Source organism: Neofelis nebulosa, chromosome 17 (assembly GCF_028018385.1).
Source record: "Neofelis nebulosa isolate mNeoNeb1 chromosome 17, mNeoNeb1.pri, whole genome shotgun sequence".
Classification (NCBI taxonomy): domain Eukaryota; kingdom Metazoa; phylum Chordata; class Mammalia; order Carnivora; family Felidae; genus Neofelis; species Neofelis nebulosa.
This window is the reverse complement of record NC_080798.1, coordinates 12854917-13129529: the sequence shown is the minus strand read 5'-3', so window position 1 is coordinate 13129529 and position 274613 is coordinate 12854917. Positions and strand designations below refer to the sequence as shown.

General features: G+C 52.4%; 17 protein-coding genes, 2 long non-coding RNA genes and 1 other non-coding gene across 37 annotated transcripts; 9 read left to right on the top strand and 11 right to left on the bottom strand.

Moving 5' to 3' along the window:
• Positions 1-22139: 22139 nt before the first annotated feature.
• LYPD3 (LY6/PLAUR domain containing 3) lies at positions 22140-26288 on the bottom strand. The gene is made up of 5 exons (XM_058709625.1): positions 26111-26288; positions 25411-25542; positions 24482-24652; positions 24031-24192; positions 22140-23206 (listed from the first exon to the last, which is right to left on the bottom strand). Exons 1-5 carry the CDS (start codon positions 26193-26195, stop codon positions 22725-22727), a joined length of 1032 nt encoding a protein of 343 aa, XP_058565608.1. The 5' UTR covers positions 26196-26288; the 3' UTR covers positions 22140-22724.
• Positions 26289-31503: 5215 nt separating this feature from the next.
• On the bottom strand, positions 31504-54621 carry PHLDB3 (pleckstrin homology like domain family B member 3). Of its 2 annotated transcripts, XM_058706543.1 has the most exons (16): positions 54500-54620; positions 53591-53988; positions 52725-52907; positions 52367-52504; positions 50822-50950; positions 50423-50584; positions 49335-49445; positions 49090-49173; positions 48622-48732; positions 39243-39342; positions 38988-39078; positions 38818-38905; positions 38388-38444; positions 33877-34096; positions 33173-33258; positions 31504-31933 (listed from the first exon to the last, which is right to left on the bottom strand). In XM_058706543.1, the coding sequence occupies exons 2-16, from the start codon at positions 53849-53851 to the stop codon at positions 31799-31801; spliced, it is 1956 nt and encodes a 651-aa protein (XP_058562526.1). In that variant the 5' UTR covers positions 53852-53988; positions 54500-54620; the 3' UTR covers positions 31504-31798. The 2 variants fall into 2 exon arrangements, with proteins under 2 accessions (XP_058562526.1, XP_058562528.1); XM_058706545.1 differs by lacking the exons at positions 31504-31933; positions 33173-33258 and having other exon boundaries at positions 33983-35177; positions 54500-54621.
• Positions 54622-55796: 1175 nt separating this feature from the next.
• On the bottom strand, positions 55797-73027 carry ETHE1 (ETHE1 persulfide dioxygenase). Of its 2 annotated transcripts, XM_058706762.1 has the most exons (7): positions 72867-73027; positions 72331-72475; positions 72073-72221; positions 58891-59020; positions 56654-56743; positions 56150-56266; positions 55797-55984 (listed from the first exon to the last, which is right to left on the bottom strand). In XM_058706762.1, the coding sequence occupies exons 1-7, from the start codon at positions 72945-72947 to the stop codon at positions 55932-55934; spliced, it is 765 nt and encodes a 254-aa protein (XP_058562745.1). In that variant the 5' UTR covers positions 72948-73027; the 3' UTR covers positions 55797-55931. The 2 variants fall into 2 exon arrangements, with proteins under 2 accessions (XP_058562745.1, XP_058562746.1); XM_058706763.1 differs by lacking the exon at positions 72073-72221 and having other exon boundaries at positions 72867-73006.
• On the top strand, positions 57705-57810 carry LOC131500561 (U6 spliceosomal RNA). Its single transcript, XR_009256365.1, has one exon. It is a non-coding gene; the product is annotated as a U6 spliceosomal RNA (small nuclear RNA).
• Positions 73028-78292: 5265 nt separating the features above from the next.
• ZNF575 (zinc finger protein 575) lies at positions 78293-80951 on the top strand. Of its 5 annotated transcripts, none has more exons than XM_058707351.1 (4): positions 78293-78472; positions 78753-78848; positions 79285-79441; positions 79905-80951. In XM_058707351.1, the coding sequence occupies exons 3-4, from the start codon at positions 79360-79362 to the stop codon at positions 80561-80563; spliced, it is 741 nt and encodes a 246-aa protein (XP_058563334.1). In that variant the 5' UTR covers positions 78293-78472; positions 78753-78848; positions 79285-79359; the 3' UTR covers positions 80564-80951. The 5 variants fall into 5 exon arrangements, with proteins under 5 accessions (XP_058563334.1, XP_058563333.1, XP_058563338.1 ...); XM_058707350.1 differs by having other exon boundaries at positions 78753-78867; XM_058707355.1 differs by lacking the exon at positions 78293-78472 and adding an exon at positions 78480-78615.
• A 4614-nt stretch (positions 80952-85565) lies between these two features.
• XRCC1 (X-ray repair cross complementing 1) lies at positions 85566-112066 on the bottom strand. Of its 2 annotated transcripts, XM_058706299.1 has the most exons (17): positions 111868-112065; positions 111425-111517; positions 101940-102050; positions 91565-91723; positions 90617-90691; positions 90416-90521; positions 90088-90197; positions 89901-90012; positions 89453-89711; positions 89038-89154; positions 88383-88476; positions 88116-88248; positions 87720-87774; positions 87488-87627; positions 86344-86434; positions 85884-85959; positions 85566-85779 (listed from the first exon to the last, which is right to left on the bottom strand). In XM_058706299.1, the coding sequence occupies exons 1-17, from the start codon at positions 111916-111918 to the stop codon at positions 85666-85668; spliced, it is 1896 nt and encodes a 631-aa protein (XP_058562282.1). In that variant the 5' UTR covers positions 111919-112065; the 3' UTR covers positions 85566-85665. The 2 variants fall into 2 exon arrangements, with proteins under 2 accessions (XP_058562282.1, XP_058562283.1); XM_058706300.1 differs by lacking the exon at positions 101940-102050 and having other exon boundaries at positions 111868-112066.
• Positions 112067-112416: 350 nt separating this feature from the next.
• On the top strand, positions 112417-117237 carry PINLYP (phospholipase A2 inhibitor and LY6/PLAUR domain containing). Its single transcript, XM_058706301.1, has 6 exons — positions 112417-112820; positions 113187-113333; positions 114320-114436; positions 116294-116446; positions 116668-116811; positions 116993-117237. The coding sequence occupies exons 2-6, from the start codon at positions 113264-113266 to the stop codon at positions 117145-117147; spliced, it is 639 nt and encodes a 212-aa protein (XP_058562284.1). The 5' UTR covers positions 112417-112820; positions 113187-113263; the 3' UTR covers positions 117148-117237.
• Positions 117238-123107: 5870 nt separating this feature from the next.
• On the bottom strand, positions 123108-136802 carry IRGQ (immunity related GTPase Q). Of its 4 annotated transcripts, XM_058709313.1 has the most exons (4): positions 128050-128266; positions 127068-127599; positions 124442-125838; positions 123108-124398 (listed from the first exon to the last, which is right to left on the bottom strand). In XM_058709313.1, the coding sequence occupies exons 1-3, from the start codon at positions 128264-128266 to the stop codon at positions 124479-124481; spliced, it is 2109 nt and encodes a 702-aa protein (XP_058565296.1). In that variant the 3' UTR covers positions 123108-124398; positions 124442-124478. The 4 variants fall into 4 exon arrangements, with proteins under 4 accessions (XP_058565296.1, XP_058565298.1, XP_058565294.1 ...); XM_058709315.1 differs by lacking the exon at positions 128050-128266 and adding an exon at positions 136239-136802 and having other exon boundaries at positions 123108-125838; XM_058709311.1 differs by having other exon boundaries at positions 123108-125838.
• Positions 129038-131282, top strand: ZNF576 (zinc finger protein 576). The gene is made up of 2 exons (XM_058709320.1): positions 129038-129132; positions 130556-131282. The coding sequence occupies exons 1-2, from the start codon at positions 129048-129050 to the stop codon at positions 130981-130983; spliced, it is 513 nt and encodes a 170-aa protein (XP_058565303.1). The 5' UTR covers positions 129038-129047; the 3' UTR covers positions 130984-131282.
• A 982-nt stretch (positions 136803-137784) lies between the features above and the next one.
• Positions 137785-142940, bottom strand: ZNF428 (zinc finger protein 428). The gene is made up of 2 exons (XM_058709319.1): positions 142805-142940; positions 137785-138454 (listed from the first exon to the last, which is right to left on the bottom strand). Exons 1-2 carry the CDS (start codon positions 142878-142880, stop codon positions 137952-137954), a joined length of 579 nt encoding a protein of 192 aa, XP_058565302.1. The 5' UTR covers positions 142881-142940; the 3' UTR covers positions 137785-137951.
• SRRM5 (serine/arginine repetitive matrix 5) lies at positions 140273-143067 on the top strand. Its single transcript, XM_058709316.1, is given in 3 exon segments — positions 140273-140801; positions 140803-142435; positions 142508-143067. Coding segments are annotated over 3 exon segments (2034 nt in total). The 5' UTR covers positions 140273-140738; the 3' UTR covers positions 142846-143067.
• A 4755-nt stretch (positions 143068-147822) lies between these two features.
• CADM4 (cell adhesion molecule 4) lies at positions 147823-162204 on the bottom strand. Of its 2 annotated transcripts, XM_058709317.1 has the most exons (9): positions 162064-162204; positions 152540-152686; positions 152062-152214; positions 151680-151814; positions 151142-151306; positions 150923-151013; positions 150376-150548; positions 149409-149537; positions 147823-148865 (listed from the first exon to the last, which is right to left on the bottom strand). In XM_058709317.1, the coding sequence occupies exons 1-9, from the start codon at positions 162125-162127 to the stop codon at positions 148756-148758; spliced, it is 1167 nt and encodes a 388-aa protein (XP_058565300.1). In that variant the 5' UTR covers positions 162128-162204; the 3' UTR covers positions 147823-148755. The 2 variants fall into 2 exon arrangements, with proteins under 2 accessions (XP_058565300.1, XP_058565301.1); XM_058709318.1 differs by lacking the exons at positions 147823-148865; positions 149409-149537 and adding an exon at positions 150055-150191.
• A 6476-nt stretch (positions 162205-168680) lies between these two features.
• Positions 168681-183062, bottom strand: PLAUR (plasminogen activator, urokinase receptor). Of its 2 annotated transcripts, none has more exons than XM_058706246.1 (7): positions 182697-183062; positions 180807-180917; positions 178978-179118; positions 172300-172458; positions 171600-171734; positions 170326-170472; positions 168681-169251 (listed from the first exon to the last, which is right to left on the bottom strand). In XM_058706246.1, the coding sequence occupies exons 1-7, from the start codon at positions 182752-182754 to the stop codon at positions 168998-169000; spliced, it is 1005 nt and encodes a 334-aa protein (XP_058562229.1). In that variant the 5' UTR covers positions 182755-183062; the 3' UTR covers positions 168681-168997. The 2 variants fall into 2 exon arrangements, with proteins under 2 accessions (XP_058562229.1, XP_058562228.1); XM_058706245.1 differs by having other exon boundaries at positions 178978-179121; positions 182697-183059.
• Positions 181493-207883, top strand: LOC131498836 (uncharacterized). 3 transcript variants are annotated; one of them, XM_058706244.1, is made up of 11 exons: positions 181493-182177; positions 182362-182513; positions 191808-191933; positions 193963-194064; positions 194333-194473; positions 197476-197619; positions 200905-201045; positions 202712-202843; positions 204979-205143; positions 205413-205559; positions 207056-207883. In XM_058706244.1, the coding sequence occupies exons 3-11, from the start codon at positions 191879-191881 to the stop codon at positions 207286-207288; spliced, it is 1260 nt and encodes a 419-aa protein (XP_058562227.1). In that variant the 5' UTR covers positions 181493-182177; positions 182362-182513; positions 191808-191878; the 3' UTR covers positions 207289-207883. The 3 variants fall into 3 exon arrangements, with proteins under 3 accessions (XP_058562227.1, XP_058562226.1, XP_058562225.1); XM_058706243.1 differs by having other exon boundaries at positions 182359-182513; XM_058706242.1 differs by having other exon boundaries at positions 181493-182513.
• A 9495-nt stretch (positions 207884-217378) lies between these two features.
• Positions 217379-221636, bottom strand: LOC131500255 (uncharacterized). Its single transcript, XR_009256203.1, has 3 exons — positions 220456-221636; positions 218590-218716; positions 217379-217661 (listed from the first exon to the last, which is right to left on the bottom strand). It is a non-coding gene; the product is annotated as an uncharacterized LOC131500255 (long non-coding RNA).
• Positions 221637-221719: 83 nt separating this feature from the next.
• Positions 221720-224883, top strand: IRGC (immunity related GTPase cinema). Its single transcript, XM_058709166.1, has 2 exons — positions 221720-221825; positions 223320-224883. The coding sequence occupies exon 2, from the start codon at positions 223424-223426 to the stop codon at positions 224816-224818; it is 1395 nt and encodes a 464-aa protein (XP_058565149.1). The 5' UTR covers positions 221720-221825; positions 223320-223423; the 3' UTR covers positions 224819-224883.
• Positions 224884-227410: 2527 nt separating this feature from the next.
• On the top strand, positions 227411-229355 carry LOC131500253 (interferon-inducible GTPase 5-like). The gene is made up of 2 exons (XM_058709169.1): positions 227411-228014; positions 228592-229355. The coding sequence occupies exons 1-2, from the start codon at positions 227411-227413 to the stop codon at positions 229233-229235; spliced, it is 1248 nt and encodes a 415-aa protein (XP_058565152.1). The 3' UTR covers positions 229236-229355.
• A 1335-nt stretch (positions 229356-230690) lies between these two features.
• Positions 230691-251514, bottom strand: SMG9 (SMG9 nonsense mediated mRNA decay factor). 4 transcript variants are annotated; one of them, XM_058709162.1, is made up of 14 exons: positions 251272-251514; positions 248287-248442; positions 245951-246025; positions 245597-245861; positions 245395-245492; positions 243151-243263; positions 239713-239824; positions 237687-237782; positions 237165-237250; positions 233904-234010; positions 233046-233153; positions 232749-232877; positions 232287-232431; positions 230691-231212 (listed from the first exon to the last, which is right to left on the bottom strand). In XM_058709162.1, exons 2-14 carry the CDS (start codon positions 248434-248436, stop codon positions 231134-231136), a joined length of 1563 nt encoding a protein of 520 aa, XP_058565145.1. In that variant the 5' UTR covers positions 248437-248442; positions 251272-251514; the 3' UTR covers positions 230691-231133. The 4 variants fall into 4 exon arrangements, with proteins under 4 accessions (XP_058565145.1, XP_058565147.1, XP_058565146.1 ...); XM_058709164.1 differs by lacking the exon at positions 251272-251514 and adding an exon at positions 251153-251170; XM_058709163.1 differs by lacking the exon at positions 251272-251514 and adding an exon at positions 249459-249948.
• Positions 251363-258585, top strand: LOC131500254 (uncharacterized). Its single transcript, XR_009256202.1, has 2 exons — positions 251363-251501; positions 253443-258585. It is a non-coding gene; the product is annotated as an uncharacterized LOC131500254 (long non-coding RNA).
• Positions 258586-259232: 647 nt separating this feature from the next.
• KCNN4 (potassium calcium-activated channel subfamily N member 4) lies at positions 259233-273404 on the bottom strand. Its single transcript, XM_058709167.1, has 9 exons — positions 271003-273404; positions 267864-267959; positions 266174-266601; positions 264242-264377; positions 261966-262076; positions 261672-261790; positions 261264-261333; positions 259985-260152; positions 259233-259573 (listed from the first exon to the last, which is right to left on the bottom strand). Exons 1-8 carry the CDS (start codon positions 271159-271161, stop codon positions 259988-259990), a joined length of 1284 nt encoding a protein of 427 aa, XP_058565150.1. The 5' UTR covers positions 271162-273404; the 3' UTR covers positions 259233-259573; positions 259985-259987.
• Positions 273405-274613: the final 1209 nt, after the last annotated feature.

Genomic DNA, 274613 nt, shown 5'->3' with positions numbered 1-274613 from the left:
GGTGGGCAGGAACTTACCTGCAAGGCCACTCTGATCAAAGCCCTCTCTCTGTCCCATTGTTTCTGGGTGGCCCAGCAAACATTTGTTTCCCAAACATTACTCTTTGTTTCATCGTTGTGTGAATTGCATTCCTTTCCTCTGAAAGCCCAGACATGCCTGCTCCCTTCTCCTCCATTCAAAAGGACACATAGAGGGGGGCCCGGGTGGCTCAGTTGGTTGGGCGACTGATTTCAGCTCAGGTCATGATCCCACGGTTCGTGGGTTCAAGTCCCACATCAGGCTCTGTGCTGTCGGCTCAGAGCCTGGAGCCTGCTTTGGATTCTGTCTCTCTCTCTCTCTCTCTCTCTCTCTCTCTCTCTCTGCCCTTCCCCTACTCACACTCTGTCTCTGTCTCTCTCTCTCTCAAAACTGAGTAAATATTCAAAAAAAAAAGGACACACAGACCCCATTTTTGCCTGAGTGTCTGGAATCTCCATGTCTGTGTGGCTTTCCTGTATGTACACCTGTTAAATTTGATTTTCTCCTGTTAGCCTGTCTCATGTCAATTTGACTCTTAGTCCAGCTAGAAGGAGCTAGAAAGGGACAGGAATTCTTGCTCCCTGGCAAAACACAGCCTTTGACATTAGCCCCATAAGACCTATTTCAGATTTGGGACCTCCGGAACCATAAGGTAGCACAGCTGTGTTCGTTTAAGCTGCTAAGCTGTGGTCAGCTTGTTACGCAGCAACTGGGAACTAATACACTCGAGTCCAAGCAATGTCTGGGCAACCCGGTGGCATCTATAGTTGTACATCTGAATTTCCTTCATTTATTAAAATGGCACATGCAATCGCATGGTTCAACATTCAGTAAGTACGTACAACCACCTTGGCTGACCATCTGCATACCCCCGGACCCTGCATTGCCCGTTCCGCCTACGTTCTCGGCAGAAACGCACAGGTGTGTCCACCAAAGGACCTCTACAAGAATGTTCCTAGCACTGCTATTTGTTGTTGCCAAAATTTGGAAGTGACTCAAATGCCTGTCGGCAGTGGAATAGATAAAGAAACACACTCGTCATTTAATACGCAGCCACCTTGGGCCCCGAATCTGCCTTTCTCGGTGCTCACAGCAGGGAGGGGTGCCTGGAAGGCTATGACCCTTAGTAATCACTTATAATATCGACATTCAGTATTTAGGGTGCTTACGAGCAGGGCGGAGGGGGAGGTTTGAAGCACTTTCCGGATGTCACCTGATCTCATCTTCACAGCAACACTATAAGGTCAGTGCTTTTATTATCCCCATTTCACAGATGGGGAAACTGAGGCACAGGTCATCTAAACAAGATGCCAAGGCATGCTTACGAGGGCAGAACGGGTATTTGGACCCAAGCAGTGTGGCTCTACTGTAGGAGTAGGAGACATGGAAAGTCACAGCAGATGCAGCCTGGGAGCCGGAAGCTTGTCCCCTGACAGCTGGGAAATGTAGAACATTCAGGACCCAAACCACAAGAGGCCAGCTGCCTCAAGACCCTGTCTGGAAGCACTTTCTAATCCGTGGGCTGTCCCTACAAATGGGCAGCTTTCCCAGGAGGCCGGTGGGCATAGGCTGAGGGTGCCAGAGTGAGAACTCATAATGTCCATCCCAGCTCCAGGCTGGGTGCAGGACCTTTGTTCCCGGTCCGATGGTCAGTGCTGGGGACGCCCTTAGGGACACAGTGATGGGCACCGTGGAGCAAGGGGTAGCCAGGAGTATCTTCAATATTGCAAAAGCCTAACACTTGAGCCAGGTGGATAGCGCTGGGGCAGAATACCATCCCTCAGTGGCCAGGACATAGCAGAAAAATCGAGTTCTGATGGGTAAAACACAGGGAAATTAATTAGCACTCCAAATGCATCGGGAGGAACGATAAATCTTCCAAATGTGGAAGACCGGGTTTGGGTTTGCCACATCAGCTGTAAAAGCTTCACTGTTATTACAGGCATGAGCCTTGAGGATAGGGAGGCCACTCCAGGAGACCAGGAACTGGGGAAAACCCACACACAGAGTTACTGTAAGAATGACAGCTAGGGGATGCCTGGGTGGCTCAGTCCGTGGAGCGCCTGACTCTTGATTTCAGCTCAGTCATGATCTCATGATTGGTGAGAAGGAGCCCCACGCTGGGCTTTGCATGGAGCCTGCTTGAGATTCTCTCTCTCTCTCTCTCTCTCTCTCTCTGCCCCTCCCCGACTTGTGCACACACACACGCATTCTCTCTCTCAAAAGAAAAAAAAATGACAGCTCTATTCTGCATGTTGCTGAAGACATGGGCCCGGCCTCAGGCCATCTTTAATCTCTAATCTGCTGGTGACAGCCCGGCCAGCCTCACTTTACCCACAGACATTCCAGGACCATCTGGGTCCAGTTATTTTTACAAGCGGCAAAAGTCCTGGGAAACTCTTGTGCAAGCCACTAAATATCTCTCACTTGTAAACTGGAGTTAATCATAGTTCTGGCTCTACAGAGCTTCTGTGACAATTAAGCGGCCTCCTCACGTCGTGTGCACGGAACCAGGCGGGAATACAGGAAATACAGGAATACAGGAAAACCTAGATTGATGTATATTTGATAGATATAAATTAATCTAGATTAAAACTCCCAGGGGCGGGGTGCCTGGGTAGTTCAGTGGATTAAGCATCTGACTTTGGCTGAGGTCATGATCTCACAGTTCGTGAGTTTGAGCCCCACATCGGGCTCTGTGCTGTCAGCACAGGGCCCACTTTGGATTCTCCATCTCCCTCTATCTCTGCCCCCTCCCCTGCTCTCTCTCTCTCTCCCTCTCAAAAGTAAGTAAGAACATTAAAAAGAAAAATCCCAGGAGCGCCTGGCTGGCTCAGTCGGTGGAGCATGTGACTCTTGATCTCGGGGTTGAGAGTTCGAGCCCCACAATGGGTACAGAGATTACTTGAAAAAATAAAATCTTAAAAAGAAAAACACAAAAACAGGTAATGAAGTGACCACAATTAAATATCAAGGCAGTCACTCATCAACCAGCAAACATGGATGTTCTCAAAGCTTCCTGCCAACTTCCTGTAGACAACCACACCCAAGTAAGAAATGCACACACAACAGCCTCTTTGCCCGGCCATCCTCTCCTGCTTGGTTCCCTTCCCCCACACAAAGCCTGTCCGCCTGGAGCCTGGGAGTTCCCTTCAAAGAAGCCCTGCATGGGAGCTCCTGGGGTCCTCTCTCAAATGGCCTCCCACCTCTTCCGCCCCAGAGACCCTGAGCTGATGACCAACTCTGTAGATTGCATGGCTGGCCCCAGTCGGTCCCCGTGTAACGCCAACGCCACAGTCACAGGACCCTGGCTTGGCCTTGTGACTTGCTTTTGCCAACAGCACGAGGGGGAAGTAACAGACCGCCGCTTACAATCGTAGGTGTCATGTGAGGGGCCTTGGGCGGTTCCACTCCACCTCCAGGAGGACAAGCCCAGGCTAGCCTATTGGAAGGTGACAGACACTTGGAGTAAAACCAAGTCTCCCGGCCACCCCGGCCGAGACCAAGCTAGATCAGCGAGCAGCTGACCCGCAGACATACGAGCGTCCAGGAGACCTCTCCATCCAGGCCCCGCTGAAACTGGCCACCTGTGACCTTGTGAGCTTAAATAAAGGCTACCGAGTGTGGGGGCGGTTTGTGACAGAGCATTTTACTGTAGCAACAGAGCCTGTGGCGGGAAACCTGCAGACCCTGGTCAAACCTTTAGGCTGGGCTGCTCGGATGGGAATCCCATCTCCACAAGTTAACTCTTAGCTGAGTTGCCTTAAGATTCTTCATCTCTAGGGGCGCCTGGGTGGCTCAATCGGTTGAGCGTCCGACTTTGGCTCAGATCATGATCTTGCAGCTCGTGAGTTCGAGCCCCGCATCGGGCTCTGTGCTGACGACGCTTTGGAGCCTGCTTTGGATTCTGTGTCTCCCTCTCTCTCTCTCTGTCCCTAACCCACTTGCATTCTGTCTCTATGTCTCTCAAAAATAAATAAACATTAAAAAAAAATTAAAAAAAAAAAAAAAGATACTTCATCTCTAGGGATGCCTGGCTGGCTCAGCAGGTTAAGGATCTGACTCTTGATTTCAGCTCGGGTCATGATCTCACGGTTGTGAGTTCGAGCCCCGCATCAGGCTCTGCGCTGAGCACAGAGCCTGCTTAGGGTTCTCTCTCTCTCCCTCTCTCTGCCCCTCCCCCATCCTCGTGGGTTTTCTCTCCCCCCCCCCAAAATACATGCATAAATAAACGATGTTCTTATCTGTAAAATGGGGTGGTAGTGATTCTAAGGCAACAGGGTTGTTTTGGCATTCAGGAGGCGTTCCTACTGCACCGTGTCAGGAGTAAGAGACAAGGCCCTCGCAAAGGGACACCCAAGCGGGGCATGTGCATGAAAACCGAGGTGGCTTCCGACAGAACGTCAGGTGGAGAGAACTGCTGTGTAGAGAAGTACAGCCGAACGAAGGGATGGGGGGTTGGGGGTGAGGGAGGCAGGCTGCTTTTGATAAGGTGGTCAGGGAAGCCCACTCGGAGGAGATGACCTGCCAGCAGACACGGGAAGAAGACGGAGAGGAAGCGACGTGCAGCTGGAGAGGGAGAGCCTTCCAGCAGAGCGCACAGCCAGTGCAAAGGCCAGGAGGCGGGCGTGCAGGTGGTGAGCCTGAACGACGGAGGAAGGCTGGGGTGAGGTGGGCACGGAGCAGAGAGGCAGGAGGAAGTGAGTGTCTGAGCGGCCCGCAGTGATGGGATCATGAGGAACCAGGAGCTTGCACATTGTCGTTGCGAAAGTGAAACCAGTTAATATGTGGGAAGCGCTCAGGACAGTGCCTGGGTCGTGGTGAGTGTCCAGGAAATGATGGCCTTTACTTTCCTATCGGCACCTTATCTACAAAATGCGGTGTCTCCCTGCTCGGGGGTCCTAAGAGGAAAATCCCCGTGGGATGGTTGCCCTTTCCTGGAACTAAGGAGAAAGAGGCTCACTGAGGGAATCCTGACAAGGGAAATGCACTTTTGACTCTGAGTTGGTGCCGCTTGAGTTCCTGTAAGACTGAGTCCAGGGGTGCCTGGCTGGCTCAGTCAGTAGAGCCTATGACTCTTGATCTCTGAGTCATGAGTTCAAGCCCCATGTTGGGCATGGAGCCTACTTTAAAAAGTAAATAAGGAGGAGCGCCTGGGTGGCTCAGTCGGTTGAGTGTCCAACTTCAGCTCAGGTCCTGATCTTGCGGTCTGTGGGTTGGAGCCCTGCATCGGGTTCTGTGCTGACAGCTCAGAGCCTGAAGCCTGCTTCGGATTCTGTCTCCCTCTCTCTCTGCCCCTCCCCCGCTCACGCTCTGTCTCTCTCTCTCTGTCAAAAATAAATAAACATTAAAAAAATAAAAAATAAATTAAAATAAATTAAAATAAAACAAAAAGTAAATAAGGAGCCAGGGAACCTGGGTGGCTTAGTCGGTTGAGCGCCTGACTTCCGTTCAGGTCATGATCTCCTGGTTTGTGAGTTTGAGCCCCACATGGGGCTCTCTGCTGTCAGCACAGAGCCCGCTTCCGATCCTCTTTCCTGCCCCCCTCTCACTGCCCCTCCCCTGCTCATGCTCTTTCTCTCTGTCTCTCTCTCAAAAATAAACATTTTTTAAAGTAAATAAAATAAAATCCTTTAAGAAAGACTGAGTCCGGGGCGCCTGGGTGGCGCAGTCGGTTAAGCGTCCGACTTCAGCCAGGTCACGATCTCGCCGTCTGTGGGTTCGAGCCCCGCGTCAGGCTCTGGGCTGATGGCTCAGAGCCTGGAGCCTGTTTCCGATTCTGTGTCTCCCTCTCTCTCTGCCCCTCCCCGTTCATGCTCTGTCTCTCTCTGTCCCAGAAATAAATAAATAAACGTTGAAAAAAAAATTAAAAAAAAAAAAAAAGAAAGACTGAGTCCATGTATTATTTATGAGATTTAAAAAATAACAAAATGGGGCACCTAGGTGACTCAGTCGATTAAGTGTCCAACTCTTGATTTTGGCTCAGGTCACCATCTCACGGTTCGTGGGATCGAGCCCCGCATCGGGGTCTGCGCTAACAGCACGGGGCGCTTGGGATTCTCTCTCTCCCTCTCTCTGCCCCTCCTCCACTCATTCTCTCTCTCAAAATAAACACATTAATTAAAAAAAACAAACAGAAGGTGCTCCATAACAGCTTTTAGAATGAACAGAAATAGTCTCTTTCTTTTTTAAAGTCTGTACTGGCAGCATAAAAAGCTGACAATCCCATGTATGACCCTCCAATCTTGTCTTCGCAATTTGCCGGCTCCCAAGCTCCAACCTGGGTGATGTAACAAAATCCCAAGGCCAAGGTTCTTTGGCTAAATGGGCCGTGGCCTATTTCTGCAGCCGCATCTGGTGACTCCCTCCCACGCCAAGCTGCACACTCTTCCCAGAACAAGGCGGGTTCTCCCGCGCCTTTGCTACGTGTGGGGTAAGGCCCTGTTCCAACGTCGCCTCCGCCAAGAAGACATCCCAGAGCCCAGGCAGAGCCACTCTCGAGTGGACACAGTGTCTCTGCTCCAGGATTTGGTTGAATGTCTTCCCCGCGACAGCCAGAGAAGCCAGGAGCGGACAATGCTCCTCGCAGCCACCAGAGGGCGCTTTCAAAACACCAACCGGCCCTCTTGGTTTCAAAACCCCCAGTGTCTCCCAGGTGCTCTTCCGGTTACCAGTTAAGACACCTGCTGGGTTCGAATCCTGGGCGGGCCACTTATTCTGAAACTCTGAGCTAGTGGCATCACCTGTCCAGGCCTCTGTTTCTACACAGTGTCGTCAGGTGGGTTAAGTGGATGGTTTCCTATAAAGCATTTGGAAAAGTGTCAGACACGTAGGACGTTCTCAGCACATGCTGGCTTCTGCATCCCTAAGTTATTTACTGTTTTTAGTTATTAGTTATATGCTAATATTTTTTAGTTATACTATTTTAGCTATACTATTTTTATTTATTAGTTATATACTATTTTTCAGCAGGAAACAGCAGACTCAAGTTGAGCGACTGGGGAAAGTTAGAGGCTAACACAAGAGCAGAGGCAGTGAGCAGGGAAAAGCAAAAGGTGGCTCCGAAGCCCCAGGGCTGGGAAGGAGTGATGGACAGACAGAGGAATGGAAAGAGGGGTGGATGGGATACAGCGAGCAGAGTACAATGTTAACTGTGGAATCTAAGTAACGGGTATGCAAGACTTCACTGTAAAATTATTCCGACTCCTCTGTACGTTTGAAATTTTTCATTAAAAGAGTTTGGGGAAAATGTAAAAATAAAAGCTGGGGAGGATGTTGAGTCAGCAAAGAAATGTGGACGGAATTGGTGAGAGAAGCCAAGAAAAAAAGAATTTCACTGGGACTTTCCACAGAAACCACAGCCTGTAGTGTTCAGGAATGAATTAGGCCAACCATCAAGCCTCGGCTCCTGAGGAAGCCTGATGGCAGGAAAAACGAAGAGAAGGGGCGAAGACAGTCCTCCCACTTCTCAGGAGTCCCGCCATCACGTCCTGAGGTCCGTCTCACTTCTGAGCTCATCTGTTTCTCGTTCAACAAACATTTACTGGAACCTCTGTGCCTGGCCCTGAGCTGGGCAGTGCTAAAAACACAGCCCGGCGCTGCCCTCAGGAGACTCGGGGTCCAGTGGCAGAGCCAGACTCGCTCCTCTGACCATCTAGAGTGTCAGAACACCTATGGGGGAAGCCCAGGGACCGTGGGAGCCCCAGAGGAGGCGCCCAATCCAGATGGAGGTCAGAGAGGGCTTCCTGCTGGAGAGGACATCAGAGCTGAGTCTTGAAGAAGGAGGGGTATCGGCCAGGTAGAGAGAGGGGAGGACAAGGGAAAAGCATCCTGGGCAGAAGGAACGGCACACGGGAAAGCAGGAGGGTGCCGAAGGGCATGATGCTCACAGTGAACTATGTGTCTAGGTCTTAAATTTTTTTTTAATGTTTATTTATTTTCGAGAGAGACAGAGCACGCATGGGGGAGGGGCAGAGAGAGAGACGGAGACAGAATCTGAAGCAGGCTCCAAGCTATCGGCAAAGAGCCCGATGCGAGGCTCAAAACTCACGAACCATGAGATCATGACCTGAGCCAAGATCAAGAGTCAGATGCTTCACCAACTGAGCCACCCAGGTGCCCCCCTTTTTTTCTTTTTTTAACTGAAGTATAATTAACATTCAATGTTATATTAGTTTCAGGTGTGTAATATAGTGATTCAAGATTTCTATACACACCTGGTGCTCATCACCTATTTCACCCATCACCCCCCCCTTCCCCTCTGGAAACCACCAGTTTGTTCTCTGTATTTAAGAGCCTCTGCTTTTTGTTTGTCAACGAGAGTAAATCTTAAACGTTCTCAGTACACATACAAAACGTGGTTAACCACGTGAGGTGACGGACGTGTTAATTAACCTGAACGTGGTACATTTCAAGGCACACAAATCATCCTTTTGTGCACCTGAAATCTATACAAGTTTTAATCATCAACTATACCTAAACAAAGCTGGAAAAGCCAATCAGGTGGCTGTCGAAACAAAAATGGACCAGTGCTGCCCATGACAGGAGCTAAAATTGGTACGCCCAGCACTTGTCTAAACCAGCACCACCCGAAACCAACTTTAAAAAATAAAAAAATAAATACTAAAAGAGGGGCGGGGGGACCTGGATGGCTCAGTCGGTCGAGTGTCTGACTTTTGACTTGGGCTCAGGTCATGGTCTCACAGTTCGTGGGTCTGAGCCCCATGTCAGCCTCTGCACTGATGGTGCAGGGCCTGCTTAGGATTCCCTCTCTCCCCTCCCCTCTCTCTCTGCCCCACCCCTATCCGTGCTTGCTCTCTCTCTCTCAAAATAAATAAATAAACTTTAAAAAATAAATAAACAGACCATCACCATCCAAGAGAAATATAATGTGAGCCACACGTATAATTCTAAGTTTTCTAGTAACCATGTTAGAAAAAGGAAAGAAACAGGTGAGATGACTCACAGTTCAACCCAACATGGCCAAAATATTATCATTGTAGAATGTGAACAATATAAAAGGTATTAATGAAGTCTTTTACATTCTTTCATTTTTCCTGCTAAGTCTTCAAAATGAAATGTGGGGGCGCGCCGGGGCGGGGTGGGGGTGGGGCTCAGTCAGTTAAACGTCTGACTCTTGGTTTCGGCTCAGGTCGCGATCTCGTGGTTCGTGGGTTCAAGCCACGCGTCGGGCTCTGTGTTGATGGGACAGATCCTGCTTGGGATTCTCTCTCTCCCTCTCCCTCTCTCTGTCCCTCCCCCACTCACACTGTCTTTGTCTCTCTCAAAATAAATAAATAAACTTGAAAAAAAAAAAAAAAACACCAACCAACCTGCAGGGTATTTTACATTCACAGCACATCTCTATTCCGACCAGTCACTCTTCAAGGGCTCAGTAGCCACATGCGGCCACCATATTGCACAGTGCAGATGTAGACACATTCACCAATTACTGTGTCTTCACGGCCCCCAAAATAGTTCCTGCTTCCATTTTACAGATGAGGAAACTGAGGCACAGAAAACGCAGCCCCTTGCTCAAAGTCACAAACTGGGGGAGGAGGAGGGCTTTGGACCCAGGCAATGGAGCTCCTTGTATGTGGAGCCCAGATGGGCTGGTCACAGGCTGGGTGAGCGAGAGCCCCGGAAGCACCCCCCACCCACACTCACCGGAGGGCCCCGCAGAGGAAGAGGATGATCCTGGAGAAACCAGAAGAAACTGCACTGGACCCAAGTGTGGGGGAGTGGGTGGGATGAAGAGCTGTGGGGAAGGACTGGATCACCTGCCCCCTCACTTGCCCCAGACCGCCCAGGACTTAGGAAAATCCCCTGTGCATCTGGCTGCAGACCACGGGCTGCGGTGCCACGGACCGTGGGGGATGAAGCGGAAAGTTGGAGGGAGTCCCCACGAAGGCCCAGATCCAGGAGGGTCAGGGTGGGAAGGCCTGTCTCTTCATTGGCCCACCTGGTGTACAACTCCCCAGCGAGAGCCCGGGTCTCTCATTTTAATGACCGTCCCTTTCCAAACGGGGAAACTGAGGCTCAGAAAAGCCCCAACACCCGTCCAAGATCACACAGGAAGAACGGAAAGGATGCATCAGGAAGGATGAATCCCACGGCCACCCAATTTTCCCTTTCCGGAGGCAAGGGTACTGTCTTGGGGGTATCTCCTGAAATATTTTAGGCTATATAAACATTCACGCCTGGATCATCGCTTTTACACAGAAGTGGAACCCTACTCGGCATCTTCTTTATTTGTCACTGAGCGATATTATCTTCACAATCTCTCCAGATTAATACATCTAGATGTGCGTTTTTTTAATGCCCATAGACATGAAAGAGACTCCTCTTTTTTTTAATGTGTATATATTTTTGAGAGGGGGGTGGAGGGGCAGAGAAACAGGCTCCAGGCTCTGAGCTGTCAGCACAGAGCTGGACGTGGGCCTCGAACTCATGAACCTCGAGATCATGAACTGAGCCGAAATCCAGAGCTGGACGCTTAACCAACTGAGCCACCCCGGTGCCCCAACAGGCGCGCTGTTAATAAACATTGAGGCTATCCCTAGTTTTCTGCCATTACAAGCCGAGCTAGAATCATTGTCACTTGGGCAGACCTTCAGCCAGCTGCCAGCCACGAGGCCGCACCTGTAAAACAGATTCCCTGGAGGAAGACGGCCAAGTCAAAGGGATTTGCATTTGTCATTTTGAACGTTTGCTTGCTACACTCTAAATTCTCCCCTCCGCTGCTGGTTGACTGCCGGTCTCTCAAAAGGGCCTTTGGCTCTCTCTGTGTTGTTTAAATGTTTCACATGGAGAAGGTATCCACATACTGCTTATGTAATTAAAATTAAATAAGCCCTTCATTAAAAACACAAACCTGGGAAGGAGAGAAACCAGAAGGGCCAGTCCCTTCAGAGCCTCCCACCCTGTCCCCTGTCACACCTGCCTTGTCTCCAGCAAGACCTGCCTGATGGCGAAATCCATTTCTTAAGCACAAACATGGGCCTCAAAGACCTTGGGGAAAATGCAGGGATGAGATGATGCCATTTTTGCCTCTGTTGCTTTTTTTTTTTAATTAAAAAAAAATTTTTTTAATGTTTATTTATTTTTGAGAGAGAGACACAGAGCATGAGCAGGGGAAGGGGCAGAGAGAAAGGAAGACACAGAAATCGAAGCAGGTTCCAGGCTCTGAGCTGTCAGCACAGAGCCTGACACGGGGCTTGAACCCACGAACCGCGAGATCGTGACCTGAGCCGAAGTCGGCCTTTTAACCGACTGAGCCACCAGGCGACCCTCTGTTGCTTTTCATCTGAGCTAGATTCTTCTGCTCATGTTCTTCTTCTCTGCCCCTCGCTCAAACCTCTGTTTTGGTGAGCACTGGACTGAAGACGTTTTTTTTTTTTTTTTTTAATTTTTTTTTTTTCAACATTTTTTATTTATTTTTGGGACAGAGAGAGACAGAGCATGAACGGGGGAGGGGCAGAGAGAGAGGGAGACACAGAATCGGAAACAGGCTCCAGGCTCTGAGCCATCGGCCCAGAGCCTGACGCGGGGCTCGAACTCACGGACCGCGAGATCGTGACCTGGCTGAAGTCGGACGCTTAACCGACTGCGCCACCCAGGCGCCCCTGAAGACGTTTTTAAGAAGGCTTAAGTTAGGCAGAATCTGGCCTTTTTTCACCAGAAAGAGGAAAGAAAAGCAGAGCTAGGAGCTTAGAAGTAGAAATCAAAGAGCAAAAACAATCATCTATTCTATTTTAAATACTTTAGGGGCGCCTGGGTGGCGCAGTCGATTAAGCGTCCGACTTCAGCCAGGTCACGATCTCGCGGTCCGTGAGTTCGAGCCCCGCGTCAGGCTCTGGGCTGATGGCTCGGAGCCTGGAGGCTGTTTCCGATTCTGTGTCTCCCTCTCTCTCTGCCCCTCCCCCGTTCATGCTCTGTCTCTCTCTGTCCCAAAAATAAATAAAAAACGTTGAAAAAAAAATTAAAAAATAAAAATAAATAAATAAATAAATAAATAAATACTTTAATCTCTTCCTTTCCCTTCCCTTCCTGCACCCAAGCAAGCAGGTCTGGAAGAGAGATCAGAGCAAGGGAGCACAGGGTTCAGAATTGGGTGTCAGAGACAAGTGGGATCAGCAGGGCATACGTCCCAGGGACTGGTGGCGTGGGCAGATGGCAACCACAAGAGATTAGCTACATTCAGGGGGATCAAGCAAATAAGTAAACGTATTAAGATTTCTCACTGATGGAGGGGTGCCTGGGTGACTCAGTCGGTGAAGCATCCGACTCTGGATTTTGGCTCAGGTCGTGATCTCACGGTTCGTGAGTTCAAGCCCCACATCAGGCTCTGCGCTGACAGTGCGGAGCCTGCTTGGGGATTCTCTCTCTCTCTCTCTCTCTCTCTCTGCCCCTTTTCTGTTCACATTCTCTCTCTCTCCCTCTCTCTCTCTCTCTCTCTCTCTCTGCCCCTCTTCTGTTCACATTCTCTCTCTCTCTCTCTCAAAATAAATAAAATTTAAGAAAAAGATTTCTCACTGATGGAGACATGAGCTACAATTATGCAAACAGAGAAAAGGAGAATGGACTGTGCAGTGTGGGGTTGGGATTGGAGAGAGCAGGGGACGCTCATGGCTTTCGATGTGTAAAAACAGATGCAGAAATAAACATAGACGTAAGTCTGGGTGCATGTATATATGTAGGTGTATGAGCATATATTCCCTACCTCTGTCCACTGAGAGAGCCTGGGTGCAGCAAGAGCCCATGGCAACAACCCCATGTAGCAGCCAAATCCAGGTTTCTGAATCTCAGTCGCCAGCAAAATATAGCAAGGCTTCTTGGGGTGAAGGCTACTTCTGGGACTGGGCCAGGTGGGAAAGCACATCTTGTTGTACCAGGAAGCAAAGAAATGCTCCAAGAATGAGGGGGTCAGGCCAAAAGGACACAAAAGTCAGCTCCCAGGGGCTCCCTCTGGTCCAAGTGGGGACACTTTGAACATCAAAGTAAACAATGGTTATAATACATTGGAATCCGTTGATGCTGAGTCTATTTTGAGGGGACTAAATGAATAAATCAAAAGTTTGCATGAGGAATGGGATATTTGCATAGCCCGAAAATATCTCCCTAGAGCACACATGAATTACCAAGGGAGAAAGAGTAACTTTACAGTGGGGAGGCCTGGAAGACACCACCTTCCTGAAGTAGCAAAGCACAAGTCCCGATAGGGGTATAAGAAGACCCCACATCGCTTCTGTGTCACTCCTGCCAAAGATGCTTAACCAGGCTCTGGTTGTGGGAAGATACCAGGCGAACACACATTCATGGACACCCAACCCCCAAACTGGCCTGTAATGTTGTTCACGAGAGTCATGAAGGTCAAGGAAAGAATGCAGAATGTTTCCAGACTAAAGGAAGATACAGACCATGACAAGGGAGGAGGGGCGCCTGGGTGGCTCAGTTGGTTGAGCATCCGACTCTTGGTTTCAGCTCAGGTCATGATTTCATGGTTCATGAGATCGAGCCCCACGTCGGGCTCTGTGCTGACAGCATGGAACCTGCTTGGGATTCTCTCTCTCCCTCTCTTTCTGACCCCCCTCCATGGTCTCTCTCTCTCTCTCTCTCTCTCTCTCTCTCAAAATAAACTTAAAAAAAAAATTTTTTTTAAAGAGAGTCACGACAGGGAAATGGAAATACAAGGGTCTAGATCAGAATCTTTGCCACGAAGCCATTATTGGGATAGCCAGCAAAAACTGGAGTATAAAAATTGAGTGGCAGTAATTTAATGATGCTAACACTTTTCATTTTTGAGGCTCTAGTTTGGTTATACAGGAGAAGGACCGGGTTCGTAGGAAACACACATTGAACAACCTATCCAGGGGTGATGGGGGCATAACACTGGCAACTCACTCTTGGACAGTTTAGGAAAGATCATTTCTTTGTACCGCACACTTGCAACTTTTCTGTAATTTTGAGATCTTGCCATTGAAAAAAAATATTACAGCAGTGCTTTTAAAACTTGTTTGAGCACACTGGGAGTCAGAAATAGATCCGACATCAAGACTACTGTGGAACACATTTGCAACACTGAAATAAAAATGTCACAAAACGAAACATATCCTTGCTTCGAAAGATAATATCAAATATGGGTTGTTGGGTTTTTTTTTTTTTTTTACAAATTATTAACATAACACAGGAAAATAATTCCAAGAGAAACCAGTGAGGAAACAAACCCCCAAAACACTGGTGGAGACTAAGTTGACTTCATGACCTACAATTTTTGTCCAGTCTTTTTGCAAGGACATTCTAATAAGGACATACACGTATATAGGTTGCTTCAGGCCCCGGGCACTGTTGTAAGTACTTTGTAGCTACTGCTTACTCCTCAGGACAGTCTTATTCCCAACGTAATGAAACTAAGGCTGCCGAAAGGTTAAGTAACTTGCCCAAGCTCACATTACTAGGAAAAGGTGGGGTTGGCTTAGAATTTTAGCCTGACTTCACAATACCCTGCAGAAGGGACGTCATCCCCCACTTGACAGACTGCGTAACTGAGTTTCAGAGCAACTAAATGGCCAGCCCAGAGCCGTGCTGATTTTGAAAAGCATAGACTAGTCCCCAGGAACAGTCTGGCAGAGTCAGGGAGACAGGATGTCCATGTTAAATCCCAGCTCAGGAACCTCTATTTGTTCATCGAACCCAATTATGAGAAGTTTCACCAATACTCAGGAGGTCAGTCTAGAGCTTTGTCATCCAATACAGTAGCCACTAGCCATATGTGGCTATGTAATTCTAATTAATTAAAATTAAAACTTTGGGGGCGCCTGGGTGGCTCAGTTGGTTGGGCGGCCGACTTCGGCTCAGGTCATGATCTCGCGGTCCGTGAGTTCGAGCCCCGCGTCGGGCTCTGTGCTGACAGCTCGGAGCCTGGAGCCTGTTTCAGATTCTGTGTCTCCCTCTCTCTGACCCTCCCCTGTTCATGCTCTGTCTCTCTCTGTCTCAAAACTAAATAAACGTTAAAAAAAAATAATAATAATTAAAAAAAAATAAAAATAAAATTAAAACTTTGGTGTCTCACACTCACTGCTTTTCTTTCTTTTTTTACAATTTTTTTTAAAAATGTTTATTTATTTTTGAGAGAGACAGAGCTTGAACGGGAGAGGGGCAGGGAGGGAGACACAAAATCGGAAGCAGGCTCCAGGTACCGAGCTGTCAGCACAGAGCTCAAACTCATGAACGGTGAGATCAGGACCTGAGTCAAAGTTGGACACTTAACTGACTGAGCCACCCAGGCGCCCTGCTTTTCTTTTTAAAGATTTTATTTTATTTTTTAAAGTAATCTCTATACGGGGCGCCTGGGTGACTCAGTCGGTTGAGCGTCCGACTCCGGCTCAGGTCTAATCGCGCAGCTCGTGAGTTCGAGCCCCGTGTCGGGCTCTGTGCTGACAGCTCAGAGCCTGGAGTCCACTTCGGATTCTGTGTCTCCCTCTCTCTCTGCCCCAACCCACTCGCATTCTGTCTCTGTCTCTCTCAAAAATAAATAAACACCAAAAAAAAAAAAAAATTTAAAATAAAGTAATGTCTATACCCAGGGCACCTGGGTGACTCAATCGGTTAAGCAACCCACTCTTGATTTGGGCTCAGGGCATACTCCCAGGGTCACGGGATCGAGCCCCACATTGAGCTCCCCGCTGGGCATGGAGCCTGCTTGGGATTCTCTCTCCCTCTGCCACTCTTCTCCACTCCTGCTCTCTCTCTCTCTCTCAAATAAAAACACGTTTGTTTTGTTTTTTTTTAAGTAATCTCTACACTTAACGTGGGGCTCAAACTCACCACCCCGAGGTCAAGAGTTGCACACTCCACTGACTGAGCCAGCCAGGCGCCTCTCACTGCTTTTCAACATGCGCTCACAGCCACTGGGCTGCACATCACAGACTCCAGGACATCTCTGTCACCACAGGAAGTTCTATTAGGGTGGAATCTAGAGATTACTTTTCTTTTCTTTTTCTTCTCTCTTTTTTTTTAGAGATTACTTTTCAAGGGCTCAACAATTATTCTTTCTAAAGGGGGGCAGGGGGATGGAGTATTCCAGATTAATTAAATGACAAATTTGATGAAATGACAAATGCAAGAGCACATTCTATCAGGCTGGGGGGTTAACAACCACATTCCATCGTGTTTGCACTGGGGTAACACTGTCAGATTTGTCACATAAACGAGTTAAGTCAGGGGACAATGCCCACTGGCTCACAAACCCCCAGTGGGTTTAAACCATGGTCATGACACCTGATGAACATGATGAACTATGAACGCTCACTTTGTAGATTTCTTTTCTTTTTTTTTTAACATTTCTTTATTTTTGAGAGAGAGGGAGTGGGGGTGGGGGAGGGGCAGAGAGAGAGGGGGACAGAGGATCTGAAGCGGGCTCCGCGCTGACAGCAGAGACCCGATTCGGGTCTCGGACCCATGACACCATGAGATCATGACCTGAGCCGAAGTCGGACGCTCGACCGACTGAGCCACTCAGGCGCCACCCCCCCCCCCACTCCTGGGAGATTTCTAATCCATTGCACTGAAACCCCGGATCTTGCTCTGGCATTTGACATTCTGTGTCACACAAGGTACCTATTGCCTTGAAGAACTCCAAGTGGAGAAAACAGAAACAGAGTTTCAGCAGCGACCGATAACTAATCGCTCTCTCTAGCCAGGGCTGTTTACAGACCTAATCATCATTCTCACGCTACCCCTAGGAAGCACGCGTGATCACGGCCGTTTTACAGATATGACAGGTGGCTCACAGAAGTGAAGTCACTGCCCAAATTCACACAGGTAATAAACAGAGAATATGAGCTTGGATCGGTCCCACCTCAAACTCCACATCCTGCTTCTTCCCATGAATAGATTTACCTAATCTAAAGCAAGCCCAGGAGAGACACGGATTCCGCCACAAAAGCAATTCTGACTCAGCCCACGGGAAGGCTGGGAAAGTTCAGTCAAGACCACTGGCACAGAACACACTTGGGGCCCCCTGGGGCGGGGGCTCAGGCGGTTAAGCGTCCGACTTCGGCTCAGGTCCCGATCTCACTGTCCGTGAGTTCGAGCCCCACATCAGGCTCTGTGCTGACGGCTCAGAGCCTGGAGCCTGCTTCGGATTCTGTGTCTCCCTCTCTCTCTGCTCCTCCCCTGCTCTCTCTCTCTCTCTCAAAAATAAATACACATTTAAAAAAGAAAGGATTACAGCGTGCTAACGACTGAATTCATGCTAATGATAGGTCAGAGGTAGGGTGGAAACCAGGAAAGAGTAACAGGCATATGAGGGCAGATGGAAGGTTTAAAAATAGAGTGAAGAGTGAGGAGAGGAAATGTCCAGCTGGTTAGATTTCCCCCGGTCTGGTGCTGCCATATTCTCTAATCGGCGCTCACTGCCATTACCACTGTCACGTGGGTTGAAATCACAGGTCTTTTCCACTGGAGTCCAGTGTGCTAATAATGAGAATTTTGATATCTGTGCCATCCATACGGCGGGGCTCGAACTCACAATCCACGAGATCATGACCTGAGCTGAAGTCGGACACTTAACTGACTGAGCCACCCAGGCACCCCTAATTATTATTTTATTTTATTTTATTTGAAAGAGAGAGTGCACGTGAGAGTCGGAGACAGAGGCAGAGGGAGAGAGAGAAAGAATCTCAAGCACATTCCAGGTTCAGTGTGGAACCTGAAGCGGGACTTGACCTCACGACCCTATGATCATGACCTGAGCCAAAATCAAGAGTCAGACACTCAACTGGCTGAGCCACCCAGGCGCCCTGAGGAACTGAATTTTAAATTGTATTTAACTTTAATGAATTTAGACTTAAAAGCATACACTGCCCGTGGCTAGTGGCCACCATACTGAATGGTGCTGCGCTAAACAGGGAGCTGTAGAAGGTTAGGGCAGGGCCTCCCCATTTGTGTCCCGCAATGTCGAACATATCTGGGGGGCACCCTCTGGGGTCAGATTCCCTGGGTCCAAATCCCAGCTCAGGAAATCCTTCAGGAAGTGACTTAATCTTGTTTGCACCTCAGTGTTTGCATCTATAAAATGCAGCATCATTAAGTGGGCCTGAAAAAAATGTTAGAAGTTACTGAATCTAGGGGCGCCTGGGTGGCTCAGTCGGTTGAGCGTCCGACGTCAGCTCAGGTCACGATCTCACGGTTCGTGAGTTCGAGCCCCGCGTCAGGCTCTGGGCTGATGGCTCAGAGCCTGGAGCCTGCTTCCGATTCGGTGTCTCCCTCTCTCTCTGCCCCTCCCCCATTCATGCTCTGTCTCTCTCTGTCTCAAAAATAAATAAACATTAAAATAAAAATTAAAAAAAAAAAAAAAAAAGAAGTTACTGAATCTAAGTGAAGCGCAAAGGAATGTGCATTGCATGATCTTTCCAACTGGTCTGGGTGAGATTTTTTTTTTTATAATAAAAGTTGGAAAACCAATGCTAGCTCTATTCTACAAGACCGTGCAGGGCATTCAGTGGTGCCTATAAAATGCTTACCTCAGTGCCTGGCACATAGAAACAATGGATGCCTTAAGTAGCAAGCATTTACCTGGCAAACATCTACTTTCTGTAATGTTCCAGAGACATAAAGATAAAATAAATAATAGGGGTGCCTGGGTGGCTCAGTTGGTTAAGCGTCTGACTTCGGCTCAGGTCGTGATCTCGTAGTTTGTGGGTTCGAGCCCCGCGTCAGGCTCTGTGCTGACAGCTCAGAGCCTGGAGCCTGCTTCGGATTCTGTGTCTCCCTCTCTCTCTGCCCCTCCCCTGCTCGTGCTGTCTCTCTCTGTCTCTCAAAAGTAAATAAACGTTAAAAAAAAAATTTGTTTAAAGAAATAATAACACGGATCCAGCACCTTCTAGATGCCAGGTACTGCCCTAGCCGTTTATATATATGAACTTATTTTAATCCTCACAACTCTCTGAGGCAGGTACATTATTATTATTTGCTTTAGTGGGGTACTATGGTTCCCTCTTAATTTTTTTAAGTGTTTGACATAATTTCAGACTTACAGGAAAAACTATAACAATGCAACAAAGAATTTCCACCTACCCTTCAACCACATTACTCTGAGTTAGCATTTTACCACATTTATGTTATCACTTTCACTATCTCTGTATAAATATTTTTTTTCCTGAACAGCCTGACAGTAAGTGGTAGACATGTTGCCCCTTGACCTCTAAATACAGGTTGATGTGGATTTCCTAAAAACAAGGACATTCCTCCCACATAAGCATAGTGTATCTATCTAAATAGTTTTGTTTTTTTTAACGTTTATTTATTTTTGAGACAGAGAGAGAAAGAGCACGAATGGGGGAGGGTCAGAGAGAGGGAGACACAGAATCCGAAACAGGCTCCAGGCTCCGAGCTGTCAGCACAGAGCCCGACGCGGGGCTCAAACTCACGGACCGCGAGATCGTGACCTGAGCCGAAGTCGGCCGCTTAACCGACTGAGCCACCCTGGTGCCCCGCATAGTGTATCTGTCTAAATCAGGCAATTAACACGGAACATAAATGATCTAATTTGTAGACTTCCTTGAGATTCTTTTCAATTGCTTAAATAATGTCTCTTGTAGCAAAAGAAAATCCTGACTCATACACGCACTCTGTTGTCAGGCCTCTTTATCCCCCTTGCATGTACAACAGGGACTCTGTCATTCTTTGTTTCCTGCCAGGGATATTTTTGAGGAGCAGAGGTCAGCCACTTCGTCAAATGTTCCTCCGTTTGGGCTTGTCTGATGCCTCCACACAGTTAGATTCAGGCTGGGCACGTTTTGCCCAATAGCACAAAAGTGAGGCCTGTCCTTTCTCAGGTATCGTATCAGGAGGTCCAAGCTGTGTGTCCATCCCATTATTAGTGATGTTAACTCTGATCATTTGGTTAAAGTGGTGCTTCCGGGGTTTCTTTCCTTTTCTTTTCTTTTTTTAATTTTTAGACAGAGAGAGCACTTGAGCTGAGGAGAGGGGCAGAGGGAGAAAGGGAGAGAGAGAGAGAGAAAGGGGGGAGGGGAGGGGGGAGGATCCTGCAGGAGGGAAAAGAAGACAGCGCTCAGTCTGAACTCCACTGAAACAAAGAGAAGGTGGGTTTTTAAGAGCTGGAGTTAAGGGGAGATCTTAGATCACCTGCGCTTGCTAACTGGCTTTCCCCGAAGGAAAAGGAAATGTGCTTGTGTCTCTGTGACAGGAGGTAGTTTTACAACTGGGAAAAAGGTGCCCACATAAGTTAGGCTCTCACCCCCTTAGGGAAACTGGGAGATAGGGGGGCAATCTCCTTAGATGTTTACATTCCAAAGAGATGGTTCCCAGTTCCCCTGAGACCGACATTTCCTGGATTGTAAAACTGGCAAGCGGCTTTTAAAGATATTTACATATCTCTCAAAGGGACGGAGCAAGAATTTATAATGACAAGTTTTCTAAAGTCAAAGCTCTAAGAAAAGCGAGGTCTGGGACCCCTGTGGTTAGGCCATCTGGATTCGGGAAGGGCCTGGGTGAGAGGGAGGTCAGCGGTTTAAAAACAGAGAGAAGTAGGGGTGCCTGGGTGGCTCAGTTGGTCGAGCATCCAACTTCGGCTCAGGTCATGATCTCACAGTCCGTGAGTTCGAGCCCCGAGTCGGGCTCTGTGCTGACAGCTCGGAGCCTGGAGGCTGCTTCGGATTCTGTGTCTTCCTCTCTCTGACCCTCCCCCATTCATGCTCTGTCTCTCTCTGTCTCAAAAATAATAAACATTAAAAAAAAAAAACTTTTCAATAAAATAAAAACAGAGAGAAGACTATCTAAAGTTTAGTCAAGCTGAGGGAAAAGTCACAGCTATCCTGGTCACGCTCAGTAAAGCCAAACCACGCCTCTTGGGTTCAAATCTGGGTTCCAGTGACTTTTAGCTGGGTGACCTGGGGCAAGTGTCTCAACCTCTCTGGGTCTCGTCTGTTCATCTTGTAAAATGCAGATGATTAATACTTACCTCACAGAATGGTTGTACAAATTAAGTGTGTTAATGCAAGTGCAGCACTGAACACAGTACCGGATACATGGATGGTCTGCTGTGGTGCTGAATCACTCTACCAATTGTGAGCTTCGGTCTCCCCAGCCATCCCTTCTGAGAATCTAAATGGAAAATAAGGCTGTGGACGCAAACATCCTTGGTACAGGCCTGGCACGTGGTAAGACTTTTTAAAAAATTGGGGCGCCGGGGTGGCTCCGTCGGTTAAGCGTCCGACTTCGGCTCAGGTCAGGTCATGATCTCACGGTTTATGGGTTCGAGCCCCGCATCGGGCTCTGTGCGGTCAGCTCGGAGCCTGGAGCCTGCTTCGGATTCTGGGTCTCCCTCTCTCCCTGTCCCTCCCCCGCTCATGCTCTGTCTCTCAAAAATAAATAAAACAATCGTTAAAAATCTTTTAAAAAAAGCAAATGATTAACATTCCATAACTAGTTATTATTGCTGTTGCTCGTGCTCTTATTAATTTTCTATTTTGTCCCTGTAATCATTATTTACTATCGTTTTGTCATACTACTACTCCCCATTTATAGTGATGTCGGAAATATCACTGTTAGTATCTCGCTCCTGCCCACATCTGGTCCCCCTTCCATCAAGCAGTTGCACAGCCTGCCGGGGCCTCAGGCTGAAGCCAGGCTTTTCCTCCCTGGGGCCCCTACACCTTCACCTGATTGGAGGAGACGGAGGTGGAGCTTAGACAACACAGACTGACAGTGGCACCCGTGAGACCTCTGGACAGGTGTGAGGCGGTGGCTAAGCCCACCACACAATCCTTGGGAAACCAAACAGATGACAAGGTGGGTGGGGCCTGGCAATGGGGGACAACCCATTAAGCAGAGTTCCCCTCTGAGCCCAAACCTTGCTAAAAGCCCCAGGCACCCTTGCCACTGCCTAACGCTTTCACCTGGCATCCCCTTCACCAGTGGTGGGATCGCCCACAAGCTGGCTAAACCCCAGGAGAGCACAGGAGTTCCAACCCCAACCTCCCCCCTGGGCTGTGGCTCCAGGTCTCAGCTTCTCTGCGAACGGTCTTGACACTCCCGCCCTAGCTCGGCTAAGAGGCGACACTAAGAAGTCAGTGTAAGAAATGAGTCCTTCGAAACGCTTATACAAAGGAATTACACTTTTATTGAGACCTTCATGTGCCAGAAACTGACCACATGGAGGCCTGAGGCGCGGTCCCTGCCCTTGAGGAGCTCACAGTCTAATAAGGAAGTCAGATGCTGAACCTATTCCCACAGAGAGGGGACGGGGAGCAGGGACACCAGCCAGCAGAGGAGGGAACCATTATCCTGCTCCGCACCCCCCCCCCCAAATTCCGGACTGGCTATAAGAAGGTGAATAGAAAGCTTATCAGTGTTTCTCCCATCTTCCCTGTGACAGCCCTGACTTTTCTCTGCCCAGAGACACCATGAGGAGACCAGGGAGAGACAAAGAAGAGGGAGATACACCTGTTGCCTTCCAGAAGCTACAACACCCTGGCAGGATATATATACAACGGTAAATTTATTTCCCAAAGCCGCAAACCAGTGCAGCAGAAGCTGGGGATAGTGGGGTGGGGGGGGGGGGGGAGATTGGAAGAAGAGGGGCTGGGCCAGCCCAGTCCAGTGAGGAGAAAGGGAAGTCATGGGAAGAGAGGGTACCCAGGGCTGGGGAATAAGGCAAGACGGAAGTTTCTAGATGGCAAAATTCATGGTAGGGTGCCAGCAGCCAAGGCCAACAGTAGAGCTGCTAACCCAGCCGAGGAAGTTGAAGAGCCTTTATTATGGGCCCCCCCTCCTGTAGGGTGCTGTCCCATATTCCTGCGGTCCTGGTGGCCAGCGGCACCTCCAGCCAAGCCAGATTCCTCTTTCTGAGAGGTCTCAGGATGTACTTCCTGTGGGGAAGTCTGGCTGGCCGTGGTGGGTTTAGTGGCAGAGACAAGAGTGGTTGGGGCTGGAGTAGAGGTTGTGACAGAGGTGGTTGGGGCCTGAGTGGTGGGCTTAGGAGGGGGCAGCAGGACAAGGGGTGGGATCCGAGGGGAGAAAAAGGTCTTGTTGTGGAGGTCCGAGTTACAGCGGGACCCCTGGCAGCAGGAGCCACTGAGTGTGAACCCTGGGCCTGTCACCGCATCCCGCGTGCAGAACTCGTCCTGGACACAACCCCGCACAGGCAAGGATACAGTCACATTTGCTGCAGGAGGGAGACACAGGGAGGTCGGTGGTTGGAGGGTTGCAGAGCCAGAAGGAAACTTAAAGGCAAGACCAGGGCAAGAACCCCCAAAACAGGGGACGGGGGGCTCTACATCCATTAATCCAAAAAGCGCCACTTTGAGAAACACTGTCCCACTGTCTTTGGCACTTGGTGGACCACGTTTCCCATTTTGGAGAGGAAAGGTGTGTAGGACGAACTACAAGTCCCACAATGCCTTGGAAGAAAGTCTGGAAAGTTTGGACAGAGATACACCTCTCATGAGACCAAACAGTGAAACAAACATCCCTCTCATCGTATTTCCCATCTCCCTCTCTCCTGCACCTGCCAAAATTTAGTGTTAAGAATCAGAACTACATCTCCCATAATACACCTGGCAGAAGAGGCGTTTGAAGGACGTCTCCCAGGGGTTCCCTGAGACAGAGGCCAGGAGGTGGCCTCTCTCCTAGGTGGCTGGGTGGGGACCCTGACCCCTTGAGTTTTGAGGAGTCACAACTAGACTCCCTGGATTCTAGAAGCTTGGAGGCTTCCGTTTCCCAAAGCACGTCGTCCCACTCTGCACCAGGCAGACCTCTATGGAAATGTATTTCCCAAAAAAACCTCTAGGACAAAAGCAACCGTAGCCCCACGCTACGTTGGGGATAGGCCTGCATTTCTCACGACGCTCTAGGGTGAGACGAGAACTTTGGCCTACAATTTTCCAGAATGCGCTGGAGATGGGTCCCTCTGGGTAAAGGGACTACCCACCGCCCATGAGGCCAGAGAGGGCACTACAACTGTAGGCCCCCTCTTCCTGGCTCGCTCACCTGCCGTCAGAGTGACGTTACCGTCGAAACAGCCCTTGTAGACGCGCTCACTGGCGTTGTAGCAGCTCACGACAGGTGGAGCCGTGCCCCGGCACGCCTCGTGGCTCAGCCCCACGCAGCTGTAACACTCGGCACCGTTGGACGGGTACGCACTCTCATTGCCTGCGAGGGGAGCGCGACGGAAGGAAGGGGTCGAGAAAGTTCAGGCAGCACGGCTTCGCCCAAAGTCCCTCCAGCCTAGTACACCGAGCTCAGCCTGTAGCCGGGCCCCAGCGCCGGGCCCCGCGCGTAGCGTCCCCGCTACATTGCCTACAGCGACGAGGCCCCGCCCACCGCCGCGTGGCCCCGCCCCCCGCCCGTGCGGAGTTCTCCCGCCTCCAGCTGGGGATCACCCCAGTGGCTCAGCCGCGGTGTGGCTCCGCCCTCGGGCCTAGGGCCCGCCTCCACCGACCTGCGGGGTTGAGCGCTCGCGACGTGAGGTTGAGTTTGGCGTTGCAGCGGTCCTGGGCGCATTGCTGCAGCTGCATAAAGGCCAGAAGCCCGTGAAGATCCAGTCCGCGGTCATTCTTGCCCGGGAGTCCGGACCCGCAGCCCCGCACTGCCACCGAGAACTGCCCGTGGACTGCGGAGAGGAAGGGGCGGGGTGAGCGGAGGCGGGGGGGGCGGGGCCTCGAGTGGACTCCTCCTCCTCCCCCCCTCCCCCCGCCACGGCCAGACGGTAGCCAGGCCAGAGTCGAAGGGCAGGGGCCTCAGAAAGCCGATCGCCGGGGGAAGGACGACAGATGGAGGGAACAGACAGGCTGACAGACTCTGGACAAAGGGCCAAGAGTGGAGCTAGGACGGGGCTCGGCGGCAGAGGGGCGGAACGGCAGAAAGCATCCTATGAAGGAACTGGGAGACTGACAGAAAGGGCACCGGGTCAGACCGAGGTGGGGTCTCCGGGAACTGTAGCCTCAGAGAAGGGCGGGCTTTCCCCGGGGGTGGGCCAGCGGGGCGGAGCCTCAGTCTAGGGAACCTAGGAGGAGAGCCCTAGAAAGGTCTGCATCACCGCGGACCTACCTGGATAGAGGGTCCTGGCAGGGACAGAGTGGGTAGGGAGGTCTCAGGGGTGGAGCAGAAATGGATAGGGTGTGCCCTCGAAGGGGACCAAGTCCCCGATCCCGGATCTCCCAGTTCACCCCAGTCAGTTACTCGGCAGCCCCTCACCCATCTAAGCCCTAACGGTAGTGGTGTTAAAGGGCCCCAGCCAGGATGAAAGGGAGTCCTGGAGGGCGTTGAATGGGTGCGGACAAATTCAAAAGAAGGGGCGGGGCAAAAGGAGGCGGGGCCTGGCTGGAGGAGCTTCGAAGGGGTACGAATGGACCCGAGGGCCCCACTCACTGGTCTCCACGGCCCCCACGGCCTCTGTGCAGACGTCCACGCCCGGCGCGCACTTCACGGTCTTGGTCTTCTGCGGAGAGCATCCGTCATCTGCTTTCTGCACGCAGCTGTAGCACTCCAGGGCCCGCGCTCCTGGGGGCGCAGGGCCGAGCAGAACTAAGCGATTCCTACTGAAGCCTCGTCCCCGAAAGGAGAAATAGTCTTTCCCACGCCCTCTGTCCCCGGGACGTGACAATGCTATTGCCCACCATTTTCCGGGACAGGAGTAAAAATCTCGCCACAAATCTGGTGCCGCTCTCCTTCCAGCCGCCTATGTCTACAGTGGGAGCATCCTCCCCACAGCCCCTTCTGCCCAAGATGGGGGGATCCTTGCTATGGATGGGAGGGACATCTTCCCTCCCCCCCCCACCCCCCCCCGTTCTCCGCTCAGGATGGGAGAACTTTTCCCACAGTCCAGTTAGCTCAGTGACGGATCCTTTCCCACTGCTCCTTCGGACCGGGGTGGGGGATCCTTCCCACAGTCCCCTCTGGCCAGATTGGGGGACCTCTCTCACAGCCCCTTCGACCCGGACAGACGATCTTTCCCACAGGCTCCCTCAGCTCAGAATGGGAGATCGTCCCCACAGATCTCCCTGTAGGAGAGACCTCCTTCCTAGAGCCCCTACTCGACCTCCTCCATCCCCTCCCGCAGCAGACCCACCTTCTCCAAGCAGCAGCGACAACAGCAGCAGCCAGCCCGTGGTCCAGATCACTGCCTGGGCGCCTGCTTTCCTGGCAGGGTCCATGGCTAGGTCCTGCTCCCTCGGCGTCCCCCCTGGGTGTGCCGCCTCCCAACCTGGGCCCTCTTACCTGAGCCCGGGATGAGTAACCTCCCCCCAGGCAACCCTGGCCTTGCCCAACCGGGCTAAATCAGCGTCCGCTGTGGGGCGGAGCACCCGCCCCTGGGTGCGTCACCCAGCAGCTGCCAAGGAGGGAAAGGGTGGGAGTCAAGGTTCCCCGGCAGCTCCCCGGAGAAAGTCTGTGTGTTTGGGGGGTAGAGGGGAAAGTACGGAGGCTCAGAATGGGGAAAGGGTCTACTCAACACGGGGCCCTTGCTATATTTAATGAGTACTTACCATGTGCCAGCTTTGATCGGGACTACTGTTGGAGGTTAAGACAGAACCGGTGCCTGCCCTCACAGAGCTCACTGTCTGATTGGGGGGGGAGGGGGGGGAGGGGACAGATATTAAGTAATCACACAAATTGTTGTATACAACTGGAACAATGAAGGAAGAAGTGTAGGTAGCTCCAAGGAGGCATGGAGTCTGGAAGTGGGGGCTGGTTGGTCAGTGAAGCTTCCCTGAGGATGTCATTCAAGTTGTGCTCTCGAAGACCCCAGGGGGCAGAGCAGATTACAAAGCAGAGGGGGCAGTGCAAAGATCTAGGGGTAGGAGTAGCCTGGACCATTGTGTGCCTGGAGCTCAGGAAACAAAGAGGAGGAAGGTGGAAATCGAGGCCGAAGAGCCAGGCAGGGGCTAGACGGATCAGGACATCACAGGCCCAGTGAAGAGATTTGAATTAATTCTGAGAAAGGTGGATGAGCTTTGAGAGGGTCTAAATCAGCAGCAGGGAAGGACACAATCAGACTTGCTTTTTAATATGATCAAAATCTGGGAATTAATGCGAATATCCACAAAGAAGAGAGCAGAAAAAGAATGAGTGGTTCACTCACCCCATGGAATATTACACAGCAGTGAGAACAAGCCAACTATTGGCATCTGCAGCCGCGTGGATGAATCTCAAAAACTTCATGTGGAGCTCAAGAAACCTTATGCAGGGGCACCTGGCTGGCTCAGTGGGTGCAGCATGCAACTCTTGATCTTGGGGTTGTGAGTTCCAGCCCCATGTTGGGTGTAGAGAATACTGAAGAAAAAAAAAAAAACAACTTAAAAAGAAGAAGAAGAAGAAGACTTACCCAAATAAAACATACAGTGAACTCCATTTACATGAGGTTCTAGAACAGGGGTTACCTTGTCCCAAAGGGGCAATAGTGATGAGCCCCCACTATCTTCACACAGGCAATAGTTACATGTGTGTACAAATATGTGAAGAATTATCCAGCTATAGAGGTGCCTTGGTGGCTCAGTCCGTTAAGCATCCTACTGTTGATTTTGGCTGAGGTCATGATCTCACAGTTCGTGAGTTCGAGCCCCGTGGCGGGGCTGACAATGCAGATAGGGATTCTCTCTCTCTCTCTCTCTGCCTCTCCCCTGATCGTGGTCTCTTTCTCTCAAAATAAATAAATAAACTTAAAAAAAAAAAAAAGAATTACCCAGCTGTATACTTACATATTTCACTAAGTGTACATTATTAAAAAAGGAAGTAGGGGCGCCTGGGTGGCTCAGTCGGTTAAGCGGCCAACTTCGGCTCAGGTCATGATCTCGCGGTCCGTGAGTTTGAGCCCCGCATCGGGCTCTGTGCTGACTGCTCAGAGCCCGGAGCCTGTTTCAGATTCTGTGTCTCCCTCTCTCTGACCCTACCCCGTTCATGTTCTGTCTCTCTCTGTCTCAAAAATAAATAAACGTTAAAAAAAATTAAAAAAAAAAAAAAAAAAAAAGGAAGTAGGGGGTGGGGAGAAAGAAGAAATGTCACTATGGCCTCCGTGTAAAGCAGGACAAGATTCTGGAAGGAGAGAGAAATGCAGGAGACCAGCGAGGATGCTGGACAGTCTTCCAGGTAGGGAAGAAAAGCATCCCCGGACAGCAGGGAGCTGGCCAGGCACCCACAGCGAGGCCATGGTGTTCTGTTACACCCTAACACAGACGGGGCCACGCTGTGACCTGGGGGAGCGAGACACTCAAGACCGCTGCATTACCGTGTCTGAATTCAGAAACAAACAAGAACATTGTGCAAACCGCAAAATGACTCAGCGTCCCCATATCCAGGCCAATATAAGTGACTGCTATGTTATGGTGTATTATACTGTTATGTTATAGTATTTATACAATGTATTATTTATATTATATACTATATTACATCATTATATAAGTTACATCTCTCACCTTCCTTTGTTTCTCCCGGCTCATAGATGATTTATCTCTGCCGGGAAAACGAGCGGCTGTGTTCCTAAAAATATTACCTGTTCCCCAGACCCTGTTCAGCACCCCCATTCCCAATAATGACTAGCGCCTCAGTCATATAGGTGGGGTCACTTGGGATCATGCTGAGGCTCACAGAGAGAAAGTGAATGACTACTTCTGAAGTCATCCAGCATGGGCCCCTGCCTCTCAGCCTTGAAATCCCAGCCCCACTTACGGTTTGCTGTGTGACCCCGAGAAAGTGTCTTCACCTCTCTGAGGCTCTGAGATATCTGTTTTATAATAAAGGAAGGAGTGTCTTTCATGGTGGAATGAGGCAGGGTAATAATACTGTAACTATTGCGCGTTCAGGAGCAGGAGGCCCTGTAGGCCCCAGCCGCGTGGGAGAGTTTCAGGGAGGAACCCCAGCTGGCCAGACCAGAAGAACTAGCATCTTGGGAGGGAGTGGTACCCAAGGGTGGGGAGCTTCCTCTTGCTCAGGCCTGCCTGGATCCCGGGCGCTGACCCCCACCTGGCCCAAGACCAGAGAGCAGAGGGAGGTGTGAATGTGGGGCCTCCACTTACTCTTCCCTGCTCCTGTTCACGGAGGTCACTGCAAAGTGATTTAGAATCTGGTTCCCCAGAGAGGTGGACGCAGGGGTCAACATGGAGGCAGCTCTCCGGCCGTGGAGGTCATGCCTGGGCCTCAGACAACCCCGGGGCCCAATTTACTATGTTTTCCTGTCCCCTGGGCCAAGGCAGGCTCTGAGGCCAGTGGTATCCCCAGCCTGTCTCAGACCCACTGCCTCTGGGACACACAATTTGGGAAGGGGTGGGGTCAAGGGGCAGGGCTGGCTACCTAATTTGTGAGGCTTGGTGCAAAATGTAAATAGGGGGACCGGGTTCAAAAGGCAGGAAAGAGTGCCATTAAAGGTACTAAAACAGAATTGCATTTTTCCTTTCTTCTGCCATCTTTCTCCACCCCTCCTGGTGTTCAATGTCATGTTCCCAAAGACAAACATCTTGGGCGCTTGAGAGCCCAGACCTTCACAGGTACCTACAGACCCTGTCCCGCAACCAGAGCGATCGGATTGCTGGGCTCCCCTTCTAGTGCGCAGCTGCCCGCTGCCATGCCCCACCCGGAGATGCCATGAGGCACAAGCGCATGGCCCTGATTGTCCCAGGTGCACCCAGGCCCTCCGGAAGCTGGAGGGTGGCAATGATCACAGAGCAGGGGCAGGGAGGGTAGGGCAGACAGAACCTGTCCCAGGGAGGCGGGAGGTGGCAGGAGGTGGAACCTTGTGTGAGCCAAGGTTCCAATCCCTCCAACTCAATGCATGATATCCCTTCCTACCTCACCTACAAAACACAAATTCAAAAAGAAAATTAAGGGGGCGCCTGGGTGGCTCAGTTGGTTGACTGTCTGACTCTTGATTTCAGTTTAGGTCATGACCCCAGAGTTGTAAGATCGAGTTCCGCATCGGGCTCTATGTTCATCGCTCGGTGTAGAGCCTGCTTTGGATCCTCTCTCTCCCTGTCCCTCTCCCCCACTCATGTGCTCTCTCTCTCTCCAAAATAAACACACACACACACACACACACACACACACACACACACACAGAGAGAAAATTAACAATTCCTGCTCTTGTGAGCATTCAGTTTGTAGAGGGGCTGGGAATGGATTGATCCAAGAATCCAGATGTCTTGCACCTGGAGGTAAAGGCCAAGGGACACCGGGGATCCCTGAGGGCCTGAGGATTGGGGTGTTTGCATTCCCAGGACTCAGGAGCACCACATCTGGATCCTCAAAAAATCCTGCAACGGGACACCTAGGTCCTGGGGAAATGGGGACCAGAGGGACTGAGTACCTACTTCCAGAGAGGTCTTCCCAGTGGGTGAAGACTTGTCTCTACACTCTGGTGAGTGGTCCACGCCAAAGTGAGTGATCCCAGGGGACTGTGGATCAAGGAGGGTTTCCTGAAGGAGGAGCACCTTGAGGAAGATCTAAAGAAAGAAGAGCCCTTTGTCTGCCTGTTCTCCACTGTCCCTCAGTTCTCAGCAGCTCTTTCTTGTCAGTTTATTCAGCTAGCAGACATTCCTTCAACACCTTGTTTGCACTTAGACCTTGTGCCAAGGACTCAGTAGTGACCCAAACAGCCCCAATCCCTGCCTCCTGGGACTCCCATTCAGCACAGGAAGACACCCTCATCAGCAGTGAGGACCCAGTGTCTTCAAGGCTGTGATGGGAGAAGCACAGGCAGAGTGATCAGGGCTGGCACAGAGGAAGCCCAGAGGAAGCACCTGTCTCAGCCCGGAAAGTCAGGGAAGGCCTCCTGGAGAAGGAACCACCTGAGCTATGACCTAAGTGATGAGTAGTAGGGTGGACTGAGGAAAAGTGCCTGAGCAAAAGGAACAGTATGAACAAAGACCAAGAGGTGAAAGGGAAGCATTTTTCCTCCTCTTTCATGGAATGAAACGTGTCCTATGGTGCTGAGGACATGGCAGTAACCAGGACACCCCTGGTTCTGACCTCATGGGACTCCCAGTCCATAAGGGACGCAGACCCATTACCAGTGATGACCTAGGGTGTTCAGGGATGGGAGAGGGGAGCTCAAAGTGGGATGCCTGGCCCAGCTGAGGGAGCCACGAAGGGCTTCCTGAAGGAGGGGACATCCCAAAGAAGACCTGAGGAAGGAGGAGCTAGCTGGTCAAGGGCAGGGTACAGGGAATAATTATGTGCCAAGGCCTGGAGGACAGGAGCCTAGAAGTTCCTAGAAATTGCCAAGAGCTCAGTCAAGTCAAAAAGGGTGGAAGCAGGGGGGGGGTCCCACAAACTGAAAATAGCAAAATTACCAAAGACTAAAGACGCATGCCTCCCCATCTCCTTCTCCCCGCCTTGACCTTAATGATGAAGGCCTCCATTCCTAAAGAGAGGAGAACCGGCCGTGGGACGCTTCGCGCTCAGAGATATCCAATAACTCGGACATCCTGCCTAGGAAGGGGCCCGGGACGCCTGTGCTAGAAACCACGGCAGCAATCACTGTTTTCCTCCGTGTTTAATTCGGTATCACAGGAGCACCAATAAATAGTTCCTTCCCGCCCCTGCAATCTTCCTCCTGCCCGGGGCAGGGCCCCTGAGGCTGGCTTCCCGTAGCGGGAAGGCACCTGCAGCCCCAAACGCCGCGGCTCGGGCCCGCCGAGCCGCGGCACCTGCAGGATTCCCGGAAGTTCCGAAGGGGCGGGCCCGGGGCTTTTCGACAGCAGGCGAGGCCGCGGGCGGGGCGGGGGCGGAGCCTCGCCAGTACACCCCCCCCCCGGGAGGGCGGGGCCCCTCAGGGGGCGTGATTCTCGTCCGCGGCGGTCACGATGACGTCCATCCAAATGCGCATGGCCTCGGGGCTCGGTGCCACCATGTAGAAGAGGCGTTCGTAGGTTTTCACGCAGAACGTCAGGCGAGGGTTGGGGCTCTGGAGTAAGCAGAGTGAAGGTGGTTAAGAGGGCATTTGGGTTCGAATCCCAGCCTTGCTACTTATGTGCTGTGTGGCACTGGACACGTTACTTAGGCTCTCTGAACCAAGTCCCCCATCTGTCTTCGTAAATAATGCTACCTACCTCACTGGGTTATGAAAAACAAACGAATTAACATTTGGAGGCTTCGAATTTGGGGAGCAGGAGGAATTTAGATGGAGGACTCATGTCCCCTTTGTAGTCTACCTTATATATTAGAAATACAAGCTTTCAAATTTCCCCTTTCCAGAATCTAGGTTCTCCTGGCTTGTCACTGGGGAAAGCTAGTATCTACACTCCATTTACTAAGTACCTACTTGCCAGCCCTGAACTGAGTAAATCCCTTACACACCATTGCCTGCTGTTAACCTCAACTCTGAGGAAACGGGGTTGAACTATGCCCATTTTGGAGGTGAGAAAAATAAAGCTGGCTACGGGAAATCACTTTCCTGAGGTCCCACAGCTGGGGTTCCAATCTGAGCTCTAAAAGGCCATAGTCAGGGCGCCTGGGTGGCTCAGTCGGTTAAGCGTCCAACTTCGGCTCAGGTCATGATCTCGCGGTTCGTGAATTCGAGCCCCGAGTCGGGCTTTGTGCTGACAGCTCAGAGCTGGAGGCTGCTTCAGATCCTGTGCCTCCCTCTCTCTCTCTCTGCCTCTCCCCCTCCCTTCCCTCAAAAATAAACATTCCTAAAAAATACAAGGCCATAGTCGGTTGCTCTCCAGAGCTCTCTAAATACTATACCAGTTGCCAACATTTACATTTCTGGCACTGCACTTGTACCAGTTTCGAATTCCTGAGTACTCTAGGGTAACAGAGTATGAAGTGACACCATGTGGCCCATTCCCATTTGGCAACTATGGGCAGAGGCTGAGAAACGATCATCTCCTTAAGATGGTCCCAGGAGGCCTGGGTCCTCACCCTGCCGTCTTCAGTGATTTATTCCCAGCTTGGCGTCAGAGCTTGCCAAATTTTTTGCTCTGGATCTTTTTTTTTTGCCCCAAGACAAGTAACAGTGGCAGAGAGCCTGAGACTGGGCTGTTAATTTTTGGTTGCTACAGTGAGATGACCGGTGAGCTCTTGTGCTGGGTGGAGTACCCTGATGGTGCAGTCTCTGGGTGGCCTTTCCCAGGGACAAGCTAAGGTTTGACTGCAGGGGCTCTGACCAGGAGGGCAGGGGGGCACCACACGAGGGCTTCACCTTGAAGGCACAGCGCAAGTGGTCGTAATAGACTTCCTCTATGGCCTGGAAGTAGATGACGCCTTTGAGCTTGGTCTCTTCCTTGTCTGATGGAGGGAGGTGAGGGAGAAACAGCCAGTGAGAGGTTTGCATCTGTGCGTCAGGGCGGGGATGGCCAGACCCAAGTCCAGAGACTGGTGCTGGGGTGAGGGACTGGTGACAGAGTCTGAAGGTCCCTAAAATACCCTGGTTGGGAGGTGGGTGAATGTTGAGGTTGGAAGGGAGACGGACAGGACTGGGGAATGGGGTCTGGGGAGCTGGAATCCTAGGTCCCTGAGTGCCTTGGTCTTGGAGAAGAAAAGAGACTCAAGGAGAGGTTGAGAATCATGGACTCTCCTGGAGAGGGAGGGTGAGGGGCCTGGACCCCTGGGTGTTGAGGGTGGGGGAGGACCCGGACAATGTCGGTTCAGACTCTTCCCGGGTGTCTTAGGAAAATGGGGTCTGGGGGCCAGAATTGTATGAAACTGTCACCCGTGTTACTGAGGAGGGCTGGGGGGTTGGATTCCAGGTTGTTCCTGGGGCTGGGGAGCCAGACTCGTGGGCTTAAGATAGAAGGGGGCGGGGGGGGGGGGGGTGTCTCTTAGACGTCTGGTGGGGAAGGCCTCCGCTGTGGCCACTTCCAGGGTCTTGGGGTCCCAGGTCCCAGGCGGCCAGGCGGGGCTTACCGGCATAGTAGGCCAGACGGCGTGCCTGGCGGTCAAAGCAGAACCACCGTTTCTTCCAGGTCTTGATGCGGCCGCCCATCTTCACCAGGGATCCGCGGCAGCAGCCCCCCGACACCCTCACGTGCGGGCAGTTTTCCGGGTTGTGGCCCCAGCGTTCCAGGTGCTGCCTGAGATCCAAGACCCGGGGGCCTGGGGGGCGGGGTGGGGGCGTGGGCGGGGCCTGAGGAAGGAAGAGAAGGGGGCGGCTGACATCAAAGGGTCAGGGAGGGGGCGGTCCTGTAGCTCACCTGTGAGGCCCGCCACAGCCTTTCAACAGCAATATCAAGAGTGGCCATCATGAGAATGATCGTGATCTGGCAGCTACGTTTCTGGACCATGGCACCTTGCCCAGGGCTTTCTAGCAGCAACAACTTGACTCCCCAGGACTGCCCTTGGGAACCGGGCTACTAGGAGCCCCATTTTACAGATGAGCAAATTGAGGTACAAAAATATAACATAATCCACCCGAGGTATCACAGGGCTTCTAGGTGGCAGAGCTAAAACACAAATCCAGGCCTTCCCGCCCCTAGAGTTCACTCTGAAACACAAGAGCTATGTCAGAGAAGTGAGGGAGCCCAGTGGGACCCTCATATCCTGTGCAACAGGGACCAAGTAAGTGATCAATACTTGAGAGCAGTTTCTACTACTATTGTGGTTATTCTTGTGATGAAATCAGCAATTCTTACCTGTGCTAAGCGCTTTATAAGGATAATCCCTCGGCCCCCTCAAACTCTCTTGGGACATAAGTACATTATTACCCCCATTTTATAGATGTGGAAACCAAGACTCAAGAGAGGTTAAGTCACTAGGCCCAAGTCACACAGCTAGAGCCGACAGAGCCAGGATTCACCAAGCACAGCGATCATCTCTGGTGGCCATAGAAGGGGAAAAAATTAAGGCAATGAAAGTGTCTACTGTTCGTAAGGCCCAGCCTGATCGCACCTATTCTTTTCCCTGCAAAGAATGGTATAATCCCCCACAGTCACACTGAGGCTCAGAGCACTGTGTCTCAGACTTGAGCGCACAGGCAGACCCCCTAGGAATTTCGTTAAAAATGCAGCCACAGGGGAGGGGTGGGGAGGGTGGCTGGATGGCTCAGTAGGTTGATCGTCCCAACTGAAATCAGTCGGTTGATTTCAGCTGGAGTGATGATCCCAGGGTCGTGGAATGGAGTCCCATCTCAAGCGTGAAGCCTGCTTGAGATTCTCTTTCTCTCTCTCCCTCTGCCTTCTCCCCCGATCACATGCTTGCTCTCTCTTTCTCTAAAATAAAAACAATACAATTAAATTAAAAAAAAATTTTTTTAAATGCTGCCTCGGGTTCGGTCAGGGGTGGGTGTGAGGTTCTTCATGTCTAACAAGCTCCCAGGGGTCAGTGCTGCTGGCCCATGGGCCACGCCTTGGGTATCAAGGGCTGAGAAAACGAGTTGAGGAAACAGAAGTAAGGCCAGAGCAAGGAGGGTTGAGAAACAGAGGAGACTCACTGCATGGAGATGGGGAAGGTGGAGGGCAGGTGCAGAGGAGCTGGAGGAATGCATAGGAGGGGAAGAAGCAGTTACAAGGTCAGCCAGCAGGGCCTGGAATCTTCTATGGGTCCTGCCGCCAAATCCAGACAGTTACACTAACGGTCACCAACGTGTATGAAAGGTCTCACTCCGTGTTCAGCACTGTGCGAAGTGATCACAGTGGTGATCACCTCCCTTCCTCTCAAAAATAAAACAAAAACAAAACAGAAAAACCAAAACCAAACCAAAACCAAAACCAAAACCAAAACACCGTCTATTGTCCCCATTTCCCAGATGAGGCAACTGAGGCTTCTAGACAGGCAGTGACTCACCAAGGTTACCCAGGTAGGACGTGGCAGAGCGGGGCCCCAATCCAGGAGAATAGACGGGCTCGGACTCGCAACTCCACCGCTGCCCCTCCATGTCACCCCCACGGAACCCCTGCCCCTCTAGGAGCCTCGGTTCCCCTGTGCTGAAATTCGGGGCTATCACAGCACCCTCCTCGCGAGGGTGTTTCAAGGACAAGCTCTCGAGCTCTTGTTCAGGGTCCCAGCCCCGCGATCGGGCATGCGCACAAGAAGGCGGCCTGGGGTGCAATTGGGGCGGGGGTGGGGGAGGCGCGACCAGGCACAAAGCAGGGGGCTGATGAATAAATGATGATGCTCCAAAGCAGGACTGCTTCATTTTTAATGAGGCAGAGCTCATGCCTGACAGCCCGAAGTCTCCACTGCCCTTCCCGGTATATTTTACTCCTTGGCTCTTATCAGCCCCTGACACGCTGTTTATTTTACTTATTGATGCTGGTGTTTTTTCGATGTGCCTCCCTAAACGCCAGCTTTCCCCAGGGCAGGGACTGTCATTTGGGTCACTGCCGTACCCCAGGGTCTACCACACAGTAGGCACTCAAATATTGGTTGAAAAAAAGTAATAATAAGGAAAGGACAGATGGTTGAGAAAACAAAAAGCAGGTTGGGAACAAAGTGATCATTTACGGGAAAAATAAATTCACAAAATATGGTTCGATCGGTGCACGTGGAGAAGTATAGAATAAGATTCGAAGTCTTCTCAGCAAGAGAAAATGCTTGGGCCTCCAGAGGTACAATGGGCGACCCTCACTTCCCCCAACGCAAAGCATTTGTATTCATTAATAGCATGAATAGCATAGATAAAAATAAAATTTTAATGAGGAACAGTCAGCTAAATCCAGAATATGCAAAACTCTACAGGATACATGACTCAATTTTTTTTTTTCCCACCAATAAATGGCATTTTTTAAAAAGTAGGGAGGGAGGATTGTTGTTTTTTTTTTTTTTTAATGTTTTTATTTATTTTTTGAGAGAGATACAGAGCAAGAATGGGGAAGGGGCAGAGAGAGACAGAGAGAGAGAGAGAGAGAGAGAGAGAGAGAGAGAGAGAGAGAGAGAGAGAAAGAGACAAGGAATCCAAAGCAGGCTCCAGGCTGTCAGCGCAGAGCCTGAGACGGAGCCTCAACCCGTGAACCTGGAGATCATCATGACCTGAGCCGAAGTCGATGCTTCACCGACTGAGCCACCCACCCAGGCGCCCCGAGAGGGTTCTTAGTATTAGAGATTTAGGAGACATTTTAAATGCATTGTGTGTACTTTGTTTGGATCCAGATTTGAATAACCAACCATAAAAAGACATTTCGGCGACCATTAGGAAGATGTGAGTATGGATCACACATTAGAATGTTACAGAATTATTAATCATCTCATAAACTATGACAATGGGATTTTTGTTATGTTGAAAAGAGAACTTACCTATTGGAGATACACAGGTATGGACGAAATGATACAATGTCTGAATTTGCTTTAAAATATTCCAGTGCATGGGGTACTGGGTGGCTCAGTTAGTTAAGCGAGGGACTTCAGCTCAGGTCATGATCTCATGGTTTGTGGGTTCGAACCCTGCATTGGGGTCTGTGCTAACAGCTCAGAGCCTGGAGCCTGCTTGTATTCTGTGTTTCCCTCTGTCTCTGTTCCTCCCTTGCTCATGCTCTGTCTCTCTCTCTCTCTCTCAAAAATAAATAAACATTAAAAAAAAAAAATGCTTTAAAATATTCCAGTGCAAGATGGGAAGTAGGTGAGGGATCAGTAAAACAAAGCTGGCAAGTCAAACAAGATTCAAAACTGATTATCACTGGGGCGCCTGGCTGGCTCAGTTGGTGGAGCATGCAACTCTCGATCTTGGGGTTGTAAGTTAAAGCCCCGCGTTGGGTGTGGAGATTACTTAAGAAAAAAAAATCTTTAAAAAAGGAAAAAAAAAAAAAAAAAGAAAAAAGACTGATAATCACCAAAGCTGCATGTTGGGTATACAGGGGCTTATCAATCTATTCTACCTCTGCATAGGCTTGAATATTTGTATAGTGAAGTTTTTTTTGTTTTTTTTTTTTAATTTTTTTTTTAATTTTTTTTTTTTCAACATTTTTTATTTATTTTTGGGACAGAGAGAGACAGAGCATGAACGGGGGAGGGGCAGAGAGAGAGGGAGACACAGAATCGGAAACAGGCTCCAGGCTCCGAGCCATCAGCCCAGAGCCTGACGCGGGGCTCGAACTCACGGACCGCGAGATCGTGACCTGGCTGAAGTCGGACGCTTAACCGACTGCGCCACCCAGGCGCCCCTGTATAGTGAAGTTTTTTAAAGAATCGAACACATTTTTAAAAGTTTTGCAAAGCCTCAGCATATAGTTGCCCTCATTCTACAGTAACTGCTGACGTTGTCACCTACTTATAGAAGAGGAAACTGAGGCACAGAGAAGTAGAGCATGTTACCCGAGGACATGTCATGGATATAGTGGGAACAGAAACCAGGCCTTTTTAGTTCCCCTCCCCTTGCCAAGGTCACTTTTCTATGCCTTTCGAGGAGAGGAGAGGGTGAGATAAAGGGCAGAGGCCAGGGCAGAAACAGAGCAGGGAGGTGAGGCTGAGGGCAGGGGTGGACTGACCATGATGGCAGGTACAACAGGGCCTGAGGAACCTTCTGTGCTTCTTCTCATCCTTTCCTGTGGGTTCAGGAGGAAGGACTCAATGAGGATGCTAACCAATAAGAAGTGGGGGAAAACTTACTGGATCCCTGGGTCTGAGGGGGGGAGGGAGGAGGGGCTGGGGGCCTGAACCCTTGGATCTGAGGGAGGAGGGGGCTGGGCGGCCTGAACCCCTGGGTCTGAGGGGGAATGGGCTGGGGGGCCTGGATCTCTGGGTCTGAAAGGGGAGGGACTGGGGGCGTGGACTCCTGGGTCTGAGGGGGGATGGGCTGGGGGGCCTGGATCCCTGGGTCTGAAACGGGAGGGACTGGGGGCCTGGACTCCTGGGTCTGAGGGAGGAGGGGCTGGAGTAGGATCTCCTGACCCTAAGCAGGAGGGGCTGGGGTCTCACCCTGGCCTTGAGCAGTCGCTCCCTTTCTGCCACAGCCTGCTGCAGGAGCCGCTCCATGCGGGCGATGTCTGGGTGGAGGGCCCCACAGCTGGGAGGAGGGAACAGAGACCAGGGCAGGCTCCAGTGGCCTGGCCTCTTCCCATTTCCCCACCTTCTCCCTGACGTCTCACCTGTTCCCAGGGCCACAGTTCAGCAGCTGATAGAGTGGGTGTCTTCCAGAGTCTCCCGATGTTGCTGGGAGGGCCGAGCCCTGCAGGGGTCCTGGAAAAGAAGGGCCGGGGCTAGGGGACCAGGATGCTCCCTTGTCTGAGCACCCCCCACCCCTTACAGGCATCCAGATTCCTCCATCGTTGCCAGGGGAAGGGTGGTGGTGGGGAAGGAGGTACGTGGGAATAATGGGGGGGGAGGTGCGGGGAGACCCTCACCAGTACAGTGGAGGGATAGAGGTCGGGGGGATCCCCTCTGGCTCGCTCTCTCTCCCCTCTTCCGGGGCAGGCTTCCAGTCCTCTGGAGGCCGATGGAGCCCTACAAACAAACGCACAAGGCCCATGCACACAACAGTCTCAACTGTTAAGCCGGAGGACTGCCAAGGAAAACCAGTAGCTACTCGGCTCCTATCAGAAAGCCACTGTACATGTGATGCTGGGGAAAAGCAGCTAGTCACCAAGGACCACACAGGGCAAGGCGCGGAATGGCAGATTTAGAGACAGGAAGTAGATTCGTGGTTGCCAGGGGATGCGGGAGGAGGAAATCGAGGGGTGACAGCTATAGGGTGCAGGGTTTCTTCTGGGGGTGATGAATATGCTGTAAAATGGATCATGGCGGGGGGCGCCTGAGTGGCTGAGTCGGTTGAGCGACCGACTTTAGCTCGGGTCATGATCTCATGGTTTGTGAGTTCGAGCCCCATGTCGGGCTCTGTGCTGACAGCTCAGAGCCTGGAGCCTGCTTCGGATTCTGTCTCCCTCTCTCTCTGCCCCTCCCCCTCTCATGCTCTGTCTCTCTCTCAGAAATAAACAAACATTACAAAAAAAAAAAAATTAAAAAAAAAAAACAAAAAAAAAAACAGATCGTGGGGATGGCTGCACCACTCTGTGTGTGAATATACTAAAAACCACTGGATTGTATACTTCAAATGGATGAACTCTAGGGGCACCTGTGTGGCTCAGGTGGTTAAGTGGCTGACTCTTGATTTTGGCTCTGGTCACGATCTCACAGTTTGTGGGTTCGAGCCCGGTGTCGGGCTCTGCGCTGACAGCACGGAGCCTGCTTGGGATTCTGTCTTCCTCCCTCTGCCCCTCCCCTCCCCTGCTCGCTCTCTCTATCTCTTTCTCTCTCTAAATAAATAAACTGGTAACCCAGGCTGTGCCCAGGAGGTGGACTGATGGATGGAAACAAGGGTGGGAGAGTCATCTCCCTGAATATCCTGCCATACCCTTCAAACGTTGAACAAGGGGAATTTTGGCTTTAAAAAAATAAATAAACATAACAACCCAATGTAACCTGTGCTCCTGGACCAGAAAAAACTTCGGTTTTTGCTAGAAAAAACAACGGTGGAACAGCTGACAAAATACGAATAGGATCTGGTTATTTTACTAGTATTATCTCAGTGTTAGTTTCCTGAATTTGATCACTGCACTGTGGTTATATAAGAGAGTGACCTTGACCTTGGGTAATAAATGTAGGAAGGGTTTAGGGGTAAAGGGGAATCATGCTGCAGAGAAAGATAATAAAGTGTGTGTGTGTGTGTGTGTGTGTGTGTGTGTGTGTGTAGAGAAAGGATAAGAAAGAAAATGTCAAATGTGGTAAAATGTTAATTACAGAACCTGAATGCCAGGTGTATAGGAATTCCTTCTACTATTTCTGGAGTTTTTCTGTAAGTCTTACATTACTTCAAAATAAAAAGTTACTAAAAAATGAAGACAAACTTATTTGACAGAGAGAAAGAAAGAAAGAAAGAAAGAAAGAAAGAAAGAAAGAAAGAAAGAAAGAAAGAAAAAGAAAGAAAAAGAGAGAAAGAACAATGAAATCATTCTAAAAAGAAAAACAGGGTTGCCTTGGTGGCTCAGTCTGTTAAGTGTCTGACTCTTGATTTTGGCTCAGGTCATGGTCCTGCGGTTGGAGAGATAGAGCCCTGCATCGGGCTCTGCACTCAGGGTGCGGAGCCTGCTTGGAATTCTCTCTCCTTCTCTCTCTGCAGCAGCATGCTGCTGCTGCTTTCTCTCTCAAGATAAATAAACTTAAAAAAAGAAAGAAAGAAAGAAAGAAAAAACAGCAACTCTGCATAGATAATAAGGGATGATAAAAATAGGAGCGCCTTGGGGCGCCTTGGGGGATCAGTCAGTTAAGCATCCAACTTCAGCTCAGGTCAAGATCTCACAGTTCGTGAGTTCGAGCCCCGTGTACAGCTCTGTGCTGACAGCTCAGAGCCTGGAGCCCCATTCAGATTCTGTGTCTCCCTCTCTCTCTGCCCCTCCCCTGCTTGCACTCTCTCTCTGTCTCTCTCTCAAAAACAAAGAGACATTAAAAAAATAATAATCATAAAAGCTCCTGGCTGGCTCAGCCAGTGGAGCAGGTGACTCTTGGGGTTGTAAGTTTGAGCCCCATGTGGGGTATACAGATTACTTAAAAATAAAAATTTTTATTTATTTTTTTAAGTTTATTTATTTTGAGACAGAGAGAACATGCACATGTGCACAAGTGAGGTAGGGGCAGAGAGAGAGGGAGGGAGAGAGAATCCCAAGCAGCTCCCACAAACCACAAGTTCATGACCTGAGCCAAGACTAAAGAGTAGGACGCCCAACCAACTGAGTCACCCAGGCGCCCCCAAAATAAAACCTTTCCTTAAACAATGATGTGTGGGTTTTTTTAATGTTTATTTTTTTTTTTAGTTTTGAGAGATGGAGAGAGCCTGAGCGGGGGAGGGGCAGAGAGAGAGAGAGAGAGGGAGACAAAGAATCCCAAGCAGGCTCCGCATCGTCAGCGCAGAGCCCCATGCAGGGCTCAAATTCCCGACCGTGAGATCACGACCTGAGCCAAAATCAAGAGTCGGACGCTTGACCTACTGAGTCACCCAGGTGCCCCCAAAATAAAATATTTTTTAAAAGAATAATAAAAACAATACACTGCATAATTTGAGCACCAGCAAGGGTACTCACTGCTGTAGATCACAACTCATCAAGATATTTAATCTGTGGGGCACCTGGGTGGCTCAGTCGGTTAAGCGTCCGACTTCGGCTCAGGTCACGATCTCGCGGTTTGGTTCATGAGTTCGAGCCCCACGTCGGGCTCTGTGCTGACAGCTGGGAGCCTGGAGCCTGCTTCGGATTCTGATTCTGTCTCTCTCTCTCTCTCTCTCTCTCTCTCTCTCTCTCTCTCTCTCTCTGCCCTTCCCCCCCTCACACTATCTCTCTCCTTCAAAAATAAATAAACATTAAAAAAAAAAGATATTTAATCCGTGAGTTAGTAACAGTAAAGGAAGGCAAGTCTCTCGACAGAAGTATTGCAATGAATTGGTGAAGAGGAACAACAGACCAGAATTTTAGCACTTGAGACCCCTCATAAACTAAAGATGGAGGCACCCATGCCAGAAAAAGAGAAACAGGTGCACGGCGCCCAGTACAATGCTGACCCTGCATCTGCTCAGGGCCCCACAGTCAACTTTACAGGAAATATAAAGAGGCAGAGAGGTGACAATGACCCCCATGAGGCAATCAGCAAACCCTGCCTGAGAAACTCCACAAAACGCCCATCTGGCTTCCTCCCCAAGTAAATTGCCAAGGGGACAAAAAAAAGAAACAGAGGGGAAGTCTATAGATTAAAGACTTAAAGCATACAGACACTTAAAAAAAAAAAAAAAGAAAAAGAAAAGAAAGAAAAGACAGAAAGAAAGAAAAAGAAAAAGGAAGACTAAACTATAGTGTGTAGGGACACACACTTAACTGACGGAACTTTAAAGCAAAGAGAGAGACTATAGATACTGTAAAGCTCAGGCTGGTGGCCATTCTCTAGGAGGCGGAGGGGGTCATCATTCAGGGCATGCGGCGGGTTTCCAGAGCAGCTGTTGGGTCTACCTCCTGACATAGCTGGCAGTTCCAGAGTGTTCCCATGTAATCATTAAGCTGTGCAAGTGTTCCACGTGATTTTCTACACTCATGTTATCTCTAACAAAAAAAAAAAAAAAAAAAAAAAAGTTCCAGGGCGCCTGGGTGGCTCAGGTCATGACCTTGACGATTGCGAACTCGAGCCCCGCATTGGGCTGTCCGCTGTCAGCACAGAGCCCGCTTCGGACCCTCTCTCTCTCTCTCTGCCCCTCCTTGGCTCACGCTTTCACTCCCTCTCTTCTTTCTCTCAAAAATAAACATTAAAAAAAAATTTTTTAAGTTTGAAAAAATAAGAACTGCGAGTATTTATCAAGTGCTCATTATATGCCTAACAATGTACCTGGCACTCCGCAGAGCTACCTAAACTTCTAAAAGCCCACAGGGGGGCTCCTGGGTGGCTCAGTCGGTTAAGCATCTGACTTTGGCTCAGGTCACGATCTCACGGCTTTGTGAGTTCGATCCCCTCATCGGGCCCTGTGCTGACAGCAGGGAGCCTGCTTGAGATTCTCTCCCTCTCTCTCTGCCCCTCCCCGCTCACGCTATCTCTCTCAAACATAAATAAACATCAAAAAAAAAAAAAAAAAAAAGGAAAAGCCTAAGGAGCTGGGAAAGTTTCGTTCCCCTTCACAGGGAGGAAACTGAGCCCATGTCTGTTCACTCTTTCCTTGCTTCAAAAGATGTTCCCAGCACATCCTTGCTGAGACCTTAGACACCTGGCACTGAGGAAGTGAGTCGGCAAGGTGGACTCAAGCCTTGTCTGCATGGCACTTATGTTGCAGGAACTAAATAAACCATCATACAAGTAAGTGCATCATCAGAAATTGCTGTGAGATGGGGCACCTGGGTGGCTAAGTCGGTTGAGCGTCCGACTTCGGCTCAGGTCAGGATGTCACAGTTTGTGAGTTCAAGCACCACATCAGCCTCTGTGCTGACAGCTCAGAGCCTGGAGCCTGTTTCCGATTCTGTGTCTCCCTCTCTCTGTCCCTTCCCCACTCATGCTCTGTCTCTCAAAAATGAATAAACGTTAAAACAAAAAAAATTGCTGTGAGCAAAGATAACAAGGTGTCAGAAAGGAGGATCACCTTCCAACTGGAAGGGTGGGTCTGGATGTTGACCCTAAGGCCCAAAGAATGAGAGTTGGCCAGGGAAGACTGAGGGGAACAGTGTTTCAGGTAGAAGCAGCAGCAAATGCAAAGGCCCTGAGGCAGGAGCAAGTATGGGATGTTGGCAGGTCAGCACTCCTGCAGCTCAGCAGAGCGTGTATGGGGGACAGTGGTGAGAAGCGGACAGGGGCCACATCGTGGAAGGACTCATAGGCTGAGGTGAGGAGGCCCAGAGGGCCACTGACAGCTTTTGGTGGGGAGGACTGAAGGAGGAGGGGTCATGATCGCTGGCTGTTGTGTGGGAAACAGATTGCTGGGAGACAAAAAGTAAGGTGGAGAGAGCTATCAATGAAGAAGCTGGTCTAGGGTCCCCAAACCAAAGATGAGGGTGGGAGTAGGTGGAAGAAGGGCGCTAATAATTATAATACTACTAATAATTGTAATTATAATCATAGTAACAGCAGCACATTCACCGAACACCTACTGCGTGCCAGGCATCATGCTGAGCACTTTAGCCACTAACCAGTGGGTTCTGTGATTCCCATTCGGCCGCTAAGTAAACTGAGGCAAAGAGACATGTCTCAGTTCAACCACCTAGGAAGTGGCAGAACAGCTGGACCCAAGCAGGGTCAGGACTCTCAGCTATCACGTGATCCTGGGAAGGTGGGGGGAGGGTTGGATTTGGGAGGGATTTAACAGGGCCTGGAGGCACAGAGAGGAAGGAGCAAGGAAGAGTATTATTTGTTAATACTCTTCATTTGTCTGTGTTTACCTGGCTGAGTAAATAAATACTCCCCGGGCTCATCACGTGCCTGGCGGTCCCCAGCTGCTCCCTCCGCTAGCCACGTTGCCCACTTGGATTCTGAAGGATTCCTGAGACACCCTTGCCTCCTGAAAGGCAGGGGCCGTGGAAACAGGCAGACCTGGTTCAAAGCTATCTCGGCCACTTCCTGGGGGTGTGACCTTGGCGATTCCTGTCTTCTCAGGCTTGATTTCCTCTCTGTAAAGTGAGTGCCGTCCCACCACCCTGCTGCTGCGGTTGGTGCAAGGATGATGTGAGTGACCTCGTGCAGAACACCCAGGAGAGGGCCTGGAACGTTCCCCCAGGTGACATCCAGGCGCAAGGTGGGTATGAGATCCACGCAGTGGGTATAGGGCCCACGGGAGCCAATAGCTCAGGTAATAACTCCATAGGAATGGACAGGGCCTCCCAGCAAGTCTTTATAGATATGCAATTTACTTCTAAGGATCATAATTACCCGAGGTCGTGTTGCCTGGCAACCCAGTTGTCACTTCACCTTTATCAGGTTGCCAGGGGAACCAGCTGGAGAGTTCATTTCCCATAGGGAAGAGCTGCAAACCCTTCACCCAGATAATAATGGGACCTACTTCTGGGGGTTCTTCTGAGCAAAGAAGGAAATTTTTTTTTTTTTTTTTAAATTTTTTTTTCAACGTTTTTTATTTATTTTTGGGACAGAGAGAGACAGAGCATGAACGGGGGAGGGGCAGAGAGAGAGGGAGACACAGAATCGGAAACAGGCTCCAGGCTCCGAGCCATCGGCCCAGAGCCTGACGCGGGGCTCGAACTCATGGACCGCGAGATCGTGACCTGGCTGAAGTCGGACGCTTAACCGACTGCGCCACCCAGGCGCCCCGGAAATATTTTTTATAGATAGATTTATTTCATGATATATGTATTAGACGGTACCATGTAACACTGCCAATATATGACTGCTTCTCACTCCCAAATAATAGCTTCAAAATGATAAAATGGCTTAGAGGGCACCTGGCTGACTCAGTTGGGTAGAACATGTGACTCCTGCTCTCAGTGTGGTGAGTTCAAACCCCATGTTGGGCATGGAGCTACTTAAAAAGAATGAATGAATGAATGAATGAATGAATGAATAAATAAATAAATAAGATAAAATGGCTTAGAGCAGACCCTGGCCTACCTTAAGCCTTCAAAAATCATGACTGCTGGGGCACCTGGGTGGCTCAGTCGGTTGAGCGTCCGACTTTGGCTCAGGTCGTGATCTCACTGTTTGTGAGTTTGAGCCCCGCATCGGGCTCTGTGCTGACAGCTCAGAGCCCGGAGCCTGCTTCGGATTTTGTGTCTCCCTCTCTCTCTGCCCCTCCCCCACTCACACTCTCTCCTTCTCTCTCAAAAATAAACATTAAAATTTTTTTTGAAAAATCATGATTGTTACTAATCAATAAATACTATATATTACATATTACACACTGCATATAATTATATCAGACAATACAATAACGTTAACGATAATTAAATATTAACTAATGGTATCATTGTGTGTACAAAAAAGGACGCATGCACACACGGGTATTCACAACAGCACTGCGTAAACTACAAAAGCCTCAAATCCCCAAAGCCCCATTGAGGTCAGGCTCAATGCCCCCCGTGTAGACTTCTGTACCCCACCAGAGCCTGGAGCGGTTAATGCACTGAAAACAGTGCCTGGGTTCAAATCCCATCCCTGCTGCATTCCAGTGAGATAACTACCTTCACCTCCCTGCCTCCATTTTTTCACCTATAAAAAAAATGGAGGCAAGAACCCACCTGGTAGTATCATTGCAAAGACCAAATGACTGAATCCATGCGAAGCATTTGAAACAGTGCCTGGGGGGCGCCGGGTAAGCATCGGACTTCAGCTCAGGTCATGATCTCATGGTTCCCGAGTTCAAGCCCGGCATCGGGCTCTCCCCTCTCAGTGCAAAGCCCGCCTTGAATCCTCTGTCTCCCTCTCTCTCTGGCCCTCCCCAGCTCACGCGCACCCTCTCTCTCAAAAATAAACGAACATTAAAAAAAAAAAAAAAAAAACATAAAGATAAAATAAAACGGTGCCTGGCACACTCCAAGGACTCAACAAATGTCAGCTGTCACCATTATTATTGCTTATACTGTTGTCGTTAGAGTCATTAAAAATGATGAGCAGCTCTGAACGTATGAGTGGAAAACAATCTCCATGGTAGAGTGTGAAGTTAGGGAAAAAAAAGTTAGCCAACGAGTGGCTGACGTACACATTTTTTATTTTTTATTTTTTTTAAATTTTTTTTTAACATTTATTTATTTTTGAGACAGAGAGAGACAGAGCATGACCGGGGGAGGGTCAGAGAGAGGGAGACACAGAATCTGAAACAGGCTCCAGGCTCTGAGCTGTCAGCACAGAGCCCGTCGCGGGGCTCGAACTCATGGAGCGCGAGATCATGACCTGAGCCGAAGTCGGCCGCTTAACCGACCGAGCCACCCAGGCGCCCCACACACTTTTTAAAAAAACCGCTTACGTGATATGCCAATGTCTAAGCGCTTACGACGCGACCGCGCCCCTGAAACAAAGCTTTTCACCTAATATTCACCCCTACCTTGTGCCCACCTCTGACACTCTCTACTCTGTTTCATTTTGAAGAGTTAGCAACAACCCCTTCAACGAATGTTGTAACCCGTTAATAAGTGGGGACCCCCAGTGTTAGGGAGAGCTGGAAGGAGGCGTACCCAAGAAACAAGTAGCTGTGCCAGGGAGGGGGGCTGGGGCCAGTGGGGTGGAGAGAGGAGGCCTTTTTATCAATCTTTTAAAATGCTACTTTTAAAACGCACTCCTGGGTGAAAGGGGGAACACTTCTGCACTGCTGGTGGCAATGCAAACTGGTGCAGCCACTCCGGAAAACAGTGTGGGGGTTCCTCAAAAACTGAAAAATAGAACTACCCTACGACCCAGCAATTGCACGACTAGGCATTTATGCAAAGGCTACAGGTGTGCTGTTTCCAAGGGGCACACGCACCCCCATGTTTATAGCAGCACTAGCAACAAGAGTCAAGTTATGGAAAGAACCCAAATGTCCACTGACGGATGAATGGATAAAGAGGATGTGGTATCTATATACAATGGACTTATTACTCGGCAATCAAAAAGAATCTTGCCATTTGCAACTACGTGGAGGGAACTAGAGTGTGTTATGCTAAGCGACATTAGTCAGAGAAAGACAAATACACGATTTCACTCATACGTGGAATTTAAGATACAAAACAGATGAACATAAGGGAAAGGAAGCAAAAGTAATAAGAAAACAGAGAGGGAGACAAACTGTAAGAGATGGTTTGAACAATACAGAGAACAAACTGAGGGTTGTTGGTGGGGTGCTGGAGGGAGGGGGATGGGCTAAATGGGTGAGGGGCATTAAGCAGGACACTTGTTGGGATGAGCACTGGGTGTTCAATGTAAATGATGAGCCACTAAATTCTATTCCTGAAACGATTACTACACTATATGTTAACTAATGTGGATTTAAATGAAAAAAAAAAAATTCTATTAAAAAAGTAATTAATTAATTTTTAAAAATAATAATAAAAATAAAATGTCCTCCTGGAGGTACCCGGTTCCATTTTGCCAGGGGAGCGGGGGGGGGAAGGGGGGGATATCAGGCAGAAGAAAGAAAATCGAGACGGGAAGCTTGAGCCTCATAAAAATTAAATTAAAATATCCCTCGATCACGCCTCCCTGTCCCCCATGCCCCCGTGGCAGAGCGAGCCGCCGTGAAAGTTCTGGAGACGCAGTGACAGGAAGACACGGGGGGTGGGAAGGTACCTGCAGAGAGCTGTGCACAGAGAAGAGGCAGGAAGAAGTGGCGGTGGCAGTGTGGGCGGCGGGGTCCTGCAGCACCAGCAGTTGGCGGTCTGTCTTCTGGGTGAACAGGAGCTTCAGGAGAGGGGTCTGAAGGTTAATGGGAGCCACAAAGATCACAGATGACCCACCAGTTCCCCGATGCTCTGGCTCATGGCTCCAGCGTCAGCCCATCTCTCAGACGGAGAAACAAAGGCTCAAGGTGACAAGAGAGCGAGACCCTGGTCTTAGGGAACAAGGGCTCTGGGCAGAGACTGTTTGTTGGTTCCCTGGGGGGGCGGAGGGGGGGCTCCGGGGCCTGAACTCCTGGGTCCCAAAGGTAAACGCATTTAGGGGGCTGAGAAATGCAGATCCCAAGGGAGAAGGGGCCTGGGGGCCTGGACTCCTGGGTCTGAGGGGGGAGGGGCTGACAGGTGCAGGACATCCCCTTACCTTAGTGAGGGCCTGGCTGGACTCAGAGAAGTCCCCTCCAGGGGTTCCCTGAAGGCAGTTAAGCTGGAGCAGTCGGCTCCGTTCCTAAGGGAGAGCAAAGTGATCACGACTTCCCATATCGCAGTCGAAATGGGATGTCCCAGCAGCCTTCCCTGACGCCAGGAGACATCCTGGGGTGCCGCGTGGCGACGGGATGCCCCCAGAGGGAAGTGAGGACAGCTGCACAGGCCTCCAGGAGGACTTACCTGCGTCAGGGCCTCAAGGGCCTCCTCCTTCTTCTGGCTCAGCCCCCTGCTCTCAGCTGCCATCTGCTCCCCCAGCGCCTTGAGCTGCTCCTCTAAGACCTGGATCCGGCGCTGCAGGGCACACCCGAGTGACCTGGTCACTCAGCTGCCCCAGGGCTCCCGGCTGGCTCCCACAGAGCCAAGTCCTCCTCCAGAGCCCGGGGTTCGTCGGACCGCGTAACAGAGACCCTGGGACTTGGGAGCTGGGGGCTCAGAGTTAAACTCCCTGGTGCCCTCTTCCCTTTTAGGGGTCCAGAAGAGACCTGGGGTGGGTTGGAGGGGCTGGAGGGTCCGATGTACAGATAGAGACCGAGGGAGACAGAGACCCAGACAGAGTCGCGGTGAACAGAGAAAGAGACAGAGAAACAAACCGGAATAGCTACAAAAAAGAAGGACCGAGATAGACCCCCAAGAGAAAGATGCAGAGAAAAGAGACAAGATGCGACAGAACGGAGACAGACAGCAGCTGTGTGAGACAGGAAGGGAGAAGAGACAGTGACAGGAAGAAGATCCAGAAGTGGAGGTGGGCAAAGGAGACCCATGTCAGACCCTTCTAATTGAAAACTTTAGAAAACTTTGTGTTAAATATAGTCAAAACATGTCACTTTTTCCAGTAGGACCTGTCCGACCATTGAATACGAAACTCCCAGAGAGGGCCGGCAGGGTTCTCTTTTTGGACTTGGGTTTGAGAGGCAGAGAACGCGGTGGCGAAGACCGAGTAGGTTCAGATCCCAGCTCTATCCTCTACAGACTGAGTGACCTTTGGAAAAGATTACTCGAGCACCTTGACCTTCAGTTCCTGTACTTATAAAGTGGAAAGAAGGTAAGGGGTGCCTCCTAGGATTCTTGAATGATTCAATGAGCAAAGACTCATGAAACATTTAGGACCGTGCCTGGAACATAGTAAATGCTCCATAAACATCAACGCTTGTCCCTGCTCCAAAGAACGGGACCCAGGCGGGAAAGGAGGACAGAGAAAGGGCCAGTCGTGGAATGGAGGAGACAGAGGGCAGCAGCGAGGGAGGCAGGGCCAGCCCGGCCCGACTTACCCTGTGCTGCGCCACGCTGGCCTGAAGTTCCCGGACCTTGGGGTCCAGTGCCTGGGCCCTGGGGCTGTCCCGGTCCTCGTCCTCCCGCCGGCTCTCCTGCTCCAGCTGCTGGAACTCTAGGTCCTCGTAGGCATGCTGGGCCACATCCAGCTGTTCCCTCATCTGTGGGTGGGAATGCAAAAAAAGACTGGGGCCCAGGGGGTAGTGGGCCGGGGCCAGGAGTCCCGGTCAGGGAGGTAAGAGGGACCTGGGGATCTAGCCTCCAGAGTCCTGGGGCTTACAGGGCTGGGGCCTGAACTCCTAAGGGAGGGAGGAGGGGACTGAGGGCCTGGACGTCTGGGTCCGAAGAAAAGAACGGCTCAGACCCCAGGTCCCCGAGTGTATCGGGAGGAGCCTCACCTCCTGCACCCCCTGCAGAAGTCGCTCACGCTGGTCCTCTGGCTGTGAGTCGAGTTGTCCCTGGGCCTCCTGGAGTCGCTGGCGAAGAGCCTCCACCCGATCCCGCTCCTGGCTCAGTTGCTTCTGTTCCTGAAAGAACAGCCGGGCTCTGAGCCACAGTCTGGACACAGGAAGTGAAACAGAGGCCAGCCCAGCCAGAACTCAGAAGCCTGCCTGGGTGCCAGGGCCAAGAGTGCAGGGACCCTATCTGTCTGGTTCTGTCTATCTGTAACGGCTGGGTCCGTTACACTCAGAACAGACTGAGACAATCAGGGCAGTGGGGCACAGAGACCGGGAATCGAGAGTTGGGAGCAATTTCTACAGGGGTGATCCAAGACTTCCTGGGTGGGAGGAGTTTAAGGCAAGCCTCAAAAATCAGGGAACATTTAGGGGCGCCTGGGTGGCTCAGTCAGTTAAGCCTCCGGCTCTTGATTTCGGCTCAGGTCATGATCTGATGGTTTGTGGGATCGAGCCCCACGTTGGGCTCTGTGCTGACAGTGCAGAGCCTCCTTGGAAATCTCTCTCTGCCCCTCCCCTGCGCGCGCTCTCTCTCAAAATAAATCAACTTGGGGGCGCCTGAGTAGCTCAGTTGGTTGAGCATCCAACTTTCGATTTTGGCTCAGGTCATGATCTCACAGTTTGTGGGTTCAAGCCCTGCATCGGGTTCTGTGCTGACAGCGTGGAGCCCACTTGGGTTTCTCTGTCTCCTTCTTTCTCTCTGTCCCTCCCCTGAGCTCTCTCTTTCTCAAAATAAATAAAGAAACTTTAAAGTAAATAAATAAACTTAAAAAAAAAAAAAGAATGAGGGGCGCCTGGGTGACTGACTTCAGCTCAGGTCATGATCTCAGGGTTTGTGAGTTCGAGCCCAGCATCAGACTCTGTGCTGACGGCTCAGAGCCTGGAGCCTGCTTGGGATTCTGTGTCTCCCTCTCCCTCTGCCCCTCCCCCGCTCATGCTCTGTCTCTCTTAAAAATAAATAAAAATTTTTAAAAATTTAATAAAAAAAAGAGAACGAATAGGTTCTTAAAGAATTTACATACAATATCATAGCTGGGATCGGTGTTTAAAACTGGGGACAGGGAAGCAAATTGGGGGACAGAAAACAAAACGGGAAGATTAATCACTGCTGAAGCCGGTGGGCACAACCACATGCCACCATCCGACTATTCTGTTTGTTGGTTTGGATTTTTCCCAGTATGACATTTAAAGACCAAAGAGGCGGGGCGAAGGAAGACCCCACTCCCGCAACCCCACCCCCCCCCGACCCCCCGCCGTGAGTCAGGTTCTAGAATCAAGGTCAGGGAGGGAGAAGGAAAACAAGTACATCTGAAAAAAAAAAAAAACAACAAAAAAAACAAGTACATCTGCCCATTCCCCACCCCACCCAGACCAAGTATCCCCACTTGGGGAACGGGGATAACCCTGGGGCTCGGGTCCCAGGAGCACCACCAGGAATATCCGTCCCACAGGAAGGAAACTGGTGGTGAAGGTCCAGCAGGACCAGACCTGTTCCCGCTGTTCCCGGCTGCCCTGCTCCGTTTCCACCTGCTGTCCAAGCAGCTCCCGGAGTTGCTCCTCCTCGCGCCGGGCAGCCACTCGCTCCCCAGCCAGCTCACCCCGCAGAAGGGCTACCTCCACCTCCATCTGTGGAGAGAATGCAAGGACTGGGGCCCAGAGGCCTGGGTCCGAGGACGGTGTGGAGGCGGGGCACTCGGACGCCTGGGAATCTGAGCTCTTGGATTCGGAGGGAGGATAGGGCCGGAGGCCTAAGAATCCGATTCCGCGGGAGGAAAGGCCTGGGAGCCTGGCCTTGAGGGCTTCCCTGGAGCTGGGGCCAGACTTCCCACGAGGTCCGCGGCCTCACCTCGATCCTCAGCTCCTTCCTCTGGCGCTGTAGCTCCTTCACTCGCTGCTCCATCAGGGCCACGCGGGTCAGTGCCTCCAGCTGCTGCTCTCGAAGCCGCCGCGCGGCCCCTCGCACCTTCTCTCCAGGCTGGGTGGATGCGGGGGCCGTGGCCGGGATCTGTGCTGGGGGCGGAGCCTCCCCCTGAGGTTGAAGGGTGCGTGGTCAAGAGGGGAGGCCTCACCCCTCAGCCACCGGGTAGGTCCGTTCCCCACCGCATTCCCCGGACTGGGGGTCCTGATCAGCCCCAGTCAGTCGCCACGCCCGGTGATTCAAGTGGGGGAGGATGTAGGTGCGGTGTCCCCCGGCCTGGGAGGAGGCCCAGGGGCTGGCAATAGGGGAGGGGGTATGTGGCCGACTCAAAGAAGGTGCCTTTTTGGATACCCAGGTCCCATTCCCGGCGCTGCGTTTTCATAGGCCCGGATCTCTGTCTCTCTGGCTCTCTGGCTCCCTCTCTCTCCCTCTCCCCCTCCCGCCCCCCCCCCCCCCCCCCCCCCCGGGTCTGAGTCTTTCCCTCTGTTTGGGCTTTGTCTCTCCGACTTAGTATCTGTCTCTATCTCTGAATCGCTAGGTCTGTCCCTCTCAGAGTATGTTCCTTTCTCAAAATTTGTTTCTCTGAGCATCTCTGTCCTTTGTTTCTGGGTTTCTGTCTGTGTCTCTATCCTCATCTCTCTGAGCCTCTGTCTCTGGTCTGTGTCTCTGTCTCTTTTGGGTCCTTGTCCTTGTCTCCCTGTCTCCGGGTCTCTCTATACCTGTCTCTCTGTCACCCGCCAGTGCCTCTCTCTGGGTCCCCCCGTGACCCCTCCTTCGCCCTCCAGGTCCCTCACCGCGTCGCGGCTGCTCTCCGTGCTGCTGCCTTCTCCCACTTCTTCCTCTTCCTCAGCCTGCTGCTCAGCTCCTCGGCCGCTGGGAAGCTCCTTCACTCTCTGGGGCTCCTCGGGGGCCTCGGGGACCTCGGGCGCCTCCGGCTTGTGGGCGTCCCCCGCGTGCACCTGGGGCTGCGTAGCCCCATGGGGCCGGTCCTCCGCGTCGCACTCCGGTACCGGAGGCGGCTGGCACCCCTCCTCCGGGCCGCTCGGCGTCCCCATGGCCGCTTCGGGCTCCGGCGGAGTGGGCTGGCCCTTGCGTTCCCGGGGCGTGGTCTGGCAGCGTGGGGGTGTGGCCCACGAGGCCAGAGCCGCTCCCGACCGCTCGGGCGCGTGGAAAAGAGCTCCAGGAGGCGGGCCTAGGAGATCAAAGACTGGAACTGAGCACTCGGAGGCGCGGCCTGGAGTTTCTGGGGGCGGGGTTCGATGGCTCCCAGGGCGCCACACCCCCGAAGGCCAGACCGGAATTTGAGTCGGGGTCTTAGCACGCCCCCTACTGGCCTCTCCCTCCTACCCAAGGGTCTAGCCTCGGACCCTCCCGGCAGCCCCTCACAATGCCTTAGACCACCCAAGAGCGACCCCATCTCCTTCTCCCTCCGGGACTCCGGCGTCCGGACTCCCGTATCCTCCTTTCCCGAGCCTTGGGAGACTTGGCTGCGACTCCACCTGAAGGGGGAGTAGCGCCCCTGCCTTCTCACTCAGGGATCCGGGAGTCGGGGCTCCTAGTTTCCCTCTCTACACAAACCAAGAGTCTGCGTCCTCTGCTCCTCCCCGGGGCTAGATTCCCAAACTGCAGCCTCCCTCCTCCCCCGGGCGCCCAGAAGGCCGAGCTTCCAGCCCCGTCTTCCCCCGCAGCCCCGGCCCCCTCACCAGCTCAGGCTTCGGCGCGCTTCCCTCTGCGCTCCGGGCGCTGCCTTTTCGGTCTAGAGGACAGGTGGCTGGGGAAGAGGGAGGAGAGAAGCTGTTCTGTCCCCCTCCCCAGCAGCCCGGAAGTGGAGGGGGGGGACAACAGGTCCAACAGCTCCCGAGGGAGGAGGGAGAGACCAGCTTGCCCCGCCCGCGGCCGCGGCATCCGGCCATCCCGGCCCCACCGGCCCCACCCTTGGAAAACCCAGCATCGCGACCCCCCACTCTGCCTCCAGTACCCCCCCCCCCCGTTCCTGTCCCCTAAAGGGCTACTCGTCTTGATCACCTATGTATAAATGCCTCCCTAAGGCCCAGACCCCGGGAATCCTGAAAGAAAAGGGGGGGAAGGGAGATAGGGGCCTCTCCCCTCTAATGAGCCCTTTAGAAGGGCTCCGACCGGTTTGGGGAGCTGGGCAAGGGGAGGGGGTGCCCTGAGCTGAGTCAGAGACCCGCCCGCAGACCGGGAAAGTGTGCCCCCCCCCCCCCCATCTGTTATGGGGTGGAGGGCAGAGGTTAAAGGTCTCAGCCAGACCCTTTCCTTTCTGGGCAAAAACAGGAAAATAATCGGCACGTGAGAAAGGATTATTGGATGTCAGGAGCTGTGCTAAACACTTTATACACGTTAATTTCATCCTTACAGCAGCCTAATGAGAAAGGGATTACCATCTCCATTTTATAGCTGGGGAAACTGAGGCTGAGAGGGACAAATGTGCACAAAGTCTATACATGTTGTTAATCTTAAAGCTGGAGTTGTTCTCTGGAAAGTCTGTGTTCTTCACCATTAGGCATACCGTCACTCTGGCGCAGCCAGGAAGTGCCTGGAAGATCATTCCAAATGATAGTTACAATAATTGTCACCACTGATAGGAACCCCGCCATGTGGGGAGGGTGCCAAGCACCTCATACATGTGGATTCCTTGGGTCATCATGACACCCTATTATTAGTATTATTTCCATCTTACAGATTGAAACTGAGGCCCCGAGAAGTGGAGCACCTTATCCTGGGTCTTACAGGTAGAAGTGGTTCAAACTCCAGACCGTGTTCTAATCCAAGGAGGTGAGAAGCCCTGCCCCAGATACGAGTTTCTGATCTTGTGAGTTGGAAGATTTCCTCCTTCCAGGCACCCTGGATCTTCAGTGACCTTGCTCACCCCCTTGGCCTCTCTAGACCAGACACCTCAGCCCAGAAAACCAACTGGTTCCCCCAGAAAATGGACAGAAATGAGATTCAGAGCAACAACAAAACAAAACAAAACAAAAAGAAACTTTTTAAATTTTATTTAAGAAGCTCAAGGGCTGGTGAGGGAGGGGAAGAAGAGAGGCTTCGGTGATGGCGCCCCTCTCTGTACCCCGCCTCGTGCATTCTTAACGGATCTGAGCGCCTGACAAAGCCAGGTCAGGAAGGGGGAGTCTGGATCCCACAGCGCATATTAGCTGGAACCGCAATGTCTGAAAGGAAGAAACCAAGGTTAAAACAAAGGGCTCCAGCAGACCCCCTCATGCCCCCCTGGGGACCCAGAAATCCTAGGAGCCCCTCTTCTTTGGGAAACTAGGGTTCTGGCCCTGAGCCCCACCCTCCCTCAGACCCAGCAGTCCCGGCCCCCAAATGCTCACCTATCTGCTGAGGCTTGGGCAAGTCCAGGTTGTCCATGACCTTGACAAATTCCTCACAGCTGAGAGTGAGCCGAGGGTTCAAAGTCCTCTCCTCCTCCACAGTGGACACTGTGAGCCCTAGTGGCCAAGGGAGGGGGAAGAATGTCAACCTGGCAAGTGCCTGGGGCTTCCTAGGACTACACTTCCCAGGAGGCTTAGGGTGCATCTCGGGCCTGGGACTAATAGGCTTTTCCCAGAATGTTCCTGAGATCGCTGGCTCTCCTCAAAGGGCACTATGGGAAATGTAGTTTCCCACCTTCCCTAAGCTCTATAAGGAAGTCCCAGGAAAACTGCTAGTTGTAGTTTCTCCACCCACACTCGGCACACCTAAGCACTTCATCTTTTTTGGCCAGAGGAATTTCTAGGAATTGTGGTCTCCATGCCCCACAAGGACTACAGCAGTTTGGTACGCCCTCTCAAATGGAAAGTTATAGAAGTCCCATACCTCCCCCAGGAAGCCCTCACCATGGTAATCATGAGCAGGGTAGACCAGACAGTCTCCTGGAAGCGTGAAGATCTTTTCATGGACTGAGTGGTACAAGGTCTTAGCACAGCCTGGGGAGGGAAAGTTCAGAGGAGTGAATCAACAGGACAGGAGCCCTCTCATCCCTTCCTTCAAGAAAAGGGTGGGAGGATAAAGTCACATGGCTAAACTGCCCCCCTCATTTCCTGCCAGTACCCCTCTGCCTAGGCACAGAAAGAGAGGAAAGGGCATTCTAGACAGATGGAACAGCATAGGCGAAGAATTGAGGAATGGTGAGAAATTCACCATGGTGGTAAGTAAGGTTGGGACGAGATCCTGAAGCACCAGGGAGTTGTGCCCTCAGCCTGGGGATGCCAAGAAAAGCTTCAGGGCAGGGAGGCTGGACTAGAAGGTAAGAAACTGAAGACATGAGGCCAAAGAGAATGGTTCCAACAACAACCTCTGAGTCCTCAATTGGGCCGGGGGCAAACCTCTCTAGACCATCATTCCCGCCATTCATGTCAGCCCAATCCTTCAATTTCGTAACTGTGCCGGGAGTGGATAAATGGGAGATGAGGCACCTCGGAAAGAAACAGACAGACACAGACGGAGGCATAAGGAGAGGAAGAGGAAGCAAGAGGCAGCCTGGGGCTCTGGTTACACACTTCCAGCTCATGGTTGTCCCATCTTTCCTCTGTCTTTATCAGGGCAGCTAAATCCTCCCAATCTAGTGTCAGCCCCGTAGTCGCACGCACACGCTGAAGGGCAGGCACACCCAGAGGTTCTGAAACTAAACTCCCTTCCCACAGTGAAACTCCTGAATCTAACTGCCCCCCTAGCAGCTGAACTCCTGAATCAAACTCACACCCCTCCCCGCTGTGACACCTCCAGCAGCCAAACTCCTTATGGGGTTTAAAAATATGTCCCCAGGGGCGCCTGGCTGGCTCAGTCGGTAGAGCATGTGACTCTTGAGCTTGGGGTTGTGGGTTCAGGTCCCACGTTGGATGTAGAGATTACTTAAAAATAAATAAATAAATAAATAAATAAAAAAGGGCTCCCTTGGGCAGTGCACACACTACAATTGGAATGATACAGAAAAGGTTAGCGTGGCCCCTATGCTAGGGTGACATACAAATTCCGTGAAGCATAAATATTAAAATACTATTAAAATAAATAATAAATATATGTCCAGGGGCACCTGGGTGGCGCAGTCGGTTAAGTGTCCGACTTCAGCCAGGTCACGATCTCGCGGTCCGTGAGTTCGAGCCCCGCGTCAGGCTCTGGGCTGATGGCTCGGAGCCTGGAGCCTGTTTCCGATTCTGTGTCTCCCTCTCTCTCTGCCCCTCCCCCGTTCATGCTCTGTCTCTCTCTGTCCCAAAAATAAAAAAATAAAAAAATAAAAAAACGTTGAAAAAAAAAAATAAATATATGTCCACAAACTCACTGACACTTTTCTGTTCAAAATGTGATCCTTCCCCTCGCCTTGACTTAGTGGTCTCCACTAAGTGACTTGCAACGAATAAATAGGCTATTGCAGAAATGACAGAGGTTAACTTCTGAGACTAGGTCATTAAGAAAAAGTTAGGGCTTCGGACTGCTTGCCCGTTGCATCTCTCTGATCACGCCCTCTGGAGGAACCCCGCTGCCAGGTCATGAAGACAAAGCACCCCCATGGAGAGGTCACATGGTGAGAAACTGAGGCCTCCTGCCAACAGTGGGAGCCAGCTTGCCAGCCATGTGAGTGAGGCGCCTTTGGAAGCGGACCCTCCAGCCCCAGTCATGCCTTCAGATGACTGCAGCCCAGGCCCTAGCTTGACTGTGCCCTCCATGAAAGATGCTGAGCCGGAACCACCCAGCTAAGCTACTCCCAGAGTCCTGACTCTCAGAAGTTATGCGAGATAATGTTAATCATTGTTTTAAGTCATTACACTCTGGGGTCATTTGTTTCACAGCGATAGATAACTAATGCCCCCCCTTGAATCTAACTGTCCCTCAATACAGTAAACCACTGCATCTGCCCCCCAACGGCCATGACTCTAACTCTCCCCGACTCCAGCATCTAAACTTCTTGAATCTAATCCTGACCCCCTAAAACCCCCATTCATTCATTCTTACAACAGGTCCTTAAAACTCTGGTGTCATTCTAACACCCATTCATTCATTCTTACAACAGGTCCTTAAAACTCTGGCCCACGCATAACCATCCTACGATCTCAGGCTGGAGAAGGGGGTCTGTGACCTTGCTGGAAGTCCGTCCGCCCACACCCTCGGATGAGCAGGGCATCTCCAGTGAAGGCCATGCTGTGGTCATTCAGGACGAAGGTGACACAGCCTGGGGTGTGGCCGGGGCTGGCCCGGGTCTCCAAGGCCTGGTGGGGAAGGAGAGTACAGACAGTTATCAATAAGCCAAGGACTCTGGTCTGATGGCAAAACTGACCCCAGAAGCACCCATCCCACCTCAGGATCACATCTAGCTAGCATAGTTTTTTGCAAAAAGATCAGGTGTGCCTGGGTGGCTCAGTCAGTTAAGCGCCTGACTCTTGATTTCAGCTCAGGTCATGATCTTGCTGTTCATGGGATCGAGCCAGGCATCGTCTGCCTCTGCACTGACAGCATGGAGCCTGTTGGGTATTCTCTCTCTCCCTCTCTCTCTGCCCCTCCCCCATGCACATGCTCGCTCTCTCTCTCTCTCTCTCTCAAAATAAATAAATACACATTTAAAAAATTAAATAATAAAATTATGTTATTGAAATGAAATTAAAGATGCTATACACAAATATTTAATGACATGAAAATATGTTAAATATCCGGTAAGTGCTAAAAGCAGATTAAAAAAAAAAAAAAACTTGTACAGTGTCATCTTTTAAAAAAAATTTATTCATTCACTCAAAATATATTTTTTTCTTTAGGCTTTTCCTACATTAACAATTTTTAAACAGAAAACATGTCATTTTATAATTAAAAGTAAAACACAAAATTCAGGATAAACTAAAGATGTAAACATTAAAAGAACCATAAGAATTCTAGAGAGAGAAAAAAGAATTCTAGAGGAAAATATATAAGGATATTATGAGTATATAAGAATATATATAAAATCATATAAAGATATATATAATCTTTTTTTTAAAACATGACTTTTTTTTAACGTTTATTTATTATTGAGAAACAGAGAGAGACAGAGTATGAGCAGGGAGGGGCAGAGAGAGGGGGAGACACAGAATGAGAAGCAGGCTCCAGGCTCTGAGCTGTCAGCAGAGAGCCCGACGTGGGGCTGGAACTCACGAACCGCGAGATCATGACCTGACCTGAAGTCAGACGCTTAACCGACTGAGCCAGCCAGGCACCCCAGAGATATATATAATCTTATAAATACATAAGGAGATTATACACACACATACACACACACACACACACACACACACACACACACACACATATAAGGAAAAACAGTGACAAGGATGACCACGTAGTTTAACTTCATCATAGAAAAGAACAAAATAAGAGTTAAAAGACAAAAAACTCAGACAATATTAGCAGCATGTATAAGAAAGTATTATAAAGTGTGAATAGCCATCATATATAAACAGCTCCTAAGCATCAATAAAAACTCCCAAAAGAAAAATGCACAAAAGAAAAAAAAAAAAGAGGCAATTATGGAAGAGGAAACAAATAGTCAAAAACCATCTGAAACAATATTTGATCTCCCTTTTTTGGGAGAAAAGGAGGGAGATTTAAATGTTAAAAACCCTCACTTCTCACATACCAGATTGGCAACTGTTAGGGTATTGCTCAGGGTGTTTGAGGCAAGCCCTTTTGTTTCCCGGGACGCAGGTATGACTCCATGTAGCCATTTGAGAGGGCAAGTTTGTAGTGTTTACCAGCATCTCAAATGTGCACTCTTTCTGATCCCTCAAAGTTACTGCTGTTAAGTACTGTTAAGAACTTCCGACACATGTGCAAAAAACGCCCACTCAGGAAAATCCTCATTATCTAAATTCCCACACTCAGTTCAGGGAAGCAACTGTCAGAAAACAATTGTTACCCTAATGATCTAACAACCACTTAGAAGATTAGTTCCCCGCTCACATAGCACCCTTCCCACCAATTAGCATCCTGGTCCAGGTCAGTCTAATCAGCAGATTATAGAAGGGCACCATGTGCAGACCCTGTGTCCACACCCAGCACCCATTCTGCCCTTCCCCACTCACAGGTCTCCAGTTTGGCTCGGGGCATCCGTGTGCCCAGCCAAGCACTTCCTTAGCCTCCATGGTAGCTTGGGTGGCTTCTGACACGGTTCTCTGGCCACCAAGGTCTCCGTAAATGTCTGAGAACGTCTGAGAAAGCTTTTCCCTTCCTGATACAAGAGTTTGGCACCTCTCCTTCCCACTTCATCTGGTTCTGGACAAAGGTGTGATGGCTGCAGCTGCAGCAACCACCTTGCAACCATGAAAAAGAATCCCCAAAATGATAGCGCTGTTTAATCGGACCATGACTGACTTCTTCCAGACTCTATTACAGGAGAACATTGAACACCCGATTATTTAAGCCACTGTATGGTTTTTTAAGTCATGTATTGGTTTTTCAGCCAAACACCTTCCTAGCTCATATATTAATAGGATAGATGCGCAATGCCAAACAAATGCAAAGCAAAATCACAGACCTTGCAAAAGCTTGTGGGAAAAATCGCAGGCATCCTGCACCAAATTAGCACCTTTTGGTGGCAGCAAAGGGATGATCTTTCACTTTTTATTTGGTCTGTTTCTGTACTCTCTGAATTTTTTTTTTTTAATTTTTTTTTCAACGTTTTTTATTTATTTTTGGGACAGAGAGAGACAGAGCATGAACGGGGGAGGGGCAGAGAGAGAGGGAGACACAGAATCGGAAACAGGCTCCAGGCTCCGAGCCATCAGCCCAGAGCCTGACGCGGGGCTCGAACTCACGGACCGCGAGATCGTGACCTGGCCGAAGTCGGACGCTTAACCGACTGCGCCACCCAGGCGCCCCTGTACTCTCTGAATTTTTCTTTTTCAGGAGCCTTTATTTCATTTTATTTTTATTTAAATCCAAGTTAGTTAACATATAATGTGACAGTGGTTTCAGGAATAGAATTTACTGATTTATCACTTACATAGAACACCCAGTGCTCATCCCAACAAGTGTTCTCCTTAATGCCCCTTGCCCATTTAGCCCACCCCCCACCCAACACCCCGCCAGCAGCCCTCAGTTTGTTCTCTGTGTTTAAGGGTCTCTTATCACCTGTCTCCCTCTCTGTTTTTATCTAATTTTTCCTTCCTTTCCCTTATGTTCATCTGTTTTGTGTCTTAAAGTCCTCAAATGAGTGAAGTCATATGATTTCTGTTTTTCTCTGACTAATTTTACTTAGCATAATACCCTCCAGTTCTATCCAGTGTTGCAAATGGCAAGATTTCCTTCTTTTTGATTGCTGAGTAATACTCCATTGTATATATAGACCACATCTTCTTTATCCACTCATCCATCGATGGACATTTGGGCTCTTCCCATACTTTGGCTATTGTCGATAGTGCTGCCATAAACATGGGGGTGCATGTGCCCCTTCAAAACAGCATCCCTGTACCCCGCGAATAAATGCCTAGTCGTGCAATTGCTGGGTCGTAGGGTAGTTCCGTTTTTAGTTTTTTGAGGAACCTCCATACTGTTTTCCAGAGTGGCTGCACCAGCTTGCATTCCCACCAGCAGTGCAAAAGTGTTCCCCTTTCTCCACATCCTCGCCAACATCTGTTGTTGCCTGAGTTGTTAATGTTCGCCATTCTGACAGGTGTAAGGAGGTTATCTCATTGTGGTTTTGATTTGTATTTCCCTGCTGATGAGTGACGTGGAGCATCTTCTCATGTGGCGGTTGGCCGGCCGGATGTCTTCTTTGGAGAAGTGTCTATTCATCTCTTTTGCCCATTTCTTCACCGATTATGTGTTTTTTGGGTATTGAGTTTGATTAAGTTCTTTATAGATTTTTGGATACTAACCCTGCATCTCTGAATTTTTTTTAAAACAAAAGACATGGGTGTCTTTTAAACTAAATATTGTGATGGATGGTCAGGAGTAGTGTTCAAAATAGTTAATCACAGTTGTAGCAATGGGTATTGACCAATCAGAAGGACATCAGCCATGAACAACCAGTACAGTTAGAAAGTATCTATGTGGTCTGTATGGTACGGTAAAAGTATATATATGGTATATGTAATTGTGTATGTGTATAAATTGGACAAAATTTTAGTATCAATTGAGCAAAATCCTGCTTGCCACGTAGATCAAGATTCCTTAGGCCCTTGGTGATGGAATCTGTGTGGCAAGTGGCTTGGCTAGTGAGCAGGATCCCTGGCCGTTCCCTTCTCTGGAATATCTAGAATCCGTCCTCCACCATGTATCTCCCACCGTCCCACCCATCTTGGGCCTCATCCTCTCCTGCTTGGAACAACCACCAGCATCCTCCCTGGCCCGCCAGCCTCCATCCGTCTCCTGCATGACCCTGAAGGGGGTTTCTATTGCCCAGATTCAAACCTGCTCCTCTCTGCTCAAGACTCTTCCTTGGCGCCCACTGTCCCCAGGGCAGAGTTCTGGGTCCTCGGCCTAACTTTTGAAATGCCCCTGTTCTGGTGCCTGTCCACCTTCACAGCCCACTGTCCTATAACATCCTCCATTTCTCAACACGCCCAGCTACTCGGAAACCCAGGGTCATTTCCAGAAAGCACCAGGTTTTTCCACACCTCTTGCCCATGCAATTCTCTCTGCTAGGTGCACCCTTCCCTCTTCACCCATGAGTCAGATCGACTCATTTCCAAGAGCCCTGACATTGACTGACCCCTTCTCCTGTGCCAGGCTCTCTTCTAAGTGTTCAACTCGACTGAACTCATTCAGTCCACACACACCCTTATGAGGTAGGTACCGTTCCTGTGCCCATTCTGCAGATGAGGAAACTGAGGCACAGGATGAGAATAAGAACGTGCCAACTATAACCATATACTAGAATATGAACGAATCTCACGGATAAGACAGAAGCAAATAAAATGCACTAGACACAGAAGAGCAGAAAGGTGTGGAATGGAATAGGATGGATGGGGCAAGGAGGGGGATAGGATAAAGTGAGAAATCTCAGGGTGCCCATTACACAGTACAGGGAAGTGGTATTTCATGAAGTGGAGGTTTCATTGACGAATCCAGAAGGAAAACATCCCATCTCATGGCGAAGGTGCGTGGACCAGTGGTCAAGAACAGTTTCCTGAGCCAGGTGACATGGGTTCTAAATTTGGCTCAGCTATTACTAGCTGTGTGTCCTTGCACAAGTCACTTCACCTCTCTGGGCTTCTCTACTCATTTGTAAAATGGGGATAATAATTGTCCCCACCCCATAGGGCTATTACAAGGATCAAATTATTTTGTATCTGTAAAGCACTTAGAAAAATGCCCAGCACACAATATTCACTGTATAATAAAAGTAACATAATCATGATGATGTTTTAAAATTTGTAAAAACACTGATCTACTGGAACCACAAGGCCTCCTGGGTTCAAATCCCCGCTTGGCCACTTTCTCAGTGTAATTTTGGGGCAAGTCACTTCCCCTCTTTAAAAGGGGGAAAATATTTCCTTCTCTGTAAAATGGGGAGAATATTTCTGATCTCACTATGTGGGTATGAAGGTTGAGATCTGTTTGTCAGAGAAGAAACAGCAAAGGCCCAAGGGCCAGATTCAGCCATACAAGTGTTTTGTTTGGACTGCTCGGGAGTTATGAGAAGTCTGCATTTGTAGTCTATCCTTAAGGAGTAGAAGATTTCGGGGGTGTCTGCTGGCCCAGTTAGTTGAGCATCCCACTCTTGATTTCGGCTCAGGTCATGATCTCAAGGTCATGAGATGGAGCCCTGCATTGGGCTCTGTCGAGCTCCACGCTGACAGCACAGAACCTGCTTAACATTCTCTCTTGGGGCGCCTGGGTGGCTCAGCAGGTTAAGCATCAACTTTGGCTCAAGTCATGATCTCATGGGTGGTGAATTCAAGCCCCATGTCTGTGCTGACAGCTCGGAGCCCGGGGGCTGCTTCGGATTCTGTGTCTCCCTCTCTCTCTGCCCCTCCCCAGCTCACACACACTTGCGCCCTCTCTCTCTCTCAAAAAAAAAAAAAAAAAGTGGAAGATTTCTGAAGAACGTATATTTGCAGCTTCTATTAAAAAAAGAGAGAGAAGGCTTGGCAGTAGACAGACTACATTCCTAAACATGCATAATCAACTCGAATTGTGCAGTGGGTGTCCCGCCTCATACACAGAACACACACCCTAACATTTGCCACAGGCCCCACCACTCCCTGCTGCCTGCAGCAATGTTTGATTATGAAAATCCTTCCAGACAAAAGCTGAGGAAATGCACTTACAGACCTCAGCACAGTGTGTGGCAAGAAGCAAACCCACAATGCTTGTTAACTATTGTTAAATTCTCATTATTACCACTAACCGATATCAAAATATATACCATCTATTCCAGTTGCCAGCAAAGAAGAAGAAGTTGAATGACACCACGAGCAAACAACCGGACGCACCCAGCATGTGGAACGTTCTACAAGACAACAGGCCGGAAACTTCAGAAGTCAATGTCATGGTGCAGAAAGGGTATGAAACTATTGTAGAATTATTTGTTGTGGCTTTAAAAAAAAACGTTTATTTATTTAGAGAGAGAGTGAGAGGAGAAGGGGCAGAGAGAGGGAGAAAGACCAAGCAGGCCCTACGCTCATCACAGAGCCCAACATGGGACTTAATCCCACAACCATGAGGTCATGACCTGGGCAGAACTCAAGAGTCGGCGCTTAACCAACTGAGCCACCCAGGTGGCCGTAAAGTGTTCTAGATTTACGTGAACCTCGTTGGGTCCTGGTTCCTAAAAATAGCCTTAAAAATGATTCCTGGGCACCTGGAGAAATTTGAACATGGCCTGGATTTAAGAATGATTTCAGAATTATTGTATATTTTCTGTGACAAAGATTTTGTAAAAGAATTGTTCTCAAAGTGTGGTCAAGGGAACCTTGAGGGTCTGCGAGGTGAAAACTATTTTCACGATAGTAGGAAGACTTCTTCCACCCTTCTTACTGTCATTCTCCCATCAGAGTTCGGTGGTGTTTTCTAGAAGCTCCGTGGCTGGTGATGACGTCACTGCTCTGACGGCTGATGGGAGTACTTGGATATTCTTGTGTTAAAAAAAAAAGTCTCAGTTTTAACTTCTAATGCAGTAAATTTTGTTGGATCTCTGAATAGGTATGTTTTATTTATTTTTTATTCAGGGGCGCCATTCAGACCCTCTGCCTCCCTCTCTCAAAAAAAAAAAAAAAAATTAAAAAAAAAAAGTTGTGGGGGTAAGCACCTAATATCTTGACCTCACGCAGGTCACCTGTTCTTGAAACTGGATAATCTCAGCGGCAGAATATTCTGCAGGGATTCCATAGGCCTGCCTAACCGCACATTCTTTCACATTTCTTCTTCCCATCCACGGTGCTGCAAATACGTGACACGTTTCAGCAGGTGCTCCTTCCCGGCCTTCCCGCTGCAGGGGTAGCTTCTCAAACTCGGTCCCATCCCCTGAACCAACAAGAAAGAGACCCGCCCCGCAAGCTCACTCGCCTCGCAGTTCCCACGGCCCACACTGCCCCCTGGTGGCAGGCGAACTCTTGCCTCCTATTCCATTTGGTCCCCAGGTTCACGCCACGACTCCTTTATTCAAAAGCACTTCATCTTGGGGGCTCCTGCGTGGCTCAGTGGGTTAGGCATCTGACTCCTGATTTTGGTTCAGGCCATGATCTCATGGTTTGTGAGTTCGAGTCCCGCATCTGTGAGCGCAGAGCCTGCTTGGGATTCTCTCTCAAAATAAATAAGTAAACTTAAACAAAGCAAAACAAAACACTTAATCTTGATATAACCAACCACTATTTCTGTGCACTCTGAACTCAAAAACCCAAAATGTCTTTTCCCACTGCAGCTAAATACTCTGAACCTCCATCAGCCTTCCTTTCCTTTGTGAAAGAAAACGACATTAGTTGTGATGTTCAGAGGACAGTGTACAGATATCTACAACTTGACGATGAGTCAAAAATTAAGACAGGTGATGGATGGACCCGACGTACACGGTCAATTTTTCTTTCAACTTTTCTGTATGCTTGCCATTTTTCATAAAATGTTGGGAGGGTTCCCCAATTCAAATAGTTCCAAATAGAAGGAAGCACTGAAATCCTCATTTGGACTACAAGAGGACCACCTGGGAGCTTTTATTTTATTTTTCTTAATATTTTATTTTTAAGTCATCTCTACACCCAACGTGGGGCTTGGACTTAACCTCGAGATCAAGAGTCACAAGCTCTGCTGACTGAGCCAGCCAGGCACCCCACCTGTGAGCTTTTAAAATATACTGGTTCCCTGTGTTCACCCCTAACAATTAAATCAGAATCTCTAAAGTGGGATCTGGGGGATCAGTATCTGGCAATGCTCTAAATTAACATACTAAACAAAACAAGACTAACTTTCTGAATCTGCCACTCCTCGTGGGAGCTGAAATGTTCACATCTCATTGCTCATTAAAACAGAAATTTATTTCTGCAGTGAAACCATCCAAATCTGGCCCACTGTGAATGCAAAATATACAACCAGCTCAAAAAAAACTGGCAATTTCTACTCAAGTTAAGCGTATGTCAGTCCTATGACCCAGAAAGTCCATTCCTTGGAATTGAGAATAGTGTCCACCAAGAGATCTGTATAAGGACCCCTCACAGTCGCATTAGTTCATAATAGCCAAAAACTGGAATCAAGCAGCAAAAGGAAAATGGATAGACTGCCATAAATTCATATAGTGAAATGCTCTACATCAAGGGTTGGCAAACTATGGCTGCTGCACCAAATTTGGCCTGTCACCTGTTTTTGTATGGCCTGAGGGCTAAGAGTGGTTTTTACACTTTTTTCATGGTTGGAAAAATAAAAATGGGAGTGGTATTTCATAATACATGAGAATGCCGAAATGAAAATTTTGGAGGCCATAAATAAAGTTTTATTGGAGCACAGCCATGCTTATTCATTTATGCATTGTCTACGACTGCTTTCACACCAACACAACTGAGTGGTTACAACAGAGACCATATGGCCTGCAGAACCGAAAACAGTTACTGTCTGGTCCTTTACAGAAGAAGTTTGCCAATCTCTGCTATATAGCAACAGAAGGAAAGGACTACAACTATATACAACATTGTGTGCAGTAAAAGAAGCCAGGCACAAAAGAACACACATTGTATGACTCCTGTTGACAAGGTCCAGAACACGTAGAACTAATCTGTGATTAAATAAGTCAGAAGAGGGGCGCCTGCTGGCTCAGTCAGTAAAGCATGTGATTCTTGATTTCAGGGTAGTGAGTTCAAGTCCCACGTTAGGCATCCAGCCAAGAAAGGAAGGAAGGAAGGAAGGAAGGAAGGAAGGAAGGAAGGAAGGAAGGAAGGAAGGAAGGAAGGAAGGAGGGAGGGAGGGAGGATGGAAGGAAGGAAGGAAGGAAGGAAGGAAGGAAGGAAGGAAGGAAGGAAGAAAGGAGCTAATATTGTAAATCTTAAAAGTCCTTCTCTGGGAATGCAAGCTGGTGCAGCCACTCTGGAAAACAGTATGGAGGTTCCTCAAAAAACTAAAAATAGAACTACCCTATGACCCAGCAATTGCACGACTAGGCATTTATCCAAAGGATACAGGTGTGCTATTTCGAAGGGACACACGCACCCCCATGTTTATAGCAGCACTATCGACAATAGCCAAAGTATGGGAAGAGCCCAAATGTCCATCGATGGATGAACAGATAAAGAAGATGTGGTATATATACGTACAATGGAGTATTACTCGGCAATCAAAAAGAATGAAATCTTGCCATTTGCAACTACGTGAATGGAACTGGAAGGTATTATGCTAAGTGAAATTAGTCAGTCAGAGAAAAACACAAATCATATGACTTCACTCATATGAGGACTTTAAGAGACAAAACAGATGAACACAGGGAAGGGAAACAAAAATAATATAAAAACAGGGAGGGGGACCAAACAGAAAAGACTCCTAAATATGGAGAACAAATTGAGGGTTACGGGAGGGGTTGTGGGAAGGGGGATGGGCTAAATAGGTAAGAGGCACTAAGGAATCTACTCCCGAAATCATTGTTTCACTATATGCTAATTAATTTGGATGTAAATTTTAAAAAATAAAAAATAAAATTAAAAAAATTCATCAAAAAAAAAAGTCCTTCTCATAAGGGAAAAAAAATTAGAAATAAAAAAATAAGTAAGAAGAATGGTGTTTTGATGGGGGTGTCAATGGCCAGGGAGAAAGACAAGGAAAACTTCTGGGGTGATAGGTATGTTCTGTATATGGATCTTAGCAATGGATGCTCAAGTGTAAACATATGTAAGAATTTACAGGGTGCTCGGGTGGCTCAGTCGGTTTAGCATCAGACTTTGGCTCAGGTCTTGATTTCATGGTTCATGAGTTCGAGCCCTGCATTGGTCTCTCTGCTGTCAGCACAGAACCTGCTTCATATCTTCTGTCTCCCTCTCTCTCTGCCCGCCCCTCCCCCCCACTCGCATGTGCACTCTCTCTCTCTCAAAATAAATAAACATTAAATTTTTTTAAATTACCAAGTTGCACATGTACAATATGTGCAATTTCTACCATACAACATGCACGCTACAATTCTTTTAAAATGGGGGGAAGAAGGGGCGCCTGGGTGGTTCAGTTGGTTGAGCGACCGACTTCGGCTCAGGTCATGATCTCATACTCCATGAGTTCGGGCCCCGCGTCGGGCTCTGTGCTGACAGCTCGGAGCCCGGAGCCTGCTTCGGATTCTGTGTCTCCCTCTCTCTCTGCCCCTCCCCCTCTCATGCTCTGTCTCTCTCTGTCTCAGAAATAAATAAATATTAAAAAAAAATTTTAATAAATAAATAAATAAATAAAATGGGGGGGGGGAAGAAAATGAGGGAGGAAAAAAATGTGGCCATCGCTAAAGGTATCTAAAGAACACAAATGAAAACCACACAGAACACTGAATAATCATAAAGACAGGTACTGGCAAGGGTTGGCAAGGACGCCCAGAAACTGGCACTTTCATTCGCTGCTGGTGGGAACATAAAATGGTGCAGCCACTTTGGATATCGGTCAGTCGGGTCCTCAAAGTATTAAATATATAGAGTGATTATTGATTTAGCAATTCCATCCTAGATATATATATATATATATATATATATATATATATATATATATATGCAAAAAGAAATGAAAATGGAGGGACACACAAAAACTCATACATGAGTATTTTAGCAGCATCATTTATCATAGCCAAAAAGTGGAAAGAGCTAAAATGTCTATTGGCTGATGGATGAATGAATGAGGTATATTCACACAATGGAAGAGTACTCAGCCATAAAAAAGAATGAAATGCTGATAGATGCTACAATACAGGTGAACCTTGAAAATGTAGGGTCAGCAACAGAAGCGCGTCAAAAAAGGCCATATAATACATGATTCCGTCTCTATGAAATACCCAGAATACGCAAGCCTGTAGAAACACAAAGGAGATTAGTGGTTGCCTAAGGCTGTAGGGGCAAGAGGGGAGGGGGCTGGGGTGACAATCAGGGGGAGTGGGATTTCTTTTGGAAGTGACAAAAATATTCTAAAATTAATTGTGGTGACGGATGGACTCAACTCTGAATATACTAAGAAGTGTAAAGTTCCAATGGATGAATTGGACGGTTTGTGAATTATACCAATTAAGTTGTTTAAAAAAACAGACACAGGGGCGCCTGGGTGGCTCGGTCGGTTACGCATCCGACTTCAGCTCAGGTCATGATCTCGCGGTCCGTGAGTTTGAGCCCCGCGTCGGGCTCTGTGTTGACAATTCAGAGCCTGGAGACTGTTTCAGATTCTGTGTCTCCCTCTCTCTCTGCCCCTCCCCTGTTCATGCTCTGTCTCTCTCTGTCTCAAAAATAAATAAACGTTAAAAAAAAAAATTTAAAAAAAACAAAAACAAAAACAGACACAGAAGGGGCACCTGGGTGGCTAGTTCAGTTAAGCATCCAACTCTTGACTTGGGCTCGGGTCATGATCTCCCCATTCCTGGGTCCGAGCCCTACATCAGGCTCTGCGTGGACAGTGTGGATCCTGCTTGGGATTCTGTCTCTCTCCCTCTCTCTCTCTCTCTCTCTGCCCCTCCCCGCTCTTAAAATAAATAAATAAATAAACTTAAAAAAAAAAAAAAAGACACTGAAGCTAAATTCGCCACAGCTAAACCCTTCAACATGCATGCATGCATGCATTCATTCATTCAGTCAGTCTAACAAAGGGCTCATCTTGACACAAAATCCCAACAGTTTTTCACTCTTCTAAGCCTTCTCAACTCAAGAAGTGCTTGCTAATACCTGACAATTACGAGCAGTGTATGTAAAAGTACAGTGCATTTTTTTTTACCCGCTTCCAGAAGAGGACTTGAAATGAAGAGGCCACATCCATGTAGCTAAGCCCTCTGATCCCACACACAGCCCTCATTTCCTCTAAATGCTCTGACTCATATAAACTATCCCCATTTAGCAAAACCCTCTAACCTGGAGGCCAAGACTTCATCCTATCCCTTGACCATTCTGTCCCCAAAGTCAGCCAGACTCTCCGTATCTTTAGCCAGTCTGATCAGAAAAACAAAAGCTTTGTTAGGTGTTTCTCCTCCCCCAGCCACCTCTATTGCTCTGGGTTGAAATTCTGGCTGGAAATCTGCTGACTAGGCCTGTGACAGCGAAAAAGAGGTAGGAACCTTCAGACCCTTCCTGTGTGAAGCAACAGCCATGCCAAGGGTGAGACAAGCTGGCACGTGGCGGGGGGGAGGGGGGAGGTGGGGGGGGGGGGGAGACATTTAAGGAGGTGGTGGCTTGAAGGTGCCCACCCTGCCCTTGCCTGGCCCTGAGGGCGGACACCTCCTTAAATGTTGTGCCCTAGGCACCTCGATGGCCTCACCCTGATCCTGGCTCTGGGCAACAGGAGGCTCCTTCCTCCAACAGCGGCTCTAGAAGACAGCGCTGGGTCTCTCCCTCAGCCCCGGCTTCAGAATTTTAGCCCTCAATCAACTTTTATGGAGATGCCAGGCCAAAAGAGCTGCTCCAAGGTGGTAGGAAACTCCACAAATGTTGTTGACTCAAGGGGCCTGGCCAAAGACACACCTGCCCAGCCTCTTGCCCCAGTGCCCCACCTGCGTTTATGGCGCCCTCCTCCCAGAGACAAACTCAGGGATCAGAAATCCAGGCCAGAGGCCCCTCCTACCCCAGGATTCAGGAGCCCAAGCCCCCAGCCCCCTCTTCCCTTAGGTCCAAGAAGTCCAGGCCACCACCCTCTCGGGACCCAGGATCCAACTCACGAAGCGCCCGAAGTGGATGGAGTCCCCATCCTCAATGTGCAAGTCAGCCTGGGCCCCGCTAAGGCGGGAGATGACAGACTGGCAGCCGGGGAGTAGGGACCGGAGCAGCCCTGAGCCCGTAATGTGATCCGCGTGGCAGTGGGTATTCACTGGGGGAGAAAGGAGGGCCAGGTCCAGGAGGGCACAGAGGAGGACGCAGGCTTCCCAGCCCCCAACGCCCTCCTCCCTCAGACCCAGGAGTTCGGTCTCCAGACTAACCAGCATACAGCAGCCGCAGCCCCAGTTCCTTGACCAGCTGGGCATCCCGAGGCGCTGTCTCCAGAACCGGGTCGATCAGAATGGCCTCACGGGACTCTCTGTCACCCAACAGGTACGTGTAGGTGCAGCTCTTGGGCTCAAACATCTGGGAAGGGGGCGTGGGACAGGTGAGAGCGCGGAACCAGACTTCCACTCACTGGGGACCCAGGACTCCGAGCCTCGATTCGATTCTCTTCCTAAGATCCAGAAGCAGAAACCCTTCTTTCCCCTCGGCGTCGGGAGTCTGGGGCCCCTGCACCTTACTCCATCTAAACCAATGAGTCCCAACTTTCCAATACCACCCCCCCCACACACACACACACACACACACTCCCCCGCCAAATCAGGGTCTCCAGCAGCCTCTTCCGTCTAGGACTCAGGAGTCCGGCCCCAAGCCCCGGGGATCCCAGATCTCCTCCCTTTCAAGGAACCCGGAGTCCCGCCCCTGCCGCCGCCCAGCGCCCAGTAGTCCCGTTGCGGGTCCAGCGTCCTCGCACCTGCCGTAGGAGGATGGGGACACCAGACCCGCTGCGCTGGCTGAGCTGCCGCCCGGCGAACCTCAGTGTAGCCCCCGCCATCGCGCTCGCGGCCGGGTGGGACCGAGCTGAGGCGCAGCGCCGGCGGAAGCCGGGTGCCCACTGGCTGACCTGGGCGGGGAGGGGCGGGGCGCGGCGCGGGCGGGGCGGGGCGGGGGGCGGGGCCGTCTTAAAGGGGCCGCGCCCGCGGCCGCTGGGGTAGGGGTGGGGGTCCAGTCTGGCGAAGAGACTTCAGAGACAGAGAAGACGGTGAGACAGAATCGGCGAACGGGGATACAGTCAAAAGGCGAGGGAGAGACGTTGGGAGAAGCACGGACAGAGAGAGAAATGAAAACCCAACAGGAGGCCCCAATGCACTGATAGCGGGACTCCTTGTGTATTTCCGGTGGTTTTTCTCAGGAGAGAAACAGGCAGACAGAAAAGCTCAAAGTCAAGGAGAGAGTTCTGCACATTTATTCCTCACTTGGGGTCTCCTGTGTGCCTGGCCCAAGCTGGGAGAAGCTGGGGACCTGGAGGTGAGCCCTGTCCGGTCGGTGAGGAGAATGGTGCAGACATCAGGGCTGAAACAAAAGAAGGTTCAGGGATTGCCAGGAGCTCAGGGGAGGGAGGAAACAGGAAAGCAGGGATCCTCAAGCACTCTTTATTGTGAGGTTCCCCCCAAATAAGACCTCTTCACTCTGGGGCCCATTCTTGCTGTTTCTGCTGGATTGCTATAGACTGTTCACCAGTCCCTTGAAGGCATGCACACCTTCTGGGTCAGCTGTGAGAAGCCCTAAGAGGTAGAAACCTGGGCATACCCCTTCCCAACTGTGCGACCTTGGGCTCAAAACTTACCGTCTTCTGGGCTTCATTCAGTATAAGTATACTCATCTGTAAAATGAGGTTGAAAAGAGCTCCTCCCTTATTGTGAAGATCTAATAAGTTCAGACATGTAAAGAGTCTGGGAGAGCGCCTGGCACAGAACAAAACTATTATTGACATCCTCAACTCCTTCCAATTCATCACTAGGCCCTGTTTTAAATTTTTTTATTTTTGAGAGAGAGACAGAGACAGAGACAAGACAGAGTGCGAGTGGGGGGAGGGGCAGAGAGAGAGGGAGACAGAATCTGGAGCAGCTCCAGGCTTTGAGCTGTCAGCACAGAGCCTGATGCGGGGCTCGAACGCATGAACCATCAGATCATGTGATCTGAGCCTAAGTCGGACGCTTAACCAACTGAGCCACCCAGGTACACCTATCTAGGCTCTGTTAAGTTAACCTCTCCAATCAGGCCACTTCTCCACCAATCACTCCCTCAGCCCCAGTCAAGAGGCAGCAAGGCATAAATGCAAATTACGTGGGTTCCAGGGCCTGGCTGCAGGAGTTTAAATCCTGACCCTGACCCTGTGTGACCTTGAATAAGTGACCTCCCTCCTTGTGCCTCATTTTCCTTTTTCTGTACACTGGGGATAATAGTATCGCCTCCTCTTAAAAACTTGCTGTCAGGATGAAATGAAAGAACGTATACCAAACACTCACGATAGTTTCAGGTATACAAGAAGTGCTAACTAAATGCTGGTAGTTAATATTATAATTAATATATAGCAGCCACCTCGCTGGGCTTCTGGCTTCTGCTCTGCCTCCCTACAGTCTGTTTTCCATGCAGCAACAAGAGTGAGGCTTTTAAAATATCAATCACAGGAGCGCCTGGGTGGCTCAGTCGGTTAAGCATCCGATTTTGGCTCAGGTCAGGATCTCGTAGTTTGTGAACTCGAGCCCCATATCCAGCTCTTCAGGCTCTGCAGTGACATTGACTGCTTGGGATTCTTCTCTCCCTGCCCCTCCCCCACTTGAGCTTTCTGTCTCAAAATAAATACGTAATTTTTTTTTTTTTTTTTTTTTTTTTTTAAATGTCAGGGGCGCCTGGGTGGCTCAGTCGGTTAAGCGTCCGACTTCAGCTCAGGTCACGATGTCGCGGTCCGTGAGTTCGAGCCCCGCGTCGGGCTCTGGGCTGATGGCTCAGAGCCTGGAGCCTGTTTCCGATTCTGTGTCTCCCTCTCTCTCTGCCCCTCCCCAGTTCATGGTCAGTCTCTCTCTGTCTCAAAAATAAATAAATGTTAAAAAAAAAAATTAAAAAAAAAAAAAGTCAAAAGAGGCGCCTGGGTGGCTCAGTCAGTTAGGCGCCTGACTTCCGCTCAGGTCATGATATAGCTCGTGAGCTCCGCATCAGGCTGTGCCTTGACAGCTCAGAGCCTGGAGCCTGCTTCAGATTCTGTGTCTCCCCCTCTCTCTGCCCCTACCCCGCTCTGTCAAAAATAAGTAAACATCAAAAAATTAAAAAAATAAATAAAATAAAATGTCAATGACAGATTAAAGAATCACAGAAAACAAACACAATGTGTGGATCTTGTTTAAATTCTGATGCAGACGCAACAAGTGTAATAAAAAGATATTTATGGGATATAATGTCCGGCATATAGCTTCAAAATCATCTGGGAGGAGTGGGTGGGGGAATGAAACATTGGCCATCAGTAGATAATTGCTGATGCCAGCCACTTCTATTATTAACAATTCTAGGGGCGCCTGGGTGGCTCAGTCGGTTGAGCGTCCGACTTCAGCTCAGGTCACATCTCGCGGTCTCTGAGTTCGAGCCCCGCGTCGGGCTCTGTGCTGACAGCTCGGAGCCTGGAGCCTGCTTCAGATTCTGTGTCTCCCTCTCTTTCTCTGCCTCTCCCCTGCTCATGCTCTGTCTCTCTCTGTCTCAAAAATAAATAAAAACATTAAAAAGAATAAAATAAAAACAATTCTATTCTCATGCTTTCTGTATGTTTGAAATAAAACATTGTTCTTATAAATGAAAAGCAAGATATGCAGGGGACAATGGCAGAAATGTGATAATGTGAAGAAATGACTCTTGGGGCACCTGGGTGACCCAGTCGGTTAAGGGTCCGACTTTGGCTCAGGGCATGATCTCACAGTTGGTGGGTTCAAGCCCCACATGAGGCTCTGTACTGACAGCTCAGAGCCTGGAGCCTGCTTCGGATTCTGTGTCTCCCTCTGTCTCTGCTCCTCCCCTGCTCGTTCTCTGTCGCTCTCCATCTCTCAAAAATAAATGAACATTAAAAAATATAATAATAAAGTAAAAAGAAATGACTCTAAAGTTTGAAAGTTGTGATAATGATATTTTAGTTGTGTTTCAAAGAGAGAGAGTCCTTTTTTTTTTTTTAATTTTTTTTTAATGTTTATTTATTTTTGAGACACAGAGAGACACAGCATGAACGGGGGAGGGGCAGAGAGAGAGGGAGACACAGAATCGGAAGCAGGCTCCAGGCTCTGAGCCATCAGCCCAGAGCCTGACGCGGGGCTCGAACTCACGGACCGCGAGATCGAGACCTGAGCTGAAGTCGGACGCTTAACCAACTGAGCCACCCAGGCGCCCCGAGAGTCCTTATTTTTTAGGAACACAGGTTTAAGTGTTTCTGGATGAAATGTGTGGAATTTCCTTCAAAATAACTCAAGGGACTTAATGGGGGAGGGGATGATGGAACAAAATTGGTCATGTGGGTGATGGATTGGTGAGGGGCTGTTTATACTCTTCCCCTTCCTTTCTTTTGGTCATGTTTGAAATTTTCCATAAACTAAAACAATTTTTTAAAAAAGAGTATATTGAGGCCCCTGGGTGGCTCAGTTGGTTAAGCGCTTGACTGTTGATCTCAGTTCAGGTCTTGATCTCAGGGTCATGAGTTCAAGCCCCATGTTGGAGTCCACACTGGGCATGGAACCTACTTTAAAAAAAAAAAAAAGAGAGAGAGAGAGAGTATATGAAGACCTAAACTAGTTCATGCCACTTCCCATATTTAAAACCCTTCCTTGGTTTCCCACTCAGCTAGGCCTCTTTCTAATTCCTTGACCTCAAGTTCTGTATTGTCCCCAACATCTATCTACTCATCACAGAGAACTTCTGGCTGTTAATCCTTTCCAGCGTTTATTTGATACAGATTTATTGGACACCTACCCTGTTCTGGACAGAGGGTGAACAAGGCAGACAAGTTGTTCGTCTTAACAGGGAATACATTCTAGAGGACAGGAATACTGTATTAAGTGCCTACCAGAGAGATGTGACAACAGAATAATGAAAAGAAGGGAGCATCATGAACTACGGTGGACAGGGGAGGCCTTCTGCAGTGGTAATATTTGAAATGAGATCAGAGTGGGGAGTCAGACAAATACGTTGATGGAGGAATGACCTTGGGGGAGGGGGAGGACATAGGGAACCGCTAGTGCAGAGGCCCTGAAGTAGGATGGACCATGGGATGTACCAGCCCTGGAAAGAAGGTGAGTTTGGAGGATGGAGGTAGGAAAGATCCCCTGAACGCAGCATGTTCCTTCCCACCTTGAGCTCTCTGAACTTGCTATTCTGGGACAACTTTGATTCTATCATGGCCTATTTCAATGCACAATAAAAACAAAAAGTAATATTGGTAACATGCATTGAGCACTGTAGGCACTGGTCTAAACTTTCCATTGATTACTGAATTTAATCCTAACATCCCAGAAAGATGAAGGGACTTGGCCAAGGTTACACAGATAGAAAGTGGCCAAGTCAAGATTCCAAACTGGTTACCCAGGCAATCCGGCTCCAGAGTTCGAATAACCCTACACCTAACTCCCAGGGCTCCCAGGACTCGCCAGACCTTATCACACTGAAGACCCACCCATGCAGGGCATTTTTATGGGCACTTCACGGTCATTCTGGTGCTGGGCGGGAAAGTGCACCGTCATGGCCCCGGGAAGGGTGCCAAGCGTGGCACCCAGGGCCTGGCACCAGGAGATCCAACCCTCCCAAGAACTCCCGCTGGGATATTTCGGGAACCGCCGTCCCCCTCCCCTTACCACATCTGGGCCGGGGCATTGGGGTGGGAGGGGCTGAGATTCTTGAATCACCCAATGGCGAAGGGTGCCGGGGGCCTATGCAAATAACACATTTTTTATTGGACCTCAGCTCTCTCTGAACCTGGAGTCTCACCCCGCCCACTCACGAAAAATTGGCCTGACTTCTTTGCAAAAGCCTTGGGCAGACGTTTCTTGCAATTCCCTCCGGAGAGTGAACTCAGGTTCCCAACGAATTCTCGAAAGGAAGGGGGACACAGAGAGGGAAGGTGCCTATGCTGGGCAGTGTCTCAGTGATCTCGAAACCCAGTTTCCCCGAGTTAGGTCCTGCACGTGCTTGACTCCACTCAGCCACCGTAGGCCCCGCAAGCCGCAGTACACTTTCCTATAGCCCTTAGACTAGCTCCGCGCTTGCTCACCAACTTGCCTGCCTCGCGCACCCACCCCTTCGATTTCTTCTCCCGCGGCAGCCTCAGCTGGCCGCGACTGCGCATGCGTACTGACGCCCCCACCGGGCCCCGCGTGGGAGGAGTGGATGGAAATGAGGCTGGGCAGAGCACTCGCGCACCCTCCCTCCCCTCCCGTCGCTGGGCGCGCGCCGGGAGGTGCAGCTCCGCCGCGTCCGAGGGCAGCGCAGCAGCTGCAGCGGCCGCTGCGGGAGGGGCCCGGAGCCCCGCCCCCGGGGAGGGGCCTTCCGCAGGTGAGCCGGGCTCGGGTCCGGGCCTGGATGCCCGGGTCTTCGGGAAGTGGATTGGGGGCTGGACGCCAGGATCTCCCGGAAAAGAATCGATTGGAGTCCTGATGCATAGGTTCCGGAGGGACTGCATTGGTGCCTGAGCCTTGGTAGGGTGCATTGGTGCCCGAATGCCATGATTCCGAGGGGTGCACTGAGGCCCGGACGCCTGAGACCCCGAAGGAGAAATCCATTAGGCGTCTCTTAATCGCAAGACAGGCCACATTCTTTCTGCATCTCCCTCCAGGTCTCCCCTCTACCCTCCACGCTGCGGATGAAATTTAGCAACAAGAAGGAAGCAGTTCACGCGGCGTCCATGGACGGAGACTAAACCGCGACTCCGGTAAAGCTACCTATTGGAGGTGAATCCCGCCCACTGAGCTCAGGCTCCTCCCCTGGGACAGAGTTGTAAAAGACCCGCCCTCCCCGCTGGAAGGCCCCTCCCCTGGGTCTGAGTGGCTTTGGAGCCTATTTATATGGCCCCGCCCATTCCCGTCTTAGTTTCCACTGCTGGGAGGTTCTAATGGGGGAGGTCCCGCCCACTGTGGATCCTGGCTTCGGCAGCTCTGCGCTCAGGACAGCCCCAGAGTTTAAGTTGTAGAGGCCTCGCCCACTACGTTCAAGGGCTCCAAGCCTGGGTCTAAGTTGCAAAGGGTCACGTTTGCATAAACCCCCGCTAGTTGTGCTTTTAGGCTCCGCCGGCCCGCAAGCAACACCTGCCCTGCCTTTGGATTCCCGACTTAAGACCTCGCTCCTAAAACACTGGTCCGTGATTTTAGGCCCTATAGCCTATCCCCATCAGCCTGATCATCACCGGCGTGGCCTAGCTCCCTCTGGGTTCCTGGGCCAGCAAGATGCTGGAACGAGATGCGGAGTCTGCGGCCGGGGACACGGATCCTAGTCCCACCGGCAAGGAACCTATAACCAAAGGAGGAGGTGAGAGCAGTCCCGCCTGTGAGTAGGGGGCATTCTACAGGAATTGGGGCCAAGAGAATCACATTTTGAGGGAATCTCAGGGCGAAGTTTGAAGGCCTAAGGTGATGGCCATTTGGGTTGCTCCGAATCGCGTTCTGGGGAATCGTACTATTTGGCGTTGGGGAAATTCAGTGATCATTTTTGGGGCTCAGAAAATTAAAGGAGGCTCAGGGGGTTTGCTGTGTGGAATTTCAGGGTGATCACTTGGGAATGTACTAGAAACGAACATCTTAGTAGCTTTGGGGTTCCAGCTCCGTAACCCTTTGGAGCCCCTTAGGATGATCATTTGAGGAATCTCAGTATGACCCTTGAGTGTCCAGATACACTCCAAGTATCAAGGCTGGGACGGGGTGGGGGGCGGGGGAGGGAAGCCTGGCCTAAATTCAGGTTGTTGGCTGATGCCTGGAGCCCTCCTGTCCTGTAGCTCCCCACCAGGGCTCGCCGCAGAAGCCCAGCCAGTCGGTTCCCGGGCCTGCCACGTCCGCGGGGGCGCCTTCTCGACCTCGCCGGCGGCCCCCGCCCCAGCGCCCGCACCGCTGCCCCGACTGTGACAAGGCCTTCTCGTACCCGTCCAAGCTGGCCACGCACCGGCTGGCACATGGCGGCGCCCGCCCGCATCCGTGCCCCGATTGCCCCAAGGCCTTCTCCTACCCCTCCAAGCTGGCAGCTCACCGCCTCACGCACAGTGGTGCCCGCCCACACCCGTGCCCACACTGCCCCAAAGCCTTTGGCCACCGCTCCAAGCTGGCCGCCCACCTCTGGACCCATGCGCCTGCCCGCCCCTATCCGTGCCCGGACTGCCCCAAGTCCTTCTGCTACCCCTCCAAGCTCGCAGCCCACCGCCACACCCACCACGCCACCGACGCCCGCCCCTATCCTTGCCCGCACTGCCCCAAGGCTTTTTCCTTCCCCTCCAAACTGGCCGCCCATCGCCTGTGTCATGACCCCCCCACGGCGCCGGGCAGCCAGGCCACGGCCCGGCATCGCTGCTCCAGCTGCGATCAGGCCTTTGGCCAAAGACGCCTCCTGCTCCTTCACCAACGCAGCCACCACCAGGCTGAGAGCCAGGGGGAGCGCGAGTGAGCCCTCCCCTTGGCTCACAGCGCCCCCCTGCCGCCAGCCCAGGTCAATGAAGAGGTGGCATTTCTAAGCTGGGCTGTACGGACTTGCCTCTGCTCCACTCTGGGCTCAAACTTACCGGGCTGAGGACTTCTGCTCACCTGTTTGGGGGAGGGAAAGGTGTCACCCATAGTTAGCACTGGGCCCCAAACTATGGGTTTGGAGCTGTGGGTTGAAATCAAGTCCTGGCTCCGGTTTTTTCCCTCCTATTCATAAGGCAAAAGTAAAAAGTCTGCTAGCACCGGGGGTTGGTGAGGAATGTGGGGAAACAGGGTCTCTCCTTATTGTGAGTTAAATTGGTGCCTGCATTTTGGCCGTTTTGACTGTATCTATAAAAAATTTTAAATGCACACATGGTCGTGTCAACTATTCCACTTCTAGGAACTTATCCTGTAGATAAACTCAGCACGTTGTAATAGGCGTAAGGGTAAGGATGTCCACAGTGGGATGGTTGTGGCCAAAGATGGGAAACAATCCAAGTGCCCGTTGGTAGGGGACCAGCTAATAAATTCCCGTAGGGCCACAGAATGGACTATGTTGCTGTAGGAGAAAAAAAAAAAAAAAAAGTCTGTACAGATGGGGAAAGAGTCCCTAAATATACTAAATAGTGAAAGCAAGAACAAAGGGTATACTACCAAGAGTTAAAAAAAAATTTTTTTAAGTATTTATTTTTGGGGAGGTCACAAGCAGGGGAGGGGCACAGAGAGGGAGACACGGGATCTGAAGCAGGCTCTGTGCTGACAGGCTGACATCAGCGAGCCTGATGCAGGGCCCGAACTCCTGAACCTCGAGATCACGACCTGAGCCGAGCCAAAGTCGGACACACTCAACCGACTGAGCCACCCAGGTACCCCAGTATAAATTTTTTTTAAAGCTCAAGCTTTAGAGCCAGCCCTGACCCACTACTGGGGGACCTTGGACAAGCTTTGACACTTCTCTGGAGTCAGATGCCTTATCTAGAACATGGGAGTGTTATAAGGCCTTTATAAGGACGCAGGCATCATCTCTGGCAGTCACTTCCCTCCTGAAGCCTGTTTCTCCTGCTATAAAGTAAGAATGAGCTAACCTGGAGCTGCCTTTCACTCTACAGATGTGTATTAAGTGCCCACAGTGTGCTGGCCCCTGCCCAGGGTGGTAGGAACACACCAGTGAACAAGACAAGCCTGGTCTAGTGAGGGAAGCGGGCACTAATCAAGTAGGGACCAAGAAAAGAAAAAAAAACAAAAAAAAAACAACTAAAGCGGGGCGGGAGGGGGGGGTAGGGGAGGCAGCCACCACCAAGAATTATTTCAATGTTGACATGGCCAAAGACGCCATTCAATGAATGACATCCGTGGCATGGGCTTGGGAACAGGCCAGTGAAAGAGAACCAGGAGCTCAGAAACAGACCTGTGCTTACCGGGGGTCCTGACTCGTGACAATCCCCACATGTCCATGAGGGCCTGACAGTATATGTTTGTAGGTTTTGTAGGCCACGGCATCTGCTACAACTACCCCCACTCCGACGCTGTGGTACAAAAACAGCTGTACATATTATGATACATGGGTGAATGAGTGTGGCTGTGGTCCAGTAAAACTCTGCAGAAATAGTAGGTGGGCTGGGTGTCGCCCATGGGATGTCGTTTGCAGATCTCTGCTGTCGGTGAGTGGGGAAAGGACAGGCTAATCTGTGAACCAGCTGAGAGGTACGGGAAAAAAAACCAAGTGGGACCCTGTGGAGGCAGAATAATGGTCCCCCAAAGAGGTCCACGTCCTAATCCCCAGGACGGGAGCATGTTAGTTTACACATGGCAGAAGGGACTTTGCAGATGTGATTAAGGATCTTGGGCGTGGTTAGGCAGGATACTGGCCCCCCAAAGATGTTCAGTCCCTAATCCCTGAAACCCACAAATATGCTATGGGGCGAAGGAGAATTATGGATGAAGGAATCAAAGTTGCTAATCGGCTGACTTTAAAAGAGGGAGATTATCTATCCCCTTGAGATGGGGAGATTATCCTGATTATTCCAGCCCCCCCACCCAACATAACCAGAGGTGTCCTTGTATGGGAAAGAGGGAAGCAGAAGAGTCAGAGGCCATGTGACAATGGGAGCAGAGACTGGAGGGATGCAGGGCCATGGGGCAAGGAATTCAGGCAGCCTATAGACACTAGAAAAAGTAAGGAAATGGATCCTCCCCGGAAGGCACACAGCCTTGCACACCATGATTTTAGCCCACTGAGACTGACATTGGACTACCACTGACCTGCAGAACTGTAAGAAAATAAATTTGTGTAGTTTGAGGCCCCTAAGCTTGGGATAGTTTGCTACAGCAGCAGTAGGAATCTTACAGATCCCGGTCTCATACCATACACAAAAATAAGTTTCTGGTGAGTTAAGATTTAAGTTGGGAAAGCAAAACAGATGGAAATAATAAAGGAGAATATCTTATTAACCTCAGAGGTACAGAAGGAATCCGTACGACACAAGAAATGCACATCGTAGAGGAAAAGACTGGTAAATTTGACCATAAATCAAGTGACAACTATGACAAGAGATACAAGAAGAGTGTATATATACCTAGCACATACTATTATATAGAGGGTTAGAAAAGATATGTTTGAGGAGGGAATGTTTGGGTTCAGATCCGAAACGTGTGGATGGAATGAGAGATGCTTTGTGGAAGTATCCAGCATAAGGGGTAGGACTGAGCAGGCAAGTGCAAATTAGCGGGCCGCCAGACCACAGTCCACTCAGCAAAGCCTTGGGGGAGGGGTGGGCAAGGGTGAGGATTCAAGTCCTTCCACACCTGGAAGTGCGGTTTGTATCAATGTTTACATACAGAGCTGTTCTGGAAGATGCCCTCCGCAGCAACCACACCACCATCGAGGTTTCAGGAACCCAAACGCACTTGAGGGGTGTTGATCTCTGGTCTAAACGTCATTGTACAGGTGGGGAAACAGGCCCGGAGAGATGGGATTTGCTTGTACCCAAACAAGGCCAGCAGGCCAGGACCTGATGAGCCAGGGTGGATCGCGTGTATAGCTCAGGCCGGCTCCTGCCCGAGGGCCTTTGCACTTGCTTTTCCAGACCTCCCCTACTTCTCACTGCAGGGGAATTCTTCCTGCAGAGGAATCAGTCCCTTGAGATGCCTCCCCCGCTGACCTTATCTAAACCACGCCACCCTGCCCATCACTGTAACACTGCCCTGCGTTATCTGCCTCACACGTTTATCACTGCTCAGTGCTGCAGTCTCTCTCCCAGAGGAATGTCACCCCGTGAGTGGGGCCTCATGTTTTTCACACTGCAGTTCCACGGCCTCACCCATAGCGGGCGCGGTGGGCAGAACAATGGCCTCCCAAAGACATCCACATCCTAATCCCTGGAACCCGCCAATATGCTATGTGGCAAAGGGGAATTATGGTTGAAGAAATCAAAGTTGCTAATTGGCTGACTTTAAAACATGGAGGTTATCCCAGAGTATCCAGGTGGTCTCGAGGTAAACACGAGGATCTTTTAAAGGTGGCAGGAGTCAGAAGAGTCAACGTCAGGGTGATGTGAAAGACTCCCCTTGCCACTGCTGGCTTTGAATACAGAAGGGGAATTGGGGATTTGGGGAAAAGACAAGGAAGCAGATTTTCCCCAGAGCTTCCAGAAGGAACACGGCCCTGCCTACATCCTGAGTTTTAGCCCAGTAAGACCCGTTTTGGACTTCACACCTCCAGACCTGGAAGGTTCTACATTTCTGTTGTTTTAAGACACCGGGTTTGGGTTAATTTGTTACCTCTGACTGCCCTTTGCTCTGCTCAGACCCCTTCCTGACCTCCCTGGCCACAGGATAATGTCCAAGCTTTTCGACCTGGCGTTCACAGACCTTCAGGACAGCCCCGTCCTCTTGCTTTCTGCAGTGATGTCACTGTTCTCTATCTGTATGCTCTACTACAGCAGCCACTGAGCACTTGAAGTGTGGCCAGTGTGGCCGAGGAAGTAAATTTTTCCTTTCCTTTCAGTGCAGTTCATTTAAATAGCTACCTGTATCCAGGGCCTACCGCGTTGGACAGCACAGCTGCAGGGGCTATGTCCACCCTTCCAGACAGATCTGCCCTTAAAGTCTCTTAAGCAACTGCCCCTGGGGAGCCAGGCTCGTTCCCATGTCCTGCCCTTGGCCTGTGCCACGGCCTCTGCCCAGAACACCATCCCAGCTTCCGCCCAGATTCTTTAACACACCGCTCAGTTCCCAACTTAAATGTGGTGCAGGCTTGAAGGGGGTCCAGGATTTGGGTGGGTTGGTTAAAATGCCCCTTCCCCGGGGCGCCTGGGTGGCGCAGTCGGTTAAGCGTCCGACTTCAGCCAGGTCACGATCTTGCGGTCCGTGAGTTCGAGCCCCGCGTCAGGCTCTGGGCTGATGGCTCGGAGCCTGGAGCCTGTTTCCGATTCTGTGTCTCCCTCTCTCTCTGCCCCTCCCCCGTTCATGCTATGTCTCTCTCTGTCCCAAAAATAAAATAAAAAACGTTGAAAAAAAAAAATTTAAAAAAAAAATAAAATGCCCCTTCCCCTATTTTACTTCCCAAATGAGGTAATGTAAAACCATCCTGGTGACAGTTATACGGCCACTTCTGAAAGCCCTGAGAAAGGGAGATGTCCCTGGCCCAGGGGGGGCTGAGACGGACTTCAAGAGAAAGGCATACTTCATGAGCACCCAGGCCTCCAGCCCAGGACCCACGAGGGACAAACAAGACCCAGGAATGGGCTCAGAGGTTCAGAACTTCAATTCCCTGCCACCATAGGGGTAAACGGCCAGGGAGAAGTAACAAAGAGCTTCTTCCCGACCAATCCCCTGATGGAGAGCTACTCATTCTCTCCAGGACCCCAGGACAGGAGTCTCAAGGTGGCCAAGACACCTGGCCCTCAGAGGGAAGGAGAAACCAAACATAAGACAGAAAGCTGGGAGCCTCTGGGAGACTTCCAAGTAAGACAGAGGGCCAGCTGTTCCAAACAGGTCACCTTTATTAAGCTCATCTTGTGTGTGTGTGCATATGGGTGTGTGTGCGCCTGAGTACACGCGTGCACACACACGCAGGCTCATACTTTAGGCCTGGGGCACCACCCCATAAAGCTGGTGGGGAAGTAACTTCTGCTTCTCGTTGCAACTGTAGATCCATCGGGGGCGGACAAACACCAAGGAGGGGTTGTCCATCAGGGCCTGCAGGGTGGAGTGGGTGCACATGGGAACATGTGAGTGAGGAGGGGATGGAGGGGACACAAGGGCGGGTTGGGTGGCCCTTTCTCTGCCCTGCTGGAACTCACCTCCTCAAAACTGGGGTCCCACTCCTGTGCCGTGATCACAAACTGGACCCGGTCGCTCATATAGTCCTCAAGTTCCCTGGCGGGAGAAGGAGAGAAGCAGAGGATTGGTGTCCCCTCTCTGGACATCTTAGCCCCCAACTCTTCTCCAAGGCCGTCCTCCCTCCCTCCTCACCTAAATCGCCTAAGGGCTACCTGGGCACCCCATTCCGTTCTCCCTCGTGCCAACCTGGCCGCAGCCCTAAAACCGAGGCCTCCCACTGTTGCTAATCCTTTCAGAAGGCAGGTCGGGGGAGCCTCATTTTAGAGAAGGGGAAGGGAGGGGAAGCGATCTATCCAGGGATGCCCAGCAGAGCGAGCAGGGCCTGTGCCCACCCTGCAGCCCTTCACCTCCTCCACGGGCCCGATCGCTTTCCTTCCCACAACCCCTCCCTACCCTTGCCCCCACCCCCTGGAGACTGACCCATTGAAGGCTGTGACATATCGGCTGAGCTTCCGCCGCTCGTCCCCAGGGAACTCCCCGTACAGAAAGAAGTGTTTGCCCTGGAAGAAGTCTGCAGGGGAGATGGTGGGAGAGCCAAGTGTGAGGCCACTGGAGTTTCAAAGCACCAGCCAGGAGCCGCAGAACACTTGGAGGCAAGACTGGAAGGCCAGTGTAGTGGACGGAGAGGGGCGTTTGTGAACACCCTGGCAGAGATGTCGCTCACAGACGGTTCCCAGTTGGGCAGGCCCATCAGAACCTTTCTGGAGCTTTTTTTTTTTTTTTTTTCTTTAATGGTGGAAGACGAATTACTATTACTGCAATGTGTTTCTTACATGAGGTAAATCCCAGATGGGCAGGTGGCACTGAGCTAGCTCCGTGCGGTTAAAAGCTTTGTAGCCTGTCACTTCTTCACTTTGGCTGCCTCGCCCCTTTTCAGCCAGTGCCTTCTCTGGCTCTGACCTTCTGGATGCCTCTTTCCTTTGTTCCATTTTAGTAGGACTTTCCAGACCATCAATTTGCTGATGCCACTTCTGGGGCCATGGAGGATCAAAGCACTTACGTGCCCATCACCCACAAGGAACCGGGTGGAAACGGCCTCTTCCAGTGGCCACCGACCCTCACCTCTGTTCAGGCGCTGGCTGCCCATCTTCTCCCTCCATTCTCCACTGGCCGAGGCTCTGACCTTTGCCCCCCAGCCTGCGCCCCCTGCATTCATGTTGGGGTGACAAACAGCAATGCCAACACCACCCGGGTCCCAACAGAGATCGGTGCCCGCATTGTCTGTGTGCCTGGGTGACATCCCACACCAACAGAACCGAACCCGGGGGGGCAGGTGAGGGAGGTGCCGTTCGCACTTGGGTGGAAAGCCCTGGGCTATGATGGAGGTGGTCACAGCAGGAAGTCAGGAGGGGGAACCGAGAGAGAAGTCGTGGGAGGATGCCAAGCAGAAGGGAACGGGCCCAAGGCAACAAGAAGGTAGCAGAGGCAGGAACTGCGGGGGAAGGAGGTCGGGGGGGGGCAAGTCACAAGTCACGAGGAGCAGGGGGAGCAGCAGCGATCCCAGGGCTGGCGGAGAAGTGAGAAAGACCAATCCCACTTCGGGAGGCAGGGAGGGATTTCCTACCTGGGAGCTCCGGAACTGGCAGGTCGGGAGACTCTGGGGGACCCTCATTGTCTGTGTTCTCATCTGTGGATCCTGCATACGGGTCCTCGCCATTCTCCCCCTGGTCAGGGGGCTGCTTTTGCTCCCTCTGCTCGGCCACCCTGAGAGAGCCAACAGGGGTGGGGGAAGAGCGTGCAGATCAGATCCCCTCCACCCGAGCCTGGGGCCACCCTGACCCCCAGCCCTGCTTTACCTTCTCAGCTCATCCTCAGTATCCCCAGAATCTTCTGCCCCATTGCCCAGTTCTTCTGCAGGTGGAAGCTTAGTCAATGCAAGGCACGTGCTTGGTAATCCTCCCTTCCGGTCTTTTGCCCGAGCACAGATGAAGGCATGCCAACCCCCAAGCTCAAGGGCCCTCTAGATCCAGTTATCTGGGACCCTCAGCCTCCTCTCCCCCAGATCCACTGTCTGGGATCCAGCCCCACCTTCCTTAGATATAGGAATCTGGGTTTCCAGCTTTCTTCTCCTTCAGACCCAGGAGTCCAGGCCGCCAACCCCTCCTCCTCCCTCAGACCCAGGAGTCCAGGCCCCCAGCCCCTTCTCCTCCCTAGACCCAGGAGTCCAGGGCCCTCCCCTCTCAGGCTCTGACCTGACTGTTCCCCCTCAGTGTCAGTATCTTCCCGAGGCCCTGGTGAGGCTGGTTTGGTCTCTTCTGGGGTTGTGGGTCTCTGGGGTGAGCTGGGTCCTGCTGCCTGAGGGGGCTTGGTTTTGGTCTGAGGGCGCTGAGGAGGGAGGGGACAGCACGGGCGTGAGCGTGTGTTCTCACAGAAGGCAGGAGTGGAGAGTCTGGGGTACCACCACAGACCCACGTCCTCCTCCCACCGCACCTCCCCCACCAAGACAGGGGGCATAGGACCTTATGGGGGAGCTTGGGGGCTTCATCCCCGCTGCTGCCGCCGTGAGAGCCCCCTTCATCCTCACTGCTGGAGCTTGGCCCTGCCATGAGGTACCTAGGGGAGGAATCAGGCCTCAGATAAACAGCACATCCTGTCTCGCGGAGGGGTGCTCAGGAAGCCACGGGGACTGGCATTTGTGAAGCACTCAGGATGCCTCACCTTCCACCTTTGGAAGGGCCCCGCTGAACCTGTTTCAAAGACCTTGAGGCCACATTCACGGTTCCTTACGTGGCTGACACTCCAGGAAAGGGGCTCCCCTAGCTGGACCCTAACAGCTCCTGCTCACGCGGCATTGCCTACGTGCCAGGCACAAGAGCCTTTCGAATGCTGTTTCTCCAGCCTGCCATGCTTCTCATGCTCCCGAAGCAGACTTCACGGAGCCCTCGGGGACGCCAGGCAAGTCCTCTCTCCTCCACAGCCTCGCAGCCCCCGCCCCTCCTCTCAGAAGCCTGCTGACGCTGGGCGAGCCCGCCCTGTGTTCTCCACGTACGGAGGCCCCAGTCTGATTTCCTTCCAGATCCCCAGCTCTGCCCGGCACGGGCCACGGGATGCGGGGCAGGAATGGCGTGTGCGCGCGCATGCGTGTATGTAGCCACGAATCCAGCGAGGCCTCACCTCCGGGAGGGCAGCCGCCGCCGCATTCGGTGACAGTCCAGCACCCACTCTTTCCGCACGATGCGGCCTCCAAGGCCTAGGACCTGGCTGTACTTGGGGGTGTTGGCAAAGGCACAGCTGGTGGGGGAAGAAGGAAGGTGTGGTCAGCCAGGTGTGGTCTGAGGGGCAAACGGGAAAGAGGGTCGGGGACAGAGGGGAAGAAAGACATGAATAAAAGAGAAAGAGAAGGCCATGAGAGAAACAGAAAAAGACATTAGGAGACCAAGGGACAGATGTAGGAATCAGAAAAGAGGCAGAAGATACAGAGAACTGAAGAGACACAGGCAGAGACGGGCAGACAGGAAGAAACAGAAAGTAAGATGGAGGAGACAGAGGGGTGGCGGGGAGCACGGCGGGGAGGAGGGCGCCGGCCTACATGAGGTGGGTGCTGTCTGGAGTCCAGTCTGGCCGATACTTGGCCCCCAGCTCCAGGGCCTTGTCCCGGAGCTCTGAGCGGAAGGGGTTCTGGAAGCCACTCAGCACCACCACCACACCTTGAAGGATCTTCCCCAGCTCCTGCGGGCCAGCTCGGGGCCCCCTGGGCTCCGTGGCTTCTCGGGTCTTCCCTGGCACTGTGCCTCGTGCTGAAGCAGGGACTGGGGTGCTGCTGGCTGGGGTACGGGTGGGAGCTGGCACTGGGGAAGCCAAAGAGTAGATTCACTTAGTACTGCTGGGACTAAACCCCAGCCCCTCCTCCCGCAGACCCAGGAGTCTAGGGCCCCCGGCCCCTCCTCCCACAGACCCCAGGATTCCAGGCCCCCAGCCCTCCTCTCCCAGGAGGCAGGAACACAGGCCCCTGTGACAACAAGGAATCCAGGGCTCACATTTGGGTCTCTTGAGGGCAGGTGGTGAGGGCTGGGCTGATGCTTTGCCGGGCATCTTCCTTTCTTCTTGGTTCAAATCCAATTTTCTCTTCCCTTTGGGGGACTCCTGAGGCTGAGGGGTGGGGATGAGTTGAGGCCTGTGGCTTCTCCCCTCCTTCTCCACCCCACCAGGGTCTGATAATCTCACCTTGGAGGCGCCGCCCACTGCCCTGGAGACTGGAGAGGCCGAAGAGGCGGCACTAGAGGCCTGCAGCGTAGCAGCTGCGTAGCTGGGTCCTGCTGGGTCGGTGGCTGTGGCTACAGAGGGAGAAAGTGGATCCAGGGTGAGGGGGCTGGGCCCTAAGACCCTTCACCTCCTACCCGTGGGGCAGAGCGTTGTTCTCGTAACGCGGTAGTGATCCAGGCCCCCAGCCCCCTCCTCCCTCAGACCTGGGAGCCTCTAGCCTCCTCCTCCCTCAGACCCAAGTCCAGGCTCCAACCCTGGACTCAATGGGGACTCACGTTTCCACACTCACCGGGGGATGTCTTATTGATCCGGCTGAAGAAGAGGGCCCCGGGTCTCAGGGAGTTAGCACCCACATCCTCCTCCTTCACGCGGAACTGGCCAAGCTTGGTCACCTTCTAAGGTCTCACAAGGTCAGTACGGTGAGTGGCTGTTGGCAGGTGGGGGTGAAGAGGTAGGGAGAGGGCTCCGGGAGGTGGTGGGGAGAGCTTACCTGGGGTGAGGCCTCCACCTCCTCTTTGTCTGGGGGGCTGTGAAACCGTATAAAACTCAGGCCATAGGGGGAGTCCTGGGAAAGGAGGGCGGGAGTCAAGAAGTGCGGCCAAGGCAGAGCCCCTTGGGGAAACCCCCTTCTGGCTCTTTCCCTCCTATGGACACACATGTCTAGGGAGGTGCCCAGAGGACAATGGCGACAATACAGCATCAAGCTGGCAGTGAGCCCTAACTCTGGGCCAGGTGCGGCGACAAGCCCTTTACGTGCATCGGCTCCGTCAGCCTCAAAGCGAGTGACAAAGGCTGCCGGTGTCCAAGCGAATCCTCTCCCACACGCTCAAATTCCTGACTACAGAATGGGAGGGAGCACTGTGCACCGCTTCGGGAGCACAGAACTGCTCCAGGCTCTTTCCCGCTCTACCGGCTAGGGGAGCCTGGATGACCGGCCAGACACTCCCAAAGACAGGTCCGTGGGTAAGAAGTCTACCTCTACTGTGTGGTGTCATGATATACTTGAGTCTCTTTGGTGGCACAGCTTAGCATCCCTAATCCACAGCAACCCTATTAGGATCAGGAAACTGAGGCCAGAAAGGTTAAGTCACTTGCCTAAGGTCACACAGCTAAGAAGTGGTGGGCCCAGCGTCAGACCCCGGATCCCATGATGGTAACTATTAGACTACCCCTCTAACAAGTCAGCAGCCCCTCTTCTCCTCCCCTGAAGTCCTGCAGCCTGCCTTTCTCAGACATCCTCTAGGAAATGAAGCCTCACCTGTGAGAAGGATCGCAAACCCACTTCAGAAACCTCCGGGACCCAGCCGCCTCATAATCCCCCAGGGAGACCAGATGCCCCGTCCTCCCAGCTGAGTCCTCTGGGACTCAGTGTTGGCCCCTCGCCCCTCTCCTTGCCCAGGACCGAGGACCCTGCACCCTCAGCTCCCACCCCAGGTACCTTGCTGTAGGGCTGGCTGCAAACGATTTTGACGCGGTCCCAGCGCTTCTCAGCTGCTGCCCGGACCAACTTGTCAGGCCCAAAAATGCGAACGCGGTTCGGGTTTGAGCCACTGCGGCTCTCAGAAGGGGACATGAAAGACGAAGTGACCAGCAGGACCTGGAAGAAGGAACATCGAAGGAGAACTAGGGCTGGCTGATTTCAGTGACACCTCCTAGTGGCTGGAAAAAGAACAGGGGCCCAAGTAGGGGCTAGGGAGGCCAGATCTAGCCTGCACCTCAACGTCTGTCCCTTCCCTTGCTTCTGGGCTTCCAGTCACTTCCTCCCTGACACAGGCTCCAGTGAGAGCCCTCCACTGCCAAGTCTGAATGAACCTCCTCTAAATTCTTTCATAGAGTCTTCTATATCCGGCCATAGAGCCAGCTACACCACCTAAGGAACCCCCAGCACAGAATAATCACAACGACTGGCCTAATATTCAAACACCTTTTGGAAATGCACGGCGGAGTCAATGGAAAGGCAGAGGAATGATCAGCGGCCAGAAATGAGAGAGAAGTGAGGCGCCTGGATGGCTCTGTCAGTTAAGCGTTCAACCCTTGATTTTGGCTCAGGTCACCATCTCACGGTTTGTGGGGTTCTCTCTGTCTCTGTCTCTGTCTCTCTGTCTCTCTCTGCCTTTCCCCTGCTCGGGCTCTCGCTCTCTCTCTAAACAAACAAACAAACAAACAAACAAACAAACATTTAAAAAAAGGAGAGAGCAGAATCCAATGGGGGTAGGGGAGCTGCACCAGTTATTAAGTGATTCGCTCTGGGACATTTCTGCTTCTCCTGCCGCTCCTTCTAGGGCACTGCCAACAGGGGGAGCTAGAGAGACAGAGAGACAGAGAGAGAGAGAGAGAGAGAGGCGCTGAGAGGCAAGAGGAGGGAGGTGGGTGGAGGGACGAGCTCCCTCCTTCTAGCAGCTCCCGTGAGTGTCACCCCTCGGGTGCTCCTGCTTCTGCAGCTGCCCCTCCCCAGGGCAGCAGATGAATCTGGTTTCAGCTTCTTAACACCTGCAGAACCGGCATCCCGCAGCCTCTCCCAGGGTTTCCAGCGCCCGCCCCTCAGGGTCCGAGTTTCAGCTCTGGGGAACCCCACTTCGAAGCTTCTAAGCGTCTAAGTTTCAGTAATTCCAACCTTGTCATTCCGGTCCCCCAGCCCTAGGGGAGGTAGCTGCTCCCTGCATTACCTCACCACACCTTACTCTTCCTGCCTCTCTGGTTCAATACCTAGTTGCTAATTCTTTGTTAAATTCTGTTAAAATAACTGGTGACTCTGAGTCTCTTGGCAGGACCCTGACTGATAGGGCCGGTGGCATTGAGGCTGGTGTCTGCCCAAGTGCTGACTCTGGGTGCCAGGGAATTTAATTGGTTTTTTTTTTTAATGTTTATTTGGGGAGAGAGTGAGCAAGAGCGGGGAAGGGGCAGAGACAGAGGGAGAGAATCCCAAGCAGGCTCCGCACCGTCAGTGCAGAGCCCGACATGGGGCTCGGCTCCACAAACCGTGAGATCATGATCTGAGCTGAAATCAAAAGTCCAACACTCATCTGAGCCACCCGGGCGCCCTGAGAATTTAATGTTAATGGGTGGCAGGGGCAGAAGGGGGACAGAGGACAAAGCCTGGGCTCCAAGCCAGGAAGAAGAGTAGCTCAGAGACTACCACCACCAAATCACACAGAGCTGAGTCCCCTCAAAGGGCAATACCCTCCATGAACAAATTAGGGGAAAATGTGCCTTGTGGAGTGACTCAGTGGGAGGCCTTAGCTCTGGAGGACAGCAGAGAAAAGATGAACAGTTTCTCTGGAGGATTCCTAAGCACAAGTCTGTGCTCTCGAGCATTGGGAATAAAAGATTCATATTAGCTATCTGCATGGAAAAACCCAAGCTGAAGGCTCTGAGTGGTCCCACGTACACAGACAGGGTCACCTGACACCATGGCAAATCCTCTTTGGAGGAATGTACTTCAAACCAGTCCTCAGAGATTTCCCACAGATGCCTTCTCAGAGTACAGAAGTTAACAGTTACACACACACACACACACACACACACACACACACACTGCTGTGAGGCACGTGGAAACAAGCAACAGAAACCACAAAGTACAGACTCAGACTCACAAAGGCTGCATACACTGAAATGATCAAACGCACAATATAAAAGAAAGTATATATACATATATTTTTAATTTTTTTAAGTTTATTTATTTTGAGAGAGACAGAGACAAATGTGAGTTGGGGAGGGGCAGAGAGGGAGAGAGAGAATCCCAAGCAGGCTCCGTGCTGCCAGCACAGAGCCGGACTTGGGGTTTGAACTCATGAGATTGTGAGATCATGACCTGAGCCGAAACCAAGAGTCAGACGCTTAACCAGCTGAGGCATGCAGGCGCCACAAAGAAAATATATTTAATAGTTTAAAGAAACAAAGGGAGCTCCATCATGACAGCGTGATGAAGGGACAAAAGAGAATCAAACGTTCCAGGCAGTTTTGAAAAAGAGTGGGAGAGCTGTGTGCGCAACACTAAGGGGTGAACCAGGATTGGTCCAAGCAATCCAATTCCCTCTGCCAATGGCTGCTTGGGGACAGGCACATGACCCAGTCGGCCAATGGGATGGTAAGAGGAAGGGTGCTGGGGGCTGCTAGGAGAGATCTTCTTTCCTCAACACGGAGAAACAGGACGGAAGAGAGCCACTGAATTTCTGCCATTCTGCTTCCTCCACTTCCTGCTTTGGGTGCTACTACGTGATGGATGGAGCAGCAGCAATCATTTTGTAATCCCGCAGGCAAGTCCAAAAGAAACAACAGGTGCCAACCGAGCCCCCTCCACCTCCCGGCTGCCAGATCAACTGTGGGTCTGCCTAATGCTGCACTCCCCTCCTCAAGAGACGATAAATTTTCTTACACAGTGATCCAATTTGAGGTGGGTATATTCTGTTTCACTTAGTGTCTTCTCACGGACATGCCGTGAGATTTGTGAAATCAGAAAACAAAGCCTTTCGCTGAGGAAAGCATGGAATCTATCGGTCTCTTTGTGCTCAGCTCTGATTATGAAAAGGAAACAACAAAGACAAGGCCGGTTATACAGAAGGAAAGCCATCTCCCTGGCCTTGACTTGTTTAGCAAAGGGCCCGATTTTGAGCTGACGGGGGAGCTGAATTTACCATCGAGTAACTACGGTGAAGGGGCAAGGCAGACTGTGGTGGGCAGCTGTGGTCCACACTCGGAGGTTCATTTCCTCAATACAGGCTCCTCCCATTCACTGTAAGGAGAAAACACCTCTAGCTGTCCAGACTGTTTTATTATCCAACACTGTGTTTGAGGCTCTGGGGTTAAGCCTTTATTCTCTAGACTGTTTTAACCTCGAAAGCTTATGTATCTCCCTCGTAGAATTTGGAGAGGGAAGAAAAGAACACATTGATTTTGTAGAAAGTGGTATCGGTCATGAGAGTCGGGGCCTTACACCTGATTTGGACAGGCGACGCCAAAGTGGACCAGCCCTGCTCTGCCCTTGAATTTCCTTTTCTTCCTTGACTCTTCCAGCCCTACTTGGTCTCTGGGTGGAAGCCAAACATCACAAGTCCTGGAGTCTTTAATTCAGTCCTGGTTAGGAGTTACTCTTGGGCATAGGCATTTTCAGACTTTGAAAAGATAAAGCCCCGAGTAGCCATTTCATCTTGCTAGATAGAGGGCGAATAATAGACATTCACCTACACAGATACAATAGAATTTTAGCTAAAAACACACTTCCTCAGTTGTCATCGTTATAAATAGAGTGTTGATCCAAATCTCTACGCCAAGAAGAACAGAGAACTTTTCTTAATAGTTCCAAGGACTGCTGACTTTGTTCAAACAGTTACCAAGCGGGGGTTTTAGACTGGGTGACTCTAGTGATGAGGGAGCCTCTGTGAGTAAACCCAAACCTAAGCCAGAGTCAGAGAATTAAACGCATACACGACGAATCATAAACAGCGGACTCAATTTCTCAAGTCTGAGAGAATGAAATTCAAGAACAACTATTCTACCAGCTACCAAGTAACTAGATTTTTCCAAACGAGGCAACCGTTTAAAGCTATAGCCAGTTAAGTCATTTCTTCGGTTTGCTTTGGCATCTTCTATACAAAAACCTCTGCTTGGGGCGCCCGGGTGGCTCAGTCGGTAAAGCGTCCGACTTCAGCTCAGGACATGATCTCGCGGTCGGTGAGTTCGAGCCCCGTGTCGGGCTCTGTGCTGACGGCTCAGAGCCCGGAGCCTGCTTCGGATTCTGTGTCTCCCTCTCTCTGCCCCTCCCCTGCTTGCTCTCTGTCTCTCAAAAATAAATAAACATTAAAAAAAAAAAAAAGTTGTGGCAGCAGGAGCTAGCTTAATTATAAACAACAACAACAACAACAAAAAACTCTGCCCTAGCCTGCCCACACAGCACTCCTAATCATTTTCAGTTTGGGCCCCCATTTGCATGGTTTGCTCAAATAAACTGGCCAAAATTCAACGTGCTTCAGTTTACCTTTTTACAACTGAATATAACCTTGAGAACGAGAATGTTTGCTAAAGGACACCCTCGTTTGTGAAAATGTACCTCACAGATCAGAAAAAGTGCTTGATTAAAGTCCACACATGTGCACGAAAAAGCTCTCATGAAAGCAGGTCTGGAAAAGAACGTCCTCAACTTGACAATGGACATGGGTAAGCCAAATCTCCAGCAGACATCGTATTTCGTGGTAAAGACTCAACACTTTCCCTGTACGATCAGGGGCAACACAAGGATGTGTGCCCTCACCAGCTCTATTTGACATTGTACTAGAGATACTAGCCAGGGTGAGAAAATGAGAAAAAGAAAAACAAAAGCGCAAATGTTAGAAAGAAAGCTATCTTTATTCACATACAGTGTCACTATCTTTGTTAAAAAAAAAAAAAAAATCCCCAGGGATCTACACAAATTCCATAGGATTCTCCTACAAGAATTAGTAACTCAATGGGGCGCCTGGGTGGCTCAGTAGGTTAGGCGGCCGACTTCGGCTCAGGTCATGATCTTGCGGTCCGTGAGTTCTAACTCCGCGTCGGGCTCTGTGCTGACAGCTCAGAGCCTGGAGCCTGCTTCATATTCTGTGTCTCCCTCTCTCTCACCCTCCCCTGTTCATGCTCTGTCTCTCCCTGTCTCAAAAATAAATAAACGTTAAAAAAAAAAAAAAAGAATTAGTAACTCAATTTAGCAAGGTCACAAGATACAAGGTCGATACACAAATATCAACTGTGTTGTTATTATACTATCAACAACTGGGAAATGACATTTTTTAAAGAAATATAATTCAGGGGGCGCCTGGGTGGCTCAGTCGGTTAAGCGTCCGACTTCAGCTCAGGTCACGATCTCACGGTCCGTGAGTTCGAGCCCCGCGTCAGGCTCTGGGCTGACGGCTCAGAGCCTGGAGCCTGTTTCAGATTCTGTGTCTCCCTCTCTCTGACCCTCCCCCGTTCATGCTCTGTCTCTCTCTGTCTCAAAAATAAATAAACGTTAAAAAAAAATTTTTTTTTAGAATATAATTCAAACAGCAGCGATAATTAGGCAAGAACCAGTAACAGATGCGAAAACTCGTGACTACACGTTTGTGCAGAAACAAGGTATTTATACAGCCTCAAAGTATCTCCCTAAACGATACTTATTCATTTCCAAAGGGCAAGACAATAATTTCACAGTGGCCAAACCTGGTCCTTAATAAAATGACCCAAGTTAACACCATCAGTGTTAGAGCAGCTCAACAGCGTGTGCTCTGTGATCCGACGCCCTGAGAGCGCAACATCCTCTCTGTGGTGTTCAGGCCAAAGCTGTATGACCTAAATTTCGTCATGAAGAAACGTCACACATTCTGTACAATGAGTAGTATTTTACAAAGTCACTGACCTCTACTCTTCCAAAATGTCAACGGCATAAAATACCAAGAAAGTCACAAGCACCGCTCCCAGGGAAACGAAACCAAGCAGACACGACAAATCAATGCAATGCATGATCCTGAATTTTCTTCTGCTATTAAGATCGTTACCGGGATAACGAAGAAAATCTGAATAAGGTCTGAGATCAGATGGCAGAGGACTAGATCAACATTAATTTCCTACCGTTAATAAATGTACTGAGGTTAAGAGAATATCATGGCAGGTTAAGGAATAACATGGGCAAATGACTTTCAGTTCAGTAAAAAATACGTACATATGTGTTAACATTTGAGAAATCTGAGTGAAGATTGTAAGGGAATCCTTTGTACTACTTTTGTAAGTTTTCTCTAAGTCAGAAATAAACTTACTGACAAGCTCGTTTAATAATGTACATGGAAATAAATGTTAAAGATCTAGAATAATCAAGGGACTCTTGAAAACCAAAGTTGGAAGTCCAACACAATCTGATTTCAATATTTATCATGAAGACAGTGGGGTACTGGCCTAAAGATAAACATACATATCAATAAAACAGAATAGAGAGTACAGAAATAAACCTACATATCTATGATCAATTAATTTTCAATAAAAGAGCCAAAACAATTCAGTAGGAAAAGAAAAATCCTTTTTTTTAAAGATTTTACTTTATTTATTTATTGGAGTTCATTTATTTTGAGAGACCCAGAGGGTGAAAGAGGGAGGCAGAAGCAGAGAGAGGGAGATACAGAATCCCAAGCAGGTTCCATGCTGTCAGTGCAGAGCCCGATGTGGGGCTCAGACTCCAAATGGTGAGATCGTGACCTGAGCCGAGATCAAAAACTCCGAAGCTTAACTGACTAAACCACCCAGATGCCCCTAAAGATTTTATTTCTAAGTAATCTCTACACCCAACGTGGGGCTCAAACTCACAACTGAGATCAAGAGTCACACGCTCCACTGACAGAGTCAGCCAGGTGCCCCAGGAAAATCTTTTTTTTTTTTTCCTCTCCTTTAATCTTTAGAGTTAAAGCAGCAAAGTTTTTTGTTTTTGTTTTTTTTAGCAAAAAGTGACAGTACACTCCAGAGACAGAGGAATGGGCTGACCCAAGGATGGGTGCCTGGAAAATCTTTTTTTTTTTTTTAGTATTTTCAACAAACATAAAAAAAAAAAAAAAAAAGGAAAAAAGGACCTTGTCCTCTACTTCATACAATATAAAAAAAATTCATTTGAGATGGATCAGAGATCTAAATGGAAAACCTAGGGAGCCCTGGCTGGCTTAATCAGTTGAGCATCCAACTCTTGACTTCCGCTCACGGTTCATGAGTTCGAGCCCTGCATCAGGCTCTGCACTCATAGCGCAGAGCCTGCTTGGGATTCTGTCTCTCCCTTTGTCTCTGCCCCTTCCCCTCTAGCTCTTTATCTCTCTCTCAAAATAAAACAAACAAATAAATAAACATAAAATCTAAAATTATAAAGCTTCTAGAAGAAAACACAGAAGATGGCAGTAGGCAGAAAAACAGCGCCCCAAAGAGGCCCATGTGCTGATCTCTGGCACCTGTGGATACGGCAAAAGGGACTTTGCGGATGTGATTAAGTACCCTGAGATGGTGAGATAAGCCTGGGTTATCCAGGTGGGCCCAGCGTCTTCACAAGGGTCTTTATAAGAAAGGGCGAGGGGCACCTGGGTTGGGGCTCAGTGGGTTAAGCACCCAACGTCAGTTCGTGGGTTTGAGCCCCACGTCAGGCTCTACGTTAACAGCTCAGAGCCTGGAGCCTGCTTCAGATTCTGTGTCTCCCTCTCTCTGCCCCTCCCTGCTTGTGTTCTCTCTTCCTCTCTCAAAAATAAATAAATAGGGGCGCCTGGGTGGCGCAGTCGGTTAAGCGTCCGACTTCAGTCAGGTCACGATCTCGCGGTCCGTGAGTTTGAGCCCCGCGTCAGGCTCTGGGCTGATGGCTCGGAGCCTGGAGCCTGTTTCCGATTCTGTGTCTCCCTCTCTCTCTGCCCCTCCCCCGTTCATGCTCTGTCTCTCTCTGTCCCAAAAATAAAAAATTAAAAAAAATAATAAAAATAAATAAATAAATAAATAAATAAGCGTTAAAAAAAAAAAATTAAAAAAAAAATAAATAAAGGGCAAGGCCGGAGAGTCAGAGTCAAAGTGAGGATGGAAACATATTACAGTATTGTGGTTGCTACCTTTGAAGATGGAAGGGGCCACAGGCCAAGAAACAGATACGCATGTGGCTTCTAGAAGCTGTAGTAGGTAAGGAAATGGATTCTCCCCTAGAGCCTTCAGAAGGAGCCGTCCTGCTAACACCAAGAGTTCAGTCCCCTGAACCTGATTTTGGACTTCTGACGCCTAGAACTGTGAGACAGTAAGTCTGTGTTACGGTTTTAAGCCACCGAGTTTGTGGTCATTTGTTGTCGCAGCGATGAGAAATTAATGACTATCATCATTACTTTGGGACAGGTGAATGTTTTTTATAGGACACAAAAGGCACTATGCAGTAAAAAAAAAAAAAAAAAAGAAAAAAGAACAAAAAACCTTGATCGACTGGACTTCATCAGCTTCTGCTCATCAAAAGGCACTGTTAGATAACGATCATGATGAGCACTGAGTGATGTACAGAATTGCTGAATCATTACACTGCACACCTGAAACCGATATAACACTGTATGTTAATTATACTTTAATACAAGAAATTTAAAGATAATGAGAAGGGGGGAGTCTGCAACATACGTATCTGAAAAAAAAAAAAAAGAAAAAAATAAACAAACCCATCATTAACATCCATGACAGCAAGACAGCCCGACAAAAAACAAGCAAAAGACTTGAATGGACACTACACAGAATAAGATAAATGAAGGGCTAAAAAGTACACGAAGGGTTATACGATGTCATTACTTGCCAGGAAAATACAAATTAAGTCCATATTAAAGTACCACCACCTGCCATATGAATGGCTGAAATTTAACAAATTAACTCTGGCAACATCACTATAGGTAAGGGTGTGGAGGAACTAGAACTCGCTCATCTACTGCTGAAGGGAATATAAAATGGTACAACCACCTTGGAAAACTGGCGATGACAAGAAGGTTAAAACCTACATCTACCCAAGACCACGCAATCCCACTCTTGGGTATTTACCCTAAAGAGATCACCATGCAGAGGCTTGTACGAAAATGTTCACGGCAGCTTTATTCTCAATAGTCAAAAAGTGGCCACAGCCCAGATGCCCATCAACAAGAGAATGGAGGAAGAAATCATGGTCTCTGCCTACGGTGAACACTACTTAGCTGACATGCCATAGGGAAGAATCTCAAAAAACGGGACGATGAGAGAAAAAGGCCAGCCACGAGAAAAGAGTACAAACTGTGAAATTCCATTTGTAGGAAATTCTGGGACAGGCAAAGCTAGCCCGTTGTGACAGAGAAGAGACCAGAGGCTGCCTGAGCTGGTGAGGGTGTGGGTTTGGGGAGTGAATGCAAAGGGGTGTGAGGGACCTCCCAGGGCTGTTGCCCTGTGTCCTCATTTGGGGCCAGTTACACAGATGTACACAGCTGTCAAAACTCATTGACCTGTACATTAAGATGTGTGCATTTTAGGGGCACCTGGGTGGCTCAGTCGGTTAAGCATCCAACTTCAGCTCAGGTTGTGATCTCACGGTTTGTGAGTTCGAGCCCCGCGTTGGACTCTGTGCGGACAGCTCAGATCCTGGAGTCCGCTTCTGATTCTGTGTCTCCCTCTCCCTCTGCTCCTCCCTCGCTCATGTGTGCTCTCCTTTTCTCTCTCTCTCTCTCTCTCTCAAAAATAAACATTAAAAAAAAAAAGATCTGTGCATTTTATCGGATGCAAAATATACTTCAATTAAAAACCGTTAGTCACTGTAAGAAAAATCCTCACCTTGTAGAAAACTGGTTTGTTTACTTACAATTATAAACTTGCTTTTTCAAGTAGGTTTATTTCTTCCCCAAGACATTCTGTGAATTAGCCAGCTGGCTAACTATGATCTCCCCAGCCCAGCGCTAATGAATTCAACCAGTAACAAAAGGATCGTGCCAACTCTTAAAATACTTGTAATAGAGCAAAAGGCATTCCTTCTTGTAAACATTTGCGCGTATAAAGTGACTAACAGAGGCATCCCAAACAGCGCGGAATCTCAGTTTGCCAGGACATCTGTGAGAACCTCTGGGACCAGAGAAAAGCAGTTCTGCTCTCAAGCAGCGATGGCCTCTTAGAACAAACCAGCGTCTCTGGCTGTTCACACCAACCCGATGCACACTTGGGTGTCTGTGCGGGTGTGCAGTGGATCACCTGGGTCTGCTCCTCCAGAGGCGGAGGGCAGTGTGACTCATCTCCACCTGGACGGGGGGGCGGAGCAGTGACAGGGGCGCTTGGGGCAAGGAACAGCGTGGGGCCCATCTCAAGGCCCTGCTTACCTCGTAGTCTTGCTCCCCAGCCCCTCCGGCCGAGCTGCCCACCAGCACCTCCACGAAGGCCGAGCCGTCATTGCCGATGTCCACGCTGTGTATCTGTTCCTCCTTCTCCAGCTGTGGGAGGGGGAGAGCCCGCCGTCAGTGCCTGCTCTGCCTCTGGGCTCACTGTGGCACTTCGGGAGAGGGACGACCCCGTTCTGGGCTCCTTGCAATGTCAACTCTGTGACACTGCGGAGGCCAGGGTGAGTGGGGCCACCGTGTCCCCAGCACGCGGCACAGGGCATGGCCCAGGGTCGGAGTTCAGAAAATATTCACTGAATGAAGGCATAAGCCCCTATAATTGTTCCCCCAACTCCTCCAGACTCTGCCAGATCGGTGTATAACATGCCACCACGGAGCCCTCCTTGGTAGCACCTGCCAGAGTTACAATGTCATTCGAATAGTCACACGCACAGGGCGCCTGGGTGGTTCAGTGGATTAAACATCTGACTCTTGGCTTCGGCTCAGGTCATGATGTCATGGTTTTGTGAGTTCGAGCCCCACATCGGGCCCTGCGCTGGCAGCGTGGAGCCTGCTTGGGATTTTCTATCTCCCATTCTCTCTGCCCCTCCCCCACTCATGCTCCCTCTCTCTCTCAAACTAAACAATTTCTATTTTATTTTTAAAATATTTTTTAATGTTTATCTTTGAGAGAGAGAGAGAGAGAGAGAGAGAGCACGTGTGTGTGTGTGTGTGTGTGTGTGTGTGTGTGCGTGCGTGTGTGTGTTCAAGTGGGGAAGGGGCAGAGAGAGGGAGACACAGAATCCGAAGCAGGCTCCAGGCTCCGATCTGTCAGCACAGAGCCCGACGCGGGGCTCGAACTCACGAACTGCGAGACCATGACCTGGGCCGAAGCTGGACGCTTAACCGACCGAGCCACCCAGGCACCCCTAAAATTTTTTTCTTTTTAATCATGCACACAAATGGCACGTGTGTCACTCTTACCCCCAGTCACACAGGACTCCATGGATGCTCCCTCAGGGTAGGAGCCCAGTGTGGTTTTGCTCACCACTGACTCCTGGGTTTGCATCCCAGCTCTGCCACACACTAGCTATACGACCTTGTCATATAACCAACCTCTTGGAGCCTCGGTTTGCTCATCTGTAAAATGGGGATAATCACCAGACCCAAGGTTATACACATGAAGACTAAGGCCACACTGCACAGCAGGTAGTAGGCGCTCTACCCTTGTCAATCAGGAGGCATTATTAGTCAACGCTCGACAATTTAATTATGTGCTGAAAGAAGAAAAGAGCTACCCGTAGGAGGGCTTCCTGCAAACGTTCCGCTATTCCCCGCTGACAGTTAAAGCACACAAAGCCATGTGGGGGTGGGAGGCAGTTAGGAACGGCTGAAGCAAGTCTTCTTTCCAGTTTCCAGTTTGGGGCTCCTTTATTTGGCTCCTAGAGTGACAAATTATTAACAACACTCAAAGGTACCTAGGCCACCACCCCCAGGATCGTCTGACGCTCTAGTCGGCTCTATCACCCCCAGTCAGGAGGTCGCCCAGACTTCACCTACACACTGCTAGAAATAGGGACATCACTACATGGGAGGAAGGAGCCTGGCCTTGGGGGAGGCAAGCCTGGGTGCAAATCCAGCCCTGCCTTTTCTAAGCTGTGCAACCCTGGGTGACGCGCAACCTCTCTGAGCGGCAGTTTCCTTTTGTGGGGGATGGGCGGGCCGTCATAATAACCCTCCTCCTGAATGAAGGCGGCTGAGATGACTCAGAATAACAACCACAGTAACACTGGCAGCAAACATCTAAGTGCTCACGTTGCACCAGACACGTCACGCATGTGTCTGTCTTCTCTCCTCACAACGGCTCTGCCAGGCAGGGGCTATTATTATCTCCATTTAACACGTGAGCAAACGGAGGCAGGAAGCGGTTACGTACCGCCCCCCAGGTCACACAGCTGGCGAGTGGCGAGCGGGGCCTGGAGCCCAGGCGGGCTGGCTGGCGTCCCACACGTGCGCCTCCACCACATCACAGGTGTGTCGGAGAAAGAGGCGGTGCTGCGGGAAGGGGCTTCCTAAGGCTGAGCCAAGCTGGCCTCTTGCCTTTCCAGCTCTGAGTCCTGGGACACTGTGTGGCGCTGCCCAGGAAGTCCTAGTCTGACTTCTCAGCCTCCTGCCACACCGGGTGGCTCTCCTCCGGCCACGCGGGCCTTCCTTCTGTGCCAAGAAGAGGCCAGCTCCTTCCCACCGCGGGGCCTTTGCACCTGCCACGCCCCCTGCCCGGACCTCTCTCCCCTCAAACCTTCCCACGGCCGGCTCTTTCCGTCATTCAGGTCTCTGCTTAGATGTCACCTCTTCAGGCCAACCTAAGTAGGCTGGCCCCTCACCTCCTAACCAGGTGCTATGCTCTACCCTTAACCCTGCTTTATTTTTCTTCAGTATCCCCACTCAATATTATGTACGTAACTACACTTTTTAGTTCCATTTGTCGCCCATCTGTTTCCCCCCACCAGACTTTCAAGCTCCATGAGGGCAGACACGAGACCTAAGCCACCCCCCACTGCGTCCTGAACACAGAGGACAGGGTCTGGCCCTTCCCAGCTCGGCTTACTTAGTGCTGTGTGAGCCCGGAGCAAATAGTTTCATTTCACCCCTTGTGCCTCAGTTTCTTAACCTGTGAAATGGGGACGGTAGCAACTTCTAACTCAGAGTCGTGTGAAGGTTCCAGTGAGGAACACACACAAAGCCCCTTGAACAGTGCCTGCCACAGAGCAAGTGCTCCATAAATATCAGCTGCTACTGTTACCTCGATACACGCCTGGTGGACAGATGGACAGATGGACGGGAAGCCCCTACTAACCACCTGCTGAAGGAACAGATGCCCCCTGAATCGTAACTCGGGCTCTGCCCTTCCTGACCAGGTGGCTTTGGTGAGGCATTTGCCTCAGTGTCCCCATCTGTCACAAAGGGGTCATCATGGCCAACACTTTCAGATTCTCACTGCGTGCCAGGGGCTCGGTGTATTAGTCTCCTGCTGCTGCTGTAACAAATTACCACAAACTTACTGGCAGAAAGCAATACCTCTTACAGATCTGGAGGTCAGAAGTCTGAAATTTGGTCTTACGTGGGCTGAAATCCAGATGTCAGCGGGGCTGCGTTCCTTCCGAAGGTTCTACGGGAGAATCGGTTTCCTTGCCTTATTTCCAGCTTCTAGAAGCCACATGCATCCCTCAGCTTGTGGCCCCTCCTCCACCCTCGAAGCCAGCAACAGCATCACGCCAACCTCTGTTTCTATCTCTACATCTCGTTCTCTGGCTCTCCTGCCCCGCTCTTGCCCTTATAAGGACCCTTGTGATGATATTGGGTCTCCTTGCCCCTCAAATAAATCCAAGCCAATCTCACCATCTCAAGATCCCTAACTTGATCAGATCTATAAAGTCCCCTTTGCCGTGTTCACTGACATATTCACGGGTCCCAGGGATCAGGATGGGAAATCTTTCTGGGGCCATTATTCTGTCTATCACGGCTAGCTAAGCTCTCCCTGGGCCAGCCATCACTCCTCACAGCCACCTTAGAAGGAAGGGTCTGTTACTATCCCAGTCTTACAGATGGGGGAACTAAAGGTCAGAGGTCAAATAAATAGCTCACGTCACATGCAGCTAATAACTAGGAAAGAAATTTGGAACCCACCTGCCTGACTGTAAACCAACACTCCTTCTCAACTCCCCTATTTTAACCCTTGAGGTAAAAACTCAACATCTTTACCTCTCCCACACGACAAAGCACAAGCCCCTATCTATATCCTGAATGAATGATGTTAGTTGCATACATCAACTACCTCTACTTTAAACATGCACACGTACTCCCCCGTATGTCTTCTTTTTCTAAAAATATTTATTTTTGAGAGAGAGCACAAGGGGAAGGGCAGAGACACACACACACACACAGACCAAAGCAGGCTCCAGGCCCTGAGCTGTCAGTACGGAGTCCCAGATGGGGCTCAAACTCATGAACCTTGAGATCACGACCTGAGCTGAAGTCGGATGCTTAACCGACCGAGCCACCCAGGCGTCCAGTATTTCTTTTTGATAAAGAATTCCAGACCCTAGTGTTTACACGTGGAGACAACCCAAATGCCCATCAATTTCTGAATGGACGTACATTGTAGGGTATGTCCACGTAATGGAACAGTGTTCTTGTAGAAAGACACGGGAGTAATGATGCACGCGACATGGAGGAACCTCAAAAACGTGGTTCAGTGAAAGAAACCGGACACAAAGGCCATAGCATGTGATCCTATTTATGTGAAATGTCCGGAAATCTACAGAGACAAAACGTAGGCCAGCGGTTGCTGGGGGCAGCTTGGAGAGAGGGGAATTGGGAGTAAATATGGAACGGTTATGGGGTTTCTTGTGAGCACTGAAAATCTTCTCAATTAATGGCAGTGATGGCAGGATGCTGTCAATATGCCGAAACCACTGAACTGTATACTGGAAATGATTAAATGGTGAATTTCATGTTACATGGATTTTATCTCAAAAAAAAAAAAAAAAAGACTGTTCAGGGTCAGTGGTTAGGGGAAGGGCTTAAGCATTAACTGTCTGTCCTCTGCGGCCAGGTTCATGTGCACCTTTCTCAGGAAGAAGACCTAACTCATGACAGTAAAACAAATGCAGCTGGGAAGGTTCACAGAGTTCCTGAGAGACACTGTGTTAAAAAAAAAAAAAAAAAATATTCCAGGGCGCCTGGGTGGCTCAGCGGGTTGAGCACCTGACTCTTGATTTCAGCTCAGGTCATGATCGCAGGTCATGGGATCAAGCCCCGCATCGGCCTCCATGTTGAGCACGAGGCCTGCTTAAGATTCTCTCTCTCTCCCTCTGCCCCTCCCTGTTCCCTCGCAAAAACAAAACAAAACAAAACAAAACAATCAAACAAACCGGTTCCATGTCCAAGAAAGGTAGTGTTATGCACCATTTAAAGGAATAAGGTAGAGGCACCTGGTGGTTCCGTGGGTTAAGCATCCGACTTTGGCTCAGGTCATGATCCCTAGGTTCCTGGGTTCTAGCCCCGAGTCGGGCTCTGGGCTGACAGCTCAGAGCCTGGAGCCTGCTTCAGATTCTGTGTCTCCCTCTTTCTCTGCCCCTTCCCTGCTCATGCTCTGTCTCTCTCTCTCTGTCTCAAAAATAAACATTAAAAAAAAAATTAAAGGAATAAGGTAGAACTTTGCCCAGTGCCAGCAGGTCTCCAAAATACATTGTCATTTGAAAGAAAGCATGGGGGATAATAGTGTCCATACTAGGCACTTGGTGGAAGAGGTGGATATTAATGTGCTTGTATGTACACAGTGACCCAGGAGGGCCACGTGAGAAACTCCTAACAGTGGTTGCCGGTGGACAGAGTGGGAGGGGGTGGAAGCAAGGAGAGGGGGGTGTAAACCCTTTTGTGCCCTTTAAATTTCACACTGTATACACATGATACTCATTCAAAAAGTTCAGCTCATAAAAGGGCAATGGACGGGACCTCCTGGGTGGCTCAAAGGTTAAGCGTCCGACTTCGGCTCAGGTCATGATCTCGCGGTTTGTGAGTTCGAGCCCCGGGTCGGGCTCTGTGCTGACAGCTCGGAGCCTGGAGCCTGCTTCGGCTTCTGTGTCTCCCTCTCTCTCTGCCCCTTCCCCACTCACACTTGGGCTGTGTCTCTCAAAAATAAATAAATGAAAAAAATTTTTAAAAGAAATAAAAGTCCAAGGGTTATCACCAACCATGGAGCACCATACAGAAATGAGGACGAACCATCCACGGCTACACCCACCCACAGGGATCAAAGTAACAAACAGGATGCTGAGTGACAGCAGCCAGACACAGACGTCTATACTGCGTGCTTCCATCTATGTAAAATCCCAAACCAGGCCACATGAATCTGTGCGGTTCAAAGTCAGGGATGGTGGTTACCCTGTGGGGGGCGGTGACAGGAAGGAGCACAGGGGCCGATGGGGGGCTGCGCACGTTCTGTTACCCATGTGGGGGGGGGAGCACCTAGGTTGTCGTGTGTGAGGGTTCACTGAACCATGTGCTTTGCTGTACATGTCACACAAATAAAAACCAATTTGAAACACCATGGGGGCCAACTGAGTGGTTGGAAAACCACTGAGCAACAAAATCCAAACGTGTGCCACCCTGTTGTTGAGCATCTCTCTGGTTTTGTTTTAATGTTTATTTACTTTTGACAGAGAGAGAGAGACAGAGTGTGAGTCGGGGGAGGGGGGGAGAGAGAGGGAGACACAGACTCCAAAGCAGGCTCCAGGCTCTGAGCCGTCAGCACAGAGCCCGACGCGGGGCTCGAACTCGCAAAAACCGTGAGATCATGACCTGAGCGAAGTCTGACACTTAACCGGCGCCCCTGTTGAGCCCCAGGCGCCCCTGTTGAGCATTTCTCTCAAAGAGCGCATGTCAGTGGGGCGCCGGAGCAATCTGGACCTGGTCCCAGCCATCCCCTCCGGCCCAGGAGCTAGGTTAGCCAAGAAGTTGGAACTCCCCTCCCAGGAGCAAGTTATCCATGGAGCCTCCTTCAGCTGCCGCAAACAAAAAAGGTGTGTGTGGCCGTCACGAGCAGAGGGTTGAACCCTGTGTGGCAATATCCAGATGTTGCATCATATTGTTTGGAGGAAGAAAAACAGGGGAGAAGAACGTGCCACAGATCAGTCTACGGGCATCGGTGTCCAGAAAGTTCTGCCTTTTTCACTTGCTTGAAAAGACCCAAAGTTACCATGAATCTGGAGTCGCCCTGCATCCTGGCAGTCGCCGAATGCGGTCAGATTTCCCGAAGTGTCTCTAACGTGGCTGGTGCTGTGCAGCTTGCTCCTGTACTCGCCCCCCGTGCTTTAATTCTCAACACGGACACCAGGGTTCTGTGGGAACCTAAGTCCGACTCTGTTCCTCCTCTGCTCAGAGCCCTTCAGTGGCTCCTGTCTCGTCCAGAGTAAAAGCTGAAGTACTTAACGGTGGCTTTCAGGCCTTCGGTGTGTTGGGGGCCCTCCACCCCCACCCCGTTAGCTCATGTCCCACCTGCCCCCCCCCCCACCAGGCTAAATCCACTGCACCCACACCAGCCCCCCTGCGGCTCCTCCCGCATGCCAGGCGCCAGGCCGCCTCACAGTCTGTGTTTCCTCCCTGGATATTTATAGCTCACTCTGCTCAATGTCACCCTCTCAGGGAGGCCCTCCTGGATCCCTATTAAAATAAAAACCTCCTGCCACTGCCTCCTCCCCCAGCTGCAGCATTCTCCGTTCCTCTTGATGGGTGAATTTTCTTCCACCATCTGACATGTTAGAAAAATTAGGTCACTTTTCCTACTAACATGACAGCTCCACAGGACTGACATATTTGTGTCTTGTCCTGTCCCCAGGACCTAAAACAGTGCTTGGCCTACAGGAGGTGCTTCATAAAAAATTACTCAATGAATGAATGAACACAAGAATCCATTCACTCCTGGGGAGCCTGGGTGGCTCAGTCGATTGGGCATCTGACTCTTAATTTCAGCTCGGGTCACGATCTCACGGTTTTGTGAGATTGAGCCCTGTGTCGGGCTCCACACTGCCAGTGGCAGCCCGATGCTGACAGTGCGGAGCCGGCTTGGGATTCTCTCGGCCCCTCCCCCGCTCCCTCTCTCTCAAAATAAACTTAAAAAAAAAAAGAATCCATTCACTCCTGAGTCTATAGGTCCTGCCCCTGTGCTGACAACTTCCACACCTCTGTCTCCAGGTCCAGTTCCGATTCCTAAGTGTCTCCTGAGTACCTCCCCTTGGATGTCCCAAAGTCCCAGCACACCAGACATTCCACCTACAGGTTCCCAAGCTGCCCCTTCTCTGGGTTTCCCATTTTGGTGACAGCTGCAATACCTCCCTGTCTCCTGGACCAGAGAATCCTGTGCTTTGCTCTGGCCCCTCCCCACGTCGTGTCTCTTCTGCCTCTTGTCTCTCTGCTCCCACTGCAACTGGGGTATAGACTGGAATGTGATTCTCCTGGGGTCACCTGATCCTCAGAGGGCCCAGCAGAATCGTCACCCAGTAATAAAAACATGAATCCCTCCCTTTACACAAACATCTACATGTTGATGGAGCACTTGTGCAGACATTATGTCACCGAGTTTTCACAATAACCCTGGGCTTAGATCTCATTATTCCCAATGGACAGATGAGAAAAGATGTTCAGAGAAAGGCAAACATTTGCCTGAGGTCACAGAATGAGTAAGAGGGAGAGCTGGGGACTTGAATCCAGGTCCCAAGACTAGATCGTGAGCAACCTGTACCTCTCTCAGTTTAAAGCATTGGCTCTAGGCCAGTGGCATAACCTCCCTGGGCCTCAGTTTCCTCATCTGTAAAATGGAGGTAATAACAGACTCTAGGTCATGGGGTTTTTATGGATTCAATGACTTAAGCCATGTGTGGAGTTCAGAACAGTAACTGGCAGTTGTAATGTTGAATACATATTAGCTCTCATTATTATTATTACTATGTTAGACACTTAGATGTTTCAACTAAAATCAGAAAGTCTTAGAGTCTTACTTTTCCTGGGAAGAGAATCCTCAGCTTCTCTCTAATTCTTAAAAGGGTCTGTGACCCAAAACTTTTTTGGAACCACCGGGCAAGAGAGAGACTGAGAATATGTCCAACACAATCACAAAATCCTTGCTCCCCAACATCCCTCCCCAAACACCCCTCCATTAAGAAGGAATATGGGCAAAATCAAGAAAGCCAGCATATGAACACATAGCAAGTGTGACAAGGTGGCTCAGAGTGCCCACTTGGGTTCGAGTCTTAGCAAGCTATTTATTGATGGTGCTAATGGCCCCTGTGAGATCACGCAGGTAAAACACCCAGCCCAGGATCCAGCACAGAGCAGATGCTTCAAACACACTCAGCCCTCTCCTTCCACTAGCCCGTTTAGAATTCTGTCACCACCTGGGGTCAAACCACCCTTTTTCCTCTGTGCCTCCCTCCAACTTCAGAGCCTGGGCTGAAGGTTGGGTGAGAGCACGTACAAAAGCACTCAGAAGAACCTGGCAAGCATTCCAGAAATGGTGCTTAGACCGGCCATTGCACTCCTCCCCTCCCTGTGCTTCAGTTTTCCCATCTCTAAAATGGGGTTGATTGGCTTACATGATCTTCCAGAACACCTTGCAACCTGGAGCCCAAGGACTTCAGAAGGCAAGATACATGAAAACAATTCACTCTGTTCCAGGTGAGGAAACTGAGGCTCAGAAAGCAGAAGCAACCTACCCAGGGCACACAGTGATTCCTATAGTCACCCTAGGCCTAGTCCTTGGACCACCTTTGTTCTCTGCTAAGGGGCACAGCCATCACACTGCCCATTTTCCAGGTAGGGAAGCTGAAGTCCAGAAGGCTTAACCCACTGCCAGTTGACTGAAGAGTAGTGTCTGGACCCTGAGTCTCCAGACTCCTACTAGGAAGGAGACAGGGGGAGGGCAGGATCACCTGGAGCACCACAGAGATGGTCTTCTCGCCTGCCTTGGCTGCCCGCCATTTTCGGTAAGTGTCCGCCTTGAGAAGGTTTTCTGCACAGTGGGTCTACAGAGAAGAGTAGAAAAAGGAAAGTAAGGGTACAGGGATGAGAGCTCGGTCCCCAGCTCTCCAGAGCCCTCTGCTATCCCCCAGATTTAAAATCCCCGTTAATCCCACCACACTCTGCTTGAGTCCCGTATAACATTTTCCCCTGGAAGCTCCCCACTTCCTCCTGTCCTCTCCGCAAGTTCCCCCATTCCACACCTCTGCCAGAGTTCCCTTATAGCCTCCTGGAATTTCCCCTTGACCCGCCGTGGACTTCCGTGAAGTTCCCTTTTACACTCCCAAAGTTCTCGCACTGCCCCCGGCAGGGATTCCCTTACATCTTCCAGCCTCCCCCCATGTCAGTTCCTCACCGAGTCCTGGCTACTGCAGGACACCACATGGCGGAGACGGATCTCCGGCATGTCAACGTCTTGGGCTTCGCCAGGCGCGAAGGATGAAAGAAGTCCGAGTTTGGGGGGAAGCGAAGACGAGGTGCTCCTGCGCGGGCTAAAGTGCGCAAGCGCACAGGGCTCGGGCCTTTCAAACCGCGGCGCGCCGGCGCTCGCGTAAATACTGCGCAAGCCCAGTCGCGCCTCTCGGGAACGAGGCGCTTAGTCCCCTAGCAACCGGCTTTCCTCTAAGCCCGCCTCTCCCCGGCCTCACCACTCTCTAGCCCCTCCTCCCGGTGACGTTTACTCCTTGCTTTCTGGGCGCCTGGCAACAGGAGCGGCCTCCGGGATTGGTCCCTAGAAGAAATTTGCCATTCTCATTGGACAATGCAGTCACCGCCCAAACCGAAGGCTTAGAAATCGAGAGGGCGCAAACCTGAGTCGATTTTCTTAGGGAGTCTGGAGCCTACCTCAGCGGGATCCTCTCCACCAGTTCCTGCGGTTACGCTCTTCCCTGCTACCCTCACACCATGCGCGCGCGCACACACACACACACACACACACGCGAACAAAATCTCCGATCTCTCCAGGGTTATGCCCGAGGCCAAGAGAGAGTGCGTCAAGGACCTACATAAGACACAAAGCACGCATTCAAACCAGATCCACACACGGAGCCTAGAGTGCTTCCACCCATGCCTCAGTTTTCCAATATGTGACCTGTGGGCATCTGTCTCCTACCACACCCGCCCCTGACCGCTGACAGGCATCCCTCTGTTTGGTCCCTGTGAGACCTAGGGGTGCAGCCCCAGGCAGGATCAGAGCTGGGGACAGCCCAAACACAAGACAGGGAATATGAGCCAAGCACACGAAGAAGGAAGAGAAACAGGGCGCCCAGGCCCCCGCAGAACGAGCCGGGACATGCTGGGCGCTCCCAGGTAGGGCCTCGCCCACGCTGGGTAACTCCTTGGGAAGAGAGAGAAGAGAGGGGATCTCAGTCCTCCTAGCAGCCACTCTACACCTACAGGAAATCAAGTGACCCAACTCTGACCTTGGGCTTCAGGCCAGAAAAAAAAAGGCGGGGGGGGGGGGGGAGAAGGGCCATGAGAATGTGAGAAAACAGGAAAGTGACCTTCTGGGTCCTGATGGAAGAGGGGGCTAGAAGCCCAGACTCCTGGGGTCCCTGCGGAGCAGGGGGCTGAGCATGAAATGCCCATGTCCCTTTTGAATTCTGGTTCCATATCCCCAACCCAGAGCCAGGAAGGCCCGCCCTGAGATCTTACCTCAGCTATTTCTCACCCCAGGGTGAAGGTGGATACAGACCCGCCCCTCCTCAGTTCCCTATAAGGGCTGGGGACCCAGGACTGCAGGTTCACTCATCATGAGGGCTTCCATGAAACCGGGGACCTTCTTGCTGGCCTTCACTCTGCTCTGCACCCTCCTAGGTCTGGGTAAGTGAGAAGGGGTGTGGACCATGAGGACCATGAGAGCGAGCACTCAGCACGGTCCTTGAGGGGGAAAGTGGAGGTGTCCTGGGAATGCAGACTCATGATGAAGGCAGAGGCTAAAGGAAGAGAAAGCCTGGGGCCCCAAAGGAGAAGCTCATGTGGTCGACTCCCTGGGGGAGCTTGGGGGGCTCCGAATCCTCTATCCCCCGCCCCCCCCAGGCAGGGCCTCGAAATAAGACATATGAATCTAGGAAATTGGATGAGAGAATGCTTAGAAATGGAAATCTAAAAAAAAAACAAAACAAAACCAAAAAACCATGGGAAGAAGGCATGGAGGACAGACTTCCTTTGTCCCTGGACTCTACAGAATTCAGACCCCCAGCCCCTCCTCCCTTAGATTCAGGAGTTCTAACAAGCCCCACCTTTCCCAGGACCCAGGTAGGTGTCTGGGCCCCGAGTTGTGTCTTCTTTTAGGACCAAGGAGTCCATGCCCTCAGCCCTCCTGGTCCTGACTCTCCCTTCTTGATCTGGGATGAAGACCCCAGCCTCGGGTTCCCCTGCCTGAGCTCCTGCCACCTCCAAGACCTACATCTGGTCTTGCGTCCAAGAAACAGCTGGACCTGAAGCTTCCCAAAGCCCATGGAAACCTTCGCCAGGATCCCTCCCTGTCCCCGAGCTTTCTCAGGAGTCCCTAGCATCCCAAGTCCCCAGCCTTATAATTAGGTAAACAGGCTCCCTGGTGGAGTCGCTTCCCGCCCGTGGAAGCAGCTTTGCTGGCATCACCACCGCGTCCCAGCCAGAGCAGTGGACATTTCCCTGGACAGCGGTCAGTGCCCCACCCATGAGCAATTAGAGAGACACCTGTCCCTCCTCCCTCAGGACTCCAAACCCGGTCCCCTGTGCCTCCATCTCCCTCTGGACTCTGAAGTCAAACCCGTGCTCCGCTGACCACACCCCTCATGACTACAGCCTGGCTCTCTACACCGCAGGGTGCCCACTGAGCTGTGAAGTGTGCAGGGGCTCCGGGCCCACGTGCAGCGGAAAAATGAAGGCTTGCGAGGCCGGCAAGGACGCATGCGTGGTCGTGGTGGGGGAGTCCTGCACAAGTATGACAGCCTGGCGTCCCACCCTGGGGAGGGGGTTGTGCCTTCAAGGGTAGAAGATAGCGCCACATCAGGGAGGGACCGTCACGGTCACGGTTCTGGTGGTGGGAGGTCAGGGAAGAGGGAAAGACTGTCTTGAGGTGGTGGGTGGAAAAAAGCGAAGTCAATGGGATGATGGGAGCCATTGTTGTCAGGGATTTCTGAAAATGGGACTCTCCAAAATATTAGATGGTGGGTGGGGGGCAGATATAGAGACTTTCTTAGGCAGGAGGGCGTGAGGAAAGGAAAGGACACAGGGGAACAGAACTGGTGAGGGGTAAGTAATAGGCAGGAGGTAGAATGGAAGGGGAGGAGGAATCGAAGAGAAGAGGCTGGGGTGGGTCTGGAAGAATGTGATCAGGTTGACCGCTTTGGGTGAGAGGGAGGAACCGTCCAAAATACCAGGGGATGGCTGGGGTGGTGCGGGCTGGAAGGGACCATTCCTTTTTTTTCTTTCTTTTCTTTTCTTTTCTTTTCTTTTCTTTTCTTTTCTTTTCTTTTCTTTTCTCTTCTTCTTCTTCTTCTTCTTCTTCTTCTTCTTCTTCTTTTAATGTCTATCTACCTTTGAGAGAGAAAGAGACAGAGCACGAGCGGGGGAGGGACAGAGAGAGAGGGAGACACAGAATCCAAAGCAGGCTCCAGGCTCTGAGCTGTCAGCACAGAGCCCGACAGGGGCTCGAACTCACCAACTGTGAGATCATGACCTGAGCCGAAGTGGGAAGCTTAACTGACTGAGCCACCCAGGCACCCGGGAAAGGGACCATTCCTGACGGGAGGAGGTGATATGACACCAAGGTAGAGGAAGAGACATAAAAGGGACCGTGCCAGGCAGGAGAGGAAAGATAACCCTGAAGTATGGAGCAAATCATCAGGAAGAAAGGTAGAGATAGAGAGCCGGAGGCAGATGGGTGACATGGGAGAAGGCATGACTTTAATGGAAGCGACCGTCCCAGACCTGAGGAAGGTTGGGGAGAAGGGGAGCGATGGAGTGTTGATTCAAAGCTGAGGAGAGGGGATGGGGCTGGGGCAGGAGATGAAGGCCGCCAGGAGGGTAGGAAGAAGCCACCCCGACCGGTGTGGGGTGTGGGGTGTGCGTGTAAGGAGGGTGAGACAGAGGGTGGTGGCGTTGGCAGGTGGGCCAAAGGACCCGAAGGGCTTGAAAAGACCACCCCAGGCATACATGAGGGAGATCAGACCCTGAGGTTGGAGGGAGAGGAAGGTGGGAAGAGCCCTTCGGGGGTGAAGAGGAAAATCCTTGGATTGGAATGGAAGAGACCACCACACGGTGGGGAGGGGGAAGGCCACGAAGACTGGAAGAGACCACTGCGGGCAAGGCTGGGGGTAGCCAGGGAGGGAGGCGAGAGACCACTATAGAGGATATGGGTGTTGCAAGGTTGGGGTTGGGCGGCCTCCCAGGGTTTGTTGGAAGGGATTTGGAAGGTGGGAGGGAGGGCGAAGGTGAAGAGGACTGGAAGAGACTGTTTCACACAAGCATGGGGTAGCCAAAGACGCTTTGGGGCAGGGACCCCTGGAGGATGTCAGAGTGGGGCTGGGCGGAAGGGCCCAAGTGAGGCTTGGCAGTGGGGAGCTGAAAGAGACCCTCCAGGCTGGGGGCTAGGATAATGGGGCGGCGGGGGGCGTCACCTAATAAACGACTCCAGACCAGATCCCAGGTAGCTAAAGGGGCATGGCTTTGGGGCGCCGGAAGAGACCACCCTAAGCAGTGGCGGGGGTTGGGAAAGACCCCGAGGCCGGGGTCCACGCCAGAGCAGGGTCAGCGGGCGCTGCCGGAGCCCTCCCTTCCTGTCCCGCGTCCTTCAGAGGGCCGCCACGCGGTGAACACCTACAAGGCCTGCATGAAGTACAGCGACTGCTACTCGGGATTCGTGTCCACCACGATGGGCCCCAAGGACTACATGGTGTCCAACACGCGCTGCTGCCAGAGCGACGGCTGCAACCAGGGCTCGGTGCCCCGTAAGTGCCAGCCCCGCATCGGGAGTCGCTTCCAGCTCGCCCCGAGAGCCCGCGGTGTGTGCTCTGCCCCGCATGGGGGCAACTTGCTTGCTGCGACCCTATTTCCTTACGGCCAAATGCAGTGTCCGTCATCCATTGGCAACCCGTGTTCCCCAGGGGTGTTGTGAGGTGAGGGAAGGGTTGAGTCGTCCCCCTGCTTCTCACGCGCCACTCATCCCCAGCTCCCCAGAACAATCGTACGGAGAACGGCCTCCAGTGCCCGGCCTGCATCGCGCCCTTTCAGGAGACATGCCCCGGGACCCAGGCAGCCCGCTGCGTTGGCCAGGAAACCCACTGCGTCTACTTCGCTGGCAACGTGCAGGCCGGTGAGGGGAACCCGGATCTCTAGAGGGGGCAGGGGCCCCAGAACTGGAGGCCCATACTTCCAGGCTCTAGGGGAGATAGTGGCTCCAGGTTACTGGGTGAGGACAGGGGTGGGGGAGGGAGGACGGGGTCATGAGGAAGGAGGAGTTAGGGGCCGACTCCATTCTGAAACCGCCTTCCCAGGTCTCATCACCCCCAAATTTGCCACTCGGGGCTGTGCTACGGAGAGTGCCTGCTTCGCCAAGGCCGGGGCGCAGGTGCCTTCAGCCTCTTATCTGTACTTCCTCCGCCGAGCAGACTGCCTTCCAGCCCGCCAGGCCCCTAGCAGGGCGGAGTAAAGCGCTGAGGATTATGTGGCTTGAAGTCTCCCTTTGTCCTCAGTCTACACCTGCCCACGTGCCTATAAATTAAACAGGTTAACAAAGCAAGCCCGAGTTCTTGTGATGTGATGCATCTCAGGAAGCGAGGGTGCAGAAAGCAGGGGTCTTAACCCTTGCGAACCCTCTCTTTGCAAAGAAGGGAGAGAAGATCCCACCATTTATTACAGGATTCCTCCCCGCTGGGCCCCTGTGCAGTGTTCTCCGTGCTCTACCTCATTTCATAACCCCAACGACTGTGTGAACTTGATATTACTATCCCCATTTTACAGATGAACAAACTGAGGCACGGGTTGTGTGGCCATTTGTTTTGGGGCAAACCTCTAGGGAGGGTCAGACCCCAGAGTCCATGATCACCTCTCCTGATTAACCCTCTCCCTCTTTTTGCCCGTTTTCACATCTGCAAAACGTGGGTATTAATAGTAATAACCTCATTGGGTTGTTGCATCAAATGAAAGAAAAGCAAAAAAAGCACTTAGTGCAGTGCCTGGCACCTTTATGACAATGTCGGTTCTGGAAACAATACATCTGTAAATAATAATCATCGGAACAGCTGCTTCTTAATGAGTGCCCATTACCTGGAAGGTGCTAAGCATTGTCATCAATCAGTATGCTGCAGTAACACGCAAGTCCCTAATTTCAGTGGTTTAAAGCAACCAAGTTGTATTAGTCGACTAATGCTGGAGTAACGCTGTGTAACAAACCATCCCCAAACCGAGCCATAAACAACAAGCATTCTTCTTGCTGAGGGTTTGTGGGTGGCTGGGGTAGCTCTGCTTCTGGCCGTGTATTAGCTGGTTTGGCTCCAGTTGGGGAGGATTCAGATTCTGGGATCAATGGCTCCCTGGCTAACGCTCTGACAGCAGGCACAGGAGCACAGTAACCAAGTGCATTAAAAGCCCCTGCTGAGGTCAGGTGTGCTAACATTCCACTGATTGAAGGCAATCCTGTGGTCAAAGCCAACATCAACCAGGCAAGGAGGTGTACTACCCTTCCGGTGGGAGGGAGAAGAGTAGGATTTGTCGAACAAGTCCCCACTCACAAATAGTCGCTTCCCCCCGACCCTCCATGTCTAGCACTGTCCACGGGGTGTTCTGCTCGTGGTAATCATAGAGCATCCTCCAGCTCGAGCGTTGCTGATTTCTGTGCACCGGAAAAGTCTCACACGGGTGATTAAATGCCGTGACCCAGAAATGACTTGACACAACTCATGGGATGGAGCTAATCACATGGCCCCCAAGCCCCATGGGGGGCTAGGAAGTCGCTCCCCAGTGTGGACGTATCTTGTAAAAGGCACGAAGCTGCCACGGCCCCCTAGCAGGTGTTTCTCATTTTCTCTTCATAAAGACTCCCTGTGATATAGGGACTGTTATTCTCGGCCCTGTTTTCAGAAGAATCTGAGGCTCAGGGGCGCCTGGGTGGCGCAGTCGGTTAAGCGTCCGACTTCAGCCAGGTCACGATCTCGCGGTCCGCGAGTTTGAGCCCCGCGTCGGGCTCTGGGCTGATGGCTCGGAGCCTGGAGCCTGTTTCCGATTCTGTGTCTCCCTCTCTCTCTGCCCCTCCCCCGTTCATGCTCTGTCTCTCTCTGTCCCAAAAATAAATAAAAAACGTTGAAAAAAAAAATTTAAAAAAAAAAAAAAAAAAAAAAGAATCTGAGGCTCAGACGTGGGATGTTACACGCAACTACAAAGTGGCAGAGCTTAAGATTTGATCATCGGGTCGTGTTGAGGGGGAGAAGGGACCACAGCACAGAGGGAACAGGCCCGCATCGGTGATCTTTGGCTGTATCTTTATACATCGAACCACTCCAAAACTTCGTTGCTTTGAACAATCGCCTTTTATTTAGCTCATGATTCCGCAATTTGGTCTGGGATCAGCTGGGTGGTTCTTCTGCTGGGTCAGGCTCCTGTCGGCTTGGCAGCTCGGTTTCGGAGGGTTGGCTGGCTGGCGGTGGGGGTGTCAAGGCTGACTGGGCCACCTGGCCTCTACTCACCCAGCAGGTTAGCCTGGACTTGGTGTCCCAGTGGTGGAAGGGATTCCAAGGGCGGTGAGAGAGGAACCCCTGTATGTGAGCCCTTTCTAAGCCCCTGCTTTATCGCGTTTGCTGTTGTTCCTGTGGTCAGGCAAACCACACGGCCAGGTTTCGAGTCAGGAGAACGGACTCTGCAAGGACACAGCTACAGAGAAGCTGAACAAATTGGAGGCATTAATGGGCCAAGCTGCTTCCAGAGCTAGGATGCTTTACCGTCACAGGCTCCTAAGGTCTAAATGTCGTTTTTCCACCTCCATTCTCCTCTCCCCCACTCCCAGGGTGGCAAAACTCAGGCACAGGAGTCTTTGGGTTCCAGCTCAAGGGGTTCTTTCCCATACAGACCTTCACCATCCCTCCTCTCCCAGGGCTCAGGAGTCCCCACCCTTGGTCCCTTTCTCCGTCAGACCCAGTACTATCTCCAGCCCCTTCCTCAGACCCAAGCAAAATCCCAAGCATCTTCCTACCCCTTCAAACCCTCAAAGGAGAGACAACACAGTGGGATTTCTACTCGTGTTTATTCACTCCTGCAAGAAAGCACCACAGGCCAACCACACCCTTGATTAACCCTCCATGGTTCCCCACCCCAATGGATACAAGTGTCTTCATCATAACCCAGAAATATCTGAAACTCAGCTGAGGTGATGAGATTGTCTCTTCAAGTTTTTTGTTTTGTGCCTATTCTGCTTCTGGCAATGGCAACGCCAAGACTCAGCATACATTTCCTTGAATTCTTGCCTTCGAGGGTCTTCCAGCCAGAAGTAGGATGTAGACACGCCCCACGGGGAGCCAGCAATCAGTTCTCAAGGGAGTCTTAGTCTTTTCTGCTTGGATGCTACCCGGGACACATGCCTCACTGGCCACCTTACGCCTCCCACCAAAAGTCATAATTTAAAAGACAACCACCCTCCAGATTAGTCACGACGCCCAACCCGTGGCGATACACGATGATACAGACACAATCAGCACTCCCCGACAGAGACACAGGCAAACGGAATTGGGTCTTGCTTCCTCAGATAGGATCTCTGGCACGATCCCCATTGGCATGGGGGCAGAGGGAGTTTGGAGTAGCGAGGCACAGGGCAGAGGTGTCAGGTGAGAGTGGCAGAAAGAGGGCACTCTGTGAGCAAAGGCATTCTGGGTGTGAGACAGGCGCCTAGACTAGAGTCGGCTCAGCCTGGGGCTGGAGGCATGGACCGGACTCACATTTGAGCTCCCAGTGGGCCAGGCTTCTCCAGAGGGCTGCGGTAGGCTGACGTGTGTGTGTGTGCACATCTGTACACACACTATTCTTAGTTACCCCGTGAGGTAGATGCCACTTGCTCAGAGACTTGCCCAAGGTCACCCCAATGTCAGCAGGGCTGTCTGACCCTGGAGCTATGCTAATGGGATTTCCTGGGATAATGCAAGTGTTCCAGGTCATGTGGCTACTGAACACTGGAAACGGGGTTCGTGGCACTGAGAAAGCGAGTTTTAGATTTCATTTACTTTTCATTAAAAATTGATACATGTCTCCGTTGCTGGAAGACCGTTCAGTATCAGTGGGACAACTTGGGGACGTGGATCCATTTCTCCAACAACACATTTTAGGAAAGCTAAACAGAACTATTTCTGATGAAAATTTCTGAACGAGATGTGCTGGAAGTGTAAAATACCAGATTTCAAAGGCAGCATAAAAGGATGTAAAATGTGTCTTTCTTTTCTATATGGACTACATGTTGAAATCATATTTTGGATATACTGGGTTAAGTAAAACATATTCTCAGTAGTTTGACCCTGTCTCCTTTTACCTTCCCTTTTTTTTAATTTTTTTTTATTTTTTAACATTTATTTTTGAGAGAGAGAGAGAGAGAGAGAGAAAGAGAGACCCAGACCCAGAATCCGAAGCAGGCTCCAGGCTCTGAGCTGTCAGCACAGAGCCCATGTGGGGCTTGAACTCACAAACTGTGAGATCATGACCTGAGCTGAAGTCAGATACTTAACCGACTAAGCCACTCAGGCATCCCTCCTTTTACCTTTCTAATGTGGCTGCCAGACAATTTCAAATGATCGATGTGGCTCACACTGTTTCTATAGGACAGCACTGCTTTCCTCTCCTGCGTTCCCACGGCTGGCACGTGAGACTGAGAGACAGTGTGGTATTGGAGATTACAGACCGGAAGCCATTCAGTATCTCATCTCGGCCAGGCCATCTCAACTTTTTTTTTTTTTAATGTTTCTTTTTTTTTTTTTTTTTTAATTTTTTTTTTTTTTCAACGTTTTTTATTTATTTTTGGGACAGAGAGAGACAGAGCATGAACGGGGGAGGGGCAGAGAGAGAGGGAGACACAGAATCGGAAGCAGGCTCCAGGCTCCGAGCCATCGGCCCAGAGCCTGACGCGGGGCTCGAACTCACGGACCGCGAGATCGTGACCTGGCTGAAGTCGGACGCTTAACCGACTGCGCCACCCAGGCGCCCCTTAATGTTTCTTTTTGAGACAGACAGCGTGAGCAGGAGAGGGGCAGAGAGAGAGAGAGAATCCCACACGGTCTCCCGCTATCAGTGCAGAGCCTGATGCGGGGGCTGAACTCACGAACCATGAGTTCATGACCTGAGCCGAAATCAAGAGTCGGACGCTCAACTGACTGAGCCAGCCAGGCACCCCATGGCCATCTCAACGTTGGTGGGACAAACTGTGTCACTGGGAGGGGTTCAAGCTGGACATGGGGATACCACCTCCCAAGTGTCTACCCCTCGGAGTGGTCACCCTTGTCTCCCGCCGTCAAAGGAGATAAGATCTTGGAAGTATTTATGGTTCTCGTTAGGCCCTTCCATTTCACAGATGGGAAAATAAAGCACCGGTCCAAGTCACCCAGAGCGACAGTGGCAAAGCCGGGCCTGCATTCCAGGTCCCCTGATCTCAGACAGGAGCTTTCTCTCCCATCAGATACTTGTTTCTCTTTCTCCCCACCCGGTTCGTTGTCCCTGTCCTGTGGCAAGAGGCTGACAATCTACACCCAGGTCTGCCATGGATTAATGAATTAAAATAAATATTTACAAGCACCTGCTGTGTGTCAAGCACTCTTCTGGGTGCTGGGGTTACAGAAAAGAACAGGACAGGCAAGAGGATCATAGCCATTAAATAGGTAAATAAATAAATAAATAAATAAATAAATAAATAAGGTAATTTTGTTACAGTAATAATTGCTACAAGGGAAATATCTACTGGCCGAGATGAGTAATGGGGGAGTGTGGGCTACTTCAGTTACAGTGGTCAGGGAAGGCCTCTCTGAGGGGACATCTGAGCTGAGACTCGCTAGACAAAAAGGAACCAGTCACGGGAAGATCTGGGGGCAGAGCATTCTAGGCAGAAAGAACAGCAAATGCAAAGGTCCTGGGGTAGGACCCAATGTGGCCCACCCAGGCACTGCAAGGAAGATCACGCTGGCTGGGAGATGGGGGAGGGGCAGGGAGTTCGAATAGGCAGGGGCCAGACCACATAGGACCTTCCTGTGTGCTGTTGGGCCTAGAGTCTGCTCTCCCTGGGCTCTGCTCTTCCCCCTTCTCATAAAAGAGATTCTAGGGGCGCCTGGGTGGCGCAGTCGGTTAAGCGTCCGACTTCAGCCAGGTCACGATCTCGCGGTCCGTGAGTTCGAGCCCCGCGTCAGGCTCTGGGCTGATGGCTCGGAGCCTGGAGCCTGTTTCCGATTCTGTGTCTCCCTCTCTCTCTGCCCCTCCCCCGTTCATGCTCTGTCTCTCTCTGTCCCAAAAATAAAATAAAAAATGTTGAAAAAAAAAAAAAAAAAAAAAAGAGATTCTATTGAATGGACTCTCAGGTCCCCCCCTTCTGTTTTTTGACACTGAAGAACTGTGACCTGTGGCATCTTTTCTACCCATGGTTGGCAGTCTAGAACATAGCCAGGCACTGTGGTTTCTGCCTTTGCTTCACTCACGGCGCACTCCCACGGTCTGGAACACGACCTAGCTGTTCTGTGGGCCTCTTGCTCTCTGCGGCACTCTGTGTACTCCAGAAGGCAGAACCTCTTGGGGACACCTGAGGTAGCCAACACAGAAGTGTCTGGGTTAGTGCAGCACTATGGCTGCTTTAGCCCAAAAAGGCAGGAGTACAAAATACCAAGCCCAGAAAGAGTTAGGTTTAGTGACAGAAGAAATCAAGACCAAAAAGAGATAGAAACCGCTAGAGGAGGGAGGGACAAAGTTAGAGACTCCCCAAAGACCCCCTGAATCACTCCACACCTATAAAATGGGGGCACTCATATCCCTTTCCCAGTCAAACTCACACAGAGAAAGGCAATTGCTGGGATCCAAATCCCTAAGGGATTTGTGGGAGAGACCTCTGAGGTCTCTGCCCTTCCACACCCAGAAGGCCTCATTCCCAGTCTCTGGCTACCCGCAGGCCCCACCATGCCCAGACCTCCTGCCTCCCCCTCTTCATTTTTGTGGGACCATCCTCCCCACAACAGCTGGGAAAGGAATCTGGGTCACCAGGCCCCTAGAACAACAAATATTAGATATCTATTCCCCAAGAGCTGTTCTCCAGCTCTTTCGCACAACCCCCCCCCCTCCCCCGCCCCGGCCCTGTTCCCCTCTGTAGATGGAGACCTCCCACCACCAAGGAATTAGAAACCAAGGTCAACCGCCCTCTTGGGAGCCAGGAGTGTGAGACCCCCAATGAAGATTCCACGCCACTGCCTCTTGAGGAGCTGGGAGGCTGGATGCAGACCCATTTCCTCCAGGAAGCCTAGAGGATCCAAAGATTCCAGCTCCCGGGGGTACCCGGACCCCGTCCTCCATACTGGAATCTCTATTGGGGTAGAGACCAGGCTTTCACCTCTTCTCTCCCCAGGGGGCTAGATGACCAACAGACCCGGTTTCCTTTCCCTTGAAGACCACGATATAACCCCTTCTAGGAGGCCGACCCCTCAGTTTCCTTCAGGCCACAGTCTGGTGTCATGCCCTGTGGTCTCCAGGGAAACCAAGGGCTCTGTCCCTCAGACTCTATTCCCCTTCAGGACCCAGGAATTCGGGTGACTACAAGCCACACATCCCAATCAGTAGTCAGAGCCCCCATCCCCTTCAAGCATCCGGGACGCTGAGCGGTGGCCCCCAGCTCCCTTACCCCAGTGGCCGAGACATCCCAGGCCAGAGCCTGTACCCCTAACCCCCCTCCCTCTAACCGGGCCTTGGGAGTCCTCAGCTCCTGGCGGGGGCCAAGCAGCTGGGACGCTGGGAGCCCGGAAGCCCCGGCCCTCATCCCACCCCTCACTGCGCGGGCACATGGGGTGCCAGCACCGCCTCGGCATCGGCCTGCATCTCGTTGAGGGCCTGCAGCAGGACGCCGTGCGCCGCGCGGTAACCCAGGCCGCCGGTGGCCGCCGCCCCGCCCGCGGGCCACAGGAAGGAGAGCGCGCCCAGCGCCGCGCCCCCGGCGGTGCCCTCGCCGGCCCACGCGCCCAGCCTCGCCTCCACTTCGGCGCGCGTCACCGGGCCCGGGAAGCGCGTCCGCTCCGCCAGCTCCCCAGGGGCCAGGCCTAGCGCGCGCTCGCGTCGAGCCAGCGCCGCGGGTTCGAGCCCCATCGCCCGCCGCCACTCCGCCAGCTGACCCCGCAGAAGCGCCACGTCGCACGCCCAGCCTAGCCCCGGTATGGGCGCCGCCGCCGCCGCCAGGCTAGCCAGCAGGGCCGGACGCCACGCCCCGGCCCGCAGCGCCGCGGCCTTCATCCGGGCCCCGTGGGGAGACGCGGGCGGCAGCGCCAGCAGCAGCGCCCCCGCCTGGGCAGGCGGCAGCGCGCGCCGCAGCCACTCGCAGAGCCCGGGGAGTCCGCCGGGCCGCAGGGGGAACACAGGTGGCGGTGCCTCTTCCAGCACCTCCCACGTCTCATCCTCGGGGCTCAGTGCGGCCGCACGCTCTGAGTCCCCACTGCCCGATTTCTTCGCGCCGCCGCCAACACGTGGCAAACTCTCGCTGCCTGCTTTCTCTGGACCTTCCCCGCTGCCTGCTTTCTCTGAACCTTCCCCGCTACCTTTCTGCAATCCAGCGCCACGTTTCTCCCTTCCCTCACCGCGTGCATTCTTCAACTCCCCTCCGCCAGCGTTCTCTAAGCTCTCGCTGCTGGGCTTCTCTGCCTTTCCGTCTTCCTCGGGATACTCTGGATCCTCGCCCTCGCCGTCGGTTCGCACGCAGACCAGCGGTGCATCTGGCAGCACCAAGGGCCGAACCTGAGCCCAGTCCTTCTCAGTGGGCGCTCCCGGGGTGACGAGGATGAGGGCGTCGTAGTGGGTGGGGTGGGGGGCGGCAGCAATGCCCGCGGAACCCAGAGGCACATTCCAGAGCACCACATTGGGACGCTCCGGGGCCGGGTAGGGTGTGGGCCCCGCGGGCATGAAAACAGGCTCCGCATCTGGATCGCCGGGATCCAACCCTAAGAGCGTGTTCAGCACAAGGCTCACATTAGCCGTGCCGGCCACGGCCAGGTCCAGCCGCGCGCTGCCCAGCCGCTCCAGGCCAGCGCGAACCCACGACAGTGCCGCCTCCAGGCCACCGGTCTCAAAGGCCTCCCGCACAGCCTCCAGCTCTGCTGCACCCAGGACCTCGAAGCCATCCTGAGCCGGTGGCAGGAGCCTGAGGGGACAGGAAGACAGAGGATAAAGGGCAGAAGAGGATCTAAACGCAAGAGAGCTGAGTTCTGGGGACAGGACTAGGCTACGAAGACGAGGGGTGGAGTTTTCCCCGAATAATCTCTGAAAGAAGAGGGAGCAGGAAAGGGAGGGGCCAGACTGATGGTACAGCACAAAGAAACCAGGGCTTAAAGCAGGGATGGGGCGGGTTGGTTGAGATCAGGTTTCCAAAAGAGCCTAAAAAGGGGAACCTGCTAAATCATCCCCTGGATTCAGTCTTGAGGCTGGGGGCGGGGCAAGGGGGCCTTTTCCAAGGGATCTGCAGGATTAAGAAAGGCCAAGCAAAACTCACAGAAGGTGGAGCTGGGGCCAAGACAGACCTGCAACTGTATTGTGGACTAAAGGAAAGCGGAGCACTTGTCGACAGGAGCAAGGTCACCAGGGCACTCTTTGCTGAGACTAGGTGTAAGGAGGGGAGTAAGAGCCAATGACGGGGAAAGTTTCACCTACTAGTGCTCATCAAGGAGATGTGGCTAAGGTAAAAAAAAAAAAAAAAAAATGAGCACCGAGCCTCAGTTTGACTATGAAATAGGTGGTGGCCAGGGGTTGGGGGGAAAAAATCAGGAGGTAGGCAGCAAGTGGGCACAGAAACAAGATGGGGTTATTGAAAGGAAGTGGGAGAGCTAACCCAGAAATAACAAGGCTCACTGAAGGTGTGGACTGGTATAGCTTGACGACCAAGCTGATGGTGTGGAGGATGAGGAGTGCTGGCAAGAGTGAACCCTTGGGTAAAATTTTCGCGGGGATCGCAAGCTTGTGTGCTGAATGAGCCCTCCTTCAAACTTTTGCCGGGGCGGGGGGGGGGGGGGGGCGTTGCTATTTGGGTGTTAGTTCCTCTCCGAAAATTCTCACTGGGGCAGGGCTTGTGACCTCAGAACGCTCACAGGAGGCTGAACCTGGAGAACAGGTCTGAACCTCTAGCTGACCCTTGGATGGGGCGGGGCCTAGAAGACAGGAAAGGGTCCAGCACTCAGCACTGGCTTGGGGTAGAGCCTCGGTGACCGCAAAACCTGCAATGAGGGGCGGGACCTGGACGAGAGAACTGGCCCTCCCGCAGCTATCCGTTCAAGGCCTGCCCCAAACTCGCTGGGGGTGGGATCTCGCGGATCTCAAAGAACGTCTTCTGGGTCTAAAGGACCCGGTCTCCAACCCACTGGGAAACTCCTCGCTTACCTCTGCAACACCTCCGCCTGGCTCTGCAGCGCCACCCGCAGGCGCTCCAATTCCTTACAGTCATCTCGGCTGCCGCAGTCCGCCGGCAGCACGAAGAGAGCCGCGGTCCCCAACCCCGCGCTGTTCAGCAGGGCCGCTGTCTGATCCCGGGCCTGGTCTTCATTTTGTGAATCCCCAGGACGGAGGTTCCGCACAGCCAACAGCGGGGTCCCACGGGCCAGGGCGGCCCGCGCCGCCTCTCCCAGCGCTGGGGCCAAGGGCTCCCCATTCCCCTCGGGGTCGGGCAGGACCAGTACCAGCACATTGGCCTCCGCCGCCCAGGGCCCCGGCGCTGCGGGTGGGCAGCTCAGCTCGCCCAGGAAGAGGCCGGGGCCCGCCGCTCGCAGGCTGGGGATCCCTGAGTACGGCCGTCCCTCGGGGATCTCTATCGTCTCCACATTCCTGTCGCACAGCGCTGCAATCAGAGCGGACTTTCCAGAGCCCGGAGGCCCCAGGAACAAGGCGGTCACGTCGCCCCGCGGCGGTGGCATAACTGGAAAGCAAAAGGGTGGGGCGGACACAGGTCAGGGAGTACCCAGCTTTTTCCTTTCCCAGTCATCCCACTCTGGTGTCAGACTTCAGTCCTTCACCCTGTCCCCTTCCATTCTTGGGTGTCACTCCCAGGGAGAAATCCGGCGCGCAGGCCCTATCTATTCCCCAGGGATCCGGGCGTCTTGTCCGCCCTTTTTCTGGATACATTTTATCTTTCTGTTTCAAAGATCCGGCCTCCAGCCCCTCCTCCCTCAGACACAAAGATGTTTTTATCCCCCGCTCCTCCCTTCCAAATCACTAACCGGGCAAAAAGCCGGCACACCCGAGAGCACAGCTGGCGGCGGCTGATCAGCCGCTGAGAAGCCCCGCCCCTAGGGTCCGGCGGACGGAGGCCGAAGAGGTGAGAGCGCCCGGATTTGGGAACGTCCCGACACGTTCCAGGGGCTCTTACCTGACGTCAGTCCTTTAAGGAGGGGGTGTGTCTTGGAAGCGCGACCTCGGGGATACGGCCCTTCGCGGCGCCTGCGCAAAGCAACAGACGTACGCCCGCTCCTCAGCTCCTGCCGCCCGCGGGGCTCGGAACAATGAGGGAACCAGAGCGCCTGCGCTCCATGAGCACCTAGCCACACGTGCGCCAGAAGCTGAGGTCTGTACGGCAAGGGTGTCATGTCACGTCATCATAACGCACTCCAGTGCAGAGAAGGACCCCTCCCGTTACTCTGAGGACCCGGTTGGCGCGACTGCATCACTGCCGGATGGCATCCGGCATCTCGGCTTGGAGAGGCTCCTCAGGCGAAAGGGCATGGAAGCCACTGGGACCTTGAGCCTCGGTGGGCCCTACCCCGCTTCCCTCCGGGTGGCGGCGCTGTGACGAGCGACGGACCGGCGCAACGAAAGGCAGCCCTCTGCTGCCCGGAGAAAAGCAGAGGCCTGGGCTACCCGCCTCGGGAGGAGGGACCCGAGGGCAGTGCTCGGGGGCAGCGGGACGCCGCGGTTGAAGGCGCGCGTGGGCGGCGGGGGCTCAGGGTGGAAGGAGAGTTACAGGATGTCAGAGAAAGATGCCTCCGGGGAAGAGGCGAGCTAAAGCCTGGATGCCACTACCTGCCTCAAGACACGTGGGAGACGGGGGCGAGGCTGGTGTCAAAGATCCAGGGTTCCGTGCCCTGAGTTCAGGGAATTAGTTTGATGTAGGTCATAGGTCGCACACAGGTGAGAAGGCTCTAAGGGGTGTCACAAACCTAGGGAGTCGAATCTTTGGGGAGGGTTGAAACGTCTCTAGGGCAGAGCTCCATTAGGTTACAGTTCAAGAAGATGGTATCTTACGGGGGCAAGAGAGCCCGTCAAAGGTCATAGGCTTAGCGGCCCTTTAACGCTGTAGACAGATGAGCGACTTCACTTGCTTTACTGTTGTCATGCGTGCTACTCTTGACCAGAGGGATCCCAGCCACTATGGAGGACCCGCATCCTGAAGAGACCATGGAGCAGCAGGATTCGTCCAAGGAGAGGAGTCCCCGCAGTCCAGGAGGCGACGTGTGTGAGTGCTGCTGGCCAGAGGAGGGTGGGGTGCAGGGGCTGAGGCTCCTAAAAGGATTTGCGTAGCATCTCAATGTCCAAGGCGTTACAAGGACTTGCCTGCTGGGGAGGGGCTGTAATAAATGGTTTCTGAGCTGCCCCACCGGGAACCGCCACACTCCACCCTTACTCTTCTTATTCTGCTCAGATGTACCCACTCTGATCTGTCCATGTTAGCTTCAAGGGGCCACAGTTCAGAGGGACAGAGTAGCATCCGGAGGAGCTTGGGGTGGGAGATGTGACTGGGAAAGGGCAGAGACTGAGAGGAAGCCCAAGGTTCCAGTCCCAACTGGCCCCCAGACTTTCAGTGTGACTTGGGCCTGGGTTTCCCAGTCTGTCACAAGAGGCTGCGGCTACTCCGGTGACTCGGCTGTTGTTATGGGGATTAGCGGCAGAGAAAGGGAAGGCTTGATGTTAACCAAGGTAGCCAGTTCGACAGAATGGTGGCAACAGCTTCTGCTGAATGCTTATTACATGCTAGGCGTGTTCTAGGAGTTAAACCGTCATTATCTCAGTCCTCCAGACAGACCCTTTGAACTTGGTTAAAGGGTGAGGGAATTGAGGCAAAGAGATTGTCGGTAACAATGAGCCGCCACCCTGTCAAGGCCCTCCAGCCAAAGACCACCAGGAACACGCCTACAGTTGAACAAGTTGGTTTATTGCTAATAGCGCTAAGGAAGCACACGCACCCTGGGGCACTGTGAAGGCTTCTCAATAAGAGTTAGGACTTATCCTAGGATTGGGGCTTTGTGGTAGGTGATTTGGGGAAGGGTTCAAGGAAGGGTTTTGCTGTGGGTTGGATGTTGCCAGTAAGCAGAGGCAAAAGACAGGTTGGCAATCTTAAATCTTCTCTGGGAGGGAGGTACGAAGGCCCCAGCTGCTCTTCCCTTTCTCAGCACCAGAAACTGCAAACCACTGTGTAGCACTGTTCTAAGCACTTTATATAGAGTAATTCATTTACTCCTCCCGACCACCCAGTGAGGTAGATTCTGATAGGGTCGTTACTCCATTTTCCAGATGAGGAAACTATTGTATTTGTCTAGGAAGAGGTAGATCCGGGATTCGATTCCAGGCAGTTTCGCTCCAGGGGCTGTGCTCACGGCTCTGTTGGAAGGGCAGACCCCCGGGGTTCCAGTTCTGACTCCCATGGGTTCATTTCATACCTAGCCTCATGACTGTAGGCAGGTTGCCTCACCTTTTTGAGCCTCAGTCTGCTCATCCATAAAACAGGCCCAGTAATAGTTTGTCTGCACCACTGTCCAGCCCTGGCATAGAGCCTGGCACGTGGTAAGCACTGAATGTGAATTGTTGGCATGACTCTGGGGCTTGGGAGAGGTCCTGGTGACTCTTGCTGGCTTCCCCCGACCTCTCCCCACGTCCCTCAGGCCACCTGGGGGCCCCGCAGTGCACCCGCTGCCTCATCACCTTCGCCGATTCCAAGTTCCAGGAGCGTCACATGAAGCGGGAGCACCCAGCGGACTTCGTGGCCCAGAAGCTGCAGGGGGCCCTCTTCATCTGCTTCACCTGTGCCCGCTCCTTCCCCTCCTCCAAGGCCCTGATCGCCCATCAGCGTGGCCACGGTCCAGCCACCAGGCCCTCCGTGCCAGCTGTACCCGCCGCTGCCCCGCCTACCTTCCCCTGTCCTGACTGTGGCAAGACCTTTGGGCAGGCTGCTTCTCTGAGGCGGCACCGCCAGGCGCATGAGACCCGCACCCCTCCTGGCCCCTTCGCCTGCACTGAGTGTGGTCAGGACTTTGCCCAGGAGGCTGGGCTGCATCAACACTACATCCGGCATGCCCGGGGGGAGCTCTGAGTGAAGGTTAAGCCCTCCCTAGGGCAGTGGGGGTTCTGTGGCTGCTGGAACCCACCTCTGGTATAGGATGGGGGCCTTGGAAGGATTTGCTTCCCTCCCGGGACAGGCAAAGGACTTCTGATAAATAGGACCCAGAAGATTCTCATCTAGAGCTTCAGTCTTTGGAGGACACAAAGGCCTTCAGGGATACAGTGAAATTAGACAATAGTGAAATCTTTTGTTTAAAAAAAAAAAGGAAGCAAGAGGGAAAATTGTTGTATCTCCTTCATTCCCAATTAAATAGTTTGAAATCACAACTAGCTACAGATTGTGTAATCACCTTTAATTCTTCCCAGATGGATGCCATGGGCCGTAGGAACAAGTTCCCCCAGATTTGTGCCTGAATGGGGGAGGGGAAGGCGAGGTGTTGTGGGACTGTAACGTCACTGGAAGGATCCCAGACGTGCAGCAACGTGGGCCTTTGGGGATGGGGCAGCCAAGTTGGGAGCTGTATTCTGAGTCATGTAGGGGTTGCAATCAAGTTCTTATCTCCTCCCACTCCACCCCCCATCAGTCTTTCCCACTCACAGAGGGGCCATGGTATTGGGTGGATTCAGGTGCACACACACAAACACACACCCCGATAATTTATTGCCCACTTAAGTAATTTTATGTACCATTCTGGTCTTAGAGTATTTTTTTCTGGGTGTAGGTGAGATGACATGAATAAAATAACAAATAGTATCTAAAAACAGAAAAGGTCTGTATTGAAATATCTAAACAAGGAACTCTGGCCTTTGAGCAGATATTCCCAGAAAATATAAGGGCACAGGGAAGGGGGAGCTCAGGTCAGAGCTGGCCTGGCCCTGCAGGGAATCTGGTTTGGAATCAAACAGAGATACCTTCTGTTTCCTGTTGTATTTGGCCAACATTGGGAGAGTTCCCATTAAGATCCTATTTTCAGCTCTTGAAAGGCCTAACCCTGTGGAGTGTCCCTCCAGGGCACTGCTGAATGTGGTCAGGACTCTGGGTGACCTGCCCTGCCCTTAGAGTCAATGGCCGGTGCCCTGCATGCAGTAATTATAGATCCTATTCGAACTGATGGATGTTTTTAAAACCCACAGCGGGGACACGGTAGAGACTGATAGCTGTCCCCCAATTTTTAGCTACGTACATGGTAGCTACAAACACAATTTCCCAAAGTCCCTTGCAGCTGGGTGTGGCCCTGTGACCCAGGTTCTTTTCCTGGGTAGAGTTCTCAAGCTTCAGAGAGGGACACGCCTTTCCTGTACCTTTCCGCCTGGAGTGTGGACACGGTACCCAACCACCTAGGACCATGGTAGAGCAGCAAGACAGCAGAAGCCTGCGGCGCTTGTTGACTCCACAGAACGGAGTCCTCATCCTCGCGCTAGAAGATCCACTTCCATACTACCATGTAAGAGAAAAATAAACCTCTATCTTGTTTAAGTCACCATTATTTTTGGTCTCCGTCACAGGCAGCGTAACTTACAGGCTGTGTGCAGCATAGAACAGCAGATCTGAGTCGTTGCAACAGAGGCCGTATGGCCCACAAAGCCTAAAATAGTAAAGGGCCATCTGGCCCTTTATAGTGGAAGTTTGCTGACCTCTTGTCTAAGTGATAAGACATACAATCTACTCTGAGCCTGGAAACCGGGATTCCCACCCTGGGAAATACTACCTCTAGTAGGGGACTGTGTGTGTGTGTGTGTGTGTGTGTGTGTGTGTGTGTGTGTGTGTGTGTGTGTACAAGATTCGTGCAGGGCTAGCTAGCCTGGATCTCTTTGCTGGGGTGACTTGTGGGGAAACTGGGTTGGAGTCAGTTGGCCATCACTTTTCCCAAAAATGTCGGCTTCACCAAAGCCAAATATTTCCTCTGCACCTGGTGACAGCCCAGAAGTTTCCAAACCAGATGTCCAAACCTAAGGCTCTAATCACACATGCTCCCCTGAGACAGACAGCCGCCCTGCCTGTGTTCTTCCTGTTCTCTCCACTCTCCAGATGTCATAGATTCCCAGGACTTTAAATAGCATCACTGGTGACTTCCAAATCTTTATCTTCAGCTCAAACCCCAGACGCCCCCCCCAACCATGAGACAATCACTTGGATGATGACAAATAGAGGAGGCTCAAAACCTTAAAACAGGCCACTGGGACTCCTACGGCCCCCGCCTACACCACTACCATCAGATTGGTCAACTGTATACTACTAGATTCCCGAGTCTGACCGGCCCTTCCCGTAGCCGCTCTCCTAACTGCTCCCCCTGCACCTGCCACCACTGCTGCCCCCTCCAGTGGACTACAGACCACCCCCTGTGTAAGTCAATTCATATCGCTCCTCATTTAAAATCCTCCAAAGAGATTCCATAAATAACATCCAGAGACACCTTACCCAGGCCCAGAAAATCCAACAATGATGGGGCCCCCACCCACTAAGCAGTCTCCACTCCCTCTCTGCTCTACCTTTACTACGCTCCAGCCACACATGCCAGGCTGGCTTCTGCCTCAGGGCCTTTGCACTTGCTGTTCCCTCTGCCTGGAGTGCTCTAACCCAGAACTTTGCAAGGCTGTCTCTACATCATTCAGGACTCTACACATGCCACCTCCTCAGACAGGTCCTCCTTGACCTGCCTGGCCAAAGTAGCACCATTGAACCTCACCCTGGCTTTATTTCTTCCTAGCACCCTTCAACACCTGGGACTATCCCGCTTGTGCGTGTCATTATCTGTGTCCATACTCTGGAATCCAAACTCCCGAGGGCAGGCGGTGTGTCTTCCTCACTTCCCCAGTACCTAGGACAATGTTCACTGCAGAGGCTCAAAAAAAATGCTCGACTGTGCCCACTAGAGTCTCTCGGCCTGCAGCCCTCCCGATGATGCTCTGTAATGCTGGGCTTTCTGCAACTGTATTTCCCAGATTCCCTCCAGAGCTGGCTTCCTCAAGTTCTGCCCAAGAGAGGTCTGGGCAGAAGGTAGACAGAAAGAGGGGGAAGGGACTCACCTCACTTTGGGCTGCTGGAACCCCTCTAACAGCAGCGGCTCAGGCTCCAGTGCATTTCCACATCCTCAGCACAAGGTACCGTGCCTCTCTTGTGGTGTAGGTACAGCCGCACATGGCCTGTCCCTCCGAGCTCCTGCTGGGTTCTGGTAATGTCCCTTCTCTTTCTGTGCCCCGGTCCTAGAGGTGGGAGCTTTGTGCAGACACGAATATCTTGGGGCCTCAACTGTCCACATTTGTGCTTTCGGCCTTCAACCAGCTGCACACCCAATCCCCTGTGTTAAATCCTCTCTTTGGAATTCCTAGCTTGGTTTCCATAGCTCAACCAGGCCCTGGGGAACTGAATGATCCCCCCGCCCTGCCGCCCCTGGCAGCAGACTAGGTCTCTTGATTCCTAGTCCTCTCATATCCTTAGGAATTTTTCCTGATGAACAGATAATTCTCTACATCTATGCTTAGAAAGCCCTGTCTTATGATTCCAACTATATGACAATCTGGGAAAGGCAATACTATGGAGAAAGTAAAAAAAAAAAAATAATAATAATCATTGGTTTCCAAGGATTGTGTCGGGGGATGAACACAAGAGGAATTTTAGGATAGTGAAAACAGTCTATGATACTATAATGATGAACTCAGGTCATTACGCTTTGTCCAAACCCACAGAAGATGCAACAAACACCAAGAGTGACCCCCAGTGTAAACTATGCACATTGAGTGATTATGCTGTGTCAATACAGGCTCATCAGTTGTAACAAACGGACCACTGTGGTGGGGAATGTGGATGCCAGGGGAAGGTATGCGTGTGTGGGGGCAAGGAAGTACACAGGAAATGTCTCTATCTTTCCCTCAATTTTGCTATGAACCTAAAACTGCATTAAAAAAATAAAGTCTGGTTTAAAAAACAAACAAACAAACAAACAAACAAACAAACAAAGCCCTGTCTCAGGGCAGAAGAGGGCTTAAGCATGCTGCTCCAGGAACTAAAATCCATCCGTGGTGTTTTAACGAGCTGTGAATTTCTGCCTTGACGATTCTGAGATTCATTGATGTTAAGCTGTGATGGTTATGAAAGTCTCAATTCAAAGAGTGGATAAATGTCAGGTTCCCAGATTCTGAGCTTCTAGGATGAAAAGTGTGGGCTTTGACAGATGCTTTGGTATGAGATCCTGTAACAGGCATCAGGATGCAAACACTCTTTGTGGCCAAGCAGGGTACCATAAGCAGTGAAGCAGGCAAGGTGTGAGGGGTCCAGATGCCACATGCTGAGGAATGGGCACGTGGGAGGGAACGCCCATTAGCAGGAGGTAAGCCTTCCTCAGCTCCAGAAAGCTACTGCTCCTTGGGATTGTGGGCTCGGCGATCGAGATCTCACGATTTTCAAGGGAAGCCAAAAAACCTCCCTTTTGAGGTGAAATCTGCCCAGTTTTAAATGTTGGTAACCCACATGAATAGAAGACCCCAGTAACTCTATGGAGACCAAACACGCTCCTGGCCAGTCAGACTGTGGCTGTGGAGAGCCAGGCTGCCATTTCTGGTATGTGGCTTCATGGTTAAGAAGGTACGCACCGCATCCAGTCGTCTGGAATCACAGCTGCGTTCTGCTTATTAGCCGTGTGACCGACCTGTAGCAGCTAAGTCAAGTTCCCTGTGCCCTAGCTGGAGCGGCTGTGAAATGGTCACCATAATAGCCCCTGTGCCTCTAAGGGCTACGACGAGGACTCAGACATGGGACGCAGAGCCCAAACTGGTAGAACAGCCGACAGGGCCCGGCCCTCTGCCTCTCCCTGACCTTGCCCTTCCCCTAGTCTTCCCCTGCCTTCCTTAGCAACGGGTCTCATGCCCTAAGTGTTCTTCTGCCAACATCCCAAGTAGGGCCCCACTTCAGAGCCTTTGCACTCACTGCTCCTGTAGACAGTGCAGGGGCCCCACTCTTCCCTACTCCCCATCTCTGCCTGAAGTCCCCCTTTCCCTGAAGCCTCCACGACCACCCTCTTTGGAGCTGCCGCACACACACACACAAGCCTCCCCACCCACTCTGCTTCTCTCCACAGCACTTACTACCTTCTAACGTTCTATACTTTTTATATATTTTACTTAAATATCTAAGTCTCTGTCTTCTCTATAATAGAACCTCCACAAAGGCAGGGATTCTTGTTCATCATGTTTACTGCTCTGCTCTCAGCTCCCAGAATAGTGCCTGCGTCTGGAAGGTATTCAATACGTCATTGTTGAATGAATGAATAAATAAATAACAGCCCCTACCTCATAAGGATCCGATGAGATTGTCCATACAAAGCGCTTACAGGGCCTGGTCCACCGTGAGTGCTGCTTTAATGATGGCCATTATGGTCATTCAGGTTCTATTCTTGAAGGTTCTTAGTTGCCAAGCTTCTATGAGTTAACACACGTAAAGCGCCTTAGAACGGGGCTTGGCACAGAGTAAATGCTCAATAAATGGCAGCTATCATTATAATTAGGCTTCTATTTTCAAAGGAGCTTTGGTGCCAAACTTCTATGAATTAGCACGTCCCTTCTCAGAGCGAGAGCCAAGGTTTCGACAGAGCTGTAAGGAGCTCGCCCTCTGCTCCCCTCTGCCCTCATCCTTCCAGCCCTGCCCTGACAGGTGGCAGGCTCCTGCCTCCTCCCACCCAAGTGCACAGCCCCCTCGCTCTCTCTGGTCTCTGTCACCTCCTCAGGGAGGGCTATACTATTTAAAATGGCAACCGCCTTCCAGAAGCGTTCTCCCTTCTCTGCTTTATTCTTCTCCACGGCATCTACCACCACCCAGCATTCCCTCCAGCTTGATTACTATCTGTCTCTACCAGTGGCCCTGCCCACTCCTCCCCCCCCCCCCCCCCCCCCCGCCTCGGCCCCATGTAAGCTCCAGGAGAACAAGGATTTTATGTTACTCACTGCTAAATTCCCAATGCTTGGCATACAGCAGGGACCCAGAAGATACTGCTTAAATGAATTAATGGATCACAATCCCTTCTTCACAGAGTTATTCTAAGGACCTGATGATCTCATGCAAATAAAATGCAGCACTCTGGAAGTGCTGGGGAAATGGCAGCTGTAATTATAATTAAGGTTCTATTTTTGTAAGTTCCTAGATACACAACTTCTATGAGTCAATATATATAAAGCTCTCGGACTGGCACTTGGCACCCAGGAAGCACAGCTCTGATTATAATTAAAGTCCTCTTTGTAAAGGTTCTCAGGCAGTGGCAGAGAACATCGACTGTCCTCCACAAACCGTTTTCTGCTTTCTGGGCACTGGCTAGACCTGCCTTTCCCAGACTCCCTTGCAGGGAGCTGTGGTCATGTGACGAATTTCTCAGCAAAGGAACGTAACTAGGAGCAGGCTGTGCTACTTGCAGGCAGGGGGCCTGTCCGAGATCACGTGTACCTCTCCAGGCTCACCTTCCTCTTCCACCGGCAGGGCCCAGGCCACGGCCACTCAGCCATGACCATGTGGACGACAGCAGGCTTAAGGGATGGCCTGGGTCCCCAAATCACTATATGGAGAAGGGTTGCCCACCTACTGGAAACACCCACCCTGGACTCCATTACATGAGTGCAAAACCGTTGTGTTGTACGTCATCGGGTCTATGAGTTAAATATACGGAAGCCACCTGAACATAAGCCCTTAGTAAATGTTAATAGTCTTGGCAACAGTGATCTTAAGCTTCCCCCAGGGAGGAGCCAGGGGAGGGGGGGAGGGGGAGGGATAAATGCCCCAGGCCCATGCCTCGCACACTCAAGCGTTTACACACATGGATGCACGCACACACACCAAACACGCTGGACCGACACACACAGAATTTGGCTTTTATTCTGGCCTTCACACATCTACTGCTAAGACGACACAGATCGGCGGTACCCCGTCCCATATGACCATTGCGACCACCCCAATTTCCTCAGCCCCCTCCTCCCACCCCACCCCTTTAGCCAAGCTCCCTGGGTGGGGGGCTCTGCCTACACCTCGCCCCGGGCATGCAGCATGAAGTGCCCGTGCAGCTCCCCGAGGTTGTCGAAGGAATCCTCACACTCCGTACAGTGATAGGTGCCCTCCTCCTCCTCATCTTCCTCCTCCTCCTCCCTCCCAGCTGGTCGACCCTCCCCAGCCCGAGGCGGCTCCTCCTCTTCCTCCCCGAGGGCCCTGCCTTCAGGGGCTGGAGCTTCCTGGGGGGCTGTAGCTGGGCAGCAGAGCCGGCAAGGTGGGGTGCCTGGTGGGGCCTCCCCAAGGGGTGAGCGGCCACAGAGCTGGCAGGGCTGGGCTGGGGGGCCCGGGGGCTGGGCTGCACGGGGGGCCCGGCGGGACGGGCCCCCCCGGCCCCCCCCCAGGCGTTGCTTCACCTTGTAGCCAGGGTCATATTCAGGATCGTCAGTGGCCTCCTCCTCCTCCTCCTCCTCATCTTCTTCCTCTTCGGAGTCTGGCTCTGAGAGAGTGTATTCAGAGTCAGAGGAATGCTCAGGGCCTGTAGAGGGATGGACAGGGAGAGTCAGAGGCATCTGAGGACAGGGCTGTGCCCCTCCCGGGGCCCCATTCAGACTCACCACAGTAGGGAGGGGACAGCCAGGACACAACCCTGCCCTTTCCCATGGAAGAATCCCTGTCACATGGAACACGGCCTGGCACACAGCAGACACTCAGTGTCTGTGTATTAAGCAGATGAATGTCTTGCAAGAACTGCATCTCCAGGGTTTAAGGACAAAGTAACAGTAATAAAAACAGTACCAGTAACAGCATCCACTGCTACTTTAAGAGCCCTGTTCTTCTATATTAACCTGCCGAATCCTTACAACAACCCTTTGAGGGACGTACTGTTGTCATCCCTAAGTGACAAACGGGAAACTGAGCTACAGGGCGGTTAGGCGACTCACTCGCCTCCAATCACACAGCTCTAACAGGGAAAGCTAAATACGGGCGGTGGCCTACGCCAGATCATTTTAGGAAGACCAACACCTGAACAGGGTTCAAGCAAATTAAAACACATACATATATGATATGTGTGATAAATGTGTGTGTGTGTGTGTGTGTGTGTGCAGTTGAGTGAATGAAAATATTGATTTGCAAGTACAGATATATTGCTGTGATTTCATGAGCATGCAGAACACGTCTAGGACAAGTTTAGGTTAAAAAAGGAAAAAGATTTGAAGCCGCCATACAGGAAAGGGTGACACCAGTGCATGCAGAGCCTGGGTCTGGGAGGAGGGAGTCCCCACCACAGCGGCAGCGGTCTGCCAAAAGCATCCCCTAGGACCGCAACAGCCTTGCCCTGTGTCCATCCCGGCCCCTCTTCCTCACTTTCCTCCAGCAGCCCAGAAGGGTCCTGTGAGAACTGAGTCAGCCACACTGGGCTCCTCGGGGCTCCTCCACCCCGCAGGCACACACCTGCCTCAGGGCCTTTGCTACCTTTTTTACAGATAGACAAGGCTTGCTCCCTCCCCTCGCCAGGTCTGCTCAAGTGTCACCTTCTCAGTTTCACCCTGGTCACACTGTCTAAACAGCAATCCTTCCCCCTACGCTCTTAACTGCTTTGTTCTTCTCCTCCACTTACTGTGGGTGACATCTACTCATGTGTTTACTGCCTGTCCCCCAAAGCAGGGACTTTGGTTCACTGCTGCATCCTGAGCATCCAGGACACCTTCTCTGTGCCTGGCGCTCATTCAATTTGTCAAACCTTTTCTGAGGCTTTTCACATGTGCTGTTCCCTCTGCTGGGAGTGGCCCAGCCAGGTTTTCCACATCATTCTTTAGGACCCTGTAGGAAGCCTCCCTCCTCAGTGAGACCGTCCCAGGTGTCCTAGGCAGCCAGTCACTTTCTTTTGCCCTCTGGCTGTCCTCACCCAGCCCTGAGGGCTGTGCCGGTACAAAGTCCTTTCCCACCAGACCAGAGGGCGGGCAGGCCGGCCCGGTCTGACTCACTGCTGGGTCCCCGGCATCACCCAGCTTAGAAGAATGGGTTATAAATGTTGGCCTAATGTCCCTCCCTGCAGCTCTCTCTCTTGTTTCTGCCTCTGTCCTGCTTTCCCTCTGCCGTTTAACATGTTTCCCGAGGCCTCGGCATGGGCTGGTCCCTCTGCCTGGAAGGCTGTTTCCCACTCTGGCCACCTGGCGACCTCCTACTCATCCTTCAGGACCTGAACAGGTTCTGTCGTCTATGGCGGTGGCTCCCTCCACCCTGGCCCTTGTGACTGTCCTAGAGGCTGTAGCCATCTGGGCCCCAAAAGGTCTCCCCCATCAGACTGGGAACCCCTTGAGGGCAGATCTGACTCATCTTGGGGTCCCCAACACTCCCCAGCCCAGGACGTGCGGGTCGAGTGAACAAGGGGGGCCCGAGGCCCTGATCTCCCCCATCGCTCCAGGCCTTTGGCTCCGCTCTTCCCCCACCTGGTGACCTTTTCTTCTCTAAGAGCAAACCCCTGCTCCTCTTTAAGGTCCCAGCTCACACATCACCTCCTCTGTGAGGTCCTCCATGCCTCCTCAGGTGGTTAGTGTCTCTTGTCTGGGAACTTCTGCCCCTGCCCCCCCCCCCCCAAACCCCAACATATCCTGACCACCTGGATAGTGACCTGGAGACTCCGGGAAGGCAGGACCTGGGTCTGACCCATCTCCATGTCCCCAGCAACGCTGCATCCCCAGTCAGCCTCAGAAGATACTCGCTGAATGGCGGCCAAACATGGAGGAAACCCCTCTGGCCTTCACCCCTCTTTCTCCTCCTACCACTGACTTCACACCACCCACCCTCCAGGGGCTTCAATGCCCACTATGACTTCACGCAGCTGGCCTGTGAGAGGCAGTCAGGTGGTCGTCCACGGCTACCAGGTCTTTCATGTCCACTGTGACTTTCAGGGTCACAAGCCCTTTTGTACCTACCATGCCTTCTCCACCTACGAGACCCTCAAAGCCCAGCACGTCTCCAGCATCCACTGGACCCTCGATGTCCCCCGTGCCTCCCAAGCCTCCCGCCTCCTTGAAGACCACCAAATCGGCAAAGCCCAACAGTGCTTCAGTGCCCACCAAGCCATCAACAGCCCCTAACTCGGTCACAAGCCCAAGCAGTTCTAGGTCTCCCAAGGGGGCAAGTACGAAGACAGCTGCTTCTAAACAGTCCAGCAGCAAGTCCCGAGCCCGCAATGGGACAAGAACACCCAGCAAAGCCAGCACCGACACCAGGGCGAGGAAGGCCAGCACCGACACCAGGGCGAGAAAGGCCAGCACCGACACCAGGGCCAGGAAGGCCAGCACCGACACCAGGGCCAGCAAGGCCAGCACCGACACCAGGGCCAGCAAGGTCAGTGGGGGAAGACTCCACCAGCGGAGGGGCACACACAGCCGGGGCAGAACTCCCAGAAGAAGGGGAAGCCGCAGCTCCAAGAGGTCACCCAGCAGAGCCAGCACTACCAGCAGGATGAGAACTCATGGTGCCACCCCGAGTGTGCCCAACAGGATGAGAACTCCTACTTCCCAGAAAAAACAGAGTGGGGGCAAGAGTCGCAGCCGGCCTAGAAACAACAACCGAGAAAGAAATAACAGCCAGCTTAGAAGTGTGAGCAGAGAGAAGAGTTACAGCCTACCAGGAGCCTCAGGCATGGGGAAGAGTTCTGGGCTGGCTATCACCCCAAGTAGGGCAAAGAGTTACAGCCCCACTGGAACTCCCTTCAAGGAGAGAGGTTCCAGCCAGTCTCCATCAACATCAAGGAGGGTAAAGAGTTATAGTCAGATGATCACCCCTGGCAGGGAATGGAGTTACAGCCCAAGTGAAGTATCTAGCAGGCTCAAGAGTTACAACCAGGATACTGCACCCAGCAGGACCCAGGGTCACAGCCGGTCTAGCACCCCCGGCAGGACCCAGAGTCACAGCCGGTCTAGCACCCCCGGCAGGAACCAGAGTCAGAGCCAGTCTAGCACCCCCAGCAGGACCCGAAGTGAGAGCCCGTCTAGCACCCCCAGCAGGACCCGAAGTGAGAGCGGGTCTAGAATGCCCAGAAGGGCGAGAAGTCATAGTATGGTGAGAAGTCACAGTTGGAAGAGAAGTCACAGTAGAGCAAGAAGTCGTACCCGGAAAGGAACTCCCAGTCAGATGAGAAGACACAGCCAATCTAGAATCCACAGCAAGGGGGGAAACTATAACCAATATAGAATGCCCAGAAGGGAGAGAAGCCCCAGCCAGGAGAGAGATCACAGACGATCGAGAACACTCAGCCAGGAGAGAAGTCATAGCCCATCTGGAACCTCCCACAAAGAAAGAGATCACAGCCGATCTAGAACTTCCAGCAGTGAAAGGGGGCACAGCCGAACCAGAACCCCCAGAAAAGAGAGAAACCGCAGCCAACTCAGAACCCCTAGAAATGAGAGAGATCACAGCCAATTCAGAACCTTCAGAAAAGAAAGAGATTGCAGCCAATCCAGAGAGGAGAGAGATCACAGCCTATCTAGAACCTCTAGCAAGAGAGGTCACAGCCAATCTAGAACCCCCAGCAAGGAGAGAGACCATAGCCGATCTAGAACCCCCAGCAAGGAAAGAGACCACAGCCAATCTAGAACCCCCAGCAAGGAAAGAGACCACAGCCGATCTAGAACCCCCAGCAAGGAAAGAGACCACAGCCGATCTAGAACCCCTAATAAGAAGAGCAATCCTAGCCAACCTACAAGCCCCAAAAGTCTCAGCCAGAAGGATTCCACTAGCAGGGCACATAGTCCCAGTCAGAACAGAACACCTAGCAAGACAAGGTGCCCTTCCCCCTCCAGATTTCTCAGTGGAGCCCCAATTCCAAACCAGGATGATATTCAAGGTAATGCCGCCATCTCTAAGGCTGCCTCACCTGGAGAGAGGTCCTCATCGTCTTCTTCCAAGCTGGCATAGCCCCCAGTCTCAGCTGGCTCACGGGTCTCTGTCATGGCCAGGGGAGGAGACAGGAGACAGGAGCAGAGGAGCAGCTAGGCAGTGTCCCTCCCCGGCCAGCTCTCCACAGCCACACCTCAGCCACAAGTTCTCCAATGCAGGATGTCAGCAAAGAGAGCGGGATGCTGGACGGGGGAAGGAAAGGCTTGTGGTGACTCAATAAATTTTTACATAGCACCTGCCTCTCGGGGCCCAACTGTGTGCTCAGTGCTGGGGGAAAGGAAAAGATAGCCCCAGCTCCTCTGTAGATCTTAATTTCCCCATCTGGGCAACAAAGCCGTCTGTGGTTCTTGTTCAGCGGGATGGGGAAAGGTAACATTCCAAATATTTAGCAGCGGGTGCTAGCAGGGGCACCAATCAGAACTGAGAGTGGAACAGGGGCCTATCCAGGAATTAACGCTTTGGTTGCTGGACTGTGGGAAAGTCTGGGGGCTGGGAGAGGGTCCAAAGTGGCAGTTGGGGGTAGGGATTATTTGACGTGGTGGTGATATACTAATCAGCCTAGAGGTATTTCAATATTTAAACAAGCGGTACGGCCGCCCTAGTTCGCGTCAGCCCTAGTTCTATCCCTTGGCAAGATGGTGTCCAGGTCTGAACCCTAAGTCTGCCACATTCTAGCTGTGTAGTTTCAAGCAAAGGACCTAATCTCTCTAGCCTGTTTCCTTCTCAGTACAAAAGGAGCTTCCGGGGCTTAACTCACGCAGGCCTTATAACTATGTTGAGACAGACTGTCTCCTTTGTACAGATGAGGAAACTGAGGCACAGAGAGGGTTAACAAGTAGCTTAAGGTCACACCAACTGGTTGATGGGTGGACTAGGATTTGAAGCCATGTTATTCTACCTCTCATAAATGGCCCCTCAGCTGAAATTTTTTTTTGAAGATTCAGTAGGGCTCATTCGATATAAACCACTGGTATGTGGCAGTTACCGCAGTAACAGTGGCTGTTAATACTCCTACTCATAACCCTTTCTATACACCCCAGCCATTCCAGACTTATCATCTCTCCCTGTGCACACCAGGACTTTTCACATCTGTGGGTCTCAGCAAATCCTGCCACTGTTGCCTAGAATGTCCTCCTTCCCCACCGTCTACCTAGAGAACTCCTACTCGTTCTCCAAAGCCCACTTCAAACACAAGAACTTCTGTACTTCCTCCCAGCCCCAACACCACCTCCACCTCTTCCAAGCCTTCTCTGAGTCCTTTCCTTCCTATCCCTCTTCACCGTACCTACACACACACACACACACACACAGAGCAGTTCTTTTGTCTTCCACTGTAATCTTTGGCAGTAAAGAGCTAGGAAGAGCAAGTCAGCGAAAGGACTGGCAACCTCAGCTACGCCTCTTTATGCCAAGGTCCGTGCTGGGTACTGGGTATACAGTGATGGGAAATACACAATCCCTTCAAAGCCTGTAAGTCAAGTTTAATGCTGGGGACCGGAAAAAAAAAAAAAAAAAAAAAGGATTAAAAGTGAAGCCTGGAGGAGGCTGAGGCATGGGAGGGTTGGTATCAGTGGTAAAGGAGCTTTTTAAAGACACCCCTGAATCTGGGCTTTAAGGACAGAAGATTCACAACTGGCAGAGGAGAGTTCTTATAATACCCTATTGCCTGTAGGGTCCCATTTAACTGAGGAGTTCTACTTTAAGCCAGGATAATTTGCCAAATTAAGTAAATAAAAGCAGACAATGCTAGGTTAAATGTGAATTTCAGATAAACAACAGAAAATTATTTAATATACATAGGTTCCAAGCAGTATTTGGGATAAACATTCCTAAAAGATTATTTATCTGAAATTCAAATTTTAAGTGGATGTTCTATGTTACCTGGCAACCACACACTACAATCAGGACTACCCAGGAGATTACCTGGAGACGCTGCTCACCAGTCCAGCCTACCCTCCCCCAAGCCCACATCACACAAGGACCCTTCCAGCGTACTCCAGATGTTAGGTGGAAGCATTCTTTGGTGCAGTCCCATTCCTGTAAGGACTATGGTGGCCATACTGGCTTCCACAATTTTAAAGGGTTATAAATGACACTCCCTCGCTACCACAGGGAAAACACAGTGCCAAGACCCCACTACATTCTGAACCTACAGCAACCAACTCCCAAGATGCCCTGTGAGAATATAAAAGGCACCCGTTCCCACAATGGAAGGGCAAGGAGGCCAGAGCAAAACCTTACAACAGACAATAAGGACCAGTTCCCACAATGCCCTGCGGCAATTCTTCCCAGGATGCCTTGGGCCTATAATGACCGCCTTTCAAGGTGCTCTGCGTCGAAGCACTCCAAGCGTCCAAGATGCTGAGCGGAAGGTGTGTGACAAAAGGGGCCGGTTTCCCAAAAGGAGCTACAATAATCCTTCCCAGAATGCACCAGGCCCATAACGACTAGCAGACCGACTCCCACAGTGCCTTAGGGCGGGGCGTCCCGTTTCCCCAGGATGCCCCAGGGCTGCACGGAGCCGTGTTGGGGGAGAAAAGGGAGCCGGGGTCTCGCCCTCCGGCCATGATGGGCCAAGACCGCTGCCAGCTCGCCCCGGTGATGGGAGCCGTAACTCCCATCATGCAGCGGTGCCGTAGCGCCCGCTTCCCAGCATGCCCCGCGCACCCCTATCCCTATCCCGGACACTCACCGGCACTAGCTGCCCCCGCTCTGGCTCGGCGGCGGCGGCTGCACGCCCGAGCTCTGCGCGTGCGCTGCAAGTCGGGTAGGAGGGTGTACAAGCGGCGTGAAGCGCCTAGGGCGCTTGCGCGGCGAGGTGGACCACTCCCATTGCACAGTGGGGAGAGGGGCTCTCCGAGTCGGGCCATCGTCTAGGCCCGCGCAGGGGCTTTCGGACTTTGCCCCTTGCTGTCCAGGTTTACTTGGTACAGTCCGCAGCTAGACGGAACTAGAAACTGCGAGGCTTGCGCGTGCGTGAGCAAGCAGGAACGCGCCTTACAGAAAATGAGATGAGCTAGGGGTTGGGGGCGCCAACTAGGCTTGGATCTTGGATTTGAGGCTTATTTGCATAACCTTAGCGCGGGACAATGGGAGCCCTACGGCGCTGAAGGGGTGATTTGCATATTCCCCGGAGAGGCTGTACTCCCGAACGTCGTGATTAGCATATAGGGGGAGAGGGGTGGCGGGGGGCGCGCCTGAGCAAAGCGCATGCGCTTACGGATTGCGGACTAGCGAGTGGCCTTGTTTTAGTTGGCGTCAGTTTGCATCCGGAGAGGGGGCGCAATGGCCAAGACACTTACTAACTCTCACAAACCCCTTCCCCCACCACCATCAGAAATATTTATTGCCGTCGTCTGTGTCAAGCCCTGTGTTGGTGGGCACCGTGGTTTCCGCAGTGAACGAGACATACCTGGCCCCTATCCTGGCACCCCAATCAAAGGAAGGAGATCCACACAAAATCAGAACCACAACCCAGAGTGGTCAGATTTGGGATGAGTGAAGCATAGGAAGCTGTGGGAGCCAGAGGAAGTGCCTGCCCCAGCCTGGAAAGGCTTCCAAGAGGTGGTGATCTTTAAGCCAAGGATGAATAGAAGCCAACTATAGCATAGGGGTCCTGGCACAGGGAACACCAAGGGCAGAAGCCTACAGGCAAAAAGTAGTGCATGGTTTGATTGAGAAAGTGATAGCAGCTACGTATGCCTGAAACAGAATTAAGAGAGGGGAAAGGCTCCTAAAGGTAGAGTTAAGAGCTCTGACTATACAGTTTGATGGCATAGGAAGCTACTGCAGTATTCCAGGCTTTTCTAATTGACTTATATTTTAGCTCAAAACTCTCAAGAGCTCCCATTATACTTAAATCAAACGTTATCATGGCCCAGGGGCTATACATGTGGTCTGTTCCTACTTGTCTCTGACTTCACTCACCTCTTTATCCATCCCTGTGTACCTCTACTTCCCCTCAAATACCAGTCCCTACCACCTCAGGCCTTTGCCCTTGCTGTTCCCTTTGCCTGAAAATGCTTTTCCCTCTGATCTTTGACTCATCATTCATATCTTGGCACAGGTGTCAAACAGGCTCTTCCTGATCTTTCAAAGATGGCACGTCGAATTTGCATTAGAGAAATGAGCAGGATTGTGGATACAGCAGGATCGGCCACGAGTTGATGGTTGTGGGAGCTGGGGTGAAGGGTGCATGGGACTTCATAGTCCTGTTCTACTTCTGTATTTGAAGTTTTCTATAATAAATTAATAGTACCCCATCCCCTCACTCTGCATTTTATCTTAAGAGTACTTATGGCAAGCTGAAATTAAAGGTTTTTTGCTTCCTGTTTTCCTCATGGAAGCTTTGTGAGGGTAAGAAAGGAGTCACCCTTTTTCCTTCAGTCCTCAGTGCTTGGAAACAGGATCAAGTTTCAGATTAGTACGAAGCCATCTAGAACACCTAACATTTGCCTATTTTATTCATCATGGCATCTCCAGATCTTTGGGCACAAAGAAAGAGGTCAGTGTATTTTTTAATCTAAAATTAGAATCACTCATTTAAAATTTAGTCGAATGAATGAGGGACCAGGAGTGCCAGGCTAAGGGGGCTTGACTTGACCTAGAGGTGATGGGGAGCTAGGGAAAGATTTTGAGCAGAGCAGGCACAGGTTTTGACAGGGCGAGATGTGAGTTAATTGAAAGGTCCTTTGGAGATTGATTTCCGGGTTAGAGGTAAACCAGGGGAAGGATCTGGGCCTTTGGCTGAGGACAGGGTAGCTCAGTGGCTACTGACTCAAGACTCAGTGACTTTCGGCCGAAGGAGTGGCCAGGGAAAAAACCAGATTTCTTGGAAGGGTGGAGGTGCCCCTGAAGAGGTAAGGAACTTCTCCTGGCTTGTACTATCCACCAACAACCATCTTACTTCTCTCCCTCCTCCCTCCCTTAGTTCAGTTCCCCTCCCAACATAGTGCAGCTCTGGGCAGAGGGACAGACACACAGCCACCCCAGACACTTGTTCTCTCCTCAGTTTAATGGTGGTTAGTGGGATTGCCAAACCCCCTCCCCGTTCCCCTCCCCGCCCCGTACAAAATGTGTGTTGTTTTTTTTTTTTAAACAAGAAAAAGGGGGCAAAAGCCAGGAATGAGGGGAGGGGGGTGCAATCTGATATTTTCATACAGATTTTTAATTTTTTTTTAATATATTATATATAAAACCATAGAGACCAACGCACCCCCCCCAGACTCCTTTCCCTCTCCCTGGAGGGCCTGGAGGAGAGATGAGGAAGGCCCCCCCAGGAGTGGGTGGACAGAGAGACAAATATGGATAGGACAGATATGGGGGGAGGAGGTGGGGAAGGGGAGCCCAGGAACCTGGGGATTGGAGAAAAGGGTTGGGGCTGTCTCCCTCACCGCCCCCATCAAAGTTATGACACAAAGACACAGAATCCCTGTTTCCATGCCCTCCCCCCCCCACCCTTACCCCCACCGTGCAAACATGGCTTTGCAAAGAGGTGCCCAGAGCTCTGTGGAACTCCTACAATGGCTGGCATGGGGTCTGGGACCCCCAAAGAAATCTGTGTTCCCCTTCCCTGCCCACCCCACCCTTCCCAGAATCTGACCCCCTCCCCACAAGACCTGGTTCTGCAGCCTAGGGGCCCTGGCCTTCCCCCAGTTATCTTCCCCCAACCCAATCCCTACCGCCCTCCCTGGACTTGGGGGGTCCGGACCTCTGGCCCCTGCCCCCTGGGGGGCCCAGGCCTCTAGGCCCTTGCTTCTGGCCCTTGCAGAGACCTGGGATCCGACACCCCCCATCCCTGCCCAAGCGTCTGAGGTGTTAGTGGTGGGGGGAGAAGCCCACCATCCCAGACTCTGGTAAATGTCTTTGCAGCTGGCAGTGGGGTGGACCCCAGCCCAGGCCCAGGCCCAGGCCCGGGTGGAGGTGGGGTCAGATGAAGAATTCTTCTTTCCTCTTGTGTCCGTCGCTGCCATTGAGAAAGGCTTCTCTTGCTTCTCCCTGCTCATCCAGGCCACTGGCCTCGTGGGTCAGATAGGAGCCTGAGGGGTGACAGACCCCCAGACAGAGGTGACATATATGTGGACCCAGGAGTTGGACAGAAATATACGGGAAGGGGAGACAGACAAGACATACCAGGCGAAGGAAGAGGGAGAAACGGAACATTCAGGGAGGGAATCAAGTGCAGGGGATTGCAAAACAGGGGCAGAGAAAGAAGTAAAAGCAGAATTAGGAAGACTCCAAAAGTTCAAAGAAAGACCAGCCCTTATCTGTTCTCCTGGTGGTGTCCCCTTACTCTGCTCCCAACGAATCCAACAATTTAGGGAGATGAATTGTTTTATTCAAACTCTTGGCCTTAATTTCACCTTCAGTGTTTCACCCCTTTCAGAGTCAAGGCCGAAAAGTCAGCCCGGAATCTTGGCCTCAGGTCGCGCCAGGTTTCGAATCCCGGGTCTAGGTTCCGCCCTCTTATCCTCTGGGCTGTACGCCCTCCCTCTTTGCAAGCCGGGCTCTAGGGCCCCGCCCTTCCCGAATCCCACAACCAACCACACCCCCTGCAGAATTCAGTCCCCGCCCCCACTCACCCTTCTGCCGTACAGAGCACCAGACCATGCCCACCAGCACACATATGATCAGAAACACCAGTAGCGCCAGGATGCCGCCCACAATGGCGTAGGGCACCGACGTCTGAGCCTCTACCACCGCACCCGGGTCTGCCAGAGGGACAGGGCGCAGGACCAGGTCATCAGAGCACAGTCCCAGCCTGGCCCCATCGCTGCTGCTCTTGTAAACCAATCCACACAACTAACCGCGCTTTTACGCGTCACGCCCCTCAAACTACTGCCACGCCTGGCCCCTGGTCCTGGTTCCACTCTTTCCGGATGCTCCACTTCCACAAAGAACGCGTGTGTTGGTTTGTACACTGGCCCGAACCAGCCCCTGAATCATTTTGCCAGTACTACCCCACTCCCTCCCCCCACCACTCCCCAAAGAACAGAAACAGCACATCTCTTTTCGTTCGATTCCTTTGACCCACAGAACCTGAGGTCCAAGTCCCTTCCCATCTTGTCTAAAACGCTCCAGGTATTTAAAAATGCGGAGCTAGGGCCGGGCAACTTCCAAAATTCGTGCTCCACTGTCATAAGAGCTAAACACATAGCACTTATTTTGTGCTAGGGACCATTCCAACCGCTTTATATATTTAGCTCATATATAATCTTCACACCCCTATGAGGTAGGTGCTATTGTTTATTTCCGCTTAACCAATGAGGGAACTAAGGCGCAGAGTTACGCGCAATAGGATGCCGCAGAGCCCAGTCTGAACCCAGGCGGTCGGTCTGGTCGCAGAACTCCCGGAATTCAGGTGGCTGTGGACCCCAAAGAATCACCCTTTGCAACAGGCCCCTCAAACACCCCTGCAGGCCTTGAACCATCCAACCCAGCTCGCCCATTCCCAAGACCCCCCTGCCTCCCGGGACGAGCAGAGACCTCCTCCGAGGCCCCGCCCCCGCCTTGAGCCCCGCCCCCAGGCCTGCGGCTGCGTGCCCTCACCGTAGACCACGAGTACATAGAGCGCCCTCGCGTGGCCGTGCTTGTTCGACGCCTCGCAAGTGTAGGTGCCATTATCTGCGGATACCAAGCCAGGCAGCGTAAGCGTCTCCCCGACCGCCTCGGCGCGCTCTGGCAAAGACTCATTCCCGCGGTTCCAGCGGATCTGGTTTGGCCTGGGCGTGAGGGAAGTATAGTCAGGGTTAGGGACACAGGTGCCACCATCCAATTCTGACTTCTCGGTAATCTAGATATGTAGTATCTGCCAGTAAGAGGGTCCTTACTCTCCCCACCCTAACCAATAAAACCAACAGTCCCGGGCACAGCTTCCACCCATCACCGGAGTCTCAAGAATCCTAGCGTCCTGTCCCCCGCCCGTTCCACTATCAGAATTCAGGAGTCCAGGGCCCCACAGCCTCCGCCCTTCAGGACGCAGAAGTCCGGGCCCCAGCCCCTCTGTTCACCCAGTCCCCTCTTTCCCGAGACACAGGTGTCCAGGTCCCCGGTCTCTTCTCCTCAGGACCCAGGAGTGTCGGGTCCAAGAGCTCACCTGGGGTTCCCTGTTACAGCACACGTTAGCACCAGCGTGTCTCCCTCCCTCACTACAGCTTGGGAGGCATGGATCCGGGCCGTGGGGGAGTCTGTGGGCGGAAGTGAGATGGGAGAGTGGTGGTCTGGGTCATCTCGCGGGGCTAGAAACCCTCCCGGGGGCAAGCGGCTGGCGTTGGGACCCTCCGGCCCCCCGCGTCCCGGCCCGCCGGGCACTTACACTGCACGTCCAGCACGTACTGCGTCTGCTTGCTGTGTCCGGAGGGCAGCGCCTGGTTCTGCGCCTCGCAGATGACGATACCGCCGTCGTCCTTGCGGTCCACACGAAACCGCACTGTGCTCGCCACGCTCCAGACTTTGCCATTTTCCTGGCCGCTGCTCACTCCTGCCAGGCCCCGCCGGGACTCGGTCAGGCCAGGATTCCGGCCCCGCCCACCCCAGCCCAAACCAAAGCAGGCTATTTGCCAAGCTCCGCCTCTTAGCCACAGGCCTCGCCTCCAGTCCTCCAAGCCACGCCCCTCCCCGAACGTAGCCCGCAGCCCCAGGTGCCTCTTCCCAAAGCCCCTCCCTCTTTCACTCCCAAGCCCTCCCATCGGTCAATTCCTTCCGTAGCAGCATATTGGGTGGCCAGGGTCAGCGAAACCTGTGCGCTCTTCTCCAAGCCCCGCGCACTTATAAGCCAGGAGGTCCCAAGACCCGCTTCCTCTCAGTCCCACCCCTCGCCGGCACTTCCCCGGTGACCCCACCCCAGGTAGTACCTTTCAGCTCCTTGCGGTCCCGGTACCAGCGCAGGACAGCGGCGGGGCGGGACCGAGGAACCAGGCAGCTGAGCTCCACCTCGCCTCCCTCCACCGCCTGCTCCCGGACCTCCACCACGGGATTCTCTGGGGCCACTGCAGGGAGAAAGGGGTTAGGGGGGCAGTCAGCGGTGGCACTGAGGTGGACTCAAAGAAACTAGGTGCAACAAGGGTCCCAGGTGGCAGGGGTCAAACACAGGCTGGAGGTCAGGAAGACCGGCCGTGTTTCCTGGGGGCAGGTGTCGAGGAGGTTAAAAACAACCAGATTTAAAAATCAGGTCTCAGGATAAGGGACAAGCGGAGAAAGGAGGAGGGGATGAGTTTGAGGAGGGAGAGGCGTTACCCAATACAGTGAGCGTGGCAATCTGGTGGTGGGTATCCTCCGTGTAGAGCTGGCAGAAATAGCCCCCCTCGTCCTCCAGGCGGGCATCTGAGAGCCGGATCCGCACGCGGCGCGGAGAGAACTCCTCAAGCTGGAAACGCTCATCCTTCAGGGCTAAACAGAAGGAACAGGAAGGAGTGAACCTAGGGAATTCTGGCTCCACGGACCTGCCCTTCCTCCAGAAGGTTACAGTCCTGCGCTCTGCCCCTTTTCCCCATCCAGCCATACCCGTGCATCTCAGGGGCCCCCACCTGGGACTCCCTTAGGGACCCAGAATGATCCAGGCCCTCGTGCCCACAGGACCAGTTGTCCAGGCCCCTAGCTCCATGCTCTGTCAGGACCCGAGTCCACACTCTCCCCTCTGTCCTCTTTCAGGACACAGGGGTCAGGCCCCAGTCCTTCTCCTTCAAGACTCAGGATTTCCTACCCCAGCACTCACCGCGGGTGCCGTTGAAGAAGAGGGTCTGCCGGGCTGGGTTCTGAATGACAACTATGGATCCATCGTACTGGTGCAGACGGCAGGTTATCTCGGCCACCCCTCCCTCGGCCACGGTCACATTCTCTGTCTGTACTTCCTGTCCAGCCCCTGGACCAGCAGACAGAGAGACAGGATAGGAGACTCGTTGAGGGCTGCGATTCAGTCTTTTCTCTCTCCCCCGTTCCTCCCCCATCCAAATCGCCAATCTCTCTCTTTCCCCTCTCATTCAGTTCCTTGCAGCCAACATTTCCCGAGGGCTGGATTCTGGGAGGTGAAGACAAGCTGCTCCAGAGAAGCTACAGTCACGATCCAGTGGCATGTGCTCTAATGGGGACAGCACAGAGCACATGGGGAGCCCAGAGGAAGGGGAGACTAAGGCTGCCTAGGGAGATGGGTGATCAGAGAAGGTTCTGGAAGAAAGCTCCATTGGATCCAGATTTTAGAGTGAGCAGTTCACCAGGTGTGGGAAACTGCTATGTGTTCACCAAATCCCACCTTTCACACCTGGGCACCCGTTGTAATTTGTCTGCAGTGATGGCCACAATATTCTTCCCATCCCTGTATATGCCCTTTGTAAGTTGACTTTGTCCCTCCTCTGTCATAAAGCAGGCGTTCTGATCCTGTTGATCTGGGCAGGCCCTGTGACTTGCTTTGACCAGCCACTCGCTTTGACTTGTTTTGATCACATTTCCTAAAAGTGATACTGTATGGGTTCTCGAGCCTAGCGTTTCTATTCGTGCCCTCTTGCTGCCCTGAGACCATCAGGTAAAGATGCCTGGACTAGCTTCCCTGAGGGTAAGGGACCACATGGAGAGAGAAATCCAGCCAGTAGCCAGCACCAACTGCCGGTCATGTGAGTGAGGCCATCCTGGCCCATCCAGCCCCAAGTGACTGCAGCCACATGAGTGACTCCAGCTGAGACCCAGAGATGAACTGCCCAACCAACTCAGTCCAGATCGCTGACTCCCAGAGCAAATAACCATGATTGTTGTTTAAAGCCACTACATTTTGGAGGGTCCCTTACACCACCAAAGTTAACTGGTAGGACACACGATTGGACTACATTTCCTCAGATCCCTTGTACTTAGTTGGGACCACGTGGCTGGTTTCTGGCCAGTGGGATGTAGGTGGAACAGAGAAACACCTCTTCCAGGCTGGCTCATGTCAATCACAGTCGTTCTCGCTAGCTGAATGGAGAGGACCCCAAGGAGCCTGTAGGAGAACAGGATCACAAGCTGGAAGGAGCCCAGGGCCCTGACTGCCTGCTGTGACCTGCCTGCACAGGACTGTAACGTGAATGAGAAATTCACTTTTTTGTTAAGCCGTTGGGATTTCGGGGCTGTTGTTATTGCGGTTAACCTACCCCGATTAATCCATCAGAGGAGGAAGGTAGGGGATTAGTAAGGGGGTATTTTCAGCAGAGGCAGCAGCCTAGAGTACAGCTTGAAGCTGGGATTAATCAGCATCACCATCACCATCACCATTGTCACGGTCATCTTCAAAATAAAATAACCACAATGGCTACTGTTTATTAGGCATTTGCTATGCCTGTGCCAGGCTCTGTGCAAGGGTGTTACCTATATAATTTCCATTTAATCATCAGAGTACCCAAATAGTTAGGCACTATTAGCAATCCCCAGCTTGAAATTTTTTTAATGCTTATTTTTATTTTTGAGACGGAGAGAGAAAAACCGTGAGTAGGGGAGGGGCAGGAGAGAGGGAGACACAGAATCCAAAGCAGGCTCCAGGCTCCGAGCTGTCAGCACAGAGCCCCATGTGGGGCTCGAACTCTCGAACTGTGAGATCATGACCTGAGCTGAAGTCGGACGCTTAACCGACTGAGCCACCCAGGTACCCCAATCCCCAGCTTTTTAAAATTCCCATTTCATGGGTGAGAAAGTTGGTCCAGAGAGAGAAAATAACTTGCTCAAGGTCTTAGAGTGGCAGTGGAAGGGCCAGGATCTGCATGCAGAGCTCTCTGATGCCACATTTTGCATCCACATCCACCTCCTGGTTGTCTGGGTGAAATTGTGCAGCCCTGGGGAGGGGTGTGGGATGTGCTAGTGGAGGGCCACAAAGGCCAAGCCTGGAGCTTAGCTTTTACCCTGAAGGCCAGTGGAGGTTTTGAAGCAGGAAAGTGCCATGATCAGATCTGGTTATTTACCTTTAAATGTGGGCTAACTCTGGCTTCGTGTCTCTTGCATTCTGTCCCATTCATTCGAGTATTTCCTGAGCAGTAGGTAGGTGCTTAGGGGCTGGGTGCCCAGAGAGGAGTCAGATGAGGTCCCTGCCCTGGAAGGCCTTCAAGATTTACAGGGAGGTAGATGCAAATCACTGTAATTGACCGTCAGAAGTGTTGTATTCCCTGTAAGAGGGCTCAGTAACCCAATTTGGATGCTGAGGGGTAGAAAAGATTAATTCTGGAGAATGGAGGCAGAGACAGCTAGCTTTCTACCCAGCATCCATAATCCAGCATCCATAATTCTTCTTAGTAAAAGAACCCTGATTATATTTATGGTTGCCCTATGTCCAGCAGAAAAAGATATTCCCAGACTCCCTTGCAGCTAAATGAGGCCATGTGATAAAAAGTTTTGTACAAACTCGATATAAGGATAAGTGATTTCCCTGGTAATTCATATGGTAATTTCAGGAGGACTTCCTAAAGAAAAGGGACAAGTCCTTTTTCTTCCAGGTTGCCTTTATGCTGCCTGGAACTGGGATGTGATGCCTGGAGTTCTGGCAGCCACTTGACCAAGAGGACAAGGGCACGAAAGATGGTGGAACTAAGAGCTGGAAGGTACCTGAGTCTCTGGTGATGATGTGGACCTGCCTCCAAAGCCCTGGATGCCTACTTCTGGACTTCTCTTAGGTTTGAATACAATGCTTTGTGCACTTAAGCCACTCTTACGGGTTGATTTGGCACTTCTTGGAATATCAACATGTCCAATCCTGGCCCCACATATTTTTTCCTCCCCATGTCTTTTTCAATCTCGGTAAATATCACGACCATCCACCCAGTTGCTCAAGCCAAAAACCTTTCCCTCTCTCTAACATCCATTCCATCAGCAAGATCTATCCATCTACCTCTAAAACATATCCCAGATCAGTTCATCTTTTTACCGCCACCCTAGCCCAATGACACGGTCTCTTCCCTTGACCTTTAAGAGCTACTCAGGGGTCTCCCAGCTTCTATGCCTGCCTCCCCTCAGGCCATTCTCCACAGAGCAGCCAGATGGAGTTTTCCAGAAGGTAAATCAGATCAAGTCACCTCTCTGCTTGAAACCCTCTGAAGGCTGGTGCCTGGATTGCTCAGTTGTTAAGCATCTGACTTCAGCTCAGGTCATGATCTCATGGTTCGTGAGTTCGAGCCCCGTATCGGGTGAACACGAGCCCTGCGTAGGGTGAGCTCCGCTTCTCTCTCTCTCTGCCCCTCCTGGGATTCTCTCTCTCTCCCTCTCTCTCTCTCTCTGCCCCTCACTCACCTGCACCCTCTCTCTCTCAACAAACAAAAACAAAAGACAAACAAAAAAAACCCTGGAAGGCTGCCCATGACACTTAGGAAATAAAGTAAAATCTATATTCCTTCCCTGGACCTTGAAGGTGCTATGTGGCCTGGACCCCTCTGACCACAGTTCCAACCACCCTCCTGCTACTCCCTTTCCTCCGGGTGCATTGACCTTGATCTTCCTCAAATTCACTGAACTCGTTTCCACCCCATGGCCCTTGCACTTGCTCTCCCCTCTGCCTGGAATGTTCTTCACTGCCTCCTGTTGTCATTCAGGTCTCTGCTCACATCCACACCTCCTCAAGGAGCCCTCCCTCACACCTCACACGTCCCCTTACCTCCAGAACACTTTCTGTTCTGTCCCCACTGGTTTTATTTCCTCTACAGAAATGTCACTGAAATTATCTTGGTAATGTGCTTACTCATTTACTGTCTTTGTCCCCTGCCACCAGAATACACACCCCATGCAAGCAGGAATGTAATCCATCGGTTTCACTGCTGTATCCCTCCTCCCTAGAAGTGTCCCTGAAGCTAGATAAGTGTCTGGGAGATTGACAGATGAATAGCGTGTGCTGGGCACGATTTCATTTCAACCTCACAACGACTCTGTGACATCATTATCCTCATGGTGGACACCTGGGTTGATCCCAGCTGGACCACTGGCCATCTTTGTGACCTTGGGCAAGCGGCATGACTTTTCTGAGCCTCAGATGCCCTGTCTGTAAAATGGGGATGATGCCAGTGCCTTGTCTCCTAGGGATCAGCCCAGTGCCCAAAGCTCAGGGAGTCCTTCCTGCAAAGCTACTGTTATTACAACTCCAGAAACATGCCCGTGCACATGAAAACTGGCCGGCCTGCACATCCTGGTGCTTAAAAAACAAAACAAAGCAAAGCAAAGCAAAACAAAACAAAAACATCCTGAAGCCTAGCCATTGATCCTGGACCTCAGGGCTAACCCAGTGCTAGCCCCCCATTTTACAGATGTGGAGAATGAGGCTCAGGGGTCCCAGGCCAAGTCAGTGGCAGAAACTCAACATCTCCTGGGAGCCATCAGGACCTCTGCATCTGCCCCCGCCCCTACCGTGCAAATTATTCCTCTGCTGTCTGCTTGAGGGTGCACATGGGGTGAGGGTGGGGGGCTTTTGTCTTGTTCCCTCCCCCTCCTGAGGAGTCAGTAACCAACAGTGTCTGTGCCTGGAATATTAATGTCCCAGGAGCTTTTGTTTCAGGGTTGGGGAGTTGGGGGGTGGCGAGGCGGGACTTGTTAGTCCGAGAGGGCTAAGCTTTTGGGACTTGGGCACTGGCCCTTTAAACGGTGTTGACAGCCTGGAGTCGTCATGGGGATGGTGCCTGGAAAAAGGGACTGGGGAGGGCTTGGGAAAGAGTGGCTGAGCAGGTGATAGGTAGAGACCCAGAATCCAGCCCTCTCCTCCCTTAGACCCAGAAGTCCAGCTCCCAACTGCCTCTTTTCCCAGGATCCAGGAGTCCAGACTCCTAGCCCCCTCCTCCAATCAGGATCCAGGAGTCTGAGTTCTCAGCCTCCTCCTCCTTCATCCCCAGAAGTCCTGAGCCCCAGCCTTCTCCCCCCTTCAAACCCAGGAGTCTGGGCTTCCAGCCCCCTCCTCCTTCAGGACCCAGGAGCCAGGGGTCCAGAGTACACAGCTGGTGGATGTTTCCACGGAGACTAAACAGGGTGGGGGGAGCACTTCCTGGGTCCTGAGTCAGCGAATACCCAAGGGAGTCTCAAGGTCACGGTTCCGGGAAGGTCACAGCCACCCCCTCCGTATCCGCTCCCCAGGGGGCTCATGGCTTCATGCCTCCTTCCCCCACTTCCTCCCCTAAGGAGGTGGTACATCCCTTCGTCCTGAATGAACCCCCCCTCAGCCCCCCATCAATGGCGGAGTCCGAACATCCTCGCACAAAGCATCAATTCTTCCCCAGCTCAGCCTTGTGAAGGCGCCTGTATTCGCAGGACCTAGGCGTCAGGGTCCCAGCCCCTCCTCCCTCGGAAACCTGGAGTGGGACCCCCGGTCCCTTCCTCTCCCAGGACTCAGTAGTCTGTACCTCCATTCCTCCCACACGACCTAGGAGTATGGAGCCCCAGCCCTCTTCTCCCCTTAGACCCAGGAGTCCAAGCCCCCAGCCCCCTCCTCCCTCTGAGACACTTAGCCTTCTTCTACCTCAGATCCCAGAGTCTAAAACCCTGGCCCCTCCTCCCTCAGACCCAGGAGTCCTGGCCCCCAGCCCCCTTCTCTCCTGGAAACTTGACTGCAGGTCCACAGTCCTCAACCCTCAGAATCACAGTCCTGCCTTCCCCCAGCCTTCCATCCCCCTCCTATCTGGGGACCAAGCATCAGGTGGGGGCGTAGGGGTGAGTCAGCAGCCTCACACACAAAGTGCCCCCTATGGCCCCCACGTTCCTGGGATATTCAGAACTCCCTAGATTCTGGGCCTCAGGCCCAGCCAGGGGGTGGGAGGTTTCCCCTGGGCGTGGGGTCATGGGGGAATTCCTGCTTCAGGAAGGGTGCAGGTCTGCACTGAGCCCTCACTGTCCTACCCTCCACCCCCAGTACCCTCTAGTCACCCCCTCCCAGGAGAGCCCAGGCTCTGTCGCTGCCCTCTTGCCCCACTGAGTTACTGCAGAGGAGCCTTAGTGCCTGGTTCTCGGAGGACTATGGGCCTGGGGTCTGCACTGGCAGGAACCAGTGGGTGCTTGGGTCTTGGTGCCACAGGCCATTGGGCGCTGGCGAGTCTGACTGTCTCCAAGCATCCCCCCCCCACCTCCCCCACCCAGAGAGAGAAAGCTGCCTTTGTGTTCCCCAAGACGGGGACAGGCCAGGCTCGCACGACATTAACCCACCCCGGGCCCCAACCCTGCTGTGTCTAAGGTCTTGGAATCCATTGCTGAACCTGACCCCCCACTCTGGAGACTCAGGCATCCAGCTCATGGGTGGGTGGGGGTCAGTGACAGAAACCACCCAAGGCCTGCACCCTGGGGTGACTCATATTGGGGGCAAGGTCCCCCTGCTCTCAGAGTGACCTGTCAGAACTCTAGCAGGGAAAAGTGAGTCACTGGGGAGGAAAACATTTGGGCAACAACCAACTCCCCCTCTACAAAGCCCCCTAACTCTAAACGGTCGCTCTGTCTTTTCTCTGTATCTGGATATCCGTTCCCTCTGCCCCTCTCTGCTCTATCCAATTCCCGGCCTGTGGATCTCTGGTTCTGCCTGCGTGCATCTGGTCAGGCAACGCATCTCTCTCTCTCTCTCTCTCTCTCTCTCTCTCGCTTCCTCTCGCCTGCCCACCCTGGGCCCTTCTTTCCTTTGGCATCAATCTCCTCCTCCTTCTCTGGTATTCTTGGCAGATGTGTGAGCCAGGAAAGAGAATTCGGTTTTGGAAGGGCACAAAGGGACCCCCATCTTCCTTCGTGCTGGCTGGCCAAAGTGAGAGAGGAAAGGGGTGACTGAGAGGAAGATGATGGAGGGACCGTGAGCAACGCCTGAAATCTGGCGGCCAAGGTCATTCAGAAATATCCAGTGAAAAGGAAAGCAGACAGGGCCCTCTAATACCAGGTACCCCAGCCCCCTAGCCCACGCTGTACAGAAGGGGGAAAGTGAGGCTCAGAGAAGGGCAGAGACTGATATAAAATCACACCAGAGAGGCTGGTTCCTCAGCTCCCAGTCCAGAGTGCTCCCCGTGACACCCAGCTCTCTCCAAACTTTTAACGCCCCATGCCATTTAATTTAGCGAAAGTTTAGAGAAGTAGGATGCAGGTTCCAGGAAGCAGTGATTTGAACATGAAACAAGAAACAAGCCTCTAGAGCTACCTCCCAGGAGCGCTGGAGAAAAGACTCTTGAACTGGGCAAGCCATCATCTTAGGTTCTGATTCTGAGAGAATCCATCCCATGATTCTAAGCTGTCAAGATTCCAGATGTCAGAGGTGTCAAGACTCAGGATCTCCCGGAGGTCAAGATCTCAGAATTTTAAAGCTGTCGAGAGGCTAGAATCCTAACGCTGTCAAGGTTCTAGAATTTGAAAGGTGGCAAGATTCTAAAGACTTGGGGATTCTGGAGTCCTAAAGACGCCAGTGTTTTCAAACACCCTCAGGTTCTTTGTTTACTGGATTCATTGGTTCTAGGATTCTATGAACCTGGTTCAGGAGCCTAAAAGAAGACAGAATAATAAAACTGGAGGGCATGTAGCTAAGGTACCAAAGCGCTCATGGGGAGGAGGGCGGGGGGATTGTGGCTTGTCTGCTGCAAAGAAAGAAGGAAATGGTAAAAGTTCCAAGCAATGGCAGAAGACTTTAGAAGAAAGCAAGGTGCAGCATGAGAAGTCGGCTTTGCCCCTCTGGCCTTGTCCTTGAGGAGAGGGAGGCTGTGCCCCAAACCCTGTGGTGTGGGATGCGTAACCGCACCCAGCTTGCCAGAAACCCCTTGGGAGGTCCGAGCTGGAGTTCCCTTTCAGGTCACTGGGTTCAACACTTTACAGAAAGGGGAACTGAGGCCCAGAGAGAGGAGGGGGCTTGAGGTCGGCTGCTGGGGCAAATGGCAGGAGGCAGGATGTAAATAAACCCTGGCCCCCAGCCCTGTGCCATCTGGCTACACACCTCTCCCAAATCTCTCCGTAGCATCCTGCCCTCCACTTCTGCCCAGCCACCTCCCAGCCATCCATTCCTCCTAAGAGCGGCCTCACCCGCTGGGGAGGGGGTGACCTGTGGCAGGTTTGAGGCACACGCAGTGTAAGAGTGTGAGTGTGTAGGTGACGTTTCCTGACCTTGTCCCCAGCCTCAGGGTCACCCTATCGTGGAGGTGTCCGGCTTTTCACAGTGTGTGATGTGGCTATGTGGATGGCTCCCTAGATGTCCTGGAGGGGGGCTTCTCTGTAAGTTATGGTCTGGGTGTGTGAATGGGGGGGCAGCATTTGCGAGGCATTTGCTGAATCCACGTGTGTGCCCACATGCCAAGGTTCCTCACACACTTCCCAACACGCACACATGCACACACACACACACACACACACACACACACATTTCCCTCCAAGGCCCTTCAGGATGCCCTGTCTGACTCAATTCCTCTCCAGGGCACAGAGGGATGAAGGGGTACAGGTATTAAGGATGGGGTCAGGGAGGTTGTAAGGGTAAAGGGGGGAGCAGAGAGATGGGGGACAGGGGGACACTGGGACAGAGAGGCGGGGATGGATAGTGGGGGGAATGAAGAAGAGAGGTGACAGAGGGGGCTAGAGAAACGAGCAGGAAAGATAGGGGATAGAGACAAGGGGATGGGACAGATGGGGGACAGAGGGAAAGGGACAGAGAAACAAGGGTGACAGTGAGACAGGGACAGAGAGGGAGAATGGGGGCAGAGAGGGACAGCAGAAATATAGAGGGACAGAGAAGGAGAATAGAGAGGATGATGGGGGGACAGAGTGACCCAGTAAAAAGGGGCAGAGACCAAGGGACAGAGGTGGGGGACAAAGACAGGATGGAGAGGTGGGGGACAGGGCGGCAAGGAGAAAGGGGGACAGACAGGGGGGACAGGACTTCCAGACCGAGGGACAGAGGACAAGGGTAGGGGGACAAGGAGAGAGACTGAGGGACTCACAGACAGGCGGACAGAGGGACGCAGAGACCGAACAGAAGGACAGCGGGACCGGCCCAGAGAAGGCGGGCTTGCGGAAGGGGTGGGGGGGGGGGTAATGGTGGTCTCGGTCCCTTTGTCCCCGCCGGGATCCGGGCCTGTGCGGGGTGGGGTGGGGGTGGGGGGGCTGCGGCACAGCGGCCGGGGCCCGCGTCCCCCTCCCCCCGCTCGCGGCTCTCAGCTCCCGGCTCCCGGCCCGCGCTGCGCTTTGTCCCGGGGAGGGGGCCCGGCCCGGCCCCGCGCGCATTGTTCGGCCTCTGCGGCCCCGCGGCAGCCGGGCTGTCACCGCAGCGCGCCCCCCGCCCCGGCCCGGCCGGCCGACCCCGGCCCCCGACCCTACCTGGCCCCGCCGCGGCCGCCCACAGCAGCAGCAGCGGCCACTGGAAGCGCCGGGCCCGGCCCATGGTGCCGCCGCCGCCGCCGCCGCCGCCGCCGCCGCCGCTCGCTCCCGGCCCGGCACCTGCACCGCCCGCGCCGCCCGCCCCGCCCCCGAGCCCCGCCCCCTGCCCGCCCGGGGGCGGGGCCGGGGCCGGGGCGGGGCCCAGGCCGGGACTGGGGGTAGGGGGTGGGAGACCCAGGGGACCGAGAGACCGTGGGGGTGGGGGGACGGTGGGGGTGCGGGCCCCCCAAGAGCGGGGCAGTTGCGGGCGGGGGCGTGCAGGGGATGCGGGAGAACGGGAGGGTGCTGCGTGAGGGCAGAGGTTGCGGGTGCTGTGTGAAGGGGTGAGTGTGAGTGTGTTGGTGGAAGGGTGTGCGAGGGTGCAGGTGTCGCGTGAGGGGAAGGAGGTGAGTGGCGTGTGTGAAGGCTTGGGTGTGTGTGGAGGGGAGTGTTGCGCGAGGGTGTGAGCATCGAGGGAGGGAGGAGTGTTCTGTGGGAAAGGTGAGTGTGAGAGGTGTTCTGTGGACAAGTGAGTGCAGGTGAAGGTGTCACATGACGGATTGTGACCTTAGCCACCCCGAGCTCCGGGAGGGCGGCAGAGGGGTGTCTGGGCAAGTCCTGGATCTCCCAGGCAGGGCTGGGCGGGGCGGGGGTCAGGTCCCACCCTTCCTACCGTCCAGACCCAGGAATCCAGTGTTTCCACATCATGCATCACTCTCCTGAAAGGGGCCCCTGAAAGGGAACCAACTGGAAGGAAGCCTAAGTCCTGAGCCCCAGAGAGGGAGAGGCTCCTGTGGATGCCTCCCGCGCCCTAGCGTCTAGCTTCCCCACCCCTGCTTCCCCCGGTCTTCCTGCCCCAGTCTCTTTTGTGTCCCCGACTTTCCACGCGCGCTTCCCACTTCTCTCCCATCATTGTTGCTGACTCACCCCTCCACATTCGGGTCCCTTCTCCCTCCTGGGGAGTGGTCTCCCTGAGCCCACTTCTGTGGGACCTTGTAGACCCGGTGCAAGTTTATCACCCTTAGAACCCGGGAAGAGTGAGAAACAGAAGGTAGGAGACCGCGACCTCTCCCAGGCCCGTTTGACAGTCAGACAAACGGAGACATCCCAACTTTGAAAACCCTTGCTCTTTACCTCCATCGCTACCGGAGTGTTCTACATTCAGGCCCACCAGGGGACTTCAGCTCCAGATACCCTTTCTGTCCTCGGTGTCCAGCTCCCAGCATCCTCTCTGTGTTCGGGACCCAGACTCCCATCAACCTCTGCGTCCCCAGGATCACACTTCTAAGCAACCCCTCTCCTTTTCCATTCTCAGTTCACCTTTCTATAAACTGGGGGAAGAGACCTCGCATTCTCTGTCTTAGGACGGGTGGAAGAGAGATGTCTGACCTGGAGGTGGGAATCTGGGTTGGGAGGTAGGCCGCTAACTGTTGTCTTTGCCCCGAGAAAGGTCCCCTTGCCCATGGCTCCAACCAACGTCTCCTGCTTCAGCTGAAGGACACCCCAGTAGATGTTGGTTTGGTTCTCGTCTCTCTTCTTTGGGCCCCGCCATTTTTCCCTTCCAAGGATATCAGGAGAGTGGTGGACACCAGGGTACTTTATCCATGAGGGTTTTCATTCAGGTGACAGCAAATCCGACCCAAGTGGCTTCAGAGAAAGAGAACTGGGCCACATAGAAAAAAGTCTCAGGTACAGCTGGCCTCAGCATGGCCCGTCTGTCTCTCTGTCCTAAGGGTAAGTGGCTCCCCTCATGTTGCAAGATGACTGGCAACCACACCTTTCCTTCTCATCTGGAGAGAGAAAAAAGCAAGACAGATGGAGATGGAGAGAGCCAGACTGATAGAGACCGAGGGGAGGGGAAGAGAGAAAGAGGGGGAGAAGAGGTTTAAGCCCCTTCAGCAGAGTGGGGAAATACTTTTCCCCAGAAGCTCCTAGAAAACCTTTCACTGGGTCGCACTGTAAATTTTTGGAAATGTTGGGATGGTGCAGACTGGATGTTAATTGCTTACTCGATATCATTCTGTGAGATAATAGGAATATATGTATATATATATATATGGTCTTTGCCCCTGGCTCCTGACACAGAGCTCCCGAAAGCCTTGTAGTTTCCTGGGTGATAGGAATGTCTTTTTTTTTTTTTTCCCCAATTTTTTTAATGTTTATTTATTTTTGAGAGACACAGAGTGTGAGTGTGGGAGGGGCAGAGAGAGGGAGACAAAATCCAAAGCTCTGAGCTGTCAGCACAGAGCCCGAAGCGGGGCTCGAACCCACCGACCGTGATAGTGTGACGCGAACCAAAGTCGGATGCTTCACCGACTTAGCTACCCAGGCGCCCCAGAATGTCTTTTGTTTTAATGAGGTGACTCTGGGTGGGTTTCTGGATGGCTCCTAGGTTCCTGGGATAGAGCAAGCAAGCCATGATGAGATGGGAAGCTTGGAATTTTCCACCCTGCCCCCCCCCCCCAAGAAGGGAGAGAGTGAAAAATGGAGTTAGAGAACGATTACGCCTGTGTGATGGGGGGGTGCTCCAGGTTGGTGAGCACGAGAAGGTGCTGGGCTAGTGGTGCTCCTGGAGAAGCTTCGTGCCCCTTCCCATAAACCTTGTCCTATGAGTCATTTCCATCAGGATGTTCATCTGTATCCTTTGTCCTTTTACAATCTACTGGTAAATGTAAGTAAACTATTTCCCTCAATTCTATGAGCCGCTGTAGCAAATTAACCCACCCCTAAGAGGGGGTCATGGGAACCTCTGGGTCTTAACCGGTAGGTGGGAAGCACAGGTGAACACCTGCCCTTGTGACTGGCATCTGAAGTGGAGAGTGTGTTTGTGGGACTGAGCCCTTAACCTGTGGGATCTGACGCGATCTCCAGGCCGATTGTGTCAACGTTGGGTGACGTTGTAGGACACCCGGCCCAGGTCACAGAGAACCGCTTGCTGCGGGGAAAACTCCCCCACATTTGGTGAACAGAAGTGTTGTGAGCGTGGCAGTAGCAGTGTGGCAGTGAAGGGACAGGAGGCACACAGGAGAAAGACACAGTAGGAAGAACTGGGTGGTTTTTTTTTTTTTTTCCTTACACATTCCCTCCCTCTTTTTCCTTTTTAAGAGAATCCTGATTTTGTTCAGGCATCCACCTTTCTTTAATAGCCAGATGATGTGAGGGAAGCCTCAGGAGTGCGGTCTAAATATACTTTTGCCTAATATTGTGGTTCCACGGCCTCTTCCAGTGGTTGTTGTAGGCATAGGTGTATGAAACAAGTCAGGCAAGCACAATGTGAGGGCAAGTCGGCTTGGGAGTTTTGGGTTAAGCTTTCTTTGTTTCAAAAAAGAGGCCCACGGAGAGATGGCCTTTTGTTATTGCCTCCGAATGTGGGTGTGATGTCTGGAATTGCAGCGGCCATCTTGAGGCCATGAGGTGGACAAGCCTGAATGGATCTTTCAGGACATTGCAGAATTAGTCAACTCAGGCACTGCCCTGACTCATGATCGCTTGTTATGTAAGATAATCAATTTCTTCTTTGTTTCAGCCATTCTGAGTTGGGTGCCCTATCACACACATCCCTGGCCTCCATGTTGCCTCTGATTCGTATAGAATGTATGGAGGCAGCCCTGCTTACAGATTAAAGCATTAAAGCTTAACGATTAAAGTGATAGTTTTCTTTTTCAGTTGTTCCCCCAACCTTGTGGTCGGATCTCTCTCCTAGGGGTCACTTTCCCCACTCTGGCCGAGCGGGCTGCATACTAGGCCCGCAGGAGCGGTGGATGCCTGTTCACAGCCTGAACAACTGTACGCAGTGACTTAGACAGGAACTTCCCTGGGTGTAGCAGAGAGGGTCAGAGGCAGAGGCCTGGCCCAAACTAGACCCCATCAGAACCTGTCTGCTAGCTAACAGTTTGGAACCGGGACATGAGGAGTTCTTGGTGCTTGACATTTCAAGGGCATATTTGGCTCCTCTGTGTGAAGCAGAAGAAGGTGGTCTGTGGAGAGACAGAAAAATAAAGCGGAAGCCCACGAGGGAAACCACACAGTCGGAGAGAGACAGAGAGACAGAGAGATTCTGCAAAAGGGAGACAGCCTTGTGATTTCGCGCAGCTTTTCAATTCTGTTTCTTGTCCCTGGTGAGGCCCAGAGACTAGCTCTTGCTTGGATTCTAAACTTCCAATAACATTGTCGTTTTGCTTAAGTCAGCTTAAACAGGTTTTATTTCTCGCAACCGAAATCCCTCCACAAAAACCTGGGAGCCATTAACGATGAGGTCCTGATCACAGGCTCCGGTGTAGAACATTATGAGAAATGTATCCCCGAGCCTCAATATCTGCTGTTGTGGGATCTACTCATTGTGGGACGAGTATTTCAAACCTCTGATCCTTACTGGAGGGCATGCCAGGAGGTGTAATCCTAGCCTCCAACCTCTGCCCCACGGTCTCATGGGAGATGCAGTCCTAGCCTCCATTCCTGCTGTAAGGCATCATGGGAAATGTATTCCTTCCCCTCCAATCTCTGCTGTAGGGCATCATGGTGGGTGTAGTTCTTGCCTCCCACCTCTGTGGTAGGGAATCGTGGGAAAGGTGAAACTACCCTCAATTTTCATTCTAGAGCGTCTCACAAAATGTTACCTTGGCCTTGTCTCTGCTGTTGGGAATCAGGAGAGGACGTAGCCCTAGCCCAGTTTTTGTTGCACGATACCCTAGAAGATGTGATCTTTCCTTCCTTCCTTCCCTACTTTCTTTCTTAATTACCTGCCACGTTCCAGGCATTATTCTTCTAGATACTGCGAAGACAGCAGCAGTGAGCCGATAAAGGTCTTGCCCGTTTTGGAGGTTATAGTGGGGAGAGTTAGCAAAAAACCAAACCAGTGACTGACTGTTCCTGTGAACCACTGCAGCATAACAAAATGCCCTAAAACTCAGTGGTGGAAAACCCTCACCTTTTTATTTTATGATTCTGTGGGGCAGGAATTTGAGCAAGGCGCAGCAGGATCAGTGCATATCTTGCCCCACAATCAACTGGGGCCCAAATGGGCTGGCTTAAACAGCTGTGGGGGGGGTGGGATGGTTCATTTGGGGCCATATATCTCAAACCTTGGCTCTCGCTGCTGGCTGGTGGTGTGGATCGAATTGTGTCCCTGTCCCCACTGAGAAATACGTTGAAGTTCTAACCCCTAGGAGGTACGAATGTGACCTTGTTTGGAAATAGGGACTTTGCAGATGTGATTTAAGATGACGTCACACTGGATTAGGGTGTGACGCCCTAATGACCCAGTGTCCTTATAGGGATCGAGAGAGATTTGGAGCCACACGGCCACATTCACTGAGAGGAAGGCCATGTGATGACAGAGGCAGGGACTGGAGTAGTGTGGCTCCAAGCCCAGGAACACCCAGGATTGTCAGCAACCCCCAGAAGCTAGGATGAGGCCAGGAAGGATTCTTCACCAGCGACTTTAGAAGGAGCACATCTACTGCCAATACCTTGATTTCCAACTTCTAGTATCCAGAACTCTCAGAGAATAAATTTCTGTTGCTGGAAGCCACCTGCTTCGAAAGTTTGTAGTTACTCTGGCAGTCCTAGGAAACGAAAACAGCTGGGCGTCCTGATTCTCCTGCACATGACGTCAGCTGGGGTCGCGATGTCTGGGGTCGCTCCTTTGCCCGCTTGTCTGGTGTCTGGGCTGAGCTGGCTGGAACATCTGGGGCTCTCTCCCCATATGGCATCCATGTATGAATAGCGTGGGTGTCCCCAGAGCATGGCAGTCTCAGTGTAGGAGGACTTTCACAGGGCAGCTGGCTTCCCCAGAGCCAGTTCCTGAAGCCTGGGCCCAGAACACGGCATGACATAGCTTCCAGACCACCTTCTGTTGGCCAAAGCAGTCACAGAGCCACTCACGTTCAAGAGCTGGAGATGCCACCCCACCTCGTTAAGCCACCACAATGACCATCAGTGATGTGTGATTAGAGGAGGTCCTAAAAGGAAACCCTGTCCCTTACCTGCCCCAGATACCTTGGAAGATGTCTTATCCTTTTGTTCATTAGCCATAGGGTGCTGGGGAATGTAATTTTGTCTCTACGGGTTTGCCTCAGCAAGCATGGGATTCTTCAATGTTGTGCCCCCAGAGTGCCATTGAGATGATATTTGTGTCTTTTTCTCGGTCAGTCTGAAGGCATCCTAGGAAATATAACCCAGCCTCTATCTCCTGCCACCAGGGCATCAGTGGAGATGTAATCTTGTCCTCCTTATTCCTCACTGCAGTGCCTCCAGGGAGCTCCGGCCATCAGAGTAACCCTCCCATTCATCTCCTGTCTCAGAGCCCCCTGGGAGAGGCAGATGCTGCTCCTTAGAACAACAAAGTAGTCTTGACCTTTTGGAGCTCGGGAGAAGAGACTGGAAGGTGAGTGCTTGGGTGAGCGAGTTGGAGCCCACAAATCGATGTGGAGGTGGCTTTGGGTGGGAGTCTACATGGGATCGTTCCCAAGGCTAGGGCCTCAAATGCCTCGGTCCTGCAGTGTGACCCCTGATTCGAGGAAAGGTGCCCCCGCCCCGCCTTCATCCTCCCAAAGATAGATGCTACAGAGACGGGAAGATCGGGCCTTGTTCACTGGTATAAAAATCTTTATTTCAGTATAAAATATTAAATAAAACAAATATTAATTAATAATAACAACGATGGTGCAACAATACTAATGTGACAAGACCTCTCCCGCTGGCCTGCAGCCTATCTCCAGCTTTTCTCCTCTGGTTCTGCAACTCTGTGAGACAGGTGTCTTGACAGCTGGGATGGCTGAGACCCACAGAGGGCGCCACACTGGCCTGAGGTCACACAGCAATTCTGCAGCGCTGGAAGCCGAGGGAAGGGCAAAGGGTTCCCCTGGATCCAGCCAGGGCAGGGGGAGTGTGGGCTTCAGGTCCAGAGGAGAGTGCCCCCCCATAGTCTGGCACTTATAAGCAGGGTGACGGTGAGGCTGAGGTGGGCAGGACCACGCCGGGCGGCACCCCCCGTGCGTGGCTGGTGATCCAGGACTGGATGGTTACAGCCATTTCCAGAACAGCAGGAGACGTTGAGATGGGTCAGGCTGAAGGCTTCAGCCACGTGGAGACTTTGGCACCATGAGGGGGTTGCACAGCCTCTCACTGTGTAGCTTGGGTTGCCCAGGCCTGAGGAGAGAGAAGGCTGTGTGAGCTCCTGGGGCTAGGCCTGGAATTCTCCCCAGGTGACATGCCACCTTGTGGTGGGTGCCACCTGAAGAAAGCGGCAGATTTAAATGTGGTCCCTCGGGCCCTTCCAGGGGAAGTGTGAAGTCAAAATTATTCTCATAATAATGTTAAAACAGCATTTGGCTCTTCCGCTCTTTTACGTGTGCAGTGGGGTTTTCCAGAAACCCTGGGATATGTGATCTTGCAGCCGACCGAATACAGAAGCAGATAGGAGGCTCCTGGGGTCCCTGGGTGGCTCAGTCGGTTAAGCGTCCGACTTTGGCTCAGGTCATGATCTCACGGTTCGTGAGTTCCAGCTCCGCGTCGGGCTCTGTGCTGACAGCTCGGAGCCTGGAGCCTGCTTTGGATTCTGTGTTTTCTTCTCTCTCTGCCCCTCCCCCACTCGTGCTCTGTCTCTGTCTCTCAAAAATAAATAAAAGTTAAAAAAAACGTGAAAAAAAAAAAAACCATAGGAGGATCCAGCTGTCTTCTCTTAAGCCAGGCATTAAAGATATTTGCAAAACGGTAGGCCAGTGCCGGTCTTCTCATTAAATGTTTTCGTTGTGGAAAGTGGCATTAAAAAAATTTTTTTAAATAAAAAATATGTTCAGATGGGATGAAGTTTTATTTTAAAATAAATTAATAAATACATCTCACTTTTCACTTCTAATGCCGTAAATATCTACAGAGATCATGGACACAAGTAATGGTTTTTAAGAGAATGAGGAAATTTTGAGATGAAAAACGTGGAGAACCACTGGAATAGAGAGGCTGGTCCAGGATGGCACAGGATGGGAGCCCGCGATGTCCGTAGGAAGTCCCACCCACTTGGGGAAGCCCCGCCCCCAGAGAAGCCCACATTCTGTTGCTGAAACACCCATTTCCTAATGGAAGCCCTAATTCCCGACTACACTTTGCACCCTCCCAAAGGAAGTCCTACCTTTTCCACAGGAAGACCCATCTCTATCAGGGCGACCTCTAGCCCACAGCCTCCCACCCACAACTCTCCTTTCCCAGCCTCCTAGAGGGGCTCACCATTACTGCCAGTGGCTTCCAGACATTGACTCATGGGGCCACGGCAGGCAGTCAGGGAAGTCTCTTCCGAGGAACATCCATGGGTGCTGTTCCCCTCACAGCTGTAACACTGGAGGCCATTCAGAGGCAGGTTTTGAAGCTCCACAACTTGGAAGAAGACAAGGACACAGAAACCAAGGAAATTAGCACGGGGGTCTGGGCAGGTGGGTGGAGGGGTGTCCCTCCAGGTATTACCTCCCTAGAACTGTCAATTCGCAGCCTGAGATGTCTTGGAGCCACCTTGTGGTCAGGCATTTGAACGGCACTCTCTTCTGGCGGGTTCTTTATAGAACCTCTGAGAGAAATCCCACCTCCTGGCTCCTCCTGAGCCCCCATCTGACCAGGCACTGGGCAAGCAGCTGTGGAAGACCAAAGAGTCCAGCTACCCTGTCCAGTATGGTGGCCACTAGCCAAGTGTGGTTCTTTACATGGACACTGAAGTTAGCTCGTATTAACTACAGTTCAAAGTTCAGTTCACATTTCAAGTGCTCAATGGCCAGATGAGGCAGTGGCTACCATATTGGAAGGCACGGATATAGAACATTTCCATCACTGTGAGAAGTTCTGTTGGACAGTACTGGTTTATAACACGAAGGAGCTGGATTACACTGGAGGGGAGGGACAGGGACACGTTTCCCCGAGGACCATACTTCAAAGCAGAGACCTGACAAATGAAAGGCAGCCAGCTAGGCAAACTCCCATGGGCGAGACGTGTTCCTGGAGGAGAGGGCACTGCATGTGCAAAGGCCATGAGGCAGGATGGAGTTTGGATCAGTGCAGACTATGAGGCAGACAGGTGCTGATCACATAGAGCATAGGACGGCCTTTGGATTTTATTCTGAGAGCAAGGGGAAGTCGCCGCAGAGACTTGAGGAAGGAGGGGCCCAGGCTTGCTCTGGTTTACATTTTTAAGAAACCACTCTTGCTGCTGTGCTGGGCACTGACTGTAGGGTGCAGGAGTGGAAGCAGGGGGGCCAGCAAGGTTACTGTAACAATGGAGGCAAGGGCTCCAGGTGGCTCAGACCAGGGAGGTGAGCAGTGGAAAGATTCTAGGAAGCATAAAGCATGGGTCTTGGTAAAGGTTTGATGGGCTCATCGAATTCCCACACAACCCATCTTTGAGGACGGAGAGACCTAGGAGAGGAGGGGTGGCCTGCGAGTGAGTGGCAGCAGCCTGGGTACACCTCCCTGCCCCGACCCCAGGCCTCGCGTGGCGCGCGTCCCTTGCCCCTCACCTGGACCCCCGTTGCATTTGGTGGTGTTACAGCACCGCAGGAAATGGAAGGTGTGGTTGTTGTGGAAGCCGGTGGGGCCTGGGCAGCCAGGAAGGTTGCCACAGCCGCGGGTGTGGTGCTCATCCCTTGGACTGCCTGTAGGGGGCAGAGGAGAGAGAGATCAGGCTACTGGCCCGGGGGCTGAGACTGGGTTTGCCCACAGCAGCAGTCATCTGCCCGTTTCCTGCTTCGCGGTTCATTACAGGACCCTCATCTTATTTGGGGCAGCCATTATCTAGCCAAAAGACACATTTTCCACCCGCCACGGGTGTAGTCATGTGACTGAGTTCTGGCCAATGTGATATAAATAGATTTTATGGGACTTCCAGAAAGGAGAACCCTCACAAAAGGAAAAGTGCCTATTTTTTGGTCCCTTTTTCTCATTCTTCTTCCTAGAACTTGGACATGAGGTCTGGAGCTCTGGCAGCCATCTTGGACTATGAGGCAATCTTGAGAATGGAAGCAGAGACGAGAAGGCAACTGGGTTCCTGGTGACTGTAGAACTGTCCTAGTGGCCCAGGACTTCGGATCACTAGACTTTTGTGTCACAGAATTAACTTTCTGCCTTGCTTAAATGCTTGTTATTCTGGGGTGGTTGTTAAGTGCAGCCTTGGGACGGGACAAAGCAGGGAGGAGGAGCTGCTGGTAGGTTGGGGCTCACCCTCCAGGGTCCGGTGGGTCACCACCTCCAGGCACTGTTCTCCAGGGCTGCGGCATTGCAGGCTCTGGACCCAGCCTCTCTCACAGCTCAGGTCTGATGAGGCGCAGGAAACACATTCAAGGTAACGGCTTCGGGTTCGGGGAAAGGTGGGAGGCCGACCTGTTTGGGGAGGGGCGGGAGGCTGAGACTCCCTGGGAGAGTCCCGGAGATCTAGTTCCCTTGAAGACTCACTTTAGCGTCAATTCCTCTTCATCTCACCCTTCAGCCAATCATCAAAGCCCTGCCCATCCCACCTCCTGAATCTTTCTAGCATCCATCCCCTCCTTTCCAGCCCCATGACCAGGTCAGACCGCCTTCAACACCAGGTTTGTCTTTGGCCTTCTGGTTTCCATTCTTGCCCCCCAACCCCACCAAGCGCATCCCCACACAGCCCTAGAAGGGTGCTTCTAATTTTTTTTTTTTTTAACATTCATTCAATTTTGAGAGACAGAGAGAGACAGAGCACGAGCAGGGGAGGGGCAGAGAGAGAAGGAGACGCAGAATCTGAGCTCTCAGCACAGAACTTGGAAGGATGCTTCTAATACTTGAATCCGACTCTGCCTCTGCTCTGCGCAAAACCCCTCCATGGCTCCCCGGTGCCCTCAGAATAAAATCCAAGCTACTCAGCGCGGCATTCAAGGCCCATCAAAGTCTGCGTCCTGGCCACCTCTCCTGCCTCATCGCCCTCCACTAGCACCTCAGGCTCTACCCCTCCACAACTTCCCACAGCCCCTGAGGGTACAGGCAGAACAGGCTTCCTTGTTCCCTACTCTCCCTGTCTCCTCCTACTCATTTTTCAGGCATCATCTCAAATTTCACCTCCTCTAAGAAGTCCTCCCTCACCTCCCAGGCCGGATCACGTACCCCTCTGGGGTCCCCTTCCAGCCATGCCCACTTTAGGTCCTCCCTGGGATCCCCAGCAGGGTATGTCTGGGGGGCTGTCTCCATCATTAACTTGTCCCAACACCACCCAGCACAGGGCCAGGGCCAGAGAAGATATTCAATAAATACTTGTTAAATGAATGAATCAACAATTGATCAAAACTCTGCTATCGTTCCCTGTGGTAGCCAATCTCCGAGCCCCCAGGACCCCTCGCTCCTGGTATGCGTGCCCTTATAGGGGCTGACCTGTATAACTAAGAGGAATATTGCGGAAATGATGGAGTATCACTCTTGTGCAAGATCGTAAAAGGCACTGCAACTTCTCCCTGGCTCTCTCTTGGATTCCTTGGTCTGGAGGGGATCCAGCTATCACGTTGTTAGGACACTCAAATACTCCGCGGACTCGTCTACATGGCGAGGAATTGAGGCCTTTTGCCCAAGTCACGGGATCACATCGTCCGTGAGAGTGAAGCTCCCTTTGGAGCCAGCAGTCACCTTGACTACACCTGCATGAAAGATCTAGAATCATCTGTGTAATCATCATCTGAAAGATCTAGAATCATCTAGAATCATCTAGATTCATCTGGAAGTTACTTCCAGATTCTTGACCTTCAGAAACTTTGTGAAATAATACACGCTTAATTTTGTTTCGAGTTTTGGGACAATCTGCAATGCGGCCACAGATAATTAATACACTCCCCAGTTGTGTCAGGGATCCAAGCCTCACTTGATCGATCTGTGAAAACTCGGCCTCTCACCCCTTCTGGTCCAGGCCAAGAGGATGAATTATTTTTCCCTGGAAACACCATAGCCATTTCCTCTGCCCAGGCCTTGGCCCACACCATTCCTGAGCCTGGCATGCCCTCCCCTTCCTGACCCCAAATATCCAAGTTGAGTTGGGGCCAAGTCTTACATCAGAGAGAGGACGGTCTCAGCCCCTCTCTCAACTGGCAGGCCAGCTACTGGAATTAGGTGAATCATTTACATCCAAAGCCAAATCTTCCCCAACCCTAAAGAAAAATATCTAAAATTCCAACATGAACTTCCATGAAAACAACAACAACAACAAACACCATTGGGTTTGATTGCCGTCCCCACTCTCATACCACTCTAGTGAACTTTTCTATCTCATTCTTCTAAATGTGGGTGATCCTCAGGGCTCTGTCTCGGGCAGTTTTCATTTCTCACGGTACGCACTCTCCCATGGGGATGCTATCCATCGACCTGACTTCATTTCCATGTGTTTGCTGGGAACTCACTCCAGGCAGGACTTCTCTCTGAGCTCCACATCTGTACACCCAACTGCTTCCTGGAGGCCCCCTGACTATCCCTCAAACACCTGAATTGCTACATGCCCCAAGGGAAGCTCTCCATCTTCTCTAAACTGGTCCTTCGCTCCTGAATTCCACATCTCTGAGGTGGCCCAGTTCTTCAGTCCCCCAGGGCAGACATCTGGCAGGTTCCTTGATCCTCTGCATCTAGCATCAATTTGGATATTTCTAGTTGCCCCGTCTTCTAGTTCTTTAATCCTTTTGCCGCACTGCACACATCTTTTAAGCACATCTATTAGGCTGTTAATTTCAGTCACTATTCTGTATTTCCTGTTTGACTCTTTTAAAAAACGGACACCCACATTTCTGCTAAAATTTATCCTATTCTCTATTTTTTGGACTCTGTTGGTCATGGCTTATTTATTTACTTATTAAAAAAATTCTTTTTAATGTTTGTTTTTGAGAGAGAGACACACAGAGTGCGAGTGGGGGAGGGTCAGAGAGAGAGGGAGACAGAGAACCCAGAGCAGGCTCCAGGCTCTGAGCTGTCAGCACAGAGCCCGACGCGGGGCTCGAACTCACAAACGGTGAGATCAGACCTGAGGCGAAGTCGGACGCTTAACTGACTGAGCCACCCAGGTGCCCTGATTATGGCTATTTTAAATTTCCCTGTCGGGGCCCCTGGGTGGCTCAGTCGGTTAAGCGTCCGACTTCGGCTCAGGTCATGATCTCGCGGTCCCTGAGTTCGAGCCCCGCGTCGGGCTCTGTGCTGACAGCTCGGAGCCTGGAGCCTGTTTCGGATCCTGTGTCTCCCTCTCTGACCCTCCCCCATTCATGCTCTGTCTCTCTCTGTCTCAAAAATAAATAAACGTTAAAAAAAATAAATAAATAAATAAATAAAAATAAATAAATAAATAAATAAATTTCCCTGTCTAATAATTCTACTATCTGAATCGTTACGGGTCTGTTTCTACTGTTGGATTTTTCTCTTGGTTTCCTGTTAATTGGTCCTTTTTATTTTCTTCTGGGTACCTTGTATGTTTTGATTAGATGCCAGACATCACAATGAAAATTTGTAAAGGCTCTAAATAATGTTATTTTCTTCCCGAGAGGGGTAGGTTTTCTTCCTGCTGACGATCAGATGTAGGCATTTTTAGGGCTGGTCTATTTCAGTTTTGCCCTTACGCCTCGGGTGTGGACTGAGAGGAAAGCGTGGGGTGGTTACCAAGGCCTCTCTCTCTCCAACTTGGCAACTTTGGTCTTTCCAGCATCATATGCCTGCTGGAATCTTTGCTCAGTTCTGTAACTTCCCAGATACTATTTTCTGCTGAGTTTCTTGGAGTTTCACCCTATGCACATACAGCCTGCCAATGACTTAAAAGAAATTTGCAAATCTGGGGACTCCCTTTTCTGTGGTTCCATGTGTTCCAGGATTTTACCACTCATTTTCTAGACACTCTGGCAGCCCTAGACTCTGACCCTTGTCTGCTCAGCCTAGTGATGATCTCCCTTATTTGGGTTCTATTTCCTCCTCAACAGTGAATTGGAAAGTGCACCCAAGGAAACACCCAGCTTGTCTGCATAACTCAACTTCTGTGCTTCCCTTATTTCAAGGATCGTAGCATCTCAACTTCCTCTCTTCATTTGCTGCTCTCCAGTGACCTCAAATAATTATTTATAATTTGTCCAGCTTTTCTGGCTGTGACTGGCAGATTAGTCCAATACATGTGATCCCATCATGACCAGAACTGCAAACCAACCTCCATGTCTAATCCATCACTAAGTCCTGCTCATCTACCTGCTAAATAGTTCTTTTTTATTTTTTTTTTTCAACGTTTTTTTTTTTTTTTTTTTTTAATTTATTTTTGGGACAGAGAGAGACAGAGCATGAACGGGGGAGGGGCAGAGAGAGAGGGAGGCACAGAAGTGGAAACAGGCTCCAGGCTCTGAGCCATCAGCCCAGAGCCTGACGCGGGGCTCGAACTCACGGACCGCGAGATCGTGACCTGGCTGAAGTCGGACGCTTAACCGACTGCGCCACCCAGGCGCCCCAATAGTTCTTTTTTAAAGAATATTTATTTATGGGAGCACCTGGGTGCCTCAGTTGGTTGAGCAGCCGACTTCAGCTCGGGTCATGATCTCTCGGTTCGTGAGTTCGGGCCCTGAGTCAGGCTCTGTGCTGACAGCTCAGAGCCTGGAGCCTGCTTCGGATTCTGTGTCTCCCTCCCTCTCTCTCTCTCTCCCTCCCTCCCTCGTTCATACTCTGTCTGTCTGTCTCTCTCAAAAATGAATAAAAATTTAAAAAACTTTTTGTTTATTTATTTATTTATTTATTTAGAGACAGACAGACAGCATGAGTGAGGAAGGAACAGAGAGACAGAGGGAGAGAGAGAGTCCCAAGCAGGCTCCACGCTGTCAGCACAGACCCTGATGTGGGGCTCGAACTCACAAACCTCGAGATCATGACCTGAGCCGAAACCGAGAGTCAGATACTCAACCGATGGAGTCACCTGGGCACCCCCTCTGCTAAACACTTCTTCAATCCACCCCCCTTCTCTCCATCTGCATGGCTGACATTCTAATCCAGTCGCCCTCTTCTTCATCGGGACAGCCTCAGCCAACTCCAAGTTGGACTCTCCTCATCTACTCTCCCTCCATCATTGCCTCCCTCTGAGGTCAGAATAATTTGTTTAACAATCCAAATCTGATGGTGACACTCTCTGCTTAAAACCCTTCCATGACCTCCCACTGTTCCCCAGATGGTCTATGTTCCTCACCGCAGCCTAGAAGGCCGTGTGTAATATGTCCCTGCCAGGTGCACAAGCTCCTCTTGCCGGTTTCTTCCTCCCCGCAGTCATCCTACTTTCATCCACCCTTGTGTCTGTCGCTCTCCCCAGAAAACCCTTCCCACTGTCTTTTTAATAATCTGACTCCTACTCATCCCTCAAGATCCAGCCTAGTCATTGCTTCCTGTAGGAAGACTTCCCTGACCTGAGTCCAGTATTTGCCCCCAAGGGTCCCACAGCCCCAACGCTTCATGCCTCCCAGCCCCGATCACTCTGGTGTCTGTTTCCTTTATCTCAGCCCTGAAAGTTCTGGACTATGTTTCCCCATTACAGCTCTGACCCCTCTGATCTGTTTCCCCATCCTGGCGCTGACTAATCTTAGCAGTCACTGTCTGGTGATGGGTCTCTCAGCCCCACTCCCACCCCACTGGACTGTAAGCCCAGTGGTAAGGCCCAAAGCTGGCCCGGTCACCTCTGTATCCCCAGTATCACATAAGTACAGGATGGGGTTTAACCAACTATTCCAGTCACCGCCTGCAGGATAAAATGGCCTTAGAAATGGGGCTGGTATAGTTTTACTACTTACTAAATTACTGAATTGACAGCTGCTGCCCCAAGCTTGCTGGTGGACCCCTGGCCACTCCCAACTCTCTCTTTATTTATTTCCTTAAAAATTTTTTTTTGTAATGTTTATTTATTTTTGAGAGAGAGAGAGAGAGAGAGAGAGAGAGAGAAAGCATGAATGGGGGAGGAGCAGAGAGAGAGGGAGACACAGAATCTGAAGCAGGCTCCAGGCTCTGAATTGTCAGCACAGAGCCTGACGCGGGGCTTGAACCCACGAACCGTGAGATCATGACCTGAGCTGAATGCTCAGATGCTTAACCGACTGAACCACCCAGGCACCACCCCCCCCCCCGCCAACTCTCTCTTTAGAACCCTATGTTCCCAAGATTCATCAGCTAAGGTGGGAGGGGGGTGCTCCAGGAGTCTGTTCTGACTGCTCAGTGCCTTATGCATCAACTGATATCGTTAAATATTTTGAATATTATCTGCAGTGCTTTCCTTATGCAAATCTAACAGCAAGATGATGCTAGTGACCCTTCCCTGAAAATAAACATCTGGGGGCGCCTGGGTGGCTTAGTCGGTTGAGCGTCCGACTTCGGCTCAGGTCAGGATCTCAAAGTTCGTGGGTTCGAGCCCCGCGTCGGGCTCTGTGCTGACAGCTCAGAGCCTGGAGCCTGTTTCAGATTCTGTGTCTCCCTCTCTCTCTGACCCTCCCCCGTTCATGCTCTCTCTCTGTCTCAAAAATAAATAAACGTTAAAAAAATTTAAAAAAAAAAAAAAAAAGAAAGAAAATAAACATCTGATTCAGTCCCCGCCAACAGATGGAAGTTTGAGGTCAGGATGGATGAACAAGAAACAGTGCAAACGCAGGTGCTCCGCTTAACTGACGTCATTGTGACTGGTCTGGACTTAGCCAATTTCCTTCCTCACCAGGTCCAGAAAGAGGAAACGGCATGCATGACCAAGCAACATGGATCCGTTGCTTCCTACCCTCTCCTGTGGGAACTTGAGCCTTTCTAAGGCTTTTTGTTAGACGGGCATTTGCATGGGGGCTGGTGGGGACAGGATCAGGAGAAGGACGAGTTTAAGTCAGAGATGGTGCGGGGGTCGGGGACGGCAAGGGCTGCCCAACTCACCAGCTCTGGGTCGGTTGCACAAGTCAGACCCACACACGGCCTCCGTAAGAGTGATGATCTTCACGCCTGTCCGATAGCTCATGGTCCTGTTGCTTTTCTCTGGGTGAGCACAGCCTCTCTCCACCACCTCCAGCTCGTCACCTACTGTGAGGAATGCGTCTCTGTCACCCCAAAGGCTCCACTGGGCTCAACCGGCCTCTGATACTCCTGGTCATATGGTCACCCACTTCCGGGGCTGACCTCTTCTCTTGGGGCCAGCTGTCTCCCCTCTCCCCCTCCCGGCACAGAGAACCTACTCTCTCTTAGGGACAACACTGTTGTGGAGAACTTCTGGATCTATCTACCCCTCCTGCCCAGCTTAGCAGTGAGATGCCTCTAATAGGATTTTTTTTTTTTTTTTTTTTTTAAGCAGGCTGCATGCCCAACGCTGGGCTTGAACTCACGATGCTGAGATCAAGACTCAAATGCTCCACCAACTGAGCCACCCAGGCTCCTCTCTAATAGGAATTTTTAAAGGAAAATGTTACAAGCTTGCCAAATGGTATAAGAGAGTGATATAGTAAATATTGTGTATCTGTCACCAAACTTTATAAAGTATTAGCATTTTGCTGTATTTTGTTTCAGATATTTTTAAAAAGGAACTTAAATTTAAAAGATACATTTGGGGGGCGCCTGGGTGGCGCAGTCGGTTAAGCGGCCGACTTCAGCCAGGTCACGATCTCGCGGTCTGTGAGTTCGAGCCCCGCGTCGGGCTCTGGGCCGATGGCTCGGAGCCTGGAGCCTGTTTCCGATTCTGTGTCTCCCTCTCTCTCTGCCCCTCCCCCGTTCATGCTCTGTCTCTGTCTCAAAAATAAATAAACGTTAAACTTTAAAAAAAAAAAAAAAAAAAAAAGATACATTTGGGGGCCCCTGGGTGGCTCAGCCGGTTAAGCGTCTGACTTCAGCTCAGGTCATGATCTCAGCCTGTGAGTTCGCACCCCGCGTCGGGCTCTGTGCTGACAGCTCGGAGCCTGGAGCCTGCTTTGGATTCTGTGTCTCCCTCTCTCTCTCTCTGCCCCGCCCCTGCTCATGCTCTGTCTCTCTCTGTTTCCAAAACAAATAAAGACATTAAAAAAAAATTTTTTTTTTTAAGATACATTTAAAGTCTCCTGATCACTCCCCCACATCCATTGCCCTTATGCCCTGCCCAGAAGCAACTACTGGCACAGACAATTCTCACACTGGGTGTGCCTAACATACTGTTGTTTATTTGGGCAGTGTTTATTTATTGTATACTGTTACATACCATTTACATTAAGAGGCATCATACTCTGCAACGTGCTTTTTCTGTCTCAACCTTATGTGTTTGAGATGTATCCACTTTAATGCCTACAGCTCTAGTTCCTTCATTTAAACTGCCTGCAGCATTCCATTGTGTGCTTATGCCACGTTTCCCCTCTGCTGATGACCAATCTGCGTCACAGGCGTCACTGCTGAGAACCTTCTTATACACGTGTCTCTGGGCACGTGTGTCCAAGGTTCTTCGGGCTTTCTATATTCCTAGGAGTTGAACTGCTGGCCGTGGGGTATGCTAATCTTCACCTGTACGAGATATTGCCGGATTGGTCTTTGCGGGGGGGATGCACCGGTTTACCCCCCGCTATTAACAGGGTCTGCAGCCTCACATTCTCATCCATTCTTTGCTTTGTCAGTGTTTCGAATGCTTGTCAATCTGGTGGGTGTGAAATGGGGTCTCCTTGTCTTTTGCCTTTGCACTTCCCTAATTACTGGTGAAATGAGGGTTCTTGGCCACTCGAGGTCCCTGCAGGAACCAAGTGCGGGAATCTCACCTTCCCACATGCGCATGACCGTGGTCCTGCAGAGGTCCTGGCCCGGGGCACACTCTTCCACCTGGCACTTCCCGGTCCTCCCACACAGCATGCACTGCAGGCCCCAGGAGGCTGGGGGAAGAAAGAGGAGAGGAAAGATTGTTATAGCTCCGTGCCAGGGTCCCCCCTTGCCCCTTCATGCCCCAATACCGGGACCAAGTCTCCAGGCCCTATGCACTCAAGTTTATGCTCCGCGTTCGGCCCGACCTTTAGTTCCAACACTGGGTTCAGGCCAGCTGCTTCCAGTCTATCTCTAGCCCCACGTTGTATCTACGTCCCCCTACCCTAAAGTTCTATCCCCGCCCACAATACCTCTCTAAAGTCCCGCCCTGGCTCATTTTCCCTTGAATTCTGTACCCACGCGGGGCCAATCCTGAAAGTCCAGTCCTCACCCTCTGTCCATCTGGACCGTCTAGCCTAACTGCAGTTTAGGTGCTTCCCCCCACCGCACCGGGCCTCGGTCGGTTCTGCCTCTCGACGCCCTCTGAGGGGCGGTCTACGCTCACCCTACTGCAGCTGATCTTTGTTCTACCCCACTTCCCCGTGCCTTCCACCAACTATCCCCCCGTTAACGACCCCAAACTCCACTCTTTTCCCAAAGTTCTCTCCCCGACCATCAGCCCAGGCCAAAGTTCTAACTCCGCCCACCAGACCTCTGGAGGTTCTAACCCCCACTACTGCAGCCTCGGTCTAAGTTCTCTCCGGGCTCACCGTGAGCTCCTCCCCCGAAGCGCTCTCCCCGCCCACAGGCTCCTCCCCCAAAGCTCTCTCCCCGCCCACAGGCTCCTCCCACGAAGCTCTCTCCCGCCCACCGGCCCCTTCCCCGAAGTTCTCTCCCCGCCCACCGGCCCCTTCCCCGAAGCTCTCTCCCCGCCCACAGGCTCCTCCCAAAAGCTCTCTCCCCGCCCGCCAGTTCCTCCCGAGGTTCTAGCCCCAGCCCGCTCCACGTCCTGCGGTTATAACTCCGCCCACTAGCTCCGCCCCAGCTCCTATCCCCGCCTACCAGGCCTCCCCTGCAGGGGGTCCCTTCCCCACCCCAAATTCGCACTCCCCTGGCGTCATTACTCATTCTTGGCCACGAATGATCCGGAGAGCTTTTCGGGTTATTCAGTGTCGAACCACCCCGCAACCCCCGTTCCCGCCCCGCCTTGACTCAGTTCCTTCTCAATTTCCTCTCGCTTTTCAACCCTCTCCGGTACATTTCCGGGGGAAAAGAGTAGAGAGGGTAGCGTCGGCCAGGGGATAGTGAAAGCAAAGGTCCTCGAGGTTCGAGGGACAAGCCCTGGACCCCAAGCCCCTGCCTCCGCGACGTTCGGCCTCCCTAGACCTCTGGTAAAATGAAGCTCCGTCCTCCCTGTCTTTCAAGCGGCTGGTCGGTGGGGGGAGATCCGACAGCGTGGAGAAGTCTGCGCAACGTTCCTGCTGCGGGGTCAGAATCCCACTTACTCAAGGGCTGGCTGTGTGACCTCGGACCGGTTACTTAACCTCTCTGTGCCCGTTTCCTTCTCTGAAGCAGGGCTAAGACTAGTCCAGCCCGTCCAGTTTGAAATTGCAAGGAAAGCGCTTAGAAGAGCGGCCGGAATAAAGAACGCAGTCACTCAACGGTGGCTGTGGTTAACTACACGCCTTCGCTCGACTAATATTGCCTGAGCACCTACTGTGGGCCGGGTACGGTGCTGTGTGGGGCTGCAGACAGCAGGATTATTATTTGAGTGTGTGTGGGGGGGGGTGCTGGAGACTGAGCCCTCGCCCTCCAACCCGTCGAACTCTGAGGCCACCGCCCTCCCCCACCCTCTCCTCTAAGTTCAAGACCCAGCTCCCCGCTCAGAGGTTCCGGCATCCAGTCCCTACCTGGAATGCAGGTCTGAAACAGCAGCAGCAGCAGCGACAGCAGCAGCGGGCGGCCCATGTCTGGTGGCAGCAGGTCCTGTCGGCGGCCTCCCTGCACCTCTCAGTCTGGCCTGGGGAAGGAGACAGTTTTGTGGCCCCGGGGCTCCTCCCAGAGATTTTGCGAAAGAGCGAGTCAGCCCCAGATGCGTGGGTGACTCCCTCTCCTCCCCCCACACCCCTCCTCCTCAAAAACTTCCTTCGCCAGGGCGCGGCCGGCCAGGAGTAGGGGGGCTGGCTCTGCTCTGACTCATGTGTAGTGGTCACGGGCCGTCTCCAGTCAGCCGAGGTGCAAATTCCAATTCTCCTGCTTCCTGCTATGGGGCCTCGAGCGAAGGACCTCAGCGGGCCGGTTAAAACTCCTGATGGGACATTTGATCATCAGTTATTGTTAACGATTTCTGTTAGTTTTGTGAGAAGGGATAATGGTGTTGTGGTTATGTGGGGAAATGTCTTTATCATTAGAGATGCACGCGGGAATATTTGGAGGTGGAATAATGTAATGTCTCTAATTTGCCTTAAAACACTTGAGCCAAAAAAGTAGATCTTGCTGTTATGAAAATGGTTTTGCGGTTATGCGAGAAATTGTTCTTAGTTTCTAGAGACGTTAACTTAAATATTTAGAGGTGAATGTCATTGATGTCTGAGTTTACTTTAAAATGCTGTAGGAAACAAGAAAGGCAGAATACTTGCATCAATTATATCAGGGTAACCAGGGTAACTGACTTGCCATTCTGTCTCCTTTTCTGTGTGTTTGTAATGGTCCCTAATAAATTTTTTAAAAAGTAAAATAGGGGTGCCTGGGTGGCTCAGTCGGTTGGGCGTCCGACTTCGGCTCAGGTCATGATCTCCCAGTTCGTGGGTTTGAGCCCCGCGTCGGACTCTGTGCTGACAGCTCAGAGCCTGGAGCCTGCTTTGGATTCTGTGTCTCCCTCTCTCTCTGCCTCTCCCATGCTCATGCTCTCTCTCTCTCTCTCTCTCTCTCTCTCTCAATAATAATTAAATGTTAAAAAAATGTTTGTTTAATAAAAAGTAAAATCACATGTAAAAGATGAAACAGTCTAGTGTCTCCATCTCGGGGTGCTTCTGACCGACCAATCAGAGCAATTTAATGCAGGTGGAATGTCTGAGGTAGTTGCTGGTCCCCAAGGAAGGCTCAACAAATTCCTTCAACATTTACCAAGGACCTACTTTGTACCAGGCACTGGTCTGGGGACTGGGGACACAGCAGGAAACAAAGCAAAGTCCCTACCCTTGCCAATGAGGAGTAAACATGTGTTGTTTAATCTACGGTTGTCAGGCAGTGATAAGGAAGGTGGAAAGCAAACCGTGGTGAAGGAAGTGCAAGGGCACAAGTGAGGCATGGCTAGTTTAAGTGGGGTGATGTGGAAGAGCTTCCCCGAGCAGGTGGCCTGTGAGCAGAGGCTGAATGTGGTGAGGGCAGAAGCTGGGTAGATGGCCCGGGAAGAGTTCCAGGGAGGGGCCGCAGCCAGTGCAAAGGTCCTGAGGTGGGAGTGTACTGGTGGGATCAAGACCAGGAGAGTGGCCAGTGTGGCTGGAACAGAATAAGGGAGGGAAAGAGGAGTAGGCAATGGGTAAGTGGTACTCCCTCTACCGCTCTAATAACAGGTATTGCATTATTATTCTTACTAATTCATTGAAGCCTTAAGGTAATAACTTTAAGGTAAAGTAAGAAGAGTCACCCCCAAATCCTATCTTCTAAGAGGCAGTAGAGCCTAGTGTTTGTTTTTTTCACATTTATTTATTTTGGAGAGACAGGGTGAGACAGAGTACACGTGGGGGAGGGGCGGAGAGACAGGGGGACACAGAATCCGAAGCAGGCTCCAGGCTCCGAGCTGTCAGCACAGAGCCCCACGCGGGGCTCGAACTCACGGACTGCGAGATCGTGACCTGAGCCGAAGTCAGGCACTTGTCCTACTGAGCCACCCAGGCGCCCCTCCATGCCTGCCTTTCTTTCTATCTCTCGGCCTCTTTCTCTCTGTGACTCGTTCTCAAGTGACACACACCTGTGAGGTCCAGTGACGTGTCATGAGAGGGGGCGGGCAGGAGGCTGGGTCCATGAACAATCCCAGAGAAGCTCCAGGAATGTCAGCTCCTTCCTCCTCCTGACTCACCTGGGCCTCGCCCCTCTCCTCCCTGACTGCTGGGCCCTGAGGGGGGGCCTGCAGGTTTCGGGGGCTTCCCCTAGCTGAGGAGAGGAGACTCCGTGAGAGACAGAGACACAGAGAGGGAGAGACGGTGAGAGAGACAGAGTGACAGATGGCGGGGAGGAGAGGAGAGGGGCCATGGACAGACTGATTCAGGGGCAGCCAGACGGGGAGAGAGATGTCTTCACCTGAGAGGACGGAGACGGAGAGAAATAGAGGCACAGAGACAGAAGCGGAGGGAGTTGGAGAGAACGACGCCCAGTTCCTCCAGAGAGAGCAAGGGGAGACACAGAGACGGCGTGTGTGAGTGCATACCCACGACCCCCTCAGCTTCTCGCCACCAGCCCGAAGCCCCTGACCTGGCTGTCAGTGGGGGCACGGCTGTGGCTCCAGGGGACACTAATGTGGCTTTCCCATCCCGGCCTGGCCACCTCCCAGATGTGGTGACATCACCTGTCAGGGCCTCCCTCTGCAAAACTGGGGAATGAAAGAAGAACCCCACCCACCCACCCACCCACCCCAGGAAGTGAAAGAGCTGGGAAACTCCTGAACTCCACACCCCTCTTTCCCCATTTTCCAGGCAGAGAAACTGAGGCATAAAGGAGAGACTTTATTTGTTTAAAAAATCGTTCTAATGTTTATTTTTGATTTATTTAAAAGAAATTTTAATGTTTATTTATTTTTGAGAGAGAGAGACAGAGCGTGAGCAGGGGAGGGGCAGAGAGAAGGAGGGAGACACAGAATCCGAAGCAGGCTCCAGGCTCCGAGCTTCCAGCACAGAGCCCGATGCGGGGCTCGAACTCACAAACTGCAAGATCATGACGTGAGCCGAAGTTGGACGCTTAACCGACCCAGCCACCCAGGAGCCCCACTGAGGGCTTTATCTTTATAACTTGGTGAATCCTCACAGGATCCTGTTTTGTAGTTGTGGGAACTAAAGTTTAAAAAGGCATGATTGGGGGCGCCTGGGTGGCGCAGTCGGTTAAGCGGCCGACTTGAGCCAGGTCACGATCTCGCGGTCCGGTCCGTGAGTTTGAGCCCCGCGTCAGGCTCTGGGCTGATGGCTCGGAGCCTGGAGCCTGTTTCCGATTCTGTGTCTCCCTCTCTCTCTGCCCCTCCCCCGTTCATGCTCTGTCTCTCTCTGTCCCAAAAATAAAAAAAAATAAAAAATAAAAAATAAATAAATAAATAAATAAAAATAAAAAGGCATGATTGGGGGCACCTGGGTGGCTCAGTCCATTAAGCGTCCGACTTCGGCTCAGGTCACGATCTCGTGGTTCGTGAGTTTGAGCCCTGCGTCAGGCTCTGTGCTGATGCCTCAGAGCCTGGAGCCTGCTTCGGATTCTGTGTGTCTCCCTCTCTCCCTGCCCCTCCCCTGCTCATGCTCTGTCTCTCTCTGTCTCTAAAAAATAAATAAATGTTAAAAAAAATTTTTTTTAATAAATAAATAAATAAATAAATAAATAAAAAAGGCATGATTGGCTGAATAATGGCAGCCAAAAATCTCCAGGTCCTAAACCCTGGAATCTGTGAGTGCTACTGTCTTGGGAAAAGGGGTCTTTGCAGATGTGATTAAGTTAAGGATCTCAAGATGGAAACATTATCTAGATGACCCTCATGGGCCCTTGATGTAATCACAAGTGTCCTTACAGAGGGAGGCACATGGACATTTGACTATACACAGAGGGGGAGGAAAGCAGGGTCAGAGAGAAAAGACACTTTGCTGCTGGTAATTATTTATTCATTCATTCATTCATTCATTCATTTAGAGAGCATGAGCAGGGGAGAGGCAGAGGGAGAGGGAGAGAGAGAATCCCAAGCAGGCCCTGCACCATCAACACAGAGCCCAACACGGGGATCGATCTCACGAACCCACAAGATCATGACCTGAGCTGAAATCAAGAGTCGGACACTCAACGGGCTTGATTTTGTCCCTTTAAGACTGGTTTTAGATTTCAGATCTCCAGGGCTGTAAGAGAGTACATTTCTGTTGTTTGAAGCTGCTAAATTGATGCTAATTTGTTACAGAGCCAACAGGGAACTAATACCAGAGGCTGTCACTTGCCTGTAATGGCCTGTGGGCACAGAGTCAGGGTTTGGACCCAAGCTGCCTGGCTCCAGGGCCCACGTGCAAAACCATCACGGTGAACGTTGCCGCTCTGGGGGGGGACAAGAACCAGGAGCCGGAAGCCCCCAGCCTCTTTCCATCCGTCCTCCACTGGTGTTCTTGGCCGCGCCTTCCCCTGGCTTCTGGGGCAGGGGTGACTTGGGGAGGGGAGAAAAGATCTGCTGAGTTAGTGCAACAAAGCCAATTTCCCCATGTCTAGCACCTTGCAGCTCAAGTAACACCACTAAGTTGCAACAGCAGAAATAATCATTGTACTTCAAGGGCTAATGTTGCTAATAGATAAAGAGCCCTGATCGAGGGTTGACTGTGTCTTCCTTGGCCTCTCCAGTCCCCCTCCCCCCATAAAGAAAGAAAGAGATCTATTGAAATCCTAACTTCTAGTACTCAGAATGTGACCTTATTTGGAAATAGGGCTGTTGTTGATGTAATTTGTGAAGATGGTGTCATAGGGGAGGAGGCGGGGCCCCTAATCCAAAGCGGCTGGTGTCTTCATGGGAAGATCATCACATGAAGACAGAGACACAGGGAGAAGGCCATGGGATAAAGGGAGCAGAGACTGGAGTCAGGGAGCTGCAAACCAAGGAATACCAAAGATTGCCCGCAAACCAATAGAAGCTGGCAAGAGGCAGGAAGGACTCACCCAAGAGGGTTTCAGAGTAAGCAGGCCTGCTGACACCTTGCTTTTGGGTTTCCAATTTCAGTTTCCAGCCTCCAGAACTGTGAGACAGCACATTTCTGTTGTTCTTTTTTTTTTTTTTCCCCCTGAATTCAGAGTAATGCCCTCTAGGGCTACAGCAGCTAGTCCTGGCACTTTTTTTTTTTTTTTAATTCTTTTTTTGGCGGGGGGGGGGGGGGCGCGGAGAGAGCGAGTGGGGGAGGGGTAGAGAGACAGACAGAAGGAGAGAGAATCCCAAGCAGGCTCCGCGCGGAGCCCGATGCAGGGTCCACCGGGCACTTCTGTGATTCTGAGTCATCCTGTCCGAGGCTCCTGGTTGCCGCAGCCTCAGGAAACTAACACGGCTCCCAAGAACCAGCAGAAAATTAGCAGAGGACCGAAGAGGAAGCATGAAAGCGATACTATGATGCGATTCGCATCTGTTCGCTTTTGCTGTGTTGCACCACCCCAAAATGTGGCGGCTTAAAACAGCACATATTACACTCGAAGGCTCTGCGGGTTGGCCGGGGCCCAGCTGGTCCAGGCTGGCTCGGCTGGGCCTGACTGGTCGTGGATGGCCTCATTCGTAGGTCCTCGCTGGGCGGGCTGGGAGGCCCGGAGCCTTCCTCTGAGTGGTCTCCGCCCTTGCAGGAGGGGAGCTCTTTCGTACAGTGGCAAAGGGGTCGCAGCAGCAAGACGGTGACAACAGAAGCTGCAAACTCTCCCGAGGCCAAGACTCAACTCATGCAACATGGCTTCTGCCACCTTCTATGGTCAAAGCAAGTTCCAAGATTGGCTCAGAGTGGACGAGAGGGAGATAGACTCCATCTCTCTCTCTCTCTTTTTTTTTTCAAGTTTTTATTTAAATTCCCATTAGCATACGGTAGACTCCATCTCTCTCTCTCTTTCTTTTGATGTTTATTTATTTTTGAGAGAGAGACAAAGAGGGAGACACAGACTCCGAAGCAGGCTCCGGGCTCTGAACCGTCACCACAGAGCCCGACATAGGGCTCGAACTCACAAACTGCGAGATCGTGACCTGAGCCGACGTCGGACGCTTAACCACAGAGCCGCCCAGGTAGACTCAGAGTTCATGGCCATTTCCATCCTACCACGGCCCTTTCCCCTCCACGCTGGCAAAAATAAAACCGAGTGATGATACGCAGAGTCGGTGAATCCGTGCGGAAGCCGACGCTCCCTGACGCAGCTGGTGTGAGCATAAATTGGTACAATCCCAGGAAGGGTGATTTTGCAATTGTTCTCAAAATGACAAATGGAGACAAACCTTTTGACACAAACCGCTTACCGCGTGGGGGAACTTGGGGCGTGTGTGAAACTATCGTGGTGCAAAGTTCTTTGTTGCCACAGAGTTTGTAATCGCAAACTGAGGGAAAATACAGAACTGTACGAAGGTCCACTTATCGAATGGAAGAAAAGAAGGAAAGAAGAAGCTGTAACTCTGGTTACATTATTTTCAGGTGGAGAATTTTAGGGACGGGACGGTGCTTCAGTTTACTCTGTGGTTTGAGCATTGAAGGGGGGTGTGCGTGCGCCCACAGGCTTGTGTGGACATTACATAATTCCTCCTATGTCCCCTCACCTCTGGGTTTCATTTTGTTTTGAACATATATATATATATTTTAAAGTTTATGTATTTATATTGAGAGAGAGAGAGAGTGCGTGTGTGAGTGGGGGAGGGGCAGAGAGAGAGGGGGAGAGAGAGAGAATCCTAAGCAGGCTCCGCATTGCCAACGCAGAGCCCGATGTGGGGGTCCACCCCACGAACCGTGACATCATGGCCTGAGCCGAAATCAAGAGTCGGGTGCTCAACTGACTGAGCCCCCCAGGTGCCCCTCACCTCCAGGTTTCAAAGTAAGGGCAAGAACATGTCCTTTGCCTGCCTGCCTGTCCTTCATACACTTTACCTCATGTTTGTGCAACTCCAGGCCCGTTTGCGGAGCCTGAGTTATCAGATAACCCTTGAGGAGATAGGAGATAGGTTTGTAGTCACAAAGCACCAGAGGGACAAAAGTCCCTCCTCCCGGACTCCAGACTCCAGACTCCAGACTGGGGCACCTGTTCTCCCTTCTTCCCACTTCTCCTGGACCAAAGGGTTCTGGGTCCACTGAGAAGGTGGTAGACCTCCTCCAGAAGCTTCTCCCTGCCACAGCACCCTGTCAGGCTCCCTCCTCCCTTAGGCCCAAGCTGCTTTTTTTTTTTTTTTAATTTTTTAATGTTTATTTATTTTTGAGGGAGAGACAGAGTGCGAGTGGGAGAGGGGCAGAGAGAGAGAGGGAGTCACAGAATCCGAAGCAGGCTCCAGGCTCCGAGCTGTCGGCACACAGCCCGACTTGGGGCTCAAACTCACGAACCGTGACTTCATGACCTGAACCAAAGTCGGACGCTGAACCGACTGAGCCACCCAGGCGCCCCTCAAGCTCCTTGATTATACCCGCTGATTGAGGGCCCCGCCTGGACTCTGGGGAGCCCAACAGGCCTGTGGCTGACCTTGGACTGGCTCTTTTTCTTGTTTGGGATTTCTCCTCTGAGCCAAGGGGAGAGGCCAGCCCCAGCCTTGTAGGGCACACTGCTAAATGATGATGACAATACACAGTGCCTACTATCCTCAGTGTTCTATGTACATTGACTCATTTAATCCTTCATGGCAGGCCTTGACATAGGTCCCCCTCCTCTCCTTTTTTTAAAAATATTTATTTATTTATTTTGAAAGAGAGAGGGAGTGTGAGCAGGGGAGGAGCAGAGAGAGAGGGAGAGAGAGAGAGAATCCCAAACAGGCTCGGAGCTGTCAGCGCAGAGCTTGACCTGGGGCTCGATCCCACAAACAATGAGATCACGACCTGAGCCAAGATCAAGAGTCAGGTGCCCAACGGACTGAGCCACCCAACGGAGGAGCCACCCTCTCCTGTCCTCATCTGACAAAAGAGGAACTGAGGCCCTGGCAGGTGACGTGACTTGCCCGAGGCCACTGAGCTTGAAGCGGCAGGACGGGAACTTGAACCCAGGCCATCTGGATCCAAAGTGCTCATCCTCTTCTGGAAGCGTGTGTGCTTTCCTTAGAGCCGGAACATCGCTAGCGGAATCCTCCCAATGAGAACACGGCCACCATGCGCCCAGCGTCAGCAGGAGAGGGTGGAGTGTGCCAATTTAGTGGACGGACGCACTGAGGACTGAAACCAAGGACGGGATATCCCCAGAGATATAAGTCAAAGGAGAGGCAGGTGGGGAGGTGAAGCAATGAGGAGGTGACTCTGACGGAGACCAAGCATTGGGGCTGCCGGCCTCTTGTGGGGTCCTTGAGATCGACCTTATTCCCATTAAACGGATGTGCAAATCAAGGCTGCCCAGTCAGAGGCAGGGGCAGAAGAGAAATGCAGGCCTCATCCGGCTGAGGCAGGCCATTTTCTAGGTGAGGGTGGGGGGCTGTCTTCCCTCTTCCCTCTCCGTGAGGCTCAGCAGTCAGGTCAGAGAGGCCCGTGTTCAGATCCTGGTTATGCCAATGTCCTCGCTTGGTGGCTCTGGAGAAGGGCCTTAATGGCTCTGAGACTTAGTTTCTTTCCCTATAAAATGCGGGAAATTCGGGGCTCATTTAAACTGTACCAGCCGTCAAACTATGGAAATACTTCCAGATTTGGTTGGTAGAAATCTGCTAGCTGTCCCGAGACCCCGAGCGCCCCTGTGGCATGCCCGGGTCCTCCCGGGCACCCCCATGTTCTAGCAACACCAGGTCTGTGGAGGCCAGCAGGCCTCGTGGTTACTGTCACAGAGGCTGACCTGTACCGATAGACGGTCAAATATCGGAATACTGTATCCCTTCTAGGATTGAGGGTAATGGCTTGTAGACTATGGTAGGGATTCAGTGAGCTAACGTCTCTATGGAATGATCAGGAACGCGTTCATAATAGCAATGGTAATGCCAGCATGCCCTTCTTTCTTTGGCCTCATGACTCTCCCTCTTGCCTCTCAGGACTCAGTTTCCCCATCTCCATGCTCCTCCCTAACGCCCCTGCCTGCCCCCCCCCCCCCCACCGCTGCCAGGTGTCCCAGTGGCCAGGATGGAGGGTGGGGCCGCTATCTCCCTCACCTGTTTGCTCTCTCTCTTCTAGGCCTGCCAGTCTAGCCCTTGCATAAAAGGCCAGGTCACCTGTGTCCTGCTTCCTCCCCTCCAGCCTGGATCATGCTCCAGCTCCTCACCAGTCTGGCGCTCTTGGGAGCGCTGGCCACCCCAGCAGGTAGGCACTTTACGTGTGGTCCCTGAGAGCAGGAACGAGAGAAAGAGCGAGAGAGACAGTCCGTGTTCACATGCGGGGTGGGAATCCAGCTTCAGAATCTGGGGTCCAGCTCCTTCTCTCCCTCAGCTTTTTGTCTAGCAGAGGCAGCTGAACCGTGTTTGAGAACATAGTTCTAGAGCCAGCCTGCCAGGGTTCACATCTTGGCTCTGCCCGTTCTTAGCTTTGTGATCTTAATTCTCTTTTTTCTTTTCTTTTCTTTTCTTTTTTTTTTTTTTTAGTTTATTTATTTTGAGAATGGGGAGGGGCAGAGAGAGAGGGAGAGAGAGAATCCCAAGCAGGCTCCACACTGTCAGCGCAGAGCCTGACGTGGGACTCGAAACCACAAACTGTGAGATCATGACCTGGGTGGAAACCAAGAGTCAGATACTCAACCTCCTGAGCCGCCCAGGCGCCCCAGGAGCAGTTATTATTATTCCTTTATCTTGCCTGCCTGTCTCCTCTTTGGTTCCTGCGCCGTGGGCTCAGGTTGGGGATGAAGTGGCCCAGCACTTAGCCAGGATCGCACTGTGTGACCCCTAGTGAGACCCTAAACCCATCTGTATTCTGTCTCCTCTCCTCTTCATGTATCAGAGGCAGGTATGAGGCACGGTTTGCAGTCTTCAGACCGGGCTACTTCGAGCCTGTGGATTCTCGGAAGAGCCCCAGGTGCCTCTCTGCAGGTGAAGAAGAAGGCTGCCATGGGGCGCCTGGGTGGCTCAGTCGGTTAAGTGTCAGACTTCGGCTCAGGTCATGATCTTGAAGTTCCTGAGTCTGAGCTCCGAGTCGGGCTGTGTGCTGACAGCTCGGAGTCTGGAACCTGCTTCGGATTCTGTGTCTCCTTCTCTGTGCCCCTCCCCTGCTTGTGCTCTGTCTCTCTCTCTTTCAAGAATAAATAAACATTAAAAGAAGAAGAAGAAGAAGAAGAAGAAGAAGAAGAAGAAGAAGAAAGCTTCCTGGACGGATACAATTCTCCCCAGCCTACACTAAGAAGGGACATTCCATTTAAAAAAATTTTTTTCTTTAAAGTTTATTTATTTATTTTGAGAGAGAGAGAGAGAGAGAGAGAGAGAGAATGAGTGGGGGAAGGCAGAGAGAGAGAGAGGGAGAGAGAGAATCCCAAGTCCACACTGTCAGTGTGGAGCCCGATGCGAGGCTTGAACCCACGAACCGTGAGATCACGACCTGAGCCGAAACCAGTTGGGTGCTTAACGGACGGAGCCACCCAGGCGCCCCATGGGACATTCTACTTTTATGCGTTCAACCGTGGGCTCCCGATGGAGGTGTTTGGAGAGAGTTGCCTGGCGAGAATTGGTAGATCAGACGGGGATCCGTAGCATCTTCAGCTTGGAGATGCTGATTTCTGCCTCCAAACTTTTTGCCGTTTTGCCGCCCTGAACACCAGTTACACACCCTCGGGGAAAATGTTCCTTGATCTCCCAACAGCCGTTCCCTGCGCCCCGCCCCCCAGCCCTTAATCCAATTTTTTGAAAGTTTATTTAGTTGGTTTTTTTTTAAATTTTTTTTAACATTTATTTATTTTTGAGACAGAGACACAGCATGAATGGGGGAGGGGCAGAGAGAGAGGGAGACACAGAATCAGAAGCAGGCTCCAGGCTCTGAGCCATCAGCCCAGAGCCGGACGCGGGGCTCGAACTCACGGACCGCGAGATCATGACCTGAGCTGAAGTCGGACACTTAACCGACTGAGCCACCCAGGCGCCCCGAAAGTTTGTTTAGTTTTAAGAGAGAGAGAGAGAGGGGAGAGAGAATCGCAAGCAGGCTTTGCACTGTCAGCACGGAGCCCGGCATGGGGCTCGAACCCATGAGCCGCGAGGTCACGACCTGAGCTGAAATCCAGAGTCAGACGCTTAGCCGACTGAACCACCCAGGTGCCCCCCCCCCTTAATTCTATTCGTGAACGCTGTGTGTGTGCACACACCTGTGTTCTCTCCTCAAATTACAGGGTCTGATCACTCCTCTCTCCCCGCAGGGACCTCCAAGACGTGTCCAGTCTGCTCTTTGCTGGGAAACTGCACCGAGATGACCTGTCCTCCCACCAAGGAAGCCTGCGTGTTTGGCCAGATGCAGCTGGGTGGGGGACCAGACGGGGGCTGGGCGGAGGCCCAACAAAGCGGGTGGGCACGGGGTGGGGGGAGAGGGGCGTGGAAGAACCACCCTGGGACTGAAGGTCACCAAGTTTTGACTCGCTCAGCTCGGTGCTGCTGGGGAAGGGGGGCTGGGGTGGCTTCAATCCCAGCTGAGGTCCCAGACTGACCTCTGGGGATTGCTACAGAGGGGACAGAGGTCTGGGGAGGGCGGTGAGAGTCCCTAATCTCCCCCTCCTCAACGTCTATCCCTAGAAAATGGGACCCTCATCAGGAACGGGTCGTGTGTCTCGGAATGCCGAGAAGGTGTCTACACCCTGACCTACAGCCCCCACTCGAGCCTCTGGGTCAGCACAGACTGTTGTGTAAACGGCTGCGGCAGGGCCGCCCGACAAGGTTTGTTGGCAGCACTTGGGGGTCCGGCCGCCAGATGGGGTGTTGTGGGGACTTGGCCTTGATGGCCAGCTCTGCCTGGCTGACCTCAGTATTCTCCTCCGGAAAAATGGGTGTGAAAGAGGCTTTGCAGGGGGTGCTTTGGAGCACAAGGCTGGCAGGTAGCAGGCACTATGGAAATTGTAGTTGTACTCACTGAGTTATCGGGCAGCTGGAGAGGAGCCCCAGAATTTTATTTCTCCTTAGGAGAGAAGCTCCCCTTGAGGGTTAGCCAAGCAGAGCAAGAAATGTACAGGTAGCGATGGGCCCGGTTCTAGGGTGAGGCCAGCAAGGCCCCAGGGTGCGAATTTTAAGGAGGCATTTACTTCCGGGCGCTGACTCTGCACTTGTGCGCCCTTGAGAGTGAGCGCCTCCTCGCTGGCCTTCCTCCAGACCTGGCTCTGAGCAGTGATAAAGATCACTTTGTTGCTTGGTTATTTTTCCAAAGAAGGAATTTGTATTTGGCAGGTGTAGCCACGGGGAGACCCCGGACAGCTCCACCTCGGGGGGACTACGAGCCAGACTTTCAAACAACTGGGGTTTGACTCCTCCTAAAAATTGTTACTTCTCCCCAAATAAAACAGCCCGTCCCAAGCTGAGAGGTGGGCACGCCATTCAGCCTGTAAATGCCAATTATGATTATAACTGTGTTAAGCAAACATTCCTGTGTGTAGAGAAAGATCAAAGGGACTGTCTTGAAATACTTGGAGTAATTGTCTGCTGGTGGGCAATCTATAGCAGCCCCAGGAGAAATGTAATGGGAACCACAGATGGAATGAAAGCTTTGCCAGTAGCCACGTGAAAAAGTGCAAGAAACCAGGCGAAATTAATTCTAATAATGTATCTCATTTAAGGTAACATGTCTAAAATATTATTTCGACATGTAACGATTTTTGAATTTTAAAAATCATGGGGAGCCTGGGTGGCTCAGTCAGTTAAGCATCTGACTTTGGCTCAGGTCATGATCTCATGGTTCATGAATTCGAGCCCCGCATCAGGCTCTATGCGGACGGCTCGGAGCCTGGAGCTGGCTTCGGATTCTGTCTCTCTCTCTCTCTCTCTCTCTCTCCTCGACTTGCTCTCTCTCTCAAAAATAAATAAAAATTTAAAAAGCATATTGATTTTACATAATCAATATAAAATTATTGATGAGGTATTTTATTTTTTCAAACTAAGCTTCTGAAATCTAGGGTTATTTTATACTCACAGCACATCTCAAAGGGAACCTACCACATTTTTTTTTTTAATGTTTATTTATTTTTGAGAGAGAGAGACAGAGTGCGAATAGGGGAGGGGCCGAGAGAGGGAGACAGAATCTGAAGCAAGCTGCAGGCTCTGAGCTGTCAGCACAGAGCCCAACACGGGGCTTAAACTCACAAACTCTGATATCATGACCTGAGCCAAAGTTGGACGCTTAACCAACTGAGCCACCCAGGTGCCCCTGTTTCTTTTTTTTTAATCTCCCACTCCCCTTCACCCATTTTGCCCACCCTCCACCCACCCCCCCCTTTTAAAAATGTATTTATTATTTATTTATATATTTTTTGTTTTAGAGAGGGAGAGAGAGAGCACAAGCTAGGGAGAGGGGAAGATGGAGAGAGAGAGAGAGAGAGAGAGAATGAATCCCAAGCAGGCTCCGGGCTTAGCACACAGCCCAATGTGGGCCTTGATCCCATGACCCTGTGATCATGACCTGAGCCAAGATCAAGAGTCAGTTGCCCAACTGACTGAGCCACCCAGGCACCCCCATTTCCCCTTTGTTAACCATATATATATATATGCCACACCCTCTTTATCCATTCATCTATGGGTGGATACTTGGCTTGTCTTCGTATCTTGACCTTTGTAAATAATGCTGCAATAAACATAGGGGTACCGCTATCTTTTCAAATTAGCGTTTTTGCTTTCTTTGGGTAAATACCCAGTAGTCAGTCAAATCACTGGATCACATGGTATTTCCACTTTTAATTTTTTGAGGAACCTCCATACTGTTTTCCACAGTGGCTGCCCCAGTTTATGTTCCCACCAACAGTGCACGAGGGGAACTGGCCGAATTTCAAGAGCTCAACAGCTACAGGTGCACAGGGGCCACGTATTAGCCAACACGGTTCTGTGGTCATGTTTTCTTTGGTCTACTTTTCAGTATTTGCCAATAGTGCAACATAAATCACATTTAGAACGAGTCATGGCTTAGCTTTGACTCAGGAAAAAAATCCGTTTAAGCAGCTTCCTCTTAAATGTTTCAGACCTCTAAGAAAGCTCTGAAATTGATCAAATGGTAAAGAGCCCGGAGGCTAGAACACAGTATCTTAAAACCTAAAATAACAGGATTAATCTTTTTTTCAGGATTAGTTTTTTTTAAGTTTATTTTAATTTTGAGAGAGAGAGAGGGAGAGAGAATGAGTGGGGGAAGGGAAGAGAGAGAGAGGGAGACACAGGATCCGAAACAGGCTCCTGGCTCTGAGCTGTCAGCACAGAACCCCATGCGGGGCTTGAACTCACAAACTGTGAGATCATGACCTGGGCCGGAGTCAGAGAGCTAACCGACTGAGCCACCCAGGCGCCCCTCAGGGTTACTTTTTAATCACTTTTGGAATTAAATGGGTTCAAGGGAGGGCTTTTCTCTGCGCGGTCAGGACTGGGTCTCCAGAACGGGGCCTGGCACAGTGGGTGCTCAAGAAATGTTTGTGGAATGAGTAAAGGAACCCACAGGATCTAACCCGAAGGTTTTAGGACGAAGCACCGGTGTGGGGTGGGCCCACCTTCGGCTCTGTCTGCTGCTCTTCAGAGTATATCTTCACGGTTTGGAAGGAGGTGGCTGAGACCAGGCTGGTCCCACTTTGGAGGAAATGCTCTGGATTGTGGTTGGGGGGTGGTGGCGGGAACAGAGGGCTGGTGGGGGAAGGAGGGTGGGGGGGCGTGTTTCTCAGCCTTCACCCCACACCAACCACACCCACTCCTCCCAGAGGCAGGGTCCGAAGCCCAGCTCAACGGAGTGCAATGTCCCTACTGTTCTGGGGACAAGTCAGCCTCCTGTGACTCCCTTTCGGTCATGAACTGCACAGGGGACCAGACTATGTGTCTCACCCTCAACGGGACGTGGAATGGAGGTAAGGGTTCCTTCCCTTCTGGAGGCGCTTGTGTGGTGGGCCTGCCTCCGACACGCACAAACAAGTGTTGAGGTTCATTTGCATAGTGTTCTGGTCACCTGTTGCTATTAGCAAATCGCTCACAAATGTGGCAGCTTAAAATAATAGCCATCATTTTATTAACTCTTTTTTTTAATGTTTATTTATTTTTGAGAGAGACAGAGAGAGCAGGGGAGGGGAGGGGGGGGGACAGAGGATTTGAAGCAGGCTCAACTTTGACAGCATAGAGCCCGACATGGGGCTTGAACTCACGAGCCATGAGATCATCATGACCTGAGCCAAAGCGAGATGCTTAAACCACTGAGCCACCCAGGTGCCCCATTTTGTTAACTCTTACAGTTTCTATGGGTTGGGAATTGTGGAAGGCCCACCCGGATTGTTCTGAGTCTCTCACAGGATCACAGTCAGAGTGTGGCCGGAGCTAGAACCGGGCAACTGGGGGTTTGCTGAGCATCTCACACACGTAGACTCTGGGCCTTTCCAGGGTGGGTTTTCCACATTGGTTAGACTCGGCTTCCTCACAGCATGGCCGCCTCAGGGCTCATTATATGCTGGCTGAAGATCTCAGTACTGACTAGCTCAGCAAACAGGGCAGGGGCCGGGGCTAGTTAGGCATCTCTCTCTCTCTCTCTCTCTCTCTCTCTCTTCATGTAATCTTAGGGCCTCTCTATGTTGTTGCTCCACATTGGTTAGATTGGGCTTCCCCACATCATGGCTGCCACCACCTTTGCATGGTGACTGAAGACTTTAAGGGCGAGTATTCCAGCAAACAAAATGGCAGCTGCCCACTTTTACATGAGCTAGCCTTGGAGGTCACATGATGTCATTTTACCATGCTTTGTTGGTTCAAATGATCACAAAAGTCCATCTGGTTTTGATGTGGTTCTTGAGCAAACGGCTAAGAAAGAATCCTTAAGACGTCTTTGGTGCAAAAAGGTGGTTTTATTAAAGCACGGGGACAGGACCCGTGGGCAGGAAGAGCTGCACTGGGGTGATTGATTTTATATTTTTATGTTTGTGAAGGGAGGGGTATAGAAGAAAAGTAAGTCTCTAAGGAATTTGGAAGCATGGCTTCCAGGACCTTGAGGGGCTAGCTGCTATTAAGTTAAGGTTACTTTTTTTTTTTAATGTTTATTATTATTTATTTTTGAGACAGAGAGTGACAGAGAGACAGAGCACGAGCAGGGGAGGAGCAGAGAGAGAGGGAGACACAGAATCCGAGGCAGGCTCCAGGCTCCGAGCTGTCAGCACACAGCCCGATGCCAGGCTTGAACTCATGAACTGTGAGATCATGACCTGAGCCAAAGTCAGTGCTCAACCGACTGAGCAACCCAGGCACCCCAAGATAAGGTTACTTTTAATAAAATATAAACATGAAGGCACTAAGGCAGCCATGAGTTCCTTGAGGAAAGTCACATTGCATGTTTCAGGTGTCTATCAGTGGGCTACAAGCTGTGAGGAGATTTAATTTAAGCTACATTTCTCTTGCCTTTGTTTCCCTCATCAGTTTCAAGAGGAGGAAGCCTAGTACCCTCACTTCTTGATGTGTCAAAGAATTTGCAGGTGTATTTTAAAATCACCCCTATGCGTTTGCAAACGGTTGGAGCAGAGGCTTTTTGAGCAAAAGGCTTAGAATAGAACATAGTCTAACTATTAGGCAAACAAAGCGACAGGAAGGAACAGTCCGGCCTTCTGCTCCTGGTAGACTGGACCTCTGAAAGGTCTTCCTGCTACAAACAGTGGCATACTGGGAAGGTGTGAGGTAAGGGAGGGGGGACATGAGTGGTGGGAGTGGTCCGCCCTGGGGGGAGGGGTACTTTATCAGTGCCATTGTTTGGAAATGCTGGAATAGGGTGATAAAAAGAATCAGATTGATGTTTAGTCAGTTTTACTATAATAATAATAATAATAATAATTATTATTATTATTTTAAATACTTATTTATTTATTTTGAGAGAGAGAGAGCTTGAGCGAGGGAGGGGCAGAAAGAGAGGGAGAGAGAATTCCAAGCAGGCTCCGCACTGTCCGTGCAGAGCCCAACACAAGGCTTGATCGCACAAACTGTGAGATCAGGACCTGAGTTGAAATCATGAGTCGGATGCTTAACCAACTGAGCCACCCAGGTGCCCCATTTTTTTTTAAGTAAGCTCTACGCCTACTGTGGAGGTTAAATTCAGCTCCCCAATATCAAGAGTCCCATGCTCTACAGACTGAGTCGGCCAGGCTCCCCTAGTCAGTTTTATTATTGTTTTTAAGTGCATCCAACCCAGCATCCAACTTCAGCTCAGGTCACGATCTCGTGGTTCGTGGGTTCGAGCCCGGCGTCGGGCTCTGTGCTAACAGCTCAGAGCCTGGAGCCTGCTTCGGATTCTGTGTCTCCCTCTCTCTCTCTGCCCCTCTCCTGCTTGCACTCTCTCTCTCCTTCTCAAAAATAAATAAACAACTATAAATAAATAAATAAATAAATGTTCTATGGACAATACACCCCTTATAGCCTGTTCCCATTATCATCCCTCTTGGTATGCCATTATTTACAGACGAACTAGATGTACAAAATTATTTCTCCATGCTTTGGGGGGCTTATAGGAAGTTAGGGAAATGTCCAAGGATCCCCAAACAAAATAAAAATGTGAGCGGAATTCAGAGCAAGAGCAGTAAGCAAACATAAAAGGCAGAGTGGCCCTGGGAGCAAATGCTGATGACACCCTGCTTTGGGTGACTAGGTCTTGGGTCCATGGCACGGCTGGGGAGCTGACTCTTAGAGCTCCACATAAGCGGGAAACCTTGGAAGGAGACTGGAATGATCCCAGGTTGGTAGTACCTCCTAGTTTTCAGTACAAGCAAAGGCAAATCCTCTCCACCCGAAAAGCCCTCAGGATACCCCGCCCCCCCCCCCAAGATCAACATCAACCAAATATGAGCTCACAATCAGAGCTCACAAAATGCACAAGGGAACAAGCTACCATGAGTGAGAGCAAAAGCAACAAACACGAGATTCGACTCACGAGGAGCTATTGTAATGATAAGCTACAGAACGTAACCATATGTGGTATATCTGAAAGAATAAACTTAGAATCACAAAAATGAGCAGGCATCAAAAGGTTGTACGAAATGACCAGGCAGATTTGACAACGAATCACATAGAACTGTCAACAGAGATGGGAACTTTCAGACCTAGAGAAAGTCAGCAAGGTGGGAAGGCTCTGGCTTTGAGTCTCCTCCTGCCGCTTCCCCCTGTTTCTGCAGGGGGTCCCCAAATCCTGAAGGGCTGTGCTACCCCAAATGTCTGCCACCTGCAAGTGAACACCACCCTGGGCCCAGAAGCGTCTGGATTTCGTCTCGTCAGCCAGCCTGAATGCAACTATGTGGTTACACCCACCCTGCCAGGTACTTTGAACTCTGACTTCCTGAGATTCTATTTTCTCTGCCCTTCCTAGACCCCACATGCCCTTCCCAATCCTATGTGTTTCCAGGGTATCCCCTCCCCCTCCCAATATGCTCTCAGGGAATGCGGTTACCCTTATAAGCTCGCAGATGCGCGTGTGTGCACACGCACGCGTGCACACCCACACATCAGTTAACACTCCTAGAAGCAGAAAAGCCAACTGGCACACACCCACACATCCACAACCATCTCCATCAGTATCCCAGCACCCCAAACACACGTACAGAGGAGCACACATTTCTAAACACAAGCATCCTGTCATGTAAATGAGATTAGAGATACAAACTCTGTTGAAATAAGAAGTCTCTTTCTTTCTTTCCTTCACTTCCTTGCTTGGGTAAGAAGACAGGTTTGCCAAAAGTCTTCTTCTGGCCTAACAAAGAACAAGGGCAGTAAGTTTTGTCTTCCAGAAAAGAGAGATGCTAATTGAGAGCACTGACCAGGGCAACAGCTTTTTTTTAAGCGAGACAACGGAACAGAATCACAGACGGTTCAGAGGTGAGAGAGGCAATTTTCAAATGTGGGTAGAGCGGCCTTCCCTCGGCTCCAGGGATGTGGAAGCCTCAATCTTAAGCAGGTTCCACGCTCAGTGTGGAGCTCGACGAAGGGCTCACTCCCACCAACCGTGAGATCATGACCTGAGCCGAAAAAGGAGTCGGACACTGAACTGACTGAGCCACCCAGGCGCCCCTGGGGGAGTTTTACTTTAAAAAATTAAACAGTGGGTTCAACGAATGATCACAATAGAGAAAAGAAAAAGACCCAGGAGCTCAAAATTTACAATGTGGAAGGAGAGGGGTGTCTGGGCGGCTCAGTCGGTTGAGCATCCGACTTCAGCTCAGGTCATGATCTCACGGTTCCTGAGTTCGAGCCCCGCATCGTTGGGCTCTGTGCTGACAGCTCAGAGCCTGGAGCTGCTTCGGATTGTGTCCCCCTCTCTCTCTGCCCCTCCCTTGCTTGTGCTCTGTTTCTCTCTCTCTCTCTCTCTCTCTCTCTCAAAAATAAATAAACTTTGAAAAAATATGGAAGGAGAAAGGACTAACTAAGTAGGCTAGCCAACAACTGGCACACAAGACATGGAATTTTTGCATATACAGTCCCTCTGGACGTGTAACAGATCCATGCAGGGGGGCTCGTCAGTTGTCAGATCCGGGTGTGTGGACAGGCACCAACACACAAATATACGAAAGTACAAAATATACACAGACGTGCCAAAACACTCTAACATTCACAGACATTCACATCTGTACTCCAGGTATATATCCAAGCACCCTAAACCTTGCTGGGAACACAGACACATCCAGACCCACAAAATCAGCCTTTTATATATACACGTAAACATGTGCTCTGTTCACGCAGAGATGTAGACACCTTCTCCCACAGGGATGCCACACACAAACGTCCCCACCCTCTGCCGACGGTTCCAAAACAAACAGAGTTCAACACAGGCACACACAGCCCCGTGTGTACACAGGGAAACAGGCTTGGGCACACAAACTACATCATTGTAGAGGTGCACATACGCTGATGTGCCCAGAAATACACACACACACACACACACACACGCACAGGTTGCTCTCCAGCCTGCTCATCTTCCTTTCTCCCTAGGTCCCCCTGCAAACACGTCTCTGACCACGGACAGGGTCACTGTCTGTGTCACCTGCTCAGGACTCAATACTTGTGACGCTGTCCTCTGCCCAGCAGATCGGAACTACTGCCTTCAGACAGCAGGCATCCTAGGTGAGTGTCCCCGGAGACAGGATTGGGTGGGGGTGGCAGAAACGAGGCTCACCAAGATCTCTCCTTGCCCTCCGGGTTCGCCGCCCTGACTCCGGCCCTGGCGGCCTTTTCCTGGCGGTGGAGGACAGAGGCTGGTTGCAGCAGAGTATGTGAATTTAAGATGTGATGTCACACAGGGGGGGCCTGGGTGGCTCAGTGGGTTAAGCGTCCGACTTCAGCTCAGGTCATGATCTCACGCTCCGTGAGTTCGAGCCCTGTGTCAGGCTCTGGGCTTCCAGCTCAGAACCTGGAGACTGCTTTGGATTCTGTGTCTGTCTCTCTCTGTCTCTTCCCTGCTCATGCTCTGTCCCTGTCTCTCTGTCTCAAAAATAAATAAACAGGGGCGCCTGGGTGGCTCAGTTGGTTAAGCGTCCAACTTCGGCTCAGGTCACGATCTCGCGGTGTGTGAGTTCAAGCCCCGCATCGGGCTCTGTGCTGACTGCTCAGAGCCTGGAGCCCGTTTCCGATTCTGTGTCTCCCTCTCTCTCTGACCCTCCCCCGTTCATGCTCTGTCTCTCTCTGTCTCAAAAATAAATAAATGTTAAAAAAAAAATTTAAAAAATAAATAAATAAATAAATAAACATTAATACAAATTTTTAAGTAAATAAAATGTTAAAAAAAAAGATGTGATGCCACATTTGTTACAGGTACTTATTGCTGAATAACAAATCAGCTTCAGATGGAGTGGCTTAACGAGACACAAAAGGACAAATACAGTATGACTCTTCTTATAAGAGACACCCTAGAGTAGTCAAAATAACAGAATGGTGCTAGTTTTTAGTATTGCAAAATGAAAGCGTTCTAGAGACCTGTTACCTAACAATGTAAATATAGTTAATACCACTCGCAGTACATTTACAAATGCCTAGGAGGGTACATTTTTTATTATGTGGGTTTTTTTGGGGGGGGGTGGGAGGGCACAATGAAAAAAAACGCGTTGTGGCTAAAAAACCCCATGATTTATTACTTCTCACTATTCTGTGGGTTGACGAGGCCCAGCTGGGCAGGTCTCCTCCTCCAAGGGGTGAGGTTCCCCCTGTGGCTGCATTCCGCTGGGAACCCGGCTGGGGCTGGAATGTTCAGTACGGCCTCCTACTTTCCGGGGCCTCTGTCCGTGTGGTCTATCACCAGTCAGTAGCCTTGCTGAACCGCTTTCCAATATGGTGGCTGGCTTCCAAGAAGGAAGAGGTAGAAGCCACGGGCTTCATAAGAGAGGAGCCCAGAACTGACACAGTGTCGCTCCTGCCACGGGTCTATTGATCAGAGCAAGTCGCAAGGCCAGCTCCGGGTTAAGGGGTGAGGAAACGGATTCCACCTCTTGATGTGGGAGTGGTAAGTGAAGATACAGAGATGCATGTGGGGTGGGAGAGACCGTTGCAGCCATCTTGGTTTCTACGTCAAGATTCTGGGCAAGGATGGGGCGCCTGGGTGGCGCAGTCGGTTAAGCGTCCGACTTCAGCCAGGTCACGATCTCGCGGTCCGTGAGTTTGAGCCCCGCGTCAGGCTCTGGGCTGATGGCTCGGAGCCTGGAGCCTGTTTCCGATTCTGTGTCTCCCTCTCTCTGCACCTCCCCTGTTCATGCTCTGTCTCTCTCTGTCCCAAAAATAAATAAAAAACGTTGAAAAAAAAAAAAATTTAAGATTCTGGGCAAGGAGCCTGCTAAGGCCCCTGTCCGTCTGCCCCATAAAGGGAAAAACTAGACCCTTCGGTCATTGGGAAGGGGCGTTGAACTGGAAACCTGCTTTTCTCTGTCTTTTAGCTACGTAACTGGGGTTGGTAAGGGTAGTGTACCACGTGAACAGTTCTAGGATCCTTGAGAACTTTCTGGCTAAGCCCGCGAGGTTCTCATAGACAGGTTGGGAGACATCGCAGGTACAGAGACGTCCTGTTCATTGGAGCCCTAACTGGACAAGGCGGAGGAAGGAAGGCTTTTGAGCCGTGTGTCTTGATGACCGGTGACAGGCTTTGAGCGTATTAGGGCGGACCGTCAGGCGAAGTGAATGCCAACAATGGCACCCAGAGGGATTTGGGAGCTTCCAGTGAGGGCGTGGCTTATGGTGGCCTTTCCCGTAAGCCTGCCCCCCACATCTCTCAGCCTTAGGGAAAGGTGACTCTGTCGTCTGGAGAAGCGGCTCCTGTGTGGCCCTCAGGGACTGCCTATTTGGCAGCTCTGTCTCTGCCTTCACCTCCAGCGTGGACTTTGGCTTCCAGATCAACTCCACCTGTTGCCAAGGCAACTGCCAAGCACTCACTCCTCCCGGTATGCCGCCGCCACTGGAAAGCAGTCAGGGGGTGGCCACGGAAGTGGTGGGGTGCTCTGGAGGAGAGTTTGTCCTGAGTCGAGGAAAGCAGGCAGGCGGGAGGCCCCCCCCCCCCACCGCCCAGTTCCGCAGCCGGGCTGCCTGAAGTCACCCTGACCCCAGCTAGTTGGGCAAATGTCAATAAGGTCATTCCCCTGTGGGACAGCCTAAGTGCACAGAGGCTCCTGGAGGTCCTGAGAGGTCCTGACTGTCAGCCTCCCCTTTACAGAAGGGGTGCCAGCCTCACACCCCCTGAGCGGGTTCCTGTGTCCTACATGTCCTAACGGCCACCCAGGGCCCTGCAATTCCTCCTTCTACGTGCAGTGTCCCGTCGGGGAGACTGAGTGTGTCCAGCTGGATCTGCTGTCTATAGAAGGTAATATACACGTGTGTACGTGCATGCGTGTGCCCGTGAGTAAGCCTGAGTGCACAGGTTTTGGATTCGGGCATTGCTTGGGTTTGAGGTCTCTAACTTATAAGACTGCTGTGGGAATTAGGGGCACCTGGGTGGCTCGGCTCATGCTCTCACGGCTCAGCTTGTGGGTGGGAGCCCCGCCTCGGGCTCGCTGCTGGCAGCGGGAGCCTGCTTGGGATCTTCCGGGCCGCACGTACGAGCTCTCTCTCTCAAAAATAAATAAACTTTTAAAGAAGACTGTTGTGGGAATTAAATAAAATAATCCATGAGACTTCTGGATGAGTGCTGTCCAAAAGGAATACGGGGTAAGCCACGTGTAGCATTTAAATTTTCCGAGTAGCCACATTAAAAAGTAACGAGTCGGAGATGACATTAATTTGGTAATATTTTTTGTGTACCCCACGTATTCAACAGCTGTCATTGCAACACGCGATGCGATCGATGTAAGAAATTATAAATGAAACAGGTTACATTCTTTTTTTTTTTTTTTTTTTTTGGCTACTAAGCCTTTGGAATCTGGTGTGGATTTTATATTCACAGCACGTTTCGGTTCAGACCGGCCACATGTCTAGCGCTCAACAGCCATATGGGGCTAGTGGCTACTGGATTGAAAATTCTAGATAGTAAGCGCTATATACGGCATTTCAGTGAATCTAAGACCATCATGGCTCTCTGTGAGGAAATATACTCCAGTTCAGGGCACCCTGAGACAAAATACAGACTGTGCCGGGAGGCTAACGTGTCACTCACACACTGAACCGTGAGCTCATGACCTGAGCCGAAGTCCCATGCTCAACCCACCGAGCCACCCGGGCGCCCCTCCAGACATTTCTTTAAAAGAGAAAGACTTAATGGGGCCCCAGGGGGGCTCAGTCAGTTGAGCGGCGGACCCTTGATTTCCGCTCAGGTCATGATCTCACAGTTTGTGGGTTCCAGCCCCGCATCTGGCTCTGTGCTGACAGTGCAGAGCCTGCTTGGGACTCTCTCTCTTCCTCTCTCTCTCTCTGCCTGCATGCCCACTCGCTCTCTCTCTCTTTCTGTCTCAAAATAAATAAATAAACTTAAAATAATTTTTAAAAATGAAAAAAAAAAAAAAAAAAAAAGAATAACAATGAAAGGCACAGCCGTGACCAGACCCCAGGTTGAGGATCCCAACATTTCCGGTGAGTTTTCCCCAAAGACATGGATCCGAGGGTCTGTCATCCCTCAGGGCTGGCCCGCTGCCATGTGTCCTGTCGGATGTGACAGTCTGGTCTTTTAGGAAACCCTGGCGACGCAGGCAGATCCCACGGGGCTGGAGGGAGTTGCCGGGAAGTGGGCTTATTCTGGGAGCCCGGAAGCCCGAGCGCGGGGACGGGAGGGGGGTGGCCGGGGTGGCTCGCGGTGGCAGGCGCACGTGGGCACGGAGGACACCTGCCCGCTCATCCTCACCTGCGTCCTCACCCGCGTCCCCGCAGGCAGCCAGAACGTGACCCTGCGCGGCTGCGGCTCCCAAAACCTGTGCGGGGTCCCCGACGCCACCGCCAAGGCGCTGCTGACGTTCCCCGGCCACCGGCTGGCCCAACAGCCCCACTGCAGCACCAGCCGGCGCGCCATCCTGGAATCCGAGTGCCCCTCTGGCGCGCCGCCTGGCCTCCGCCTCGCCCGGTCCGTGCTGCTGGTGGCCCTGGGCTTCCTGGCCCTCTCCTGAGCAGTCCCGCCTCCACCCTAACCCTCCACCACCCTCGCCCCGCAGCCGCTCAACCTCGCTTGCTTCCCACCTCGCTAGAGGGCGCCCTGGCTCCCCTCCCCTTCCACGGTTCTAGGCCTGGAAGCTTCTGGTGAGAAAAGTCAGAAGGACTGAGCCTCCTCCCTCAGACTAAGGGCTTCCCCAGGGCAAGTCCTCTTTCTTAACACCAGGGTCCCAAAGGATGTAGCTCCTCCCTCCTACTAGGCTGTACTTCTCAGATCTCAGACTAGAGAGGCCTCTGCGGACACACAATCTTCATATGGGTGGGGGGGGGGGGTGTGCAAAGACTAAGCCTCTTTCCTCAAACTAGGGGGTCTCCAACACCTGGCCATTCCCTTAGACTGGGGCTGTGTCTGTTTTCCTGAACATTGGGAAACAGCCCCTTCTGTCTTCCTCTTTAGGGTTTAGCAAAGTCCTGGGCAGCCAAGATGGGGCTTCAGGACCAAATACACCCCCTTCCCAGGCTTGTAGAGCAGCCCATTCTATCCCCACCAGGGGCCCTCTTCTATCTGGGTTCAGCCTGCCCTCTGTAACCAAATCTGAATGAACCGCATCCCACAATACCAAGTGGCTTGGGTTTCCTTCTTCTGACTTCTGAAGCCTCAAACAGGGCCTTGATGTGGTCTACTCTCTCTCCTCTGGGGATTCTGGGACCTGAGGGGACCTACAGATGACAGTGTCTAGCAGCCAAGGTGGGCGTGAGAGCAAATGCTCAGTCTGGAGTGAGTGTTTTTATTTTATTTTATTTTATTTTATTTTATTTTATTTTATTTTATGTTTTATTTTACATCTTATCTAAATGTAATCTGGAGTAGGACCTGAGAATCTGCATTTCTTTCTTTTTTAATGTTTCTTTCTTTTTGAGAGAGAGAGTGTGTGAGTAGAGGAGGAGCAGAGAGAGAAGGAGACACAGAATCCGAAGCAGGCTCCAGGCTCTGGGCTGTCAGCCCAGAGTCCAACTCGGGGCTTGAACTTGTGAACTGCAAGGTCATGACCTGAGCAGAAGTGGGAGGCTTAACTGACTGAGCCCCCCCAGGTGCCCCGTGAGTGTCATTTTAGAGCAAGCATTGGACCCAAAGGATTTAGCTGTGAGGTGAAGATGGGGGTGGGGGGAGGGCAGGAACCATTTGCTTTTGGCCGAACGTAATACAAAGTCCAACAAAAAGAACTCAAAGCATTCGCACGGCATGAATTGGACAAATATTTATTGATCACAGGCGATACACATCAAAGCCCAGTTCTAGACACTGAGGGTGCATAGTAAAGAAAGCTCTCTGCTCTCAGGAGGGTTTATGTTTCAGTGGCAGAGACAGATAATAAACACAGTGCAGGGAAGAGAAATGGGAGGGCTGTAGAAGGGGTGTGGTTTTGTTTGTTTGTTTTTTGAGAGGTCTCAGGAAGGCGACATCTGAGCAGAGGGCCATGCGGATGTGTGGGGTGTGGAGGGGGGCACCCCAGGCAGAGGGAGCTGTAAGGGCAGAGGCCCCGAGGAAGGAGCACTAAGGAATACCTAATACACAACTGAACAGAGAGAACGGAGGTAGGGGTACCCAGGGGTCATTCATTCCACAGGTCAGAGGAACCACTGAAGACCCATCTTGGTGCCCTGCCGCCCTCAGTATGTGGGTGTCTGCACGATGATGGCTGTAGCTGCAGCATCATGCCCTCATGCAACCATATCCAAAGCTGGAAGAGGTGGCCTCCATTCTTGTCTTCCCAGAAAACCCGTCCCCTGGCAGACTTTCCCTGTGTCCATTGTCCAGAACGGAGCCAGCCAATCCTTGTCAAGGTGATGGCGATCCCAGTTGCCTTTGTCTAATCAAGATTCAGTCTCTGAGGTTGACAGAGGCCCCAGCCCCCTCATTAGGTACATGGCTGTCCCCAGATTCTGCACAAACTAGGGTTCTGTGAGCAAAGAAGAATCGGGGGATAGATGAACAGGGGTCAGCCAGGAAAAGAAAAGCAACCTAGGTGTTTCAACAGGGGTTCAATAAGGGGGGTTGAGTACATAATGCTGGAAGGACCAGGAGAGCAAAAGAGGGAAGGAAGGGGAGCTGGAGAGCAGTGACGAAGAAAGGAAGATATTCCAGGCACAAATCACTCCAACACCAACCGGCATAAAACAACTCAGGAGTAGGAATTTGGGGATGGCCTGTGTCTGCTGCATGATGTGCATTGGCTGGGGTGGTTTGAGGCCGTCTGGAGGCGCATCCACTCACAACTTTGACGGTTGATGCGGGCTGCTGGCTGAGACCTTTGGGGGGCTATATATAGCTGGACACCTCCAGGGGGCTTCACTGCATGGCTTGGACTTGCTCACAACATGCGGTTTTGGCTTGTGGGAGGTAGAATTCTAAGCCCCCGCCCCCGCCCCCACCAATTTCCACCCTAATCCCTGGGACCGTGAAGGTGATGAGATTCAACACGTGTGACAATATGTGATATGCCAAAAGGGATTTGCAGATGTAATTAGATTTGCAGATGAGTTGATTTTGAGATCATCAAAGAGGTGATGGGGGGGTGGTGCTTCATCTACTCACATAAGCCCTTGAAAAGCAGAGAGTTTTCGCTGGCTGGTAGCAGAAGTCAGATTTGAAGCATGAAAAGGATGATGTGGCATTGCTGGTTTAAAGTTGGAGGGGGTTATGTGGAAAGGACCCAGGAGCAGGCCCCAGGGGCCAAGAGTGACCCCCAGCCGAGAGCCAGCAAGAACATGGGGACCTCGGTCCTACGAACGCAAGGAACTGGATTCTGCCAAGAACCGAGTGAGCCCGAAAGAGGATCCCAAGCCCTAGATAAGAGCCCAGCCCAGCCAAGACCTTGCTTTCAGCCTTGCGAGGTCCTAAGCAGAGAACCCAGCTGAGCCCACCCCTACTTTTGACCTCCAGAACTGTGAGATTCTTAACGGGCACTATTGTAAGTGGATCAATCTGGGGTGATTTGTTACTCAGCCATAGATGCCCCTGGGTGAGCATCCCAAGAGAGAGAAACCGTGCTGCCCACTATGACCTAGGCTCCGAGGTCGAAAAGCACCCCTTCTGCTATGCTGTATTCGTCCAGGTTCAAGGGAAGAGGAGACAGCGTCCACTCTTGATGGCGAGTGACAGTCACAAGGTTCCACGGCAAGTGACAGTCACAAGGTTCTGAAAGAGCATATAGATACTGGCGTGGTCTTTTTTTTTTTTTTTTTTTTTCTTTGAGAATTGCAATTTCCATAGGAAGCGCCCCAGAGACTAGCAAATGCAGGAAGCAGCTCCCACGTCCAGGGCTGGGGAAGCCAAAGGGAGCAGGTGGTCTTAGCACAAGTGAGGAGCCCCCTTGCTGCTGTACTGCGGGCGGCTTGTCCCGGAACCACGGATGGTGGGGGGGGGGGGGGTGCTGTGTGGCCAGGGCTGGGGCCACACAGGAGGCATCACAGCCAGATCCATGGATGCTGCCAGAAGCAGGGGTGGGGGAAGGCCCGTTTTACCCCCTGACCTGGAGTGCTTCCTGTTTGCAGAAGTCAGGTGGCAAAGGAGCCTGGGAAATGTAGTTTTCAAACTCCCAGCCTCAGCATTACAGGGCAGAGAGGGGTGGACACTGAGGGACGCTAAGGGGCCACAGGCAAATAACAATGACGTTGGGCAGGTCCCTTCCTCTGTCTCAGCCCCAGTTTCCTCATCTGTAAAATGGGAGTAGTCATTGCTCCTGGGAAAGGGAATGTCTACAGATAGTACTTAGCAGATAATAAGCGTTCGGCGAATGGGAGTTGTTAAAATGCTGCTTAGCTTAGCTTAGGCTGCCGTAACCAAACACCACAGACTCGGCGGCTTACACGACACACATTTGCTCACAATTCTGGAGGGCAGGGGCTCAGTGTGGTTGGGCTTCGGTGAGGCCCCCTCCTCCTGGTTTCCAGACCGACCCTTTTCTCACTTTGTCCTCGCATGGCAGAGACAGGGAGCCCGTTCTGGTCTTTCCTCCTTTCCTGCAAGGACACTAATTATCTCCGAGGCTCCACTTCCAAATACCATCACATTGTGGGGCTAGGGCGTCACCATATGAATTTGGGTGGCGGAGGGGCGGGGACACAAACATTCAGTGGCTAACAGTGTTGGGAGGAAAAAGGAAGTACTGTTTGTAGTGAGACCATGTTGGCTGTTTCATATCATTTATCTTATTTAATACCCTATGATGTAGGCATTATAGACGGTCATTCTGCAGATGAGGGACAGAGACCTCTGAGTCTCCAGCCTCCAGGTCACGCATCAAGAAGCTGGACTCATCTGTGGCTACTGACTCATGATTCCCGTGGACTGAAGTGTCACCAGGCCCAGTGTTGCAGGATGGGGACGTCCTTGTAGGGACTCTGAAGTTGAGGGCAGAAGCAGCATCATGAGTCGGTTCTGGGCGGAAGCTTGAGTAAGAGCCTGTTCTGTCCGCCATGACGTCTGCAAGGTGCCAGACAGGATCCATCAGCCCTACCCGCAGGTGACATGCCGCGAGAACGGGAAGTAAACTGTGGTGCTGTCGCAAGCCACCAAGAGGTCGGGCTGTTTGTTGCTGTGGCATCATCTGGCCCATTCTGATTAGTATAGAGATCACAAAGGGAACTGAAGGCCCCATGTGGGGCCAGAGTTCCCACGTCTAGGGAACCCAAACCGCTGCCCTAGATGGGGTAGTGGTTAAGATCTCTGGACTCAGACCCGGGTTCGTAGGGTAACTTTGCAAGTTCTCTGTGGTGCGACCTTGGAAAAGTCTCGTAACCTCTCTGAGCTTCATGTTCCCATTTGGCATAGGGAGATATTAGTAGGTTGACCTCCCGGGGTGCCTGGATGGCTAAGTCACTTAAGCTTCTGACTCTTGGTTTCGGCTTAGGTCATGATCTCATGAATCGTGGGTTCGAGCCCCACGTGGGGCTCCTAGCCTGCTTGGGATTCTCTCTCTCTCTCTCTCTCTCTCTCTCTCTCTGCCTCTCCCCCATTCATTCTCTCTCTCTCTCTCTCTCTCTCTCTCTCTCTCTCTCAAAATGAATAAATAGGTGCAACTGGGTGACTCAGTTGGTTAAGCTTCCCACTTCGGCTCAGGTCATGATCTCACAGTTTGTGGGTTCAAGCCCCACATCGGTCTCTGTGCCAACAGCTCAGAGCCTGGAACCTGCTTCAGATTCTATGTCTTTCTCTCTCTCTGCCCCTCCCCCACTCGTGCCCTGTCTCTCTCTCTCTCTCTCTCTCTCTCTCTCTCTCTCTCAAAAATAAATAAACACACAAAAAATCAAAATGAATAAATAAACTTAAAAGAAATAGTTTGACCTCCCATTGTCATAAGGTGTGCAAAGCATAAGGCTTGGCATGTCCTAAACTTTCAAAAGCTGGAAGCAGTCGTCTCCTAGGGTGTTAATCATCATGACAGCTGTCCTATTATTTACCCATATTGTGTAAAAGAGGAAACTGAGGCTCGCAGGAGAAAGGAAGGACGGCTAGTAAGTGGCAGCTGTGGGATTTTAACCCACATCTGCCTGACTCTAGAGGATGAACTTTTCCCCCGTTAAACACTGGGGAAACACCAACACACACACAAAAATAGAGGAAATAGTATAATGAACCTTCAAGTATCTACCCCCCTGCCTCCACAGCCCCTGTGTCAAAAATTATCCACATTCTGCCAATTATCTCTTCTTTCCCTTCCTCTTCCTCCTTCCCTCCCTCCCTCCTCTCCTCCATATCTTCCTTTCCTCCTCTTCCCTCCATCTGTCTTCTCTTCTTCCCCCCCCCTTCCTTCCTCCTCCCCCCTCCTCCCTTCCTTCTGCTTTGTGCTGAGTAGTTCTAAAACAAATCCCAGACATCACATTTCACCCAGAAATACTTCAGCGGGCCTCAGAGCCTGCACGCATAACCTCTGCATTACGTGTCCTTCCTGGGAGAGAGAATGGACTAGAATAGAGCAGCCGAGAGCTTCCCTGACCTGCCTCCATCCATTAGCAAAGGACCCCGGAATGTCCTCGGCCTCCAGGGGAGATCCCCCCCTCGCCCCCGCGGGGCTGTGGTATTCTTCTCAAGTCCTCACAGAGAAATCATATCAGAAGTGCCTCCTTCCATGTGCAGACGAGAGTCACAGCAAAGAGAGAGACGGCGGTCAAGAGTGTGGACTCCGGTACCAGTCTGTCCGGGTTCAAACATCGGCTTTGCCGGCTACTAGTTTTGTGACCTTGGGTGACGACCATACGTGCACAGAAGTCAGAGTTCAATATGAGTAAATAATAGCCTTTTAAAAAAATGAGTATTTATTTTGAGAGGGGGCGGGAGGGGCAGAGAGAGAGAGAATCCCAAGCAGGCTTGCGGGGTCAGCACAGAGCCCGGCCTGGGGCTTGAACTCGTGAAACTGTGAGATCATGACCTAAGCCAAAACCAAGAGTCAGATGCTTAACCGACTGAGCCATCCAGCCACCCCTCCCTCCCATGTCAAAAAACCCCCTTATATATCACAATACACATGTACGTGTGTGTATGTATGTACACATACACTGATATCTGGTATCAACGTGTGCATATGTATGTATTTATATGTATTTATTTATACAATGTCTATATGGGGAATATTTGACTTTGGGGAATAACAGAAGGAGCTCCGTGAGGCTCTTACCATGAAATCCCGGGGAAGGGGGAGGTCTGTGGGGAGAGTCTACGGGGAAGAAAGGGGGAGAACAGAGAAAAGGAAAAGGGAAAAAATTCAAAGCGTGGACATTTGTAGCAAAATTACAGGTGTCATGTTCTGGGACGCCAGGGTGGCTCAGTCGGTTAAGTGTCTAACTTCGGCTCAGGTCATGGTCTCATGGTTTGTGAGTTCGGTTTGTGAGTTCGAGCCCCGCGTCGGGGGCTGAGCTGTCGGCACAGAGCCTGGAGCCCGCTTCGGAGTCTGTGTCTCCCTCTCTCTCCGTCCTCCACCACTCATGCTCTGTCTCTCTCAAAAATAAATAAACATTAAAAAAAAAAAAAATTTTTTTAAAGGAAAAAGTTGTAAAGGAAAAACGCTACCGTGTTCAAGGTAGCGCTTGTCTCAGGAGAGGAAAGAGGAGTGAAAGGCGTGTGGTCAGGGAAGGGGCTGCTGGGGATTGTAGCTGTTTGGATGCTTTTTGTCCACTGAGCGCTAAGAGATGCTCCTTATACTCTATTTGTTTTTGTATGTTCTAAGTAATTTGAAACACATTAAAAAAAAACTTGAGTAATATACTCACATTGGTGCCCGTAGGGGAAATCAGGAATGTACAATAGAATTAAACTCTCGGCCTGGCTAGCCACCCCTCCCCCACCCCCACCCACCCTCCCCACCGACTCCAGGGTCATGGTCATCAGATAAGCATTTCCTGAGCACCTCTGTAGGCTCCCAGTTCAGCCGAGGTGGGTCATATCCTGGCCCCATTCCCTGGGCCTCCAATCTCACAGAAACATCGTCTTCCTTCCTCGCCCCCCCCCCCCACGTTTCTCTGCATCTGCGCCTTAGAGCAGACATCCTCTAGACAGGAGGCCGTACTGGGTAGCAGGAAGAAAGGAGCTCTTGGGGCCAAACACACATCCGCGCTGTGTGACCCAAAGGGCGCTCCCCCTCCCCAGTGATAATAGTTAAAGGCTATTATTTGGGGCGCCTGGGTAGCTCAGTTGGTTGAGTCTGACTCTTGGTTTTGGCTCAGGTCATGATCTCATGGTTTGTGGGTTCGAGCCCTGGGTCGGGCTCTGCTCTGGCAGGCAGTGTAGAGTCTGCTTGGGATTTTCTGTCTCTGCCCTTCCTCTCCACAAAAGAAAGAGAGTGGCGGGGGGAGGGGGGCAGGCAGAGAGAGAGAGGAGGACAGAGGATCTGAAGCGGGTTCTGTGCTGACAGCAGAGAGCCTGATGTGGGGCTGGAACTCATGAACCATGAGATCATGACCTCAGCTGAAACCAAGAGGTGGACACTAACAGATTGAGCCACCCAGGTGCCCCTAAAAAATGTCAGATGCATTTTAAAAGTTTGGATGATATATCCCTTCAATGCATTGAAAGACAATTCTAAAATATATAATGAAATGGAATAAAAAGTTAAAAATGAAAAGACACGGTGAATAGGGGAGGGGTGGGAATTCAAGGAGCATCTTCCCCTGCCTTTCTTGGTGTCACATTTACCCAGGTGAAGTCTCCTGGACATCCCTTCTCCCCGACAGACTCCAAGAAGCAGTCAGTTAAATCACTTCAGCCCTCAAACGTCTAGGAGATAGATTTTCAGGAGAAGGGATGTGGGCCGGAGGGAACGAATGTATTTAATTCATTAATGGGTGTTGTCAGCCTGGCCTCAAGTGTTTCTTCTTTAGCCTGACCTCATGAGGGCCACCTGATTCTCTCCTGCAAACAGACCTTGACTTCCCAGCCCTCCCCCTTTGCCTACCACCTTCAAGAAACAGCCCTGCCCTATCTCTCGGCTTCCGACCAATGCTGTGCTGAGCCATATCGGAGCCTGATGAAAAAGGCCCTGTATACTTGCTTTGGGTTCTTTTTTAATGGTCATTATTTTTCCAGAACACTAAAGTAGTTGAAACAAATATTGAAAAAATATAAACGGAGTATATTAAAACTCATGATATTTTTAACGTATTTCTACCAAGACAGAATTTAACATAATTTTATTTCACTGTAAGTCAATTAAAACTTATTTATTTATTAAAAAAAATTTTTTTTTAACATTTATTTATTTTTGAGAGACACAGAGAGACAGAGCGCAAGTGGGGGAGGGAAAGAGAGAGAGAGAGAGAGGGAGACTCAGAATCCGGAGCAGGCTCCAGGCTCTGAGCTGTCAGCCCAGAGCCTGATGTAGGGCTTGAACTCACAGACGGCAAGATCCTGACCTGAGCCGAAGTCGGACGCTTAACCGACTGAGTCACCCAGGTGCCCCATAAAGCCATGTTTTAGGCCACTAAATGGCCAAGTGATTTGGGGGAGGGAGTGTGCTATTTTTGACAGAGTGGTCTGGTAAGGCCTGTCTGAGAAAGTGACATTGTATTTGAGCAGAGGTCTGAGTGAAGTAAGGAAACAAACCATGGAGACATCACAGGGAAGAGGGCATGGAAGGGCAAAGGTCCTGAGGCAGAACTGAGTCTAACGTGTCTGAGGGAGAATCACGGTGGCTGGTGTGGCTGGAGCAGAGTGAGCAAGGAGAGAGTTCTAGGAGATGAGGTCTGTGAGGCAGTCAGGGCCCAGATCTCATGATAGACCACAGTGAGGATGTACACACCCATTACCCGGGAGGACGTCAAAGGCCTCCTGGGGGGGGGGGGTCATGAGAGGAGGCCAGGGATGAGGCAGTTACTGCACTGAGTGACACAGTTTGGTCAGAACTAGGGCCAGGACTAAAGCCAACAAGTGAGACACTGGCCTTGGGTGCAAAATTTAAGGGAGTGTCAAAAAACTCAATTAGCGAGATAAATGATATTGTAATGTAATACTTTTTTCAAAAAATAGCAAAAAATCCATGATATTTCGATGAACAAGATACCAAAATTTTTTTTTTTTTTTAATTTTTTTTTTTCAACGTTTTTTATTTATTTTTGGGACAGAGAGAGACAGAGCATGAACGGGGGAGGGGCAGAGAGAGAGGGAGACACAGAATCGGAAACAGGCTCCAGGCTCCGAGCCATCAGCCCAGAGCCCGACGCGGGGCTCGAACTCACGGACCGCGAGATCGTGACCTGGCTGAAGTCGGACGCTTAACCGACTGCGCCACCCAGGCGCCCCATCCAAAATTTTAAATAAAGACCAGCACCTGTGCTGAGCCATGTTGGTGCTGGGAAAACGGGCACCCCTGGCTTTGATGGAAAGGAACCCATCAACAATATTTTCAAAACCTGCGTCTCGGCTTATCGCCTTTTCAACTGAGAGAATTTTCATGCTTGACAGTTTCTCTTGACCAAATGATCATGTTAAAGAAGCCCTAATTGGGGCGCCTAGGTGGCTCAGTTGGTTAAGCGTCCGACTTCGGCTCAGGTCAGGATCTCATGGCTTGTGAGTTCGAGCCCTGCCCCGGGCTCTGTGCTGACAGCTCAGCTTCGGATTCTGTGTCTCCCCCCTTCTCTCTGCCCCTCCCCTGCTTGCTCTCCATCCGTCTGTCTCTCAAAATATTAAAAAATATTTTAAAAAAACACAATGCTTTATTATTTCCCACAGGTCCGTGCGTTGGCTGAGCTCAGCTGTTTCTTCTGCTCCCGTGGAGCTGGGGTCGCTCTCGTGGCTGCAGTCAGCTGGAGGTCAGTTAGGGCTTGAGGTCCTAAGGTGGCTTCAGGCTCATCTCCACGGGGGTCTCTCCAGCAGGACCTCACCATGGTAGCTCGGGCTCTGAGAAGGGGAAAGCAGAAGTTGCCCCCTCTTAAGGCCTGAGCTTGGAAGTTCTAGAATGTCCCTTGTGCTACATACCATTGATCAGAGCAAGTCATGAGGCCAGCCCAGGTTCAAGGGGAGAGGACAGAGACTCCCGCTCTTGGTGGGAAGAGGGGCATGTGCCTCCAGGGACGGGAGAAATTGTTGGTGGCCACCGCGACAGGCAATCCACCAACCTTACAACTCGCTTTCTTGTTTTTATTTTTTTTCCTTCATACTATTTGACACGATCTTATTTTCGTTTATTATCTTTCATCGCTCACAAAATATAAGCTCCATGAGGGCAAGGGCCATCTGTGTGTCAGTTCCTACCGCTGTATCTAGCCAGTGTGTATTTGAATGAATGAATGAATCCCTGGGGACTAACTTCAGGTTTCCTCGGGTTCGTGGCGAATGGAGAGAAGGTGAAGGCCACATGCGTGGACATCCCTCGGGAAGTGCTTCAGGTGTTCAGGAAGTGTGTGTGTATAGTGAGTGAACTTTCCCCAGAAAGCCTTCCCTGACACCTCCCCACCTCGAGCTGGGTCAGTCACCCCCTTGGCTCTCACACTTGTCTGGGCAACTCCTTCCCTACTCTGCCCGCTGCGGGTCGTCACCGTCAGGAGAGGGGTCTGTGTCCCTCATGGATTCTGAGTCCCATGGGGACAAGGCCGGAGCTGTCTTTGGTCACTGCTGGGTTCTGAACATCGAACCTACTGGGTCCTTGGCACACAGTAGGCATATGCCTCCCCGTAGGAAAGGACTGTGTCTGTCATTGGTGTGTTCCCAGCCTGGCAGGCACAGAATGGACACTCAGGAACCCCCTTCACTGATTCTCAGGGGTACTCCCCCCGCCCCCACGTTTTAGCAATGTTGACACCCGGAAGAGTCGCGGATGGCACCTTACCGTCACTGTCAGCCATCCCGGGGTCAGACTCTGCGGTTAGGAGGACAACTTAGCCACTCTGTTTCTCACGCACAAGCGATGCACGTGAGGGACACGCGGTACAAAAATCTGTATTTCCTAAGTATGCCTACAAAGAGTAAGCGTGGAATAAAAATTTTAAGACCTACGGAAATGCCGTGTGATGCTTGTATCGGCAGCAAATTTTCCCCTCGTTGGTGAGACAGAAAATGGTGCCTGTGACAACTAGGGGCACCTTAGGTCTGATCATCTAGGGGACCCGTGGAAAGAGCGAATGCATGAATGTGTTCATCTCGTTTGTGTCTGTCTTCCTCTCTCCTCCAACCTCAGCTCCTGGGGTTTATGTCTGTCAGAGGATGTGGCGGGGGTGGGGGGGGGAGAACAGAATACTGGTCCCAGTGAAATGAGCTGCTTCATCCGACGGGTTTCACACAGCGCCTGGAACTTTGTAAACACTAAGTGAAAACACTCTGCCTTGTGTGTGATCACGTCAGCCTCCTCCAACAGCCTGTGAAGTGTCCTTCACACCTGTGGACCAGTCCCGGGACTGGCCGAGGGTTAGGTCTAAGCAAATGGTCGTGGAATGACCAAGTAACAGACTGCGTGAATTCCTGGGTGAATGAGAGCCCTCTGCCAATTCAGGGTCCTTGCGCAGGGCCGGTCCTGTGGCCTGGGATGCAACTTCCTAGCAGGCTATCAGGCTCCCACCTCTCAGCTCAGGTGCCTTCTCTTCCAGGAAGCCCTCCCTGACTCCCAGGCTGGGTCAGGTATCCCCTTTGTGTTCCCACGGCCCTCCAGGGTCCCCCATCCTGGGCCTGGGTCCTCACTGTCTGTGGGTGGATGTGACTCCCGCATGGGCCTGTGAGCCCCTGAGGGCAGAGCCTGGGTCTGCCACACTCTGGCTGGGCTCCCCGGATCAGGAGCAGGGGCCGCATGAATGACGGTCATGGATGGTGACGCGGGCTTCGGGGACGCGACCTGTGTGCGTGGTCTGCGTGCGGTTGTCTCTCCCGGTCTGCGGGTCTGTGTGTGCCTGAACGTGAGTCGGCTGAACCTTGCATTTGCAAGTTTAGCTTTTCTGTAATTTGAGAGTCTGTGTCTCTGCTTTCCTTCTTAGGCCGGGGGTGCAGGTCTGTGACTCTAGGGGAGGGGTCCGGGTCTGTGTGTCTGGTGTCTGGGAATGTCTGAAAAGATATTTTTGAAGTTTGCTCATTTATCTGGAGGGCGGTGGGGGGGGGGGGAGTGGGCAGAGAGAAGGAGAGAGAGAATCCCAAGCAGGATCCTCACTGTCAACGCAGAGCCGGACTCAGGGCTCGAACTCACGAACTATGAGATCACGACCTGAGCCGAGGTCAAGAGTCAGATGCTTAACTGACTGAGCCACCCAGGCTCCCTTGTCTGAAAATACTTTTTAATCTCCGGGTCTCTGGGTTCTTCTGTCAGTCACCGAGGGTGTGAGTGAGTCCATCAGCCAGTGGTCTGCATTTCTCTTTCTTTCTGTGGCTGAAGAATTCTGGACTGTGTGGTTGGCAAACCATTCTTTCCTTTTTTTCTAAATAATTTTTTAAATGTTTACTTATTTTTGAGAGAGAGAGAGAGAGAGAGAGAGAAAGAGAGAGAGACAGAGCATGGGTGGGGGAGGGGCAGAGAGAGAGGGAGACACAGAATCTGAAGCAGGCTCCAGGCGCTAAGCTGTCAGCAGAGAGTTCGATGCGGGGCTCGAACTCATGAACCGTGAGATCATGACCTGAGCTAAAGTTGGAAGCTTAACTGACTGAGCCCCCCGGGTGCTCCAGACCATTCTTTCCTTGACTCTTGGTGTGGCCTTGAGCTGGTCTAGTCCCTTACCGGACATCCGTCTCCTCCTGAAGTTGTTTCCCCAGGTTCCTTTCCAGAACCGACCTTCAGATCCATCCTTGGGTAGGAGGGGCCTCTGGGGACACCCCAGGAAATGGGGGAAGGGAGGGCCCGTGGAACTAGGCCTGGGCGGAGAAGAGGCTTGGGGGGTAGATGGGGTGGACATGGTCCTAAAAGGACTTGAGAGCTGGGTGTGTGTGTGTGTGTGTGTGTGTGTGCACACGCTTGGATGCTGCAGAGATGGAGGCTGGAGTTTGGGGGAGCGGGGTGTCCCCCGGTGGCTGGGGTTCAGGGCGTCTTGGTCTCTAGACCTTCAGCCCCTTCCCTGTGTCTGTGTGTTTCCTCCTCTCTGTAACCTGTGTTTCCTTGGTTCTCTCTGACATGGTGTCTCCTCCCTTCTGTCTTCTTGCCGGACTTTCCCTCCGATTTTTTCCTGGGGGGTCTCCTTCCACACCCCGACTCTCCCCGTCTTGGGGGCCTTTGCCTCAGCCTCTCTTCTCATTCACATCACTCTCCACTTTGGCCTCCTGGTTTGTCACACTGCTGCCATCTTGGGCGGTGGGTGGTCGTGAGGAAGCAGGGGAGGGAGAGGGCAGAGAGGACCACGGCCTCACACGGAGTTGGCACTGAGCTGGGATTTGAAGGATGGGCTGTGCTGGGCACAGGAGAGGACAGTAAAGCTCTGGGGAGGCAGAGGCCGAGCCCAGGGGCCTGAATACCAGATACTGAATGGGGGTGTGGCACTGCACCGCAGCTTGTGGGCGCCAGATCCGGCCAGGGCCAGGCAGAGGCATGCTGTGACCGTGACTGTGACCGTGGCCGTGGCCGTGACCGTGTGGGTGGTTTCAGACCTGGCCTCTCCCCGCGGCCAGCGCTGGCGAAGCTAAACCAGCACGCTCAGAGCGTGTGCGACACATCTCAGGGTGGCAGGTGACTGGATGGTGCCGAGAAGGGCACACGAATGATGAATGACATGTTTGGGAAACAGCCCCCTGGAAGGAGAAGAAACAGAGGGCGGGCGGTGAACAGGCTCAGGCTGCGGAGCTGGGACCTTGTGCTGAGGGTGATGGAGACAGCGGATGGGCTGTGAGCCTGTTGGTGTTAGAGAGAGCTCTCTGGGTCCCTTGTGGGGGACTGAGGGCCCAGTGTGACCGAGAAGGGGGCCCCAGCAGCAGCCAGGGGATGGGGACCCCGCCCTCTGACATCACTGTCGCCGCATTATTGCACTAGGGTTGGCTGGCCAATGAGCTGCTGCTTGCTATTATAATGGGTCCTAGCAACAGGTCTGACCTTGGGCTAACAGGGGAGGAGACCCCACCAGCGGGGAGAGTGTGAGGGGACAGGGAGAGCCTGCAGGGCAGGTGAGTCCCCTGAGGGCAGGGCTCTCTGGCTGGACTCTGTGGGGGAAGGGAGGAAGGGGTTTCCAGGCCCAACACCAGCTCTGTCAGCCCTAGTCCCACCCCAGGGGCCACCCTCCTCTCTGGTCCTGGCCACTGGGACCTGCCCCAGCATTTGCTCTCCTGTCCCTTACTTAGGGGGACAGGGTGCAGGGGCAGCGGGCATAGCGTGGGGGAAATGCCTACACCGGGTGGCAGGGGTGTGGGTAGGACCTGGTGGGAACAATGTGGGGGGTGGACAGGGACAGCCCAGAAGACAGGCAGGGAGGCAAAGACGTGTGGCTGAAGACAGAGGGGGCCCTTCGGAGGCATGAGGGAGCCCAGGGACCTGGGTTTGAGTCCTGGCTGGGGACATCACTTGTGTAGTCCGAGCCTCGGTCCCTCTCTGTCTGATGGGGACGGCGATCCCTAGCGTGAACTTAGCTTAGCAACCAGGGCGGGGCGGGGTGTTCGATGAGAATGACTCCCAGCATCTGGGCATTCGCCCACGGCAGGCTTCTCCCACCAGCTGAACCCAAGAACGCTGGCCCAGGGCTAGATACCTGGGCTCACGATCGATCGATCGTCACAGCAGCCCCATGAGGTGGCAAGGTTATCTTCTATGGTGCGGTTGCTGCCCCCTGAGGCTCAGAGAGGGCAGGGTATTGCTCAACGTCACACAGCTAGGAATATTAATCATGATAATCATGGAGTTGCTGCTGATAACAGACTGTCTGCTCTGTGCCAGACACTATTTCAAGGACTTTATATGTATCAACTCGCTTAATTCTCAACAACCCAAGGAGGTGGTTTGCTATTATCATAGTCACAGCCTCCTCTTACGGATGAGGGGAGTAAGGCAGGCAGTTTCAAGTCACCTGCCCTGCATCACTCAGCGCGTATGTGGGGAGCCAGGATTTGACTCCGGGTCTGGCTCCAGGGTCTGGGACCCCTTCACCACCCCTTCCGGCTGCTCCCAACAGCGCTCCCTGCCCGGGCCCGGGTGCTGGGCTTCAGCCCCGCAAAATTTGCGGGGCCCAGTGCAAAATGAAAACACAGGGCCCCTGGTTCAAATATCATTAATCTCGGTCAGTGTCAGCAGAGTATTAAGCCAAGAGCCGGGCCTTCTAAGCCTGGGGCCCCATGTGGCTGCGTGGGTCCCGAGCTGCTGTCACACTGTTCCTGCTCTTAGGTTACCTTTGAAGGGTCCTGAGCACCTCAGGAGGTAGGTCAGTCACTGTGCCCTTTACGCGGAGAAGCAGGCTCAGAGAGCCACCTTATCCTGCCCCAGGTCACACAGCAAGTTAGTGGCAGGGATGGGATGTGAGCCTGGGCCCGTGAGACTCCAGACCGCCCTGCCTCGTGTCAAAAACGTACCCCAGGTTTTTGAGAAGGGGAGGGCTGTGAGGTGCCAGAGGGACTTCCCTTATACCTTCGTCTCTCTCTCTCTCTCTCTCTCTCTCCCTGCCCTGTGCCAAGGCCCAGGAGAAGCCAAGTGCTCCCTTCTACCCCCGCAGACACCGAGGACCACGCGCCCCCGTGACTCTCCCCCCATCCCCGCACCCTCTGAGCCGCTGGTCACCATGGCGACTTCGAGGTTGCCCGCGGTGCCCGGGGAGGAGGAGACCACCATCCTCATGGCCAAGGAAGAGCTGGAGGCCCTGCGCACCGCCTTCGAGTCGGGCGACATCCCCCAGGCAGCCTCTCGCCTCCGGGAGCTGCTGGCCTCCTCCGATAGCACTCGCCTGGAGGTGGGCGTCACGGGCGAGTCGGGCGCCGGCAAGTCGTCCCTCATCAACGCCCTCCGTGGCCTGGGGGCCGAGGACCCCGGCGCGGCCCTCACCGGCGTCGTGGAGACCACCGTGCAGCCTTCGCCCTACCCGCACCCACAGTTGCCCGACGTGACCCTGTGGGACCTGCCGGGGGCCGGCTCTCCGGGCTGCCCGGCTGACAGGTACCTGAAGCAGGTGGACTTCTGCCGCTATGACTTCTTCCTGCTGGTCTCCGCCCGCCGCTGCGGGGCCGTGGAGACCCGCCTGGCCTCCGAGATCCTGCGCCAGGGCAAGAAGTTCTACTTCGTGCGCACCAAGGTGGACGAGGACCTGGCGGCCACGCGCACCCAGCGGCCCTCGGGCTTCAGCGAGGCGACCGTCCTGCAGGAGATCCGAGACCACTGTGCCGAGCGGCTGCGGGCGGCCGGCGTCGCCGACCCCCGCATCTTCCTCGTGTCCAACCTCTCGCCGGCCCGCTACGACTTTCCGCTGCTCGTGTCCACCTGGGAGCACGACTTGCCGGCCCACCGGCGCCACGCCGGCCTGCTGTCGCTGCCGGACATCTCGCTGGAGGCGCTGCAGAAGAAGAAAGACATGCTCCAGGAGCAGGTGCTCAAGACGGCCCTGGTGTCGGGAGTCATCCAGGCCCTGCCCGTGCCGGGGCTGGCGGCCGCCTACGACGACGCTCTGCTTATCCGCTCGCTGCGCGGCTACCACCGCAGCTTCGGCCTGGATGACGACTCTCTGGCCAAGCTGGCCGAGCAGGTGGGCAAGCAGGCGGGCGACCTCCGCTCCGTCATCCGGTCCCCACTGGCCAACGAGGTCTCACCGGAAACTGTCCTGCGGCTCTATTCGCAGTCATCCGACGGCGCCATGCGGGTGGCCCGTGCCTTCGAGAGGGGCATTCCCGTGTTCGGGACGCTGGTGGCCGGGGGCATCAGCTTCGGTGCCGTCTACACCATGCTCCAGGGCTGCCTCAATGAGATGGCCGAGGACGCCCAGCGGGTCCGCATCAAGGCCCTGGAGGAGGACGAGCCCCAGCCTTCGGTCAGCCTAGAGGCGGCGGGTGACAACGGCGTGGAAAAGCGGGTGTCCGGGGAGGGAACCTGCGAGGAGGCCCCGCTCTCCACCCGCCGGAAGCTCGGCCTGCTCCTCAAGTATATCCTCGACAGCTGGAAGAAGCGCGACTTGTTGGAAGACAAGTGACCGCGCGGCCCCTGTCCCCTCGCCTCACCCACAAACCAAGCCTTGACAAAAACCAACCAACCGACCAACCGAAGCCGCTGTAGTGAAAATGAGCACTGCGGTCGCTGAGGGGCGGACGTGGAGGGGGCCAGAGCTTGCCATCTTGGGAGGGCAGGGGAGGGGCGGTTTGGAGGGGCCCGAGGAGGCCTGGGCGCCCAAGGCCGAGAGGGATACACTGACCTGCAAGGGGGGGAATGGAGATGGGTGGGGAGAGCTTCAAGATCCAGATGGCGGGCCAAGGGCCCCTTGCTGGGATCTCTCTCCCTGGTCCCCTGGTAGCCAAGGGAGATCTGTGGGGCAACGGGACGTCCCGGCCTGGACCCAAGACCTGTGTCAACTGTCAACCTGTGCGGGTGACTTAGTGGGGACTGGACTGGCTATGGTACTTATTTTTGTTGCCATTCCTGTCCCTTTCAGAGAAGCCCAGTGTCCCAAAGGCCTCCTCTGGAGGGGGGGGGCAGCCAATCAGTGCCCAGGTTGGGTACAATGGTGCCTAGCAACCCAGCTAAACAGGGTGGGGGGCTCGGAGCATCCCCAGCCAGCCCTGCTGCCAGTGAGTGACGGTGGGTGTCGGTGGCGGGGGGAAGGGAGGTCCCACGGCCTCGGGCTGGCCTCTGCGTGGAGCCTGGGGTGGTAAGGCTGGTGGGCTCTTTCTCTGCCCGCCAAAGCAGGGAGGGGGGGCAGAGGGTGAATCCAGCCACCGAGAATGAGTCGTTTCGGAGGCTTGTGGGAATGTGTGTGGTGACGGGCTTTCTGGTGTGTGTGTGTGATTGGGAGGGGCCTTGGTAAGTCTCCGGGGGTGTGACACTGTGGGTCCGAGGTTGTGAACAGCCTGCTGACTGGGGTTACCTGCTGTCTCCGCGTGGGTGTGTGGGTGCACGGATGCTGGGGTTGTCCTGAAAGGCCATGGAACTGAGAGGGGGCGATGGCGGTAGGATTCCTGAGAGCTGCATGGGCTGTGGGTGACACAGGGCATGTGCAATACGTGGATGGGGTGAGGGCATCTGTTTCTGCCCAGGGGACCCTGTGAAACCAAACCCCCGGGCACTCCCTTACTCCCTGTTGGCTCTTCGGTAGGAATGCAAAAGTGAATCTGACACCCTCGCACAAGCCTAACCTCACATGCCGAGTCAAGCGTCACGTGTTTAAAAGATTCGCATGCTACCTGGTTAGGGGCTTTGGACAGGACAAGGGCTGCCCCTAGGCTTCCTGTGGGCTTGAACAAGGGTCATGGATGAGGTCGGATTTAGGTGTGGAGAAAGGCGAGTTTCCAGGAATTCACAAGAAGACCCCGGAGGCTGTGTATAAGGCCGGCGGCGAAGCGGGGACTGTCCTGCGGGGAGGTGGCCTCACCCCTAGGTGCTCACAAATACTGCCTGTGGGTATTCCCAGATCTGGTGATGATGATTCTAGCCTCATTTGGGGCCTCAAATTACCTTAAGCCTAGAAAACCATTCCGGACTAAGACGGGCGGCTTTCCCCTGGAGGGTTAACCAAAGGATTCTTCTCTTCCTGGGACGCCTTCCCATTGGCTGTGCCGGGACTACTCTGGGGTTCACATGGACTTTTCTGCGCCAAAGAGGGTGTGAGGGGTTATGGTAGGGAAATCCCAGACTCTCAGATACAAGGATAGACAGTCCATTGCAAACCTATTCTCAAAAACACAGCCCACATCCCGGTACCTGTGCACCCTCACACACCATCCTGAACACGGGACTCCCTGGCGGTGTGAGCATAGGGTGGCGGGGGCTGTATGGCAGAAGGATCAGAGGGAGCCGGTCCATGTCCTGGCTCTGGTGCAGGCTGGACAATCTAGTGACTTTTACCTCCCTGAGCCTCGGTTTCCCTCTCTGTAAAATGGGGACTTGGTGAAATTACGCATGTGGTTAGGGCAGTGGCTGGCCCCGGGTAAACGTTAAATGAACACTAACTTCTACCAGCGACGACGAGGGTTCCAGCGCTTAATTACTGCCCTATATGGTTGATTGTAGTGCCCGGTGCATGGTAAATGCCACAAAAAGTAATTTAAGAATCTGAATTCTAGGAGCACCTGGCTGGCTAGGTCGGTGGAGCGTGCGACTCTTGATCTTAGGGTTGTGAGTTCGAGCCCCACGTTGGGTGTAGATTACTTGCAACTAAAATCTTAACAAAATAATGATCTTGAAGAAAAAAAAGAATTTAAATTCTAGGATCAGAGGGACCGATTCCTATTCCCAACACTCCATGTACTAGCCGGAGGCCTTGGGCAAACGATTTCTCCACTAGGTGCCAAATGTGGATAGTAAGGGAATCTCCTTTTCCGGCTGTTATGAGGATTTTATGAGATGCTCCAGGAGGAGAACCTGGCAGTGATGAATACGTGTTAACTGAAATAAAGCACTTAGCACGGGACCTGACATATGGTTGCACTCTGAGTACGATTGCTGGCAAGGCCTCAGATACTTTGGGCGTGCTGGGGGGTGTAGAGGAGAGAGGGCGGCCCCGAGTGAAAATATTCCCTTCCCTGCCCTGCCAAAGGTCATCGATCCCGAAGGCCTGGACGTCAGGTAGCCCATGGAGGGCAGAGTCTTCCAGTCAAGCCTCAGCCAGTCCAAGATACTGGAGCTATGGAGGGACACCAGTGCTCTGATGGGAGCCTTTGAGGCGGGGGGTCTGCCCGCAGTGGCCGCCAGGCTGCAGGCCACACTTCATTCGCTGGAGAATGCCAGGCTGGACATTGGCATCACTGGGGGCACAGGCTCAGGCAAGTCGACCTTTGTCAATGCCATCAGGGGGCTGGGAGACGAGGACCCCAACTCAGCCTGCACGGGCGTGGCGGAAATGACGGCGGACCCCACGCCGTACCCGCACCCTAAGTACCCCAACATCGTCATCTGGGACCTGCCGGGCATAGGCACGTCCCGCTTCCGGACTGGTAGATACCTCCAGCGGGTGCTGCTGGAACGTTACGACTTCTTCATCATCATCACCTCAGACAGCTTCACCGCCCACCATGCCCAGCTGGCCTGCGAGATCCTGCAGCGGGGCAAACGCTTCTACCTCGTCCGCTCCAAGGTGGACGTGGACATTGCCGCCTCGCGGAGCCGGCGCCCCAGCACCTTCTCCGAGGAGAGAGTGCTCCGCCAGATCCGGGAAGACTGTGGGCGGCGGCTGAGGGGTGAGGTTCAGGCTCTGGAGGTGGGTGGATTCTGGAGGGTTTGCCGGCCCCCTCCCCTTCCTCCCCCAGCTGAGGCCCACAGTGGGAGAAGGGGTCGTCCAATGTCGCGCTGCGTGACTGATCCGGGCCCCCGCGGTGAAATAATGCTTACAGCTGCCATTCACTTCCTGAGAGTTGGCTCTTCCCGGTCACAGGTGACAGAGACCAATCACCTGCATTAAGGAAACAGGGCACGTTCTGGCGTGTGTGTTTGCCAAGTTAGGGCGGTGCAAAAGCTCTGCACCCACGGGATGCTGGCACCTGTGGCCGAGGGCAGCTGACATTCGTTAAGGGCTTATCGCGGGCCAGGCGCCGTTTTCATGCGCTCCCTTCACGACATCCCTACGAGGCAGGTACAGTTATCCCCTTGTTTGGTTTCGTAACTTGCCCAAGGCCACACGGGTGGTGGGGAGCAAGGCTGAGGTCCGAACTCAGGCAGCCTGGCTCCGGGGCCAACTCTCGCTTGTGCCTCCGCGGCGGTCGGCACGCCATGGCCTGCTCCGGCGCAGGAACAGAGCGGTGCTCTTGCCTTCTGCAGCGGAGGGCCTGAAGGACCCCAAGGTCTTCCTGCTCTCCATGTTTGAGTTGGGCAAGTACGACTTCCACCTGCTGGAGGAGCTGATGGTGAAGGAACTGGAGAGTCACAAGCAGCACGCGTTTCTGCTGGCCGTGCCCAACGTCTCGAAGCCCATCCTAGAGAAGAAGGCAGCCTCGCTGCGGCAGCACATCTGGCTGGTGGCCACGGTGGCCTGTGGCGTCAACCCGAGCCCCGTGCCAGGCGTACGGGATGTGGCATGTGACCTGTACGTGCTCATCAGCTCCCTGGAGGGCTACCGCCACAGCCTCGGCCTCGACGAGGACTCCCTCGTCAGGCTGGCTGAGCAGACAGGCCAGCCCCCGCACGAGATCCTGGCGGCGGTGCAGGGCTGGAAGACCAAGGTCACTGAGGCACTGGTGGTGGAGCTACTGGGCCAGGCCTCCAGGGATGCCTCTGCTTTCACCCGGGAGCTCCTCGGCGTGCCCGTCCTAGGCGCCCTGGCCACCTGCGGCATCAGCTTCGCCACCATCTACCACATGCTCCGCACAGCTCTAGACGAGGTGGTCAAGGATGCCCGGAGAGTGCTGACCCAGGCCTTCCTCCACGACTCTGACCATGAGCTCCCAGATAAACGCAATCAATAATCCCGGCCCTGAGCTCAGGCCAGCTGGAGGTGGCAGTGTAAGAGTGGGAGGACACAGGTTCCATCTGTCCCCAGGCTGGATGGTGTTGAGGAATGGAAAGAAACTCAAGCTCCAACCCTCCTGCGCTGTGTGCGGTCTTGTACTTTTGAGCCCCGGATCTTATGCCCTCTCTGGCCATTGCCCCCACCTTCCCTGCCCTGGACGCTCAAATCAACCAGCAGTCCCCCTGGGAAGCAGAGGGAGGGGGCGGGACATGGGACAGATAAGGTCTGACAAGGTGGGGAGGATCTCAGTTGCCTAGCTGAGAGGGCACTTAGGAAGGTGTCTGTGTAGTCCGGGCAGTGGGGCGAGGGGTTCAGAAGCATTTCCCTGAGAGGGCAAGTGAATGTCTCTGCTCTGAACGGCCTTGAAGATCGTTAAGGGAGTTTCTTGCCTGAGGTCTTCTCGGTCAGCAAGACCTGGGTGTCATGCCTCCCAGACCTCAGCCCCTCGCTCTTTTAGAGATCTACAGGGACCCCACTCCTGGCCTCTTGGGTGTTTTCTTCACCACCCCCCGCCCCGCCCCCAGGATTCCCACAACAAGGACGCCAGGACTGTACGGGTACGCTCAAGGGCAGGAGGAAGGCAAGGAGGCCAAAGGGGCATGGGGTAGCGGGCAGCCAGACTTGGCTGGTGATGGAACCAACCGCGTTAGGGAAGGGTGAGGTGGCGTGATTCGAAGGTCGGGGCTAATTTGGGATGGGTGCGGTGGCCAGACCAACTTGGAGACGCACTTGGGGAAACACTAAGCTAGGAGGTAGTGAATTTAAACCGGGTAGGTGAGGTAGGTACCATATTGAAGTGAAGGGTGTTCTTAACTGAGGGTAGGTTCTGGACTTACAAGGCAGAGACTACTTTTAAGCAAGAGTAGACGAGCTCTGTAGGCAAAGGAAGCCACCATACTTCACCAACTGTGGGCGCTGTGTGTTAAGGGTAACGTACGAGGATTTGGATAAGGGTAGAACCTGTTCCAACTCAGGGTTAGCCCTGTATTCCACCGTATTTAACTAAGACACACTCTATTTTTTAACCGTATACTGAATCAGGCATTGCATTTAACGAGGCATTTCACCAAAGGCAGGCACTGTCTTCAACTGAGAGCAGACGACACGAAGGTAGTCACTGCATTTAGCCAAAGGAGGGCACTGTCTTTTCCTATCCATGGCACAGAGATGGGACTTGATGTCACTGCAGGAAACAGAATACCCCTTTTTCTAGGGGCTTCCTCCTTAGCAGAGACTGGTCTTCCTCAGCTCCTGACAATTCTACGACCTGCAGTGAAAGTGTCCCCATGGCAAGTTCACTCAGGCTCCAATGGTGGCTGCAGGTAATCTGCCCCCTAAAGGCTGGGACCCAAATCTGCCCTGGTCCCCAGGATAGCATGCTGGGGAGACAGGAAGAAGAGAAGCACCAGAACAGGCTTGCTTGACTCTTTATTCAAACCACCAGACCTGCCCCAACGAAGAGCTCCCCAGACCCTGCCGCACCTTATAGGAAAGGGCTCAGAGTCAGGGAGGAGGGACCCTGTTGCTCCTGTCCCTGCCGAGGGAGGTCAAGATGGAACCTGGGATTCTCCGTGACCAGACTACTCCCACTGCCTGTCCCTGCAGGGGACTGAGATGGGCCGCCCTGGCCCAGGTTGGGGGTGGGATCTCAGAGTTGCCCCTGAACAACACTCCGTTGAGGATGGGAGGCCTGGCCCTGGATGCCTCACGTCTCTGGGCGAGGATGTCGTGGTCCCTCGTCCATCAGACCTGCCGCCACTTTCCACCCCACCAGGGGGGTAGGATGCGTGTGCTCCCTCACCATCCGTGAGGACCCAGAGGGGGGTTCTCTGCATGACGTTCCTCCCCTCGGCCTCAGGCCAGCAGGCGGCTGTACTCCGCCAGGGCAGAGGACTTCTTTACGCCGTCCCAGATCCGGGCAGCGTAGTGGAACCTGGGGGAGGAGGTGAGTGGTCAGCAGCCCTGGCTGTGGCCCGCCAGCCTTGTGCTGACCCGGGCCAGGTGCAAAAACAGGTCCTGCGTACGACCTGCATGACCTGACCCCGGAGGCTCCTGGACCGGGATGTGGGGCAGATGACAGTGCCGATGGGAGTGGCCCGGGTTCTGACGCCTCCCCTGGGGTGAGCAAAGCAGAAAGCACCTGGTCTGGAATGAAGGCCTCAAGCCCCAACTTGAGGGTCAGGATTCTACCTCTATCTCCCTCCAGAGTCTTGTGGCGATCAGAAACGTCTGACAGCTGCATGACCCTCTACCCGGCTGGGCCCTGCTACAGACCGTGGGAGAGTAGAGCCCCGAGCCCCCTCGCCCGCACGGCTCACTGGCTTTGCTGCTGTGTGCGCTCCCTGCCCCTTCCGGCCACGGCCAGCCACAGACCCCGGGGGAGCCGTGCTAGAGGCTGCACCCGGCCAAGCTCTTTCTCTCCAACTTCTGTGTCTCCGGGAAATTCGATGTTGCAGACCTGCTGCGGGCTCCAGACACAGAGGGTCATGTGGGGCTGGGGCTGGGGCTGGGGCTGGGGGAGGTCGGGGCTCTGTGAAAGCAGAGTGGGGAGAGCCAGGTGGCACAGGAGGAGGGAAGGTGGGGGGGCGCAGGGAGACAGTACCATCCAGTGAGAGCTGGAGAATGCAGCTCCCGTGGGGACATTTCAGCGTCCCCTCCTGTGAGGCCACGCTTTCCGCACTCAGGGCCTCAGAATAAACGCTTGAGCTTGACTGGGCTCACTGGTCCTACTCCTCGCCATCAAATGGCACCTAGCTACCGGTATGTGACATCACTATGCGACAATTCCTTTCTCTGAGCCTCAATTTCCCCACTAGTAAAACTGGTGACAAGACCTACACCCTACTGGCTACTCAGGAGGACTTAAGAGACAGCACGCTGTCCAGCGTGGAAGCAGTCATCAGCGTCCCAGAAAAGGGAACCGAGATGTGGAGAGATCACTGAGAATTTCCTCTAGTCTGCACCAGGGTGGGGGCCCCCGCACTGACCACCTGCCCGGAGCTCTTACCAGTTCTTCTCCGTGAGGATGGTATGTGACAGCTGTGGCCGGGCCATGGACATCACTTGGCTCCGGAGCTTGCTCACCAGGGACTGGAAACTGGGGTGGCCACGGTACCCAGGGAGCAGGGAGAAGAGCGGGCTGGAACCGGGTCCTGGAGAGTTGAGGTGGGGAGGATAAGGGGGTGGGGGGGGGGGACAGCCTGTCAGAGGGCCTTTCCTTTTTCCCAGGCACCCAGTATCCTGGGCTGGAATTCCAGGAGTACCTCCATGTCCAGACCCGGCCCAGCTCTTCCCGTACTCCAACATCTTGGAAACACACTCCTAAGAAAGGGTCCAAGCACCTCAAGGACAAGCCACGAGTCTCCCCTCAGACCAGTTGTGGGTCCCTATCACCCCAGGCCAGGGCAACCTGTATCTCCCACCAGACCAGGGAAGAACTGGTATCCCTGTGGACCAGACTCAACCATACCTGCCCGAGGTGGGTTTTCACTCTCTGCTTCGCTGTCCATGAAGGGCACCAGGAACAAATTGACCTCAGAGTCCAGGAAGTCAGGTGGGAGCCCAGGGAAGACGTTGCACTGTAACATGGACAGAGTACCTGCAGGAGAGAACCTATCAGCCTACAGATACTATGCTGAGGGGCAGGGGAGGTACACATATGATGGTCAAGCTAGAATCAGGAGGCCAGTCTGGGCGTCTGGGCCACGGGCCAGAGCAGGAGTCAAGAGCCACTGGTCAGCCTGGGGGGTGATCCAGGGACCCTTACCCTTGTAACGCAAGTGGGAGTGAGCCATGAGCTGGTCAATCATCAGGTGCATCTGGCGCAGCTTTCGAGGACAGAAGTCCTCTCGGCGAGCTTTGTTCTGCAGGAAGACTGGAGGGGTGGGAGGAGAGATGTAGTCGCGTGAGGCAGCTGGGGCTTGGCTGTGTGGCCTTCCCCACTCGTGCCAAAGATCTGCCGTTACCCCTAGGCTCGGAGCTCTTGTAAATGTTTATGTTACATGTTACTTTGCTTTAGCACCAGACCCTGTGCTGGGTGATGCAGGGGACCCAGACGTGAGATCTGGTTTCTGTCCCCAAGGAACCCCCAGTCTGATGGAAAAGACCGAAGAGGAAAATAGCCACACAATCAGGAGTAAGACAGAAAGGCACCAGGGACTTGGTGAGGCAGAGGAAGTAGGGAAGACCCTGCCTGGGGTGTCATAAACGAACGAGATGTTTGCAGAAGGGCAGTGTGACAGCAGAGCAGAGCGAGCAGATGGTGTGAGGCCACAGGGCAAGCAGGGCACCTGGGACCACTCGGGTTACTTCAGCACTCCCCTCGCCCCCAGTCTGTGCTGGAGGTGCGGGGGACAGAGAAATGGGCTGATGTGGATCCTGTATACAAAAGGCTCCCCTTCTGATCAAGGAGCTGGACCCAGACTCAGGGTCGTGCCCTTGGTGGCCAGGTGGGAACCTTGGAGGGAGAAGCAGCTAATCTGCTGACTTGTTTCCTCCCAGCTCCCCACTTCCCCAGCGCTCCTGGTTTTCGCCCCTCCCCCGTCCCCCTGCTTCCCCCCCTCCCCCTGATTTCTCCCTCCCCCATCCCCCCGCCCCCCCACCCAGCCCCAGTCAAGTCCCTCACCCAGGTGGGGGTAGTACTCAGTGCCTTCGTCAGAGCCTGAGGAAGTGCTGGACTCGTGGCTGGGGGATGGGGTAGAGGGCTTCACCATCTCTGCTGTCTGGAGGAACCTGGGGTTCAGGGCGAGAGGTTGGTGCTCTGGCATGGGCACCCCCTGTCCCACAGCCTGGGGAGGGGGCCCCCTTTGCGGATCTGATAAAAGCTACAGCTACACCGATTTTAGGGGATTTTAGGGAATTCAGAGACAACTCTCTCAGACACCAATCCATGGACCCATGTCAACTGTATGCGTTTTTAAATGAGTCTATGCTATTAAAAAAATACTTCATTTTTTAAAGCATTGGTAAGATCACCACAAAACCAAGTGGAAAGTACAGGGATTCCCATGAATGTCCCGCCCCACTCCCACACATAGCCTCCCCCACTGTCAACATTCCGATGAGCCTGTGACACATCATCATCACCCAAAGGCTATGCTACACACTAGGCTTCCCTGCCGGTGTTGTCTACTCTGCGCGTTTTGACAAAAAGGACATGTGCCCGCCACACAGCATCACAGCGAGCGGCGTCACTGCCCTAACAACCCTCCATGCTCTACCTATCCGCCCCTCATCTTTTTACTTGTCCCCACAGCTTTGCCTTTTCCAGAACGTCATGGAGTTGGGATCATACACTAGCCCTTTCAAACTGGCGTCTCTCACTTAGTAATACGCACTCAAGAGTGTGTACCTTCATCCTTTTCATGGCGTGATAACGCATTTCCAGTAACATTCCCTTGTGTGCATGTACCATAGTTTATCAATTTACCTACTGAAATATACCTTGATCACTTCCTCGTTTTGGCAATTACGAATAAAACTGCGTTATAAACATCCATGTGCAAGTTTCTGCATGGACCTAAGTTTCAGTTTATGCCATTTTAAAATAAAATTTCCAGGGGCGCCTGGGTGGCTCAGTTGGTTAAGTGTCCGACTTCAGCTCAGGTCATGATCTTGTGGTTCACGAGTTCGAGCCCCGCATCGGGCTCTGTGCTGACAGCTTGGAGCCCGGAGCCTGCTTCCGATTCTGTGTCTCCCTCTCTCTCTGACCCTCCCCCCATTCATGCTCTGTCTCTCTCTGTCTCAAAAATAAATAAACGTTAAAAAAAAAATTAAAAAAAAAATAAAATAAAATAAAAAAATAAAATAAAATTTCCAGACATGTAAATAAAATAAACCTGCTATCTGAAGGAAGGGCTCATGGGAATCCAATAAAAAGCACGGACATTCTCCTCACACGAACACACATACAAACGTGTTGTCCACAGTTTCGTGGGGTTTCCCTGCCGAGAAGCCCACCTCAGGCTCCGGATTAAAAGCAAGGTTCTGCCACGTGCCGGGCCGAGTTCATACCCCAATCAGAATGCAAACTCCACAGGGCAGTCTGGTAAATTCACACCTGTGTCCCCAGTGCCCCGAATGGGGAATGGCATCCATCAATCGTCAATATACTCCTCTCACGTGAATGAATTCAAATAGACTATGGTGATGGTAGCAGCGCGGGTGTTTCAGAAATAAGACACTTAGGGGCGCCTGAGCGGCTCAGCTGATTAAATGTCCGGCTTGGGCTCAGGTCATCAGAGCTGGTGAGTTGGTGAGTTCGAGCCCCACATCGGGCTCTCTGTTAGCGCACAGCCCACTTCAGATCCTCTGTCTCTCTGCCCCTCCCTCACTCTCACTCTCAAAAATACATTAAAAAAAAAAAAAAAAAAAAAAAGACATTTAGATCTGGTCACAAGGGCTGGTTTTCCCAGAAAGTCATTTTTACTGTTGGCCAGACCAGACCCACAGTTCACCCCAAGCCCCAGGGTTACTAACATAAACATTACATTCCCATTTACCACCGAATGCTGTTAAGTTCTTTAAACTCATTTAATCCGCATAAAACAATCTGCCTATGAGGAGCTAAGGAAAAATAGGCCACTCACCTGCTAAGAGCTGGGGTTCAAATCCTGGGCTGCCTTACTTTGGAGACATCTGCTTCCCTTGGCTCAGCTCTCCCCTCCCCATGAGCTCCTGTTCCTTCCTTCTGGCTGGGCTCTGTGCCCAAGGCGGCTGGCCTCCACACAGCTATCCCCTGGGGCCTGAGGCCAAGAGGAACCCTTACGCCTTAGGTTCTGAGCCAGTTCTTCCAGGGGGCATTTCTAAAAGCTCCAGCTGCTTCAGGCAGGACTCCGGCCAGATCCTGACTCCTTCCCCAGATCCTGACTCCTTCCCCCTTCCTGCCTGCCCGGGTACGGTACATGTGCCTGGAGATGGACAAGAGGGACAAGCCCGCTCCTGATTACGCTATTCATTCTACAAACGTGTATTAACCATCTTGTGCCAGACACTGTGTGAGGCACCAGGGACTCAGACTGGGAGACAGACCCTAAAAAGATCTGCAATGTCCTGCTACGGAGTGAGAAATGCAATGAAGGAAAACACAGTAGCGTAAGAGTGGGGTGGTGGTGGGGTGGTTCTATGTTATAAGATCTATGTTATAAGATGTTATAAGATCTATGTTATAAGATCGGGGAAGGCCTGAGGTGGGACGATGTGAGGGAGGGAGTCTGAGGTCTGTAGGAAGAGTGTTCTGGCTGAGGGATGCGGCGCGGAGGTCCTAAGCTGCACGAGGAGTAGCCATGGGGCCACTAGGGCTTTAATGGGAGGAGCGAGGGAAAGTGGTGGGAGAGAAGGTCAATGAGGAGACTAGGACCGTCCCGTGGAGGACCTTGTAGGCCATGAGAAGGACTTTGGATTTTGTTCTGAGTGATGTATAAAGCCAGTGGGGAGTTGTAAGCATGTGTATGTCTGCTAGGTGGTGGTGACCCACTCCAACTCACGTTTTATTTTATTTTAAGTTTATTTTTGAGAGAGAGAACATGCATGCATGTGTGAGCATGCACGACTGGGGGAGTGGCAGAGAAGCAGAGAGACAGAGAGAAAGAGAGAGAGCGAGCGAGCACAAGAGTGAGAAAATCCCAAGCAGGATCCACACTGTCAGCACAGAGCCCGACTCGAGGCTCCATCTCGCCAACCGCAAGATCGTGACCTGACCCCATATCAAGAGTCGGACACTTAACTGACTGAGCCACCCATGCGTCCGCAACTCAGACTTTAAAGGGGTCCCTATGGATACTGTGTGGAACGTATGAGACCCAGGCAAGTGGCCGAGTCTCTGATCCCCATCTTTTGCCTTCGCTCCCTGCCCCCACCCCCCCAACCCTCCCCGCCACCTGCTCACCTGTATAAACTGAGGTCTGTGAACCAGTCCTGGACAACGATCACCACGTGGCAGACCGTGAAGAGGAAAGCCGCGATCTGGAGTGACTGAGAGAGGGCAGGAAGGGGTGACCGAGCTGGAGGTCCCCCCTACCCAGACTGGGGTCCCTGCTCCCAGGACTTAGCTGAAGGGGCAGCAGGGTGAGAGCCTCAGAGCCGTTAAGCACCTACTGTGTGCCCAGACTCCGCTGGCACTTCCTTCACAGGCGATCCCTAAATTGGGCAAGATGGGAATGATCACTCCCATCTCACACAGGCAGATAACGAGGCCTGAAGGGGGAGGGGGCAGGAAATGACTCTTCTGAGGAGCACAGCCAGGAGGTGAGTCTGACAGGACTCTCAATGCTATTCTTTCCTACAGCTCTTGGGGCACCCAGGGCTCTTTATGAAGCAGAAACGAGGTCAACCCATATCCAACTCCCCATCGCGAATCTCGAGGGGGAAGGGTGAGACCTCGCCCCTAGGTCCGGCTTGGTCCCCTCACCTGCATCTCAACGTAGGTGTGGGGCAGGTTATACTCTGGAGGCAGCTTGCGGTCATTGTTGATAAGGTGGTCCAAGATGGAGGGGCTCAGGATGGGCTGCGGCAAGGAAGAGAGGGTGTCGGGAACGGAGGCTGGAGGCCGGGACCCTAAGTGTCACAGCCACCCAAGTTCCGCAAGTTGAAGGCCAATACCTTGCCTCTCTCGGGGCAAAATAAGGTCAGAAACACAGGCGGTTTCTGATGAGTAAGAGCTAGTCAGCAAGAGGGGGTGAAAGAAGAATGTTTCAAAGCAGATATACTTCCCCCAGCTCCTTTATGAATTATCACCCCTCTCAAGTGCCTCGTGCTCAAAGAGAACTCTCCTAGTGCTAATAAATGTAATATTGGCTTGCATGAGTCATGTCCCTTCAAGACACTTTCCTTTTCTTAGTTGTTTCAAATGCTTTCAAAACTTTGCTAAGATAATTACTTTGGTCAAAAAACGATGTTTAGTGTGAAAATTGGTGAGGATTTAAAAACTGCATCAGTGGGTGTAAAAGAATCCATGGTGAGTGCAGCACCTTTTCTTAAAGGAACATTCCATTTAAAAGCCACAAGAGTGCAATCAGTTTGGTGGTCTTACTGACTTCTTGCTGCAGCGAGTGGAATTCTTTAAGGAAGACAGTTTCCCAATTGCTGGCTTTCTAAAACTCCCAATAGAGCTGCATGCTCTATTCTGTCCTGTTTTAACTTCTGTTCTGCTCCACATGGGCCTTGGACCCAGCTCATGGCAGTCCAGCTTGTCTCCAGGTCCCCTAGTGGCCCCTGCACAGGGCCTGACTCACAGATCACATCTGTGGGCTTTCACCGTCCGTGCCATCCACAACTATGGTGACTAGAACTCTGCTCCATCAACAGTCAGGGAGAACCACGTAGGGGCCAGGCCCTGACCAACAGAGCTCCTCCCTAAAGCGCTCCAGGCAGGTGGGGAGTGGGAGCAGTACGCTGTGGGAAGAGGCTGTGATACGTCAGTGCCACAATGGAAGGCGCACGTGGCACCAGTGGGGGCTCAGAGGAGGGGAAGGCTTCTGGGAGGAGGCGATGCCCCGGCAGAGTCTTCTCGGAGGAGAAGGCATTAGCCCGGCAAAATGGCAAGGGGAGAGAGAGTGTTCTCATGCTCATGATACTGACAGCAAAGTATGAAGTACCAACTTCATGGCAGGCGCTGCCATTAGGGCTCTACTTGTATTAACTCACCGAAGCCTCACAACAACCCTACGAGGCAGGCAATGATGTTTTTCCCACTTAAGAAAACCGAGGAACAGGCAGTTTCAGATAAAGGGTAGTTTCGGATAAAGGGAACAGGATGTGGACGGCCCAGGGTGGGAGGGGGCTCAAGGCGAGGCCTTGTGGTGCGTCTGTGGAGCTAGAGACTACGCCAGAGAGGGGAGGCTGGAGTCTGAAGGAGGTGAGCCCCACGAGCCCTGAACACCACGCTGAAGAATGGGGACTCTGCCTGGGGGCAAGAGAGAGGATGAGGAAAGCCGCCAGAAACACACAGGTCGGTTCTAATGACAGTGATGGGCCTGAACGCTAACTACATGCCAGGTCCTGTGCCAACCACTCTACCTGGACCGTTCCACTGAAGGCTTGCAATGAACCTGTGAGGCTGAGTACGATTATCGTCCCCACTTATAGACGAAGAAACTGAGGTTTGAGGAGGGGTAAACACTGGCTTCACATCACCCAAATGGTAAGAATTAAAGGCAGAACCTGGACATACACAGACCGGCCTCGAGGGCCCACACATTTAGCCACTATGCTAGAAGATTCTCTAGGCTACTGTGTATACGATGGATGGGAGGGGAGGGAGGCAAAATCTGAAAACGTGCTAAAGGCCAAGAAAAGACACAACTTGTCCATAAGCACCTAGCGTGCCCATGGCTGGGCTGGGACCACATGGAATCCAAGCGGGGTTCTGGCTTAACAACATTCAGGGATGGATGTGAAGGTGGCATGCAGGAGGGCGGGCACGTGGAGGTCAGCACCTGTGTGTCCAGGAAAACAATCCGCTCTTGGGTAATAAAGAAGTCAATGCCACTGGTCTGGTTGCCCCCTCGTTCCTTCATCTCGGCACTCTGGGCCCGGAAAACATACGCCCTGTGGAGAGAAGCGGGTGGGATGCATTAGAGGCGCGCTTCTCAGCCTCTGATGCCTCCAGAGTGCAACCATGTAAAATGAGCGTGGTTCCCTACGCTCTCAAAGCCCCCTACAAAGCCCTCCACCTGTGGCCCCTGTTGTCTGGAGAACCACATTTTATTCCACATGACTTCACCTTTACCCATAAGGAGATCTATTAACCCATCTAATGAGGTCAGTAGAGTGAGGTGTTTAAGAGTCAGGACTTTGTTGGACCGCTGGGATTCAAATCCCAGTTCTGCCTCTTCCTGGCTCTGTGGCTTTGGGCAAGTCCTTAGTTTCTTTCTCCTTGGCCTCCTCATCTGTAAATGGGGATAACAGCAGTCTCAAAACTCTTAGGGCTGCTATGAGGCTAACTGCCATAAAGCCCTTAGGAAAAGGCCTGCTAGGCAGCGATACGTAATCGTTAGCTGTGAATTACCCAGTGCACTTGCCATGGGCCGGGCCCCGGAGATATAGCACTGAAAGCTCTCCACCCTCACAGTGAGAGGCTGGGTGGTTGTAGAACTCCGTTCCCAGTTCTTCCCCTGGGAGGAGAGTCTCCCTCGGTTCTATCTGCATCGGACCGGAAGATGACGCCAAAGCAGGCACAGCTGAGCCTTGCCCTAGACCATGGAGCTCAACTGGGTCACATTCTGCGACCTGGACAAAGTGATTTTCTCTTTCAATCTGTAAAATCAGGGTAATGGTATTTGTCTCTCAAAAGGTAATCCCCACCTCCCTGAGAGGCGTGTTACGCTGTCTGACACCCACTTAACAACACCATACTGAAGGCCTCTGATGTACCAGATACCGGGATGCGACAGGGAACAAGGACCGTCTCTGCTTCCAAGCAGCTCCTGCTCTAGCTTACAGATCAACACAGATCAGTAACTGTGAGCGGTAGGAAGAAGGGGTGTGTGGCACTCAGGATGGGGATAGCTCAGTTGGGAGAGCTGGGAAGGGCTGCCGTACAAGAGACAGATGACCACACTGAGAGTGAGAGAGAGAAGAGTTTATTGAGCGACTTTAATTAAGTTAAAGGGTGGAGGATGGAAGCAAAGACTGTCCCAGGTGGACGGCAGGTGGCGTGTGTGGGGAATCAAAGACCAGTGTGGGGAGAGGGGAAAGCGGAGAACAGGGGGACTGGGAGCAACAAGAGGGAGCACAGGCCTCTGTGGGGCCTGGTAAGGAGCTGGGGCTTTGGCCCACGAGCCTGGAGTAGCCCTGAAGACATTTAAGTAGGGAAGTGACAGGACTGGAGGTGGGTTTTGAAAGGCTCCCCCTTGTGCTATGTGGTGAGCCGTAGCCTCCCTTATCCTCTCTGACCTTGACCGCCTAGGCCTTCCCTTCTTGCTCACTCCGCGCCAGCTCCAGGGCCTTCATGCCATTCTGCACACACACCAGGCAAGCTCTGTTGCCTCAGACATAGGCTCCTGTCATTCCATCTGATTAGAAAGTTCTCCCTCCTCCCAGTCTGCTTGAGCTCAGTGTCCCTCTTTGCGAGGCCTTCCCTGACCACTCTGTTTAGGACTGTAATCCAGCACCAACCACAGCTTCCCTATAATCCCTTCCCGTTTGGGTATCACCTTCTCACATGTCAAATAACGTAGTTTGTTTGCCTTCACCCTGATTAGAATGAAGGCTCACCAGGACAAAGGTTCTTGCCAGTTCTGTTGACTGTTGTATCCCCAGTGCCCGGAACAGTGCCTGGCACGCTGTAAGCACTCAATAGATGTTAGCCGAATTGAACTAAAGCAGGGAGATCAGTGAGGAGATTCTTGACATTCAGTAGGGGAGATGTCGGAGGCTTGGGCCAGGAGATAGGAATGAAGGAAGGGAGAAGCAGATGAATTCTTAACGTAAAGGGGGCCTGACAGCAAGAGTTGGCACCAAAGTCCGCCACACCACGGGCTGACGTGGCTCAAAAAAATAAGCAGAGGGCACCTCGGTGGTTCAGGCAGTTAAGTGTCTGACTTCAGTTTAGGTCGTGATCTCATGGTTTGGGAGTTCGAGCCCCATGTTTGGCTCTGCGCCAGCAGTGTGGAGCCTGCTTTGGATTCTCTATCTCCCTCTCTCTCTGCCCCTCCCCCACTCACATTATCTCTCAAAATAAACTAAACAATAAAAAAACACAAAAGATACGGCCAGGCCAGTAGAATTCTCTCTAGCTCAGGAATCTGAACTCAAAGCCGGGGAAGGGGAGGAGAAATTTGCTAGTTGGGGGTGGAAGCTGAGACGGAAAGAATGCTGAGAGAGCTGGAGCTGTTCCCAGGTGGAGCCAAGGTGAGCTTAAGTTACAAGTTGACAAGAGAGGAGACGGACCTGGGAGGAAGGGCAGCCCCACAGCTCTGGTTCTAGTGGATGTACAGTCTCACGATAGTGGTTCTTAATCTGCTCTGAGTCTCCATCGGACCCTCTAAGATCTGGGGGAAACTACAGACCCATTTCCTAGAAGAAAAGCCCAACTGCAGATAGATGTAAAATCCCTCATATACTGTTAGGAGGAGGTTCGTGGACCCCCTGATATCTATCCACGCAATGCAAGATAGTATCACCTGCTTTATGGAAAACAAAAACAAAAACCAAACCCCTACATTTTCCAGACAATCCCTTTCTCATTCTCCAGTTTGAGTCGTCCTTAATCAGACCGGTTATGTCTCTCCTCCCCAGTCCCCGCCTTTCTCCTTTTGCTTCCCTGCCCTCAGTTCTGGTCCCTAGTTCCTAAGCTCTCTCTTCCCCCAAATCCTCTCCTGTGACTTCATACTTTTATTTTCACAATCATCCCCATCCTTACTCAAGAATGCAGGACCAAGGCTGGTCTAGAACCCATGCCCTACATTCGAGTCTCTTTCCCGGTTCTATTCACCAGGTCTTAGCAACCAGTATCCTATGAGCATTTGCTCTGTGTCAGGTTCTTGTTAACTTTGCCTTCCTGATCTTATCCTCCAAAAACCCACTTTACACATGACAAGGTGAGATACTGGGAAGTGAAGCGACATTCCCAAGGTCAACTAGCTGGTGAGTGGCAGGGCTGAGACTGAAGTCAACCTAAATCCAAAGCCGGGCTCTGTACCATTCCCTGGGGCGAGGCAGGAAGGGAGGGAGAAACAGGACTGGTTATCTTGGAGCCACACAAAGATTTAGTCCAGGCCCTAATCACCCTAATCTGACAAAGACATTGAGGCCAAGGGAGGTGAAACATTTTCCCAAAGTCCTTTGGTAATACCACTTGCAATACCCAGGCCCACCCTTCCCTGTCCTCCAGGTAGGTGTCCACCTCCCTCCTGGTCTTCCACACCCCTTACCTCTGGTCCTCCTCAGGAGTGTTCGCTGACAACAATGACATGACCATGGACTTGCCTGTCCCCTGAAGGCCCAGGACACCAACCACCAACACATCGGTCTGATCCAACAGGTACTGTGGGAAGATGAAGGAATGTGAGCCTCGTAAATCTGTCAGCTGCTGGAGTGGGAGTGAGACTGGGGTGGGGTGGGGGGGCAGAGACTGGCCCGCCTGCCTTGTCGGATGTGGAAGCAAAACTTTGACGCCTCCGATCCCCTCAGCTGGGCAAAGGGCCCCTGTACGTATGCGGTGGCACAGAGAAGAACATTTGTGAGGGCTCCCAAGAGAAGAAGAGCCTGGCATGGTCAAGAAACTAATGGAAAGTCAGTGCCGCAGGAACACAGCGGGCAAAAAGGGAAACATGACTTTGGGGAAGAGTAGAAGAAAGGCACAGGAATGAAGAACAGGTGGAAGGACAGGATGTGGTATCCGAGGGCTACTGCAGCAGACTCCTGGAGGACTTTCGGCTTCTGGCAGGTCAGGAAAACACGCAGAAGCATGAAAAAGGGACAAGAGTGAGGAAGGGGAGGTCAGTCTGTCCTGGATCCTGTCTGGGATTTAAGAGTCCTAAGACCTTCACCTCTGGGCCACGAGCTCTGATGCCTTTCACCACTAGGGGGTGCGAGAGACACGCTTTAAAAAAAAAAGAGAGCCGTCCTCAACAGGCTCCTTAAAAATCAACTGGAGTTTTTTGTTTTTGTTTTTGTTTTTATTTTATTTTATTTTATTTATTTATTTTTTTTTTTAATTTTTTTTTTCAACGTTTATTTTATTTTTTGGGACAGAGAGAGACAGAGCATGAACGGGGGAGGGACAGAGACAGAGGGAGACACAGAATCGGAAACAGGCTCCAGGCTCTGAGCCATCAGCCCAGAGCCTGACGCGGGGCTCGAACTCACAGACCATGAGATCGTGACCTGGCTGAAGTCGGACGCTTAACCGACTGCGCCACCCAGGCGCCCCTTTGTTTTTTTTTTTAAAAGGAAGCCAATCTTGGCTCTAACCCTAGACACATTAAAGCAGAAAGAACACCTAGCGCTAGCCCTGTTCAATAAGCTGGACACTGACCACATGGGGCCATTTAAATTTAAGTTCATTAAAATTAGGAGCGCCTGGGTGGCTCAGTTGGTTAAGTGTCCAACTCTGCCTCAGGTTATGACCTTCTGGTCCGTTGAGCTCGAGCCCCATGTCGGGCTCTGCGCTGACAGCTCAGAACCTGGAGCCTGCTTTACATTCTGTGTCTCCCTCTCTCTGCCCTTCCCCATTCTCGTGCTTTGTCTCTCTCAAAAATAAACATTAAAGCAAATTTTTTTAAGTTCATTAAAATGAAACAAAACTAAACCTTCAGTTCCTCGGTTATATTAGCCACATATGGGGATATGTGGATAAGTGCTCAATAGCCACTTAGAAGGATAGTGGCTACCATACTAGACAGTGTAAATACAGAACACTGTCACCACTGCAGGGCGTTCTAATCTGACAGTGAAGGGTAGGCCTGGACACTGGCTTTTGTTTTGTTTTAAGGCCCTCCAGTTGATATCAATAGGACAGCGGACATAGAAAGGAAGGAGGCCGGGTAAAATACAGACCCGGCATGCTGTCTTAGTAAGTCCAAGCTGTTGGAGAAGGAGAAGGGACACATCTGGGAGAATCTGGGCAGCAACGTGATGTGACGGGTCTAGGGGGAAAAAGCAGCAGGAGAGGAGAAATGAAGCCCGAGAGTCTGGAGGTAGGCATGCCGGTCCAGGGATGTGAGGTCTGAACTACAGCAGGGGCCACTGAGATGGAAAAGGGAGCCTCTGGGAGTGACATTCAAACCAGTTAACACTGGTACTGCATGGGTTGTTTCGATCAATCAGGAGGGGAACTGGAGCAGGGTCTAGGAGGCTGACCTGCGGGGGCAGGAGATGGTGAAGGAGGTCCCAGGGCATCTGGGTGGTAGTGGGAGTCCCTCTTTGCCAACCGGTATCATGGTTATTCAGTATTTTAACAACCAGCACAGCCCATGTACTGCAAGCCACTGCAACTCAGCCCTGGTTAGGTGAGAACTTTCAGATTCCTTCTCTCTCATTGTTGCAATTGCCTGAAAGCTGTCTAGTCCAGTATCACCTGCCAAGAGGGTGGCAGTGGGGAGGTGGGGTGGAGGCAGTGAGACGCGGGACCTGGGGAAGCTCAAGCAGGGAGACCCATGCTCCCCACTCAGTACCTCAATGGCGCTGTCACACCAATTCATCTGGTCATCTACCAACTTGATGCTGTGCTTCATGCGTTCTGGGGGCAGTAGTTTGGCCTGGCCCACGACAGCTGGAGACAGGAGAAAGCAGGAGATGGGATGTGGTGAGGGTCTGTGTGAGGGCGGTCCAGCTCCTAACCGTCCTCGACAGGCTCCTGCCCAGGCCCCAACTCACGGTCCATGGCTGCGGGTGCGGCAGTGCCCATGCCTCGGTTCTGGATCTGGTACACAGGCTGCGTGGGTCTCTGTCCCTCCTTCTCTCCCTTGGGCGGTGCGGGGGCTGCAGGGGGTGCTGGGGCAGCGCCCTCGGGGGTGGAGGTGGTTGTCGCAGCCGCGGGCCCTTTCCCCTCTTCCCGTGGTTTCATGAGGACGATAGGCTTCTCGAGAGGGGCTGGGGCAGGTGGGGCAGCAGGGGCTGTTGGGGGTGGTGGCTGCTTAGACTATGGGAGTGAGAAGGTTCCGGTCAGCAGGAGAGATCTTTGCCCTAACTGCTCCCAGCCTCCCTTTCAGAAGATTCTTCCCTGCTCACCCGCTCTGCTGGAGGTTTCGAGAGGATGATGGGGGTTTTCTGCATGACCGCCGTGCTGGTCTCTTCGCTGCCATCCTGTGGTGAGGGAGGGCAGTTACTCGGGCATGGCTCCCTCGCCTCTCAGAGACACTCCCCAGGGCCTTTGGGTGCCAGGTACAATTCTAAATGCCTTCACATATTAATTCCACCAGCAACCCCGTGAGATAGACACTATCATCCCCATTTTACAAATGGAGATACTGAGGTTAACTGGCTTGCCCAAGGTCACGTGGCCAACAAAGAATGGAGCCAGGCTTTGAACCCTGGCAGCCTGGCTCCACAACTGCATTCGGCTGCCTCTGCCAGAAGACAAGCCCAGGCGGAAGGAGCTAGGGCTCTGGAGCTAGCCCTGGGTTCAAACTCGGCCCTGCCTTTTGCTGGCTGTGTGAACTTGGCTAAGGCCTCACTTCGGCCTGTTTCCTCATCTGGCCAGCAGGGATAGGAAATTCTTCACAGGACTACTACAGGCTGAGCGTAGCTGGAACTTGAAAACTGTCCATGTGGCGTTTGACGCATGGCAGGCGCTCACTATCTGACAGCCGCTATCCGGAGAGCCCTGCTACCCTGATCGTTCTTCATCACTCCTCAGCTCCACTTACGCTTGCCAGTAGCCAGGGGGCTGATCCCACACCTTGCCTTCATGTTTATTTTGACTCACCCCCAATCTGCTCAAGAAAGGGAGATCGGCTTTTGAGCCTTGTTCTTTTGAGCCTTGTTCCCTGAGGAACCTCAGGAGAGCCATGACCCTTCAGTGGGTCTATTTCTTCACCATACACTGGGGATACTTACTTCAATTCTGCTCACTTCACTGGCCTATGGTGAAGAACAAAGGGCATGAAAGTATTTGGGAAGAAGAGCTGTGACAGAACCACAGGAGAGGCTGCGGGCTTTCAGAAGGCCAGGGAGGGAGACGGGGAGAAGGTCCGGGGAGGAGAGGAGGAAACCTGGGACGAGGACAGGAGATGTATTCAGGAGGCACAACGTACAGGGTGACTGACGTGGGGAAGGGGGTGTCCAGGATGAGGCCCAGTGGGCTGTCATGGATAGTAGGAAAAATGGGAGGAGGATGCCGAGGTCGGCGGGGGACATGGAGGACGTGAGGAGTCCACTGGCCACTTAGGAGGCTGCCAGGGATCAGTGGCAAAGTCAGAGGCAAAGACAAGAGGCTTCGGAGAGGCTGATCCAGGACTAAAGCTGAAAGTGCACGATGATGGCGACATTGTCCAGAGTATGTGTGGCAGGAAGAAAGAGACCCTGTGTTCTCACTTATGCTGTAACCCAAGGAAAGAAATAAGAGCCGAGCTCACTGTGAAATCAATTATTACTCATGTCTACCATTTTATGGCTCAGAAAACAGTTCCAACTGTTACTTTCTTCTTCCCCCCAGGGCTCTCTCAGAGGTGGGCAGGGCCCTAGAGAAAGGACACGAGCAGGGGGCAGGTTCTGACAGCGAGTCACCTCAGCACAGGAGAGAAGACAAGGCAGCACCGGGGCCCACGTCGAGGCTCCTGGTTCCCAGTCCAGGACACTACGGCCGGCAGACCAGTGCTGTGCTTGGGCTCAGCTGGATTTGGGTTCGGGTTCTGGCCCCAAAGCTCACTGATTTTGGGACTCTGGGTTAAGTCCTTTCTCCCCTGAGACTCACTCTCTTCATTAGCGAAAATCAGATCTGTCCTAGGCTCTACTTCATGGGGTAGCTAGAAGAGTGCAGGAAGACCCGAAAGACGTTAAGGCACCTTGCACGTGCACGCTGCTCAACACCTAGGAACAGCTGCGGTTATTATGGGACTCTTCGAAACATGAGCTTATGGCGCCTCTCAGCTCAAACCCTCCAGTGCCAATTTCATTCAACAAAATCCAAAGTCCTTTCTCAGGCCTATCAGGTCCTACGTGATCTGGCCTGAGTTACCTCTCCGACATCATCTTCTATTACCTTCCTTCTTCTCTGGCCACTGCAGCCACACTGGCTTCCTGGCTACTCCTTGAATACACCAGATATAGGGCTCAGGGCCTTCCCATTTGCCGATCTGTCTAGAATGCTCTTCACTCAGATTTTGTCACGGTGTATTCCCTCGCCTCCTTCAGGTCTCTGCTCCAAACCCACCTTTCAGGGAGGCCCTCTCTGTCCGCTTCATCTAGGACAGACCCCTTTGCCACTCTCCACTCTTACTTCATAAGGCTTTTGTTCACAGATTGATCCCCAGCATCTAGATTAGTGCCTGGCACATGGCAGGTGCTTAAAAACATTTGTGGAACGAGTGGATATGTGGATGCTGCCCTTGGGCCCACTCACTCACCCGTCTCTCTCTCTCCCATGGGGCAATGTAGTCCCTCTCCCGACCACCAGGCCCGGAGAGGTTCTGGGGGCCACCGGGGCCAGGCTCTTTCCAGCGTCGCCGCCTCTCTATCCCATAGAGCCCAGGCTGACTATGGCCAGACTCAGACATGGTTGCCTACAGAGAGAGAGACACACACACACACACACAGAGAGAGAGAGAGAGAGAGAGAGAGAGAGAGAGGAGAGAGAGGTGGATTTCAGAGTGAGGACAGACTCTTTTCAATCTATTTGGTTCACTCTGGACTGTAAGAAGGCACTTCCTTTCAAGAGAGCTCTGTCGCTGTGGCAGGGACTGCTAGCTTGCTCTCAAGATCTGTTCTCTTCTTCCAAAAAAATAAAATAAAACCCTCAGTTCTGAGCTGGGCACATGGCTGTCCAGAACACACCTCTCAGCACCTTTTGCAGTTAGGTGGCCATGTGACTAAGTTCTTTCTGGCCAATGGTATGACACCAGAAGTGTGTTCTAGCAGCTTTCAGAAACTTTCCTTCACAGATGCTGGCACATGCCTTTTGCCCTTTCCTCCTCCTGGCTGGGAGGAATATGGTGTGCAGGCTGGAGCTCAAGCAGCCACCCTGGACTGGAAGGAAGGAACGAAGGAAGGCTGGTGTGGCAGAAAAAAAAATCGGCGGTCTCCTGTTCACCTGGCGTTATTTCCTTCTAGATGCAGTGGGAAACAGCTACACTTCTCTTACTTGTAGCCAAAACTACTCCCAACTATTAGTCACTTGGCCTCAACCTGTATCTCATAGGGGGAGGGGGTCACATAAAAATGGGACCTATTCTTTCCCAAACTGTGGCAAAGCATTTCCTTACAAACCAGTAACATGATCCTCAGTGCGACAACTACTGCTTTGATTACCTAATACTGGCATGTGTGGGGGTGGGGCTCCTGCACTCAAGGCCCTATCTTATCTGGTGTCCCTCTACATCTCAGTCTGTCTACCTTAGGTTTCTGATGGCCCGCCATCCCTCACACTCCCAAGTCTCACCGGTGGTTAATCTAAGACGTTATAAAACGAACCGCCACCTATATGGTCTACTCCCTACCATTTAACTCGCTTTATAGGTCCCTCTAGGGACTTTCCCCAGCTGTTTACACTTCATTCCAGAGAAGTCTCTGAATACTTAACAGTCTGTTTGCAGGAGAGGCCATTTCCTTTACAGCTCAGAGGTCAAGTTGGCAAACTGTAGGCTACGGACCAAATCAGGGCTGCCTTCTGTGTTTGTAAATGAAGTTTTATAGGAATACAGCCACCTCCATCAACTTAGAAGTTGTCTATGGCTGCCTTCTTGATCCAGTGACAGAGTCGAGTGGTTGAGACAGAGACAGTACGACCTGCAGGATCTCAAACAATTCCTCTCTGTCCCTTTACAGAAAAAGTCTGCTGATCCTTGCTTAGCTCTTAAGTGCCTATGAAATCATTTTTATTTTTAAAAAATTTTTAGGTAAGCTCTGTGCCCAATACGGGGCTCGAACTCACAACCCCAAGATCGAGAGCTGCACTCTCCACCAACGGAGACAGCCAGGTGCCCCCACCTGTGAAATGGTTCTATGAATCCCCCACCTCCTACCCAAGTGCACAGTCACAGATCCCTGTGAGAGATTCGCTCTCCAGAACAGCAGTATCTGTTAACGGGATGTAGGAGTAGGGGCTTGTCCAGCGCCTCTCTCTTTGCTACAAGTGACCTCTTCTCCCCCCACCCCCCCACCCCGTCACAAACCCAGCTGAAGACTGCCTTCTGAGACAGGAGGGCAGGGCCTGTTTCCACATGCTCATGGAAAATGATCCACTCAGCACTTAAGTGACTGTTTACAGTCTCTGGCAGAGATTCCCCTCAGAAACTGGGAATCCTCCCTTCCTTGCAGTTAAGGGTCACTTTGCACATTATTCTCGAGACAGCTCCACCCCCCCAGTGCTTCAGTGTCTCTTTTCATTCCTCCACAGGGACTCTGCCCCAGCACTCCAGTCCATTTGTAAATGAGAAGCCCCAAGAGAAGCCCCTTCTCATGCAGCAAGTGTCCGTTTGCATGTTTTTTTCTGGAAACTTCCACAGTATTTGGGTCTATTGAACAGCTCTATGGGGGAGCTCCCCAGAATGAGTCCACCTACATACAGTTTGGGGACCCCCCATGTTTCCAGGCTCCTCTGGGAGTCTCCCAAAATGTATAAAGCCAGTCTATTTGTGTTTATTTACAGGGCTCTTACAGTGACCTCCCAGATGTTACGAATCTGACTAGGCATTCTTTGGGGGAATTTCCTCAGTGCTTAAGCATCTCATCATATGCCCCCTTTGGGGACTCTTCCAGAACCTACGTGTCTATTTGCAAACTCTGAGGGGAGACTCCTCTAATTCCCAACTCTGTATTTACACACCACCACCCCCAAGAACTTCAGAGTCTATTTACACTATTTTTTTAAGGACTCTCTAACACTTGTAAATATACAAGTTTGTATATGGGGCATCCCCTAAAACCAATGAGTCTCTCTCTATTACTCGGGTAACATCCCCAATAATTAGATACCTGCTTACAAGCCTCCTATGGGGAACCCTACGATTTAGGTTTCTATTTACATAGGATTCAGAGGACCTCCCGGGTATACAGGGTCTGTCTGTAGACCCTCTGCGAGCGTGTTCCCAAGACTTGTTTCTCTTTACACGCTATCGTTAGGACGTTTGCAATACTTGACGGCCAGTTTAAAGGCCCTATTAGGCCCTCCCAGAACTGAAGTTCCTACCTACACCTTACTTATCTCCTCCCCACCCCGCGCCCGCCAACCCGGTATTTTAAGGGTCGCCCTTGAATGCCTAGTCTGTTACGCACACCTGCCGGACGTCCGAGCAACCGTTTAACGGTAGAGAAGGGGGCGGGGCCCCGAAACGCGCCCAGCGCCCCGCCCCCTGCCGGTGCACGAGCCTCGCGCGGGCTTGCGGGCCCCTTACCTAAGGCGGCTGCTGATTGGCTCTTGGGGCGCAGCGCTACGCGCGCTTTCCGTGACGGGGCTGGTGGGGGGAGGTTCCACTACAAGCCACGGGCCTGTAAATGGCGTCTAGGGGACGAGGAGCGTTGGGGAGAGAGAGAGAGAAAGCAGGCACCGGTCACTCCGGAACCGGTCTAGGCACCCCGGAAGCGGCACCCAAAGAACGCCGGCCCGAAAGAGGAAGAGGAGAAGGTAGCACGGGGCGGAGCGGAGATCAGGACCCGTGGGGGTCCTGGCCTTGCGCATGCGCCGAGGGCTGGGCGCGCCAGAACGGAGCGTCAGAGCCGGGCTGAGCATGCGTTGATGGAGGTGGTTGGCCTTAGCACGCATGCGGATGACGGAGGGGAGGAGGGCGGACGCTACGGTTCCGCCTTAGTGTGCGCGCGCTGCTTTGAGGCCCATGTGGGAGTGTAGCGAGGAGGGAGAAAGGGCGGCTCCGGAGATGGCAGGTTCGAGTCCCGCCTCTTCAGTGGCGTTGGCGGGATTCGGTGGGGTGGGGTGGGGTGGGGTGGGGTGGGGCGGCGCGGCAGGGAGGAATTTCAGGGTCCTGGGCCGAGTAAGTGCTGAGAACACGGGAATGAATTAGACCTAGCGTGTGCGCTGTAAGACATAATGCTCTGTGGAGGGAGACAACTAGAGCAAATCACTGAAGGAAAGGGCCCAGGTCCGGTTTGACCTTGAAGGGCGGGAAAGGGTACTCCAGGTGGAGGGAAAGGTCCAGACTGTTTTGGACTCAGAATTCCCTCTGGGTGGGAGGTGAGGCCGCAGAGACGGGCTGGTCAGATCCTGAAGGCCTGGGAGACGGAGACTAGTGCGATAGGATTGTTCAGTCTCTCGCCCGCCGCGGTGGGGGAGGAATCCAGGGAGAGGGGTCGAAAATTCAAGAAGCCAGTGGCGTAGCCTTGTGCTCACCAGAGTGGGGGGTGGGGGGGAGAAATGCCCGGCCCGAGGAGAGCGCATGCGCGCAGCGGTTTAGCTAGAGCCCGCGGTTACCAGGAGGGAAATAACTCCGGGGAGGAGGGAGAAGGGGCGTGTATACAAACATACATTCATATGTATATCGGTGAATGGGGGAATTTAACCATTTTCATTTGCAATATTACTAAAAAAATTTTTGTAATTTATAACTGAACAGGGGATACATGTACTCTCTGACAAAATTCAGGTAGCCACTAGGGTACACAAAGCCTACTCTGGTTCTCATATTCCATTCCTGAAGCACCGGCTCCCAGTTTCCTTCTGGAATGACTGTTTAAGCAAAGCACTGAAGATAAGAGCTTGAGCCTGGGTTCACACAAATGGCAGCTGACCTTGGCCACGTTCCTCAACCCTCTCTACCCCCGTTTCTAAAATGGAGATTGGCGGCACCTTATAATGTTCCTGGCAGAGTTAAATGGATGAAAGTACCCAGAGTAGTGCTTGGTGCCTAGTAGCACTATGTGTTGTCATTATTTTGTGCTGCGCTCACCCCCCCCCCCCCCCAAGCCTCATCCCTGCTGCCATTTCCTCAGTACCCGTGCCAGGTGGAACTGTTTCAACAGACTGCCACAGGCGCAATGAAAACACCAGTCCACAGACTAAGTTGAGAGTCCTGTTGATGGATTCTCCGAAGGCTGTGAGTGTTAAGCAGAGACACGCATGATAGACGATGCCTCTTTGTGTCTGTCCGTGTTCCTGTTTAGCGGCTTCATCTCTGGTCATGCCCATTTTTCTCAACTAAAATTTTCAATCCCAGGTCACCCTCCATGCCAGTTTCACAACTCTTAGCAACCATCAGGTGGAAATGACTTTATTTCTTTTTTTTTTTAACTTTTTAAAATGTTTTTATTTATTTTTGAGACAGAGAGAGACAGAGCATGAGCGGGGGAGGGGCAGAGAGGGAGGGAGACACAGAATCGGAAACAGGCTCTAGCCTCTGAGCTGTCAGCACAGAGCCTGACGCGGGGCTTGAACTCACAGACTGTGAGATCATGACCTGAGCTAAAGTCAGACGCTTAACTGACTGAACCACCCAGGTGCCCCGGAAATGACTTTAAAAGGGGAAAGAAGGGGCCTGGCACTGACACTGGGCCCACTGTGTACCAGGCTGTTTTATATATGTCACCATAACTTTTCCCCTTCTCCATTTAACAGATGCAGAAAATAGCAGTCTGAAAGAGAATGTCCTTACTGAAGTCCCCTAGCCAGGAAGCAGCAGGGCCTGGATTGAAACGCAAGCCTGTCTCACCCTAGAGCAAGCCCACATTTTTTTCCCCTGGCGGCGGGCAGCCTGCCTGGTGGTGAGTCAGTGGTGCAGACAAGCACCCAGAAACCTGCCTTTTCTCCTTAGTGGCACGATTGTGTGGATGTGCCATGCCCTAACCATTTCCGTATTGATAAACATTTAGGCTGTTACTGAACTTTGGCTCTTACAAGCATTTGCTGTGGTTACTAACCTTGTACATCTGATTGCATGTGTGTGATAGGATTATCAGTAATATCTTGTTTGAAGTGGAATTGCAGGGTCAAAGGGTCCACGCTTGGGAATGTTGAGAGCCATGGCCACTTGATGCATTTTATTCATTTCTCCGTTGACTTCGGTGTTCATTTTATTCATTTATATGTTGACCGAATTCTGGAACTCTAGTCAGCTGCCAGGCATGGCTGTAGGCTGGAGATCCTACAGGGAAATAGGCCAGAGCACCTGCCCTCTAGGAGCAGATATTCCAGTGAAGCAGATGATGTCAGGTAAAAGATGAGTGGAAGGATAAGTCAGGATAAGGAAGTTTCGAGTGACGGAGGTCAGAGGTGGTCAGGGAAGGCTCTCTGAGGAGATGACATTTGAGCAGAGTCCTGAACAAAGTTAAGGAACTGAACCGTATGAAGATGCTGAAAAGCCGTGGAAAGACCTGAGGAAGAAGCGGAGTGGAGCGGGTGTTCGAAGATTGTCAAGGTGACCAGAGTGGCTGGAGCAGAGCGAGGGGAAGAGAGAAAGCATTCTTTAGGGATGAAGCTATCGAGAGGGGCCAGGTTACATAGGGTCTTGTAGGCCACGGGAAGTTACTTGCCGGGCGTAACAGGAAGCCGTTGGAGGGCTGTGAGCAAGGCCCGGCATGTTGAGATGTGTGTTTTATAAACATCTCTATAGTGAACACCCTGAATTAATGACTGTGGTTGCTTGTGGGGATGAAGGTTCTAGACAGATACGGAACAGAGCTGTGAGGACGAGTGTTGAAGACTTCTGCTTTTTTGAGCAATGTGACTGTTGTCCGTGCACAGAAAAGTTAAAGTATTAAAGCAGCGCCAGTTGCTGTGAGGAGAATGGCCTGCAGCTGGGCAGGCATGGACACAGGTGATGAGGAAGCCCATGTCCCTGCCTGGATGGGAGATGATGGTGACTCAGAAAGAGGGTTGTGTGAGAGGAACCATGAATCAGGGATGACTTAAAAGTTATCCTAAAGGTTTTGGGCTTGACCAACTGGATGAAGGGTGATGCTTTTTCACGAAGATGTGGAGGAGTCCTCTTGGTGGGAAATCGACAGGCTTTGAACCTGCTGACCCTGAGATGCTCGCTGGACATCGAGTAAGGGGCGGCAGTTAGGACAGAAGCCAGGGTTGTAGGCTGAAAATTTTTTACTGACTTTTCATTGTGAAATTTTATTTTATTTATTTTCAATTTTTTAAAATGTTTTATTATTTGAGAGAGAGAGTGAGTGGGGGGAGTGGGCAGAGAGAGAGGGAGACACAGAAACTGGAGGAGGCTCCGAGCTGTCAGCACAGAGCCTGACTCTGTGGGGCTCAAACTCATGAACCACGAGATCTGACCTGAGCGGAAGTCAAACGCTTAACTGCCTGAGTCACCCAGGTGCCCCTCGGGCGTTTTTAAGGTGGGAGGAACTATAGCAGGTTTGTTTGCCATCGGCAGTGCTAGAGGGAAAATGGACATGGAGACTTAGGAAGCTGTCCTCAAGCAGGTAATGGGGGTGGTGCTGACAGTGTACAGGGGAGAGATGGATTGGCCTTGAATCAAAGAGGGGCCAGCTCTTCCTGGTAAAAGAAAGTCATACCATCTGACATTCCCTCTGGATTGTGAAAACCGCCCTTGTTCCTTCTGTGTTGGCAGTTATTGTGCACAGCGTAAAAGCTCAAGCAAGGTCTTTGGACTGCAGTCTGGTATTGATGTAAATGGTAGGGCTTCCTTTACGAACCATAATGAAGAACTGGACAGATGGTCGTGATGTTTGTTCTAAGTGGCTGGGGCCAGAGGGAGAGGACGGTGGTGGGCAGTTACAGCAAGGGATGCTGGGGAAGGATGGGGAGCCCCCTGGCAGGAGCAGCTGTGACACTGCGATTTATAATAATCTATGTGGTCTTTGCCCCTTTTCTGGCTCATAGCACCTAAAACCCTTGGAATTTTGTGCGGTGAGAGCAGAGGTGTCTTTTGTTATGTTAACGAGGTGGTTTTTGGAAAACACTTGGGTAACCTAAAGCTGGGGGCTTGTTGCCAGGGCCCCAACCTTGTAGAGGTTGAAATAGCCCGTCTGACCCTTGGCCTTCTGGAAAGGGAGAAGGGGTGGTTGGAGCTTGAATCAATTGCCAGTGGCCAATGATTTAATCAGTACTGACTTTGTAATGAAGCCTCCATCAAAACCCAAAAGGACCAAAAAAAAAAAAACCCCAAAAAACCCCAAACCAAAACCCAAAAGGACAGGGTTGAGAGAACTTCCAGGTTTTAGGGCATGTGGAGATTTGGGGAGAGTGGGGCCCCTGGAGAAGGCCTGGTAGCTCCCACCCTTCCCCATACCTTGCCTGTGTGTCTCATCCATCTTCCTGTTCCTGAGTTTTATTCTGGTTTATAATAATTACTGATTTACAATAACCAGGAATCCAGTAAGTAAAATGTTTTTCTTGGAGTTCTGTGAGCTGCTATAGCAGATGACTTGAACTCAAGGGGGTGTTTGTTGGAACCTGTGCTCTGTAGCTGATTGGTCCAGAAGCACAGATGATAACCTGGACTTGCCACTGGCTTCTGAAGGTTGTGCGGGGGTGGGGGGTGCGGTCTTGTAGTACTGAGCTCTTAATCTCTGGAATCTGATGCTGTCTCCAGGAAGACAGTGTCAGAATTGAGTTGAAGTATAGGACATCCAGCTGGTGTCTGAATTGCTGGGGGGGGGGGGGGGGGGACCCACAGACTGGAATTGGGTGCGGGGTCATTAGCAGCCGGGGTGGGGTGGGAGGAGGCTGAAGGGGGTTGTGGAGCCTGAAGAGCCCCCAAGATGAGGCCTGTGGGTGTATTAACACAGTGGAACACTATTCTGCAATGAAAAAGAGTGAGCGGCATGGATGGATCTCATAGCCACCATGCAGACTCTAAGAAATCAGTCCACACTAGCATGAAGAGCAGGGCTGCTTTCAAAGTTGGGCAAAAGAGGTCAGGACGGTGGTTACTGGGGATGGAGTTGGGTATTGGCTGGGAGGAATATGAGAACCTTTAGAGGGCTGGAAACGTCTAGCTTGATCTGAGTGGTGGCTGCTCCAGTGAATAAATTGGTAAAAATTCAATGAGACTGCATTTAAAATGTGTGTTTTAAAAACATAAAATAAAATATGTGTGATTTACGTAAAATGGATCTCCATAAAAGAAGAAATGAGCCGAGCCAAAAAGCTAGACTTTGACAGAAGGGCAGGTGGGAGCCACAGAAGTTTGAGCCAGGGCTAGGTCCAGGGACGTGTGAATGTTGGGAGAGTCCTCAGGGTCCCGGGATGCAGGTGCATGGAAGGAGAGAGGCCAGAATCTGCCTCAGCCTCAGCTCCTGACTGGCTTTCTAACTGCCACCCCTCTCTGGGCCCTCTTTTCCCCAACCAGCCCTCTCATGGGAGTGGAGGTAAAACAGGAGAGAAGCCCAGACAGAGCATGTGAGACTGAGCTCCCTGGGGACAGACATCTGATTCGTGCCTGTGGCCCTACTAGCCCCTGATAGAAGTGCTGATTTTGTGAGGGGGAGTGCAGAAGCTGCCGGAAGGGGGGTCTCAGGACCCATGCCCCACATTGGGAAATGGGTGAAAGTAGCGGGGCAAATCCAAGATACTTGAGAACGGGATCGCTCACGTGTCCTCTTAGTTTCTTAGTGAAAAGCCACTTCTAACCAGTTCCTGCCTTGTCACAGTGAAAACCACCTTAGCTGGAGGTGAGGAATTTGGGCCCCCCAGGCGTTCAGGGTTTTCATTCAGTGATATTCACTGAGGCCCTGCATGTGCCAGCCCTTGACATTGAAGACACGGTAGAGAACAGAAATGAAAATACGGTATTAATCATCCCTGAGCTTCTCAATGGGCCCGTTGGCTAAGTGCTGGGGCTCTGGAGCCAGGCTCCCTGGGTCAGAGCCCAGCTCCAGCTTCTCTACTGTGGCTTTGGGCAGGTTTCTTAAGTCTCTGTCTGCCTCAGTTACTTTTTATGTAAAACGGGACCACACAATACCCACTTTGCCTCCTTTTTAGAGATTTTGTGCGGTCGTTTGGCAGGGGATCTGGCTGTAACACTGCAAGGAGGGCTTCCTGCAGGGGGAGGGTGTTGGAGATGTCTTCAGAGGTCCCATCCAGTTCCTGTCTCCTCTACTGCCAAGTGGGCTGGTGTCCAGAGGAAGGGCAATTCGTGGCAGTGGGTGGTGCAAGCCCCAGTTTAGCTCCCGGAGCCGAGGGATGAGGCTAACTATGGCTTTGCAGGGAAATCCGAAGATAGCTCAGCAGAGGATGACTCCCAGTCGGGCTTCCCCGCAGAGCGAAGGAAGCGAGGGTGAATCAGCCTCTCAAAGTGGAATGGAGCCGTTGAGGGAAGTGATGGGAAGTGAAACCTCCAAGAGGTCCAAGGCCACTCGGCCTCTGACTCACCTCAGGCAGGGCAGAGGGAGGGCTCAGCCACAGGGCAGGGCAAGCTGGGTGTGAATCTGGGCCCTGTGGCCAGACCTCCAGCCTCTAGACGTGGCCCTTCCTGCAAGCTCAGTTTCTGTATCTCTACAACGGGGTGGGAAGGGTTTGGTCGAGGTGATTTACAGGAGGGAAGCACACAGTAGGGCCTCCAGAACTGCTAGCCCCTCCCCCTTTCCTGTCTGAGTCTTAAGCAGATAATGAAATGAGTATGTTGGGATAGTTTGGGGTTCTTGTTAGTCTCCTGACCGGTGAGTCGTCATCTAGGTCCTGGCGAGATGAGTAGGGGAGGGAGGGCGGCAGGAAAAAGAAAAAGAGCAGCCATGCACCACATCTGAAAAATCAATAGCGAAAATAAAAATGATGAACTGTCTCTCGTGTATCTGGTTCTTACTAAATGCCTGCCCGTCTGTGCCAGTCCCTGTTTTCATCTTCACAGCAGTTCCGTGGGAAGGTGGACCCATTCTAGAAGTGAGGTAAAATGTTCAGAGAGGTGAAGCCACTTGCCCAAAGTCACACAGGTAGTGGATGGCAGAGCTAGGCTTTGGACCCTGAGCCAAATCCTGGAATTGAAGCCTTTGCTCTCAGCCTCAGGTCTGTGGGGGTGGGGGTTATCGAGGACCCACAGACCTGGGAGGGCACTTAGAGGAGGGGTCTGTTTTATAGACAGGGAAACTAAGGTTCAGGCCAGACAGGGGCCTTCCACTGGATGACCTGCCTGTTGGGAGTGTACATATGTTCAGAAAGAAACAGCAACTTCTTCTGGCTTTGTTTAACATTTATTACAAAGTTAAGAGCAGAGACTGGTGAGTTGTGCCCCCCACCCGCCTTCTCCCCACCAGATACTCTGCAGCTCTGGAAAACTGTGTTCTCCTTGCTCTCCCGCCAGAGGGCGCTGCTTCTTCTCAGCCTCAGGCCTGGTTCCTTCAGCTCCCTTATCCAGCAGTAACTGAGGCATCCCAGGATCCTGGACTCTGGGCCCCCCCACCCCCGGTCCCCTCCTCCTCTGGGACCCAGAAGTCTCACCCCCCCCAGGCACCTCCCTTTCTAACTGAAAGCTGGAGGTCATCCGTAGCAGCATAGTGAGGATGTTTTGTCGAGGGTATGTAGGGTAGTAGTGACCATTTTCCCGTTGGGGGTAGGGAGTGGGCGTGTGTGTGTGTGTGTGTGTGGCCACGGCCCTTCTCCTTGAGCCAGTGTCTCCTCCAGCAGCCATCCGTGAGTGAGCCCATCCAAAGGTGGGGCCCCCTTCGGTCCTTGCACTCGAGGTGCTTTATTCGTAGGGCTGGGTCAGGAGTAGCAGGGACAATGTCCTCGACCTCAATCCTGGGGAAGGTAGCTTGGTTCTTCCTCCATGGGTCCTGGGGAGACAAATAGAGACATGGCTAGACAGGCAGGCCAGAAACCAGAGGGAGAGCAACAGCAGGGACACTGAGGTGGAGACAGACACCAGTGGACAGAGGAGGAAGGAAGAGGGTGGGTGTACCTGCCACCAAGAGACTGGGCATTTGCGCAGAGACTGAGAGCATGCCCAGAGACAGGCAGGCAGACCAAGCAAAGAAAGAGGGAGGAGATATTGAGGGTCAGCAAAGAGAAGGACTATCTCCTTCCTTTCCTGCTAGTCCAGCCCCAAACTTGAGTCCTGTCTTCCAAACAGCAGAAGAGAAAGGGCAGCCTTGTCCCCAAGACCATCCCCTGCCCCTTAGCCCCATGGGGCGCTATCTACAGGCACCATTTCTCCAGGATGTTCTGCCTGAGTCCAGCCCCCTCACCAGCTACGTGGCCTCCTGGCTTGGTTCTGGAAGCTGCTGCGGCCCCAGGGCGTTGCTAAGCAGCTCAGTCAGGGTGTCCAGCTTCCGGGCCAGTGCATCCATCCGCTTCTCCAGGGCCTGATGGGAGCTGCTCAGACCCAGCTGCAGGTCACACAGGATCATGTGCATCTGGGCAGAGCGGGTCAGAGGTATCAGTGGGTGAGGCAGACTTCCCCTTATCCCAGCTACTTGGCTCAGTGCTTTCCCTACATGGTTTAAAACACTCTTTAAAAGCGCGGGGAGTGAGAACTCTGCTCCCATTTTTACAGCTATGTAAACAGGCCTAGAGCAGTTAAAATGACATGCCCAAGGCAGCACCTAGAATAAGGCTTAGTACGTAGAAGGTAGGTGCTCACTAAACATTTGTGGAATTGATGAATGACTTCAGAATGCACGTAGCTTTTTCATTACCTTCTCAGATGAGGATTCACAGCTTCATCCTTGAGGGTGTGTGAGCTTTCTATGAGAATTCTTGAATTCTATGTTTTTTGGCCGGATAATCTTCAGAAATTATGACCTGCCAATTCTGGCAGATCTAGGCCACCACCTCCTCACTGAGACCTGCCATGCAGTTTAGGGGCCTGCATCTGTGACTGTGTTTACCATGGCATTGGCACCAAGGGTCACTGTTTGAATTGTCTCGGGCTAATGAGAAAAAGCAAAGGCCACCGGATAAGCAAAAGGCGCTGTGAGCCAAGCCAAGGGATGTGACATCACCACCCCAATCACTGGCCGAATCAGGTGGCCCCAGCAGAAGAATGGCAAGTGGAGTCTGCCTTGGCCAGGCCAGCGTGCCCAGGGCAGAAGCACCCGTGGCCCTGGGCCCCTCTTTACAATCACAGCAGAGACGACTTCCCTGAAATGATGGCATCGGTCTGTGTCCGTGTTAATTTGCATTTTATTGGTTTTGCCATGTATGTTTGAATTTGGCTCGTATGTTTGCTTTGGTTTTATTGTTGTCTAAGAGAGAAGGAATGTTATCTGTCCACATGTAACATGACAATAAAAATGATTTAAAACTAAATGCTGGAGTTCTTACACGATTTAAGTTTAAAAGGGATCTGTCCCCTACATGAGTTTAAGAAACTACTGAATCATTCATTCAACCACAAACCTTTGTCAAGTGCGTGTGTGTGCCAGACCCCTGCCAGTGTTCTGTATGCCGGGACCAGATTTCCCTACCAGTGCCGTGGCCCCGAACTCCCTTTTCTTCCAGACCCCTCCCACCGGGCCCTGGTACCTTGGAGATGTCCACCATGGAGTTCACTTGCTCCCGGAGCTTTCTGTGTTTCAGCCGCACCTGGCGGAACCTGTGGGAAGAGGTGCGAGGTTAGAAGTGACCCTTGCTCAGGGATGGATAAGGGGAGAAGAGACTCACAGAGATACGGAGCAGTGGGGAAGGGTTTCCAGAGAGCTGCACCCGTGAGCCCATCTTCCAGGTAGAGACCCAGGTATCCTGACCCACATGTGGAGTGGCACGGACCCACAGACACTGAGACGTGCAAGATGAATCATCAGAGTCACTATGAGGTCTAGGTGGACATCTGTTCGGTGAGACCGCACATGTGTGTCCTGACCCGGGCACGCACTCACGCTCGCTCACACACACTATGCAGAATGGAGGAGATGTGCACAGAGAGGCCCTCACCTGTTGATGGCAGCCAGCAGCCTGCGCTGGTGCCTTCGGGCAGCTCCACGCTCCTTCCTCCGTGTGTGTTTATAGAACATCCAGGCCTCTTGCAGCACTCGGGCAGCTGATTCCTTCATCTGAGGGTGGGCACGGTGTCAGCGGAGACACCCCTAGGGCTCTGGGAAAGGGGCTGGGGCCTGGACTCCCTGGTCTGAGGGAAGGGAGGGTTGGAGGCTGGGGCAGGAGGAGATGGGTAGGGACTCCTGGGTCTGAGGGAGGCGTGTGCTGTGGATGCCATGTGCCCATCCTCACCTCTTTGGCATATTGGATGTCCATCATGAAGTTGTGCACGTGCTTCTCTGCTTTATTAAACTCCAGCTTCCGGGCCACCACGGCCACCAGCAGGGCTGTGCAGCAGACCCCCTGTGGGCACAGCAGACGCGATGACAGGAGGCCTCTGGGGCTCCTGTGCCACCAAACTCTCTCCTCGAACCCTCACAACAGCCACAGAAGGCAGGCAAGACCACCCCTAGTTGACAGACGAGTGGGCCCAGGGAGAACCACAGTCCCACAGCTGTGAGGGGTAGAGCTTAGGATCACAAGTCACATGTCTGAGTCCCACTCGTGTGTAGCATTCATACCACCAGAACGTCCTCTTTCGTTAAGGGCGTGACTGGAGAAGGAGAGATTCTGGGCGAGGGGCAGTCCCCACCACTGCCTCCCCATTGCTCTCACCCAGTTGGCAATCAGATCACTGAGGGTATCCCTCAACCTCCTCCCACCCCTGTGGCTCCTGGCCACGTCCCTTCCCTCCTGGACCATCTCCAGCCTCCCCTCTCCTGACCTTGACCTCAGGGAGATCTAACAATTATGACCCTGCCCCCTTACCCTAATCTAGGCTCCCCCTGCCCCAAACTTCTTAGCCTGGCTTTCAGAGCCTTTCAAGGTCTAGGCTTTGCCTCCAGACAACTCAGCCTGGCCTCATTGTGCCTCAGCTGCCTGAGCGCTTTGGTCCGTAGGCTTCTCCCTTCTCCCAAGGCCTCTGACCCATCAGCTGCTCAGTGGCACCTGCTGTGCTTCCTTACAATAAATTTTCTTCTGGAGCCTTCCTCTTCCCCAAGCTGTATCTCAGCTCACAAAACCTCTGAACAATTTACTTGTTGGCAAACATCGGTTCCCCGACTGCTTGTATTCAAAGCCCAGCTCTGAGCACGTTCCTTGATCTTTCAGTGTCTCACTTTCTTCCTGTGAAATGGGCACGCCCTCACAGTATGACCCTGTGGATTCCTTAAGTTAACACCTGGAAAGTATTCAGAGCAGAGACTGGCACAGAGTATGTGCTCAGTAAAGTTGGCTATGATTATTCCATTATGCTGGCGAACCTCTCAGCCAGGAGTTGGGCTGTGAGCTCTAGTGCAAATTGCCTGATCTTTCTAGGTCTCTCCTTGACCAAGGTTTCTCCTTGTGTCAAATGAGGGAGGAGGTCCCAGGCAGCCCTGAGGGTTCCTGACCTTTTGGGAGTGTTTCCTTGGTTGAACCTCTACCCCTCTTTGCTGGTCCCAAAGACTCACCCCTGGGGAGGGGATCACACTTAACTATCACCCCATCCATCACCAGTGGGCCCAGGGCTTGGAGATGCAGCATGTCCTTTCTGAGACAATATCAGGGCTGGGGGCTGGCAGCCCAAGTCCCTGAGGGTGGGAGGAGCCATATCTCATGAGGAGGTGAAGGCCAAGGCCTTGAGTGTTGGGTCCTGGATGGGGCTAGGGACCAGGTGGGGGGGAACTAGATGCCTGGGTCTATGAAAGAAAGCTGGTAGATGTCAGGATTCAGGAGGAGGCTAGCTCTGGGGACCCTTTGCCTCATCCTTGAGAACAGAGGAGCTAGGGTGGGGACAGCTGGATGCTTGGGACTAGTTAACAAATAACAGCCCTCTCACCCCCACCCCCTAACCCATATACTGAACGTTTCCTACGTGCTCGGTGCTGTCTGACACCCTTTATGTGGTTTAATTAATTTAATCTCAGGAACCCCATGAGGAATATGCTAATATCAGCATGTTCATTTTATAGATGAAGAAACTAGGAGATTATAAGGCTTGATCCCTGCTTTGAAGTGGCAGAAACAGGATTTGAACCCAGGCAGCCTGACCCTACAGGCATGCTTTTGATGAATCTATAGCCTTAATGGAGGCTGGAGACTGGGTTCCTGAATCCTGGAGGAGCCTAGCACGGGGAAATCAGGTGTCTGTGTCCTAGACAGTTGAGAGGGTAGGGGTGTGAGGGGCAGGGTGCCTGAGCCTTCATGAGGCTCAGGGCTGGATTCCTGGATTCCGGAAGGAAATAGGGCTGGGAAGTCAGGGGCCTATTTTCTTGAGGACAGTGAAGCCTAGGGTCCTAGGTTCCAAAGAGAGCAAGGACGTATGGGATGGATTCCTGGGTTTTGTAAGGAAATGGGGCAGTGGGTGTCCAGACACCCAAGTTTCTCGGGAGTGTCCTTGAATGCCTTTGTTGGCTCCATGATTTCTTGGGGCCCAGAGGATGAGCAATTTGGGACAGGGGTAGGGTCCCTGAGGAGGCTGTACTCACCATGACTCCAGTGCAGAGGCAGACAATCTTGCCCCACATGGTGCCTGGCACCACGTCCCCATAGCCAATGGTCAGGAATGTGATGGGGATCAGCCACAGTGTGTCCGAAAGGTGTCCGGTGGCATTAACAGCCTGCCTGTGGGGAAAGAGGAGTTAGTTCTGAAACCTCACCCCAGGGGTTTCCATGATGTCTGATACTCTCCTTCCTAACACACCTACAGTTCCCAGAAACAGAAAAAGTCAGTAAGTTCTGGGCTTTGGAGAGCCTGCCCGGCTTCCTCTCTGCTGTGTGAGCTGGGCAAGAGAGGCTCAGCCACTCTGGGCTATGGAATTTGAACCTGGATCCAACCAACTCCAAAGCCTGTTTGGTTTTAGCTAGGTTACCAGGACTGCTGCTTTCAGAGTGTATTGTTGGAGGGTTGAGAGGGGGCAGAAACCCAGCCCAAAGTCCACTTGTCCACCCTGACAGTGATCCCATCTACCCGGAGGAAGGGGAGCCTTTTTCTTAAAGAAAGAAAAAAAAATTTACATATCTATATCTATCTATCTATCTATCTATCTATTTATTTATGGTAATCTACACCAATGTGGGGCTCAAACTCACAACCCCAAGATCAAGAGTCTCATGCTCCACCTATAGAGCCAGCCAGGCACCCCAGGGGCCCCTTTTTCTAATGTCTACAAAGATGTTGTATGGCCTATGGGTGGCCCCATCAAGACTAAAAAGGCAGGACCCTGTCCTCCCTTCCCCTCACTTCACGGAAGGAGACATTTAGTTCCAGCCATGGAAGGGATTGAAGATCCTGATTTGTCTAACTCAAGCCCACAGACCACTTGCACCGGGGTCAGCAGGGAAAGCTTCATTCATGATGCCCCTAGACCCATCACAGCCACTACTCTCTGGAGGCAGGGACTGAATTTACACTGTTAATTCCCACTCCCTTCATCCAGAAGGACATTCAAGTTTGAGGACTTCTGTCTTGGGATTTAGAAATTTGACCCCCTCCCCACCCTCCCATTTTTCAAATGAGAAACATGGTGGGAGGAAAACAGATTCTGCAAGATGAAGGAGTTGAAAATCATGAAAGATTAGAATTGCTGGGGAGACTTGAAAGACAGTGGGATTTGACACCCATTTTACAGATGAAGGAACAGAGGGTCAGAGAGGAAGGATCTAAAGCCAGTGCTTGTCATTCCCTGCCTCTTTTCAAGAATCCTTTGCCAGAGGTACTGAACCAGAGGCTCCCAAACTTGAGCAGGGATCAGAATCACCTGTTAAAACAGATTGCTTGGCCCCACCCACCAGAGTTTTAATTTGGTAGGTCTGGGTAGGGCCTGAGAATTTGGATTTGCAGCAAGTTCCCAGGTGATGCTGCTGGTCAGGGAACCAGACTTTAAGAAACACCGACTAAGATTACCTTCGCTTTCTTTATCTGTAAGAGAGAGAAACTGAGGCCCTGAAAGGTTACGGGCCCAGCATCCAGTCTGTCCAGCAGGCAGCCTGGAATCCTGTATCCATTCCCGGCAGGGAATTTCCTTCCAGAGCAGCCCCAAATCACCCCCTGTCCCAGGATCACAGGGAGTGCCCACAGAGCATCTCTGTGCTAATTCGGAAGAGGTGTCACTGACCTCCAACCGGGCAGTGGCAACCCTTGGCCAGGCGCCAGAGACTGAATAGATGCCTGGAAACCTGAGACAGGGCAGGTGTGGGAGTGGGAAGGGAAGGGCTTGCTAGGGCCTGTGTGTGTCTGGGGAGACTGGAAGTGGTCAGTTGGTTCCTCCCACCCCAGTGTATGAGTGTGGACAAACAGCTTTCTCCTCCGCTTTGCCCCCAAGGGGCCCAAGCTGGACCGCCATCCAGGGAAGCTGTGGCTGTAAGCGGCTCCCTCGGATGCTCCAGGTACCCCGACCCTCCACCCCCAGTACCCTCACCTCTCGGCCACCGACAGCACCCAGGCGGTGGTGAGCCAGAGGCCAAGCGTGAGGCAGAGCAGCAGGCGACCGGGGTGCGTGTTCATGTACAGCTTGGCCACGAACCAGTGGCGGAAGCGGACCTGGTTGAGGGCGCCGATGCTGCGGTAGGACGCGTTGAGCAAGACGCCGCTGCGCAGGAGGACGGCGCGGGGCACCAGGTAGAGGCGCAGCAGCATGGCCAGCGACAGCAGCGCCTCCCCCTCATCCAGGAAGCCCGGCCAGGACTGCGTCGCCGCGGACCGGGACCCTAAACCCTGAGCGCACCGCGGACCCCGCACCGGCGCTGGGTGCAGAGCGCACACGGCCAGCTCCAGCACGATCTGCGCCGCCTGCCGCCCGGTCAGCGCCACGCGCCAGTCCCGGAGCCCGTTGTCGGTCATGAACAACTGCGGGGAGGGGACAGAGTGGGGAGGCAGGGGGTCACACGAAGGTCAAGAGGCCGCCTGCCTGTCTGCGTCTGCCTGCGTCGGAAGATAAGGGAGACGCGCCCACCGGGGCCGGGGCCCTGGGTGCGGGGGAAGGGGGGGAGGGAGGCAGCACAGGTCGGGCAGGTGGGACTGGGGAGGGTGGGGAAGGAGTGGGACAGGATCTGAGGAGGGCGTCTCTGCACCTTTTCCCACCCCCACCCCCAGTTTCAGCCCACTTCCAGAACTTTCTGTGTGCCCCACAATGTTCTATATATGGAAGATACAGGTGAGGAAAACAGAAACCCCTGCCTCCCTGGAGCTTACAGTTCACATCCACGGAGCCCTCTCCACCTCCTGCTTCTGGGGACACGGGTAGTAACTAACTGTAAACCGCACACCATTAGCAATGGCTATAGGTGACATTTTACAGGGCACTTTGGATGTGGCAGGCACTACTCTCTCTCCTTTCCATGTTATGACTCAGGGAATGCTCACAACACAGTGAGATTGAAAGCATTATGAGGCCCATTTTACAGATGCAGAAACTGAGGCCCAGGTCCCCCAGGTGTAGCAGCACAGCTGAGCTGTAAATCGAGGCCATTTCACCTTTTGAATGACTGCTGTTAATGATAATACGTACTTTTTACTGAGTGGGCATCACAGGGGGAATTATTACATATGGCCAATAACCCCCATTTTATAGGGTAAAGGGGGAAGGGATAGAGGCAACAGGATCCTGGGATGTGGGGGGTGGGATGAGGGGAGAGGGGTGGAGAGTTGAGTGTCTGGATGAGATATGAGATGGGAGGGGGGCGACGGGTGGAAAGATACCCCACCCACCCCCCACCGGGTCTAGAGGGTAATTGTCAGAGAGGTGGGGAACTCAGGAGTAGGGAGGGACCTTCAGGCACAAAGCCTGGAATGGTGGGGCCTCAAGGATGGAGGACAGAGATCTGGGGGGGGGGGGGGGGGGGCTGGGCCTGGAGTGGGGGTGCCTGGGGGTGAGAGTTCTCAGCACCCCAGGGCTGCAAATGGAGCACGGGACTGGGTTGCTCCAGGAGGCTCTGTCTGTCTGTCTGTGGTTATTCTCATCTCGGTGGGTGAGGCTGTGGACAAATCTTAGGGTGGAGAAACCTCATTACTCAGACCAGGAGGAGGAGTGTGGAAAGTGTGAGCCGACAGGGTGTGGTGGGGGCTGGGGGGGAGCAAGGAAGGGGCCCCCGGGGTGGGGCCCGCCCTACCTGGACCTCTTTGGCGTGAAATACCACGATAAGACAAAGAAGCAAGAAGGTGGAAATGCTGATCATGCATTTAACCAGGAACAGGTAGAGCGCCCACTGTTGGGAGGGATAGAAAATGGGGTAAGATTCCAGGCCCCCTCTACCTTCCTCCCCAATGCCATCCCTTCTCAGTTCCCAATTTCCTGGCCTCCTCCGCCCATCCCCCTGCCTGTCTCCCCCCTTCCCCCCCTCCCCCACCAAAACCTGGTTCTACCTGATGTCTCGGTTTGGGGGAACTCTCAAAAGCATCATAGGGTCCCCAGGGAGAGTGCCCTTTTCCTTCCCAGCCCGACAGCCTCCTCTTCAGCCACTCTCCTAGGACCCACACCTGAGGGGGGACCTTGCAATCCCTTTTAAATTCCCCCAACCTCTTCCCCGTCAAAAAACTGTTCCTCAAGTGTGGGGTGGGGGTGGGGTCTAGAAACACACACCTGGCCTTTAGGAAGTTCCCCCCTCTTCCCTTCTCACACAGCTGGTCCTGCCCTAGAAAGCAACCTGCCCTAGAAGGTTCTACCGTCTTCTCTGTTCCCCCAAGGAGCCTAGAGATTATCTCTCAGTACCCAAGGGGTAAATGGCACCCCCCTCCATCCAGGGCACTGGGTCCCTGAGACCCCAGCCCCAGCTCTGAGGAAGGCCACTGAGTGCTGTCCCTTCCCATTGCTCTCTCTCCTGGCTCTAAGCCCAGGGCAGATCTGGCCGGAAGCACATGGCCTCCAGAAACCACGGAGAGATTTCCCCCCCCCCCCTCTTTGTGTGGCAATACCTTGGAGAGATCTAGAATTCTTGAAGGAGGGATTTAGGCGGGACTGGGATTGCTGGATACCATAGCAGGAGTGGGGAGGGGTCCCCACCTGAGGAGTGTTGTTAGTGGGGAGGGGACCACCTGGGCTCCCACGCTGAGCTTAGCACCTACTTCCCCTCTCAGATGGCTGCTGGCTCCCCTGGGGCCAGGGCCCCACCTTCTGTGCAGGGGAAGAGGGCCAGTTTCCCGCCCCAGGGGGCCTGCCCCCCCACCCCTCCCAGAACAATGGTGCTGTTGTTCCTAGCCCTCCCCTACCCCTTCATCCTGCTAAGTCTCCCTAATTCCCTTGTCTCTTTCTTCAGTGTGTCTCAGACTCCAGTAGACACACCCCCTGCCCACACAGCACCCCACTTCTCTGGTGGCCCTCTCTACTTTGCCGGTTTCTCTTCCCCCAAATCCCTGACTCAGTCTCTGGGGATGCTTCTGCTTCTATCTCTATTTGTGTTTGAGGGCCTCTGTTTCCGCCAGGCTTTCCATCTCCCTGTGTGCAGCTCACTTGGGGAGCTCTCGCTGTCTCTCTGTGTGACTGTACTTCTGTCTCTCACTGCATCTCTGTCTCTGTCTCCTACCGCCTTTGTCTCTCTGTGTATCTCAGTCTCTCTGTGTCTGTCGCTCAGTGGCAGCCTCTCTGTGCCTCTCTCCGCCCCTCCCCCTGCTCATATCTCCATCTTGTTCCCTGCACCTGTTCTCCTCCAGCCCCTCCCCCCCCAGCAGGTGTCCGGGGCCCTGCAAAATGAGCCCATAAGAATGAGATGGAGGTGGGGGGCAGGGATGGATGTTGTCAAGGCACAAGTGGAAAGGGGGCTGAAGAGGACCCTTAGGGCCACGTATCTGAACCCTCACCCCCAGTCTACAGATGGGGAGACTGAGGCTCAGAAAGCCACAGCACCTTCTCCAGAGTCCGACTGCCACAGGCAGCAGCCTGGCAGGCAGCAGAGGGAAGGAAGAAATGAGAGGTGAGAAGGTGGAGGGAGGGAGTGGGGTAGGAAAGACCCCCCCTGTCCTTTCCCATCTGTGGAGCTCACGTCCTCACCTCCCCTGCTGGGCGGGGTGCTGAAGCGTGGGAGCGGCGGGTAGGCTCTGGCCATGCTTCCTGTTGGCATGGGCTTCGGAGGCCCCACCCCCTCTGTCCCCGCTGCCCTGGCCTCAGCTGCCCGGCCAGAGGAAGCCAGCCTGCTCTCACCCTGCATGTGGCTCCTGATCCCTTCGGAACTGCCCTCCTCCCCTGCCCCCAAATCCAAGCCTGAGCCTCCCTCCTCCAGGAATCACCCCAACCCGGTCCTCAAGTCAGTCCCCCCCAGCCAGCCCAGTTCCACATCCCTTACCCCAGACAGTTCTCCAACCCCTCCTTTCCGGTTAAGCAATTCTGTTCTGTCCTCAATCCACGGATCCTGACCCCTGTCCTCCATCTGCCCCATCACTGCCCAGACCCGGGCTGGAATGCGCCCAGAGCCTGCTCAGACCTGTCCTGGCCCCACCTGTCCTTTTCCTTCCTACTCACACTATCCTCGGTCGGGCCCCCTTCCCACAAAGGCGCTCTAAGCCTCGTTCTTCAGACCCAGAAGCTTGGGTTCCCAGCCTCCTCCCCTGGGACCTACGAGTCCAGGCTTCTGCACACCTACTTCTCCACTATGTCTCAGACTAAATAGCAGGTAGACTGTGGGGAGGTTGGGAATGACAGACATGCGGAGGGGCAGGGGTGGTTTTCTGTTTCCCACCCCCACCCCAGCCAGTTTCTTGGGCTCTCAGCCCTTTGCAGCCAAGCCACTAGGTAAAGGTTAGACTTTAGATAAGGACCAAGGAGCCGCCGCCTACTGGAAGACGTTCGTTTTTCTCCCCACCCTCCCTTCACTGACCCTGAGGCTATCTCTCCTCTAATGGGCTCTTGGGAGACTGGAGGATCTGATCAGCCGCCCCCTGGCCTCCAGGGGTCCTGGACCTCCAGCTGTCCAATTGCAAACCTTCAAATACTGAGACACTGTGACCCCTCTTCCCTTCCTTTTGCAGAGAGAGCCCTGAGCATTTACCTCCCCTGGGCCCTAGGAGTCCAGCCCCCCAGCCCCCTCCTCCCTCACACCCAGGAGTCTGGGACTTCCGGCGCCTCCTCAGACCCAGAAGCACAGACCCCCTCATCCCACCTCCCTCAGACTTAGGGCTCCAGACCCTCAGCGGCTCCTCTCTCAGACCCAGGGGTCCAGGTCTCCTAGCTCCTCCTCCTTCAGGCCCAGGAGTCTCTCCCCCAGCCCCTCCTCCCTCAGCCCCCAGCCTCCCAGGACCCAGGATAAGAGTTCCACTCACCGGGCACCCTCCAAACCATAGCATTTCCGCGTGCAGCACCATGAGTCCGATGCCAGTTCCCGCCAGTGCCAGTGCCCAGCCAGCCAGCCACTTCTCCTGCTCCAGCAGCCGCTTTCGCCGCTGTAGGGCCCCCAGGCCTGGCACCAGCTCCCCGCCCATGGCCCCTGCGGTCTTGGGGCTCAGCCAGCTTCCTGCCCAGGGTCCCCCACCTCGCAGCACACAAAGGGCAGCCACTGTGGCTTGCAGGTCCTCAGTCTGCTCTGCTCCTCGCTCTGGGGCTCTTGCTTTGAGGCACGGAGGGAGTCTGTGCCCTCTGGGGGTGGTGACGGTTGGGCAGGGCGGGGAGGGGCTGGCGTGGCCCTTGGGCAGAGGGGAGGCTCCCCAACCTCCCTTCTCGGTCTAAGGAGGGACTGGGGTGTGTCTCGGGGCAGAGCAAGGAAGAGGCGTGCATCCACGTGGATAAAGACACATGCTTCTGGGACACAATAGGTTTTGTCACACACAACGGTCTGCGCCCTGTAACACACACCTTCACTCAGCCACACCCAGACACCACAAGACGCGGGGTGATGAACCTTCACACACGGCATGGCCGGAGACGGAACCTAACACACATGGGCACACAACACAACCTACACCGAGTGACTCACAACTCCCGATGAGCTCTGAAACCCACAGCCACACCCAGACACCACACATGCGGTGTGACCCACGCCGGCACTCAGCGAGGCAGGCACTGCCCCGGGTCGCACGTGACCACCCAAATATTGTCCACACACAGGCACAAACATGACAATCAAAACGGATGCAACATTCTCCGACACAAATAGCTACACCCAGACCCCTGCACACGGTGCACGGCCACAGCTACATTAGCATAACACATACCAGTTTTCCCACAGACACACAATATGTATTGACTCAGTGACACCCAGATGCCACACTCAACACATCTATGTAAACAATGCGCTAGTAAGTGTCCCAAACATTCTACACCCGCGGAATGACACCCAATGTGCAGACACACCACGTTTAGGGACACACCTGTGGCTGTCCCCCAGCCCCAGCACAGAGAGAAATGCACACCGATCCACATCATAGCACCTGGTGACCCGGGCGCACAGGCTCAGAATGATTTGCAGCACAGACAGACTGACTGTGCCACACAGTATACCCCGGGGCACAATGCCATTCAGATGCGTAGTTAGAACAACATGAATGGACCCACGGAGAGACCTACACTGCACAGTGACACATAGAAAAAGCCCCAAACAGCACATGCCCAGAGTAAGACATCCTGCTCTATTTTGGTGCATCACGGAGGACAGAACCCAGAGCGGTGCCCCACGGGGGAGGGAGCCCCATGCAGCTGGGACACAGTCTACCCGGACCACGACGCCTAAATGCAACACGCAGAGTAGGGCATGCAGTATCTCCTCTGACTGACAAGCCACATCCGAACTACACCCATACACGGCCCGGTGCATGATGCACTCCAACATGCATGGCCACACCAACACACAAACACAACATGCACAGAGTCCTACACAGACACAGAATGACACAAAGCACACCGACACAGTATTTCCCGGCACCATCTTTCACAAAACACCGGGCGTCGCAATAAAACAGCAGATGTGATCCACTGGCCCGGCCAACACCCGGGCCCGCAACGACAGCACGCACAACACCGGGGCGACGCCCTCCAGTGCAACAGAATACACAGCCACACAAACAGCACGCTCTGCGCGCGGGCACCCAGGCTGTGTTCATGGCGGGGAAAGGAGAGGCCCCCGCGATGGACACGCCTAGACATGACACACAGGGTTGCATCTCTGAATGACAGCTCACCATGACACACGCAAGCCCCATAAACGAGACGCAACGCACAGCGACGTTACAGAACGGCACATGCGAGCAGAGTGATGCACGGTGACTCCTAGGGTGACCCACGATGCAGAATGCCACCACACACAGCAGCACCGAGATAACACACGGACCTGGACGTGTGCATCTGGACACAGACGGGACCGTCTTCCGGCCACACACGAGGAGACATTGGCACGCTACCATGAGACACACACCTTGCACACGCTGACCTCCGGACACAGCCCGCACCTGCAGGGATCTCGCAGATGGAACCCCTCTCCCTCCCATGTCATATGTCACGAAGAGACACGGCCCACCAGCCACAGGGAATCGAGACACTCATGCACAAACACGTCTGGCGACACACCAGCAACGCCAAACGGCACACACGGACACACCGGGTGGCAACAGCACAGCTCGTGCAGGTGCCATGCCTGCTCCAGGGGCACACTTGTGATTCCCCCCTCGGGGTGCAACACAGCAGGAGAGTGATGGGAACACCCCCCGGGCACACCCAGACACCACGCGCATGCCCGGGGGGGAGAAAACACTGCCCCTGGGCACTCCTGAGGCTGCAGCCTGGGCACCCCCCCCCCCCCCCCCCCCCCCCCCCGCTAGCCGCCACCCTTGTCTGGTTCCTAGGCCTCACCTCGGGCCCCTCCTCCCTCAGCCTCCCCTGCTCTGGGAGCCTCCAGGTCCTGCCTTGCCTTGGTCTCTGCCTTTCCCTGTCTCTGTTGTTCTCTCCTCTATGCCTTCATCTCTATGTCTTGGGGCTCTGTCTCAAGTCTAAGTATCTCCGACTCTGTTCATTTGCCTGTTTCCATTTCTCTCTCTCTGGCTCTGTCTCTCGGCCTCTTCGTGCCCCTTGGGTGTTTCTTTCATTCTGTCTCCTGTCACTGTCTCTCTGTCTCCATCTCTGTCTGTGCTCTCTCTCCATGTCCCTGTCTCTTGCTGACCCTAGGTCTCTCTGTCTCTGTCTGTGACTCAGTTTCTCTGTCTCACTGTCTCCCTGCCTCCAGACCTCCCTTTGGCTTTCTCTCTGTCTCTCTGTCTCTGGCTCTGCCTCTCCCTCTGGGCCTCTCCATGCTTGTCTCTGCCTCGGTTGGTCTCCTCTATCCACCAGCAAGCTGGGGGACAGCCTTGCCCTTTCTAGTTCCACCCAGGCCCACTCAGGGCCAAGAGGCCAGAGGCAGAGGCCGCGGCTGCCCGGGTCAGAGGCCATGGAAACGAGACCTCCAGCCCCGGCCCCTGCACAGCCGTGCCTCAGTGCAGACCTTAGTGAAAACTAATGGGGTAGGGGGAACAATCCAAGAGAGGGAGACAGATGGAGAGGGAGAATTTGAAAAAAAATCAAAGAGTTGGAGAGAGGAGATGTGGCGGTGAGGGGAAAGCAGAAGCTGGGATCAAGACGTGGAAGTTAGAGCAGACAGAAGTTTTGTCTCCAAAGAGACCAACTCAGACAGAAAAACGGAGCAAAGGCTGGCCTCGGGAGAGGCCAGGGTGGGCAACAATGAGGTCACAGTGGGAAAGGCACTTGCCTCCGAACGGAAGTTCTGGATGTGGGGGTCAGTCGGTAGGACACACGGCTCCAGAGCCAGCTCCCTCCAGCCCAGGGAGGGCTGAGCCGGGGGGTGGGGGTGACTCAGGGCCCCAGAGCTTCCTGTGACTCAGCCCTCGGTCCCAACCCTGAAGGGGGGAGTGGAGAGGGAGAGGGGTCTCTGTAAAAGAGAGGGAGGAGGAAT

Coding starts and splice junctions, on each gene's coding strand:
- ZNF575 (XM_058707351.1), top strand. CDS start 79,360: ATGCTGGAACGAGATGCGGAGTCTGCGGCCGGGGACACGGATCCTAGT. Junction 79,442..79,904: donor ACCTATAACCAAAGGAGGAG/GTGAGAGCAGTC, acceptor CCTGTCCTGTAG/CTCCCCACCAGGGCTCGCCG.
- ETHE1 (XM_058706762.1), bottom strand. CDS start 72,947: ATGGCGGGGGCTACACTGAGGTTCGCCGGGCGGCAGCTCAGCCAGCGC. Junction 72,476..72,866: donor TCCCCATCCTCCTACGGCAG/GTGCGAGGACGC, acceptor CCCCCTTCCCAG/ATGTTTGAGCCCAAGAGCTG. Junction 55,985..56,149: donor GCCCAAGCCTCAGCAGATAG/GTGAGCATTTGG, acceptor TCTTCCTTTCAG/ACATTGCGGTTCCAGCTAAT.
- ZNF428 (XM_058709319.1), bottom strand. CDS start 142,880: ATGACAGAGACCCGTGAGCCAGCTGAGACTGGGGGCTATGCCAGCTTG. Junction 138,455..142,804: donor CGATGAGGACCTCTCTCCAG/GTGAGGCAGCCT, acceptor ATCCCTCTACAG/GCCCTGAGCATTCCTCTGAC.
- IRGQ (XM_058709311.1), bottom strand. CDS start 128,266: ATGACACCCTTGCCGTACAGACCTCAGCTTCTGGCGCACGTGTGGCTA. Junction 127,600..128,049: donor CCTTAAAGGACTGACGTCAG/GTAAGAGCCCCT, acceptor TTTGCTTTCCAG/TTATGCCACCGCCGCGGGGC. Junction 125,839..127,067: donor CAGGCGGAGGTGTTGCAGAG/GTAAGCGAGGAG, acceptor CTGTCCCCTCAG/GCTCCTGCCACCGGCTCAGG.
- LOC131500253 (XM_058709169.1), top strand. CDS start 227,411: ATGGAGGGCAGAGTCTTCCAGTCAAGCCTCAGCCAGTCCAAGATACTG. Junction 228,015..228,591: donor CTGTGGGCGGCGGCTGAGGG/GTGAGGTTCAGG, acceptor TGCCTTCTGCAG/CGGAGGGCCTGAAGGACCCC.
- XRCC1 (XM_058706299.1), bottom strand. CDS start 111,918: ATGCCGGAGATCCGTCTCCGCCATGTGGTGTCCTGCAGTAGCCAGGAC. Junction 90,198..90,415: donor GATCAATAAGACATCCCCCG/GTGAGTGTGGAA, acceptor CTCCCTCTGTAG/CCACAGCCACCGACCCAGCA. Junction 89,155..89,452: donor CCAGACAGCACCCACCTCAT/GTAGGCCGGCGC, acceptor TTCCCCCACCAG/CTGTGCCTTTGCCAACACCC.
- LOC131498836 (XM_058706244.1), top strand. CDS start 191,879: ATGCTCCAGCTCCTCACCAGTCTGGCGCTCTTGGGAGCGCTGGCCACC. Junction 194,065..194,332: donor GTTTGGCCAGATGCAGCTGG/GTGGGGGACCAG, acceptor GTCTATCCCTAG/AAAATGGGACCCTCATCAGG. Junction 205,144..205,412: donor CCAAGCACTCACTCCTCCCG/GTATGCCGCCGC, acceptor TCCCCTTTACAG/AAGGGGTGCCAGCCTCACAC.
- PINLYP (XM_058706301.1), top strand. CDS start 113,264: ATGAGGGCTTCCATGAAACCGGGGACCTTCTTGCTGGCCTTCACTCTG. Junction 113,334..114,319: donor CTGCACCCTCCTAGGTCTGG/GTAAGTGAGAAG, acceptor TCTACACCGCAG/GGTGCCCACTGAGCTGTGAA. Junction 116,447..116,667: donor CAACCAGGGCTCGGTGCCCC/GTAAGTGCCAGC, acceptor ACTCATCCCCAG/CTCCCCAGAACAATCGTACG.
- IRGC (XM_058709166.1), top strand. CDS start 223,424: ATGGCGACTTCGAGGTTGCCCGCGGTGCCCGGGGAGGAGGAGACCACC.
- SMG9 (XM_058709162.1), bottom strand. CDS start 248,436: ATGTCTGAGTCTGGCCATAGTCAGCCTGGGCTCTATGGGATAGAGAGG. Junction 233,154..233,903: donor TGAGTACTACCCCCACCTGG/GTGAGGGACTTG, acceptor CCACCCCTCCAG/TCTTCCTGCAGAACAAAGCT. Junction 232,878..233,045: donor CTCCCACTTGCGTTACAAGG/GTAAGGGTCCCT, acceptor TCTCTCCTGCAG/GTACTCTGTCCATGTTACAG.
- CADM4 (XM_058709317.1), bottom strand. CDS start 162,127: ATGGGCCGGGCCCGGCGCTTCCAGTGGCCGCTGCTGCTGCTGTGGGCG. Junction 152,215..152,539: donor CTTCTTCAACGGCACCCGCG/GTGAGTGCTGGG, acceptor CCTTCTGTTTAG/CCCTGAAGGATGAGCGTTTC. Junction 151,815..152,061: donor TGCCACGCTCACTGTATTGG/GTAACGCCTCTC, acceptor TTCTCCCTGCAG/TGGCCCCAGAGAATCCCGTG.
- LYPD3 (XM_058709625.1), bottom strand. CDS start 26,195: ATGGACCCTGCCAGGAAAGCAGGCGCCCAGGCAGTGATCTGGACCACG. Junction 25,543..26,110: donor GTCGCTGCTGCTTGGAGAAG/GTGGGTCTGCTG, acceptor CTGCGCCCCCAG/GAGCGCGGGCCCTGGAGTGC. Junction 23,207..24,030: donor TAACGTCACTCTGACGGCAG/GTGAGCGAGCCA, acceptor TCCCTCCTGCAG/CAAATGTGACTGTATCCTTG.
- PHLDB3 (XM_058706543.1), bottom strand. CDS start 53,851: ATGGGGACGCCGAGCGGCCCGGAGGAGGGGTGCCAGCCGCCTCCGGTA. Junction 50,951..52,366: donor GCCGGGAACAGCGGGAACAG/GTCTGGTCCTGC, acceptor CTGTTCTTTCAG/GAACAGAAGCAACTGAGCCA. Junction 39,079..39,242: donor TCTATCCCTCCACTGTACTG/GTGAGGGTCTCC, acceptor CTTCTTTTCCAG/GACCCCTGCAGGGCTCGGCC.
- ZNF576 (XM_058709320.1), top strand. CDS start 129,048: ATGGAGGACCCGCATCCTGAAGAGACCATGGAGCAGCAGGATTCGTCC. Junction 129,133..130,555: donor CAGTCCAGGAGGCGACGTGT/GTGAGTGCTGCT, acceptor CACGTCCCTCAG/GCCACCTGGGGGCCCCGCAG.
- PLAUR (XM_058706245.1), bottom strand. CDS start 182,754: ATGGGCCGCCCGCTGCTGCTGTCGCTGCTGCTGCTGCTGTTTCAGACC. Junction 172,459..178,977: donor GTGCAACCGACCCAGAGCTG/GTGAGTTGGGCA, acceptor CTCCCCAAACAG/GTCGGCCTCCCACCTTTCCC. Junction 171,735..172,299: donor GACCCACCGGACCCTGGAGG/GTGAGCCCCAAC, acceptor TGCCCCCTACAG/GCAGTCCAAGGGATGAGCAC.
- KCNN4 (XM_058709167.1), bottom strand. CDS start 271,161: ATGGGCGGGGAGCTGGTGCCAGGCCTGGGGGCCCTACAGCGGCGAAAG. Junction 261,791..261,965: donor ACATCCAATATGCCAAAGAG/GTGAGGATGGGC, acceptor GCCCACCCTCAG/ATGAAGGAATCAGCTGCCCG. Junction 261,334..261,671: donor CTGCTGGCTGCCATCAACAG/GTGAGGGCCTCT, acceptor CTCTTCCCACAG/GTTCCGCCAGGTGCGGCTGA.